General features: G+C 38.4%; 5 protein-coding genes and 1 long non-coding RNA gene across 12 annotated transcripts; 4 read left to right on the forward strand and 2 right to left on the reverse strand.

The window, feature by feature from the left end:
• Positions 1 to 5,777: 5,777 nt before the first annotated feature.
• On the reverse strand, positions 5,778 to 26,828 carry PTAR1 (protein prenyltransferase alpha subunit repeat containing 1). 2 transcript variants are annotated; one of them, XM_087957801.1, is made up of 7 exons: positions 26,577 to 26,828; positions 19,958 to 20,127; positions 15,748 to 15,814; positions 12,247 to 12,351; positions 10,985 to 11,198; positions 7,896 to 8,212; positions 5,778 to 7,035 (listed from the first exon to the last, which is right to left on the reverse strand). In XM_087957801.1, exons 1-7 carry the CDS (start codon positions 26,762 to 26,764, stop codon positions 6,693 to 6,695), a joined length of 1,404 nt encoding a protein of 467 aa, XP_087813927.1. In that variant the 5' UTR covers positions 26,765 to 26,828; the 3' UTR covers positions 5,778 to 6,692. The 2 variants fall into 2 exon arrangements, with proteins under 2 accessions (XP_087813927.1, XP_087813926.1); XM_087957800.1 differs by lacking the exon at positions 26,577 to 26,828 and adding an exon at positions 24,813 to 24,905.
• Positions 26,829 to 30,510: 3,682 nt separating this feature from the next.
• On the forward strand, positions 30,511 to 40,400 carry CFAP95 (cilia and flagella associated protein 95). Of its 4 annotated transcripts, none has more exons than XM_087957802.1 (7): positions 30,511 to 31,171; positions 31,829 to 31,972; positions 32,336 to 32,444; positions 33,032 to 33,153; positions 33,687 to 33,755; positions 36,757 to 36,814; positions 39,643 to 40,400. In XM_087957802.1, exons 2-7 carry the CDS (start codon positions 31,875 to 31,877, stop codon positions 39,835 to 39,837), a joined length of 651 nt encoding a protein of 216 aa, XP_087813928.1. In that variant the 5' UTR covers positions 30,511 to 31,171; positions 31,829 to 31,874; the 3' UTR covers positions 39,838 to 40,400. The 4 variants fall into 4 exon arrangements, with proteins under 4 accessions (XP_087813928.1, XP_087813929.1, XP_026527449.1 ...); XM_087957803.1 differs by lacking the exon at positions 30,511 to 31,171 and having other exon boundaries at positions 31,590 to 31,972; positions 39,643 to 39,795; positions 39,938 to 40,400; XM_026671664.2 differs by lacking the exon at positions 30,511 to 31,171 and having other exon boundaries at positions 31,590 to 31,972.
• Positions 40,401 to 84,569: 44,169 nt separating this feature from the next.
• MAMDC2 (MAM domain containing 2) lies at positions 84,570 to 138,751 on the forward strand. Of its 2 annotated transcripts, none has more exons than XM_026675386.2 (14): positions 84,570 to 84,964; positions 85,913 to 86,029; positions 109,904 to 110,175; positions 113,178 to 113,262; positions 114,718 to 114,855; positions 122,675 to 122,931; positions 123,814 to 123,907; positions 125,174 to 125,320; positions 127,316 to 127,581; positions 131,239 to 131,332; positions 132,086 to 132,238; positions 132,723 to 132,982; positions 137,177 to 137,261; positions 137,678 to 138,751. In XM_026675386.2, the coding sequence occupies exons 1-14, from the start codon at positions 84,619 to 84,621 to the stop codon at positions 137,740 to 137,742; spliced, it is 2,379 nt and encodes a 792-aa protein (XP_026531171.2). In that variant the 5' UTR covers positions 84,570 to 84,618; the 3' UTR covers positions 137,743 to 138,751. The 2 variants fall into 2 exon arrangements, 1 of the variants encoding a protein (XP_026531171.2); XR_015748038.1 differs by having other exon boundaries at positions 84,589 to 84,964; positions 132,086 to 132,234.
• Positions 138,752 to 143,170: 4,419 nt separating this feature from the next.
• SMC5 (structural maintenance of chromosomes 5) lies at positions 143,171 to 198,693 on the forward strand. Its single transcript, XM_026675358.2, has 24 exons — positions 143,171 to 143,377; positions 145,911 to 146,052; positions 146,986 to 147,038; positions 147,586 to 147,748; positions 158,161 to 158,295; positions 160,517 to 160,657; positions 162,015 to 162,176; positions 163,197 to 163,268; positions 164,575 to 164,830; positions 165,482 to 165,636; positions 166,917 to 167,030; positions 168,190 to 168,284; positions 168,897 to 169,029; positions 169,273 to 169,446; positions 171,971 to 172,140; positions 173,193 to 173,316; positions 175,674 to 175,796; positions 181,037 to 181,162; positions 183,117 to 183,212; positions 183,858 to 183,962; positions 184,652 to 184,771; positions 192,787 to 192,966; positions 193,052 to 193,147; positions 195,492 to 198,693. The coding sequence occupies exons 1-24, from the start codon at positions 143,202 to 143,204 to the stop codon at positions 195,618 to 195,620; spliced, it is 3,240 nt and encodes a 1,079-aa protein (XP_026531143.2). The 5' UTR covers positions 143,171 to 143,201; the 3' UTR covers positions 195,621 to 198,693.
• Positions 198,694 to 201,156: 2,463 nt separating this feature from the next.
• On the reverse strand, positions 201,157 to 236,620 carry KLF9 (KLF transcription factor 9). 2 transcript variants are annotated; one of them, XM_026675376.2, is made up of 2 exons: positions 235,100 to 236,620; positions 201,157 to 205,997 (listed from the first exon to the last, which is right to left on the reverse strand). In XM_026675376.2, exons 1-2 carry the CDS (start codon positions 235,617 to 235,619, stop codon positions 205,768 to 205,770), a joined length of 750 nt encoding a protein of 249 aa, XP_026531161.1. In that variant the 5' UTR covers positions 235,620 to 236,620; the 3' UTR covers positions 201,157 to 205,767. The 2 variants fall into 2 exon arrangements, with proteins under 2 accessions (XP_026531161.1, XP_087813931.1); XM_087957805.1 differs by having other exon boundaries at positions 201,157 to 204,494; positions 235,100 to 236,463.
• Positions 236,621 to 244,600: 7,980 nt separating this feature from the next.
• LOC148132468 (uncharacterized) lies at positions 244,601 to 248,668 on the forward strand. Its single transcript, XR_015748039.1, has 2 exons — positions 244,601 to 245,086; positions 247,975 to 248,668. It is a non-coding gene; the product is annotated as an uncharacterized LOC148132468 (long non-coding RNA).
• The last annotated feature ends 8,107 nt before the right edge of the window (positions 248,669 to 256,775 follow it).

Here is a 256,775-nt window from a genome sequence, read left to right on the forward strand (position 1 = left end):
TTTAGACCAGAGGTGTCCAACTTTGGTAATTTTGAAGACCTGTGGATTTAACAAGGTTGGCTAGGAAATTCTGGGAGTTGAAATCCACAAGTCTTAAAGTTTCCATGGATAGACACCCCCAATTTAGATGAAAATGGCAGAATGCATTCCTACATCACTACTGAAGAATTAAAAAGCATGATTCAGATGTGATAGAAAACAAAGCATTTCATGAGATAGCAAAAAGAAAAGGGATTCCCCCCTTGCCCCTCCTTGCCAGAGGGAGCGGCTGACACAACCACAATATGCTTAAATCGGCCTTAGTAAGAAATCAGAATGAGAATACATGAAACACACATATGGGGAGAATTATGTACACATCTGAACATTGTGGAGGACTGCGGTTTATTTGAAATCAAAAGAGAAAGCTTCTAACCTCATGAAAGAAGGACTTACAAGCAAATTCATGGTTCACCACAACTCAGTTTACATAGTGAAAAACAAGTATTGTATGGGCTATAGCTTTGCTTTGTTCTGTCTGTTTAATATTAAGTGCTCTCCTATTAGTATTAATCTAATTGATTACTTTGGAGCAACAGAACATATAAACAAAGCAGTTTTGCTGAAAAAATTATGCTGAAATTGCACCAAGGCAGGAAACTTTACTTTCACAAAGTAAAAATTAAAATAAAATCCAACAAAATAATTCTGGAAAAGCTTCTAAGGTTTCGAAGAAATGAATAAAAAAACATTTAATTTACTTGTGTTTTAAGTTATTTATGTAAGCTGCATTCAATGTAGTGGAAATAAACAAGCTTTTTAAAAGCACATTGTTATACACTATTGTGTTTAATTCCTCTCATGTTTAATTCCACATTCAGCTCTGAATACTTTCTGCACATTTCAAAATGTAAATCTAACCAATTTAAAATGTAATACAATACTGTTCTATATGAAGACCTGGTAGTAAACAGTGGGATTTATTTCTGTGTATATATGGATATTTATCACTCTTAAAGCCTTATTTTCAGAGAGCACAGTAATAAATGGGATTTACATGTGTTCTAAGCTGCAATTCTATGTATATTTATCTGGGAGTAAACTTACTAAAGACGTCAGAGTAAAAATTAATTAACATACACAGTTAAGTTTCATTGGAGTTTGTCCCATATTAAAAAGTATTTGCCTAATAATTGATTCTATTAAACATACACAAATATCAACCTGATTGTTAAGGTTTGCATCTTAGAAGAAGATGCATATCTCCAATCACGTAATATTGAATCTACATGAGATTCATATCCTTGGTATTAGAAGACATGCTCAGTTAAGATGTCATATTGAGCAGAAGAAATTAATAATTTGTGCTATTAAGTAAAACATAATTTCACCTCTTCATTTCAGAAACTCTCCAGTACAAAGAGATTGGTATTTGACCTAACATAGGGCCCATAGCTGTTTTTATTTAAAAGACAAAATAAATTGTTTCAAACACAAAGAAAACTGAAGAAGAGCCACAATTTTTTTTTAAAAAAAGCCATTTTTAAAAAGCCATTTTTAAAATAAGATAGAAAGCTAGACTGATAAAATACCATTTTAGGCATTTAAGAATTTACAACAGTAGACAACATAATGGTAAAAAGTATTTAATGCACTAGTTAATCTATGCCCTGAGTAAAGTTAGCATTATGAGTTAGAAATCACAGGGAAGAGTCCATTTTCACTACTGACTTTACTATCTAATGAAAACATTAACTGACCACATGTGGTCATTTCCTTCTTTTGACAACAGCAGAGTACTCAGTTTATGGAAATGGAAAAATGAAGTCTAGGCACTGCATTTTTTTTACTTAGAAAACTATTTGAAACAAGCGCTTCCTAAGGTATTAAATAGGCTTCCTACAGTTCTCGCTTTTTCAACCCCAAGGATGAGGTTCTACATAAAAAGAAGCTCATCTGAAGAGATGGCCTTATCCCTGTTTTTGGGAGGTAGTCAAGTTTACCTATAAAAGACAATGTTCCACATGGTACCACCATACTCTTTAAGAAGGAAACAGCTTAGGACACAACAAATTAAATGCAGCAAGAGAGAAAAATGTCTCATTAACAATTACTGGCTTTGTTCAATAAAAGCTGCCTCAAATTTTAGAGCACTGGATCCCCCCATCTTTTTTTATCAAAGTGTTTAAAATTCAACAGAAACTCTGTCATTTGAGGGAATGTATCTAGGTAAGTGTTTCTCAAGCTTGGCAACTTTAAAAGAGGAAGAATTCTGGGTGTTGAAGTCCATACCTTTAAAGTTGCCAAGCCTCAGAAACAATGGTCTAGGTCAGGGGTCTCCAACCTTGGCAACTTTAAAACTTGTAGATTTCAACTCCCAGAATTCCTCAGCCAGTTACTGGCTGAGGAATTCTGGGAGTTGAAGTCCATAAGTCTTAAAAGTTGCCAAGGTTGGAGACTCCTGGTCTAGGTGTGTATATAATTCACATCTATTTTTCACTGGAAACACCTAGGACAAATAAAAGTTGACAGTCTTAAGTTCTGTCATTTGAAAAGATTGTAAAATTCAGGTTCAATTATATCCATAATAACTAAGCATGGAAGTAATGTATACTTTTTTTTTGGTTAAGATTATCCAAAAATGTTACTATTTTCAATGGAAACCACTGAAGAACTCTCCAAATCAGGCTATTAGACTGAACTGTACACTAACAGCCAGTCATTTCTTAATACTGGTAGACAACTTTATTTTCTTAGAAGAGTTACAAACTGCATTACTGTGCAAATAATATTCCAGATATAGAGAGGTAATGAACTGCAGGTTTAAAGCAGATGTTAAGGTATAAGGCAAATTAATAATAAAGTATAATATGTACCTGTATTTTTCTGAATTAACAGTATGTCTCATAATAACTCAAGTAGATTGCTTAAGTTTTAATTCTTTCATTAAAACAAAACTGTACTTAAAAACCATGTATATACATTCTGTCAGTTGTAATAAGCAGGGGAAAACAGATCAACCACTGCTGCAAACATAAAGCTGAAAATCAATGGCTTCTGTTGGCGTTGGTTACATTCATAGAGACCTTATTAAAAGGATTAGCATCATTTTCTGCCTGTCATAAACATTAATATAAAACAATTGGGAGAGGAGCCCATAATATAACTATCAAGAAAGCTTTTCAGATAGTCAAAACCTTTCAATGCTTTATTCAGCCCAACATTTCTACTGCTAAGAGAGACAGTTGTTAAGTGAGTTTTGCCCCATTTTATGATCTTTCTTTCCACAGTTGTTAAGTGAATCACTGCAGTTGTTAAGCTAGTAACACAGTTCAGTGAGGCTGGCTTTGCTTGTCAGAAAACTGAAGAAGGTGATCACGTGACCCTGGGACACGGCAACTGTCATAAATACATGCCAGTTGTCAAGTGTCTGAATGTTGATCATGTGACCAAACTGGTTGCTGGAACAATCTCAACATTTGAAAAACAGTTATCGGTCACTTTTTTCTGCACCATTGTAACTTTGAATGGTCACTGAACGAATGGTTGTAAGTGAAGAACTACCTGTACTCATGGTAGGCGTTCTGCTTTCACAATACAGAGTTAAAAATAAAAGAATGTTTAGCAGATGGTTACTATGATGCAGACTATATCAAAACAGGGCTAAAACTGGAAAAAAAAGATATAAAGGCTAGTAGAAGTTCAACTATCGCAATGGGGAACAACTGTCATCCCAAAGATACTAGCAATTCTATCTGATTAGTATTGGAAATGAAGAGTTAATTTTTAAATCAATTCACAAATAATGATGTATGTATTGATTGTTTGCTTATGTTGATCTCGTAATTTACTATTTTAAAGCAGCAGTCCCTAATCTTTCCAGCTCAGCAGTGCAGCGGGGAGGGGGAAGAGGATGGTTTCACACGCATCCCTTCTGCTTGCACTAATGCAGTTTTGCACACTCGCCTACCGCTTGTGCGGCCTGGTTCCCAACCAGTACTGGGCCACGGACCGGGAGTTGGATACTCCCTTTTTAAAGAGATTTTCATTTTTGAAGTACCCCGTGATATCTACAAACACCTGCAGTTTACATTTAAGAAAAAGATAGCATAAGGCTATCAATTATATAAGGAAAAGTAAAAATGTACCGGTTCAAATGTGATGCAATCTAGCAAACAGCAAAGGAGCAGTCAATTACAAGTGAACAAAACAGACTGATGAGCTGAACAGATTGGTTAAACTGTGTGTATGTTAACACCCTGTCATTGGGATAGGGGTGTTAACCTTTAAATATGTAAGTGTGAATAGGGGAGAATTAGATTACTTGTTTAGAGTTCTACTGAACTCAGATTATTTGTAATAAGTTGAGGTCAGTATTGTCCATGACATAGGAGTGAATGTGGAACAGCTTAACTTCTTCTTTTTTCAGTTCATTCTAAGCCAAATTTAAATTACTCTACTATACTATTTTGTTGGCTTATTAGCAGATCAACAAAATTTAGGATGTGAGATTAATAAAATAACGAATCCTCTAGGATCCTTCCAGTGGAGGCCCTTTGTGCCTCATTTTCAGAACCAACTAGGATTGCATTGTAACACTTCCTGAATTCTTAAGAACACCCATGAATGATACTCTGTAGTGCTTATAATGTGCTTGTATTGATACAATTAACAAATTTTATGAAGAAACACTTGATATTGGATAAGGTAGTCAGGTGTTTCCTCACTAGTGTCATGGTTGAGTTATTAGGTCTCAGTATTTTGACTTCTGACATGCTAAATGCTTAATATATTGCTATTTAGTAGTGCAGAGCTCTGCTACGTGCCTTTAATGTATGGTAATAAGCACTAGTGCCCAGAGGCATAGTTAAATATATGTGATTCTTGTATGCTATTTTTCCTATTTTGAGACTTCAAAGGAACTAGTCAAATTAGTGTTCACAAATGGATTCTCAATTAATCCAACTTCAGAAGTTTTCATCTATACTCTAAATATCATGTACAGCCTGTCATGTTTCTGTGTGAATTTATATTTCTAGACAACCCCATGTTTCAGAAAATATGCTTGCTATACTCATTTATTTAACTTCCAATTTGCTTGCAACAAGCCTTTAATATTATGCAGTTAGGGCTGTAAAAGGCAGGTTCTTGTTTGTTCTTCCATTTCTAATGGAATTGTTCATCTGTTATTTCTCTTAATTTTAAAATTATACTTTTCTTCAGTCATTCTGGTTATATTTCTGTAAACCCTCCAAACATATCCTCTGTTTTTGCAAGCTATAAAGCAAAGGTTAAAATACAGAAATACTTTGCAATTTAATTTCAGACTTGGAATTTGGTTTTATTACGTTAAAAATCCCATGTGCTTTCCGTGGGAGGTACAAATGCAAATTTAAATATAGAATTTGACCTTATTTTATAATAAAAGGGCAGCCAAATTGAATAGCTACAGTTGCCTCTATGTAACTGCAGCAAATCTAACTTGAATTTCAACTTAAAACTACAAATAAAGCAAAAATGGATTTCAAGTCATATTTCATTCGTTTCTTTGAAAGCCTTCACAAACTCAGCCCAGCTGAAGCACAAAAGAAATTGTCTTCCCCATCATAAACAACCTGCTTACTCTTGCCTCTGCATTTTCTTCTTTTCTGTCCGCATTTACGTGGATAACCTGAAGAAAACTCAAAACAAGCAAATCATTTTGTTGAGCACTGTACTTTCTCAAGAGGTTTAAATGGGTCTTGCAAAGGAACCATGTATGGTCCTGTTGCATTAAATGAAAGATGAATAAGTCCCAGTGCATGGTGGATTGTCCATTAAGTGAAACATCCTTACAAAGATAACATTGATGGTCAGCATTGTTTATCATATCCTGTATCTATCATTTATATCATCACTTACAATAAAAATCCAAGTATGAAACACTGTATATTTTAGGAATGAAAAAAATCTGCATGTGCCAAGGAAAATTGCAGGTAGGGATCTGATTAGATAGAAGTTTGTTCCTTGGTCATCATCTTACATTTTCATATCTTCCAACCTTCAAATTCATGAAAGCCTCCAAATTCACAAAAGCCAGAAAAAACCCTAAATACCAATGTTCTTATATTGAACTAGTTAGTTTTAGTTTAGGACTTTTTTTTTTTACAAAACTATTTCACATAACCATATCCCACTTTCACTATAATAAAAATAAAAAGTCATCGGACTGTAAGATTATCAGAGCAATTCAAATGTGAAATAAAAAGAGTTCAGAAGAGTAGTGATGCAATGCAATTATAAAATGAAGACTCGTACTCAAAACCATTTTGACATTGTCATGCTGAACGATTTTCCACTGTTTTCACTGACCAATGACTTTGAATAGGTGCATTTATTATGGATGAGGTATTTAGGAATGAAATCATTGTTCACCAGTAGATCTACCTTTCTGTTTTCCTATTACTCCAGTTATATTAGTGACTTTAAAATTTGCACTTAATTTATATTAACACCAAACAGTTCCTTTTTAGGTGGAGCTATCCTACAAAGATCCATAAAAATTAACAAAGTGGCTTTTAAAAATATAAATAGAACTAAACCCAACATCAGTAAATGAAGTTTAGCAGTGGCAGGAATAACAGAAGGGCGAAAAGTGCCAGGGGTCCTAAGTACACCTGTCTGTAAAGAAGATATTGCACTAAACAAAGACCCTAAAGAGTTTTAAAAGATCTTCACTGGCCTAGAAAAGACACTAGCCATTTTCTATATGAACTTGCAAACCTTGCCTGATCCTCCTCCTTACACGTAGACAAAACGTGATCAATGAACTTATATTCTTCTTCCACGTTGATACAGTCCTGCATAGGAGCACGCTTCAGGCGCTTGGTTTCTTGACTGTAGCCTTGTTTGTTGCATTCCGTTAAGCTGTCAACATCCATGTCTTGTGTGGTATGGCCAGTTGTAACATGAGGAAGTGAATTATTAACTGTTCCATCACTATTGTTTGAAGCTGATGACCAGATGTTTGGAATTGGACACTTCTTTAAGTGGTGTTGAAGGTAGAAGACTTGACGTCTGTAAAGAACAAAAAGACATATGGAATCAAACTTCTATGTCTTTTAACATGTTCTGTCCCTCTTCTAAATATAGAGCGTAACAGACAGTTTGAAGGACGAAGCTCCAATCAAACATAACCTACATTTTGTAAATAATGTCTGAATACTATAGCTAAACACTCTGTGAATTCCCTGAATAAGAAACAATATTTGTATACTTTTGTCCATCTGTCAGCAGAATTTACCTTGCTGATGGATCATATTCTCATTACTGTATTCTTCATACATCCTCAACAAACTTGTTCTAGAGCAGGGGTCCCCAACTACCGGGCCCCGGACCGGTAGCGGTCCGTGGATCATTTTGTACCGGGCCACAAAGAATGAATAATCGTGATTAAAATATATATAAAAATATGTTTTTGCTTCCGGGTGTCTTATTTTGAAAGACAACCACTTCCACCCTCACCTAACTTGACTCTTTGGCGCGTATTTATCCTGCATCAGCAATGCAAGCTAGCCCTCGCAAAATGAGCCAGAAACAGAGTTCACTGGAGAGTTTTTTTGGAAAGGGTAAACGAGACAATGATGAAGCCATGAAACCATCAAAACTGCGCCGCCACATGGAGACAAAACACCCAGCATTGATTAAGGTTTTTGTTATTGGAACCTTCACGCCCTTACCTGGTCCTTGAAAAAGTGTTTCTGTGTGAAACTGGTCCCTGGTACAAAAAAGGTTGGGGACCACTGTTCTAGAGGATTGGGAATTTAGAGGGGGAATTCACAAGACACCAGAAAGGGAAACCTGACTTGGAATAAAGTGCATCAGATTTGAATGGGATAATCGTCCCTTTCATTCTTCTGTTCTTTAAATATTCTTACCTGTGATACCACAATGTTTCATGTCCTGGATAAGTGTTAATTAAATCAGTGCAGAGCTCTATTTCCTCTTTCAGATACAACGAGTGATCTGGCAGTTGCTTTTCCATGCAAAAAGCTTCTGCACCTTCATCTGCTTCATCTTTTGGAAAACAGGATGTTTGTTGATTGGTTGGGTGATCAAATAACTTTATAATACAATCAGTCCCAGTTCTGACTATTAAAGATTTTAATAGAAACTGACGGTAGTGGAATCCACTATGGTCTGAAACATGTATGGAGACCCAGTGTTTAGTGGAAGAAAGTTCATCAAGAAGAATCTGAGGATTAAAAACATAAACAGAATGAAGTATTCAACATAAACACTAATCAGCTTCAGATTTTTCTTTATGACAATGTACTCTAAACTATGGACTTCTGTGGATTTATTGCAAGAAGTGTATGATACACACTAAAACATGGAAAACAAAACACAGCCAAATTTTTTAAAAAAAGCAAAATTTACACAAATGCTATCCAAACGTATTTAATTATTTGGGAAAGGTGAGCAATGAGAAATCTGAATTAGCCTAAGAGGAAGGAAGAGCACCAATTGATGTGGGTTGCTTCTTACTTCCTTCTCCTTAACCAATGCTGGTGTATCAATTTTTTCTGGCATACAGAAGAATTTCCCTATCACCGTCATGTTTCTTCATCGTAACTGGCAATAATCCCTAAAGGTTGCACATACGTGCACTCAATCCTTAACCAGCACTATTTCCATATTTCCCTACTGTACTTTATTAGAACTGACCCCCTACCCTATCTAGGGCTCCCATTTTATCCCACCTGTTATGGGATTACATTTTTGTTATTATATGAAATGCAACATCTACCCATCCCAGATCCTTGGATAGGACTCCTTAGGTAGACAAAAATGCTAAATCCAGTCTAAACATCTGGCTGATTATTAAATATGGTAAGAATATTTTACTTTAAGATTTTAAGACTGATGTGACAAATTCCAATTGGTTCACAGAATTCACTTTAGAGCAGGGGTCGCCAGCGTTTTGGACCTCAGGGACCACCAAACTCATAATTTTAGATCCCAGGGACCACTAACCAGTTCTTTGGGCGTGGCCTAATTTGTGGGTGTAGCTTGGTGGTCATGTGACGGTTGGGCATGGCTTGTATGTAAATATTATAAATATTTATATAAATATTGATTTTTTTATAAAAAAAGAGCAACTTTTACCCAAAATCAGGCAAAGCAGGCAGATTAAGTTGCTCACAGAATCACAGATTCATTCAGAGATCTATCTATCTGCTATTGGCTAGCTCAGTCTGTCACATAAAATTTGCTTGCAAGCAAACTCACAAAATTAACTCACAACACACCATGCATGTAAATATTGAATTTTTTATTTTAAAAAAACAGCAACTTTTACTCAAAATCAGGCAAAGCAGGCAGATTGAGTTGCTCACAGAATCATTCAGTGATCTATCTAGCTGCCATCGGCTAGCTCAGTCTCTCAAATTTGCTTGCCGTGAGTCTGCACTGAATTTGCTTGCAAGCAAACCTTCCTAAGGGAGGTTTGGCTGTGCTGAGCCGAAGATCTAAAGACTAGCTAGAAAGCAAGAAATCCAACCATTTCCTGCTTCCTAGCTAATCTAAATCTCCTGGCACAGCAGAACAGATGATGGTCAGAAAAAGGAAAAATAGCAATTTAGCAGGCAAGTTTACCAGGTTAAACAGTGAGTGGGCGGGGAAGGTTCCTGCGGGCCATGTGGGCAGCGCAGCCTTGTGTTTCTGAGCAGCCTAGATTAATTGCTTTGTGGGGGTGCCCTGGGGGGTGAGATTTCTCTGCGGCCCACCAAAATTTTCTCGCGGCCCACCGGTTGGCGACCGCTGCTTTAGAGGACACTCTGGATAACTCTCAAAAAGGAGGAATCAGCTGTTTTGTAATAGGCATTTCTGTTTTTGTTAATAACGTATTTTGAAAATTTGTGAGCAAGATTCCAGTTGTTTAATGTCATGCTAACCCATTAAACCAGGATAAGCTTAGATAATCTGAAAGGCACCCATAAATTATACTATGGTGTTTCTAAAGTACATGATCTCTTTGAAATTATACTGATATATATATTTATAATTTGCATTTTTATGATACATTGTTTTGACATATACTTCTCCCTCTACTTTTTATAGCTTTGAGTCAATGTTGACGCCTAGACTAGTCCCTGAGGTTTTCTTGGCAAGATTTTCGGAAGTGGTTTGAGAGACAATGGATGCCCAAGGTCATCCAGCTGGCTTTGTGCCTTAAAGTGGGACTATAGAACTCATGATCTTTTGGTTTCTAACCTGGTGATTTAACCACTTCATCAAATTGGTTCTCATATTTAAATTTAAGATCATAGATATGAAAATAAATAGCATTTAAATATCTGCTGAACAAAAACTGGTAACAATAAATATGCCCTCATGTTGAGCTTGACCCCTAGTTACTTCATTCACAAATCTATGTCATTTTGTGACATAGAGAGGGCAACTTCACAAAAGTAATTTCTTCTGGAATTTTTCAACTTCTCTGTTTATCTTAAAGCCTTGGAATTCCCTAATCCCAGTGGTTCTCAACCTGTGGTCCATGGACTGCTGGGGAACCGTGATGCGATCTCGGGGGGTCTACAAAGTCTTGAAGAAATGTTATCATTTAAATCTTGAATTAAGTCTTGGGGTCTAGGGCTATGATCTGTGGCAGCAAAAAAATATTTAAAGAGGGTCCATGGTGAAGAAAAGGTAAAGAACCACAAATTCTAGGACTAACCAGGTTTGGTTAACTTCCAGGCTCAAACAAGAATGGCGAAAAGCCCTGCCATTTTCATAGAAGCCTTCGTTTTCATCCTATTTTGCTTTTCTACTGATTTCCGTCAAAGGAGGTCAGAACGCCAGGTGACTTCAGCTTTAATCTATTTTTTTGAATGAATTAGCTCAATTCTTTTTATTATTTTCTTACTGCCCCAAATACTTATTAGTCATGCTTAATTGAATTCAGTGCAAACATTTTCAAGAAATGTGCAAACAAACATTTATAGAACTTCTATTGCATCCATACCTTTGTATTGAGCTTTGCCAAATTCTGTAACACCCAGATACGATGGGACCAGGCATTATAATTACTTGGATATCGTCCAGCAGCGTCACAACAAACATCCATTTCTTCTTTCACCAGCCGCTGCATTTTTTCTGTGGGTAATGCTTCTAAGTTCCCTTTAGTCACAAGAGTGGGCAAGGAGTTTTCCTGGAGTAAATGTTGCAGAACCCATCGTCTGATTGTGCAGAATTGAAAGTGTGAAAGCCAATTTAATGAAAACATTTTTATTCATTATGTCATTAAATGAGTTCTTAATACAGCACATAAGGATATTTATATTCCTCCCGATCCCAGAGTCACCATGAGTTAGTCGGGCGGCCATATAAAATTTCTCAATAACAAAAATAAATATTTGAAAAGAAGTTCAATTATACTATAAAACATTACCTAAGATAATGAAATTATTTTGTTAATAGTTCCAACCAGTAACTTCCTGTTTTGTGGCAATAAGTCCTATAAAAACTGACAAATAAGTCCTGAATACTAACCATACACATATTAAACCCCAAGCTTAGGATGTCATGATTTTAGCAAACCACATACAGATGTATAAACTCCTTCGTTTTAAATTTATTTCATATGCAGAGCAAATATTTAAAACTATATATACAAAATGCTAGGTTTTTCCTGGTTTAGCTATGATGGTTACTTATGGCTTCCTGCTTTATTTTACTATTCATTTAAAAGGATTAACAAAGGAGCTACATACAGGTTAACAATTCTTGTATACAATGGAAGCAAAACAATTCTAAATTTCTAACCTAAGATATATTTTTCATCCTTTTTTTACAATATTAAACAAACTCATATAACTTACTACTTCTTTATACTTTCCTGCTTTGACTTTTTTTCCTACTTTAAAATTCAGAATTTGTTTTTGAGAATTTTGTTTTTTAGCTATGATTACAAGATTAATTTATTGGGTAGCTACAAACAATTCAGAAATACGTACACAATGGAAATATGTATATGTGTGTGCATAGAATAGGATAGAATAGAATTTTTTATTGGCCAAGTGTGATTGGACACACAAGGAATTTGTTTTGGTGCAAATGCTCATGTGCACACACAAACACATGTGCACACACAAACACACACGCAAATACTCTACAGCAAAGCAAAGATCTGTCTAATGCTTTCCTTTTTTCTCAGATGACATCTACCACTGATCTCACAGAAATAAACAAATGTGTATTTCAATATAAAGAAGTAAAACCACAAACCTATGAATCCATGTTTCTGGACTTTTTGGAAACTTAGTTAGTGCTAATTTCCCAAGATGTAAGTCTTTAATGGGGTTTAAAGTGCCAGACAATATCAATTCTTTTCTGAAACAAAAACCAAAGACACAGCTACTAAAGATAATTTGCCAAGCACTTGCTTCCTAATAAAAGTAATGATACATGATACCCACCGTGTACCTATTTAAACATTAGTAAGAAACATCAGATTTATAATATTAGAACTTCACAACCATGTGCCCTGGCCTGGCCTGAAGAGTCATTGTCAGATTAGGAAGATGGCCAGGAGGACATGTCCTGTGCTGCCAAGCCATTAGCCAGATTCATTGTTCCGACCCCCTGGACTCAGCAGACAATGGCCCGGAAGGGAGTCTTCTTCATATAAGAATGTAGTAATTGTGTGTTTCTAAATACTAAATTATGTTTTTCTAATAATTGAACACATACACACACAGATTTCAAGATGAAAATTGCAATTAATATGCAAGAAGTGCTTCATAACAATATACAGGGAGTCCTCCACTTATGATCATAATTTCTGTTCTTAAGTGAGATAGTTAAGTGAGTTTTGCACCATTTTATAACCTTTCTTTTTTTACCACAGTTGTTAAATGAATTACTTCAGCTATTAAGTTAGTAACACAGTTGTTAAGTGAATCTGGCTTTTCCGTTGACTTTGCTTGTCAGAAGATCACAAAAGGTGTCCCCCAAAGTTGATCCTATGACCCCATTTTCAGCCCATGGCCATGCCCCCTCTTCAGCATGGCTAGCTGTCCCCCAGAGATTTATCTTTATGCTTCTATCCTTCCCCTTTAATGGGGAAAGGTAACAAGATAACCAACAGCTTTCCTGTAAGAACTCTAATCAAAAGAAGAGTAGGATATCCTCCTCAAATTCCTTTCTTTCAATTAATAGCATTAACATTTGGAAAGAGGTACATCCTGGGTAAAATCCTCAGTGAAGGATGTGGCAGGGAGTGACGTCTCTTATTCTGTCCTACTTGCATTATTTTCGCAGTTTCGGACAATATGATGCAATGGTTATTTGCATCATCTTCCATTTTCAAGAAGCATAAGTGGATTCAAATGTGGAAACACCATCATTTGCTGTTGCAATATTAAACCATGCCATCTGCCACAAGGGTATAAAATGAGATTCTTTACTTTTACGAAGCCTCAAAAATCAAACCAAACACCATGTTAAATCCAAGTAGGTAACACAATCCTCTCAAAGGCAACAGCATAGACAACCAATCTTTCCCCACAGTCCTCTAGTACCCAGATGGCATTTCTCTGAACAGGATTAAAAAAATCTATGAAGTAATAATACAAGAAGAGATTAAGACAGGTATGGTGATACCTACTGTATAGCAAGACAACATCGACTCTAGATATAAGCAAATGGAATAAATTAAATTAATGGAAACCTCTTCCATTGATCTCTCAATGCTCTCTTATTCTTTTCACTAATCACTGGTCTCCTAATTAGAACTGCTTCAGGTATCATTATTTTCTATACTCTTCCATGTATTAAAATATAGAAATAAATGAAGCGGGCTAAGTAGCATTCATGCAATACATTAGCAATCTACGGCTGACAACTGGCATATAACCTCCAATGTGCATTCACAACAGAGTACAATTTCTGATATGCAATTTTTCAGGTAGATGAATAAATAATTCAGGCTTATGTAAATAACATTAATCACTATTTACAAATTATTTAAAAACTGACACATCAAAATTACAAAACTAAAATTAAACTAAGATGCAAAAATGACATTTTTACAATATATTCTATCAATCTATTTCAGTAGAACATGAAACTGAATGATTTATAATATGGAAGTTCTGATTATTTCCCCCATTTTTCGTACAAATGATTACCCCTTAAAACACAATTTAACTCTTGTATTAGTCTTAATTAGCATATGAAAATAAACTATAATACAAGAAATGAATCTTAATAATCTCTTGGAAGGTGAATGAAAAATGCAGGGTCTGTCTTCACAGTGGTGATCAGAATTTAAAGTAGTGATTACAGATCAAATCTGAAGACTTAGTGAGAAAGCATATATTCAATCCATCATTGAGTTATTTTATTACAAGTAGCAAAAGCCAATGTTGCAGGATTCAGATTCAATCTTTTTATTCATATAATTATTGTGTTCTGCCTTCATGCCTGTGTTCATCTTTCACTGGACAGATTATTCAGCATCTCTTCCTGACCTTTAATGTATCTCTTATCAAAAACTCAAGAATAATTTAAAAGTGGACAATTCTAGGATATCTCAAAACATGGCCTGAAGACCTGGGATTTCTTGCAAGTCCCATTAATTCACGTTCTTAAAACTGTTAAAATGGTATCTACAGATTTGAGACCAAGATTGATTCATGAAAAAGTTATATTTAGGGTGTATTGGACTCCCCAAAAATATATTTGAAAAGATAGATGTTAGGTTTTTATTTATACTGGAGATATAAAACATTTTAGGGTAGCTACTTGGCTGCTACCTTTTGTACTATCTATAGCTTCCAAAGTCATTTTTAACAGCTCCATGTAGAGCATCCTAATGATAATCTTATCTTGTGGGTCATAAAAACAAAAATCATTGACCTATGGCATCTTGATCCAAAAAGGGCAACAACTGGCACACAAGACTTAGCTGGTCCAAGGCTTCCCAACCTGCTATTGTAGGAGACATGGGTCCAAGAGAACGTACTCTTACAGAGGGATTGCAATCCTAATACAAGCATCACCTCAGAACCAAGATATTTTTGAAGAAACAATAACTCCAATTTGCTAGGATTAAGCTCGAGCTTGTTTTATTTATTGAGACTTTTAGCCCTAGGTTTATAGCTTCCAAATTATATCATATCTAGTTTGACCTGCAGTATCCATGTACAATTGAACATCATCAGTTTTACGTAATAGGTTTCTAAAAAAGGTGAGGATTTATAAATTTGTATATGCATGAGAACAAGGAGGCAGCATTTGGAAATCACTCAGGCAGATGTCTCTCAAATTCACCAAAGTTTAAGAAGGAGGACTACAAGGTAAGCATAATCAGACTTGCAAGATTTTGTTGTTATAGCTCATCTCAATAACAGTATTTTTAGCCTTCCAGTGTAGTTATTTCCCAGTCTGGCCTATCTAGCAGGGCTGACAATTTGCTTTGCATATTGCTTTGAGAGTTCTATATTCAAAAGGCTCTTTAAAATTGTTGATAAATAAAATACAATATTGCACTATTTAATATCTGGTTCACCCAAACAGGTCCAAACTGGTAGAATCCCACCCCTGAACAGAGGTACTGATTTAAAAATCATTATACATGAAATAAGATTTTCTGTAATACATAACATATATGGTTACTCAAAAGCAGCCTTGTGTGAAGTTAGAGAAGAATGGAATCCATGAAATCATACCCTAAAACATGAGGCTATCAGCAGAAGTCTTTATATCTGTATTTACTAATCTTACCTTACATTCCATGCTGTAGTGAAATCTGGGTTCAGCAACAACAAGGTACACGTGATATCTATCAATTCTAAATAGAGATAAAGAGGAATAAATATTTTATGAAAAGGCATATATACATTTATGGGGCAATTTTTTTTAGCCTTATACTTTATATGTGATTTTTTCTCTCTGTTATTTGTGTTTGTGTAATGTTGATGAGATTCTTATCCCTTCTTTTAAACCCTTTGAAATTGTATGAGATTTGGAACATTTATCCCAAATTATGTACCAAATATTCTGTATCAAAACATCTGAAATATGATACTAGGAGTTAAGAGTTTGGCAATATTTGGGAGATTAAAGGCTCTTATGTTCTGATAGAAAGTAGAAACATCAGACATGTTAGCAACACAATAAATAATGCAATTAATCAATTTCACATGAAAAAGAGCCAAAGTCCATCAAAATCACATTAAAAAGAAAGAGTGAAAATATTATTCTTGTTCAGTTGAAACTTAAAAGCTTCCTCACCATGTAAACAGCTTTTATTGTATTATAGAACTCAATGCCTTTGGGGTGCAAGTACATTATGAAAACAGCAAACTAAAAGAGAAAAAAGAAAGAAAGAAAGAAAGAAAGAAAGAAAGAAAGAAAGAAAGAAAGAAAGAAAGAAAGAAAGAAAGAAAGAAAGAAAGAAAGAAAGAAAGAAAGAAAAAAAAAAGAGGAAGAAAAAGAAAGATGGCACTGCGTGAAGATTCTACTGGCAACAGTTTAAGAGAGAAAGCAGGATGTACAGAACAGACAAGGGAAGGACATTGCCGATATAGAAAGTGACAAAAGAAAACAAACAAACAAAATGCTGTTTAGAGGTTACATGTTATGGAAAAATAACACAGCATGTTATGGGATGCAATAGCAAAAACAAGAGAAAATTGTGTTAAAAAAGAAAGATTTTATTTTATAATGGAAACATCTACCCTCTTTGAGTTATATATATATGTATATACATACATATATACATATATACATATATACATACATACATACATACATATATATATATATATATATATATATCCATATCCTTTTGAGTAATTTCATATATAACTACGGCTTCATTACAATTTGAAATTGTGAGAACTAATATGAAAACAACCTATAGTTGTGAAATGATATTGCAGCAGATAACTTCAAAGAAATGATGTTTCTTATCAGAAGATATACAACAAAAGGAAATTTACATAAACAAATAAATTTCTACAGGCAATTCTTCAGTAAAGCATTTCTATTTCATTTCATCTTCCCAAGAATCAGTCAGTTGGGTTTCTAAGCATAACCTTCACAGGTCTATTTATGGCTTACTCTTTTAGATTTTTAAGGAAAGTTAGATTATATGTTCATACAGTCAGGCAAGATTTGAGCAAAACCACAGGGGGTCTTTATGATTTTAATTTAGTTTCTTATCATAAATGTCAACAAGCAATTTATAGTACTGGAAAAAATACAACATCCATTCTGTTTTTATTACATTAATGCATGCAATTTGTACAATGATTATTTGGTGCAACAAATACATATGTCAACATAAATAATATAGATTGCACCAAAAGTCAGACCCCACAGAGTTCCCCAACTTTTTCAGCTTTGTGGAATGGAGGAAGAGGGGATGGCCCCCCACATGTGGCAGGCAAGCATGCATAGGTCCATTTGCACAACCAGCAGACGTGTGTCTGCCGCTCACGCAAATGGAACACACGTGCATGTGGTGCCTGCTGCTCCTGCAACTGGGGACGCACATGCATGATTGCCCACCAATTCTGTGGTCCGGCTCCAAAAGGCTCAAGTGGGCCATGGCCTGGAGGTTGGGGAGCCCTGCCAGAGAATTTATTATATAAATTACATTACATGTTTGAATTCATTATTTTTTTCTAAATAGTTCCTTACTCATTTGATGCATGACCTTTGTACCCTCCTAAATACAGTAACAATTTCTCTCAAAAATATTAATAAAATATATTTTGATTGGCCCATGAAGCCTGTACACTGTATATATCACAGCAGGAACAGCATGTTATCTTACAATACTACAAGATGGGATAATATAGCACACTTTCCATTTAATCAGCACGATCAAGATAAAATGCAACAAGCAATACAAATAGTGATACATCTGTATTTATAAAGTTTACTAGCATCTCTATTTAAATAGATTAAAGTCAACATAAAATTAAATCTGTTTAAAGTATTATTAAAATCAAGGCTAACAATCAGGTCTCCATTTTCTCAATTGGCATTAAAAAGAAAGAAATGTTCCTTCCTCTCTGCGGCTCTGCTTGATAAATTTGGGGGTGGCTCTATGGAGGGGGAGAGGAGATTTAGGAAAGAGACTATCATTTGGGCCATTTCTTTATTCTTTATTATTATTTATTTATTCTTTATTCTTTATTAGCTTCCACACTCTTGCCAACTGGGATGACAAATGTTTTCAGCAACAAATTAGGCATTAAAAAGCAAGTTTGTCCCTTAGACCAGAGGTCTCCAACCTTGGCAACTTTAAGACTTGTGGACTTCAACTCCCAGAATTCTCCAGCCAGCTATGCTGGCTGGAGAATTCTGGGAGTTGAAGTCCACAAGTCTTAAAGTTGCCAAGGTTGGAGACCTCTGCCTTAGACATCATTATTATCACTTTCTTGCTGACAGTAGAAATGAAAATGAGAGATGGGAACTCAGAGGCTTATTTTCTTTTCCTTGAAATGGGCGGGTTGGATTTTCTAATTTTACCTTCCCTTGCTTCTAAGTGTGGTAAAACAGTAGTTATTCCCAAATTGTCTCTATCCTCTGGGAATACTGTATTTTAATTCGGTAGGGGGAAAAAACCCTTGAGAGAGAGAGGGTGGCTGTTCACATGAAGCATAACGATCCTCTACTGCTATGAATGGTTCATATAAATCAGTTGAAATTCTTTTGGGAAGCATCTATTCGCTTCAAACTTCTCCTTCCTCCTCTCTAGACAAGTGGCCTTCTTCATCTCAAGGAGAGAAGCTTGATTAAATCCCTTTCACTTTCACTATGGACTGGCCTAGAAACATATCATCAGTATTATCTAGTGCTCTTGAGAAATGGGTCCAATGAAGAACTGTTAAAACAAAGGACTCTTATTTTATTCTGACTGAGTAAAAAAAACAGAGTATATCCAATCCGTCTTGACATGAAACCCTAAAACAGGGGTGTCCAACCTTGACAACTTTAAGACTTGTGGACTTCAACTCCCAGAATTCCTCAGCCAGCTGAGGAATTCTGGGAGTTGAAGTCCACAAGTCTTAAAGTTGCCAAGGTTGGACACCCCTGCCCTAAAAGGAACTAGAATTCCAAGAAATGTATTGTTCGTCTCTTGAAAAGGCTAGTCAATAAACAAAACTCTTTAAAGTAGGAAGGCCTGGATATGTTCAGGCTGCCCAGAAGGTGATCTGTAATGGGATGCATATGCTCTCCTCTACGGGAGAGGTAGTCCCATCAGCTATGAAGGAGGATGTAGTACAGCCTCCCAAAACGCTACTGCTGGACCCAATCATTACGTACTATTTTCACTCCAGTCTCCTTTCCAGGGATGGTGGTGGAAAGGGTAGTTAGGCACATGTCCCTGGAACATAGCAACCATCGTAAGTACATATCAACCGCTAAGTGCCCAAATTTTGATCATAGGACTATGGGATGCTGCAACAGTTCTAAGTGTGAAGACCGGTTATAAACCACCTTTTTCAATGCCATTGTACCTCTGGTCATTAAACAAATGGTTGAAAGTCAAGGAATGCCTGCAAGTGGTTAATGGCAAATGCTTTAGGTGCCTGCCTTGCCAATTTTCAAAACAATTTTCAAAATATTAAAACTCTAGTTGCTTTACAAGATCATTCCTTATTTCTTCAGCTGCAGTGCTGTTTCCGGCAATCATATACACAAAGTATAACCTAGAGTATTGATGAGTGAATACTATGCTAAAAGGCCACTGATTATTCCACTGATTCTTTTTAGCGTATAAAAAGGGTACAACTATGTACAATATTAATCATGCAATCATGCTTTCAATTGCAAATTTGTTGAGAATTCAGAAAGATTCCCCTGAGGATAGCTGGGAATGATTAGGTTATTTTTACAAGAAGGAATAGGTGACATGACAATGAGCTAGGAAAAGCTTTCATGACAGCAATATTTTGTACTTTATGGAGTGACTTACCTTCTTTGTTGAACCACTGCTTTCTTAGTTTGTAGTGAAGAAGCTTGTTATGAACATAAGGCAAAAGAAATTTGACACACCAGCTTTCCACTCCAAGTTTATTTTCAACCAGAACTATTGGGCTTCGATTATATCTGGCTTCGGGGCACGGGATTAATCCAATTTCATCTCTTAAAATAATAATAAAAAATAGATTAACTATACCTTCCTTTCATCAGATTTGCCATTTTTTGCATTAACCACTAGCCTACTAACTTATTAATGAAGAAGTGCTCCAAAAGAGTTTCTCCTGCAGACCAAATAACATTGTCGCGCACAGAAGATTCCAACTTGCAGGTCATATTCTTCTAACCCTAACCCTAGAATCTCAAAAGATGGCAATGATATGGATCCCCAACCCCAGATGCCAAATGACCACCAAGAGGACATCTTGAAATACACAGTGAAGAATGTTCATGGAAGACTTGAAGATTCTAAAGTTAATATATGAAAAGACACTGAAGTATTCACCAAAACCAAAAATACTGGAGATCCCTTGTTGCCCGATGTGCTATATAACATGGCAGGATCTAATGCTAATGCTACCCATGGCTCTATCCACTTTATTCTGCCTACATAATTTGTTTTCCTTCCAATGAACCAATTTAAATGTTTCTTTTTATGTAATTAATAGCAGTATCTTATATATGTTGATTTTTTCAGGACAGTTTTATGGCAAGTGCTCAGAGGATCATAAAGCTGTAATTGTATATATATTTAATGGAAGCTCTAAAATGTTGTAAATACAGCAATAAAAAAGCTTTATTGTATTCTAAATATGCCTGGGAAAGAGAATATGACTATACTAGAAAATAAAATTTTCCCTAAAACTGCATAAAATTGGCAGGTGAGAAATGAATGCAGATCACTAACCCATTTTGTAAAGTCTAGGCATTTCTATTTTCAAGTATTCTCACTGAATAAACAGCATTTACATCCCGATAACTTATTTCAGTGTTTTCTGTAGTATTATGACAAAGCCCATTATCCAGTTCATTACTCATGGAAATTTCTCACACTATATGCGGTTTAATTGCCATTATTTGATTCTTTTGATTACTTCATTTATTTCAAAAGGAAATTGACAAATTAAACATGAAGAATTTGAAAATTCTGCTTAGGAATAAAAAAATCATAACTACACAGCAGATATTTTTAATTACATTTATTTTTATTTTAACCTTTCAAAAATCACCTGGCATGTATCATTTCTAACTCATTTTATCCTCATATTCTCCTTATGGTAAACTACTTATTGAGACTCACTCGATAAATTATCAAAGGGGACTCTGATATTTCATTATATATTCGTGAGAGTTTTAGGTGGCAAAATACACCCCAGAGTTGGGTTTGATTTATCCATGGATGAACCTAGCAGATACTATGTAGGCTGGATTGTTCCTTCACCTCATCCTGGGCACCCTTTTTTTGAACTATTATCATCTGGCAGACAGTACAAGATAATAAAAAAATGACAAATAGGCTGAAAAACAGCTTCTATCCCAGGGCAGTAATTCTATTGAATTCTACTGTATAGTGCAATATTAATGCAATATCAGGGGTTTTCAATTCAATGTATAGAATGTGAAGGATGTGTATTTGTGTTTATTTTCATAGTCATAATGTACACTGAAGATGGTATCTAATTTAATTGTATGAGGTGCAATGACAATAAAGTAAACTAAAACTACCTATATAGCCTCTATACTCTTTCGTATAAGCCCACCTAGATACAATAATTGCAGATACAATAACTCAAGAATTTTTAAACACAACAGCATGAAAAATGTGCCACCCATGCATAAGCCAATTGTGAAAATTAAAACATACAAAAATGTCAAGATTGGGTTATCCAGGGCAGCCCATTTTCCATATATTAGTTAAACATTTAAGGATCAGCTTATCCACAAGACATTTATTATTTCAATGTATATAGCTGCCCTTCTCAACTATGTGATTCTGAGCAGCTCAGAGCAATTTAAAAAAAGTATAAAAAAGCAAAATGCAAAACCCGCTAAGTATTCGAAGTTTTAAAAAATCCATCCAACACAATCCACAACTGAGATGTATGAAAACCCATTAAAAATAATCAACACATTGTTTAGCTTTACCACAAATCCAGGTTCTAATGCCTGATGACAAAACCAAGCTTTAAGACAACCAAAAGAGGGATATCAAAAGAAAAAAGAAAAGAAAGAAAACCTCCACACTATAACCTAGAACTGAGGAGACGATGCTAATGGGAAGTACCAGACAATCCTGTAACCTGTTGGGTCATCCTTTGAGAGAAAGGTAGTGTACTTTGATGGGACCAGACCGAACATTACACTTTAGGTTAACCATACAAATTTTTTAATCTCAGTGCTGGATGCTCCATGATCATTTACAAAAAGTATGAATCATAAATAGAAAAACAATTGCAGTGGAAAGTAAATTTCAATAATAAATCAATATTTACTTTCTTAAAGAAATAAGAAATAGAATAACCACAAGCAGGAGGGAAAAACAGTAGAAGCAGGAACAACTTTTGACTTCCTGACAGGTTCCCCAATGATTTTCCTTATGGAAATTGGCAGAAATCATTGGGATGCTGCAATGGCCACAACTTTCAAACAAAATTGGTCTGAATATAGTGGAAATTACAAGTCCACAGGAATAATGGATCCTGATATATATTTTTTAAGTTAGCAGATTTTAGTTACATTGATTCAAAACACATGAGAGTTTTAATTGTCTATAGATGTGAAATGTCTGATAGAATTATGAAGTTGATTGCTACAAAAACATGTGGAAAGATATTGTATAATATGCAAAGACATAATTACTAAGAATATAGTCAGAGAGAGTAAGCAACAGATAAGATTAAAAGAGGCAGTAAAAATGCAAAACAATTTTGTTTTAGAAGTTGGTGAAATGGACTAAATAAGGCACTGCCAGCAGAGAGAAATGCTAAAAACTCATATTATAAAAGAATACCAAACAACTGTAAGGCTGCAAGTAAACATGATGAAAATGAAGAAAGATGGATGTTATTTTCTTATACAGGGAGGAAATTTTGTAGAAAGTTTATACTAAATGCATATTGAAACAAATGAAAACAATTGTATACTTCCACCTAAAAGGAAGCTTATAAACTTAAACAAGGAAAAGGATCACCTACATCAAAAGAAAAAAGACAACTGACTACAGAAGGAGTACATTACTGAAAAGAGTGGTAAAAATGAATGGATGCTGAATGAATATGAACTGAATACAGTATTGAATATCCAGTATGGAAAGAAATATATTGAGGTAGTTTGATCATAGAGATAAATAAGGAATTAAGGAAGACTGAATGATAAAACGAAGGGAAAGATTCACAAGATTAGGTAAATCAGATGAGGGGGGGAGTTGTTCTTTAAACAAGGATGATTTGCCAAGATACAAAGGTATGGAGAAATTATAGTTCTTTCTTTTTTTAATCTCATGTCTTTTTAATTACTTTGGTATGTCATTTCTTGCTCTGTTCCTCTTCTCTGCATAACATATTCTAATTGGGAATACTATGATAGGATGTATGGATGAAAGTTCAATACACACATAAGTATTCCACATACTAAGAAAAAAATATTGTCCAATGCTTCACATACTGGAAACATTTTTATTTCTGATTAGAAATGCTACTGGATATAATTTATTTAAATATGTTTACTTAATTATTGTTTACAGAGCAACCTCAATCCAAAAGAAGGAGGCAATAACAAGCAGTTTTTTATTATCCCATATAAAACTGTATTGGTATGGTTGAAGTTACTGTAGTGGGCTGTCAGAATATAAACTCAATGTGAGGAACATACTTAATATACTTCTTGTATGAAAAAGAACCTGAAGATTTACATTAAAAGTATAAGACACTGAAAAATAAAGCAGGAAAAACTCCCAAATGCTAAAAGTGACCAGATGGAAAATGAAAGTTTTGGGCAGTAAGACTATTTAAGTAATGAATAAAAGCAGATTTTCAGAATCAAGCAGGAAGGGATTAAATCAATGACAACAAAAAGTGGGGGGAAAGATCAGAAAAACCACCGGCAATGGACAATTAAAGTAGGGCATTTAAGAGTAAACATGGAAGAGATCTAACAGAGCCAAACAAGTTTAAAAGAAAAATGGAAGACTATACCCAAATCCTGTACAAACAGCACTGCAAAGTCTTTTTACATTTGTAAAAAAAGACTATGTTCAGGAATCAACTCATGCAAAGAAAGATTGGTTAATAACTTTTTAAAGAAGAATATACAATTACTATGCATGCAGACAAGTGCCAAATGAACAGAAAAGTTTCAGAAAAGGCAGAGGGAAATAAGAGACTGACATTATTTAACTTTCTTATTGTAGAGAAGCATATAAATGCACAGATACTTTCTAACTGAAGTAGCATTATAAGCTCTAATAACAAACTAGGGTTAATGGAGAGGATAAAATAATTTCAGGAGGTTCACCTTGGCTTCACTGACTGGAGTCAGGCCTTTTAACTGTCCAGATTATGCTAGAAAATGAATGTGATAAGGCTAATGAAAATGACAGAACACCTCATTATTTTTCAGAAGTACAGTGAAACAAGCAAGATGCTACAGTACTGTAAAAAGGAAATCTGGAGAAACAGTGGTTTTCACCGTTTATCAATATGAAATATTCAGGCAATATTAGCTGAATGTAAAGAAGAGTTATGTGAAAGAGCTCAGCATAGCACAGTGTGAAACAAAAATGGAAACTGAAAAACCCATGTTAATATTAAAAAGCCAAAAGTAATGTCAACTATCATGCTCAGTGAACTCACAGTTGACAGTGAAGAAGTGAAGACAATATAGATGGTTTTGTTTTCTTCATCCCCGAAGAGATAAAATTGAATAGTGTCCTGGACAAGAGAGTAAATCTGGAGAAGAAGGCAATGGTAAACTTAGACAAATATATAAAGGATATGGATGTTCTGATGAAAACAAACATTGGAATAGTTATAGTAGAAGCTTGTCTAGTGTTAAAAGATAGCTGTGAAAACTGAAGATAAAAGAACCAGAAAAAAAAAAAGTGTGTACTTCTCTGAATCATGATCTAGAGAAACATCACTGCAAGTGCTGTGGATTGTAAGGAGAATCGATAAACAGATCCTGGGCCAAAAAAAGACTGACTACTCCCACAAATGGATGATCAGAACAGACAGTCCTATACTTTGGGCATATGTACAAGAAGATAAAGGACTGGAATATCTACTATATTTTGCAACATTAAAGGAGATAAATGGGGAAGGAAATGTATAATTGGGGCAAATGCCAAGGTTGGCTGGGGAATTCTGAGTCCTAGAAAACAGGCAAACCATTTCCAAAAAAATATTGCCAAGAAAATTATTTCTCCAGGCAGTTGATAGAATTCAAGAACTAAAAACAGCAAAAATGAGGTGGGGTGTGTAAAGGAATATAACCTTTAAATTTCTGACCTGTGAGCCAGGACACATCAGCAAGATATTTTCACTAACAATATATTATTATTTGAAGCATATCCAAAACAGAGCTCTTTGTTACCTGAATAATTTTTCACCTGGAACAGGTCAATCTGAGTGGCAATACGTGCATTTCCAAACATGTGCACTGTATTCTAAAACAGGACGATGGTCTTATTGTTAATGGACATCCTGTTCTGGAAGGCATGTTCTCAGAAAAATGCATGCACCACCCACAAACCTGGAGTATTTTGGAACATCCCACTCCTGGGGAAAACTCTGAACTAGTCGTCTTCATGCAGCTTCTTCCTCTTCACTTTCATCCTAATCTCTCAATTTCTTTAAGAAACTAAAGAAATGTAAGAAATTAAAGAAATGGCCTGAAAGCGCTGGGCGAACATCAACTCCCAATTAGCGCGGGCTATTGCAAAACTAGATCGAAACAAGCGGTGTTTAAAAATAGGGTTTGGGTTAGAGTTCAAGACGAAGTAGCTTGCAAACGGAAAGCTTACCGCCACTCGGAAAATCAAAAAGCACGTTATCTCGCCTCGCTAAACCGCGTAGACGCGCAAAACTTTCAAAGTTAGCCAGTAACCAATTCAACCGATTTCTCCACGTTCAACTTTTCTTCTCCGGCAGACCCGAATGTCCCCCTCGGACCCTTCTGCTGAAGCCCGCGTCATGAAACACGCCTTTTTAAACATTAAACACGTCTCTAAACCCATGCAAAGGCCACGGGTGCCATCCCGTAAACGGACCATTCCCCGGGAACTTCAAAGCTCGTCCTCCACCTCCTCCAGCCTTTTTACTCTGAAGTTCCTCCTCTCTCGTCCAGCGTTGGAAGTTCAGACTGGGCTCCTCTCGAAGAAAGGGAGAATCACTGAGGAGGTGTTTTGCTTTGTTTTGTTAACCCGGCCTCGTCTCCTTGTCACCCGCCCGGACAACCCAGCCGAGAGCCCCCGCAAACCCTCCCCCGTCGAGGACAGAGAGAGAGAGAGGCAAAGGGGCTGCAGCCGCCTCCGCCTCCTCAAGGCGAAAAAAAAAGGCAGCCGCGGGGCGAGACGGCGCCGTCCCCGCGTCCCTTCGGCGAGGCCTCCTTTCACTCACATGTGCGGGTTGCGCTTGAAGGCGCTGTTGATGTCCTTCACCACCCGCTGCACCAGCACGGCCACCTCCTCCGGGGACTCGGCCATCTTCGGGCTGCTGCCACCGTAGCTTACGACCGCTAGCAGCGCCCTCGCTGCTGCTCCGGCCGCCGTCCCGCATAGGAAGGCCGAGGAAAAAGCAAAGCGCATCCGGGTCAGAGGCCTCGGCGAGGCGGAGCGCGGCGAAACCGTCGAGGAAGGACCGCCTTCTCCTTTCGCCGTGGAGCTGGACGGACAAGAAATGGGGGAAATGATTTTGGGTGTGAGAGGGAAGGATGCTCTGAAGCAGGGGTCTCCAACCTTGGCCGCTTTAAGACTTGTGGACTTCAATTCCCAGAATTCCTCAGCCAGCTTTGCTGGCTGAGGAATTCTGGGAGTTGAAGTCCACAAGTCTTAAAGAGGCCAAGGTTGGAGACCCCTGCTCTGAAGGGTCGGTGGCGGGTTCTCAAGCAGGGGAACGATTCCTCCCGCCATCCCGCTTTCCTTCCAGGCCTCCCTGCCCCGCTATACTTTCTCCACGGAGTTGCTTGAGGGTGGTGGGGAATCCTCCAGATATTTTTAAGTTAGTTATTCGTTTTTTAAAAGTCATGGATTGCAGTTTTTAATCAAGTATAAAACAAATAATTCCCTCAACACTGCGAAACTATTTACTAAGTCTGCATTACTATTACTATTAATCCTCCCATCCTTCTTTTCACCTATCTCCTCCCACTTACAACTGTAACTTTGTTGCTTGTATCCTAATGATCTATATTGACTGTTTCCTACTATGATTTGATATTTGTACCCTATGACTATTATTAAGTGTACCTTATGATTCTTCTCACTTGGGACTTTCAATAAGAGGTTGGACTGCCATATGTCAGAAATGGTGTAGGCCTCCCACTTGGGCAGTGGGGGGATTGGACTAGATGACCTACAAGGTCTCTTCCAACTCTGATTATCTGTTATCTGAATGTATCTTGTCTTTTATGTACACTAAGAGTATTTGCACCAAGACAAATTCCTTGTGTGTCCAATCACACTTGGCCAATAAAGAATTCTTTCTTTTCTATCTATCTATCCAGGGGTGGGATTCAAATGTTTTAACAACAGGTTCTGTGGGTGTGGCTTAGTTGGTGGGCATGGCTTGGTGGTCATGTTATTGGCTGGGCGTGGCCAACTCAATATCCCTCACATCGAGGCATGCATCTCCTCTCCTGGCCTCTCATGACTGTGAGGATGCTGCAACAGTTGTAAGTGTGAAAAATGGTCATAAATCACTTTTTTCAGTGCCATTGTAACTTTGAATGGTCACTCCACATAAGCAAAGTACCAGCAAAGAAAGGCGAAAATGCTCCAGAGAAGTTCCTGAGACAGGAAGTCTAGTCCTGCCAAGAATGTAATAAGGGTTAATGGAGAGGCAGTTTCTGTAAGCAACACCAGAATATTTCCTTCCTGCCTTCCTTACAGGATTAGGCCAGTAATTTCTTCTAACAACCGGTTCTCCGAACTGCTTAGAATGTTAACAGGTTCTAGCGAATAGATGCAAACTGGTAGAATCCTGTCTGTCTGTCTGTCTGTCTGTCTCTATCTATCTATCTATCTATCTATCTATCTATCTATCTATCTATCTATCTATCTATCTATCTATCTATCTATCTATCTATCTATCTCATTATACTCGTCCTCAGCATCTCTTGGGTTTTAGCGCCTTTCTTCCAAAATAAATGGAACGAATATGGATGGAATTGGACTGTAGTCATTGAGGAGTGACACAGTTTTCACTCAGTAGTTAGTGTCAGTGGTTAAAGTATTTATTTGGCAACAAATCAGCTTACGTACAACAAGTCAATTACGTACAACAAGTCAATACTTTCAGGTAAGTGTGCAAGGAAATGGTGGCACCTTTTCTTTCTACTAAGCAGGCACAAAACTGTTGAGATGCACGTATGGCTTAAGCTGTAATCTCGGAGATGATGTCCATTGAAAATAAAGTCTGTAAGGGAAAAAGTAAACGTTGGCTCCATGAAATCAGAAATAAAGTCCAGTTGATTTTGTATTTGTTTTTGTTTTTTTATTGGCTCTATGTGAAATTTCTACCAAGTAACAACTCTGAATATGGATTGAAGTAGATCTGATCCAGCAACTTTTGATGACATTATGATGCAAAAATCTTAATCATTCTGATTATTACATGTTTAGTTAAATATATCTATGTTCACAGACTATATTATAATAATTGTTGTTTTAGTATCACATTTAAAATTGGGTCTAAGTTCGCATATCTTTCATATCTTCCTCTAAAACTGAAACATAAAGTATGAAGCAAAATCTGGGATCTGAGATAGGGTTTTTTGCAGAGCAGGAGGTTTTTTTTTCCAATTTTTTCCTCAATTTTTCTTTTAGTGTTAGGATACCTGATGGGACTTCAGTTGACTTTTTACCTGCCTCATAATTTAAGATGATTTTCTTTAAAATAAAACAATATTTAACTTCTGTTTAGTTTTCCACCTATCAAAGGTCTGGTGTGTTTTGCTTAAATATTGAAACAGGTTTAAGTTAACAGCAGGATTTTATAGTTTAACAATTGGAAAACCGATTGTGGTTATTTCTCATTCCTACAGCCCAGAGGAAAACCTTGGTACAACCTGGAACTTTCTCAGCAGCTGATAAGACTTAATTAAATGTATTTACTGACTCTCATTTTCTTTCTCATAGGATGAATATCAGTTACTGTTTTCTTTCTCCTCCCTTTCTCTTTTTTGTTTTGCTTAAGAGTTTACTTACCTCATCAAGCTAAGCTAAGTAAAAAAAACAATCAAATGACTATGTCTTTCTGGGATTCCTCATTTTGACCTGGTATTAATTGTGAATTCTGCTATTAAGGGTTTTATTAAGCATGCTGTCTTAGCACATTACATGAACCAAGTCACTGGCTTTATAACCCTGTTAGCATAATAAAATTGTTATCTTAATGTAGAGATTTTCTGCATTCAATTTAATACAATATGATTATTACATTTTGAAATGATACATATTGTCTTCACTTACCCCCCTCTATGATTGAGCAAAGTGCCATTATTATGTCCATATTCTTTCTATCAGATTTTCTTCAACTGCACTTTTTAAAATGGATTTTCATTTCATCTTTCTCATGGAAACAGATCTTTTTCAATAATAATTTCACTTACTAGTTATTCAATGTTAGGAATAACATAGGTTACCTAACGTAGTTTGGGTAAAATAATATATATAGACTATGATAGTGAGTTTAAGTGTGTGTCACTTTAACTGCAAAGCATGTAATTTTGGGTGCGGCTGTAAAGCGCCATAAGAGGGAGCAAGAGAACTTGATTGATTGCTGGCTTACTGGATTGCTTGCAAACGATGATGGATTGATGGTTTGATAATTGCGTGTTCTCTGCTGTTGCTGAAGGAAGAAAGGAGGTTTGACTTCTTCATATCTCTACTGCGAAGAGATAAATTACTGGACTGATATTTGTAAGTTTACTGACCTCTTTTTCGACACTGGACTTTGCAACTGATTAATCCCCGGATGGACTGAACTGCTGAATGATAAATGGACTGTTTGACTATGCTAAAAATCTTACTGGAATAAACTATTTAACTAGCACAGTGTATCTGTTTTACTGAGTGTAAGCTAAAAAAACGTTTGTCTCACATATTTGCCTGCCTGCCTGATTGCCGTGCAGGTTCTGCTAGGGTGTATATCCCTAACACTCAACCAATGCTATTTCAGCTTTTTTGTTATGAAAAACACAAAATGAGAACACAAAGTGGGGCTTTTAGATATAAAGGTCCTGAATTACTACAGTAAGACTTGTTCAGTAGATTATGGATTTGCATGACATGTGAGCATGGCTAAGGTCTGTAAGGGGCCTCTATTCACAATAACTTTATTTATTATTTATTTATTTATTTATTGCAGGGAGATACGACATCAATTTCACTGGCACCCTATCACTGAGCCTGTCATATTGTGAATATAGGACTGTAGGCAAGGGCAATAATGGACAGGCTGTGGTATGCCCATATGATACCACTGCTCCATGAGCTGCAATTGGTTGCCTTCTGGGTGTGTTCAAGGTACTTGTTGCCACTTACAAAGCCTTTCAGGGCAAAGGGTCTGGTTACCAGAGGTACTTGCTAGTTCTAATCATTCCTGTCTGATAAGATTTAAATCCGTGCAGCTATCATACAAATCCTTTCCAATCTGCTAATATATGTTTTTAGTGATTCTTTTCCATAGGAAACCAAAGCAAATTTATCTACAATATGTGTAATGGCAATAGAATTATCCCCAGATCTGCCAAGCTCAGAAAAGAAGCTAGTACCTGCCCAGGATCTGTTGGGCCTCAGCTTCTTTTTCCTTTTATGAAAATTAAATTTTACCCTTTAAGATAACAATTAATGTATGCATATTCAGTATGAACTTTCTTTGCCAAGGAATATTACTACCGTGGTGGTTAGCTTCTAAAATGATACTGCAAAAGTTGAGGTGACTATCAGATGGCAGAAAACTGATACAAAAAAATCCTATGATTGCTTCTCCAGGTAATCCTCCAGATTTGTGCAGCACAGATTTGAGAGCACTAACTTTTAAAACTGAGTTTGCTTTTTGGGAAAAACAGAATTCGAGTATTTTTCATTTTAAAAAAAGTACTGTTAAATGCACACTTTGATTATTTACAGAAGAAAAGGTTGGATTCAGCATGACTCTGCCCATGAAATGACGAGAGTATATTCACAATTCCATTACAATAAGTGTTGATAGCAAGCTTGGCATGATATTTTACATTTTGGATATTTCCATAGTATTTACCTTGTAAAAATCATTTGCAGCTTTCCCCTTGAACAGAAAGTAAAAATCATTTGCAGCTTTCCCCGGAACAGAAAGTAGTTCCGGCCTCTTGGCGGAATAGTTTTGAGGTTTGTTATTTTCCTTTACAGCATCAGTAGTCACCATGGAGACTAATGTATCCAGCAAAGAATGAAGACTGCTAAGGCTTCCTGGCTTCCTTGCTGTTCATTTCATTTGTTGTCTTGAGAAAAAGCCAGTGAAAGCTTGGACCTTTGAGAAATCATACAGAGGGAGTGTAGTATTGGTCTCAAGATTAACTTCTTAGTTATAATACCCTCATCCCAAATGAATGTGGTTATTCTGCTGTGAACTGCCCTGCAGTCGAAGAAATAATACTGAATTAATTTCAGATATAGTGGTCCTGTGGAAGAGGTGAAAAATCAAAATAATTTGAAGATGGAATTAGGGCCACCAGATGTGATGGAGCGCAAAGGAGCGCTGACCTTGCGCTCCAATTCAGCATATTATGGGAGACCCACTCTTGTGTCTGGCTGGTAAGAAAAAAATACTGTTTACTGGTCTGATGTGGTTTAAGATCATTCTCTCTTTAAAAAAAAACTCCACCAGATGTGACTAAGCCACAAGGTGTCATTCATTCTGGCTGTTTTCAATATGAAGCTTAGCTTTTTCAAATTTTTGGGTTTGGGTTTATTTTGTTTTTGATTTCAGATTTATTTGGAGACTTTTAACACTTTCTGAGAAGTGGTCTTGTATGGGACTTTGATTAAAATAAAAATCAAATCGGCTCTGCACATACACATATTTGGGTTTGACTTGTAATATTATGTAAGTAGTAAAGTAGATATTAATAACTTTTAAATATGCTTTAGTATTACTATTTATTATTTCTTATAAAGGTCCCAGAATAGAGAGACTGAACCTAAGGATTATGATATACATGACATTCCTTTGGGTTCTAAAAACTTATGTCAGTCTACTTACTGGAGATTTGGAACCATGGATCAAGTAAGATAGCTTATTGTTGATAGTATGTTTGTTTATGTTGATGTATCACATTCATATTTATTTATTAATACATTACCACACAGCATAGTCATTCATAGAATACACCTGTATATTGTTATTAAGTTAATAAATAGTGTGTTTTAGACTTAGAGGACTCGAGATTGGTATTAAAACCACTTACATTAATTTCAACCAATACCAATGATTTCAAGAATATCCCTCCACATCCAGATTGTGCAATTTTGTAGATGTTTTATTATCATTTAGTTGCAATGTTTATTTTCAGTCATGAAAGAGAACCAGTCTGGGATGCTTTATGTATGAATGGAAAATGACCAACCCATCATTAATTAGTTTATTAGCCAAACACTGATGTTAAAAGAATAGAACATATATATATTATATAATAAAAAAATAATTGGTTTAAAAATATTTGATTGAGGTGGAAATGCATAAATTATAAGAGTGAAGTTATATCTCCAAGATTTCAACAGATGTCGTGTTGGTTATTAGAGTACTTTTAAAAAAATATTTTTGTACTGCATTTGAATTACATAATGATTCCTTGTTCTAACATTTCCTTTTAGAAATGGATAACAACATATCAAGATTATCTGTCATCTCCCTGTAGCAAAAAAGAATATAAAGAACTAGAGGTTTGGAAACCTTTGCTGGATGAAGATGGCTTTCACACAGTTGTTGTTGACAGGTATTTCTTATATTTTTGCATCTATAATTATTTAAATAATATCATATAAAATAAATCATGATAATCTTTTTTTCCTATTTTTTTCTATCTTATATTTGTTTTTAAAAACATTGAGAGCAATTCATCCTTTTTTACTCCATCTAATCTCTTGTATATTTTACAGTACATTAACGGTCACAAAGCATTAACTAAAAAGTAACTGATTTTAAACATAATTATCCTGAGAACTACAAAGTTAATGTAATGATTTTTTTTAGTTTTTTTTAAAGAGCTTGACACAATTCATCCAGTAGAGGGCAGTGCAACACTGGAAAGGACAGTAAAGAAACAAAAAAACACATAAGATATATAATACTAGTTTTCTCTAAGGTTGTACTCCTTTGTCCTTTGTAAAGCCCCTTGAATTGATTTTGACTTAAGGCTGCCTGTCCATCAGTCCATCCAGCATTGCCAATTGGCTCTAAAATAAAGCTTGCATTTTCCTTTAAATTTTTGTTCAATCTGAAAGCTGTCTCTCTTTTTCCCCCCCTCAGGGACACAGGGCTACCTGAAACAGGTTTTGGTGCTGTATTACCACGCCACCCACCAGAGAAGTTTAAAATGTTTGTATATACATATATGCAAATTATTTTAGTTTTACTATGAAGTTCAGATTTTGTTGTGCTTCATGTTGATGCTTATTGAGACCTGTAATATGATAAAAGTTCCTATATTTGTACCTCATTGTATTACCTTGGTACTTAAAAGTATCTGATAATTTTATCCAGAACATTCAAATTTCTGTTTCAATTATTTCAATCTTTTTCTTTTATACTAGAAAACTGTTAATGAATGAAACTGGTTTCTTATGATTTCTGATTGACTTCTTTGTCTTACTACTAATAATTTAATACAATACCATAAATTTTTCTTAGACCTTTAGGAGACTTTGCTTCTAAGGAGCTTTGCCCATAACAAGCCTGCTGGGTTTGTACTGCATAACCATCATGGTGTAAACTCAAGTTTCCTATGCCTGTGGTTGAACTTAACTTGCAAATACATTCACGGCTTTGAAGAAAGGTGGGAAGGAATGGAAAGACAGATCAGAAATAAAAACAAAGAAAGTTCTTTGATTTTTCCCCACAGCTCTCTAGGGAGGTTTTTCTTGTCCTGGATTGCTTGCTTGCAGCTGCTCCACTTAGCAAAACCACTACTAGGATGTTTGGATTTTTAAATGAAGAACAGTCTCTAGTTCGCAGCTGGTGTGTTTGCGGGAATGCCGGAGGCACTTTCTTCTGTATATTCAGGGTCTTCCTTGGTTTGGTCAAGTAACCTCTTTTTCCCTGTGTTAGAAGAAATTCTTGATCCATTCTGAGCCTGCTGTTCCAAAGAACATAGGACAGTTGCTAAAAGCTAAACTGCTAAAAGGTGAAATTTGAGAGCATGACAGACAGTCATAGCAATCACAGGTGGCCATGAATCATAGCTTTAGAGAAGTACTTTTATAAATAAGTCATTCTATTGTTCCTAGAGAGTTTGTGGACTCAGCCTGCTTCTAGGGATTATTGGAAGCCACCCCTGGATCTGGCCTGGTAGGAAATTCAGCTTAGCTCTCTGTGAAGTTTTGCAATCTTTTATTTTTGGTGAGTCAAGGGGGTGACTTTGGGGTGAAGAATTTATGTAAGGCAATTTATTACTGAAATGAATATCTTGAGGAGATTTTCTTATTTAGTGAAGTCGGTGACTATGTTAAGACATGCTTTGCTTTCAGCTTAGATGTCAAAAGACTTAAGCTTTTGTTTTTATTGTTGGAGTTCATTAGGTAGAAAGGAAGGAAAGAGAGTCAAAATGACGTGGGGTGGTTTTGGCCTTCCTACACCTGTTTCTAAATTAGGTGAAAACAGAAATGCATAACCATCTTAATTATCTAGGGTTTTGTTTTGTTTTTGCTTGCACATTGTTTCAACACAACGAAGGTATTGAAACCAATAGCACAATGACTAATTTACTGTTATATAATATGGTCAACAAAATAAGGACCCTTGAAACAATTCCAAGGAATCAAGTACTTTTCCATTTTTAAAATCAGTTCTGAAAATAAGAACATTGGTACTATAGTAATCCACAAAGATGCTACAGAAATGTATTATGTGTTATGGTATTAAAAGGTCACTACTTATAAGGAAATTAATTGGATTGCACTTCTGTCCTGCTGTTACCTAGACTTGAAGTCAGGATGAAACAGAAAAGTCATCTTCTAAGGATGTTTAAAGTTGGTCAGCCTAACTTTTCAGCAATGTTCAGAGTACATTTTCCACAAAAGTAGAGCCACCAGAAATCTGGTGCAGAAATCTAGGTAACCACCAGATGGCAGCAATCTTTATTGCGATTTAGTAATTCTCTGGATTTTTTAACTCCATATCTCCTAGCAGGAGGGAGTGGGGGAACCCGATAACTAGATTTCGGAAGCCATGGTGGGCTGCTGGAGCACAGAATGCATCCCCAACATTATCAATGTCACTGACATCATTCTGTGCAGGAAGTGATGTTTGTAAATTGAACTGATTGTTGACCAGTTCTGTTTCCACAGAAATATGATATATTATATTTGCTCTACGAAGAATAATAAACAGAACAGAGAAAGAAAAGGAAGAAGAAGCTAAGTCCAGCTGCCATAAGCTTCCTTCTTAGTTCCTAAAAACTAGATTTTATTTTGCTTGCAAGAGATGGACCATCTGCCTTGATTGTAACTTGGAAATGGTTCCAAAACTTAGTCACTGGCTTGAAATGGAAACTTAAGTGAGATCATTTTTCAAAGAAAAGGTGGTACAAAATGATCTTTATTACAAGATGATACGGGTATGTTCTGTTTTTATGTATTGACATGGTCTCTTGCAAAACATGTACTAACAACCACAAAAGGTTTTATCATAAGGTTTATGATAAACTCTAAAATGTGAGAAGCCACATTTATTGTATTTGTGCTTTCTTCTTCTGAGACTGTGTGAAAGAAATGAGTAAAGAGAGATGAGATGGACATTTGTTTGCCACAGATCCCTTTGGTACTCAGTTATGAAAGCTTTAAACATATCTCAAATCCAACTTCATCCTTGAACTGTGGTAATTGTTTCTATAAATTTGAAGACATAGCTGGGACAGTAGAACATTTCTTCTGTTTGCCTTAGTGAGAACTTTTGAGGCTAAAGATATAGAAATATTTAACTCAATGTAAACAGTGAGACTTCTCATATGTATATAATTCTCTTCAGAAATATTTGCAATCATCTAAGAATACTCCAATTTGTCATTGTGTGAAGTATTAATTAATCAAATAGATGTTTGAAAGTGTTTATGTTTTATATGTTCAGGTCCTATAGCAAGTTTTCTCCAAAAAAAAGAAAAAGGAAAAAAGAAAAACTGACCTGTGCAGAAATAATTTATGATAGGGAAATATAATAATGGCTAGAAAATGTTTATTGCTTTGAATACACTTGAGAAAAATTGCTTTGATTTTGATTTCTAAGAAAAAGATTAGCTACATTTTCAATTATATTTAATGAGCTTGTAAATATAGTTTAAAAAATAGTATGGAGCTAGTCTTACTACATGATTTATGTGTTACAGGTTTATGGATACATCATACCGATTAGACTATGTTCCACCATATGACTATATACCGTATGTAAGTATATGGGAATAAAAAGAATATGGGGAAATAAAGGGTATTGGACTGTTATGCAAAACAGGATTTTAATAAGCAGCTACAATTGGGTGACTATTATGACAATTGAATGCAAGGTTTCAGTTCGAACTCTATAATTTAGCAGATTTCATTTTGAAAACAGTTAAGCAATGTCCAAAATCTGTATTTGAGTTGGCTTATCTTATAGACGAGTTAGACTGGGGCCAGCGGCAGAGTGTCCTAAAAAATGGAAAACGGCACAACAGAGTCAGAAGCATTCCCACCATCCCCAGCCTTGACATCTCAATGGGGACCAGCATTTATGGTCAATACAACTTCAGGGACTGAATCTGGGGAACTGAAATCTGGAATAATCCAAATCCTCCTAGTACTCAACAAGCTACATAAGTGACATGTCAGGTATCGGCTTGAAGAAGAAAAGCATTCTATTAACAAGAAATTGAAGTAGAAATAAAGCTAAATAAAACTATACAAAGTATAAAGTATAGGACATAGAACTCTGGGCTATACTAGAAACCATTGATAAGCTACGTATAACTACAAATGATAGATAAGGTAGAACACAAGTGTCAAACTCGATCACATCATGGGCCAGATTGTGACGTATCGCAAAGTTTTTTGCCTTTGCGGAGCTGGGGTCGACATGGCCTGAATGTGATGTGTCCAGCCTGCAGGCCGCCAGTTTGACAGGCCTGAGGTAGAAGATAAGATTGAAGACGAAAATGAGAACGCAAAACATTAACATAGAAATAAAAGAATAAAGGATACCTTTTGCTATTAACAATCATTGATTTGCATTGTTTTCTAGTATCATTTGTAACATAATGCATTATTTCCATGTCTCTGGTACATTGCAAAATCAAACCTAGGATAGTGGTTCTTATTTGGATTACAAAATTGCATTGTGTTCTTTATTGGCATCTACTTTTATGATTCTGAAAAAAGTTAATTATATAATAAAACTCCTACAATTGAAAACATCAGGAGAACATTGTCATGTTTCTCTGTCTGTGTATATCTGTAATTTTTTTTTAAAGAAGAACCTTTCAGATTGCACAAGGCCAATAAATGAACAGAGACGCATGTTGTTGCATAATGATTCAGTTTGGATTCCTTTATTAAAATAAATTAAAATAAGTTTGTGATCATACTTTTTGTAACCATGGCAAAAGAAAAATATATCTTCATTTATTCTAATGGAATAGCTCTCTTTTTCTCACACATGGTCATCCTCATATCATTTTGTTCATATTAAAGCCAGAAATAGTTTCCATCAACTGTAAATGTATTTCTTTTAAGTTAGTTTATAAAAAGTATTTCTCATATTTTGCTTTCCTGAAGTTTCTGTTGGTAGTCTGTTGGCTGGGCAGCCTCTTTCTTTTTCCAACCGTATCTAATTTATAATTTCACAGTTTCTGTTCCCACACATCCTTATTCCTTACTCTTTATTTTTCATTTTAATTTACCTCAAGAGTATCCAACTTGTTAACTTGAAGACCTGTGGACTTCAACTTTCAGAATTCCCAGCAGGGCTGGCTGGGGAATTCTGGGAGTTAAAGTCCACAAGTCTTCCAATTGCCAAGGTTGGAGACCCCTGCTTTACCTACTTCCTCCCAAGTTTCCTAGGCATTAGATACCTGACTTCCTTGAATTTAATGCCTTGTGGATGTACTTCTGTATCGCCTCCCAGCCATTAGCTTCACTGCTATGCTCTTTATTACCCAAGCCTTTCTTCTATCCAAAGAAAAATGACCCATCAATTCCTAAGCGCTTTGTGATTCTGTTTGCAAAAAAACTGCTTTTCTCATTACAGCTGACTCTTCCTGTTTTGTGCTAGGTCTGGTTTTATTTATTTAATTAATGAAGTTTGGAAGGTTGCTGAACTCCAAATTAGTTTGAGTAACTTACATAATAAAAAGACAAAAAAAAATTTTAAAAAAGAAATTGCAAAAATAAAATGATGTATGCTCAGACAAAATTGCCATAGTGACTTTTAGTAAATGATACATCATATATCTTAATGTTACAGGTAATTCTCACTTAATGACCATTCTTTTAGCAAGTGTTCTAAATTATGCTAGTGTAAAAAAAAAGAAGTACTTACATCTGGTCCTCACTTTTAATTATTGTTCGGCATTCCCAAAGTCACGTGATCATGATCCAGGCACATGGAAACTAGCTTGCCCTCAGGACAGTTGCAGTGTCTTGAAGTCACATGATTGCCAGGTTCTGAGTCAGCTTTTGAGAAACAAAATCAATGGAGGGGATGGCAAAAATCATGATCGTGTGATGTCTCGCTTAATAACTGCAGTAGTTTATTTAATGAACATGGCAAAAATGTCATAAAATTGGGTGCAGTCACATGATGCTTCACTTAATGACTGCACCACAATGATTGACTTTCATTTTCTGGTCTCTGTAGTGGTCATAACTTGAGAACTGTCTGCAGATACAGGCCATGACTGAGAGAACCCTGTATTCTTCATAGGGAGCAAAGATTTTGCTGGTTTTGAAAACTGGATGGTATTATGTAGTACTTCAGTGTTCTTACAGACACTGAAAATCATATGCATTAGAGATGAGCACAGAATTGCTATTTTGGAAAATCTGTTTAAAAATGTTGCCTCTCACATAGCTTTTTCCATACACATTTCTTAATTTGAGAAATTTAGATAATTAAAATGTTATTGGAAGAGAAATATGTCAACTGATTAAATTTATTTTTGGTATACAGTGTTGCCAATGTTAAAGTTTGCTCCTTAAAACTTTCTTTTGAGTAATAATATTCATGAATACTTTCCCTTTAGGTTACACCTGATACGAGCGGGTACTCTGTAGTACATAGAAAATGTCATTCCCAGTTTACCGACACAGCAGATTACAGGAGACATGGGATCAACACATGGCAAGATGAAAGTGGAGTTTATGCTAATACAGATCTAAAGCAAAAAGTATTTCCTGTAACTAATCCTATACCAACATATGTGGAAGAAGCTAATTAGCATTAGCATAAGCATTAGCATAAGCATTAGCAATGAGGCTACAAATTAAAGGATATTCATATGTATTAATGTTTGTCAGTAGAATTATTCTTTTCAATAGCACTGCAGCTTATATAATATTTAGTTAAAAGACCAGGGGGAACTAATTTGCACAATGGAATCTCAGACTGGAACTGTATTATATTTGCCTGCAACTTCATTTTAAAAATACTGCAAATATCAACAACTTCACCCTTCTCTGTAACTGGTATCAAGGACAAGTTATGAGACTTTTCAGCATATGTCTCAGAGCAGTAAGTCTTTCCTATGTTCTGTACAAGGATATAAACAGTTTTATTTTTAGCATAAGTATTTGCCCAAATTATTTGCAAAAGAAAGCCTTGGAATGCAGTGCCTAAAAGACCCTAATTATTCATCAGCTGACTCGGGATTAAAAGTTTAAGCAAAGACTCTCAAGTAAGTATTGTAATTCTTTTTTAAAATTTCCTTTTGATGTTGATCCAAAATCTATTAATGAAACATTTAATTGTTTTAGCCTCCTTAAATAAATCATTGTGATGGTACTGAAGTCCATGAAATATTTTTTACAAAACAAAAAATACAGACAACATACTTCTCTAATGAAAGGCCAGTGCTAATTTATCTCACACTAAAATTACTGCATCATTGCAAATCTTGACCAGGTAGGTAAAATTAGACTTCATTTTTAAAAGACAGGGTTACACATACACACACACACACACATCAATTGTATCTAAAAGTACAGTTTCTAGGTATCAAAAAATAGAAAATAGGAGCTGGGCAGATTCCAGTGCCCAAGTGTTTCATTTCTGTGGTCATTCCTAAAACACTACAATTTATGCATATAGCAAGCCTTGTGTTGGGAGAAGATGGAAAGCAGCAGCTGCAAACTAAGTTCAATCTCAGTTATGGGCTGTGGGTAAGATCTCAGGATGCCATGCCTTTAAAGGACATTTAACAACACATCTTCAAAGTAGAGCTTTGGGAACAAAATAAATTCAAAATAAATTCAGTAATTTTAAGTGTATTTTACTAAAGATAATCAAGTCATAAATCTTCAATGGTTGAGGTAATTTATATGAATATTCAATTACAGAAAAGTAAAAGAAAATGTACTCTATTACTGTGGTGATCTGGAATTGCTTTAGTTCCAGGTCACCTCAGTAATATATCTAATATATGGCAAATCATAACCACAGATTTAGTTCAGATTACTGCTGCTTGTTCACATCTACCTATGGGGGCTAAAATAGGAAAGAACACTTGGTATATTCTGGTTACAATTTTATAAATTACCAATGCAGTACATCATTGAAGTTTGACAAAGCAAACTCTTTAGTTGTAAATAAGCTTAGGCCAAAGGATTACAGCTTCACACACACTGTACATAAATAAGGCTTATGTTAAGCAATGTTATGCTAAAATATTTTGTGTAGTTTTAGCTGAAATGATGGTAATGAAAATGTGTAGAACAAACTATTTTTACATGTTGTTTGTTCCTGTTTCCATAGCAATCATTGCTTCTGATGTTTATATTTGCAAACACAGTGGTATCACATTGTGTTTATTATATAGTTCGGACAGTATAATTGAAGAGCACTCTACAATGGAATTAAAATATGATACTTTCTGTCCAGCAACTCTTACTCCCAAACTCAGCTCTTCCTAGTGGATAAGCTGGATTGATATACTATGCTTTATTGAACAACACTGAGCTGTAATTCTGAAAAATATATATTCTTTTCTTGTCATTTCATAGAAAATGTCATTCCCAGATTCAAGTTTAATTTAATTCTTCTGTAAATAAAGTATCTTGCTCGACTTAATAGTCTTGGTACCATAATGAGGAAAATAGACCAAATAATGCTTCTTTTTTCTTCCATTTACTACTAATTGTTAAGTCGTTCTATCACTGTTTTACAACTATGGGTTATATATCATATCTATTATAATCAGGATTTAAGAGCAGATATCTTCAATTCAGATAGGGTTACCAAGAATAAAACTTGTAAATAACATAACAATTGTAATAGTTAAGTGCTTATAAGATACAGGCAAAACAGGATTTGTGAAAAACCAGGGCATAGCAAAAAAAAATTTAAGAAAAATAAACTCTGAAATTGAAAACGCTTTCTGGAAAACCATATTCTATGGAATTCTTGGTGCTTGCTGAACATAGTGGTTTGCTTTGCAGACATTTCATTATCTAAGAAATGTCTGCAAGGAAACAACTAAGCTCAGAGAGCCCCAAGGACCCACATATATTCTATTCCATTAAAACGATGTTCATTGTGTGCCAGAAAACTAAAGGGACACATCTATGAAGTTACCAAGAATTCAATTCACCAAAAGGTTTTACCTTTTAATTTTGGCAGAGTTAACACACATAAACAGAGGTGCCGGTAAGGGACAAAAAGGTCAACAAAGCCCTGCTCGCTTTTTAAACAACACATAATAAAAAGGGGGCTCGCTTTTTAAACAACACATAATAAAAAGGGGGCTTCGGTTGCATCACCTTATTTTCTGAAGCCTCTCTGCAGACACTCCTGAGCATAAAGTAGAAGTTTCTGCTTAAAGGTGAAGATGAAAACAAGCAGAGAAGCTCATAAGATGAATTCTCAGCAAGTGGCAGCTATGCACCAGCTGGATTTACATGATCATGAACCATGTTTTTCAGAAGTGAATCATGTCTGGCATCTACATTATGTGCCTTTACATGGAGTGCCTGTTTCAACTACTGTTTAGTGGGGATTTTACTCACAAGCACTAGAATTATTTTCACATTTATCAAATCATTTGAAAATTACAGCTCTTGTCCAAACTTGACCTAAGTTGCCACTGTAATAAAATAAGGCTACAGGAGAATTATTTCTCATTGTTGGAAGAAATGTCCATCTGGGTTCAGTTCCAAGTGGGAAGAAAGACACTGGAAACATGGAGACTGCTTGGAAAGATGATTTAATGGTGGACAGCAGGACCACATGTTTTGAGGTCCTGGGCAAAATTGAGCACATGGGTGAGAGAGGAAGAGAGATTTATACCCTCTGTTGGGCTTTGAACTTGCTTCCTGTTGCTGTGGCAAGAAATGTATCTTGATTGGCTGTCAGACTCCCATGGGGCCATGCAGGGGTAGCTTTGTATGTTGTTTTGAGTCCCAGGCTTGGTTGAATCTTGCTGGGCGATGTAATGAAGGGGCTTTAGGCAATTCCTATTATGGCTTAATGGCTTTCTCCTGGTTTGGATCTGAGTGAGGGCTAATCCGAACATGTCTTGAGGGTGAAAGTCTTTTGTGTTGTAAATAAGCTGGCCGCTGGGGCTGAGTTTCTGTGTCCCTTAAGATTTCTATTTCTCTTTTAGGGGAAGTATTCTGCCTTTTTAATGTTTCCTATAATATTTCATTCTTCTAGGAGAGGGGTGGATGCTAACTTTCTACATCACTGCAGGATTATGTGTTAACCCTCTTTCCCCTGTGTTAAATTAAAATCTTAAGCACATTTCTTAGGGTCATGGTGCAATGATAAAAGTTCTTCACCAATCTGCATATTTCTGAAATGATTACCAGACACAGAAAGGAATATTCATAGCTTGATGGCATCAATCTGGGAAATAAGTTATCCAAGTTTTAGAATTGGGAACAGTGTTTGTTACCATAGTGAGGCCTACTGTTACCAAACCCTTCTCTGTTTCTTTGCTTGTCCTTTGTGTGCAATCCTTATTTCTGTTTGCACTGTCAGTAGGAAATAAAATATTTTTCATTGTTGTGAAAATAATATGGGAAGGCCACCCTGAATTTTTGTCACGACTCCAATGAAGACCAGACTGGAGCCAAGACAGCCGAGATGCGATACGACCCTAGTCTTTTACTTACCTTACATTGATTGTGTTACAACGTTGGCGTTATGATGAAAATTCCTCAAATGACTGATATCGACTTCCTGACAAGGAGTGGTGCAATAATGATGATTCATGGCTGGATGTCAAGGGGGTGGTGTTGTAATAATGGTGCGGGGCAAATGGGGGATTGGGTGAATTGTCACGGGGTGCATGGATTCATCAAACAGGAGAAAAGTGCAGTTACCATGTTTCTTTAATTTAAGGATGTCGGATGTTAGGCAGCGAAGGCAGCCGGAAGGTGGTTGTAGTAATTATGTTATTATCCAAGGTATAACATGTATAAATACAGCTCTGGGTTGCAACAAAAACCAGAGCTGACTTTAAACATAATTTGATTGCTGTTACCTGTTGTTGTGTGTGGGAGACGAATAAAAATTTCACTGAAGCTACACGAGTGAGTTGGTATCTTATCGAACGAACAGCTGACAATTTTCTTTCAAGGAATAATGATCTCAAACCTACATGGTCTGCCCTTCTCCAATCATATTTGTCACTTTTTGGGACAGATAAAAAGGGGGGTGGAAATCAGGCAGTTTTATGACAATCCCATTTGCTCCACTAGGCTATTTGTTATTAAGGAGGAGAATGGAAAAATGTTACGTATAAACGTTTTGCTATTCTCAGCACTGGGCTCAAAAATAAATGCTAAAGAAAAGCCAAGTAATTTGTTTAAGCAGTGCAGGATGACATTTGGAATTTGCCACTGCTGCATATATGTCTGGTCTGCATAAGGAAGTGAAGTGGAGAGTCGAGTTAGTAAAAATACCACTAATAAAACCCACAATACTATTAAGAATTTATTTAAAATACTCAAGAATTCCAAGACAGTGTAAGACTGAAGGCATTTTTTACAATTACTGAACTGTTTTGCAACATTTTCATTTAAGTAAGAATTCAGTTAATAGAGTTTACTTTAAAAAAATATACAAACTGCTGTTATAAACTCAGCAGTATAAACTCTTCTGTTTGATCGGGTTGCTTGCTTTTAACCAATGGTACTTTAATGTTGCAACCCTCAGTACGATGACCTGAGAGTCATCCCTCCAGGGAGTTTAGTTTTACTGAGTGATGTATAGAGTAAACAGATTTACACTGTGGTCTCGCAGGAAATGACTCTGAGCGCTATGGACAGACCCCCTAACTTCTTTATAAGAGGCTTCAAAATGGGGGAGGGACACTCTCTAGGCCTAGGACTATCTAGGGAGAGGAAGAACCATTGCTTTGCAATGTGTCTTGCCTTGGAAAGGGAGATAAATGTTAATTGGTTTTATTTTGGAATTGGCCATGCTCAGGGTCACATGATCCAAATTAGCTGTTGCACTGTACCAGCAGCACATGTGCTGATGACCCAGTGAAACCAGGGAGAGCCATCTTTCTAGTTTCAAACATGGTGCATCTTACCTCCACTTTCCAGACTGATAGGAGATCCACAGTGGTACGATCAAGGTTTAGAGGTTTATACTACTGTCACCATGGCTAATAGTGAGATTTTATTTCCCTCCTCTTCTCCATCGTTCATTTCTTCTCCATTTTCACTCCCTAGGTAACAATGAGGTGATAACCAAACAAAATCCCACTCGCAATCACTCTTTTTGGTGTGCGACAGGGCTGGAGCTTGATAGGAAGGCCAATAATTTTTGACACATGGAAAAATTCATTCTGGTTTTGTACAAATCTTTCACACCAGTGTATTCAAAGTGTTAAGTCGCGGGAAAGATCGACTCGAGACCAGTGTGACTTCAGCTCTTTATTTTGTCTCTGTACAAACTGAACTACCGCGGAGCCGCGGCAGCCTCTTTTATAGTGGCTGCTTGCGGCTCGCGGCCAATGACGGCTTCTTGAATTTGCCCGCCGTCAGACGGACCAATCAAAAGGCAGTATTTCAAGTACATAAGAAGGACCAATCAAAAGGCAGTATTTCAAGTATGCTAATATATAACACAAAGGAAGCCTGATATTGGTTGATATAACTAATATCTGGACAGGGTTAAAGTTCAGACATTCTAAACATGAGTTTAACCTCATTCCATAAGAGCACTAAACCCATGTCCAAATATATCTCAACAGCTGATAGATAAAGGGAGGATTGCACCATAAGGTGGCAAAGAAATAGCACACAAACTCTCTTGATCAGCTGCTAATTAGCAAATCCAAGCTGGGGATCATCTTAGAGACTTAGTTGTACAGGATGAGCTGACCCTGAAAGAACCAGGCTCTGTTGTTCTCCAAACCAACCCGAGAGCATAGTTCCTATCATCTTAAAGCAGAGGTCTCCAAACTTGACAACTTTAAGATTTGTGGACTTCAACTCCCGGTCAGGTGAGGAATAAGGTTGGAGACCCCTGGCTTAAAGTAACCAATAAGAACCCGCCTGGGCCAATCTTAATCCTTAGTATTCCCTTGACCAAATCAATGACAGCTGGGGACAACTTTACCTACCACTTGCTACACTGTTTTCCACCAGCTGCTTATAATGACAGTGCCTTTATACCTTCTTTTTTTTTTTTTTGGACTTGTTCCACTTTTAAGCTTTACTTCCTTCAAAATCTTCAGTTAATTGGTCACTTGGGACACATTCATGGTGAACTGCTACTTTCTTTTAGCCCGTTTCAATTTTTTCTCCAACCAGCTGTAGCTGATTTGCAGCACAGTTGGGAGACCCAGCTGTTTAACTGACTCATTACTCAGCCATTTCATTGGCCATTAATTCCACTAAAAAGTCACTGCCTATCGCAGCAAAGGGATACTAGGATAGAGGCTGGAATGGACAAGTTCTTCATTCTCTGAATATGCATATACAACTGAGTATAAAAACTAAGTGCTAGAATATTCTGCACTCAGTTCTCTTTCAGTAGGTACTAAAAACAGATATTGAAGAGTTACATAGCACATAAAATGGTTGATTAATTTGTAACACAAGATATGGTATATTAATCTGGACAGTATGATAGGCTGTTTCCATAAGTTTGAATCCAAACAACTGAGTGAATTCAGCAACAAATGTTCAGTATGCCATAGGTTAGCAGGTTGTTCAAACAAACCATTTGTTCCCTTTACAGAGCTAACATTGCCTGTAACTAACTAATTATGTTTATGCTGCCCAACTCTCCTAGAAGGTTACTCTTGTAGGAATAATAATAAACCTTATTATGGTGCCAAAATTAAGTCTGTAATGTTAAAACAACATTGATGGTGCTGTTGCACTCTCTTATTAAAATGACTTCTTGCAATCAGCAGTAAGGAACTGATTAGCAGTGCAACAGAAAAAGTTACTTTTTAAAAAATATCTCCATCTCAAACTTATTTGAGTAGGATTGCTGATCCAAAGATCCACAATAAAGCAGGATGGGTGGAGGGAACATCCTTTTGTTCCAGAACTCTTCATCTTCCTCCCATTGAGCCACTTACTCTCAACCTGGATATCAACTTTCAGTAAATGCAGTCTAGTGGCAGCAATACAGGTAGTCCTTGACTTACAACAGTTCACTTAGTGGCCAAAGTTACAACAGTACTGAAAAAAAGTGATTTATGACAATTTTTCACAGTTACGACCTTTGCAGCATCTACATAATCACGTAATCAGAATTCAGATACTTGGCAAATGGTTCATATTTATGACAGTTGCTGTGTCCCAAGGTCATATGATCACCTTTTGTGACCTTCTGACAAGCAAAGTCAATGGGGAAACCATATTCACTTAACAACTGGGTTACTAACTTCTCAACTTCAGTGATTTACTTCAGTGACCCCCAACCTTTTTTATGCCGCGGCCCGGTATCCCCAACCTTTTTATGGTGCAGCCCGGTGCCGGCATCAGCTGGGCGCCGCCATCTTGTTTTGATGAAAAAGTGCTTCCGGTGAGCTCAGCTCACGGAAGCACTTTTTCATCAAAACAAGATGGCGGCGCCCAGCAAACCAGCGGCCCGGTAGGACTTGTTCCGCGGACCGGTGGTTGGGGACCTCTGATTTACTTAACCATTGTGGCAAGAAAAACTCACTTAACCAATATCTCACTTAACAACATAAATTTTGAGCTCCATTGTGGTAGTAACTCAACCTGTAGTTAAATGTTGATTTTTCACTAAGGATTTTGAAGCCAACCCAGTTCAGTCCCTAATATCCTTGTAACACCAGAACTCTGTTGGAGTGGAGGTTGGCAGTTTTCTCAGCTTCTCAACTGAATTTTTTTTCTCCTTATTGAACAGCAGTTCATTTAATGTTCTACCGCTCATGCCAGTTTGCTTCTAAATTGGCCTTAAGAAAACACAGTGTAGACCAAGAAGCTTTGGCAACAGCTAGCAAAGGAAACACTGGAAGCTTTTAAGAAGAGATTGAACAACCATTTGTCTGAAGTGGTACAGGGTTTCCTAGCTGAGCAGGCGGTTGGAGTAGAAGACCACCAAGGTCCCTTCCATCTTTGTTTACTCTACTCTGCTCTGCTCTATTCTTCCTGGACTACCATGTCAAGAGTTCATCTACTGCCGTGCCCTTCTATCTTTCTGTCTCAGGAATATAATGGCCAGTTGCTTTCCTTCCTATGGACGGGTCTTCCTACATGTACTGTATATGTTTTTGTACATTATAGATTTTCCTCAGAAACAGTGCTTTTGCTAATATGCCATTGTTTTCATTTCATTCAATAATTCTCTTGAAGTGGGGGAGAGCAGGGGTTTGGGAATCACTATGATGCCTTTTGTGCCAGCAGACTCAATTAACACCAAAGGTCTGGAAACCTGCCAAGTTTCCTTCCTGCCAAAACCTCTTGAATAGTTTCCCACTAAAATCCTTTTCTTCCCTCAATGAGGCATTTATGATCATGCTGTGCAGTTGTTCTAGTTCTGCATCCTGCCTCCCACTCATTTCTGTTACTACAAGTCAAAATGGCCATCAACATCTTGTCCAACCTCCTTACCCAAAAGGAAGAGGAAAAGGACCTCTCTAACCTCGTTTTATTCATTTTCTTTGTTCATATATTTATTTATATGATTATCTAACTGTCCATGTCACGAGTGTGATTTTGAGTGGACATGGAGGATTAACAAAGCATAATATAAAAATAGAATCTAAATAATAATATATAAAATTCTTACATCAAATCAGAAAAAATATTTAAATTGAAACAAATGAAAATATAAATGTCCTCTTTGATAATCTAGTTAGGGGATAAATTTAGGGGCCAAAAATGGGATAATTTAGGGAAATAGAACCCTTTCCCCCTCAAATACAATGGCAGAATCCCATTTTTACTTTTTTCTTATAATTTCATTGGGCAGAATTAATACTAAACCAAGTTATTTGCTCTTTTTGAAAAATAATTTGTCAAAGTAAATAAATCTTCTCAAGCTCTTTTCTCCATCCTCATGATCCATGGAACAGTTGAAAAACTATTGCCTCTGATTCTTATTCTGAAAATAAGTACATTGAAATCTTTTCCAACTTCACTTTCAGTGACTTAAAATTAGTATTTCTTGACAATTGCAAGATCTGAAGACAATACATTTGGCACACCACAATCAAAATCTTTTTTATCTTGAACAACTCCTTGTCAGCCCATAACATAGCATGTTGGGCTCTACTTTTATATACATTTCTTATCTTGGTTTTAGTTACAAAACCTTTTGTAAAAAGGTATTGTTTATGTTGTAACCTTAGAGAGGAGGGTAAAGTATAAAAGCACTCGAAACTGTTGTTTTAACACTGGAAGCCTTTTCTTTTTTCTTTCCTTTCCCCTTTATTTCTTTCTACTTTTTTTCATTTACTTATTTCTTTTTTTCACTTTCCTTATTTTTCTCTTTCAAAAATGTGCATTTTTATTGTTTTTTTAAATGCTAAGAAAAATTACGTATAAATATATAAAAGGTATTATTGGTGCATGCATATATATGTGCATAAAATTTACTTTTAGTTATCCATGTTGCTATAAGGAGAAAACTGTTCTGAAACAGGATTAGAAATATTTACCTCAGTGAGCATTTAGCACATTTTTTTGGACTTTGTAGTAATTTCCCAAGGATATATTTTACCACATAATTGTTTACTGTCTCTACATGTCGGAATAATTTCTGAGAAATTGTATCTCATAAACCATCCTTCTATTCTCCTTGAGGAAAAAAACAAAAGGAAGATATGTGTCAGGGCATCTGAATCCTTTGGTGAGCTGATACCAGAGACAGAAATGTCCTGAAAAACAGCTGTTTCATGGAGGGAATATATTGTTATGACTAGGCCTGTAAGATTATGGGTGCCTGGAATGGATATGCTTAAAACCAGAAGGAAACAAGAAAACTGAAGAGATTTTAGGAAGAAAGTCATTAAACAAAATTAATAAGCTTAAACCAGCCCGTATTTATTGTAGTAATCCTCCCTCTGGAGTTGTTAAATTTCAACTTCTAATTTGCAAACAGCATGACAATTTTGGAGGGAAATGGTGGAGGAAAGCTGTGCTATGTTATTTTATCTATTTGCTGATGTCTTTTATCTTTATCTTTGCTCACCACAGAGGAATCACTACACACAGCATCCAGTCACTAATGGCATAGCTAGCCTCACTGATTAGCTAGCCTCACAGCTAGCACTGATTATTTCTGAGAATTCCTTACAAAATCCTGATCATCATCATCATATTAATAGGAGTTGCTACCAATCCATAGTGACAGCTTCCATCTGTATTATCTGTACTTTACCAAGTACTACTTGTTTTGTAACTACTTATATGAATAGAGCCCAAAAAGCGGGGATGGCCATGCTGGCTCAGGAATTCTGGGAGTTAAAGTCCACAGGTCGTAAAGGGGACCATAGTTGCCCAGCCCTGCCAAAGAGGCACAACTATCTCCAAAGTATTGGATGCAAATTGAAGACCAAGACATTTAGGGGCCGCATATCAGGGGAGGCTGCCTTATCTCCGTTCAGATTATATGCAGTACTCTGGAACTTTTTAATGATGATGTTAGCAAATGCTAGATTTAGAAATAACTGATTGTTTAGAGTAATTGTGACTGAATCAAGAAAAATACTCAGAAGTCATAAAATAAGGCACTAATAAGGACAGACACAGGATTAGGAAAATGTATTAACACAAGTAGCCTGGTACAAAAACATACTTTTTGGCAGATATAACATTATTTTTATTGTTACATGATGTGCTCTCTTGCTGTTTTATAATCTGGTAAAGTTAAAAATAAAATGATGAATCTGGATGTGCTTTGTATAAATATTTAACATCTGTTTGATTTAATGCATGTATTTTCTGTCAGAACTTGGACTGCTTGTAGTGTTTCTTTTCCTGGTGCTTATGAAACAATCCAAATTGGTGTGCCGATGCTCCCAAATAAAAATCTAAAACATTCTTTTAGTGATAGTTTTGAAAACTCACAAAACCTCTAATATTGATTCCATACAGAAATTCTGCCCATGATCTAAATAGAAATACATTTGATGGTTGCCCCAGTGAGGGCAATACATTGCAAGAGAGATTCTAGCTGTAGAAGAAGGCATGTCTCCATCTCTTTGTGGAAGTGGCAGTAAACAAAGGAACCTAACACTGGGGACACTACAGGTAGCAAATTCTTGTTTATCAAACTGAATGAGATCTGATGGAAAAACATTGCAGAACAAATTCTCAGCTCAACACAAGTATATGCTAGAAGCAGGTAGATTCAGAAGTTAAATAGGGCACAAAAATGTCATATTTCCTGTAAATCAAATACTCTTCTGAAATGGAAAATACCTTCAATAAATGATGGAAACATAATAAAGAAGATTTCAACTTATCCCACATTTTATATCGGAAATTTAGATGTGGCCCTTGAAAATACCTATCAAGGTAAACCTCTCACAACTGAGGCTTAGAAGAAGATTCTTAATTAGATCTTAGGACATGGAAAAGTTGATGTGAGAGGAAGTGGTACTGCCAGAAATCATTTCCATTAAAATATCATTTTGTAGTAACATTTTGTTTTAGTCAGACTGTATGTATATGTTATCTTTTCTGCAGAACCTATTTATCTATTCAGTTTCTAGCACTGCCCAATTGCAAAGTGACTTAAGATACTATACAAAGATGATTGAAAACACATCATAATTACAAGAACAAAAGAAACAACTATGTACCAGAAGTCACAATTTCAGTCCCACCATACGGCATTGGGTCCACAAATCAGCTGTGCAATGTTGCTCAGACATTCACATCTACTTAAAGTATCTGTTAACTCTTTTGTCAAACAATACAGACCTAGAGTTTAAGACTGATTGATTGATAGTGTGCTATCCAGCCAGTTATAGTTAATAGGGAATTGGGATAGTTAGTTAGGAATTGGGGGCTGTCCTCTTAAGGGAATGCATCATGGTAAATGTAGTTAAGGTATCCTGGGAAATGTAGTCCATGTCTGTAACCCTGATTGGTCACTGAATTGACCATTGGTGGGTTGGGGGAGGTTCCTTCACTCTTGCCTGAACTTGCCATGAACACTCTTGCCATCGTGCTGGCGTCTCACCTCCTTGCTCCTTCGATATGGGATGAGAGATTACCATCCTATTACACCATAAAGTTCAGCTATGCAGAGAATTGGACATTGAGATGAATCTCGACATAACTGTGAGTTATATTTGAGGATGCCTGATGAACCAATAAAGAAACTTTGTATGGATGCCTTTGTGGAGTTTGATCTGTCTGCCTTATAACCAGCTAGTTGTTGTAAGGTCCAGAACAGATAGATCGATTGATGATTTAATATGCTGGCCATCTTGTCCAAATATGATTCTGGGCAGCTTGAAAACATTAAAACTACTACACATTAAAATAATAAAGTGAAAAATAACAACAGCAATAAATACCATAAGAAGATGGGGAGGAGTGGACTACAAAGTACATGGGGAAATGGGTGGGGTATATAACATACATCGGACTTCATGGATCACTAATGGAATTTATATCTAATATGATCTGCAATTGCAGAATGGAGATTTGAATGATACTGGATTTGGACTTGGAGATTTGGATAAAACTGTGTTTTCTGATTTATATGAATACAGAAGAATACTGCCAATACAAAAATTTCATAAATCAGGGTGGCTATATTTCTTAGAAAGAGGGTGAAAGCCGTGACACACTATTGGAATGTAAGCCCTATTTCTTTTGAATTTTACAGACAAAAACTAATAAAGAAAAATATAAAGAAAAAGTGCAGAGAAAAAGATTTTTTTTTTTAAAAAAAAAACAAGTTAAAGAAAAAGAAATATAAAGAAATGACTTCCCTCTTTGATACAACACATATAATATCAGCAATTTGTCACCTTTTCTGATACAACAAAATATCTCTTCTTATTATTTCTCATCTTTTATCTTTAAACCAATTCATAAACCTCAATTTCAGTCATTCAGCCCAGAGGTGGTATTTAGCAGGTTCTGACCAGTTCTGCGGAACTGGTAGCAGAAATTTTGAGTAGTTCGAAGAACCAGTAAATACCACCTCTGACTGGAGATTTTACAATATCCTTCCCCTGCCACACCTACCAAGCCACACCCACAGAACCGGTAGTAAAAAAAAATATTGAATCCCATCACTGGTTCAGTCCTAATCAATAAAAGTCTATTAAGAGTTACCAGACATAACCACATGTCTATTTTAACCTTATAAAGAAATCAATAAATCAACTTTATAAATAAAACAAATGAATCAACTTTATGTTTTTTTCTTTTTCTTTTTGATAATTTTTTTTTTTTTTGCTCAACACCTTCTCTGAAAATATAATGAAAGATCTTTTCTCTATTGAACATTAAGGCTGTTCCTACTAGTATCCATCCCATTGCATTGCACTTCATCTCAGCTTTTTCAACAACTGACAATAGGATGGCTTGGTTAGAGGCCCATCTTTCCCAAAGGATGAAGATTTCTTTGCTTAAGGACAAAGAGAAAAGCAAGATACTTCACAAAATCCAATACACCAAGTGCCTCATATTCAACATGGACAGTAAAATTCCATTCCAGGGAAGTCCAGGTAATAAGGTGAAGTTTCATTTACTTTATCTGCAGCTGAGTCCATGGTTTTCATCTTGACCCTGCATTATTATTTTTTTTGCTAAATTGCAGATGGAAGAAAGGGATTTTTGTTGTGTTTTTGTTTGAATTTTGATTTCATGGAGTTTTAGGGTGTATTATGGAAGATATAGCACAGATCTATTGGTGTAACACAGCATGTAATCAGTTCCTGTTTGGCTTCTTCTGTAAATCACAGAAAAGCAAAAGCAACTGGGAATTGCTCTACTGTTTAATGTTGTTAATACTGTGCTTGAGTTGGATGTTTTTAATAACAAGAGTGGATGTGCTTGTAACTCCCAGGGAGCCATTTCCTGTATTGATGTTTCTTTAAAAAGATGATAATTTAGCTCATAAGCTTTGAAGCATAAGCATTCTATGTACATGAATGCCAAGACCTCTTGCTTGAGTCTTCTCCTTCCTGTTATTGGACCCTAACCTCTTCAGAACAATGATAGGAGGCCTTTGATGTGAGCTATGCACTAGAATGCTGGGTTCTTTTTCAGGTCCCCTCCCCTTGTTTCACTCACACTTACAAACTTAGTTAATGAACATGTTGATACTCAATCTCATGTCAAGAATCCATTCTTAGATTTCATGGACCAAGGGGATGGGATCAACTGAAAAGTCAGTGTGGCTAAGAAGTTAGAAAGACAGAATGGAGAAACAATGGCTTAATCCTGTGTTTAACACATTTATATCGTTATTGCATGGAAGGTTAGCATTTATCCTTTCTGTTCACTTGTGACCAATAAAGAAGTAGGTGCATTCCTGCTGGTTACTCTGTGTTTATTCTTTCGTTGCTTCCTACAGATTACTCACTTACAAGACCAAGGTCTATCTCACATTCCTTCCAAGCCCTAAAAGAAAAGCACAATGGGGATAGTGCCAGGAGGAACACAAGACAAAACATTGTTATCTTTGGAGCCACAATTCAAAACACACAAGGTCTTGCTTGAATACCAGAAAAACAATCCTACAGAATTATTATCTTTCAAGGCATCCTTTGTTTCAGAAATCCTTGAAACAAAGTTTAAAATTTATTATTCATTTATTCATACACTATGGAACCTCCTCCTCCTCCTCCCCCTCCTCCTCCTCCTCCTCCACCACCACGACCTCTATTAAACTGTATGCTACCTGACCCCCAACATCTTGGACAATCAAAGAATTGACTGAATTAATCAATTCTTCAGTTTCACAAAGTATATCTAACCATAACTAGTCACAGGGATTGGAAACGCACAATATGCTGAAGCAGCAAAAATCTAATCATGGTTAACTTTAGATGAGCTCAATATGTTGTTCAACTGCTATGGCTACCATCATGGGGAAAATGTTGGATGATCATACCTAATGTTGTTTGTGGGGAATGGTAGAGTCTGGGCCCTTTTTCCAAACTCTAGAACAGGGGTGTCAAACTCATGTCATCACTGCATCATCACATGATATATCGGGACTTTTTCCCCCTACACTAAGCGCATGATGCATCTGGCCCACGGGCCGGGGGTTTGACAACCCTGCTCTAGAACAACCTGGCTTCAGCCGACCTCAGAGCAGAATTCCAGTAGGAGACAGGCTTGCTGAGCTAATTAATAACAATACCTCCATTGACTACTATTTTGAATTCTCTGTAGAGGAAGATGTCAGGATCAGTAAGAGTTTTTTCTTAGTTTAGCTGAAATCTACTCTATTACATCATAAACACAGTTGATTGTTGTTTATCCTTGTGTGCTTTAATTCTGTAAACAGCTCAGAGTCACTTGTGTAAGATGGGCAGCAATATAAATCATATAAATAAATTAATTCATGATGTTTTCATGACTGTGATAGCAGCAGATGATTTAGTCTAGCCTCAAAAGTTGCATTTGCCTCTCAGGCTCATCTGCAAAGATGCATCTCTTTTCCCAGGTTTTTAAGAAATTGAATCATAAATTGTTCTTAAAATAGTTAATTCTTTATTTGCAATGTTAATTGGTTTTAGTATTTGTTTTATTTTTAATCTTTTGAAATGTGTTTCTCAATTTTGTTTTGAGCATCTGTTGAAGCAGAAAGGGAAGGTATTGAATAAATAAATGACTAGCAGTTGCAGAGGATCAAGCCTGAGTTGATTTCCCATTTTTCTTAATGCTTGCATTTGATCTTGCATTTTTTTTCCAATCAGGGAGTAAAATAAGTGTTATTTTACTGAGTTGGAGGTTCCAAATGCTTCCAGTGCTGAAATTCAGAAAGCACATAAAACTCAAAGCCAAGAAAAATGTTTGTGAAAATCCTTAGAAAGAGAAAATGCCTTACCTCCTGCAATGTATTTTTTGAAAATCTAAGCCTGACTAATAAATAAGTCTATGTTTGAATGAAATACATCAGTTATAAGTAGAAGCGGAAGAGCATGAGGAGAAAGGGAAGATGAGAGGGATTGAGAGAGAAAATATACCCCCTGGTGAGAATTACAGATGTTTTGCAAACAGAAGACACAGTTTTCAACTACCCAAGAAAAATTGGTTTGGTTATTGATTTTGAGTGGTTGTCGAAATTTAGAGTCCAGTTGCTAACAAAACCACATTTTGGACATTTTTATCCATATTCAATAACAACTTGTAAAATGGTTGACTACTTTAGCAGGTAGGTAGACTTTTTATAGACAGCTCTAAATAGATTTAAGAAATTGTTTGACATTTTTCTCCTTTAAAACAACAACAACAGGGACTTCTAGATGTTGTTCTTTATCTGGGCACCTGAATTCTTAGCCTCTAGAAAAGTATGGGCATTTTTACAATACAAACTTTTTCTATATTGAATTGGTGGATCTTCCTGTTTTAGTCATCTTGTATTGTGTATAATCATCATCATCACAAGCAATATCTCAAAATTATCCACTGTAGGATGACAATTGAAGGTTTGGATCAAAATCTACCACACTGGTCCAATGTGTGTTGGTAGAAGGATATTTTTGAACTTTTTATTTATAGCTAAGATAGAACAATTAACTAAAGACACCTAGCTAATTTCTGTATTTAATGGAGGATGAGAACTTGAATTTGCATGCTCCTAATCTAGCACCTTAGCCACTATATCACAAATGCTTTCATATTAGTGAAGAAGTGGATGCTTTCCCATGTATTCCCATTAATGAAAAACAAAATTGAAATAGTGTTTAATTTAGACATCAATATCATTAATTTCATGCCTGTGGTTTTATGTCCCATAGTGATCATGGGAAACTGGTACAAAGTAAATAAATATAGAACGTGATTCAACCTAACACTGTTTATTCCTAAATGGAGACATGTCTTCTTTCTTGAGCCAATAGCAATTAGCATTGATATTTATATACCACTTCACACTAGATGACCACCAAGTCCCTTCCAACTCTTGTTCTATGTTGCGGTGCTTTACAGCCCTCTCTAAGCAGTTTACAGAGTCAGCTTAATTGCCCCCAACAATCTGGGTCCTCATTTTATCCACCTCGGAAGGATGGAAGGCTGAGTCAACCTTGAGCCTGATGGGATTCGATCTGCCAAACTGCAGTGGGAGTAACTTGCAGTACTGCACTCTAACAACTGTGCCAGCATGGTTTTTATTAATCCTATTTGTCTTCTCTTATTAATTTCAGAGATATGCCAAACTATGACAGCAAATTCCAAATATCGGTTGTCCTTTTTCTTGGAAAATTATTGCTATCTCCTCATCCCCCTTCTGTTTGAAGAATGTGGAGTCAAGGTTGTATTACTGAATTCTCAAAAGTGTGACTATTTGCCCATTCGGAATATCATAACAAAAATTACATTTTAAGATTCAATAATCTTATTGATCATGGTACTAAGAGAAGGCCTGACTTATTTAATGTTGTGTTAACACTAGAGATTATTAAAACAATATCCTTCAAAACACTCATGAATTCAGCTACTGTTCAGGATTAATCTCATGATATGAGAAAAAAGGTAGTTTACGAAAAAATGTGCTTCCTGTCTACTAGGGCGAACTGAAACCACACTGAAATAAGTCTACTTATGTACTGACATGTGGATGCAGCTTTGCTGAATCCATCAATTCCTTTAATGTGGTTGTCTTTCATATTTGTTGCCTTACATGATCAATTTTCTTCCTCTTCAGAACCTTATCATTGGTGTCTGCCACACTTGACCATTCCCTCTTTTTTTCTATTTCAAGCAGAGGGGGAAGCCACCATCCGTTTCCACAAAACTTCTATCAGTTCCTTATGTATGAGAAGGAAAACATACACTTAACAAAAGTAATTTCCCAATTGTAGGGGGCAGTGACGGTTACTTAAAGGGCTAAAATTAAGATTGGCATTGAGTTACCCAGACGATAGACAAGCCATAATTTTCAAGCTTCATGGAAATGAGTTGACACTGCAGACCACAGATGAAAATATAAAGTTGATTTTAGTTTAAATAAAAATAGCTAGAGGAAGCAAACTGTTCTGTGGTTACCCATTATAAGAAACAGGAACAAATTTACCCCAAATAATACTTTATTTGTGTTGAGTTTTCATTCTAGCCATATTAAGACCTAGAAACTCTGGCCTTGTATCTATGAACAGAAAATGATATGGAGCAGATTCTAAGGGTAAAATCCACATTTGCATTACAAGTTCCTATAAAACAGCTATATCCCAATCATTGAGTTTTTGCTGCAAAGATCTTTAAAGTGGAGGATTAGGAAACGTCTTTTTTTCTAATAGACAAAGTTCCAGCCACTCTGAACTTGTGATATGGCTTGTGGAAAAAAATCAACCATATTTCAACCGTAATCAGATATAAATCAATATTGGGAATATAATTTATAGGACTCAATAGGACTCATTGAGGGTTGATCTGTGATACAATATCTTATAGTCACTTGGTTGAAAATAATTATTGCCGATCACAATAGTTCATTATTTTAAATGTATGTGCAGTTATTTACACTGAAAGAGCTATATCTTTCTCTGTTCTCTTGAAAACCAGAACAATATTTCTAAGTCCACTCTTGTTTGGGGGAAATAATTGATCTTCCTGCCATGCTTAGCTAGTCCCATCTATAGATATCAAAGTTGTTACATGAATACTAACTACAACTTTGATACTAGCTGAACATTTTCGCTTTAGATAAGTTAGTGTTTTTGCCAATAGATTAGATAACACATTTTAGTACATCTAATCCATAATCAGATCTTGAGGTCTGGCATTGCCAAACATCAAATTCCTTGTGAAGGGGCCATAGCTAGAACAATCATGTTATTCTATTGACCTATATGCTTCAAAGGTATAGCATGGTAAGCAGGAAATTTAGAGTTGGCTGTTATGGATTGGTTTTGTACTTCCCTGTCAAAAACTAAAATATTGAAGCTCTTTGTGTAGAAATTTCTCAGCGCCAAACATGCTCATCGGGCACAGAAACAGTTCTCATAAACCCATTTTGGCAGACGTATGTCAGTGACTTTCCAGGGAATTTGATCATTGTGACATCTGACAGAATTAATATTCTCTTTCTAACAGTAGTATATATATTTGCCATAATGATTGGGTAACCACTGTGTGTTTTGTTATTATGAGAGGACAAACAATGTCATTTTGCTATATAAAGGAAGCATGATAATGACATCCAAGTTCTTATGCCAAAAGCACATACTTAGCTGTCCAGGGACAAGTCAGGATTCTCTGATTTTTGGGAAGGATTATTTTTGTTGGAAAAACAGAATGGTTGAATAAAATGTTGCAATGTTATTAAGTAAATGGATTCCATTTTTACAAACTTCCTGGAATGTTCTGGATTTCACACGATTTGTTGTAATCTTCTGAACTTTTTTCAGAAGTGTGGTTTCCTCAAGGCTTTTAGAATGGTCTTCACCAACAAACTCCCAACATTTGGGCAGATTCAGAATTTTGGAAGCAGGTCTCCAAGTAGGGAGATTTATTTATTCAGAAAATAAATGGCATGGTGTCATCATTAGCCACAAAACCAACCCAGTTTGAACCTACTCTGGCATGGATTCTAGCGGGAGTTGTCAGGGGCATCTTGAGCTCCAATATTTGCATAAATTTTATTTTTTTTTAATTCTGAAAGCATGCAGGAGAGGATGGAATATACTGAAGATATCTGTTTCATTAGTTATCTTTTGGTGTTGGATTTTGGAGCTAGTTTAGTGATGAAAAATAGAAGCTTTACAATATACTTGATGTTAGCTTAGAAATGGACCAGAAAAAAAAAAAACTTGGATTAATGAATTGTGTCATTCATATACAGTATAATAGAGAAAGTTATTTAGGCTCTTCGGGTTTCTACATAAAATCCTTACTAACATTTTCTACAAAGCTGTCAAACTTTGAAAGACACAATATTTATTTTATTTGTTTGTTTGTTTGTCAAACACAAGATAGCAGGTAAAGTATGAACATAAATATGAACAAATACAGATAAATGGGGACAACAAGACAGGGATGGTGTGCACGCCCCGTTTACGGACCTCTTAGGAATGGGGTGAATATATGCTTGGTGACCATATACTGTATTTTGCAAATCTGAGGGCATACCTAATGGCTGGCTTAACAGACTTTTCTCCTGCATGAGATGGTATCAAGGTACGCCAGCATAATTTGTTCCAATAGCCAATCTCTGTCCTATCTTGATCATAAGGCAAGTGTTTGGTGCTGCCATGAAGACTTTAATATGGAGCAATTTAAGGAAAGTGATTGGAGGGTTTTGTGCTGGGAGGAAAATACCTCTTATTTACTCTTTCTTAAATGAGGAGGGGCAGGGGCTGGGAAAGAAAGGGAACAAGGAATTCCAGATGGCTCCTGGAATTAGCTGCCTGTCAAAACCTGATCTGGTGGGCTTTTGTCTCTCCTGATTTACTGAGAAAGTGTCATCCAAGTCAAAGATCAGGCCCATCACCAGATTATCTCTCGCTTGAATTTGCTGTATCTCCTCTACCTTTTTTTTATAGTTCTGTGAATTAGAGAGGTGATTTAGGGTTTTTCCAAATGTTATTGGGCTGTGTGTTTTTGCTCCTTTTGCCTAGGCCAGAGGTCTCCAAACTTGGCAACTTTAAGACTTGTGGACTTCAACTCCAAGAATTCTGTTAAAGTGGCCAAGTTTGGGGACGCCTGGCCTAGGCCACAGCTTCTGCACATCTCTTTCAAGGTCATCTTCATTCCTTTCTACACTTGCATTCTCTCTCATTTGCACAGTCTTTCACTTTCTCATTCCTTCTTGTGCTCTTGTTTCCTTCTTGTTGTTTTCCGTTGGTCAGTTTTTCTCTCCATTTCCCTTGCTCTGTCTCACAAGTTCTCTCTTGCTCACTCTGTCACTCACCTCTGTTCCATTCTCTCTCACTGTATCGTTTGTATTGCTCTCTTGCACACCTTCTCATTCACTTGCTCTGTTTCTCTTGTCATCTCTCAAGGCCTTACATCTTTTTACTCTGCTTACCTATTCTCAGTCATTCTCTCGTGCTCAATCACTGCCCATTAATAACAGTGTTAGACTAAATTAATATTTGTAATAATGGGTGCTAACCAATATGGATTAGGTCATAACATTGACTCTGTCCTTAAACATTGTGTCTTTAATAAAAAAAATGCTCATATTCGCTTTTTCTAGTATAGCTCTTTTTTATATATCAAGATTTTTATTTTTTACAAGCATATCGATGCGTGAACAGTATGGCACCAGAGTGTCATACATTTTGATACAAATAAAAAATAGTATTAATTGTTCCATTTAACAAGCTTATATAATTCTAGTATTAATACATATATTTTTGTTAAATTATAATCTTTAATTATTTAGCTACTCAGTATGTGTCATTTTTATGCCAATCCCCCTATTCTAACTATCATACCTTTTAATACAAATAGACTATTATTAATTATATTTATTACATTTAGCAAGCTTATATAATTCTAATAATAATACAAACATTTATGTTAAATTAAAATCTTCCATTATTTTCTATTATAGTTCTTATTAATTAATTAATTACATCTTATGCTGTGTAAGAATTAGATCCATCCTAGTTCTAGTCCTGCCTTAGCAACAAAGCCAGCTGGATGACTTTGGGCCAGTCACTTTATCTCAGCCCTAGGAAGAAGGTTAGATTAAACCTTGCCAAGAATATGGCTGGGATTAGTCCAGGCAGTTCGCTGTAATCAAAATTGATTTGAAGGTATTAAAAAGAAGTGGGTGGGAGGGGAATGATTGGCAAGGCATCATCAAGGCATAGCTAGAGAGCTGTGTGGATGTATACAGACAAATTTTCTTATTTATTTTCTTTATTTCCAACATATCTGATCATGCCTTATTGAAAACATACTGTTAGATCTGAGGTAGATCGGGTCGAAGGAGACGCGAGACCATTCTAGTGAGTTCAGCTCTTTATTTAGAATAGGAATAGTCTGGGGAAATACAAGCCGTGGCAGCCCTTCATATAGGGCTGGCTCGCGGCTCGGCGGCCAATGGCAGCACTTTGAATCTCCCGCGATCGGCACAGCCAATCGCGGTAGATTCTTAGAGCTCCAATCACGGCTGGGGTTTCGACCAATCAGGTCGCTGTCCGTCTGGACCAATCAGTTGCGAGGGTTTGGAGTATGCTAATACAGCACACCCCTCCCCTCTTGGTTTCGTCTGTCGGTGCGTCGTGACGTAGTCGCGCAGGTAGGCGGGGCTTCGCACCTGTCTAGTTGACCTGTGCAGCTCAGTTCTCGTTTGGTTGTCGACCGGTTCGGAGGCCTTCTCTGTCGCTCTGGTTCCCAGGGATGGAGCTGCCTGGAAGGTCGGGCTGGGCCTTTCTTGGTAGCTCCCTCCCGGTCTACCCGGGCTGGTTGAGCTGCCGTCTCTGTTGTTCCCGCCGGATCTTTCCGGGCTGGTTGCACTGGCCTGGCTGCTCCTTCCTGGTGACGATTCCGGGGTTGCCTGTTCTGTTGGTCCCGTGTTTACTGGTGAGTAGGACCGGTTTCTTTGCGGGTTATTTGTTCCGGGTGGGGGTTGTTCAGCTTGCGCTAGGGGGGTCCCTCTTTCTTTAACGCTTGCCGTTTCCCCCCCCTTCTAGTTTCTTGTTCGGGTGTCTGGTTGTTAGCTATTCTGGACCTTAGTTGGTTAATGTGCCGTTTCCAGTTTTTCCCGTCGCTTGTTTCTAGTCGGTATGATACGGGGCCGGTTATTTGGGTGATCATTGCTGGTATCCAGAGTGGTTCCCCCGACAGGTTTTTTGCATATACGGCATCACCTATGTTGAATTTTCTGTGCTTGCTGGAGGAACCCGGGGGTTTGTCAGGGGTGTATGTGGGGTGCATTCTATCTAGTGTTGATCGTAGTTTTCTGCCCATCATTAGTTCTGCCGGGCTTCTATTTGTGGTTGCGCTCGGTGTAATATGTTGGATGAGGAGCATTTTATTGATTTTATCTTGTATGTTGGTTGTTTCTATTTTCTGTATGGCTTTTTTTGTGTATTGGACCATGCGTTCCGCCCGTCCGTTCGCCGCCGGATTTGCTGGCGCGGTTAAAGCATGGCGTATGCCCTGGCCTGCCATAAATTGTTCAAACGCTAGTGCGGTGAACTGGGGGCCGTTGTCAGATACTATTATATCTGGCAGGCCGTGTGTGGCAAAGAGTTTGCCCAGTTTCCTTATTACCGCCTCCGTTGTGGTTGATTTCATGGTGCTTACCTCCAGCCAGTTGGAGTAAGCATCTATTGTGATGAGGTACATGTGCCCCTTGGTTGGCCCCGCGAAGTCTATGTGAATCCGAGACCACGGTCCTCTTGGTGTTTCCCATTCATGTATTGGGGCGGCGGGAGGACTGGGTCTGGACTCTTGGCATTGTTTGCATTTGGCTACCCAGGTTTCGATTTGTTTGTCCATGCCTGGCCACCATGCATAGCTTCTGGCCAGGCTTTTCATCTTAACCATCCCTGGGTGCCCCTCATGCAGCATCCCCAATACCCTTTCTTGCAATGTTTCCAGGATTACCACTCTGTCTCCCCAAAGTATACAGCCCTTCTCGGTAAAGAGTTCAGTTTGTCTGTTTCTGAAGGGTCTGAATAGTTCGTCCCTGTCCCCTTCCGGCCATCCTTTTCCAACCCAGCTTAGTACTCGCGCCAGCCGCTTGTCTTTATTTGTTTCTCTGGCAATGTCTGGCGCGGTCACTAGTGGGTTGGGTATTGTCTCTATTTGAAATACCTCTGTCGTGGGTGCCGGGTCGTCTTCTAGGTCGGGCAAGGGTGAGCGGCTCAGGGCGTCTGCGTGGGTGATGTCCTTCCCGGGTCGGTGAACTAGCTGGTAGTTGTATGCTGACAGGAACTCAGACCACCTTGTCATTCTTGGTGATAGAATGTTCGGTGTGGCCTTATTTCCTGCCAGGATCCCTAGCAGCGGCTTGTGGTCCGTGATGATTGTAAAAGTCCTACCGTAAAGGTATTTGTGGAATTTCTTGACGCCGGTGATGACTGCTAGGGCCTCTTTGTCGAGCTGGCTGTAGTTCCGCTCCGGCTTTGAAAGTGTCCTTGATGAGAAGGCGATGGGTGCTTCCCTCCCATCTGGTAGCTGGTGGCTGAGGATGGCGCCGATCCCAAAAGGCGATGCGTCGCACGTTACCGTTAATGGCAGAGTCCCGCTGTACTGGATTAGTACCGCGTCAGATGTTAGCAGTTTCTTTGTGTTGTTGAAAGCGCTCTCCTCCCGTGCTCCCCAGGTCCAGGTGGCTGTTTTATCTAACAGCCTATGCAACGGTTCCGCCACGGTCGCCTTTTGAGGCAGGAAGACATTGTAAAAGTTTAACAGTCCCAAGAAAGCCTGCAGTTCCGTTTTGTTTTTGGGTCGTGGCGCTTCCCTTATGGCTCTCAGTTTCTTCTCTGTGGGGTGGATCCCTTGTTTGTCTAGGAGGTACCCTAGGAATTCGACCCTCTCAGCCCGTAGCTGGCACTTCCCTTTCTTGACTTTGAGCCCTGAGTCTCTGAATTTCTTCAGTACCTCCCTCAACCGGGCTTCTAGTTGCTTTTCGTTTTTCGCGGCCACTAAGACGTCGTCAAAATAGGGCGCCACCCCCTCTATGCCCTGGAGGAGTCTTTCCATGAGGCTTTGGAAGACCCCGGGTGCCACGCTGACTCGAACTGGAGCGGTTGCAACGGAAAGCCCCGGTGCGTTACGATGGTCTGGGCTTGGCGGTTGCGGTGTCGACCGGCAGTTGCTGGTAGGCTTGCGCCAGGTCGAGTTTGGCAAAGATCCGGCCTCCCCCAGCGAGTGCAGAAGGTGCTGCACTACTGGGACAGGGTATGCGCTTTGCTGGAGCGCGTGGTTTAGGTGGCCTTATAGTCCCCACAAATTCTCACGGATCCATCTGGCTTGATGGGGGTGACTATGGGGTCTCCCACCTGGCATGATCAATTGGCTCCAGTACCCCTTGCGCGATGAGCTTATCTAGCTGCTCATCGATCTTGGGCTTGAGTGCAAATGGCACTCGTCTGGGCTTAAGGCGGATTGGTGCGATGCTCGGGTCTATATTAAAAGAGATAGGGGACCCCGGTACTTGCCTAGGCTGTCGTCGAAAACTTCCGGAAGTCCTCCACAGCGCCGCTTCCCAGTCCAACTCTGTGGTGCAGTGGATTCCGGTTACTTCAATGCCTAGGGGTGTGAACCACTGTAATCCCAACAGGCTCGGCCGATCCCGGTGGACGATGGTCAGGGGTAGCACTTGGTGTGGTTCTTGAAGATGACTTTAAAATGGCCTCTGCCAACTACAGGGATGCGGTTTCCCTGGTAGTCTTTGAGGGTTAGTGTTTGGTCTTCTAATTCCTTGCGACGGATGGAGGGAACCAGGCGCTTGATGGTGTGCCATGAGACCATGGAGAGGAAGGACCCGGAGTCCACCTCCATGTCGCATGGCTGGTCTTCTATCCCCACCATCACATATACCTTTCTGGCGTCGCTTGTGGAGGAATGGCCGCCGCCGGCGGTCTGGTGTGTTTCCTCCCTTTGTCTTGCCTCGTTGAGCCGCCTGTTCCGACCCTCTTGGCTCCAGCGGCTCTCCGTCTGGTGGTCTCAGTATCTGGTGGGGTGTTCTCTTGCCTCTGAGGGCTGCCATCTCGTCACCGCGGGCTGTAGTGTTTTTATTTCTGCACACCCTGGCGATGTGCCCCGTTTCTCGCACTGTCGGCAAGCGGCATCGAGGAACCGGCAGTCTGAGCGGGGTGATCGCCTCCGCAGCCGGCGCACTGGAACCTCGACTTACGACCTTGGGGTTCCCGTCGCCCTCATGCTGCTTGCAGGTGGTGGATTTCCTCCTCCTCGGTTCCTGAGAAGGAGTCAATGTCGCCGTGGTGCGTGGTTGTGTCGGTGGTCGATCTCGGGTCGCTTTTTGGTGTTCGGTGTTGTCTCGCCGGTCGCTGCTCGTGGCGTGATGCTCGATTGCCGCATCCGAGCCGCTGATTTCTTGGCCGCTTCAGCCGCGGCCACCTCTGTGGCGCATAGGCGAGGAGATGTCGCCCTTCGCCATGATGCGGCTCTGGAGAATGGGGTCTCGGAGTCCCAGGACAACGCGGTCTCGCAGGGCCTCGTCCAGGTCGGCGAACTCGCACAGACCGCCCAAATCTCGTAGTGCCGCTATGAAGTCGCCAAGCCCCTCGCCCTCGCGCTGGTCCCGCCTGTAGAATTTGTGCCGCCGGATGAGGATGGGCACGGCCGGGGCGTAGTGGCCGTAGCAGGGGCTCGAGGTCGCCCCACTCCATGGTCTTGGCGTCCTCCGGCTTGGCCAAGGCTTTGGCCATCTTAAACACCACCGGCCCACAGTGTGCGAGGAATATGGCCCGTTTCTTGTGGCCGTTGGCATCTTTAAGATTGCTACACTCGAGGAACATCTGGAACCTATCGGTATAGGATTCCCAGTCCTCGGTAGCGGGATTGAAGGGTGCGGGTGGTGAGTTGATGCCGGCCATTCTGCTTGCTGCTGTGTGCCGCCTCGCCACGTGCTGGGTGGTCTCTTTGTCTCACGATCCCACCTTCGTCGCCAGTGTTAGATCTGAGGTAGATCGGGTCGAAGGAGGCGAGACCATTCTAGTGAGTTCAGCTCTTTATTTAGAATAGGAATAGTCTGGGGAAATACAAGCCGCGGCAGCCTTCATATAGGGCTGGCTCGCGGCTCGGCCAATGGCAGCGCTTTGAATCTCCGCGATCGGCACAGCCAATCGCGGTAGATTCTGGTGCTCCAATCACAGCCGGGGTTTCGACCAATCAGGTCGCTGTCCGTCTGGACCAATCAGTTGTGAGGGTTTGGAGTATGCTAATACAGCACACATACGGGAATCTCTTTAAGTAACCCTTAATAAATTTTAAAATTGTATGCTTGAGCAGTATAGTTATTTCCTATATTTCATTGTTGTAGAACTCTACATGCTCTATAGCAACATGGCATCACAGATAATATTTTTGTCTGCATTTATGGTCAGACACTCTAAAAATCATAATGTCTTCAGAATTAGATTCTGCCATTTGTGGGAGCACATACAAAAGAAGATGCTAACAAATAATCCCCAAAGGCTATTATTCAGAAGGCAAAATTCAAACTGAAAGTTTTTACTCAATAACTGGGGAATAACATTATAATTTGAGGACAATCCAAATAATCTAATTCTTTTGTGTGTAACATTTCTAAGCTGTAGCTTGATATAGAAAGCTGTAAAGCTTGTTTAGTCCAAGGTCATGCGATACTACTGTACATATAAAACTACATTCAGGGCAGTCCAATGAAAATGTGACTAAAAGTTCTACCATAAAAGAAGAATTTGGATGTCCTTTCTGGTCATTTTATTTCTTGAGATGCATTTGATTGGCATTGTAAAAATAATACAGAGGGTTCTTTTCAGACGTGGGCATATATTGTTTTGATCATGAGAGCCGACAGAGGTAGATTAAAGAGCACCCTAGTGATGCAACCCTTGCCATTTAATAAATCAACTTGTTCTTAAAATGCTGCTTTCTTTAGGAAATTAAAAAACAGATATTTTCAGGGCTGGAATCCAAAGAAAAAGAGAGGATCATAGAAGATTATGGAGCATTTAAATAATCCAAAAGAACAAATACACTTAGATAAAACTGCAAAATTGTAGTTAAGGAGAGGAATTGTATGCAAAAAGGAAGTTGTTTAGAATCTGCAATATTAGCAATAGTTGTTTAGAATCTGCAATCAACAATAGTACTGAATCTGGCCAGAAATTATCCTTTATGATGTCTTGAATAGAAGGCAATTAAATCAACAGGAAAGAAAAAAATCTGATACGTAAGGGATATATATATATATATATAACTTATATAAAAATTAAGAAAACATATATATATATATATATGTATATATATATATATATATATCCCTTAAATGTTAAATTTAATTGACCACTTTTTTCTCCTTTTTTGTACACTATTTTTTTCTTTGTTGTTGTTAGGATTGAATGTATATTTTTGTTCTCTTTAAGTTTGTTTGTTTTACGGTTTTGTATTTTATTTTCTATGATAAAACAATAAATTTAAATTTAAATAAGTGTTTAGAAAGTACTGCAAATGCTAAGAAGAATGAAGAATATAGTTTCCATGGAAGGATTCAAAAAGAGGAACCATATTTTTAAAAAGCACTATTAAAACTGATGAATTTGACTTTTTGGCAGTTTACTGATTCTCCAGTGAGAAATTAAAGCTATATAAAAAAATTTTTTTTGGAAGATATGCATTTTGACCTGAAACAAAATATTTGAAGAGTATCAGGTAGCCAAAGTTATTTTTCACATTCTATAGACTCTGAAAGACCAACTTGTAATATTAAAGGAATCATGTATGGCAACAGCAGCACCAAATGTCAATATTTCTCTGTTTTTATTGCATATTTGGATTGCTGCCCCGTAACCATTTTTAGGCTTTCTAGGGAAGATGGGACTGGAAAAATATTGAACAGGGCGCTGTAAGAGTTCATTCAGTGCAGAATAAAGTTCTCTGAATTTACCCAAAGTTAGAACCAGCAGAGGTGATGGAAGCCCTGTCTGACAAGGCTACTTGGAATAATTTTGAGTCTCTTAGTCCTGAAAAAGTAGACGGAGCCCTTCCTGATCTCAGCTCTGCCAGCTGTAGATTAGACCACTGGCCCCTTACTGGTTGGTGAAAGCCTCCAGAAAGGTGGCAGGTGTTTAGGTGAGAGCAATAGTTAATGCATCCTTGGGAGATGGGCTGGGTTGTGTGTGAAAGAAGAGTGGCCTGACTCCTCCTCAGGAAGCCATTACTCAACCCAAGCATGTTGAATAATTATTGATCCATTTCCCTTTTTGAGGTTGTTGAGCAGGAGGCTCTGCAGCTACAGGGACATCTAGACCAACTCCAGTCTGCATTCAGGTTAGGGTGGGGTACCAAGGCCACACTATAGTAGTCTTTGACTTATGACTGGTACCTTAGAAACAGTTCGAAAATTATGATTTACATTTTTACAACTATTTACAACTCGGTTTCACAGTTCTGACAATCACCCCTTCCATAAACACGTGTTCCTATTTTGGACACTTGGCAACTGGTCTGCATTTACGTCCATTTGCAGTGTCCCATAGACATAAACTTTTGCTAGTTTCCAACGTTTACTTCCAGTTTCTGGCTAAAAACATTAATTGGGTAGAATGGATTCACTTAATGACTGTGGCCTTTGCTTAATGACCACTGTAAAATAATGCCAAAAGATTGGACATTGACTTAATACCTGCAATGACTTATAACTGTGATTCTAGCTTCAATTGCAATAGTACATTGTCTTTATAGTTAATGTTAATTCACCTCTTCCAACACCAACATATTTTTCTTTGGACCACTGTAACACATTTCACCAACAAGATGGCTGATGATATAGACCAGGGATGTCAAAATCAATTTCATTGAGGGCCGCATCAGAGTTGTGTTTGACCTCGGAGGGGGCTGGGGGGCCCCAGGGTGGGCATGGCCAGCTTGATGTCACTTGTGTCAGGGGCGCCTGCGGTGGCCTGAGAGCTCTGCCAGCAAAAACGGGCTCCCGATCTCTGTTTTCAGCTGGGATGGCCTCCTGCAACTCTCTGCCAGCAAAAACGCATGGCCCTCTCGAGCCATATTTGCTGGCAGAGGTGTCGCAGGCTGGTCCTTCGCTATTTCCAGGGTGGCCTTGCGGGACAGATTTAAGCATCCTGCAGGCCGGATCTGGTCCACAGGCTTTGAGTTTGACACCCCTGATCTAGACAAAAACTGAGGTCTGCTCTGCTCCTGTTGGCCTCTTTAGAATGCCATGGGCCATGCTGCTGTGAGTGGAGATCAAAAGCATTGGGAGTGCAACATATTGCTTATCCTACTTAAACTATAATTAAGATTAATCACAGTTGTGGATTTACACAAAAGAATAAAACACAGTTGGATGAAAACAAAAATGAATGTTTAAGAACCAGGCATGGGGAAGGGTGCTTAAGGCTCATCCAAATAATGGTTTATCAGAAATACCGCAAATAAGGATTTTTTTTGGGTGGGGGGAGTCACAGATATTGTCACAAAATGGTGTCACAACAGAACTTCACAAGTTCACAAGATAGCTACAACAGCCACAAAAACATTTTGCTGGAATGTTAGGAGATGAGCTCAAAATTAGAAACTGGAAGTTTTTACCTCCAGTTTCTATTTAGGAAATATTTGCAAATATGTAACCTCATTTGTTAGTCATCTGACTTGGTCTGTAATTTGCTGAAGCTGGTGGCGGCGGCAGTAGTTATAACACTGGATATTGAAAAATAGCTATTGCTGCATCAATGAGATGGTAAATATATGTTTAGAAAGAAGTATATGCCCAGTTGTTTGATAAACAAATATTGCCAAATGGAGAACGTGTAAATCTATCGTTGTAAATTCCTGACGGATTCCTTCTGGAACAATTCAGCTTGCTATATGGCAGTCTAGGGAAAGTCAGTCCAGCTGTCTAAAAAGCTTCTCTAAAAAACCTCTGAGTCTTCCTTTCCATCTGGGAGTAATTTAACAGTAAATTTGGCCAAATGAACAGATCTTCATAATGCCATGAAAAGCTGCCTAGTCCCACTTAAATCCTATGCATGGTTGCACAGAACTAAGTTCTTCTGTTTGATTGGGGTTTATGCCTTAGCAGGAGTACACAGAGCCCAACTTTAACCTAGGTCAATAGTTCAGATTTTTATGCAGTAGCGAATTGTACCGCATAAAACTGTAATTCAAATTTTGATTTTCAACTCATTCCCAATATACTCTAAACCAGGAGTGCCCAACCTTTGCAACTTTGACTGGGTAATTCTGGGAGTTGAAATCTACAATCCTAAAATTGCCAAGATTGGACATCCCTATTCTAAACCAAACTCCCAGTTCTTCTGCTTGCTTACTGTCTTGCAGTGAAAAGAAGTGAAGCAACACGCAAGGAACTAGCGCAACAAACTTTATTTATTTATTTATTTATTTATTTATTCATTTGTCAATTGCTTACAAGATAACAGGTATAAGTAAAAACATAGTTATGAATACATGGATACTTATAAGAAAAATGAAAAATATATATAAAAGAAACAATAGGACAGGGACGGTAGGCCATAATTGGTGCGCTTATTCACACCCCCTACAGACCTCTTAGGAAAGGGGTGAGGTCAATAGTAGACAGTCTAAGGTTAAACTTTTGGGGGTTTGGGGAAAAAAACCACAGAATCAGGTAGAGTATTCCAGACATTGATCACTCTGTTGCTGAAGTTGTATTTCCTGCAATCAAGTTTGGTGTGATTAACCTTGAGTTTGTATCTATTATTTGCTCTTGTGTTGTTATGGTTGAAGCTGAAGTATTCATTGATGGGTAGGACATTGCAATGTATGATTTTATATACTATACTTAGATCGGACCGAAGGTGGCGTAGTTCTAGTTTTCTAGGTCTAGAATTTCGAGTCTGGTGGCATAAGGTATTCTGCAACAAGTAGAGGAGTGGAGAACTCTTCTTGTGAAATATTTCTGGACTTTCTCAACTGTGTTAATATCAGATATGTAATGTGAGTTCCAGACTGATGAGTTGTATTCGAGTATTGGTCTAGCAAATGTTTTGTATGCTCTAGTTAGTAGTGTAATATTACCAGAGAAAAAGCTTCGTAAGATTGAGTTAACAACTCTTAACGCCTTTTTGGCTATGTAGTTACAGTGGGCTCAAGCACTTAGGTCATTTGAGATGAGTACTCCAAAATCCTTGACAGAGTTTGGATCATCAACAAGGTCTTGACTATTCAGCCTGCATTTTATTTTCTGATTTTTTTTGCCAATATGTAGGACAGAGCATTTATTTGTTGAGATTTGAAGTTGCCATTTGTTTGACCATTCTGATGCATTGTCAAGATCTTTTTGAAGGGTAGCAGTATTGTCTGTGGTGTTGAATAGCTTTACATCGTCAGCGAAGAGAACGCAGTTGCTCTTGATATGATCACAGAGGTCATTTATGTAGAGTATGAAAAGAATTGGTCCTAGAACACTGCCTTGGAGGACACCCCTGTTGACAGGTACAGAATTTGATAGGACGCTCCCAATTTTGACCATTTGTTATCTGTTTGACAGGAATGCTTCTATCCAGTTATGTAGGTGTCCAGAGATACCGTAAGATTTTAGTTTTAGTAGTAGTTTGTCATGTACCACTGAATCAAAGGCTTTACAGAAGTTTATGTAGATTGCATCTATTGCTTTGCCCTGATCGAGTTGTGTAGTCCATATGTTTTTGCAGTGTAAGAGTTGCAGATTACAGGATAGTTTTTTCCTAAAACCAAATTGTTTATAAGAGAGTAGGTTGTTTATTTCTGAGTGGAGGATGATAGATTGGTTAATAATTGATTCCATGACTTTACAGGTGATGCAGCATTGGTCTGTAATTTTCAACTAGGCTGGGATCTCCCTTTTTGAAGATGGGGATGACCGTGGCTTGTGACCATAGTTTTGGCAAGGAGCTGGTCCTGAAAGACTTTTCAAAGATTATGCTTAGAGGTTTGGCTATGGCAGTGGGTAGCTTTTTAAAGAAGTAGGCATATATTCCATCTGGTCCAATAGATAGAGATGGTTTTAGATTGCGTAGTGCTTTTTCAACATTGTCTTCTGTAAAATCGATATGTATTAGATCATTGTAGTTGTCTGTGGTTCGACTAGGAAATACTGGGCATGATCCATTGTTGTTTACAAATACTAAGCCAAAGAATGTGTTAAAGAGGTTGGCTTTAATAGTGTCATCGTTGCAGTCTTTACCATTAGGTCCTTTAGGGGTGGGATGGACCTTGAGTCTTTTAGTTTGTTGTTTACAACATTGTAGAAACCGCGGGTGGAATTGGTGCGTAGAAGGTTTTCTTCTTGTTTAATGTGATAATTGGTGCATTCAGTTTTTATCTGGTGGCATAACTTTTTGTATCGGCTTTTGAAGTTGACAACGTGACCAGATTTGTTTTTCCGCCAAAGTGATTTCTTTTTGGATTGAAGCTTCCTTATTGTTTTGGATAATTTGTTTTTTCTGATTTTGGGAGTTGTTAATGATACATATAGTTTGATGACTCTTTTGACTTCAAGTAAAAATATGTTGTAATGGTCTTCTACAATATTGCATCCAGAGAGTAGAGATGACCAATCAAGGGATAAGAGATCGTTGTTTATAAGATCATAGTTGCCGTTTTTGAAGTTATAATTGGGGATTACGTCATTGTGATGATTTTTGTGTGGATGTATGTTGAGACAAAAGTCAATCATGTTGTGGTCACTGTTGGAAAAGAGTTCTTTAATTTGTATTCCGTAAATTGAATTCAAACTATTGCAGAAGATGAGATCGAGGCAGTTGTTAAGTCTAGTGTTGTTGGTTACTAGTTGTTCTGGTCCCAGATTTGTTATTGCATTGTAGAAGGTTGCATGTGTGGGTTCAGTTGTACATTCGTGAAGGGTCCAGTTAATATGAGGTAGATTGAAGTCACCAAGAAAGATAAAAGCGTGTGAGCAGGATGCTGCCCATGTTAGTAGTGTATTTAGCTTGTTTGCATGTTCGATGTCATAATCAGGGGCTCTGTAACATAGTAAGAACCGAAATGTGATATTTAAGGACAGTTCACAGACGATGAACTTGTATCAATGAACTGTAAAGAATGTTGACAAACCTCTTCCCAACAAATGCACCTCTTTCAAACCAGCAGTGGGTCAGAAGGTACTCATGTTGCTCCCATTATTATGAGGGAGGGTGCAAATTGGAACTGGAATTCACACCTCTTGTAATTAGTATTTAATTTGACTAGCCACTGCCTAAGGCATGAGAATATACATTCAACCATTCGTTTTTTTTATTCCTTCCCCCACCAGAAATTTCAGTGCTCATTATTAAGCTAGCTGTTCCTCTTGACCCTTCATAAAATAAGCTGGAAAAGTGACCGCCCTCTTTTCCAAAGACATACATAGCAGAATTTTTTCCCCACGTTGAATGAAACATGAGCTGGGAGCCAGGGGTGTGTGGTAGGTGTCTCCAGAGAAACTGAATGGCATTGCAGGAAACAAACCCCATCTGCGCGTTCATTCAGCTGTGAGAACCTTAGAGAACTTCTGAGAAGGGAAAGGGTTGGGCATTTTTTGCCATATACTCCAACCATTGTGCCTGCAGCCTCATGTAACATCTGGGTATGTCTGAAGTAATGGAAGCAGGATTATTCACACTTGACATACCCAAGTGTATCAAAATCACTACACCATGTGAGTCATTTTAAAGATGAATATTTTAGTTTTCATTTTTTTCTGAGCTACAAGGATCTCTAGAGTTCCAAGTAGCTTTATTAATTGTCTCTCGTGCTATATTTGTGTGAGTGTGCCTCTGAGGTCATCTTGGCTCCTGGAGACTGCTTAAATTAGTCCCTTAAGTTTTCTTCACAACACTTTTGGAAGTAGTTTGTCATTGGCTTCTTCCTAGGGCTGATAACAAAGTCTTGCATAAGCAGGATTAGAACTTGAACTTGTATAGTTTCCTGGTTTCTAGCCTGATGCCTTAATCACTACTAGACCATTCTCAAAATGCGCTAGTCTTGTAGGCATCTTTCTTAGGCTGGTATTGGTATCCAGCTTGTAGCCACTAAGGGATTTGAAGAAAGTTACTGAGGAAAAAGAAAACATTCCAAACTGAATTGCTTTCAGTCTATCAGAAACTCCCAGAGCGACAGTGGACAGACACCTGGAACTGGCTAGCTGATGGCAAGGTTCAAAAAGTTCAGTTTCCCCTAATTTTCAAAGGACAAGATGTGTAAATAGCACAACATCTAGAGATGGTCTTGTTGGAAGAAATATCCTTCTGGGTTCAGTTCTAAGTGGGGAAAAAGACACTGGAAACATGGAGGCTGTTTGGAAAGATGGTTTAATGGTGGACATGGCTTGGAGCTCCAAAGTGAAAAGGATGATCACATGCTTCAAGATGTTGGGTGAAGGAAAAGAAGGAGAAAGGGATGCTGAGTTTTACTGGGTCCCTGGGTCCCTGTTGAGATCTGAATTTGAGTTTGTATTCTGATTGGTTGTCAGACTCCCATGGGGCCCTCCAGGGGCAACTCTGTAGGCTGCCCTGAGTCCCAGGCTTGGTTGAGCCTTGCTGGATGATGATGTAATGAAAGGGCTTTGGGCAATTCCTATTATAGCTCTACCTGGAGTAGATCTTTGTTATGTAAAATAGACTGGCCCAGGCCAGAGTAATGGCCCATTAGCAAAGGTTGGGGGGGTGAGTTTCTGCCTCTGAGTTTCTCCTTTTCTTTTTAGGGGAAATATTCTGTCTTTTTAGTATATCCTAAATATTTCATTTTCCTAGGAGAGGGGTGGGTTTTAACTTCCAACAGTTTGATAGCACATCTTACCAATGTCTGACTCAGAACTCGATTGACTGCCAAAAATATCTTAAGTGAAGCATCATCTTTAGTGTTGGCTGCTCATCCTCATCCTCCCCTCTTTAGACGTTGGAGTAGTAAACAGCTTTTAATCTATTTTTAAAAATACAGATAAGAGGCTCAAAAGTAAAAGTGGTTATGAAATGGTAAACAATCTGTAAAGCTTGTTTTAAATGTGAGCACAAAGAATATATCTTACAGGTGGAAAAAGAATGGCTGTCTGTACTACTGCATCTTCTCACCATCACTACAGTTATTGCTCTTATGTCTGCTGCTTAGATTCCTGCAACTTTCTTGTCTTTTGTGTCTGACATCTGCTTGATTCTTTCATTTGGAACGGTCTAGGCCGCTCTCCAGACATTTTGACTACTAGAAAATACCTTGTTCTTGCTTCTCCAGTGAATGTCAAATATGTTTTATTTTCCATCTGTCATGTAGTCAATATATTTTTCTTCAAGACTGGGCATTGATACTGCTACCATATATTTTCCTCTCCCCAGCCTTAATTTCTAACATTTTGTCTTTGAGGAAATACTGTACTGCTTCCAGTTAAAAAAAGAACATGCACAGGATTAAATAATGTGATTGCCATGCACTTTGTTTTTATAGTCCTAATAAACAACATGCAACTGTGAAGCTATTCAATATGTTAATTTAGTAGAAACAAGATTGTAGATACTATCCACTACTCCAGTTACTGTGGAGAACACTACGAAAAATTGGATATCACAGTATACCTAGAAATTTCAAGATCCCATGAAATCAAGCCAGCATCCTTAGGGATAGAAATCTGCACAAGTACTTCAATTCCAAAAGTATTACCGTAATATGCTAGTTATATAGAGACAGTACAATGCTTTTGAAAATATAATGCTAGAATCATGAATTAGGATTATTTATTAAAATAAGTATGACATTACGGTTTTCATTTGCTGTCTGTTTACAAGAGTTAGAATTTTGATCTCACTTGGTTATCTAATACTTGAATGATTCTGGGTCTTTGCAGTTTAGATTTCAATTTGCAACTGATTCAGTTTTGGCCTTCTTACATGTTAGATCATATTTGAATCCATTCCAATGCTGCAGAAGATGATGAGAAACAAAGCAGGCTTTTTATTATTTGCAGAAAGGTGCTGGAAAAGCCTCTGTCTAGTTCAGCTCATGCTTGTGTGGTGTCACGTAGAAGGCATGTATTTGTACAAGCTGTACTTCTTCACAAGACATTGTAGGATCATCTCGGAATGGTGGCTGGTTATGAATGGTTAATAAAGTCTATCACTTAGGCAGAATATTCTGCTTTTGCAATTGATATCAATTGATGCTTTTCAATGGAACACACATCTCTGGCTACAAAAGTGTCGGAACATTCTGTACATTCTGAAATATTTAAGTTCTCTTTGGCAATAAGCATTTTTTTAAAAAAACCTCTCTTGGTCATTAAGGTTAAATTCTTATTTCTATGAGCATCTATGATCTTCAGTACCTTTGGTAGACAGGCTGCATGTTCCTTGGATGGCCTGCCACAGTGCCATCATTAGGGAGGAATCTGTACTTTCCCATAAGACTAATTATTTTATTAATGCTTTGCAAACCATCATGGAAATCCACAAAAACACATGGATGTAAATGCATGGATTTATATGTGTGCAGAGAACGAATCCAATTAATTAGTGTTAATTTTTTTCCTCCTGTTGGAAGAATTATCCTTCTGGGTTCAGTTCCAAGTGGGGAAAAAGACATTGGAAACATGGAGGCTGTTTGGAAGGTTTAATGGTGGACAGGACCACATGGCCTGGAGCTCCAGAGTGAAAAGGAAGGATGATCATATACTTCAAGGTGAGGGAAGAAGTCAAGAAAAAGAGACTGAGGTGCTGAGAGTGCCTGGGTTTTATAACCTTTGTTGGGATTTGAATTGGGGCTTGTATTCTGATTGGATGTCAGACTCCCATGGGGCCATGCAGGGGCAACTCTGTAGGCTGTCCTGAGTTCCAGGCTTGGTTGAGCCTTGCTGGATGATGATGCACTGAAAAGGGCTTTTGGCAATTGCTATAACTTTACCTGGAGATCTTTGTTATGTAAAGTATTCTGGCCCAGGCCTTAATGGTCCACCCATTAACAAAGTGAGGGTGAGTTTCTGCTTCTGAGGTGAGTTTCTGCTTCTGAGTTTCTACTCTTTTAGGGGAAATATTCTGCCTTTTTAATATTTCCTAGGATATTTCAATTTTCTAGGAGAGGGGTGGGTGCTAACTTCCTACACTCCCTTCCAGGATTGCTAGAATCTGATGGAGACAGGACACACTTATGCTTGATGCAGAGAGAATGAGTATTCTCTGGCGGACATTTTCAGATTATTTGGCTGGCAGCTAATTTAGGATGACTAAATGGATGAAGATGTGGCCTGCAAGGAGCAGGCTTGCATGTGGAGAACTGAAAGCAAGAGGAAAGTCTCTGCAATTTGTAGTAAGTGAGGACAATGTGATTGAAAAGCAGACTGGGGATTGCAGGTTTTTGGAATTAGTTACAGGTCAGATGGGTTATCACATTGTAGAATTTAATAATGAAATTCCCTGTGCATGTTTTCCAAATTTAATTCAGTCCAATTTTATTAGTACACCATCTCTTTTGTGAACAGGTATATCGTATGGAAAATTAATTTCTTTTATCATTCCCAAACAAGGAAAATTTATTCTTTTATTCAGCTTTCTTTGTACTTATGTATGTGACCTTTAGCCTTGATATATTTCAGGGGATTCAGCATATTTAATATTCATCAAGCAATTCACATTATACTGTAACTTGAATCCAACTTCCACCATCAAGTTGGGAAAATATAGTTCAGAAACACAGCACTCTTAATATGTTAGAGCTACTTCATCTGGCTCAAAAATCCCAATAAATAGTAATTGGAGAGAGAGAGTCACAAGAGGTTTCTTTATGTCTTTGCTGCCATCTAGTGGTTGTCCAGATTTTTGCAGCTCAGATTTAATATGTTTAAGGATTGTTTTATTCTGCCCTGATCATAAACTGGGCAATGGAGCAGAAAGATCAACATCATTCATTATCCTTAAAATCTAAGCAATGCAGAGGGCAGTGGCTGGTTTAAAAATCAGTTTTAAATACTGAGAATGGATGTGAATAAAAGAACACTCATATACAGCACTAAATATACATATGTTTCATGAGATCTGGAATTTGAAATTGAAATCCTCTAAATACAAACCTCATCTGGCCAAAGTAGAACAATTTTGTGGCACCGGTGTTTGGGTTTAAGGGACCAAATAGATGCACTAAACCTTGTATTCATGACAACCCATAGGCTCTCTCCAAAACTCAGGCCATACGCCCCATAGAGTACAGTAACTTGGGGTGTCTTTTGCTTTTGCAAGGCTGATGGCATCTATTTAGAAATTTGTGTCTCCACAAAACAATCCAATTTTTTGAACCTTATCCATTTTGTGTTCCCATGCTGGAACACAAAACAATCCAATTTTTTGAACCTTATCCATTTTGTGTTCCCATTTGTTCTACCAAGCGGAAAAAGGTTTCCCTGAATAAAAAAAATATTATTTTCTATGCAGATATATGTAATATTGAGGTAATGCAGTCTATTTCAGGAGTAGACAATCACTATACTTTTTTGGAGTGCCTTTGAGTTGGTTTTGCTTCATGACAACTATGTAGATCATGGGTATCAAACTTGCTGTGTCATGTTGCTGTCACATGATGTATCGCGACATTTCTCCCCTTCGTGAAGCTGGGGTAGGTGTGGCCTATGTGTGATGTATCCGGCCTGGGGCCACCAGTTTGACACCCCTGACATAGATGGTTCATGCACTTTTATTGGCTACATTTTTTGGTGAGCAGTTTGCCATTATTTCCTTGCTAGGGGTAAGAAAGAGTGACTGATCCAAAATCACCCAGCTGGCTTTGTGGATAAGGCAGTACTAGAACTCAGTCTCCTAGTTTCTAACTTGATGCCTTCACCACTACACCAAACCGGCTCTTTTAATATAGACACAACAATGCTTTGAAGGCTGCATTTGCACATATATAGACAAATGCACATAGCTGTCCCATGAACCTACAGTGATTCAGAAATGTATTCGTAGCATATACTTTGTCTCATTTTATGGAGAATAGTTGTATTGCTGATTTCTCTTACCAAATATTTTTATAAAGATAGTTTTTTTAATTTTTTTTATTTTGACTCCTTCAAGAGGTAGAAGATGAAGAATATATTGTACATTTAACTTCCACCATCATTTCTATGTCTGTGAATAGAAAGCTTAACTCTCCTGTCTTGGCCGGCTGAGCTTGCTTGTCTCTTTGCTATCCAAGCTATGATTATTTAGCTGGGGAAGAAATGTACAGTATAATTGAAATGGGGAAGACAGATGCATTTTCCCAGACGTTGCCTTCTATTAAACTGAATACCTAAGAGACCAAAAACAACCATTTGGCAGGCTCTAGGAAGCATGACTGGGCCAAGCACAATAGGACAACACTTCACCGTGCAGCCTTTTCCAACCAAACTGCAGTGGCGCTGGTGAGGTAGAACAAAAACCCTGAACATCAGTATTAAGGTAACACATGGAATTATCCACAAGTAGACCAAGGGAATTCATTGGGCAACTGGCTCTTGGTAAAATTAGGGTCCCAGCAGGTGTCAGGATAATTGAACTCACCCATAATCACTTTTCTTATTGCTTCATTGAAAGAAGAGCCACCTCATGCAGAAAGGTGCACTGGATTCTTTACCAAATATTTTCAAAAGGATTTACATGCATTCATTCCCCCCCCACCCCCCCGGTGTGTGTATGTCAGGTGTAGTCAAGAATGATGTACTGTAACACAATCCAGCCAAGGTTCTTTACTTACTTACATCATATAGACAGGATCTTGCTAGACTAAACCTATACTACACTAATGAAACAGATATACCTGTTGGCTCCAAAACCAAGAAAGGCATGGAGAGGTGCTTCTAGGCAGAAGTACCTAAGAAAGTACTTCTAAGCAGCTTCTAAGCAATTGTTTCTCCCCTATAAGCAGAAATCTTGCCAAACTAAAGCAACTATCTGCATCACTAATATATTATACTCTGAGAACTTCTAGGAAGGAGCTATCTTGTCTTTCTCCTAACAAAATTATCTAAACTTTGCTATCTCTTGGTCCTCTGGAATGCAGCCCCTCCTCCCTAGGAATCCAGGCTACATTCCATCACAATATCCTGTGAGATTTGAGGGATGAATGGCTATCCTAAATCTCTCCCATTTGCCATGATTCTGTTCTGTACTGTCGCTTGTCCGTCCGTTCCTCCACGGAATGTGCTCCCTCCTTTTTGCAAACCTGCTGCATTTCTGTAATATATCATGACCTCCCCCTTTATAGATACATTCAATCTCTCTCTCTCTCTCTCTCTCTCTCTCTCCCTCTCCCTCCCTCCCTCCCTCCCTCCCCCTCTCCAACACCCATACTCTTTGTCTTGGATCAATTCCTTTTGAATAAATTGAAGCCTTTCCGTGATGTTTACCAATCAAGAATATCATCCCACCAAATTTCAGTGGTGCCTATGATGTCATATTTGTATTCCAGAATTAGGTGCTCTGTATTTCCCATTTTCTGTGCATGGCTATAGAAAGAATTTTGGTAAGAGATTGATTATATATAAGGTTTCAAGTATCATTTATTTGTGCCTCTCTTGTAGTGTCCTGAGTCCATATTTTACAGTATTCTGCTTTTGTGTTCTGCTTTCTTGGCTTCATTCTTTGCTTGTATTGTTGTTCTGGGCTTTTGCACTATCCCTCTTTTTGTTCTAGCTTAACACTTGTCCTATGATTGACCTGCATTTTTCAATTAACACCTGGAAGACAAGCTGCTTAGACAAGCTAACTCTTCCTATTTATTCTTGCAAACCATGAGATAATTTTCAGTGCTAACCCCAATCAGATAAATATTTTCCTGTTTTGTTATAGCAGGCACTCAGCGCCTGCTAGACGCTTAATCTTCATTAGTATGCGGAGTTGTTGGCATCTCTGAGCTTTGTGGTTTTCTTGTAGACATTTCATTACCAAAGCAAGTAACATAATCAGTCCTAATTAATTAGTATCTAATCTTCCTTTGCTGATGCCTAAATTGAACAACTCTGGGGGTGGATGGGAAAAGAGGTTGCAGGGCTATACAGCTTGCTCAAAGAAAGCAACCGCTTTGTGACTTGAATTCTGGAAACTGTTCTCACCATTTGGGCTTATTCAACTGACTGGGAGAAGGTCCCCCAATGCCAGAAATATATTCAGAGACAATGTTATATGATTTTAGAAACATAGGGTTAGAAAGGATCCTGGCGGTCTTCTAATCCAGCCCTCTGCCCAAGGCAGAAGTCCTCATACCATCTGATACAAATAGTTCTCCAATCTTTTCTTGAAAACTCTCAATGATTGGAGCACCCAGAATTCTAGGAGATAAGCTGTTCCACTGCTTAATTGCTTTCACTATCAGGAAATTCCTACTTATTTCTAATGTATTACCTCATTTCTTAATAAACTTTCTCAAAAAAGTTGGTTGCCTTCTTAGTGTCTCCCTTGGTGTTCTCATTCTTTAAGATCTGTCCTGCAAACCCTAAACTGAGTATGGGTGCACTTAACAAATTAAAGCTACAACTCTCCTGATGAAATTGGAGAAGTGCCTGTTAGTCTTTCTATCCTAATTTTTTATTTAAAAAATATCCTATCTCTTCCAAGGAATTCTTCATTACAATTGTGTATTCTGCACAGTGGTTAGAATGCAGTATTACAGGCTATTTCGGCTGACCGCCAGCTGCCTGCAATTTGGCAGTTCGATTTTCACTGGCTCAAGGTTGACACAGCCTTCTATCCTTTTGAGGTGGGTAAAATGAGAACCCAGATTGTTGAGGGCAATATGTTGACTCTGGTGGCCGCACCTCCTTCTCCACCAGTGTTCCTTAGGGGATTCTCCTCTGACTTTTCTCCTCTGCTGACATGCCCCCGCCCATTAGCCCTGGGCAATGGGCCACGGCCCCTTTGTCCCACCCGCTTCAGCGCTGCCAATTTGCCGAAGCATGGTTCGTCCTGGGTTTTTCACTGCCCGGGACAGTTAGCCGCCAACCCATCAGCCAATGCCAGTAGCCATAAGCCACAGTGAAATCTTGGTGGTGAGGTTTGGTGGAGAGGCTGCAACCAAATGGCTTTAGGAAAGCCAAATATTTTTTAGGAGAAGGGGAGGGGGTAAGTAAGTAAGGGAAGGAAAGAGTGGGGGGAGGTACTTCGGCTTCATCCAAGGGGGAAAGAGGAAGAGAAAAGGAAGGAAGGAAGGAAGGAAAGAAGGAAGGAAGAAAAAGAAAGAAGAAAGAAAGAAAGAAAGAAAGAAAGAAAGAAAGAAAGAAAGAAAGAAAGAAAGAAAGAAAGAAAGAAAGAAGAAAGAAAGAAAGAAAGAAAGAAAGAAAGAAAGAAAGAAAGAAAGAAAGAAAGAAAGAAAGAAAGAAAGAAAGAAAGAAAGAGGGAGGGAGGGAGGGAGGGAAGGGAAGGGAAAGTGAATGAGATATGGATGGAGGCGAAAGCTTTATACAATCTGAAGAGAAACCTGAGTACTGGAAGGCAAACTCCATACCACCTGAAGGCTTAATAATAATAAAAATGTTAAGAGTGTGCAGAAATGGATAAATTAACTATGGAATTAAAAGGGAAAACAGACACCGAATACAATGCAGTATGGGAAACATAGTTTATTTGGATTGATCATAGATATAAGAATAGAAAATATAAATAATGTATATAATAAATAAGAGGGTATGAAAGTATTATGTAAGTTTTGATAGAACACATAAATGTATATATAATGTCACAGCGCTGTTTAATAACTATTGGTATTATGTATAAATGGAAAAAAATCAATAAAGCATTATTTTAAAAAAAGAGGGAGAGATGGATGGAGGGCGGGAAGGAGGGAAAAAGGAGAGGAAGGAAGGACCACAAACAGCTGGTAGCTTCAGAGGATACTTTGAAACAGCATAGCAATCCAGGGCTGGAAGGGAACTTCAGAGGGTCATGCACCTAGAAGCCAACTCCTGAGCACTCTGCATTGTCATAATGGGTTCCTGCTAGAAAGTCCTGGCTAACCTGGGCTACTATATTTTAGTCCAGGGGTCCCTAACCACCGGGCCCCGGACTGGTACCGGTCTGTGGATCATTTTGTACCAGGCCGCCTATTTTGCTTGGGTGCTGCCATCTTGTTTCGACGGCGCTTGAGAAAGTGCTTCCGGGTGAGCTTGTCGGTCGTCGGTTGGAAAGTGGCGTTCGGGTGCTGAAGGAATCCTCGCGCCTTAGTTTCATCGAAGTGGGGTGGCCGCTTCGAACGAAGAGCTGTCCCGATGGTGGCGGAGCCTCACATTACCGGTCCGTGGATCATTTTGTACATTTTGTACCGGTCCGTGGTACAAAAAAGGTTGGGGGCCACTGTTTTAGCCCATCAGTTTCTTGTTTTTAAGGGCAGCCCCACACAGAGCGAATTGCAGTATTCCAAGTGAGTGGCAGTGAAGGCAGGAACCTGCAATCTGGTTAATAACTCATATATGCAGAAGCATGCTGCACACATACAAATTTGTTTCTGTTTGAAGAAGGGAGGAATCCCGGAGCTAGGTAAAAATGATAGTCCAGCTAACACTTTAGATTTTTCCCTCCTCCTCCCCCCCACCCATCGCCTAAGGGCCTTTTTTTTACCAGCGACAACAGCCCAAACCCCTTCAGGAGCACCAGCGTTTGAAGCCCAGCAGCCCACCTTCCGACGGCTCCATCCCCTGGTGCGGAACACAGAAAGTCCACCGGCCCCCGCCGCCTCGAGGCTCTCCTTAGCAACTGGGAGCGGATTCTTCGAGCCGAGCGGCTTCCCGCCCGCGCGTCCCTGGGAAGCTGTTGCCCATGGCTGAGGGAAGAGGAGGAGAAGTCTTGACTCCGTGTGGAGACCGCGGGGGCTTCCCTCACGGATCTTCTCCTTCCGTTGCTTCGAGCAGCCCCTCCCTCGCTCCCTCCGTCGGAGCTGGCGGGCTGCCTCCGAGGCTGTCCAAGCTCAGCCCCTCCCTCTCCTCCCTTCTCCCCCCACCACAGGGTTGCTGCTTTGACTCGGCTGCTCGGGGCTTCTCAGGCTCTCAGTTGGCATTGCGCGCGGCGCCTTCGGCTCCTCAAAGCGGGAGATTAGCCTCACGGCGCTTTGGCCTCCGCACTCCTGGCGCCGCGATGAACTTGCGCTGCCTTCTCGCCGTGCAAGGTAAGGTAAGGCGGCGGCAGAGGCGGGGGGGGGGGGAGAGAAGAGAGGAGGCGACGGCTCGGTTCCTGCACCTGGAACAGCTTTCGGGATGGGGTGCGTGTGGGAGTGGGCGTTGGGGTGGCTTTGCGGCGAAAACGAAGAGCCGGGAAAATCAATTGGAGCAGAAGCTTTAGGAACCGTAGTCTGACAGACGGACGGAAACTTATTGTGAGGCAATAGTACGTTACTAGATTACTAGGAGAAAAGATCCAGAGACAACTAACTGTTGAGGCAGAGAAAGTGATAATTGCATAGAGAGAGAGGACCGTTCACACACAAAAAAAATGGGTGTGTCATAGAAACACAGCGTAGCTCTCACGTGTCTGATAACCTGGTCTCTGTTTTAATCCAAAAAAAGTGTTGAGTCTCCTAATTAATTCTGTAGTAAAGTCTGTATTGGTGACTTCTTTATTCTAGGAGAAGCATCTTCAGATCTCTTAAGAGGTGCATTTGGAAGCTGAACTTATTTTAGGATATTGCATTTCCCAGATTTTTTTTTTTAAAGTGTTCCTATCTCTCCCTCCCACCCACCCCCATTGGATCAATGCCCTAGAAAATGCATTGGGGTCATGGCTGATAGAGAAAGGCATAATAGAGGACATTGACAGAAGAGCAGGTGCATGAAGCATGCAGTTACTGGGTCTTGTAATAGATTTTTAGAGGGGCAAATGAGATAAAATTTGTATTGGAATCTGCTGCAATCGTGTTACCTCTGTATCACTGGGAGGCAGTCTTGGTAACTGTTGGGACGGCTACTGCCGTTTTTTATTGCTTCTACTGCAGAAGTGCACAGTTGATTTCCATTGAATTAAGCCAAACACTTGCTTTCCTGATATTTCTCACAGACACTCTTTCACAGCGGATCCAATCTCTTTTTGTTGAAAACTAAGCCAGCTTTGTCTTCTTTAGTTTTGCAGTTAGCCAGAGCCCTTGAGTCATACTCTGCTGGCTCTTGTGCCTTTGAAGACAGCACTTGTGGCTATGAAACGGACACCACCGCTCTCACATGGATTTTGAATGAGGAAGGTAAGAAAGAGGTTTTTCCTAGGGTCATCTCTTCTCAAACCACATAATTAAAGCTGTATTATCTTCTGCTTAGTTTTTAGATGTTTAAAAGGCTGGATTTCTATCTACAGACTTAGTTGCAGGCCAAATTAAAAGAAAAACGCACACACACACACACATTCCATACTCCACACAAATACTTTTACTGACTGACTTAATTACTTGAATTTAAATTATTCTAGACATTATGTGTAGGTCTGTCTATAAGTACCGTGTTTCTCACAAAATAAGTCCGGGCCTTATTTTTTTTTGACCCCTGAAAAAACGGCTAGGCTGTCTTTTCGGGGGTGACTTAATTTCCTCCCCCACCTAGAGCGGCCCATACGCACGTACCTCGCCGCGAGGCCGCAGACGAAAGCTCCCCGAAGGCAGAGTCCCCAGCTGCTTCAGGGCATGGCGTGGCTGCCTGTGTCCCCTCGCCTTTAGGCAGTCTCTTTTGGGCGATGGAAGCTCCCCAAATGCAGTCACCAGCCACTTCGATTGGCCGGTAGAAGTGGCCTCGGGCGAGCGCACACACACACTCCCCTCGCCGCGAGGTTGCTTCTTTCGGCAGACAAAAGCTCCCTTGAAGGCAGAGTCCCCAGCCGCTTCGGGGCAAGGCGTGGCTGCCCATGTCCCCTTGCCTTTAGGCAGTCTCTTTCGGGCGATGGAAGCTCCCCAAATGCAGTCACCAGCCACTTCAATCGGCCGGTAGAAGCGGCCTCATGGCAGGGGAGTGGTGTGGGGAATGTGTGTCAAGTGGCGCTACATTTGGGACTCCATCCCGAGACTGCTAAAGGCAAACGGCAGCCACTTCTACCAGCCGATCGAAGCAACCTCGCGGGGGTGACTGCATGTTGGGGAGCTCTACCGGCCCATCTGGTGACGAAAGAGACTGCCTAAAGGCAGGGGACATGGGCAGCCCCACCTCGCCCTGAAGCGGCTGGGGACTCTGCCTTCAAGGGAGCTTTCGTCTGCCAATAGAAGCAGCCTCGCGGCGAGGGGAGTGTGTGTGTACGCTCGCCCCAAGGCCGCTTCTACCGGCCGATCGAAGTGGCTGGTGACTGCACTTGGGGAGCTTCCATCGCCCGAAAGAGACTGCCCTAAAGGTGAGGGGACACGGGTAGCCACACCACGCCCTGAAGCAGCTGGGGACTCTGCCTTCAGGGAGCTTCTATTGGCTATTGGGGTATTCTAGCCTAGGCTACCTGCAGGGCACTCCTAAAGGCAAGTTTTCTCCCCATCCCCCCCGCCCTTTTCTGTTCACCTCGTGTAGTTCTAACAAACGATGTGAGAAATGGCAGGGAAAAGCATGGTTTGAATAGGCCTAAATTTTGGGGGCGGGGCTTAATTTCACCTCATGCCGAGAAATCATGCTGGGCCTTCCTATTGGTGGAGGCCGTATTATTGGAGAAACACGGTAGTTAAGCATTTTATCACTGTCTCAAGCAGAGATGCTGATATGTTTGCAGCAGACAGGATGTCTTGCATCTGTCTGATAAAGAATATCTGTGAATAAAGAATGTTCCACATTTTGTGTGTGTGTCCTATTTAATAGATGGGAGAGGAGATGATATAATGCAACATTTCTTAAACTTTCTGTCCTCAGGACCCCTTCTCACTTTTAAAAATTATGGATCACCCCAAAATAAATTTTGTTTGTATGGGTTATATAAATAATACCTTTTAAACATTGACATGCATGTTCAGTATTTACTGAAATAAAGTATTAAACCCATTACACATTTTCCATGAAAAAATAATCTTTTAACAAACAGAAGAATCAGAAGAAAGTCATTTAAATTTTTTGCAGCTATCTTTAATATCTGACAAATAATTTTGATTTGTGTTGAGAATGTGTTGGGTGAGGGTCCTTGGGCCACACTTTAAGATACATTGACATAAAAAGATTATAAAAAGCCTAGATTCTGGAAAGCTTCCCCAGGAGGTCTGACAATCAATATGCTTACACTGAATTGTATATTGCTTGACTTGGCTGCCTAAATGAACCTTACCAAGAGCAAGTGGTTATGTGTTTTGGGCCCCACAGATCCTAAAAGCACTGACATGCTTGTAATTTGGGAGTGTTCCTTGTCTCACAGCTCCTGCATGAAAAGGCCAAGTGGCCTTTCCCTTATGTCCATTTCTGGATTCAGGGACCTGCTGATGGTCACTCATATCTTATTCATCTCTTAAATGGATTGCAACTTACTGTGCATAAGACTGTCCTTGACTACCATTCTTAAGCTTCAGAATTGGTCCAGAATTCGTGTCATGGGTAATTATGGATACTTCTTGTTACACTTGTATAATACTTTCACTCAATAAGCTAGACCTGCTTCTTATAGGCCTTTAATGCACTTGAAGGTCTTAGTTGTCATCTATAAAGCTCTACATGACATAGGACAAGGTTATTGTGGACTGCCTTCTTCCCAGTATATTTGCCTTTTCACACATTTTGACAGAGAGAATACATTCCAGATCCCTTCTCTGAAACCTTAATTATTTTGTATGTCATCCAGAGTCAGACTCTTAAGGATTAGGTGGCCATCTAAATGTTATGAAGAAACAAACTCATTCATTCATGGAACTGGTAGAATCAAAATGTAAAAGGAAGGTAATTTTCTTCTTTAAGTGCATAGGAGCAGAGGACCTAAGAGCAACCATGTTGCTTTTTTTTTTTTTTTGTCTGCTTCAGAGCCTCTTCTCAGCATCACCTATACTTACAAAACTGAAAACAATTTCTCTATGTACATCAGTCCACATAAATCTCTTCTAGTTTTTGAAAATGCTACTGGAAAAGGCTTCAAGACCACATTCTCCCTTTGGTGTTCTCTAGTGTTTATCAAAGCTAGAAGATGTTTCTGTGCAAGCAGTGTATCTATGTCAAGGTAAGAAACAAAGTGATTGAGGAAAGTTGTGTTATCTTTCTATTTTGGCTCAGAGAATCATATTATAAAGTTTTTCAGCAAGTTGAGTCTAAGTCACTTAGCCTAGGTCTAGGACTACCATTTATCCATCTATTCCTATACTACCTATTCATCCTGCATATTTGTTTGAGGTTTTTTCGAAGCACAATTTTCTATTTGCTAGGTTAGTCTATCCATCGAATGTAATACAATTGCTGTATCCCATGCTCACAGGTGACTTCTTCCAGCAGTGGATTTTAAAAAGCAGAGGGGAGACCCTTGAAGTACCCCACATAGTAGGGTCTACATCTATTCTAGACCCTTCCTCTTCCCATCATCACCAATGGGAATCAGCCAGGGATGGGATTCTACCAGTTCGGACCGGTCCTATAGAACCGGTTGTTATGATTCTGCACAGTTCAGAGAATCGGCAAATTGTGCCCCTGGCTGGCCCTGCCACTCTCTGCCCGCCCCGCCCCACCCAGCCAGCCCTTATCGCGCATGCGCAACAACGCTGACTGCGTTCTCTCCCACCCAGTCTTAAGGTTTTTCTTTTTGTTCCCTCCTGATGATCAGCTGTTCTGATGATTAGCTGTGCTGGGATCCCCCTCACTGTCTTACTGCTTTGCCCAGGAGGAAGGAAGGAAGGAGAGGAGGAGGAAGGAAGGAGAGGAGGAAGGAAGGAGAGGACGATCAGCTGTTCCAATGATCAGCTGTGCCGGGATCTCCTCACTGTCTTACTGCTTTGCCCAGGAAGAAGGAAGGAAGGAAGGAGAGGAGGAGGAAGGAAGGAGAGGAGGAAGGAAGGAGAGGACAATCAGCTGTTCCAATGATCAGCTGTGCCGGGATCTCCTCACTGTCTTACTGCTTTGCCCAGGAAGAAGGAAGGAAGGAAGGAGAGAAGGAGGAAGGAAGGAGAGGAGGAAGGAAGGAGAGGACAATCAGCTGTTCCAATGATCAGCTGTGCCGGGATCTCCCTCACTGTCTTACTGCTTTGCCCAGGAAGAAGGAAGGAAGGAAGGAGAGAAGGAGGAAGGAAGGAGAGGAGGAAGGAAGGAGAGGACAATCAGCTGTTCCAATGATCAGCTTTGCTGGGATCTCCCTCACTGTCTTACTGCTTTGCCCAGGAGGAAGGAAGGAAGGAAGGAGAGGAGGAAGAAGGAAGGAGAGGAGGAAGGAAGGAGAGGACGATCAGCTGTTTGGATGATCAGTTGTGCTGGGATTCCCCTCGCTGTCTTATTGCTTTGCCCAGGAGGCTTCCCTGACGCAAAAAAAGGAGGGGGGGATGCTGCAAAAAGAAGAAGAAGCCACACCCACCGAGTCACATGGCCACGCCCACCTAGCCATGCCCACAGCCCCGGTTGTTAAAAAATTTGAATCCCACCCCTGGAATCAGCCCTGGAAGAAGCAGAACAAAAGTTACAAAACAGCTCCCCAAAGCTCTCAGCTAGTCCAGAAGTATACTATGGTCAATGTTGTTAAAACCTGCTAAGAGGTCAAGGAGGGCCAGGATGAATACACTTCCCCCATCCTGAGACAACCAGAAGTAATCAAGCACAATCAAAGCTGCTTATTACTGTATCCTAGTCTGAAACCTGACTGCAAGGGGTCCAGATAATCTGCTTCCTTCAGCACACTTTGAACCTGTCAGTTAACTACCTTCTCCAAAAAAAAAAAAAAAAACCTTAAAGAAAGAAGATTGGAATCTGGATGAAAATAGTCCAGCTCTGCCTGATCCAAAGCTGTTCTTTTGAGGAGAGACAAACCAGTACCTCTTTCGCCTCTTTCAGGCATGGGCTACCGGTCTGGAGGCTTGACAAACCAGGAGGGGTTTGGACCAAAAGCAAAATTAGCCACATCAGAGAAACATAAGGTATTTTTGCCATAAGCTTTAAAGGATGCTGAGACTTGCTCCTAGATTTCCTCCAATGGCTCCCTAGGCATATCTTCTGTTACTTTATCCAGCAGAGATCCTCAGTAAACCAAGGGCACGTTGTAGTCTGTCGCAGGCGAGATGGCGCAATCCAGTCTAAAGCCTCCGTGCTGCCTCATTCGAAGCCTCAGTATCGGGGACAATCCCTTGTTCCTTCCAAAACCTAATTGGAACCGAGAGGTGTCTGGAAGTCAGAGGGACTGATTGAATAGGTTTAATCTTCCTGCGGGGGATGGGTTGGGATGCTGTGGCAAACTGAAAAGGGATTGATAGTAGCATCTCCCAACTCCATATTATTACCACTCTAAGACAAGAATCAGATCTAGTATATGATTTCTTCTCCCCTCTGGGTCATTTTTGTAATAAATTGGTTGTTATGCTGGCCTTGTATTCTGATGTTCTGTCCATACTGCTGGTTTTTACCATCCTCCCGTGGAAGCCACTGATTGAATGGGACATTTAGACCACTGAATTCAACCCTGTGATCCATGCAGCAATCCAAAGTATTCGTAACACATAGCTGTTCAGCCTCCTTTGCTTGCACACATCTAGTTCACTGTTCCCTTGGTAACCAGTTCTAATAATGAATTGTTCTTATGATTAAAATCTCTTAATATTCAACAGGAATTTGTCTTATTCCTTGGCAGCCACCAGCGTTTCTCTATTTAGAAGCCAGGTATTAACATTGCCAGTTTCTTATTTGATTTGCAATATTCATATATTTCCTTCTTAGACTGAAAACAGTCTTTTAGGGGTATTCTGCTGATATTTCACAGGCCACAGACCTTGCTAACATGTAATTAGTGCTATTGTTTATAGGGCCTAGAGATCACATGGAATGAGTATATATGAGTACATATCCTTCCAGAGGGACAACATTCAGAAAACTAATACATATTGTTCTCCCACAGGAAAGGAACCCTACATGCATATATGTACCTCCACATGGAAGCTTATCTTTTACAGATTACAAATTATTAAGGAAACAGCTGGTGTGCATGGTTTTATTCTGGTTTATACAATTAAGGTGTGAGGATTCCGGCAGTTGATTTATAACTATATAAGTTAAAGCCAGTTGAAATATTCTATAAAATAAATGGAAAAATTAAAGTCACAGAACAAAAATTTGAAGAAGAGGATTAATTTGGAAAAAGCTGTATGGAATAGGAAAACTTTTCAGTTGCTTCTGAAAGGAAACATTCTAAGAACATTAGTAGGCATTCTACATAATGGTATTCTAAAATACCAGGGCTCCTGAGAAAAGCCTTGCTCCAAATAAAGGATAATCTAGATCTCATAAAGATTCAAATCTCAGATAAATAAGAAATTCATAAAGTGCTTAATATTTAAAAATAAGATACTGTTTTACTGTTTACATTTGAAAATGGGATAATATTAAATCTTACTCTTTATATTAAGGAAGTGCTACTTTCCTTTCCAAAAAATGGAACCTTGTCCAATACATTAGTTGTATGATAATTTGTTTTCATTATATTAGAAGCAAATGAAAGTTCAGAAAAAACTAGCAGAAAGGCAATATTTGGGGAATCTGATCTTTTAATTAAGAGGGCCATAGAGTATTGAAGAAGATTGCTTCTACTATAAATATGCAAGACCTCCAAGATATCTTTCAACCCTGGTATTCTGTTAAAATCTGGATGTCTAAAAACTCATAAAACTAAAAAGGTAAGTGGCATGTTTCCTTATTTTTTGAAAGGTTATGTTTTGGCTTTTAAACAATGTAGGATAACTCCTTGTCATTTTTTACATTTACATTTTACATTTTATTTGATTTGTCAATCGCTTACAAGATACAGGTATAAGAATAAATATAGTTTTGAATACATGAGATAGATGCTTATAAGAAAAATAAAAAAACAATAGGACAGGGACAGTAGGCCACAATTGGTACGCTTATGCACGCCCCCTACAGGCCTCTTAGGAAGGGAGTGAGGTCAATAGTAGACAGTCTAAGATTAAAGTTTTTGGAGTTTGGGGAAGAAACCACAGAGTCAGGTAGAGTATTCCAAACATTGACCACTCTTGCTGAAGTCGTATTTTCTGCAGTCAAATTTGGTGCGGTTAACCTTGAGTTTGTATCTATTGTGTGCTCTTGTATTGTTATGATTGAAGTATTCATTTGCAGGTAAGACATTGCAATGTATGATTTTATATACTATATTTAGATCGGACCGGAGGCGGCGTAGTTCTAGGTTTTCTAGGTCTAGAGTTTCAAGTCTGGTGGCATAAGGTATTCTGCAATGAGTAGAGGAGTGGAGAACTCTTCTTGTGAAATATTTCTGGACTTTTTCAATTGTGTTAATATCAGATACATGATATGGGTTCCAGACTGATGAGCTGTATTCAAGTATAGGTCTAGCAAATGTTTTGTATGCTCTGGTTAGTAGTGTGATATTACCATAGAAGAAGCAACGTAGGATTAGATTAACAACTCTTAATGCCTTTTTGGCTATGTAGTTACAGTGGGCTCTAGCACTTAGATCATTTGAGATGAGTACTCCAAGGTTCTTGACAAAGTTTGGATCCTCAGCAAGGTCTTGACTATTTAGCTTGTATTTTATTTTTTGATTTTTTTCTGCCAATATGTAAGACAGAGCATTTAATTGTTGAGATTTGAAGTTGCCATTTGTTTGACCATTCTGATACATAGTCAAGGTCTTTTTGGAGGGTAGTAGTATTGTCTGTGGTGTTGAATAGCTTTACATCATCAGCGAAGAGAACGCAGTTGCTCTTAATATGATCACAGAGGTCATTTATATAGAGTATGAAGAGAGTTGGTCCTAAAACACTGCCTTGGAGGACACCACTGTTGACAGGTACAGAATTTGATAGGATGCTCCCAATTTTGACCATTTGTTGTCTGTTTGACAGGAATGCTTCTATCCAGTTATGTAGGTGTCCAGAGATACCATAAGATTTTAGTTTTAGTAGTAGTTTGTCATGTACCACTGAATCAAAGGCTTTACAGAAGTCTATGTAGATTGTGTCTATTGCTTTGCCCTGATCAAGTTGTGTAGTCCATATGTTTTTGCAGTGTAAGAGTTGCAGATTACAGGATAGTTTTTTTTCTGAAACCAATTTTTTTATTAGAGAGTAGGTTGTTTGTCTCTAAGTGGAGGATAATGGATTGGTTAATAATTGATTCCCTGACTTTACAGGTGAAGCAGCATAAGGAGATTGGTCTGTAATTTTCAACGAGGCTGGGGTCTCCTTTTTTGAAGATGGGGATGACCGTGGCTTGTAACCATAGGTTTGGTAAGGAGCTGGTCCTGAAAGATTTTTCAAAGATTATGCTTAGAGGTTCGGCTATGGCAGTGGATAGCGTTTTTAAGAAGTAGGCACATATTCCATCCAGTCCAATAGATAGAGATGGTTTTAGATTGCGCAGTGCTTTTTCAACAATGTCTTCTGTAAAATGGATATGTATTAGATCACTATAGTTGTCTGTGGTTCAACTAGGAAGTACTGGGCTTGATCCATTGCTGTTTACAAATACTGAGCCAAAGAATGTGTTAAAGAGGTTTGCTTCGATGGTGTCGTCTTTGCCATTAGGTCCTTTCAGGGGTGGGTTGGACCTTGAGTCTTTTAGTTTGTTTATTTTCTGGGAGCATATGATGTACTATTGTTGGAAATGGATTCTACATTTGATGGAGTTTTTGTATGAAGCGATTAAGAGGAGAGATTTTTCATATTCTTGAAAAATTGACTCATGATGACCTTAATGTGCTTCAGAATTGAATAATTTGATTCACTGCCAAGGAACTTTCTGAATTGTATGGACTGCAGCTATTTAAATTCACAGCAATAATCCTACTGGCTGTGGAATTCCAGGCATTGGTCCACATATATGATATTGGAGACGATTGCTCTATGTACTATACTGTGCCTGCATTAAAACATACTTCTGGCTACATTGTGCCTATAATTACTCTACAGCATATGTGGGTAACTTACAGACTGTATGTTGTGTTCAGCTATTCAGTAAGCTATGGGGCTTACTGAACTCCAAGAGGCATTTTTATCTTTTCACTCAGACGATCAACTTCAGTTAGGTGATGGTGAAGAAACAGTAATTTTGGTAGCATTATTAACAGTGATCTAATAAGGTTTGTGTGTACATAGTCCAAAAGATAACATATGTTGCATCCCTTAGTATATGATGATGTTTTATGGTAAGATGTGGTATAATATAGGGATGATATGATTTTTTAGAAATAAGAGTAATATCCATTTCAACCTTGAGTTCACTCATTTAAAATTGTTGGACATGGAAAAGAATAAAAATATTGTTTTATTTTTCTAGAAACTAGATGATATTTTGAATTTAGTAACATCTTTGGTTAGTTAGATTTATTGCTGCTATTCTAGTGACTGACCTGAAGATTTGTGCTTGAATAGTATCAATGAATCATAGAACATCTGTACAGTATGTGGTGAATAGCACAATAATCCGGTTAAATCAACATGACAGACTATTAAATATATTTTTGTTTTGGGAAAATAAAGAGTTTTGTGTACTTTTGAGTAGTATTTTGTGCTGCAGTGTTTCTTGTATTAACCGTTTTGATTCGGTACAGTTAAGCTTCTGTCATTCACAATTTTTTTTGGGGGGTGCTTTTAGAATTGATTTATTAACCTGACTTTGATAAAGTAGTTAGATTATTAATTCATTTCATAAGTAAGAGCTGTCAGTATTTCTTATTATAACCATTGTTTTTCATAATTAGAATTGCCATAAATTGTTCTTTGTTTCTAAAGAATTCTTGAAAACATTTGATTCAAAAATTGTCTTTAGATTGAAAATCACTTTGAGCAGAATATTTATCTTGTGAGGTGAATATATGGAAAACTTATTTTTCTTTTTTCAGTGAAAGAATGCTGCGTCACCCTGAACATTTACTGGAGTTCATAAGAACAATAAAGATGCTTAGGAATAGCATAATAGAAACTCACTTTTATAAGATTCTGAAATACTTCTAAAATTTTTGTAGTATAGCCTTTTCTTTTTTAAAGAAGAAATCAAAGACTTTCCAGTTTAATTTTCAATAATGGGGCACTATGCAAATAATACAGTGCCTAATTACCTCCCATTCATGTTCAGAAAAGTTCCCCTTGCACCAGAGGGACATCAACAGATGGGGAGGAGGTTGTGTTCTTCAGTGATTTACTTATGTCTTATATTTAGCCAGTGAACATGTACAATATATCTGAAAGCCTTTCTCCTTCTCAACATTCACATACCGAATGGAATTATACTGTTTAAACCTGTGCTACATTAGGTCAGTGAAATCACCGAGTGCAGTTTGGCTCAGTTTATACAACTTTGTTCTGTTTTCCTTTTTAGGTAGTAGTTTAATTTGGTAGATGCCAATCTGATCTAGGAACAAGATGCTAAGTAAGTGTTGCAGAATAGGCATTGTGGTCATATCATATTTATTTCTTAAAAGTTGATAAGTAGTGAAATGTTTAAGATGTTAGTATGCCAACACTTAATGGCATTGAAATGTTTCTAAAAAAGAGAGTTTATTTGTCATTTGGAGAGAAGTATTAATATCAAGTTTGCTAACCTAGAATGATTTTGACCAGCCTTTTAAAATGAACAGTTTGACGTTAACTTACAGAATATAGATGCACTTAGGCATTTTTTCCCCCAGTGATAGATAAGTTTGTATATCAGTGCACTAATGCTTAAGGTTGACCCCCTCTTCTTTGTGACAGGCCCTCAAATATTGGAAGACTGTTATGTCACCCCAGTCCTTCTCTTCACTAGCCCAATCACTTTTGTTGCTTTTTTCTGCACTTTTTCTAGAGTCTTAGTATCTTTTTTATATCATGGTGACCAAAACTGGATGAAGTATTCCAAGTATGGTCTTACAAAAGCAGTATATAGTGGTACTAATACTTTATGTGATCTTGATAATATTCCTCTGTTGATGCAGTCTAACTCTCTATTGGCTTTTTTGGCAACTGCAGCACACTGCTGGCCCATACTTAGGTGGTTATCAACTAGATCTCCTAAGTTCTTCTCACTGTTACTGTTCTGAATTGAATTTTATTGGATAGGGCCTAGTTTTCAAGTCTGTTTAAGTCCTTCTGGAACTTGAGCCTAGCTTCTACAGTATTGGCTTTTTCTCCAAGCTTGGTATCATCTGCAAATGTCATCCCGTCATCTTCATAGATTATGAAGATATACTGGACCTAAGATAGAGCCTTGGGGTACGCCATTGCATACTTCTCTCCATGTAGATGTAGTTCCATTGAGGGCTACACATTGTGATTTGTCAGCCAGTTTTGAATCCATCTGGTGGTGATGGTTGTGGTCTGCTTTGTCAAACGTCTTACTGATTCCAATTGTTGAGAGCTCTGTCAGATTCGTATTGAGTCAAAGGAACTTGCACAGACAATCTTAAAATATTGGCCCTATATTTGTAACAATACTTTAAGATTAGCATATTTTCATGAGTTTAGTGTAAGAGTAAAAATCTCTTTGGAAATCTTAGTATCTATCTTTGTAAAAAGCAGCATAATCTGGTAGAAAAAGGAAATTTCTCCTGTACAGTATTATAACTTTGCCTCTGGATCCCTTCACTGTTTGCCTATCTTACCATGAATGCATACTGTCAGCTTTTTAAAAATATGTTTCTGTAGGAGTATGCGGTTATTTTTTGATATGTTTGATTTGGCAAATGTAGGTTAGAAAGATTTAGATGGATTACTTTGGAGGCAAAGCGAGCGCCTTTTCTCACCAAATTTGCTGTCTTCTGCTGACAAATCTTTATATAAAATATAATCTCCGATCTTCTTTAAGTGGTTTGGTATATCAGGAAATTCATAAATCATAAAAGTTATGATTCCCATTGCAGCAGTTTAGTAAAAATGGTTATTTAAAATGTATAGTTCTGCATTGCTAAAATAAAAGCAACCTGAGTATTCCTTTTAGTTACTTCAGGAATATTTTGGAATATTTTCTTTTTAGTAAAAATATTCTAAAGTACTGGAGGAAAAAAAAAACCTGGGGAGGGGGAAACCATATTTGTGCCTCACACAATTTCTGTAAGTGGTTACTATGGTGGAAGAGATGAGGCATCACACAGCTTTTTAGCTATGTTATTTAATCATTACATTATTGTGTCTCGTTACAATTCTGCCAAAAGGATAATATTTAGTTGGGACTCTTGCTCTGGAAATTTATGAATGCATGATGACAGCAGGAAACTAGCATGATTCTGCTAATGGAGCTGACAAGGGGAATAAGGGCTTTATTTTATAAAGAGGCAGAGCTAATTTAGTCTTTTTCAGAAGAAAAGTTTTCAAGTTTTAGGACTTTTACCAAACTTGATTGGCAGCTTTTGGTATTTTTACATAGAATCTGGGCAATAGAATTAGATCAGGAAAGCAGTATAATAAAAAAAAAAAAAACAGTAGCTCACATTGCCAAAATTCTGTGCATGTCATTTTATTCCCAATAGTGTTGCACTTTTCTTTATGGAGATGCATTAATCCACTTGACTGTTATGCATCATCTTTTGAAAAACATATGCTATCTAAATTATGGAACAAATAATTCTCGCAATAATTTTGTGGAGGGTGAGTCTATAGGGGAAGCAGGCCTTTTCCTTATTGTACACTCCTATTATGAATAGAAGAAAGTTTGACTTTACTTTTGCCATCAGTAATCACACAAATGGTTGTGATTAGTTTTGACCTGGTAAGGTTTCTGTGAGAATCCAACCATTAGATTCAGCTTATAGTGTGAACTGAGAAAGGTGGTCAATTCAGTAAATCCAAATTAAAATGATCATATTTAACGTGTTGTGCAAATGCAGACAGTAACTGTAATAAGCTCATCCTCCTAACCAATGAAGGTAGGAGGAAAAACAAACCCTTGAAAAGAATCTCTCAACTCCTGGCCCTGGTACAGTGTTGGCAATTCTGTAGGAAAAAGTTGTCAACCAGCTCAGATGAATCAAACTAAATTGGCTGGGTGCAGGCCCTAAACCAGGTTACTGTAATGGTAAATCAGACATGGCAGCTGCAAATAGAAATAACACTAGAAAAAGGAAACTGTACAAACGCTGCATTTAAAGCTAGTGCAGTAAATGCTGACAAGACTACCAACTAGTAAAAAAACAAGATCTAGTTCTGAAATATAAAATCTGGACAAATCTTATTCAGTTGTGGAGTTAGCGCGGGCCCACACAAAAACAAGACAAAACCCAAAAACACAAACCACCAGCCGACAGGCCCACAACCCCCACAAAAGGCCGGGGGGCGGACCCCCACAAAAAACCAAAACAACACCCCCACACCAAAAAAAGAACAACAAAAACAAAAACCAAAAACAAAACAAAAAAAAAAAAAAAAAAAAAAACAAAAAAAACAAAAAAAAAAAAAAGAAAAAAAAAAACAAAAAACAAAAAAACAAACAAAAACAACAAAAAAAAACAAAAACCCCAAACACCAAAAAAACACAAAGAAAACCCCACCAACACCCCCACAACAAACCACCCACCCCACCGCCCGCCCCCCCCCCCCCTAGGCTGGCGCCCAGCATGGAGGTTAAAGTGAGCGGATCTGAGCGCCAGAAGACGAAAACCGGCGTTGTGGCTCCAAACTATCACATACTGTAGATGCAGAGGATGGTTTCCATGTGAATTTTTAGGATCCCGATATGGAGATAATTGTGTCATAGTTTTCTTAGAATCATCAAATTAGTCATGGACCAGTGCTCCTTTCAATTTAATAATTTGCGTCAATTAATTGTAGAACATTCTAACACATGCAAGTTATAAATAGATATTTTTATTTTTATGTATTTTATGTATTTTATTCTTAGTATTTATAAGTGTTGCTATATAACCAAATTGCCAAATCAGCATATAACAGTACTTATCAGGGGATGTTTATTTCTACATATGAAAATTAAAAGACCCTTAGTAGCATCAAAGTTACTTCCAGTAGACAAGAGTACAATGGGAGTTAGGTGTAGGGCAACATTTTCTAATAGAACCAGACATAAAAAATGATTCCAGAAGAAAATGTTATGCATATTTTTCTTTGAAGCCGGTGCGTGATAGGTTTGATAAAGCACGTTGAGTATGTTCTTGCTTCCCTTGCCAGATGCTTAGGAACAAGAAAATATTTATGAATAAAAAATATTTTTCTTCCCAAACTTCAGTGTTTAAATTGATTAATCCAAGGTTTTATTTCAAGAGACAAAGCTGGTAAAGATGATAAAATATATTTTCCTTGACCGAATCATCTGAAAGCAAGTAATTTAACAATTACATTTTGAATATATTTGGATAATATAAAATATTTCTGTGTGTACTCTGAGAAAAGAATTCCATTACACACACAATTTTTAATGGCTGGAATATACACACATTAAACACAGCAATCTCAGCACTCTCCATTGTAGCTGTTAACCACGATTTATGGCTTGTCAAATGGGTACCCACCACAACTGAAGCTATTCCAGGCTTGGTCTTCCCAGTCCTGAGCTTCAGTAAAGTAAGAGACTGCCTCCAACTCTCCACCCACCCAACTATTTCCCTACCCCATCTATGTCCTTTTGACTCTTTGCACCCTGAAGCATGAGGCTCTGGGACTGCTTCCCATGCTCCAGGAAGCTGACATTTCATGACCTCACTGACTTAAGCAATCCTGTTCCCAATTGTCCTTGAAAGCTGAAAACTATCTTTAAGATTTGATTATCAGTCCCACTTGCTTCTGTAAATAGATGGAGGGGTATGCCATATTGTATTTTGCCTCAGTAAGATGTTTCAGGTCTGGATCCTAAACATATAAACAAGTGGTTCTACTCATATACCAGATTAACTACGAGGATTAGGTTAACAACTCTTAATGCCTTTTTGGCTATGTAGTTGCAGTGGGCTCTAGCACTTAGATCATTTGAGTGAGTATTCCAAGGTCCTTTACAGAGCTTGGGTCATCAACAAGATCTTGACTATTCAACTTGTATTTTATTTTCTGATTTTTTTTTTTTGCCAATATGTAAGACAGAGCATTTATTTGTTGAGATTTGAAGTTGCCATTTGTTTGACCATTCTGATACATAGTCAAGATCTTTTTGTAGGGTAGCAGTATTGTCTGTGGTATTGAACAGCTTTACATCATCAGCGAAGAGAACGCAATTGCTCTTAATATGATCACAGAGGTCGTTTATGTAGAGTATGAAGAGAGTTGGTCCTAGAACACTGCCTTGGGGAACACCACTATTGACAGGTACTGGATTTGATAGGACGCTCCCGATTTTGACCATTTGTTGTCTGTTTGACAGGAATGCTTCTATCCAGTTATTCAGTTGTCCAGAGATCCCATAGGATTTTATTTTTAGGAGTAGTTTGTCGGTACCACTGAATCAAAGGCTTTACAGAAGTCTATGTAGATTGCGTCTATTGCTTTGCCCTGGTCAAGTTGTGTCGTCCATATGTTTTTGCAGTGTAAGAGTTGCAGATTACAGGATAGTTTTTTTCTGAAACCAAATTGTTTATTGGAGAGTAGGTTATTTGTCTCTAAGTGGAGGATGATGGATTGGTTAATAATTGATTCCATGACTTTACAGGTGACGAGCATAAGGAGATTGGCCTGTAATTTTCAACTAGGCTTGGGTCTCCCTTTTGAAGATGGGGATGACTGTGGCTTGTGACCATAGGTTAGGCAAGGAGCTGGTTCTGAAAGATTTTTCAAAGATTATGCTTAGAGGTTTGGCTATGGCAGTGGATAGCTTTCTTAAGAAGTAGGCACATATTCCATCCGGTCCAATAGATAGAGATGGTTTTAGATTGCGTGAGTGCTTTTTCAACATTGTCTTCTGTGAAATCGATATGTATTAGATCATTGTTGTTATCTGTGGTACGGCTAGGAAATACTGGGCATGATCCATTGCTGTTTACAAATACTGAGCCGAAGAATGTGTTAAAGATGTTGGCTTTAATGGTGTCGTCGCAGCAGTCTTTACCATCAGGTCCTATCAAGGGAGGGATGGACCTTGAGTCTTTTAGTTTGTTGTTTACAAAATTGTAAAAAGCACGGTGGAATTGGTGCTTAGAAGGTTTTCCTCTTGTTTAATGTGATAATTGGTGCATTCGGTCTTTATCTGGTGGCATAAATTTTGTATCGGTTTTTGAAATTGGCAACGTGACCAGATTTGTTTTTCCACCAGAGTGATCTCTTTTGGATTGAAGTTTCCTTATTGATATGAGTAATCTGCTTTTTGTTTTGTTTTGGGAGTTGTTGTTGGTACATATAGTTTGATGACTCTTTTGACTTCAAGTAAAAATATGTTGTAATGGTCTTCAACAAATTAGGACTCATAGGTTACAAGCCGCAATGGTACGTTTATGCAATACTCTAAGCTTGTTTGTTTATTCGTGTCAGAAGCATCACAATTAAAATAAGGCATACTTAAGGCTGCCATGATGTCCTCAAGTGTACATTGATCAGGGCACTATATATATGTATGTATGTATGTATGTATGTATGTATGTATGTATGTGTGTATACATGTATGTATGTGCGTATGTGTATGCGTATGCGTATATGTATATATATGTGTATATGGGTGTGTGCGTGTGTGTACATACACACCCACACCCACCCACACATGCACGCACACACACACACACGTCTGCATGTCACCACAATCATAAACAGTTCAGAGTGTCTCTGGATCTTGTTATGCAATGTGCTATTCTATCTGTAATATCAGCAATGCTCAGAACTTCTAGCTTGAGTGCCAGCAATAACATGCCCAGAGTTTTTTGCGCATTAAATAGAATAGGGTACATAAACACTCACCTAATGAATTCATAAATATATCTGTAGAGTTCATAAATTCAGTTCTGTGTATGGTTACTTAGAAATAAATCAGGCAGACTTCACTGGGGATTACTCCTAAACAATTGTGCACAGATTTGCTGCTCTGCAATAGCATGCAACTTTTAGTGATTCATAAGTTGTTCTTATACAACTTTTCTTTAGAAATTATACACTTTGTTCTTTCATTTTTTTCAGACCATTAGATGACACCATTGTCAGTCCACTGAAGTTCATTGTTTCTGTTACCCCACTAGCTATTTACACAGCCTGATTTATGTGTTGTGTGGTGCCTTCATTGCAACTCATTTCTGGCTAATTGTAATGTCTCTACATATAATGTAGAAGTAACAATATATGCCATGAGAAAAAGTACATTTAAAAATGCAAAATTTGAACTTAAAGTAAACCTCATTATGTCCAAGATAATTTGCTCTAATTTGAGCAAAGCCACTACTGTATAATATGTGATTCAACATTATTCCAATGTTTTCTTAGAGCTCTTTCTCACTGCTGCATTAAAAGTGCTATTTACCTGTCCTTCAATGAGCAAAAATCTATGATGATATAGATTGTGTTTCCCCCATTGCTGATTCATGTTCTGCTACTGTAATAAGTTATCAAAATATGCTAACTTTACATACCCATTGTAGCCAAATAAAGAAAAGAGATTGGTGGATTCCCTGGCTTTATTACCCTTCCAACTTGCTACTGGTGGAAAAATAACTATCAGTCACTATTCCAAACATAGATAGTGGGTTGGGTGAGTTTAGGCAGATAGTTAGAATAGCAGCTTACTCCTGACTTGCCTAATAAGTTGCCAGAAAAGGGTGGAATAGGGTAAAAAAGGAGGGAGCACTCATGATATTCCCTGCAGTCCCTCCTGTGTGCTGTGACCTATCAATTGGGCTAACATGTGTCTAGTGCTCTTCTGAAAAGATGACCACGGATAAGCCAGCTGACAGAGTGTAAGCGCAGAGAAAGGAAAGTATGTGACATGAATGTTTGGGTAGTTCCTCTGACTTTAACTTGTGCTCCTCCTGCACCCTCTGGTACATCAGTTGGGCAATTTATGAAGATGCATCCAATAATTGTTTAATAGAATATTAAATCTGTGTTTCAAAAACAGGTACACCTTTGTGTCTAAAGCAAGAGTTCCCAACCCCCAGCCCATGGACTGGCACCAGGCCGCGGCATGCTAGAAACAAGGCCATGAAAACAAGCAAAGCCCCATCCAAGGGATACAGGCAGCATGCAAAATCATAGCATGGGAAAACCTGTCTCCATGGAACCGGTCCCTGGTGCCCAAAAGGTTGGGGGCCGCTGGTCTAACTCTAAAAAGGACAGACGTGACAAGCATATGGGAATTGAGTATTAGGACAGTGTGCAGATACATGTCTGCTGCAAAAGTTGACTGTCCCAGCTGTCAAGAGTAAGGAAGATAACCTTGATGAAGATATGCAAGATCTGTTACAAAGGTGAAAAACATTTTAAGTCCTCCCACAGACAGATAGCATTTGTAAGCAGTCAGAAAGGTATCTTCCTCATTCACTGAAGTATAAGGAAATATAGGATAAATTAGACTTGCAAGAATCTTTTATTTCAGCCAGTCTCAATAAAAAGGTTTGTTTTAGACATTCTGTGGGGTTGATTTCTTGGGCTGGTTGGTCCATGTACTTGGGCTGGTCTCTGAGTCTGGAAATGAAATTTGGATGTTTCCAACAATTTTTAAAACAAGAACAGATAGACATTTTTGTGGTATCAAATAAGTAGTTAGTATCCTCCCCTTAAACCAAGACTTGGTAAGAAAATAGATCAAAATAGATCAAAGGCAATAGGGAGGTTCTGCTTTAATGTACACAAGGACAAGGGCCAAGGCACGCCTAGCTGCTTTTCAAGATTATATAGCTAATTGCTTGCTCATTGCAGTAAACTTACCTACTTTAAATCCATAAGAATTTTTTTGTTTTCTTATAAGTGGAGCAGGTATTTCAAGCCAAAATGATCATGGAGGACAACGCTCTGTGACCATAAGCAGGCAGCATGCCCAAAGAAGCCTAAAGTGACCAATAGGAGGTGGGCAGATCAAACTCCTCAGAGTGTTAGCAACCAGGTGGCCAATGAGGGGATTAACGTATTTATAGGAAATATTGTGTTACAAGTAGAGGGAAGCCAGCACAATTATTTGACTTGAAAAATGCCTGAGATGTAGTGGATGGACAAAAGCTTTTTATTTAGATAGATTTAGATCCTATCTCTCCCCTTCACACACACACCCAGGGACAAGTGAACAAAACTCCTTAAAAACAGTGTTAGAAAGGAAAGACCTCAGGCATTTTATAAATCTGGTGTCTGAAAATGGTAACATTAGACATTCTGCCACCCACATACAAACATATGCAAAATGATGAATGAGCAGTTAGGAAAAAAAGCTTTGAAAACAGATCACTTTTACATAATTGCTAACCATGAGTACTCTTACTCTTCTCCTCATGACCATATAAGACAATTGTAACAAAAGGTCCTTTTTAAAATAGAATTTACTATCATAACAATTCTGACTTAACACTTAAGATAAAGTAAATGTTAACTATATCAAGTAACAAATTGTAACTTTTATTTTCTCCAACACTTTCCACTTAGAAAACATACACATTTCACTTAAGAGAAATTATGCACCTGCATAATAAATTCAAACTTTCTCATTAATATAATGATGATGGAACAACAGCTATTGTTTGTAACCCCTTTATTTTACAATGCCATTCATCAACTGACTTAACTGGATTTAAGTAATTGAGTGTAAGCTGGTTTACATAAAATAATGGAATTTAAATGGAAAATTCATTTAGTCAATTTTCATGATTATAAAAATATTTTCACTATTTTATTGTAAACTCACTTCTTTAAGTAAGTAAATGCTTTAGAAAATTGATTTTATCCATTCCATCTTCAGCTAAAAATAATCTTAATTGTTCTGATGTGAAATTGAGTATGAAAAATCATGGCAGAGCCAGTAAACATATGCCAGAAAACAAGAGGAGATTTTGAAACTCTACTGTTAATAAAATGTCTAAGAACTTCCAGAATTAGGATTCAGTAGAAATCAGTTTATATTAAGTAAGGATCATGTAATGATATAAACTTTAGTATTGATGAATATATTTTAGTAGGTATATGGAGATTTCTGAAGTTTCAATATTTTGCCAAACATTATTCAGATAACTTTATGACACCTTCTCGGACACAAGACTTCTCTGGCTGTATGAAAATGTGTAGGATCTTGCATAATAAAAGGATATTGCATAACCGAGTAACATGCAAAAAACATTAGCCAAAGTGATTAGTTAGGTGCATAGGTTGAAGAAAAGATGAGGAAAAGATACCAATGCTTCTATTTTAGTTTGGTAAAAAGGCAAGTAAGAGGAGATTATCATGCAGGTGGAGGAAATGGGCAGAGAAATTTGCTGGTTTGACTAAGTACTACCGTCCAGCACCATCCAATTAAGCTGAATGGTGGGGATTCAAAACAGACGAATACTACAAAATGTAAAGTTAAACAGTAGAATTTCTTACCACAAAATATAATTATGGCCACCAACTTGTTATTTTAAAAGTATTGAGATAATTCTTTGGTTATAAATTTCTTCCTCTAGCAGAAGTAAATGCCAATTCTTGAAGAACACGAGTAGGCAGAATGATTTACTCACTTATCCTGTTTGTGAGCATCCTGTCTGTGGCTACTGTGGGGAAAAAACTGCTGAAGTAAACGAGTCTTTAGCTTAGTCTTTCACAGTTCTTCTTCTGCTGTCATGTTTTATTTTGACTATCTACCATTTTCAGGAACCCGCTTAATAAAATTATAGTAAGACCACAAGATACTGTAGTTGGTAGCTTCTGAGATTAACATAAACATAATTAATGGTATTTAATTTTTAACAGTAGATCAAATATAAATGCAGAGATAGATAGGCAACATTTTGTAATTGAGAGAACAGTTGGAATTTTGACAATATGTGGTGAGTGAATTCTTAAAAAGAGAATAACTAAAGCCTTGCTCTTCACAAGATGGCCGCCATAGTGGCATGGCAAATAATAAAACTCATTTATCACCCCTAGTGGTCCTCTGTGGGTCCCAAAAGCATTGCTGCAAAGATAAAAACATTTTCCTCTCTTTTTCTTCCAAGTCATTAATAATATTTTTTTTTATTTCTTTGTTTATTTATTTAAATCCCACCTTTATTATTTTTACAAATAATCCAAAGCAGTGAACATATCCAATACACTTTCTACACCTTCCTCCTCCTATTTTTCCTACAATAACCCTGTGAGGTGGGTTGGCCTGACAGAGAGTGACTGGTCCAAAATCACTCAGCTGGCTTTTATGGCTAAGGCAGGACTTGAATTCATGGTCTCCTGCTCCTGGTGCCTTAACCACTCACTTTTTCTGTGTTTGAAGAATACAGAATCAGGACCTCGTCTTTGTGGTGATGAGTTTAATCTCCTTCCAATTTGATGAGGAATCCCTGATAGACATTTTTAGAGTATGATTTTCAGGCAGCATTGTATCTATTTAATTGCCATGTCATCCTGTGCCCATTTCATCAGGTTGCTGATCAACATGGTATAGAAAACTTTGTTAAATGTATTGTTGAAGTCTTAATATAGTCTAAAAAGGAAGTTTAAAAAATGAGTTAGTTAGTCTGCAAATCGTTTTTTGACAAATCAATCCTGACTTTGTGATAATTAGTACATTTTTTTCAAATGTACTTTTATAATTTGCATTTTTTCCAGTATTATTGTCAAACTGCCTAGACTGTAATTTTCCCTTTTAAAGAAGAAATGTGTTTTTCTCTATGTTTATTTGTTCAATGTATAAGTCATCTCAAATAACTCTAAAAAGGGTAGAATGTGTTAAAACAATAATTCACATGTATATATTATGTATGTATGCATGCATGCATGTATGTACAGTCATATGAAAGAGAAAATACACCCTCTTTGTGTTGTATGGTTTTACGTGTAGGACATAATACTAATTATTGGTCTTCAGCAGTTCTTAAAAGTAGATAAATACAACCTCGGATGAACAAGAACATGGCATATTATACCATGTCATCATTTATTTTACAAAAATAATGCCAAAATGAAGAGTCTCCCCCTCCCTCTCCCTCCCTTTGTGTAGCCACAGTGCTGTCTCTTTCTATTGTCAGTTTTTTCCACACTGGAATTGTTTGGAATTTTATTTCTGGTACCTCCTTTAGGAACTCATATCCATCCTGAACGTTTTTTCTCATTAGATTTTGGTGCAATGGCAGCCTATTTATCATAGGTTTAGGTTTATTATAATCCCCTTCTTTGAAGTTTTACTACACTTAATTTTTCTTAAAATTTGGTACTTCAACATTTATATCATTACTTCTCAGCTAATGTTCCTAATACTTCCACTTCTTCAATCAAGTGTTTTCCCACTATTTATTTGCTTTAATTTAAAGAATCTTTAAAAACAAGTCAAATGAGCATACAATGCACAGGAAAAAAACAAGTTATGAACATGTATTTTCAGTATAAAGTACAAACTCCCCCGCCCCCAAAGTTACATAAGATGTTTGTTTCAGTTTTATACCAATTGTTTCAGGTCAGATTCAAAGTTGATCTTGATTTACTTTTGCAAATTTATATTACCACAGTGATTTATTTTGCAAACAAATAGAATGTTTGCCCTCAGTAGCTTTCCCAGAAATAGATGCAGTATTCTTTTTTTTTATCTGAAAGACCATTGAAAGTAAGCTATAATTTAATTACGTTTTAAGAACTTGTAAAATGGCTTTCTTCAAAATCTATTTTTAATTACTATTTGGAATCAATATATTTGACAATTTGTTGACATGAATAACAGTTGGCATGACAATTTTTCTATATTATACTTTCTATACGTATAAGATATGTATACAAAGAACAATCAAATGTTCCCTTTTGGAGAGTAAGAAATAGTAAGCCAAAGAAATGAAGGCATGAATAATAAAAAGAAATTGAAATCCAAAAATACCATATACTTCTACATACCTTTCTGCCCTTGACAACAGACTTCCTTGAATGTTGATACACTGCTTCATATATTGGTGTTATCCTTTCAATGTCTTAATTATCTTTGTTTTAGGGTCTCAATTCCATCCAAACACAGCTGTCTCAGGTTTCCTGTCAGCCTATGCATCCTTCTTTTATATTTGCAAATACGGACATACAGGCTTGTTCACATCTACAACCAACACACCTATAATGTCACAAGGACATCTTAAAGCACAATACAAAGTAAAGACGGGGGCACACATTTCTATGATCTGCCTACATTTTGTAGAAACAAAAAAAGGCTGGGATGTTATAGTTATATTGTGCTGGGTAATGCTATTTGAGAGGCAAGTACACATTTGTTCACCTTTCATGTTATTATTTTCATCTTTTGGGGGTTTTAAGTTTATTGGGTACTGCTTTGGAAAGGTTTGGTCTGGAGACCAAGAATTTATTATTTGCCATTATAATTAAATCATGGCAGTCAGGAGATACTTCATGTCATGTATACATTGATATTTAATAAATAATGAAAAAAGATAATAGTGTCAAAATCCAATTTGCACTGCAGAATTAAAATAAAACCTTACTAGTTCAATATTATGCAAACAGATCCCCAGTACCTAGTCCTGTGAAACCTAATCCTAAATATTATATATTCAAAAGTTGTAAAATATTTTTTTAAAATTGAGAAACTTTAATTAAGTATATACATGATAAATGCATGAGCAATTTTAATCATCCAGGTTGTTTATGAAAAACATATATTAAAATATTATTACTTCTTTAAATCTTAATTGTTTTAAATAATAATAAATTAAAAAGCAGCTTGTAAATCTATTTAGTTTTACAGAGAAGGGAGAGGTACAGCAAAGTATATTTTAATCATCAACCCTTCTGCAATATGATAATTTTCAGATAGTTTGGATTTCTACACATCCTTCATTTGAACCAAAAGCACAAGAGGCAATTTCCCTTCAGTTTAATTAGCGGCCATGTTGGGTGAGGTTGATTGCATTTAAGAGTGCTGAGTATCAGTAAGGCATGTTTTCTTATTCAAATCCAATCATTGTACATTTTCAGGTCATTACATTTCTGTGGATACCTCACGAGGAACAAGTGGTGACACAGCTGTATTGCTCAGCCCTGAACTATACACAGGAGAGTGGAGTTGTGTTCGACTTATATATCAGATTGCATCAGCTTCAGAATTACCACTAGATTCTATTATCTTAAACCTATATATAAGAGTGGAAGGTGAAAGCCTTGATCATTTGCTTTGGACAACCACAGAACATTCAGAGAGCTGGCTCATAGCCAGTGTAGATGTAAAAAATAGGACAGACAAATTCAAGGTAAGCATCTGAAACAAGTACTTGCATTCGTTTACACACACATATACGCATACACACAACTGTAGATAAATGGAAATAGCTAGAATTTTTCATATATGTTTATCTCTTTTCTTATGAAACATAAATATTTGGAACAATTTTTATTATTTGTGAAGGGATACTGAATATCCAAACATCCACTTTGATAACATATCAGATGTTCTAATTAATATGTAAATCAGAGGCAAACCTGCTGTCTTTATGGATTGATTGTACCACAAAACATGTCAGAAAAGATAATTGCTCTATATTTTAGACTTTTCTTAGCAAAACCAGATAATTGTAGTAATCTTTAAAGAAAAAAATAATGGAAAATTGTTTATTCTCTAGAGTACAATGTTCATTTTCACTTTGATCTTTCTTCATATAGTTTTGTGAACAGACATGCATACAAATCTATCACCCTTTTGAAAACAGTAATGTTATTAAATTTAAAAACAGCAATGTTATTAAAAGGGGGGGCGGGATAATGAAAAGATTAAGATAAGGGAAAAGCAAATATAACAAACATGTTTGGTTTGCACCAAATCCAGACACTATACATTATATTTAAAACCTTGCTGTCCAGACACTATACATATTTAAAACCTTGCTGTCTTTACAAATCATCTTTGCTTCCCCTGCATCCTTATAATACTTTATATATCTAAAAATATTTAAATTTTTGTTCATACATCTAAAAATATTTAAACTTTTCACCTTTATTTGAATATTTCATTAATTTCACCCAGTCATTACTTTCTTAGTTTTCATAGGGAGAGCCAGTTTGGTGTCATCAGACTAGAAACCAGGAGACTGTGTTTTAGTCCCACCTTAGACATGAAAGCTGACTCATGACTTTGGGCCAATCATTTTCTGATGCCCATGGCATCAGGCTCCAGCAAGAAACTGGTCATTTCCTATTGATAACCAATGGATCAATGGTCAGTTGATTGGAGGTGGGGAGAGGGGGAGCTGACCCTGCATGTGCAGGAAATGAAAAAGAATCTATATTCATTCTCTATTTGACCAAATCTTGTTGTTCTGACCAAGGCTTCCCGAGACCGTAATTAAGCACAGACTTAGTTAAAACAACTCTTTTTTTATTTGAATGCTGGGAATTATTTTCATTCCCAGCCAGTAATAAATCCCAAACAGTCCTTCGAGATAAGCACCCACCTTTTCTTCCTTTGAATTGCTGCCAACAACTAGAGTGTCAAATGAATTATAAAAAACCAACCGAAGTACAAAGTCCACACAGAGCTTCAAGGATAAATCCGAACAGAACGAATGACTTTGCTTCCTACTAAGGTTTCATCACCTTTGCCTGTCCTTTATACCTTATGGAAGGGGCAATCACCTCCAAGTCTTACTGACCCTTTTGTCTCAGCTGCTCTTGCCTTCTAGCAGCTCTGCACACATGTGCACTGGGAACAGGCTCCCCTTGTTCCTCGGCCTCGCTGCTGTGAGACTCAGGAGGCTCCGGAGTCAGCTTCCCACTCCCAGATGGTCCTGGCTCCATCTCTGCATTGGATGCAGGACCCTCATCTGAGTCCTCTCCAGATTCCCTGACTGGTCCCCTTTCTTCCCCACCGTACAATTCCACTGCCATCTGCACAAGCTGCCAGCGAACCACAACACTTGTCAACAAACTTCTTTTGTATTGGGTGTTCAGTTTTATACTCAGTCCACATTCATTCAGCAACCATATATTCATGATTCTATCTATTTTCTATCATTGCATGTATTTCATAACCCACTCCAATGCATCATGTATTGTTCCTGACATACTCTTACTTCCATATAACTAAGTAGGCATAACCACTTTTTTTCACTCAATCTGAACATATATTTAGAGATATTTTCTACGAACTTAGATATTAAGCACTGCTGTTCAGTATTAAGACTGATGTTCAGACTGATATTCTAGAGGCTATTGTAAGAAAGGTAAGAGAAAGGTAATCCAAATCCAGTGGTTTGTGGCACAATTACACTGATCTCCAAATTTTGGGAAATTATTGACCTTCGAGATAAAATGTGTTAATTTGACATATTTTGATTAGATGAATTAGAAAGGTGATAAAGGTGCTGGTTGGCTAAAGTTTTCAAGATATTTCACAATAAAGATTTATACACAGGTGAGTATATTTGCCTACAAGGGAGGGAAGTGTCTTATGATCATGATGCCTTTCTTGACAAAGTACAGTAGAACAATGAAAAGGGTACCACATGGAAGTGTATAAATTTATCTTCACTTTGAGAACAGCAAGGCAGATGATTATGAAAAACAAGTGGAAAATTTGCTTAGGTCCTATAAAGCACTTGATGCAAACATGTCACTGAAAATTCACTTCTTACACTTGCATTTATACTATTTCCCTTTGAACTGTGGGGCAGTGAGTGATGAGCATGGGGAGAGATTCTACCAGGATATTGCAGGCATGGAGAAAAGATACCAAAGGAAATGGTGTCCATCCTTGCTTGCCGATTACTGCTGGAATCTCCCCAGGGATGATCCTACTGCAATTCACCAAAAAGATGGAACCTTGTCATTTAATCTGATATTGGACCATGTCAGTTTTTCATACAAGAAACATGAAAATGTTACATGAAAAAACCAATAAATGAATGGAAAGTTATTGGTATCAATAAAAACATATATTTATAATGATTGGCGTGGCACCATTCCCATTGCTAATATCACATTTTACAGAAAAGGTATGGAATATAATTGTACATCCCCCTTATAATTTTGAATTATTTTGATGCAATTTTGACCTGAAGCTGTATCTTGGAACCTGGAGCAATTAATACTCAGGACTTAATTTTCCTTTATTAGTGACCCCAATTCTGGTAAAATTAAGCAACTTTCATTTCCGAGGCTTCTCCTTGTAGACCAGTGTTATTTAAGCTATTTATTTTCTAAAACCAGTTTATTGAAACACAGTGCTTACTCTCACTCTATTTTTATGCTTGTTTTACAGATTGTACTGGAAGGTGTACTGGGAACAGAAACTTTTGCCAGCATAGCAATTTTTGAAATCAAAATTTCAACTGGCTACTGTATAGGTAAGTAGCTATTTTAATAATTGTGTATAAGTAGCATGAGGATGTAATATTTAATTGGGAATCTATTATCATAAGAGTATTAGTTAAGAGAAATTTAATATTATATTGAAATATTATATTTTATTAATTCTAACCTGACAAGTGGTGTATTTTTGAATAATTATAATAGACTAATTATAATATGCTGCCCAGGTTTCCAAATCTTTAGAAATCTTTATTGCTCAGTCAGAACTTAAGACAAAAGGCAGCTATGAAAAAGAACATGTTGCCTCACCACTGGCGTGCAGCTATTCATAGATTAAAATGAATTAACACTGAAATGTACTTTTTAGGTTCTGTATAACATATTTTGTATAGTTGTTAATATCTTCTGTGTCATTGAATGTAAGGCTATGAGGACTAGCCAAGGAAAACCCAGAGTTCTGCAGGACATTATTGGTCCTCAGAAAGATTCAAAGACAGGCTACATGCACTCAGGTGTTGGAGAATATTCTTGGGATATCATTCTGCCGCCACTTCTGCTTGACTTAGAGATTCAGAGTGATGATATTCCAGTCAAGGACATTCCACAAGTATTGAATTTTAATTCTAATTTCTGGAAGTCATAGACTTTATGGAGGGGTGTGGTTTCACATGCTGCCTGGATCCCGCATGTGCACAGATGGGGCTTCACCAGGGGTGAGATTCTACCAGTTCGCACCTATTCGCTAGAACTGGTTGTTAACATTCTAAGCAGTTCTGAGAACCGGTTGTTAGAAGAAATTACTGGCCTAATCCTGTAAGAAAGGCAGGAAGGAAATATTCTGGTGTTGCATACAGAAACTGCCTCTCCGTTAACCCTTATTACATTCTTGGCAGGACTAGACTTCTCTGGAGTTTTTTTCTCTCCTTTGCTGGTACTTTGCTTGTGTGGAGTGACCATTCAAAGTTACAATGGCACTGAAAAAAGTGACTTATGACCATTTTTCACATTTACAACTGTTGCAGCATCCCTACAGTCATGAGAGGCCAGGCGAGGAGATGCGTGCCTCGATGTGAGTGATATTGAGTTGGCTATGACCAGCCAATAACATGACCACCAAGCCACGCCCACCAACTAAGCTACGCCCATAGAACCGGTTGTTAAAAAATTTGAATTCCATCCCTGGGCTTCACTCGCTTCTGTGCCCAGTTCCTGGTGGGCCACTGACTGGTGCCTGTCTCTGGCCTGGGGATTAGAGACTCTCGATTCAAGATATAAAAGTTCACCAATTCCTGCTTTACACTTCCCTTTCTTGTTCTGTTGAATGGCTCGCTGCATGATGATGGTAACACATAGGATTAAAGCTTATATTATTCTGAACATTGACAGTACATTTTAAACAGAAATTTGAACTGATTGCAGCTGACAAAATAGATAATCATGGGTGCCAAACCACAGATATTTATGTGTTTTAATATTCTTTTCAACTGCAGAATGTGATTTTGAAGAAAATCATCTTTGTGGTTTTATGAACCGCTGGAATCCAAATGTTAATTGGTTTGTTGGTGGTGGAAACATAGGAAATTCACAGTCTATCCTTCCAAAAGATCATACCTTTAGGAATGAATTTGGTAAGCAAGAAAGACTTATTTGTTTTGAAAGACAGCAAGATCGAAGGTATTTGTAACTTTTAATTACAAATAATTCCAAATTTTCTCATTTGTGTTCTCAATTCTGTGTTCCAAGTTCTCTCATTAGAATACAATAGCACCATGAATGAATGTTTTATAATCATGTAGTTTTAAATATGCATGTTTTAAAAATAGATTGGAGGAAAAATTGTAAATAGAATTTGGTAATGGCAATTTTGACATAAATGGGGCATTCTTTGTGTATGTTGGGGGAGGCAGGGAGTCAGAAAACACAAAGGTTCAGCTTTTCATAATTGTTCTCCCATGTAAAGTATAACCATGTTTTGGTCAAAACAAATTATGACCTACATTTTTGCACTAAGTGCTTTCAGGCTTGCTTTTATATTTCATTTATGGTATTCAGTTTACATTTGTATGGTGTGAATTATTTATTAAATTAAATCCAGGCATTGTTCCAAAAATAATTTCTGCATAGTTTTCTCAGCTATGCTCACATAGAAAACCTAGAGAAAGAAATTAATAAAACTTCATACCAGCTCTTGAATATCCAGGTTATTAAAAAAAGTAAATAATTTACCTTGTTATCTTAAAGTAACTACATTCTCTAAGCATATTATTCAGAGTATTATATAATTTATTTAAACCTATGTTTATTGAATTTTTTTTAATTGTTCAGATGTGAAGCTCATCTATCTATTCTGGCATAACACATTTGAATTATCTTTTTGAGTCTTGTGGAAATCAGTTAGATTTTTTTTCTTTTTGTATCACAATTCTCTTTATCCAATCTAAATATCAGAGATGTAAGTTTTTCAAAAGCTAAGTTTGATTCAATTTTTTTGAGTGGCCCAATTTAACCATTTTTAAAAAAAGATAAAACTTTTAGAATTGTCATCTGCTGGGAAAGGTTCCTTGTTTGGTGAGATGTGAGTTAAATAAATAGGTCTGAGGTCTTTGCTCAAACTTTCTTTGAATAATTTTCCAATGCTGGAAGAGAAAAAATATATTCATGAATTCATGCATTTCCCAGAACTATGGTCAGATGCTATGTTGAAGCATTAGAATATCTTCTGGAGAAGATTGAGCTATCAGGATTCCAGTGATCGCCCTAATTAAATCATGAGCCTTGAGTCAAACTTCAAAAAACTTCAACGAATTCATTAGGAGTGACATACTGGCATGACCTGTATGAAGCCAATTCTGTCAGGATTCCGGCAGTTACCCCCATTTAAATCATGAGTCTCGAGCCAAACTTCCAAAACTTAAAGAGGATTTATTGGGAGTTAACATGCCATCACTGCTTGGGTGTAGCCGACTCTGAGACACATAATTCATTGTCACCCTTGACCCTGGTTTTTCCCTCTACCCCCGGGTGTATCATAATTCATATTCTCCAATGGAACACATCCATAGCCAAGAGTCATCAATCATGCTCTCCAGTTAGAATTTTGCATGGCAGAAACTTAGTCACCTAGTTACTATCTTTGAAAACATTTGTGGAATGTAGTTTTGGTTTTGCAAGCTGCTGCACTGCTCCCCCCTCCCTTTCTGTTGGCAACTCTAAAAAGACTATAGAAATATTTTATGAGTTGACATGTAATTACAGTCAACTGTGACCCTGCTTCCCCCTTCCTTCCTGGGTGTGCCATAAATCAGTTTCTCCAATTAAACACGTACATGGGCTAAGTGTCACCCATCACATTCTCCAAATAAAGTTTTTTTGCGGGCAAAAGCTCCACTAGCTTAGCTACAATCTTTTTAAAAATAAGGTTGGAATGTGCTTCTAAGTTCATTTGCTGTATGCCTTTCCAGTCTTCACCCCACTCTTTCTAGGGGGGCTACCAAAGAAAAATAATTAAAAAGTATATTCCTTTCTTCCCTTCCCCTTTTTTAATGGGAGCTTTCAGGGGATCCCTTTCCATGAAGGACACATCCATATCCGTTTATAAGATAATAAAACATATAATAAAAGGAAGAAACAATAGAAATAATTCTTTTCAGAGAATTAAAATACATCTAATTCATTTGGTTTCTTCTTAGAAGTACTAAAACAATGTATGTTTTCATCATAAGAGTTTTTCGGCATTATACGAAGATCACAATTACGATTGAAATAAACTGATAAAACCCACATAAAAGTAATCTGCAAAACAACTTCTTCAAATCTTGTAATTTTCAAGGACAGTCGACTACAACTAAGTTGGAAAACATAGATCTCCATGGAGATTTTCTAATGAAAGAATGTCCCAGAGTAGGAACAAATGCTCAGGAAAGGAATGAAAGAAAACTTTTGAATAACAAAGAAATTATATTTCTGGTAAAAATCCAATTTAGGGTTTGGATTTATTTATTTTTTTGCAAATTGGATGAGTTGAGTTCTTAAACTTTTAAATTAGAGACCTTTGAGAAGATGTTAAACCACAATGTGTTATATTTGTGCACTGGAAAAGCTGACTGCAACAGATGCATTTAGCTTTAAAAATAGAGCAGCTGTGGAAGGCAAGAATTAATTTTGCTCATTCAGCAGACATTGCTCATTCCATGTAGTCTTTTGATAAAAAAGATAGTTCATCTCTGATTACATTGTTTTTTATTTCTGGAAAATTGGAAAGGCCAGGACCCACTGTGTACCATAGAATTTGGGAACATTTTTTAAACAAGCAAAATGTTTTTACCATTTTAGAATAAGTATATTAATAAGAATTCATAAGAGCCAAGCTAGTGAAGGAGAAGGGGTCAGTAAAAACCTGTAGAAATGCATTTATATATTTCTGCATTACTGAAATTACTTGATTAAGAATAGGTCACTAAATGATATCAGTATAGATGAGGGAATCATTCTGAATTGTCTTCTGATGGTCTAGTATAGAAAAGTCAAATATGGAGTATTCACAACTTCTGAAATATTTTCAAAGGATCAAATAGACAAACATAATTGGCAGATAAATTGTAGCTTCTATAGTTAAGATCTCATTAAAACAAAGTGGATTGTTTTGGCAATTAATAGTTTCCCCCCCTAATCTGAATAGATTCCATTTAGTAATATATTATACTGTGTTGCTGGGTATCTGAATCTATAAGCTTTGGAACCTTAATATTAAAACATTTCTTATGAGAATTGTACCTCAAAAGTCTTAGATAGCTTTTCACACTAATACAGTGGAGTTTTATCTTTGAAACAAAGAGAAAAGTATATTTTATTTCCATAACTGAAGCCTGGTTCCGTTTCTATAAACAAATGTAATTTTTTAAATGAATTAATTTAGCAGAATCTACAAAAAATTTGCTGCTTCCTTTAAAACCACAAAAGCAATGTGACCTTTGGGTGTTGTGATTCTTCATGTCACAATGTACCTGGCATCAGTTCATGCTGTCTAGCGCCTCCCTACAGATGCTGGTGCATGAAGATGATTTTCTGCGATATACACTACAGCAAATTGAAAGTCCTCAATTTGCAACCATTCATTTATTGACTGTTTAAAGTTACAATGGCACTGAAAAAGTGACCATTTTTCACACTCATGACTGTTGCAGCTACATGATCAGAATTCAGACACCTGGCAATTGACTCTTCATTTATGATAGTTGCAGTGTCCTGGGGTCATGTGATCACCTATTGGGATATTTTGACAAGCAAAGTCAATGGGGAAGCCAAATTTATTTACCAACCTTGTTACTAACCTAAAAACTGCAGTGATTCATTTAACTGTGGCAAAAAAGGTCATAAAATGAGGAAAACTCAAAACTTTTGGACTCAATTGTGGTCATAAGTCAAGGACTACCTGTACTCGTTAACAAATAATAATGACAGGCATGGACTTTTCAGTTACATCAACAAATGAAAGGGGCACCAATTGATATTGTGATGGATTCCTTAAAACTAGAAATATGTGAAAGTAAGGAGATTTAAAAGAAGCTTGTTTTGTGAAACTAGAACAGATAAACTATTACACTGCAGGCACATTATTAGGTCCCACCAATTTTTAAAAAGATAGTAATGTGCCCTCTCCTTAAAGGACCATTGCCTGACCTAGATAGCCTGGACAGTTTCCATCCAGTTTCCAACTTCCCATTTCTACGGAAGGTGATGGAGAGAGGGGTTGCATGGCAGCTGAAGAGAACCCTGGATAAAGCAGATTATTCTAGACCCCTTTCAGTCAGGGTTCAGGCCATAGTTTGGGATTGAGATGGCCTTGATAGCACGCATGGTTGACCCTGGCGGAAGCGGGATGGAGGTAGTGCATCCATCCTGTCTCTTCTTAACCTCAGCAATATTCAATACCTGGACCAGCTCTGGGAACTGGTGGTAGGCATCACTATACTGTGTTGGTTCTCCTTCTTATAGGGCCAGTTCCAGTCAGTGTTGATAGAAGGGAGAGAGATCTAGCCCATGGCCCTTACTTTGTGGGTTACTTTTGGGTTCCCTCTCCTTCTATTTAACATTTACACAAGGCTGCTGGGTGAGATGATCTGTTGGTTTGAGTTGAGATATCAGTATGTGGATGATACCCAGGACTATACCCCAATCCTCTTGAGTGATGCCCTGGATGTCCTATTCCAGGACTGTTGGGGACTAGATGGGGCGAAGCAGACTCCGATTCAACCCTTGCAAGACAGAGTGATTGTGAATATTTGAATCCCCCAGAGACAAGGATCTTCCATCTTTGGTTCTTGATGGGGCAGTCCTGCCCCAAACAGACCCAATGTGGAATTTGGGGGTCCTCCTGGACTCACAGCTCCTGCTTGAAGAGCAGGTGGCAGCTGTGGTCAGGACAGCCTTTGTACACCTTCAGTTGGTGTGCCAGTTGCATCCACACCTGGATCAGGAAGCCTTGCTCCTAGTAACTCATACCCTTGTAATCTCCAGATTTGACTAAAGTAACAGCCTCTACACTGGGGCTGCTCTTCAAGACCATTTAGAAATTTCAACTGGTGCAGAATGCAGTCACATGGGTAATAACTAGTGACAGGTATATGACACATGTAATGCCACTCCTACATGAACTGTAGTGGTTACCATTATGTTTCCAGATGCAATTCAAGGTACTGATATAAAGCCCTACATGGCTTGGGAACAGGGTGCTTGAGGGACCACCTTTTTCCAAGAGTTTCTACCCATCCAATTAGATCAAATAGGATGGGCATGCTACAGATCCCATCAGTCAAAAAATGTTGGGTGACAGGGACTAGAAGACAAACTTTATCTGCAGCAGTTCCTATTCTGTGGAGTATTCTCACTCTGGAGATTAGAATGGCCTTGGGGTGCTACATATTGTTCAGGCCAGATATCTTGCTTTATATATACTCAAATTAGATGTTTTAATGTTTTAACTTTTTTACTGTTTTTATTTTTTTACTGTTTTTAAGATTTTTAATTGCAATGTGTATTTCTGAATTTGAGCTATCTAGAGTTGTTTGCTGAGATGATCAGCTACAGAAATCAAATAAATAAAAATAAATAAATAAATAAAATAAGCTGACCTATTTTTAAAAAAGACATATTACTTACATAAAGTTGCAGTTTTTATGGTCATTAGTATACTTTTTTTTAGTTTTGCATATTTGGCATCCAGAAATTTCTAAATAGTCTTTGGGTTAACTTTAAACAAGGGTTAGCATATATATTGTCCCATATAATTTTGCTTAGACTTTAGGCTGATTGCTAGTTCCAAAAGAGGATAACAAAGATGTACTGAACAAATTACAGTAAACATAAAATCTGTGCTGGGAGTTCATGGGAAATCAGAAATTTGCCAGAACCATAAAAGTGGTATCAGATGTCAAGCCAATAATTTTTCATAATCCAAATGGGAAAAGACTAATAAGTGAAGCTAGTGGTTTAAAAACATTAGCTCTTGTTACTATTGTGGAACTTCTGCTTGGCATCAAACCTCACAAACCAACACAAAAACAATGAAGCATCATCTTCTTAGTATTCTGTCATACCCCCTTTTAATATGTATACTTTGATCTTTTTCTCCTCTTCATGTCAGGCTGACTGTTTTTTTTTTTTTTTTGGTATTTTTCTCTGCTTGAGATGCAAAATATGAAAGGAGTCTTTTACATATGCTGCAATTTGAAAGATATCTGACATGCAGTTTCAGTACTGATTTGGCATCACTAAAACATTAGAATTAATATATGCATCTAAATCTGCATGTGTTTCATGTAATTATAATAAATTTAGGTTTACTAGGTTATTATATTCATTTATTTAGGATTAAACCTTATATAACTGACTGAGATATCCTTTAATGTTATATTGTATATATTTAATATTTAACCTGGAAATAAGGAGAAATTAACCTGGAAATAAGGAGAAACTTTCTGACAGTGAGAACAATCAACCAATGGAACAGCTTGCCCTCGGAAGTTGTGGGAGCGCCATCACTTGAGACTTTCAAGAAGAGATTGGACTCCCATCTATCAGAAATGGTGTAGGGCAGGGGTGGGCAAACTTTTTGGCTCGGGGCCGCATTGACTTTTAAAATTTGACAGACGGGCCGGGTCAGCACAAGATTTTTTGGGAATCGCCCCCTTCCCCCCCACTTCTCCTTCTTCCCCTCCCTCGGAGGCTCCCCTCCCCCGGAGGCCCTCTGAGTCAGGAGTTGCTACCGCCGGCGCGGCTCCACGCGGCTCCAGTCCCGCGTTGCCTCGGGAAGGAAAGGCAAAAAGGAAGAGCCGCGGTGGTGCTTTGCAACGGGAGCAGCGGCACCGGAGGCTCAGGCTCAGTGGCTCCTGGTTTTGCCTTTTCCTTCCCAAGGCAACGCGGGACTGGAGCCGCACGGAGCTGCGCCGGTGGTAGCAACTCCTGACAGCCCCAGCCGGACACCTGAGCGGAGCCCGGGCGCAACTGCCTCTTGCTGCTGCCGGAGCACCGCCGGGTCGCTCCTCCAAGCAGCCTGCCCACCCACCGGGCTTCCTCTGCCGCGCGGCTCGGGGCCAGGCGCAGCGCCCGCGAGTTAAAAGGAAGCCAAAAGTTGCTGGGAAGTTGCTCGGGTGCTGGGAGCAGGCTTTTAAAGTGCCGCCCGAGCAAAGTTTAAGCCTGGAAGCCCCGGAAAAGGGGGATCGGCGGGACTCACCTTCGGAGAGGTCGCACTCGAAGGTGATTTCGAACTCCCAGCCGAGGCCTTTGCAAATTTCTTTTCTTTCCTACCCCTAGATCGCTCCGCACTGTTTTGCAGCTTTGGGGGCCACGCGGCACAGGACAATTACGCCACGCCCAGCGATTTTTTTTCAGGGGCGGGCCAGATTGGACAGACCAATGGCAGCGATTTTTTTCAGGGCGGGCCGCATTGGACAGACCAACGGGCCGGATGTGGCCCGCTGGCCGTAGTTTGCCCACCCCTGGTGTAGGGTCTTCCACTTGGGTGGGGGGTTGGAATAGATGGTCCAACCAAGGTCCCTTCCAACTCTGATTATCTGTTATCTGTATATCAGTAAACTTTTTTTTGCTACCACTTTTTTGGGAACATACTGTATAACTTTGGCTAAAACATTTAGATACTCTAATTTCAAAACTCTACATTTATTGATTAAAATCTTTTCCTCTCTTTGGGTATGCCAGTTCTTATCACATAAGCCAAAAAGGATACATTTTAATTGTGATATGTTCATATCAAGCAACCAGAGTAAAGTTGATAATCCAAGTGCTGAGAGTTGCAGACACACTGATTCTAACATATTAAATCAGAGGAGCAAATATTCTGAGAATATTGCTTCTGAGGAGCTCATTGTTATCATGTCTTTGTACAAAATTTTCTAAAACAATGTACAATTATGCTATTTTCTCCTGTAGGTCATTACATGTATGTGGATTCTCTCTACGTCAAGCACTTTCAGGAAGTAGCTCAACTGGTTTCACCTAAGACACTAACTCCAATGTCAGGCTGTTTATCTTTTTATTATCAAGTACAGCAAGAAAGTGGCATTGTTTTTACTATTTATACAAGAGATGTAAATGGCTTTTATGAGGAGCTTTGGAAAGCAGATAGACCAACGAGTAATGATTGGCTGTTAGGTGAAGTTGACTTCAGTGCCCCATATCCAATGGAGGTAAGGGTATAAAAACAACAGGCCTGTATCTTTGCATATTACAGCTAGTTCTTGACTTCTGACCACAATTGAACTCAGAATTATGGTCATAAGTTGTTGCTGTTGTTAAGCAAGATTCCCCTGAAGAGTGGGAAAGGCCCTGGGTTGCTGAACAAATGGACATAAATCTAGGACTATGTATAGAATTTGTAATGTTATACTAAACTAGAGCGTCCTTTTAATATAGTAGGGCCTTAACATTATTTTATTTATTTTAAGAATGGTATGGAGTAATGATTTTTCTCATTATAAATTATTTCCTTTAATTAAACTCCTTTGAGGATTCTTATAAGATGGCACTTAAAAAAAGATGTAGGAAAATGGCATGTGAGGCAGTGCACATTTCTTTGACAAATACAAATACGTGTTGCCAATCACTACTTCTTATTTGTAGATAGTGGAAAATAGATAGTTCTAACAACATGAATGTATGTGTTTAGCAAGTGAACAATAAGGGTTGTAAATTTGAGTTTGTTTCTGCACATCCCAAGTTTCTGGGATAAGGACGAGTAACAGCAGAGATATCAAAAAGTTTCCCCCTTATAATATGATATTAAAGTTACAGTCATATGCTCCTAGGTAAGTGAGTGCGAGATTGTAACTTTAATCACATACACATATACGTGTTTTTAATTCTTTTTTCTCCCCTTGATATTATTTTCATTTTAACTACATTATTTGAGTCATAAACAATTAATGATTTGAGAAAAATATGACTTCAGGCTTTTTCCTATGTATATAAATAAGGGTTAGCTGGGAATGATTGAATTTGCTTCTTCAAAATATGTGATCACCAAAATAACATTTTTTATAATAATAGTCTAACTATGGATATTTTTGCAGGTTATTTTTGAAGTTGCTTTTAGCAGTGCCAAAGGAGGATATCTGGCTCTTGATGACATTTCTTTCTCCCCAGTTTTCTGTAGCAATCAAACAGGTACAGGTTTCTCACCTTAATTTATATTTTAAATGAACATGAATATGTTGCATAATACACATTTTTCTTTGTCAAATAGTAATTTAACTGCTATTACACATTAAGACAACCCAATATATCTTCAACATCAACAAGCATTGGTAATATCCCTCTTATGATATAGTCGATTGAGGCAATATGGGTAGCATACAAGATAGACAGAAAGACAGCTAAACACTAGGACATCAATTGTTATTGAGTAAAAAGAGTTCTGCCCACATACAGGACTTTATCAATAAAAAGATGTTATGCACATATTTTCCCCATTACTGGTGAAAAACATAGGAAAGATCCATAAGAAAACAACATCCTATAAATAATGAGGAACAATCACACAACACAAGCGTTACTTGAACAAATTATTGATGAACTTTTTTGAATGGATATAGCTACTCATAAACTGTATCTCTAGCCATCTGTATGTTGTAGTCTTCTTTGCAGTCTACAATTCTGTTTCAGTATACATACTTAGATTGTCATAGGTTTAACGGACCTTTCTATGCCCCATCTTCTTACTGAAATTGAATTAAGATATTGAAGAAAGATATATCTTTTAAAGCAAAATGACACAATTCACAAAGTGGAGCTCATTACAGTATAAACATAGTGTTTATACTGTATACAGTATAAACATAGCATGTATACAGTATAAACATAGTGTATAATTCATAGTGTTTTCATCTCAGAAATTATGACTAAAATACTTTGCATCTGACAAATGATGAATAAAGATGTATTTCAGTAATTTTAAGTATATAAAAAAATGAACAAGTTGTGCAGCAGATGCATATGTTAAGGAAAGTAGCATTTTAAAAATTGCTTTTTCTAAACAATTGAATATTACTGGTGGGAATATTATTACTGAGGTAATAACAGATACTGAATATAGACTCATTGTACATCTTCCATGGTTATCATCTAACTTTTTATTTGATACAAATTATTTCCACTGGAGAATGCAAGTTACTTTAACTGAAAATAGAATTATCTGAGTCATTTCCTTTTGTAGCCTTGTATTTATGTGTGACTATATGGGTAGAAGGAAATCTTTTGGTTCTGTGGAATCCTTAATTCTCTTTTGGATATGTTTTATTCAGTGTTACTATCCATAACTGCTATTAATGGACAAACAGACTGATTCCTTCTTACTGATTTTGCTAGTATTTATCAGCTTACTCTTTCAAGTATGCAGTTTTAATGCTCTTCCATTTGATCTGTTATCCTTAGCCACTTCCTTCAGTCCCTTACAGGCAAGTTGCACTTTTGAGGAGAATTTTTGCCATTTTTATCAAGATTACAAGGATGGTTCTGGTTGGAGCAGGATAAAAGTGAAGCCTAATGCATATAGACCGGGTGACCACACTACTGGCACAGGTAAGTAAACATATTTATTGGAAGATATATAGGGTGGGTACATTAACTTCTTCAACATGCTGAATTCAATCCAAATCTCCTGAAGCTTTGAGGGATATCCGGACATTTCAGCAATTTCTTGACAGGCTTGAGCTACTACAGGATGTGGAAAAAAATCTTGTTATGAGAGTCCCAAAGAAAGAGCCTTAAATAAAATACTTGAAGTAGGAATCCTGGGATTTATTCAGTTATTCTGCTTTGGTATAAGAATATGTATGTGACTTCAGATCATATGAAGAGATAAATGTAACTGTGCAAACATTATGAAACCTGGATCACCTAGTACCAGCTTCACATAAATTTAGATGAAGTATTATTTCAGAAATCTCTAAAACAAGATCTCAGTTTAAAGAGTTTTCACCCATGGGGCTCCCCCCTCCTACTAGCAGTGATCAGATGCTACAAATAGGGAAGGAGTGGTGGGGAGGGAATGATATAAGCCTGAGGTATAAGTTCACTAGACAAAGAGCTACTGGCCAAACTGCAAAGTCTGATGTTCCGGTTCACCTCCAAAATAGCTTTTCTATTAAAAGAACAATTGTGGTGAATTGCTTCATTTCAAATCAAGGCATTAATATGATAAATGACATAGCAGTATTATATGAAACAGGTTCAGCCAGACCCATATACATATAGTGATATCTAGTTCTGTGCAAAAGTGATACGTATGTCTGAAGATCTAAAAATGAATTTCAGAAAAGGGGTGTGTGTGTTTGTTTTTTAATGGTCTGCTCACTGAAAAATCCAGGCAGGAAAATTAAATTACAGGCAGTCCTTGACTAGCAGTCATTTATTTAGTGACTGTTTGAAGTTACAATGCCACTGGAAAAAGGGATTTATGATAGTTTTCACACTTATGACCATTATGCATCCCCATGGTGAAAAGGTAAAGGTTTCCCTCTTAGTCTAAATTCTGGGGCATGGTGCTCATCTCCATTTCTTGGCTGAGGGAGCCAGTGTTGTCAGAAGACAATTTCCATAGTCATGTGGCCAGCATGATTATAGCCAAAGGCACATGTAACACTGTTACCTTCCCACCATAGTGGTACCTATTAATCTACTTGCATTTGGATGCTTTTGAACTGGGGACAAGTAATGAGCTCACTCCATTGTGCGGAGCTTGAGTCCTGAATCTGGGCTGTCAGCTCTTCAGTTGACAAGCTCAGCATCTTTAAGCACTGAACCATCATTCCATGGTCACATGATAAAAATTTAGGCGCTTTGCAACTATCATGTACTTATGAAAGCTGCACTGTCCCCAGACATGTGATCACTGCTTGTAACCTTTTCAGCCAGCTTCCGACAAGCAAAGTCAATGGGGGGAAACCAGATTCAGTTAATGACTACATAATAACTGTAGGTGATTCGCGTAACAATTGTGGCAAAAGATCATGGAATGGGACAACGATCACTTAATTGCTTTGCTTAGCAGCAAAAATGTTGGGCTCAATTGTGGTCATAAGATGAGGATGATTATCTGTATATGTAACCCAATTACCTAATTATCATTACTATAGTTAGGGTAAAATAGCTTTGGAACAAAATTAGACTTAAAAATTGGGTAAAAAAATGTTTTATTTTACTGTAAAGCAGGGGTGTCCAACCTTGGCAACTTTAAGACTTGTGGACTTCAACTCCCAGAACTCCTCAGCCAGCTGGCTGAGGAATTCTGGGAGTTGAAGTCCACAAGTCTTAAAGTTGCCAAGGTTGGACACCCCTGCTGTAAAGATAATGTATCAATCTCTATAACAACTGGAAAATAGCAACTAAAAATATCCAAGCCTGGAAAGATTATTTAAGATATTTTTGTACGAAATAGCTCTTTAGGGACATGGTCTTACTGTATATAGCAGCCCTAGCTTGCAGACATGCTAGTGGAAGTCCAATAAAATACCTAGAAATATCCCAGGAGGAGTAAATTGCTTGAAATGATTTAAACATTGCATTGCATTACAGGTTTCTATTTGCTGGCAAATACAAAGTTTACATCGCAACCTGGATATATTGGCCGCTTATATAGTCCAACTCTGCCAGAAAACTTACAATATTGTCTGAGATTTTATTACGCTTTGTTTGGTTTTTTCAAAATGAGAGATTCCCTGGCTGTTTATATCTTTGAAGAAAACCATATTGTCCAAGAAAAAATCTGGTCTGTCTCAGAAATTCCCCAAAGAGTCTGGACTCAAGCTGAAATCCCCTTCAGAAAGCCCATGCCTTGCAAGGTAACCACCAACGTTTTCTGTCTCAGATACTGTTATTTTCAGATTCTCCTAAATGAGTCATAATGACTCCTCTGTGGAAAAAAAGGCAAAAGGATTTGTTCATCTTCTGTCTTTTCCAGGAAGAGACAGCAAAATTATCCTGACAGATGGGAATATGACCACAGATAGAAGAGCAGTCACTATATGGTTTGTGTGGCAGGAGGTTGAACAGAGAAAAAAGCAATTAAACAAAAATCCAAGTTTTAATTTCTATGGTGTTATCCATTTCTGGAAAGAAGAGTTGTAGCATTTTTGTTTAGATTTATTTAGTTAAATTAGAGCTTGAATCCTGCTAGCAGTTTGCATGACAAAAATATCAGTGGAAATGCTGCACCCAGCCACTGAATAGCATGCAATACTAAAATCATAATATGATTATTTTTTGTGACATACCTATTCACACCAGGCGCATTTGAAACTTCTGTTGATTAACAAGACTGTATATAATTTGGGACCACGTATTATAAATGGAAAATTTGAAGGTAACCTCATGTAGCCACATATTACACTTACTTCACCTGAAGTTCCGTTCATATGCAAGTATGCCATTCATACTGAAAATATTAGTAGGTTTATGACATTTTTAAACTGTACCAGAGAGAATCTTGTTTTAATCATTTTGACCCAAATGGAAAGCAAATTTAAAATATTAATGCCAATTGTGACAAATGTATTAATAATGTGTTTTGTATGCATAGAGAGTAAAATGAATAGCTACTTCCATGGCTGTCAATATACTGTTTGCTTATATTATCTGGGAATATATATTCCGGATCAAAAGATTCTAAGTTTAGAATCTTTATAGCAGTCCATGGTATAGCAAACTACTGGTAGATCACAACCAGCATTTACTTCATCTTCCCTGCAACTGATTTTATGCAACTTTGATTTTCCCTTTCCAAGTGTCTATAGAAATAGTAAACACCCTCAGCAGCCAAGTTGAGTCTTGGCCATCCTTAAATGTCAAAAGCATAAGAGAATCAGATCTCTCCATTACTTCCTTTTACAGCTTCTCTAATTTAAAAATTTCAGCCATCAGAAACTCTTTTTGATAACGTATTTTACTCTGCATTTTTCCTCAAATAAGAAATAAGAAATATTTAATATTTAGTCATTGTCATTTCAGCTGGAAAAGCTGTAAAGCATAATAATGAAAGACTTGGTTTCCAGGGATGAGTACATTTTGGAGTATCTATTTGAAATTAGCTCTCTAAGCCAATTACTGATACTACAATATTTTATATAGAAGAAATTAGCCACTAACATTAATGAGCTACTTGAAAAACACTATTTTAGAATATTTGTCTGATTGCTTTGTGTAATTAAATAAAATGCAATAAACTTAAAACAAAATATATAAAATTTATATTATTTATATTATTTTTTATTATATTTCTCAGGTTGTAACAAGATCTTAGTATAAAAACATGCTCCTTACTATATTGTGCTTTTTCTAGAATTCAGGGATTTTTTTTCCCTAGAAAGTATAAAGTATAAAAAGGACATTAAATCATTGAAATACTGAGTTGCTTATGAAATTTCAGCCATTGATAAAAGAGAATATTTGTAGCTTGGAGTTGAACTGTAGGCTCCTTGGTATTTTCTGTGCTTGGTGATTTTCTTGCAGGCATTTCATTACCAAACTAGTTAACTGATAAGTAAACTTAACTAGTTTAGTAATAAAATATCTGCAAGAAAACCAAGTTCAGAGAGTACCAAGGACCCTACATTTCAGCCATGTTTGAACAATGTTGCATTCTGCAGAAAAAATAATATAATCACTAATAAAGTCGTGAATAATAAAGTTGAGACATCACCCGGCCAACAAAACTGCATATAATCAAGGCTGTGTTTTCCCAATTGCAATGTATGGCTGTGAAAGTTGGACCATAAGAAAGGCTGAGCACCAAAGAATTAAGTCCTAGAGGAGATCAACCCTGACTGCTCTTTGGAAGGCCAGATCCTGAAAATGAAACTCAAATACTTTGGCCACCTAATGAGAAGGAAGGACTCACTGGAGAAGAGCCTAAGGCTGGGAAAGATTGAGGGCAATAGAAGGGGATGACAGAGATAGCTGGATGGAGTCACTGAAGTAGTAGGCGTGACCTTAAATGGACTCCGGAGGATGGTAGAGGACAGGAAGGTCTGGAAGAATGTTGCCCATGGGGTCACGATGTGTCGGACATGACTTCGCAACTAACAACATAAGTTGTGAAACAATTTTACAAATTTTTGTAAAAGACCTTTAATATCATTTCTAAGTACAGTTCTGGCTGGAAACCAATTTGTTTCCATAATGCTTTTAACCAGATAAATTTGCTATTGTAATTACTTTTAGTGGTGTTTTAACTCTATTTTAGACATTTCTTTGTAAGTTTTGGTTTGAGAGAGAGAGGGAGAGGGAGAGAGAAGAGGTAAATCTATGTATCATCTGCTATGGGGACGTTATGAGTACAACTCTTTCCTGAAGAAAAGCCCCTTCCTTAAGAAAAGCAGATTGTCTAGTCTAGATCTCTACCAGTAAGGATTCGGCCCTGGTCATGGAATGGAATGGCATTGGTTCAGAGGTGGTATTCAGCAGGTTCTGACCAGTTCTGGAGAACCAGTAGCAGAAATTTTGAGTAGTTCAGAAAACTGGCAAATACCACTTCTGACTGGAGATTTTACAGTATCCTTCCTCTGCCACGCCCACCAAGCCACGCCCACAGAACCAGTAGTAAAAAAATTTAAATCCCACCACTGCATTGGTTACTCTGATTGAAGGTTATTATTGGACCTAGATGGTAGGGAATTGAAAGATCCTCCTGGCAATACTCAGAAAAATTCTGCTAGCTGCCATTTAGATTTTTTTTTTTTTAATCTACCATAGTCATGTAATGAAATGTTTGCAAGCAAACAACCAAGCTCAGAGAGTAGTATTGTGTTCTGTTGAAGAAAGTATCAAATGCCTGAATAATATTTCTACTTCAATTATTTATATACTTATTTCATCTACAGAACAAATATAATTTGAAACAATAACCTCAAATATAAACATTCATTTCTAAATTACATGTTTCAAGTTATAGTAATACTATAGAATTAGCTAGGAATTTCTTAGCTGTTTCATTAATGAAAAATCTGAATAAGCCAAATTGCTGTTTAATTCAGATTTGTGCTAAAATGGAAGTAACCAGAAACACAGCAAGTTAGCAATCTTTTATACTTATATTTTCTTTATATGTAACTGACAAAATGATGCAAGAAATACAAATTGGTTGCTCCGTGTGTTCAGAGCATTAGAGATTGTTTATAAATTAGTTGTAGTAAGCAAAACATTTTCCCCACAAATATTGGGAAAATGTTAGCTTCAAGTTTTGTCTGTCTGTGATATGTACATAGATTGAGAACATTTCGTTTGAGATCATGAGTAAAGTGAATGCATCCCCATATGTACTGACATCCTTTGAAGCAACTTTCAAAGGATGTTGAAGCAATTCAAGGAATATGTGTGCAAATATTTAATATGCTTTATAAAGCATCTCTTTCAAATGCTTTATAGAATTCAACTGATTAAAAGAGCATTTTGGGGGAAATGGGCTTGAAAAAATTAAGATTGTATTTTTGTGCAAATTTCAGGTGGTGTTTCTGAGCTGGTGTAGAAACTTTTGGGATTGTGGAATAGTGGCACTAGATGATATATCAGTGAATTTGGGAAGCTGTCATAGTGCTGGTAAAATTAATTACATTTCAAGTCCGTAGTATGTATATTTATTGCAATTGATGTATACCTTCTGATATTAGTCATCTGTTCTATATTTCTAATCAATGAGAGAAGCAACTTAGAACTAAGGAAAAATTTCCTGACAGTTAGAACAATTAATCAATGGAACAACTTGCCTCCAAAAGTTGTGAATGCTCCAACACTGGACTAGAAGACCTCTATGGTCCCTTCCAACTCTGTTATTCTATTCTATTCTGTATACACACCATTCCATAGTGGATGGAGATATAGATTTAAGTTTAAAAAAACTATATTTTTCTCCATTTTAATAATTAATAAATCATAAGTAAACTCAAGGGATTGCAGTGAAATTTGAATTAACTAAACCATGAATAGTTACATGGTTTTCTATTGGTAACTAGCTCTTATCTTAGCAATATCAAGCCAAATTGTAAAACATGCAACTAATTATATGTTATTACTTATAAAATCTATTTTAAATGAAAAATCATATTTACTTAGAAAAGTAATATCTGCCTAGAATTTTTTGAAAGCAGAAAATGTAATGTAGTTTGTTTTTTTCTTAAAAATTGAGTAGAGGGGCATCAAATTAACAAATTCAGATAGAAAAGCAGTTTCTATGCTGTAAGTCCAGTTGAATAAAACTGATAGCCTTATCCATACCAGGAGCTTTATGCAGGTCAATTAGATATACTTAGATATACTTAAACATAACTGCATTTTACTGTATGTGTTTGGTAGATATGCCACCTGATTTTCCTGGAGAATGTACCTTTGAAAAAAATGAGTGTGCATTTACTCTGCAACCAAGAAATCGGCATGGTTGGCATAGGAGGAGAAGTCCAACTCCTACATCTTACACTGGTCCAACAGGAGACCATACTACTGGGGTAGGTAAGTTATAGATTAAATGGTGATAAGTGACCTAAATAATATAATGGAATATCAAATAAGAATACTTTTTATTCCAAGATAAATGAGAACACTTGATACTTATTCTTTTCTATTAAACATACAGATCAGGATTTCCATGCTTAAAAAAAACTATTCATTTTTAAAATGTTTATGCTAAAAAAATCGTATCCTGAACGTTCTTCAATAAATAAGACAATTGTTATGTTGTTTTTTTTCCAGACTTTTCCGATAATTTTGGGTAAGATTTGAGAGAAGTTAATTCATATTGGAAAAGATCAATAACTGCCAAGATAGACAAATCATTGAATAAATGTTGGAAATATGTGTACTTTTGAGGTGTAAAAAAACTCTCAAAAGTGATGGAAAGGAGTTTGTTGTTTCTAGTAAAATTCAGACATCTAAATCACTCTATATGAATTATAAAATCTCTTAAAATATACTTTCATATATTTTCTTTTTGAAGGACATTACATGTATATAGAAGCTTCTAATATGATATATGGACAGAAGGCACAACTGATTTCAAGGTTATTACGAAAGACATTTGGACATCAGTGTCTTATATTTTTTTATCATATGTATGGACGTGGGACCGGACTGTTAAATGTTTATTTGAAAATGCATGGTTCTAAAAAGGAGATCCTCATCTGGAGAAGACGTGGTGAACAAAGCATCTCATGGTTAAGGGGCCTAATAGAATATACATGTGATAAATCTCATCAGGTAAGTTAACAATTCCTTTATATGAATCAGTATGTTTAATTTATGGCCCAAATTTTTTTCCAGTTGACAAGTTTGTTAAATGCTAGTAACAGTCATAAATTATCCAAGACCCGTAAGGAAAAAATGAAACTGAAGCATGCCAGTTTAAAATAGCACTGGATAGTCTTGAATTAATTGAATCTAAACTGATGTATAAGCAACTAAAATAAGCCTGTCTCTCATTAAAAATAGTAGCTGTGTCAGATGTTATGCACAAAAATTCTCATGTATTTTTTTCCCCTAAGGTTCTTATTTAATTTGATGGAGCATTTGCTTTAGAAATTATATTTAGAAGAAATTTGTGTAGATATTCTCATAGATGCTATATGATGTTTTTGCCCTTACTTAGGAAGGTGATACTGATGTTTGTGAAATACTCCACCCTTCACTGTATAACCATTTTTCAAGCAGTCTAAAAATTATATACAAAAAAGGAGAAATTCTATAGATCATTTATCCTTTACACTTCACAAATCTAACAATCTCTCTCCTTCCTCCCCCCCTCTCTATATATACTCAATATATACTTTTTGCACAATGCTAACATTAATAATACAATTAAATATACATAATCTTTGTCTTCAAACTTCTAACCTTAATATGCACATTGTATTTATAATGAATTCTTTTATATATCAGTGTATATAATACTATTTTCCCAATTTGTATTCATTTCCCCCCCTGCCCATTTGTTGGGGTTCTTCCACATCCACATCTTTCTTTAAACAATACCATTCTCTCCTTATTCTTTATCACTTTCTCCATAATTATATTTAAACATCAATAACATTTCTTCACACAATGTGTTTGTAGTCCTCTACTGAATCACTAATATTTTAATATTTTAAATATTACTCAATGTTCCACCATAATTCCAATATCTCAATTTTCTACAAACACCAATAAAACCAATTATTTAAAAAAATTAATCAGTCCAAGGATTATATTGCTAGGTCCCCTGAATTTATAGTCCTCAAAGGCTATAAGTTTCAATATATTTTTTACAGAGTTAACAATAATAATACATTTAAATATACCTAATCATAGTCTTCTGTCAGCTGGTGCTCCATTCAAAATCCAAGAAAGAAATACTTAGACTCTTTTAATTAGGGAAAAGATATCTTTTACTGGAAATGAAGTGGTAGCAACAAGAGAATTCTGAATCTGAGGAAATAGGCGCGTAAATCACATATACAAAGTGATGGAAATGTTCCCACCCCAGATAGTTCAAATGGTTCTTCCAATTAAAAGTTGTGAATATCATCATGTGGACATCTTCAGGTGGTGATGAAGTTTCTGTCCGTTGACCTTGGCATACTTTGATAAAGGTTTGCAGCTGCGCAGAGAAAAGAAAGCTAAGCAAGAAATAGAAACCTAAGCAAGAATGCACTCTCCCCCCTCCTCAGTTTATACAATACTAGTTCGTACCACCTCCAGCTCACTTCCCCTATTCCCCCCTCCTCCCCCCGTAACTTATGGCAGCCGAAAGATGCAAAGCAAAGGTAGAAGATCTTGAAGGCTGACAGTCTTCCACTTCTTAACCTTAATATATTTGTGGTTATAATATATTATATTATAAATCAATATGTTTACTACTATTTTCCCAATTTATACTTTCTATTAATTTTTAATACAGTCATCGTATTGAAAGATATTTTATCTCTATCCATCATCTCTTAGTATTTTTAGAATTTCATCATTTATTGACTTTTAGATAACTCTTTTATATTTCTCTTTTGGAATCTTATGTTTCTTTCTAATATTTTTGCATAGACTGAATAATCCCTCTGCCATATCCCTTTGTCTCCTTCTGTTGCACCATTTGAATACCCATCCATAATCCTTTCATTATTTTTGGCAGATCTTCCTTTTTTTCCTCCGTTCTATTGTACATTCTTAAAGAATTATCTATTTGATTCTTATTGATTTGATTCTTACTGATTCTATTACCTATTGTGACAGTAACTTGTTACTGTCTCTTTAGTGTTTTTGTCTCCTTGTAACTTATTTTGATTTTTCTCCTTCACCACTTCTTCTAGTTTCTCATCTGTTTTCTGAATATTATGTTCATCTTTTTCTACCACTTGTTGACAGTCTTCTACATTCACATCTTTATCTTTGAACAATCCCATCATCTCCTTATGATTTTTTGTCATTTTCATAAATACTTTTAAGCATCACTAACATTTGTTCATACAACTTTATTGTCTCCTGTTGAGTCATTTTGTAAAGTTTAATATATTAAAAATTACTCAATATACCACTAAGATTCCAGTGTCCCAATATCTAAAAACTCCACAGAAGCCAATTATTAATAAAATTTAGTCAATCCCAGAATTGTACCTCCAAGTCCCCTAAATTTATAGTCCTTAAAAAACTATAAATTGATAATTTACAATCTTTATAATATTTCAGTTTACACTTCCAAATTATCCAAATTTTAAAGTCTTATTTATCTTTTCTTCTTTTTTCTTTCTTTTTCTTCTATCACCTTTCTTCTTTTGCCTCGTAGGATGTTCTATCAAATATTATTACTAATCCAAATCTTCCCACCAAGTGTCCTCAAGTCTTTCAAATCCACCTTCCAGTAAACAGCTTCAACAGGGTTTTAGTTATTTGCAATTCAGTTTGTCTTAAAAATCTTCAAAAAGTTCACTAGATACTTCCAAACTTCCAATCGCCTATACTGAAATAGAATCAAGTTAAGTGGCCTTCCAGATGTTATTTACTTTCTCTTCCTTTCTTTGTGTATATTGAACAATTATCACTTTCACTTGAGTTCCCACGCTGCAGTAATCTTCTTCCTCCAGTGGTTGACTCCCCTGCTCCAAATGCAACATTAAACAGTGTTACAAAAAACAAGATGAAAACAAGAAAAGCAATTTCTTCCAATAATCACTTTTCAAAATGTTGTTAAATCTTTTTCCAGGCTTTCTATGTTTTAAAGCTTCCATTAGATATGTCTTTCACCTCTGAGTTTTTAATCTTTCTCCATGTATCCAATCGCTGCTTTCTTAATGTTTGGAGATTATTTTTAAAAATTCTTTAAACTTGGATTAGATCTCTAAAATAAAGGAAGTTGTCTCACCCAGTTTCAATGCTCTGTCCATATACCACTTCAGCACAAATCTTATTGTCCCAGTTGTCACAGCTTGTGACTTGCCAAAAATGGCCATCGTCCCTGCTGCTGTTCGGGAGAGCTTTGTTTGTACCTAATGAGGAAATTGCGGTGTCCTCGTGGTTGACCAAGCACCTCTCCTTCCTTCACCACCCCTCCAGAGTGGCTTTGAATCCGTAGGGTCTCCTGGCATGCAGATACCGGCTGGTTTCATGGAGCTCCACTATTTCCAGACCATTCCTGCCGCGACGCCAACTGGTCTCTGTCATTTTTATCCATCTACTCTCAAATCTAGCAAACAATTTCAATTGGCTACTTGCTCATAGTACTAACTATATATCTCTCTATCCAGTTTTAGATAATTTAAATGTGTAGATCTAATGTTATAGAGTTTGAATTTCAGTTACATATAATAGTATGAAGGAAGAGATGCAGGAATATAAAGGTCAAGGCAACAGTTATACATTTATTTCAAAAAACAGCCAAATGTGGTTTAGTCCAAATGTGTACGGATCTGTGCTCATGAACCATCTTTCAACTACCCAGAATACATTTGAAGAAGGACACGAAGAGGGAAAGGAAATTTATTCTGTTGGAGGAAGAATATATTTTGATGCAATCAAAATTCTTGCTTCTAAAAGTAAATTCTTCTAAAAAATATATGTAAATGTTTGTTCTCAATCTGGAGTAGTGGCCTTCAGGCCTCTAAGTAAACATAAGGCTGGTGGAGCTTTTACATCCAGCTAATGAAGGCACAGATAGAGGCTCTTCCAGTGAAGTTATTCCTTGCTGAACAAGGCAGAGATTACGAAGAATGTGGAAAATCATTGTTTTGGTGTATAAGATGACACTTCTGCCCTGAAACCTTGCCTCTGCTATCACATGGCTTGCCAGGAAGATAAAGAACAACTTTCCCTTTCTCCTCTAATTAAAAATAAATGAAAACATGTGAGAAGAAACATTACATTTTTAAAGGAGAGATATTCATTTAATAGCTTTCTTCTACTTCATCAATTATGATTTTTTTTAAAATGCAGATTATATTTGAAGCAATTCGTGGAATATCAATAAGAAGTGACATTGCTATCGATGACATTTCATTTCAGAAAGGACCTTGTAAAGGTAAACTTAACTTGATTGAATTTGCCCTAGCATTTGAGTTACATTTGCTTCTTGCAAGTCTCATAATACTGCATGCATGCATGCATGCATACATATACATACGTACATACATACATACATACATACATACATAGTGTGTGTATATACATACACATACACACATAATAAAGTATACAATTTTAAAATGAGACAACTGTTCAAGTGTTTCTTTCTAGATTTACAATTATTGTTATATTTATCAGAAGTCCCACAAAACCATTCTTGAGCTAAAGCTCTTTCATTATTTCTACTTTAATACTCATGAAAGAAAGGATAGCTAGGCTTCAGACTATCCTCCCTGTATCTTAGCACAGCTCAAAATGACTCAAATGTAAAGTAATATGCAGATGTTTCTAATATTCTTTTTGTCCTCTTAGAAATGGAAGAAACTATACTACAATCATCAGGATATTCTGCTGATTTCAATGAAATAGAGTACTGAAATCTGCAGAAGCCGATGGAATACCAGTGCCTTCTCTACAGTACAAACTGCACAAACTTGTCCCTACTATCAAATTTAAAGATAACTACTGGATTATTTTGTAAAAGACACAAAGGCACAGGAAGAGCTGAGGAAAGATTTAGTGCCTTGCTTATGAAATTTTTGACTCAGGGTTTCTCTCACTTTATTTTATGCATTTTTTTTGCATGTGACATCAATTATTATAAGGAGCTATTGAATTTGTACCAAATTTGCAATAATCAATATAGATTTTTAAAGAAGAATTTTCAACCATACAAATATATAAAGTAAAATGGACACAATCTGTCATTGTGTTTTCAAAATCTGCATTCAATGAATGCCTTGTTGGCAAATAATGGATGTAATTAAAAATTCTGAAATAACAAAGAAATTTATAAACATTATTAACATTTTATATGTTGTTTGCAACTGTTTCTATTATTGTTTAGGAAGACTAATATCTGTTGGAACCTTTTTGGTTGTGCCAAATATCATGGAATCCTACGCATGTCCACTCAGAAATTAATGGCACTGAGCTCAATGAAAGTGACTCCCAGATGATGTGCCTAGTTTTGCAATTTAAGGATCTCACCAATAAGATATTTTAATTATTGTACTGTTTTTTTGCTAATAATTGTCATAATGAATTTGTTTATCCAGGCTGCAGCTGACAGATAAAATCTATGTAAGTGTTCTATAAAATATAATACAGTACACCAATATTGAACAACATATATATGAGGAAACTGTTTGGAATGCAATTTTATTTTTTAATATATTAATGGTTTGATAGACTTGTCAAGAATGACTTTAAGTTACATTTATCCACAAATTATATTCCTGTTTGAAACAAATGATACCCATTTGAATGTTGAGTGTGTGATAGGCATAGAGGGACATGCATTTCATATATGTATATGTGTGAACAAATGCTTTTTCTATAATTTTAATTGATCTAATAAAATGTGTTTTTAATTCACTTTAACTCTACCTGTGGTCAGAAATGTACTATTTTTTAAAATAAATTTGATGTTTTTTCCACAATCATCCAACAGTGGAAACTGCCAGACCAGACTGCTTCAATTAGCTAGCTATGAAATGTATTTGAAAAAAAAGAAGGTCTGTAATGTAACATAACTTGCCAATTGCTGTAATAAACAATTCTGTTAATATTATGTACCTGGCTTTCTGTTGCTATTCATATGAAATCCAGACTAACGTATTTCTTAATTTACAGCCACAATTGGGACTAGAATCTCAGTCATTAAGTAAAGAAATAGTTAAGCAAAATACCTACATAATCACTTTGCCCAATGGTCACAATACTGGCTTTCATAGTAGCGGCGGTTAAGTAATTTGATGGAACATTAAGTAGAGCATGGAGTACTTTGTGGTGTGGGAGGCTTGGGGAGCTTGGTGCCCAGAGGTGTGTGGAAACCTGTTGCAGGATGGGAGGTCTAGACCTTTTCCCCCTATCTAACGCTGAATTGCCTGAGCCCTTCCCCACCCACTGCGCCTGGGTCCACTTATCTTTGTGTTGTTTTTCTGACAGACATGCCCAGCTGATAGAAGGTGTGGCCTTCTACGGAGATCACCTCATTTCGTTCAGCAAATGGGCCCAATTCTCACAACTGTTCAGACGCTCCTTCTCCAAATTGTGCGATTTGGAGAAGGGGCCTTTCAAATGATTGCAAGAATGATCTGTATATTACCTGTATAACATCTTCCTAGGAATGTAAGCCTGCCTGAGCTTTGCTCATTATGCTGTTGAATGAGTGTCATGTCAAGTATAGTAAAACCTTTGGTCATGAACGCTTCTGACAACAACCAAATTGGGTTCCAAACAAAACATTCACAAAATTTTTGAATCTGGTCACAAACACATACTCGGGTGGTGATCAAACATGAACCCTGACCCAGAAATTCCTGAAGATGAAACATTAGAAGATGAAGAAATTGCAAAGTTATGGAACAAATTATGGTCATGACCAGAGGTTCTACTGTATTGGGATTATTACACTAACATCTAACATTTCCTCCAGATTTTTCAAAATCTCTAGAATTTTTCTAAAATCTCCCATAATTCTCTGGAATCTGCAATCTACATAAAGTCCATAGAAAAGAATACAGTGTGCCTGTACCATGCATCCAAGCAGTTGAATTAACATTATTGGATGTAAAACCTAGATCTTTTATATCCAATTCAGATAGATATCCATTTACCTATTGTTTTGTTTCACAAAATATTGTTATAATAAGTATATAAAAAAAAGTATATAAAAAAAGTATATAAAAATAAGTAGTTTTATTAATACCTTTCACTGCAGTGTTTTTAATAATTTTATTTTATGCGTTACACATTTAAATAGAATTACATTTTTTACATCATTTATTACTGGCTGTCAGTATTTTTTTGGTCAAAAATAGGAAGTAAATAGTTAATTGTTGATACATTTCTTTCTTGCCTGTGATATTCTCCTGACATCTAGTGGAGACTTCAAAAATAACACCCTCTAGTTTAATAAATTATGAACTTGCAAAAATCCTGTATGTTCTGATTTTTGAAAAGAATAGCAAGTGAACCGTGTCCAGGGGTGGGATTCCACCAGTTCGCACCTATTCGCTAGAACCGGTTGTTAACATTCTAAGCAGTTCGGAAAACCGGTTGTTAGAAGAAATTACTGGCCTAATCCTGTAAGGAAGGCAGGAAGGAGACATTCTGGTGTTGTTTACAGAAACTGCCTTTCCGTTAATCCTTATTACATTCTTGGCAGGACTAGACTTCCTGTCTTAGGAACTTCTCTGGAGTTTTTTCCCCCTCCTTTGCTGGTACTTTGCTTATGTGGAGTGACCATTCAAAGTTACAATGGCACTGAAAAAAGTGACTTATGACCATTTTTCACACTTATGACTGTTGCAACATCCCCACAGTCACGAGAGGCCAGGCGAGGAGATGCATGCCTTGATGTGAGTGATATTGGCCACACCCAGCCAATAATACGACCAAGCCATGTCCACCCAGTCACATGACCACCAAGCCACGCCCACCACCTAAGCCAAGCCCACAGAACCGGTTGTTAAAAAATTTGAATCCCACCCGACAGTGTCTATTTGCTATAGTGTAGCGCATGCGCATGTACACACACACACACACAGAGGCGGGGGGGTATATAATGGATCATATACATGTGGATCAGTACCTTGTTTTAGTCCATGACTATAATAAAGATTGAACTGAATTGGATCAGTACCATCTGTGATAACAGTGAAAAATACAAGTCTCATCCTTTCCACATTATACATATAAAAGGGCAGAGCTTGCATCATAGTGTGATATCTGCCATCTTGCCCATTTTTACACTTTTATGAATACTGTACCATTGTTTTTAGCAAATTTCCTGTTAAGTGCCACATCCTAGTCATTTCAGAATCTAAATTTATCCTAAGGCACCATAACAGAAAAGACATTAGATACACGTTTAACTGAAGAGATCTGGAGCATTCCCATTCTGTCTGACCCTAGATTGGCAGAGTGGATGGGCTCCTTCCTTAATTAATCAATGTGATCTATCAGAACTTAGAAAGTTACTTCTGTTACAGCATCTGTAAGCTAGAAAAGACATCTTTCCAACTTACTGTGATGCTGTTTTCAAAATCATTGAAAACTTGGCTCTGGTCCCAGGTTTGGAGGTAGGAGGGCTGTTTATCCCATTGTTTTTCTCTTGGGGTGTTTTTTGGGTGTTGTGTTCCCTTCTTTCAGGGGTTGAGAAACTCTCATGATCTTCTTTGTTTTTATTCCTTTTATTATGTAAGAGTTGTCTGGAGTCAAATGGCCTCGGCATTCCACTAATTAAGTGAATTTATAAGAGCTAGATTCCTTTTTCTGTGTAACGCTTTCCTCTTGCTGCACACAAATAAATGTGGCTATTGAAATAACGGAAAGCACCGATGGATAGAATTAAGTGATTTATAAACAAAAGTATGTAAGGGTATGTGCCAAAAATAATTCACTTTTATCACTAACCTTTGAAGATTTCCAGTATCTTCCTTGGAGCCCATTCAATCCAGGTAGACATAACATCGTTAACAAACAAAAATGGGCAAAGATAGAAGCAAAATAAACTCTATGATGAAGATAGGAGCTTACTAATATTTTTCATTCCTCTCTGCCTTAATATGCTTATAGGACTGACTACAATCAAGGCATTGTTATTCTTACTAGAATTTAAGCTTAACGGCACCTGAAAAACTAAGGCTAGTTTTAATCGTGACTTGCAACCTCCACTCTAAAGTAAGATAAGCACATGTGCAGGGAAATAAAGGAAGTGAACTGAACTTTTGATAGGGAAAAAAAGATCAGGGAGCAAAAAGCCATTTTTTCTACCATGATTTTTACTCCCTTTTTTCCTATCAAAAGATCGATTCACCTTTCTTATCTTCCCACACATGATCTTGTCTCATGTTGGCTGGAGAATTCTGGGATTTGAAATTCATAAGTCTTAAAAAGTTGCCAAAGTTGGAAACCTCTGGTCTAAATATTTTAGAATATAATCCCAATTAACCAGTGCCACAATAGTTTACAAATCTGGAGGACATGAAGCTGGGGAAAAACAATGCACTTTCCTATGGAAAGCCAAGTTGCCTGAACTTATCCTTAAGCTGTCTAAGAGAATAAAAAAAACAAAAGCAAAGAAGTCCTTGGATAAATAAGGATCACATAAATGTCATGTGATGCTTGTGTTCAAACCCAACCTCTGCCATAGTTACTTCTGTAACATTCATTGATAATTGTGATTTGCAATCCTATTCTACTGACACGGGTTGGTTTAGAAACAAGGTATTGTTTGTCAGTTTTTTACAGGATACTCATTTTTTTCCTGCTCCCAACTAGCGCGCCTACCTCCTTTCCTAGCCACCACCAGCAACTACTTTTAGTTTATCAGGGAGAGGCTTTTTCTAAGCGGGCCAAAAATTCTCCCTCGCATAAATTGTGGACGAGCGCTTAGGTAGCAGGAGGGCAAGTTTCTGCCGTTCAAATCTACTAACGCTAATTCGTAATGTACTTAAAAATGTCTACTGCAAGTTATTAAGGAACAATAATAGGTAATTGAATAGCTTCCAAGGTTTCAGAGAGAAACGCCCCACTGCTTCTCGCGCCCAATGAAAACGCTCGTTCCCGCCCCTTTTTTCCTCACCATCCAATAGACATTAAGATCTCCCGCGTTTCCTCCCCGGCCGGTATGCGACGGGAAAAAAAGAGGAAATCGTGTCCTCTTTTCTTCTAACGGAAAGACTCACGAGAAGGAGGATGGTCGTAACCAATCACATCCGCCGGCAGCCTAACGAGAAGTTAGAGCAACCAATGGGAATCGAGCGCGCACTGTCGCTCGCCTTGCCCACCTTAGAATTCGCATTAGTTGTTGCGGGAGGCGGCAAAGATGGCGGCCTCTGCCAAGCGTAAATCTGAAGATACTGAGGCGGCGGGGAGCAGCGACGGCAGGACTCGCTCTAATAAACGAACCTCGAGGGAAAGCCAGTCGCGATCGGGCGATCGAAGCGCGGGTCCATCGTTCGTCGAGGGCGCTATCGTGAGGATCTCCATGGAAAACTTTCTGTGAGCGCGAAAGGCACACGGGCAGCGGCTGTACGGCTGGCCGATAACGGCGGGGAGGGAGAGGGAGGCGAGGGGCGGAATGAGGTGCAGTGGGCCTGGCCTCTTTAAGGGCTGAGAGGGAAACTTCGCCCTCCCCCCCCCATGACCAGAGGGTTCGTGGTGGCCTTCGGGGGTTTCTTTGGGGGTATCCCTGGGTGGTGTTTTGTCCGGGCGCTCTCAGGCTTGCTTACCGAGAGGGCCTTAATGCCTTCTTTTGTTATCAGCAGTAGTTGCCCCATCGCCCAAAAAAAGGGGAGAAAAAAAAGACCATTCTCAAAGATCTATCTCATCCTGGGAACCTTTTTTTTTTTTTTTTGAACTATTACCATCCGGCAGACGGTACAGAATAATAAAAACAAGGACAAATAGGCTGAAAAACAGCTTCTTATCCCAGGGCAGTAGCTCTTTTGAATTCTGCTGTATAGTGCAGCGTTGGTGCGGTGTGTGTGTGTGTGGGGGGGGGTGTTTCGGTTCGGTGTGTGGAGGGTGAAGGATGTGTGTTTGTGTTTATTTTCATGGTCATGATGTGCACTGAAGATGGTGTTTGATTTCGTTTTACGAGGTGCAATGACAATAGAGTGAACTAAAAATCGGGTTCATCTTCATTACACTTTACCTCAGATCCTAAGTGCGTGTCTAGGGATGTCCCATTGCCTTTAAAGGGAAATGGAGTAATTACTTGGAGTCGAATAGAGAGCCTGTAGTGGGTAGTAGGTAGCCCACGGTTTCTGATTTCCTCTTGCCACACCTGTAGGGTCATGTCCCATTGGCCCTCTATATAACTGGGGGACTCTCAATTTCCCTCAGGAAGGGAGCTTGGAAGTCGTCTAATCCAGGGGGTCTCCCACCTCGGCAACTTTAAGACTTGTGGACTTCAAATCCCAGAATTCCTCAGCCAGCAAGCTGGCTGAGGAATTCTGGGAGTTGAAGTCCACAAGTCTTAAAGTTGCCAAGGTGGGAGACCCCTGTTCTAGTCCAACCCCTGCTCAAGCAGGAGATCCCTTACCAGTTTGGACAAGTGGCTGTCTTCTTAAAAATCTCCACTGATGAAGCACCCACAACTTGTGGAGGCAACTTTTTCCACTGGTTAATTGTTCTCTCTGTTAGAAATGTTTCCACACACACACACACCCCTTAATCCCAGGTTGCTTCTCTGCTTGATTATTTTCCACCCATTGTTTCTTGGCTTGCCTTCTGAAGTTCTGGAAAATAACTTGACCCCCTCTTCTTTGTGACGGCTCCTCAAATACTGGAATACTTCTATCATGTCACACACACACCCCGGCCTACTCTTTCTTTTCTCTAAACTAGCCATAAGAGACTAGACTAGACATAGACTAGCTAAAGAGTCTCCTACCCTTTACTTAAAACAGCATTTTCCAAACCAACATCTATCTGATAGTTATTCCTTATAATTTCTTTCACTTGAAACCAGTATGGCTAGTTGTATTGGATGGAAGTGAAAGCAGTTTTAAGCCACTATATTTGAAAGGGAGAAGATTGGGGGAATCCAGACTTCAATTCAATTCAAAAAGATGGGCTTTCATATAAGTAAGCATGGGATTGATATTCCTGTGCAAATTAGATAGACCTATGGTCTTTTAGCTTTGGTGCGGTTACTAAATAAACATGCATGCAATGAGCTGAAAAGCTGAAATCCAGTAAATGTTGCTTTGGTAGTGAATAATATTGAATACCCTGGGACGGCTGCACAGCTACTATATTAAATAAAGGTGTGCTATTTCTATATTGATATTTATTATTTGGTCATTGATGCCTTAATTTGCAAGTATTTATGAAAGATCCCTGCTGAATCAGATTAGAAGTCCACATATACATGTTCATCCTACACTAGCCAAGCAAATATTCACTGTAATCAAGGCCAAATAATACCTATTTTCTGCTCTTGTTTCTCAATAATTAGTATTGAGAAGCATATTGCCCCTGGTACTGGAGCTAATAATTAGCCATAATGATTGACTGACAACCTTAATTAAAGTTGCCCAAGTGTGTGGTCAATGTTATACTATGAGAGTGAATTGACAAATGATTTGCACTGAAAAACTCCTTGTTTACTTTCTTCATACCATATAAGTATTACTACACTTGTCTTTTTCCATAAAGGACATGGATATAACTCCCACCTCTATAGAAGGTATTGTAAACGTTTGATGGTTAAAATACTAGCATTACAAGTTAGCTTTAGATAGAATTCTTGTTTCAGTTAAGACACATTAATTTCTTTGTCCTTTGATAAACTGGCATAGGATTTTATTTTTCTCTGTTTCGGAGTTAAAATTTAAAGTCAGATGATCTTAAATACAGTATCTATTTGTTAGCTTCTTTCTTTGCTTTATACCTTGCCTTTCTATTTTGACGAGCATTCAAAACAGTAGTGAAACAATTGGAAAAAAATGAATTATTGAGGGCATAACTTCTCCTTTTTATCTTTACAAATAACTTATCAACATTTCTTTTAAATATTGCTTTTCAGAACCTATGATAACTGTGTGGTGTTTCCAGGTCCTCACCTAAATATGATAGTGGGAGCTAATGGGACAGGTAAATCAAGCATTGTATGTGCGATATGTCTTGGATTGGCAGGAAAACCTTCCTTTATAGGACGAGCTGACAAGGTGAGGATTTGGTTTACTTCTGTTTGGAATCATATGATATCATTTGGACTTCTTTTAGGATATATATCTTTAGGTTTTTAAAAATAATTTCCATATAATACATAGCAAATAAATGATGGTCCTTTGTATGAGAACCTTAATGTACTCTTTTTTAGAATTGATTTTCATATTTATTAATCACATTTAACCCAAAATATAGCATTGGGGTATAAAACAAACAACTCTTTTTTGTCATCAGCAGAAATAAAAAAGATAAGAAGGATCCCTACTTAATCTAAACCAAGTGACAAAACCATGTTTTTAATGCGCTGTTAAAAGTCATTAAATGGGGGGAGGTCATCTGAATCTCAAGGGGGATCCTATTCTAGAGGACAGTTGCCACAACAAAGGCAGCCTGCTTTCTTGTTCCTACTAGAATATCATTTGATTAACAGAACCAAGAGAGAGCCTGGTTTATTTTGTCTACTTATTCTCCTAAACAACTTTAACCTCTGGAATGTTTTGTTGTCCTTCAGTATAGTTTGTTCATTGGTGCTACTCTTTAATTCGCCTCTCTCCTTTGTTATGCCAATACTGTATTGCATCTGCTGGATAGTTTTAACTGTAATGATTTCAAAAGTGACTAAACAGCAAATTCTGCTCTTTTTACTTTTATGCTACTTCCTAAATTGCATATTTTGTTATAAATACTGCACTGTACTGGCAGTTATGATTTCTGTCATGAGTTAGAGAGCTAAGCGCTGCTAGAATGTTGAGTTTAGGTAACCAAAAATGATACCTCTTTATACTTACTCTTCTCTGCATTCTTTTTTCATTTCACTGGTTTCCTATCCCAATTTGTATTAAACAACTCTACTTAAGTATTTCATAATATGCAATGCTATGCAATACTTATAAATTAAGGATCTCTGTGTATCTTTTCCTTTTGTTCAGGTTGGTCATTATGTGAAGCGAGGTTGCAATAAAGGAACAGTTGAAATTGAGGTGTGAGTAATGAGACTTGTTTATATGCCCATTTTCACAAGTGTACAGGTAGTATTCAAATTAACAACAGTTTTTTTGTGACCATTTGAAGTTACTGTGGCACTGAAAAAAGTGACTTATGACTGTTTTTCACACTTGCGACCATTGCAGCATCCTCCTAGTCATGTGATCAAAATTCAGACACTTGGCAACTGACTCATATTTATGACAGTTGCAGTGTCCTGGGGTCATGTGAACACCTATTTAAACCTGATTAGCAAAGTCAGTGGGGAAGCCAGATTCACTTAACAGTCATATTACCAACTTAACTGCAGTGATTCACGAACAACTGTGGCAAGAAATGTTGTTAAACTTGCTTTAAAATGTCTCACTTAGAAATTGAAATTTTGAGCTCAGTTGTAGTTAATCGAGGACTACCTGCACTTAAAAAATAATGTTGTTGAGAAAGTGTAACATTAAGATATACATGTTTATTTTAGTAGTACATATATAGTGCTAAATATTACCATAGCCTAAAGTAAGACATAACAATTATTTTCTGACCATTAGGTATAAGGTGCCGAACAATGTTGTAATCACACGAGAAATGTCTGTATCAAACAACCAGTCAATTTGGTTTCTTAATAAAACCCCCAGCACTCTCAAAATGGTAGAGGAACAAGTCTCTGCTTTAAATATTCAAGTGGGCAATCTATGCCAGTTTCTTCCACAGGTATGAATACTTTTCATTTTAAAGAAAATACAAATATTAACAGTTTCAATAAATGAAATAATAAATGACATGAGAAATCTTGTGCAAGATAAATGTTTGCTACCTGATAATTAGCTATTAGATGTAATAGGATAAATTATGAAAATAATAATCATTATAGTATCACCTCTTTCATTCCAATGTGTGCATGACATGATAATTGATTTAAATGACAAGAAAGTGGATTATGACTAAATGTTAAGAAAAATTATCGTAATGTTTGACAGGGAAATCAGTTAGATAAACTAGTTACTAGTTACTGGGTGTTCTCAAGCAGAAATTAAATAGCCTTCTTTTTTAATTGTTTTAAATCCCTGCATCAGTGGAGAATTGAATAACATAAATGGCCCCTTTCAACTTATGCTTCTATGATTTATTAGACTTCTCTCATTTATATTAGCATAACTGAAATACTTTCTCTGAATGGTACTACCGTAAATGGAAAATTCTTGGACAATGAAACTCTGCAGTAGATATGTCTTGGGTACAATCTTTTTTTTAAAAAAAAAATTTTTTATTGGTTTTTAAGACGAACATAGACAAAACATAAAAACATAAAGCCATCTTCCATATATATACATACAGTGTGCCGATACATACAGTGTGCCAGTTGGTTTACAAATTGTTTTGTGCTTCCATTTCATAGTCTTCAATTACAATTACATTGTATAAATTCTCGTATTTACAATCAAGTATTAAATACAATATCATTATTAATCATTTGACTATACTTTTATTCATTCATGTTTTATGGAATAATCATATTTTACTTAATTTGTTTTATGACAGTTCATATTATCATCTCAAATCTATCCTACAATCCTTTTGTAAATATAATAAGAAAAGAATACTTCTTTATATATTTATTATTTTCTAAGAAACTACATATTTCATTACCATGTTGATAGAATAGATCCCAAATTTTATAAAATTGTTTATCATCTTGTTCTCTAATTTCAAATGTCAATCTACTCATTTCAGCACATTCCAATATTTTCTTAATGATTTCCTCCTGTGATGGTATTTTCTCATTTTTCCAGTTTTTAGCAAATACGATCCTAGCCGCTATTAATACATTTTACAATCAAATATTTCAATTCTTTACTGTATATTTCAGGTAAAATTCCCAATAAAAATATCTCTGGTTTCAAGTCTATATGCTTTTTTGTGATTTTTTTCCAGCCATGTGTGGATTTTAGTCCAATATTTTTTGGCATCCGCACAAGTCCACCACATATGGTAATATGAGCCAGGTGTCTGATGACATTTCCAACATTTTTCAGATTTGTTCTTGAACATTCTTGCTGTTCTTGTTGGGGGGAAATGCCACCTTTAAAACATCTTATACAAATTTTCTTTATATGCTGTTGACATTGTCATTTTATAATTTGGGGACCACAGTTTTTGCCATTTCTCTAGATCAATCCCATATCCAAAATTCTTCCCCCAAGCAATCATTGTTTCTTTAACTTGTTCTTCTTCTAGTTTAATTTCTAATAAATATCCATACAATTTTTTAATCACCTTTTCATCAGTACCTGTCAAAATCTTATCTAAATCAGTCAGTTTATCATAGAAACCTTCTGTTTTAGAGTCTTTATCATACCTTGAATGTATTTGCGCATATGAAAACCAATTCATCTTTATACCTTGTTCCTCTAATTTTTGTATAGATTTAAGTTCACCCTTTTCATTCAATATTTCACCATATCTAACTGTTTGTTCCTTTTTATATATTATAGGATAAGAAAATGCTTCAATAGTCGATAGCCAGACTGGAATTTTCAAATAACATTGTCTTTTAGTCTTCTCCCAGTTTAACCACAGAGACTCCCGTATATAATGTCTTCGAAAATACCCCTGTGTTTTAGTTCCTTTATAGCATAAAAAAGCATGCCACCCCAACAACAGATCATGTCCTTCTAATGTCAACAATCTAGTATTTCTTAATGTTATCCATTCCTTAACCCACATCAAATTTGTAGCTTGGTAATACAACTCCCAATTAGGCAAACCAAATCCTCCTCTTATTCTAGCATCTTGCAAAAATTTTAACTTTATTCTCGCTTATTTACCTTGCCATATATATTTCAACACAATTTTATTTAAATCTTTAAAGTAATCTTTTCCAAGCCTAATTGGAATTGTTTGGAACAAATATAAAATTCTGGGTAATATATTCATCTTGATTGTTGATATTCTCCCTATTAATGACAGTTGTAAATTTTCCCATTTCGCCAAATCTAGCGCTATCTGCTGCTTAAGTTTGATAAAATTATTCTCTTTTAGTGTATTGCATCTTGCTGTCAAATGTATCCCCAAGTACTTGATCTTACTCGTGACCTGGATTTTCAATAGATCTGCCAGTTCTTCCTTTTGTCTTGATAGCATATTCTTTGTTAAGATCTTTGTCTTATCTTTATTTTCAAACCAGCCACCTTTCCATATGCCTCTATCTTTTCTATCAATTTTGATGCTGTTTCTAGTGGGTCTTTTAAAATGAAAACCAGATCATTTGCGAATGCTTGCAACTTAAATTCTTCCTTTTTAATTTTCATCCCTTTTATATCCTTTTCTTTTCTAATATTTCTGTTTAGCACTTCCAAGGTTAACACAAACAACAGAGGTGATAGTGGGCACCCTTGTCTTGTTCCTTTTCTTATATCGATAGAGTCTGTCAGTTCTCCCTCTATCATTACCTTTGCCATTTGCTTATGATATATAGCTTCTATTGCTTGAATAAATTTTTTAGCAAAGCCCATCTGTTCCAGCTGTAATAACATGAATCGCCAGTTCACATTATCAAATGCCTTCTGTGCATCTAGAAATATCAAAGCCATTTGTTTTTCAGGGTGTGCCTTGTAGTATTCCAAAGTGTCCAAGATTACTCTCATATTATCTTTAATTTGTCTCTTTGGCAGAAATCCATTTTGATCAGGATGGATAAAATTGTTTAAGTATTTTTCAAGTCTTTCTGCCAATATTGAAGCAAAAATTTTATAATCTGCGTTTAGTAAGGAAATAGGTCTATAGTTCTTGATTTGTAATGGATCGGCCTCCTCTTTTAGGACAAGTGTAATATAAGCTTCTGACCATGATTTAGGTATCTTCTTTAACATAACTTCATTCTAGCAATGGAACTTCTAGCAATGGAAGGTTCAACGATTCTTGTAATGTTTTACAAAATTCTGCCGGAAGTCCATCTGGGCCTGGTGCCTTTCCATTATTTTGCTTCTTGAGTGCTTCAGTTAACTCCATCATCGTTATATTGCTTTCTAACATTGTTTCAATCTCTTTAAGTATCTGGGGTAAATTAGCATTCTGTAAATACTGTTTAACTCTTTCCTCATCAATATTCTCTTGTGTGTATAGTTTTCCATAATAGTCTCGTATGATTTCCTTCTTCTCTTTACTTCCATAGCAAACTTGGCCTTGGTCATCTATTAATTGCAATATTTTCCTTGATTCTTTCTCCTTTCTCAATTTATATGTTAACCATCTACCTGGTTTATTTGCATCTTCAAACTAGTTCTGTTTAGCATCTCTGATTTTCTGTGCTAATTCTTCTTTTTCTATTGAACCCATTTTATGTTTAATTATATCCATTTTTAACCTAATGTCCTTTTTCTGTGGCATTTTCTGTAGCTCTTTTTCAAGTCCTTTATATTCATCCTCTAATGCAGGGGTGGGCAAACTTTTTGGCTCGGGGGCCGCATTGACTTTTAAAATTTGACAGATGGGCTGGGTCAGCACAAGATTTTTTGGGAATCGCCCCCCCCACCCTTCCCCCCTCTCTTCTCCTTCCCCTCCCCTCGGAGGCCCCCTGAGTCAGGAGTTGCTACCGCCGGCGCGGCTCCGCGCTGCTCCAGTCCCGTGTTGCCTCAGGAAGGGAAAGGCAAAAAGGAAGAGCCGCGGCAGTGCTTTGCAACGGGAGCGGCGGCACCGGAGGCTCAGGCTCAGCGGCTCCTGGTTTTGCCTTTTCCTTCCCAAGGCAACGCGGGACTGGAGCCGCTGAGCTGCGCCGGCGGTAGCAACTCCTGACAGCCCCAGCCGGACACCTGAGCGGAGCCCGGGCGGAACTGCCTATTGCTGCTGCTGGAGCACCGCCGGGTCGCCTCCTCCAAGCAGCCCACCCGCCCGCTGGGCTTACCCTCTGCCGCGTGGCTCGGGGCCAGGCGCGAGCGCCCGCGAGTTAAAATCAAGCCGAAAGTTGCTGGGAAGTTGCTCGGGTGCTGGGAGCAGGCTTTTAAAGTGCCGCCCAAGCAAAGTTTAAGCAGCCCGCCCGCCCACCGGGCGGAACCCTTCCCGCTCCTCGGCGGAAGACGCTCCAGCCTGCAAACTTTGCCTTTGCAAAGTTTAAGCCTGGAAGCCCCGGAAACCCGAGCAACTTCCCAGCAACTTTCGGCTTCCTTTTAACTCGCAGGCGCTCGCGCCTGGCAGAGGGAAGCCCGGAGCCTCCTCCAAGCAGCCCGCCCGCCCAGCGATTTTTTTTCAGGGCGGGCCGGATTGGACAGACCAACGGGCCGGATGTGGCCTGCGGGCGTGTTGCCCACCCCTGCTCTAATGCCTTAGAGCAGGGGTGGGCAACACGGCCCGCGGCCACATCCGGCCCCTGGTTGTCCAATGCGCCCGCCCTGAAAAAAATAACTGCCATTGGTCTGTCCAATCCGGCCCGCCCCTGAAAAAAAATCGCTGGGCGTGGCGTATTGCCCTGTGCCGCGTGGCCGCCAAAGCTGCAAAACAGTGCGGAGCGATCTAGGGGTAGGAAAGAAAAGAAATTTGCAAAGGCCTTGGCTGGGAGTTGAAATCACCTTCGAGTGCGACCTCTCCGATGGTGAGTCCCGTCGATCCCCCTTTTTTTCCGGGGCTTCCAGGCTTAAACTTTGCAAAGGCAAAGCTTGCAGGCTGGAGCGTCTTCCCGCCGAGGAGCGGGAAGGGTTCCACCCGCGGGCGGGCGGGCTGCTTGGAGCCACCTAAAGCTAGGCCGCTGCTGGTGGAGCCTTGCCCTGCCTTGGTGCCGTTTCCCGGCTCGGCGGTTCTGCTCGGGCGGCACTTTAAAAGCCTGCTCCCAGCACCCGAGCAACTTCCCAGCAACTTTCCGCTTCGTTTTAACTCGCGGGCGCTGGCGCCTGGCCCCGAGCCGCGCGGCGGAGGGGAAGCCCGGCGGGTGGGCGGGCTGCTTGGAGGAGGCGACCGGTGGCGCTCCGGGCTTCCCCTCCGCCGTGCGGCTCGGGGCGAGTGCCCGCGAGTTAAAATGAAGCCGAAAGTTGCTGGGAAGTTGCTCGGTTTTCCGGGGCTTCCAGGGCTTTGCAAAGGCAAAGTTTGCAGGCTGGAGCGTCTTCCTGCCGAGGAGCGGGAAGGGTTCCGCCCAGCGGGCGGGCGGGCTGCTTGGAGCGGGCTGTGTGCGGCTCGGGGCGAGCGCCCGCGAGTTAAAACGAAGCCGAAAGTTGCTGGGGAGTTGCTCGGATTTCCAGGGCTTCCAGGCTTAAACTTTGTTCGGGCGGTACTTTAAAGCCTGCTCCCAGCACCCGAGCAACTTCCCAGCAACTTCGGCTTCCTTTTAACTTGCGGGCGCTCGCGCCTGGCCCCAAGCCGTGCGGCAGAGGGAAGCCCGGCGGGCGGGCGGGCGGACTGCTTGGAGGAGGCTCCGGGCTTCCCCTCCGCCAGGCACGAGCGCCTGCGAGTTAAAAGGAAGCCGAAAGTTGCTGGGAAGTTGCTTGGGTTTCCGGGGCTTCCAGGCTTAAACTTTGCAAAGGCAAAGTTTGCAGGCTGGAGCGTCTTCCCGCCGAGGAGCAGGAAGGATTCCGCCCGGCGGGCGGGCGGGCTGCTTAAACTTTGCTCGGGCGGCACTTTAAAAGCCTGCTCCCAGCACCCGAGCAACTTCCCAGCAACTTTCGGCTTCCTTTTAACTCGCGGGCACTCGCGCCTGGCCCCGAGCCGCGTGGCAGAGGGGAAGCCCAGCGGGCGGGCAGGCTGCTTGGAGGAGGCGACCCGGCGGTGCTCCGGCAGCAGCAACAGGCAGTTTCGCCCGGGCTCCGCTCAGGTGTCCGGCTGGGGCTGCCAGGAGTTGCTACCGCCGGCGGAGCTCCGTGCGGCTCCAGTCCCGCGTTGCCTTGGGAAGGAAAAGGCAAAACCAGGAGCCGCTGAGCCTGAGCCTCAGGTGCCACTGCTCCCGTTGCAAAGCACCGCCGCGGCTCTTCCTTTTTGCCTTTCCCTTCCCGAGGCAACGCAGGACCGGAGCCGCGCCGGCGGTAGCAACTCCTGACTCAGGGGGCCTCCGAGGGGAGGGGAAGGAGGAGAAAGGGGGGGGCGATTCCCAAAAAATCTTGTGCTGACCCGGCCCGTCTGTCAAATTTTAAAAGTCAATGCGGCCCCCGAGCCAAAAAGTTTGCCCACCCCTGCCTTAGAGGCTAGTCTTTTCATGGTATTTCTTTTCCTTGTATAGTCTATTATCAAGCCTCTGGCATATGCCTTCATTGTATCCCATATGTTCTGGATTGATGTATCTTCTTTTTTGTTTTCTCTAAAGAAGAAAGCCAGTTCTTTCTCTATCCACTGTGTGAAGTCTTTTTCCTTTAATATAGTATGATTTAACGTCCATCTAGATCTTCTTCTTTGTCCTTTCCATTTAATTGTCATTGGATTGTGATCTGCCCAAGTACTTGTTTCAATATTTATTTCTTGAATATTAGTTAACAATTCTGTTGACATCCATATCATATCTATTCTGCACCATGATAAATGTCTATTTGAGTAGAAGGTATATTGTTTAGTTTTAGCATTTCTTTCTCTCCATGTATCTTTTAAGTTTATTTCATCTACCATTTTAAAAAAAGATTAAGGGAGAGTCTTTCTGTTTTGCTTTGTTGTTTTCTGTGCTGTATAGTCCAGTTTATTATCTACAATTCCATTAAAATCTCCCATCATAACTTTATTGGCATAGTCCAGTTCAATTATTTTCATATGTAATTTTTTATAAAATTCTTGATTGTCGTTCGGGGCATAGATTGCAATCAGGAGTGTTTTCATATTATTGTCCATTATTTCCACCATTAGTATTCTTCCATCGTCATCAGTATAGATCAATTTTGCTGGGATAATATCTTTAATGTATAAAACCACTCCTCTTTTCTTGCATTGTGTCAAAGAAGTAAATATTTTCCCTAATTTTGGCTGTATCAACAATTGTTCATGTGGCTTTTTGATATGTACTTGTAGGCAGATTATATCAAATTTTAATTTCTCTAATTTATGGAAAGTTTTCCTTCTTTTAATGGCTGAGTTAAGTCCATTTATATTAATTGTAATCAGTTTTTTCTCTTCCATGGTTATATTTTATAGTTAGGTTTAGCAGCTCTCGTAGATCTTGGTTCATGTTGTTCTTTGGCTTCCACCTTTCCACCTACTACACCTTCTTTTTCAGTCGCCATTTGGCAGTCCTCTTGGAATTCAATTGATGAGATTTCTTTTTCTGCCTCTTCCTCTTTCCCTCCAAAAAATTCTGTGTAAAATGATTCAGCTTTCTCAATTGAGTCGATTCTATGTCTCTGTTCTTGCCATGTGAACATTAAACTTTCTGGAATCAGCCATCTATAATTCACCTCTTTTTGAAGTAGCATTTTGGTCAGAAATCGGTATTCTCTTCTCATCTCTCTCACTCTTCTGGGTACTTGTTTCAGGACCACAATCTCCTTGTCTTTATATTTCAATGTTTTCTCTCTTGTCACTTGCAATATTTGCATTTTAATGGCTTTCTTTGTAAATCTGATGTGAACTTCTCTTGGTAAGCTATTTCTCATTGCATATCTTGTGAAGATTCGATAAATCTTATCTATTCCATCAATCATCTTCTCTTTAGTTATTTCTAAAGCTTCAGTCAAAATTTCTATGATTATCTCAGCTAGGTTTTGTCCCTTTTCTTCCTCTGTGTTTTGGAATCTGAGATAAAATTCTGATCTGTCCATCTCCCATCTCAGCATCCCACTTTTATCTTGTTTGACCACAGTTAATCTGCTATCAATATCTCCAATCTTCTTATCTCTTTGTTTATCTTCTTCAATTTTTTGGAATCTCTCATCATACTTCATCATCATTTGTTGAATGTTCTCCACCTTTTCATCAGTTTTCCCTGTTCTTTGTTCAGTGTTCTCTGTTCTCTTTTCAATATTCTCTGTTCTTATTTGAATATTTTGAATTCCTTGCATAATCATCTGCAGGGTCACTTTTTCCTGTTCTTTTTCTTGTCTTAATATTGTCTGTATTGAACGTTGTCCTCCAGATGGTGGAGAGGAAGAAGTAGAAGTTGAAGAACCAGGAGCTGTTAATTTCCTACTCATTTTGAGCAATTCAGAATCTTCAGGTTCTTCTAGACCTTAATCCACTTGTGAAATAACCAATTGCAATTTCAAATAAAAATAGTAGGAAAAAAGAAACCAAATAGTAGCAATAATAATAATAATAATAATAATAATAATAATAATAATAATAATAATAATAATAATAATAATAATAATAATAATAATAAATTTCTTCAGGTTCTTGTATACCTTAATCCAATCGATTGGCTAGATAGCAGTAAAAACTCAAAAATGGAAGAAAAGACCATAAACACACTCAAAAAAGAAAAAAATTGTTAAATCCTGAAAAAGGCGGAAAAGTAAAAAACTAAAAAAGAGAAAAGAAAAGTTATTCAGGTCCTTCCACACCTTAATCCAATTAAGAGGTCTCAGGTATAAAAGGATGCATAAGAAAAAAAGAAAGCCACAAAAATTAAAATAAAAAAACCAATATGGAGGGTAAATAGAAAAAAAATACAAGAGAAAAGGAAGGAAATCATCATACTAAGCTTCTCCTTTAAAATAAAATGCAAACGTAAAAAAATGACTTCAAAAGACAAAAAGAAAGACAAAAACAAGTTCCAAAAGGCCAAAAATCCAAATAGCTATTACAAAAAGTAAACTAATAAGGAGGGGTAGCTCAGCTTAAAAAAATAAAAAGAGCACACTGCACCTTGTTTGATTATCCAAGGCTTTTGTTAAAATTTATAACTCTCTTCTCCAGACTCTTATCACCTTTTTTTTTATAAGCTTCAACACCAGACCCCAGCTGTTGATAGAAACCCAGAAGAGCACCTGCAATAATATTCTCCCATGCTCTTCCCTCTATCTTATCAAATAGCAATGTCCTTGAAAAAGAATCTCAGTTGTTTCTCAGCTTTGTCTAGTCAAGAAAAAGAAATAGAATATTTCCAAGCCTCTAGTTGGCAGTGTTACAAAGTTCCTTTTGCTTTCACTTTCCCCCTCCTTTTCCAAACAAAATATAATAAAAATTAGTTAAAAAGGGAAAAAGATATTAAAAAAGATGACTAAAAGGGAGTCTCTAGCCTATAATATTATAAAGTCAAAAAGGAGAAAAAGAATAGGTGAAAGAAAAAAAAACAGTCGTTTCAAAATATAAAATTGTGTAGAAAATCCAGCAATGAGAAGAAAAAATAAATAAAAATATTACTTTGACATTCCTGTTTAAAATCGCCGCTTAATCACTTCTGTCAAAACTTTTACAGATTCTTTTCCTTAGGGTGTCCTTTCAAATCTTAAAATAAAAAAAAAAGTTCTCACCAAACCGGCACACTTTCTCTTTCTATTCTCTTTCGTTTCGGAGCTGTCCCAACTTCAGCAGCTTTAATGGCTGCCTCTTTGCTGCTGGCAAAAAGAGCTTCTCCTGGATCTACCAGGGACTTTGCAGTATTCCTGAGATCGACAGGATGTGCTCTTTACATTCACTGTCTCTTCGGGACGGTTTAGATCCAATTGGACCGTCCAGGAGCAAAGATATCGGCAGCGATCTGAGACCTCCAAGATCGCATGCCGTATTGTCATGACGCCAGCTCCGCCCTCCTCTCTTGGGCACAATCTTGTGCGCTGTGAGAAGTGTGAAATTATTTACAGTGCATACAGTTATTTAACACTCTCAGCTGAGTGACTTGCCTGTATGTGAAATACGCTGCTATTTCAGGGAAAACCATAGGACCATCTGTAGCAGTTGAAACTGTATTCTGGCCATGATCTTTGCTGGTTTGTCTCTGATTCCAGCATTCCAAAGCTGCGTGGGAAGTATATTTTGGCGATTGAATACGTTCTGTTGGTAAGCTGGAGAATCAACATGTTCGGTGTTCAAAAGCCTTGTTTGAGGTGAATGTGTTAACATATAGATGCCAAAGTTGTCTGGAGCCTACCGGAACTGCTATGTGATGGCTACTAGTCAGGAAGAGATAAAAATACTGGATATTTATATTAGTTCAAAGTTCATGTCTTTTAATGTAAAATATAATTGAATGCCTTTATAACATAAAATACTGCACATCTGCTTTGCAGGATAAAGTTGGAGAATTTGCAAAATTGTCCAAAATTGAGTTGCTTGAAGCTACAGAGAAATCTATTGGTCCACCAGAGATGTACAAATTTCACTGTGATCTCAAAAACTTCAGGCAGAGGGAGCGAGAACTTGAAGTAAGATATGTATTGTGTAAGCTTTACAGTTTTAAAGAAGAATATTGGGTTTGTTGCATTCTAAGAATGTACAAGATAAATTGCCTTTTTATTGAGAATATTTTATGACTACTCAAGAGCAGGAGTGCTGTTATCTTGGCTTATTGGCTTTGCTTCTTGTAGCTTTCCTTTATACTTTGCTTATTGTGGATCTTATTTTTAGCTTTTATGTTTTTTTAATTACCTGAGATTAAAAAACCCAAACAATTGAAGTTTCTTTAATGATTGCTGATTCTGTCCTTGTTCCTCAGAAAGACTTTTCTTCCCCCCCGTTTGTTGTATTTTATAACAAAAAATGACAAAAATACAAAAGAATAAGTATAAGAATAAAGAATAAAATAAAATATACCCAGAAATAAACAGAATACAAGATATATATTTGATGAGATAAATAGTTTGCAAAAAGAAACCCTTTTAAATCTGTATTATCAAATAAGAAAAAAAAAACTGGTAAGTCTTCAGAAAAACTTAAATTTTTTTTTTCTCTACACCTGAGTCCCTGGGAATAAGTAGTGAGTAAATGTCCAGGAATATATAATACCATTATACTACTATTTGTTTATAGTGTTTTTGTTTTATCTTACAATAACACTTTCAAAATGTCTTGCAGTACAGCAAAACTGTATAACATTTTTTTCAACTGCCAATATATATGGATCAATCTGTTATATGTTTTGCATTAATTTACTGGGAAGTTGGTTTCCTAGTGATTCCTATGATTACTTGAAATTTGATGCATATATGTGGTGGCGGCGCAGTGATTAGAATGCAGTACTGCAGGCTAATTCTGCTGACTGCTGGCTGCAAGCAGTTCGGCAGTTCGATTCTTACCAGCTCAAGATTAATTCAGCCTTCTACCCTTCCGAGGTTGGGAAAATGAGGACCCAGATTGTTGGAGACAATATGCTGACTCTTAAACAGTTTAGAGAGGGTTGTAAAAGCAGTGTGAAGCGGTATATAAGTCTAAGTGCTATTGCTATTTAAACAAGTACATTGGACAGTTGGAAATCATGATTATTAGATTTTTATATTTTATATTAGTTACAACTATTTTATTGAAATATCATTTTGCTATTATTTTGATAATTATTAAACAGCTATTTACTTCAATAGATTATGGAAGGCTTGTAAAAACTATTTTCTATTTATTTAGTATTTATTTCATAGACTAAAAAAAATAGTCATTTTTCCCAATTAAAAAAATTAAGCTGAAATGTAAATTACACACACCATTATTAATCATAATTCTTATTAGTAATGTTGCCAAGTAGAATATCAATTGTTAACATGATGATCAATATAGTATTTAAGTAGAAAACACAGGTATTCCTCAATTTTCAACCATTTGTTTAATGATCGTTTGAAATTACAACAGCACTGAAAAAAGTGACTTATGACTGGTTTTCACACTTACGACCATTGCAGTATCCCCATGTTCACATGTTCAAAATTCAGGCACTTGGCAACTGGCATGTATTTATAACAGTTGCACTGGCCTGGCGTCCTCTGATCACCATTTGTAACCTTTCCTGCAGGGAAATTCTAATTATGATGAACAACCATAGCAAAACTCATTTAACAACTGCCTTCTGAGCAATGAACATTTTGGGCTCAGTTGTGGTTGTAAATCGAGGACTACCTGCATATATTATATTATTGATTGAACATTTTCATTTAATAAATATTTGGCTTCTATTAATGCATTTATATGGATCTGAGCTGATTCAAAGCAAAGACCAGAAATTCTAATTATGATGATTTTTTCTGCATTATATCCAAAGTTATATTGGATTGTATCAAATGATGTCCCTTTGTTGAATGGTCATTGGTCCAGTGAAGATTTCCATCAATGTTAATAAGAAATGGAGGACGCTTCCAAATGGAGGGAGAATTGTTAAAAATTGCCTTTCCCATTCAGCAGGTGGAAATTGAGAGCAGATAATTGATTACAATCTACAATAGTGATCATTTATGTGATTACAACCTGTTGACCTTTCTGTTTTTAACCTGCACATTGCAGAATAAGTTCTATTTCTGGAGATAAAATTCCCATTTGCAATAATATTAATTATGTTCTTCTCATGTACATAATTGAATGAAGTAGATGGTAGAACAACAATAACCTGAGAATTACCTATGTTATTTTAGTCATGTAAATAATTTGCAATATCTGTGCTGACAGAATTTATGCACAGAAAAAAATAGCAATCTAGAAAAAATGAAGCAAAAGAATGAAAGATATAAGCAAGATGTGGAGCGATATCATGAACGTCAGCATCATCTAGATTCAATTGCAATGCTGGAGAAAAAAAGGCCATGGGTGGTAAGTTCCTAATTTTTATAGAGATTTGAAAATGTATTTTTAAACACAAATACACATTGCCATACACATGCACAAAAGCAAGGCTAATATAGCAAGAAAGTGTTGGAGTGAAATGGGGAAATTGATCAAATGTCAAATATCTGTAATCTGTATTTTTGTCTAACAAATGTCTGCTCAAGGTAACAAGGGAGATTGCAAGCTGTTGGTAAGTGTTTTAAATATGCCTTTTTGGTAATTTCCATGATTATCAAATGCAGAATTAATTGTAAAAATAGTAACATTTTCAAAATGAAATTATGAAAAATTCACTTTTTTCTCCCATTCCCCCAATTTGCCTCTAATATGTAGCTCCTAAAATACTTCTTTTCTTGGAATTGAGCTAAGGTTTTGTTTTCATCCTGCAACCTGATGTTCTTTACTATGTTTTTAGTATGGATTCTCTCTGTCGTTTTTTCTAGACTAATATGTTGTAAAAGTGAGGTGATTCTCTATTGTGGCAAGCCAAAACACATTAACCCACTATCTGCTTTAATTCTGATTGTATTAGGGTTTTTTTAATTCAAGGAAAACATCATGCTGTTTGTATTTTAAATAGCCTGTACACAATTTTAAAGTCATAGTGTTCCATTTTTCTATAATATTTTAAAACTTGACTGCAACATTCATACAAATTGAGATATGCTTATTTAAATACACACTATTGAATACTATAAAAAGGTCTGAGAGCCCAGAATTCGATTAGCTACATAAAATTTAATGTGATTTGTATAGCATCAGTCTGCTGGTTTAAAAAAGGTAAGAAAAATACCTTTGAAATTATAATTCCCAAATTAAAATCATAATACTTATGCTACATTAAAATTATAATACATAATGCTACATTGTTTCCTTTAGCTTGTTTGAGAAATCCATGGATATTTAATGCATGGCAGTCATCTTGACAGAAATAAACTTTTAAATATCAAAAAAAGGAAAAGATGAAAAAACAATGAAACCTATATTTGTTGTGTATATATACCAACAAGTGGTTCATATTCATTAAAAAGCAAACAATTGTGCAAGTATTACAAACAGCAATTTAAAATGTAAGCAGTGTTGTAATTCTGATCATAATGTCAAATAAAAATTTAGTTAACAGTGCAATTATAAAAGAGCATTCCTCCATGTGGTGGTTTTCTGATATTGGTTGTGTTGTTTTTCCTTTGCTAAGTAATGCCTAGTTAAGCTATTCTGTTTCAAGCTAATGTATAATAATTATATAAATATGAAATGTGAGCAAAGTAGCAAAATCAGATAGCATCATCCTATATATAGTTGGTGCAGTGTCACTAATTATTTTGCATGCATTGCTTTATAGATATATGAAGAAACACGGAAACTGTATGAAGAGGCTAAAAAAAACCGAGATAGACAGAAAGAAGAATTAAAAACATTGAGACAGACCCAGGCTCCTATGATTCATGAGATGAGAGAAGCTGACAAACAATGTGCAAAACTGGAAGACAAAATCAAGGAAAAGGTATGTTTTTAAGAGTCATTGTATCACGTTTGCATGAAATCTTAGAGAAGACAAAATGATTAATGTACATAGAAAAGTTATAGGAATGTAGCCTGTAGTCATGAAATTTAAAATTGAAACAGTTGATTAAAAACTGTCAGAGGTAATTGGGTTAAAATCATAGAAGAAAAGATTTCATGCAGTTTAACTTTCCAACAAGCCTCCATTTCAAGACTAATGTACTATGGGGAAGGCATTCTGGATCAGATATTAATCTGACCTCCACTGGATGTCAATTGATAATCTTTAATTAATCACAATATTTAAACATTGCTAATAAAGTAATAACTAGCTTTAGCAGAATTTAAACCACCAAATGTGTCCTACGGCCTTGGGACTTGAAAATCATAGATTGACTGAATCTCTAATTCAACAAACCAAAAGGCCTGCTCTTTAAATAAGATAGAGGTCTTATCCCGAGGCATAAGTTTTCTATTCCGTACCAATGTCCTTGTTCTATTCTGCATCTGGAGCAAATATAATTTAGGACAGTTAACTAATTCCTATTTTTAATATTAGTGTGCTGGTTGAAAACTTAGAATCTTCAACAAATGCATGTAAACTTCTGCCAACCATTCTTTTTAAAGCATTCACTGTTATTTTCCTGCTTGTGGAAGTCTATGATACAGTACAGTACGGTACTGAATGTGAAGAAAACGGAAATTTGGTCTCAGTCCAGTAGCTGTACCTATTACCAAAATAGAAACTCTGTTCTTAATAAATATTTCCACTTTAGGTTGAATCCTTAAAATTACTTAAGACGTAAGACTTCAGCTGTTCAAATTGCAGTTGATAAACTCAACAATAATAGTTTACAGCTTTGTATCAAGTGGTGATTATTCTCCATGAACTATAAAGAGCTATGAAGAATAATGTATATACTGTAGTATAGTGTGTTCACATTATGTTCATGCTCCCTGGTGCTATATTAGTTGGTAAATTCAGTAGAACACACTGCTAACGTAAAATTATCTTTTATAGATTGCAGCAATCAAAGAAACATCTCAGAAATGTAAACAGCAACAGGATGCTTTGGAGAAAAAAGACAAGCAAGTAAGACTTTGACTTGTAGTTGCAAGTAATTCTCACTTAACACTGGTAATTGGGACTGGCAACTCCATTGCTAAGCAATGTGTCATGTGACCACGCCAGCTTATGGTGGCAGTTCTGGCAGTTCCAGTTGTCATCATTAGGTGAATCCTGTGTGATACCATTTGTGATCACCATTTGTGACCTCCTGCCAGCTTCCCAAATGAGTTTGCTTGTTGGAAGCCAGGAGAGAAGATCACAAATGGCAGACACAGGACATAGCAATTGTTTGTCCTTTGTTTAGCGCCATTGTAATTTTGAACAGTCACTGAATGAGTGGCTTTTAAAGGGACATCATCTATAGTAGCATCGTTTTGCTGACTGAATAGGTTCTTGTTCCTCTCCAATCTCACCTATTACCCAAACCAACCTAAGGAGCTGGAGTGGGAAGAAGAGGAGTCTCATTGTATAAATGGCAGTCTGCAGTATTAATCATTCAGTCTTGTCACAACATTCAAGAATATAAATGTTAAATTTTACTATGATAATCACTGCATATTTTACTTTTACAAGTACTTCAGGGATCTTAAAAAGTGTAATACAATGCCCTCATAAAATGAGTTTATGTATATCACCCAGGCAAAGCACTTTCTAATTCGGTCAACTCGCTCTAGCCTCTATTCTCCCTTGTCTTGGCAAGTTTACTGTGGACTGGTGCAGGCAGAGTTTATATATCGGGATTTCTTGATTTCCTAGACCAGGGGTATCAAACTGGCAGCCCGTGGGTCAGATGTGTCACACGCAGGCCATGCCACCCCAGCTCGGTGAAGGAAAAAATGTTGTAAAACACATGACAGCAACGTGACACCACAAGTTTGACACCTGTGCCCTAGACCAAGTCCACTGTGACTGTATCCTAGCAAAGCTGGAGCAGGTTTTGACAATGCTGCTCCTTTTCCTGTTTAAGCCTGATTGACCAAAAAAATGTTTGCATCCAGACCTCCAGTTGTTTGTGAGTTGTTTCCCTTCAAGACCACAGTTCACAATTAGATAAGAGGTGGGCACCTTGGAATTCTATTGGAATTCTATATCATTTCCCAGTCATATATGCCAGCCTGTTTTGTTTACTTTACCTCTACTGTGCAAAATAATAAGTTTGGGATCACCCAGATTTGAAATTTTGGAATTGAGCGACAGAACAACTTTCATTGTGGTTGTAAGAGTACTGTAATTAAAACAACAAGTGTTTTGCCATTTTTCTTTGAGATTTTATAATGGAAACTTACTTTTTTATTGGCATTTCTGGAGAATATTTCTTTGCATTTTTTAGATTGAAGATATTAAACTAGATTTAAGGATGAAACAAGAGGCAGAAATGGATCGCCAGAGGAGAATACAAAATACTCGTAAGATGATAGAAGACTGGACCAGTGAGCTTGAAAACACAGAGAATGCTGAGAACATTCAGCCTTTAATGAATTCTCTTAATGCCAACCTTAGACAGTTGGAGGAAGAGAAGGCAAATATTGATAGTGAACTAAACGATCTCCGTAAGGAAAAGGAGAACTTGCTAAAAGAAAGAAAAGGTAAAGATGCTAAAGTATATTTTTGCCATTCATACAACCTGAGTTCCAAACAAATAAACATATTGATAACTGACAACTTACCTACTCTGTCCAGAGGGAAGATGTGATGTTTCTCTTTTCTTACCTGTTCCATGGCAGGATCCAAGCAGTTTATTTGCTAAACTTTGCTTCTTGGCACCAACCAAGCATTTCTGTCTGAATATCTTTAACATTTAATTTTTCACATTATACTTCTTTATGGAATATTCTTAGAAATTCTAAGACTTGCTAGATGTTGGGGAATAACTTTGTGGAATTCAGTTTATATAAGCATGTAAAAACATATTTTGTCTTATTCTCTAGTTATAATTTATACTAACAGAATGATTGGTGTTGAGGAAAAGGGTCCTATTGCTATGAGAGCTAGATTCTTAGGCATCTTTTGAATAGCAGTTATACATTTGTTTTCTGATGAAAATTCAGCAACTCTTGTTGGATAATTTCATAGGAATAGTTCATAAGTCTCCATTGTTTTTACAAACATTAACCTCTGTTAGAAGAGCAGAAAAGTATCAAATTAAGTATGCTTTCACAATACACAGTAAAATGGGAGGGAGGCTATATTTGTAATCATATATTACAGTAAATATATCAGGGTTATTAAAATTACAGATATAGAAGATCGCATTACTCAATTTGAAAATCTGATGAATATAAAGGAAGAGAAGCTGAAAGGGAGATTCCAAGATACACACAGTGCTCTTATGTGGCTAAGAAAGAATAGACACCGATTTAAAAAAAGCGTCTGTGACCCTCTGTTACTTTCAGTAAGCTGACCCACTTCAGTGTTATTACTAAAATTTAATCATTATTTCCGTTATAATCTTATTTTTAAAACCTTTCCCAAACAATACATTATTGTATTATCAACTACTGTGTTTCTCATAAAATAAGGCCGGGCCTTATTTTTTTTTGAGCCCCGAAAAAACGGCTAGGCTGTCTTTTTGGGGGTGACTTAATTCCCCCCCTTTCATCCTCATCTAGAGCGCCCCGCGGCAACAGTGGCAGGTGCCAAAGGTCTTGGGTCTGCAGCAAAGGTGTTTGGTGGGAGTAGGGAGCTCTCTGCGCTTCGCCATGATCACCCGTTAGGAGTGGCTGGTGGCGAGGAATTGCTGCCTACGGGGCGCTCCTAACGGCAAGTCCCCCCACCCTTCCCCCCATTTTGCATGTTCTAATATAGGCCTAAATTTGGGGGGAGGGGCTTAATTTGATTTTATGCCTAGAAAACATGCTGGGTCTTCCTATTGGTGGAGGCCGTATTGTTGGAGAAACATGGTAGGATATGAGTATTTTGACATCTTAATTTAGCTATGTCGATATAATTTGTCGCATGAAATTTAAGTACAATTGTATGCCTGTGTTATAAAGAGCATTCTAAAAAATGTCATAATTATGATAGGTTAACATTTTTGATTACAGTGGAGCCTCAGGTTGCAATTGTAATCCATTCCCGGACTCCGGTTGCGACCTGATTTGATTGTGTCTGGAAGCACGACTGATTGCGCATGTGCGCAGTTAAAAAAAATGGCGCTGAAGGAGAAATTGGGGCGGAAAGGGAATCTTTTGTTTGCCACCCGCTTTTTGAATCATGACACGATTCAAAAATTGGGTGGATTTTTTGTTTGCCACCCGATTTGGTCGCTACCCAAGGTTCCATTTATTTAATTTTATACATGCTTATTACATGAAGATAATAATAATATGTTCACAAATTATAAACTGTTGAGTGGTTCGGAGGGGAGTGGATTCTTTGCATTCATGCTTACAATATATATGAAGTTTAATAATTTTCCTTAATGACTACTGTTTAGTATAGATCTTTTGGAAGAAGAGGTTGCACTGTTTTTTCAAGACCCTCCAAGTTGACTTTCTGCTCTGTATGGTCAGAGTTGTATAGATATGCATGTAGTCTTTTACAGTAATGAATGATTGTTCTATAGCAGCATATTTATTATGTTGAAGGAATGGTGTATATTATTAAAAAATCCAGGCTTTTGGATGTTTTTAACTGCAATTCTTTTTGTAACTGTAGTTTCTTCTTATACAGATAAATATGAAAGATAATAAACACGCTAAATATGTAGAAAATCACATTTCTGCTAATGACATGAAGGCCTTTGTGTTTGAAATGAAGGAAGATATGGAATTATTTTTAAAAGAGGTAAAAAAAATTCACCTGATTAGAAACTGGCACCTAGCACTGTATGTCATTAACTGGCATTATAATAGCACTAAGATTGGAGGGGGTGAGAGGGAGAGAGAGAGAGATAGTTTCCTCACTCTTAACTTGATGGAGCATACCTTTCTCTTGTTTAGAATAATCATCATGCTTTGAGTGGCCGATAAATAATTCAAAGGACATAAGATAGACACTACCAGGATCACCAGCTGGGTGATCAGTAATGAGAGATACTTGGAGTTGTTGTGCAGCAATATAAAAGAAGCCATCCACCAACTTTGTTCTAATAACAAACTCTTGCTCAGTGCAAAATATAGCTTCTTTTCAATACTGTCAACACACATTAATAGAGTCCACTGTCTCTAGAGTAACCTACTCCATTCCTTTACACCTCTACAATGTTTGCAATCAGAATTGGATGCATTTCTTGACATGATTCATTTAACGTAGAATAAAGTAGAACCTGTTTCCTACATCATGTGCTTTTACCAATTGTAAGATTGCAGTAGATTTTTAAATGGATATTTAATCACTGCTGGCTTTTTTTCAAGTTGCAAATACTTGTGAACAATTTTTGGTTAATAACCTTACCTTTTGAAAAGAAAGAAAAAATATAAATAGAATGTAGGAATTTAATTATCTTATACGGCTACTCTTTACTTAACGACCACAATGGGTACCAGCAACTGTGTCACTAAATGTCATGATTGCTATGTTAAATATCTTGTGGCCGTGACTTATGACCTCACTGCTGTTTTGGTTGTTAAGTGAATCCCCATGGTCATTAAGCAAGACATTACATGACTGTGACTTGGGCTTCACTTCAACAATCTTTATTAACTCTGCTTGCCAGAGATCAGGTATGAAGCACAAGTAGAAATTGAGCCTGGGAAGGTGCTGCGACTATCGCAAAGGCGAGGATTGGTCGCAAAGCTTGTTGTTTTTACACCAGTACAACTTCAAATAGTTGCTAAATGAAGCAAGTGGTAATCAAGGACTGCCTGTGTACAGTGGCAATGCAGAAAGAATATCCTTAGTTAAATTCAGAAGGGAATGTTATCATACACTCTAATAATAATCAAATTTATCATTGTAAGATAAATGAATTCACATTTTCTTTATTGGTGCAACCTATTTGTAGATGCGGGATAATTGCAAACTAAGAGTTAATGCTGTATGTGCACCTAGTGAATCATTTGCTGAAAAAAGACCTCCAAAACCAATTGAAGAACTGTAGTAAGTATTACAGCCCTATGTTAAAATCAGATATTACATAAATTAACGTGTGCTACTATATAAAAGTATTATACATTGCTTGATTTGGTGGTTTTATCTTTTATAGTTTTTGTGTCTGCTTATTTGTTTGTATCCCATTTTTATTATTTTTACAAGTAATATAAGATGTTGAACATATCCAGCACACCTTCCTCCTCCTATTTTCCCCACAACAGCAACCCAGTGAGGTGGATTGGGCTGATAGTGAGTGACTGTCCCAAAGTCACCCAACTCTTCACTTGTCTATAAGTACTCCAAGAATGGCATATGCCTACTTTTCTACTGGTTTTTTTTTAAATTAAAGAATGTTTTTTTACTTCATAATATAGTTTCTAACTTGTAAATAGAGTCAACTTATTTGATTAGAAAAATCAACACAATTGGCTGTGGTACAATTATAACCTGAAAAAATTGCGCAATTTGATTTTGGTACTGCATGAACTTAATTTTTATTTTAGTAAATTTAAGTTCCTTCCTGTCCACACATTTCCATCTCTGTTTCATTGCTCAGGGAATACGTGCATTAACAGTAACAGAAAAGCTGTCTACCTGTTTCTCTTTCTTTTTTCCCAGCCGCTACGGATTTTGCTCTTACTTAAGGGAGTTATTCGATGCTCCCCTCCCTGTGATGAATTATCTTTGTTATCAATATCATATTTATGAGGTTCCTGTAGGAACAGAGAAGACTAGGAATATGATTGAAAGGGTAAGATATATTCTTGAACCCCTCTATTGCCAACTGAGAGACAAAAACAATAGTGAACCCTGGTGAAATGCCAAAGAAGATTTTATTAACCAAACATTAAGAGAGTAACAAAGAAAGATACCCAATCCATCTCCTTTCAGCTTGCCAGGAGGTTCCTTAGCTGGCAGCAGCTAGACTTCCTGGAGCTGTAGATAACTTCTCCACTTCCTGTTGTATTCATTTTGTCACTTGTTTCATGTACAGGTAATAAAGGAAACAAAACTTAAGCAAATCTACACAGCAGAAGAAAAGTACACAGTAAAAATATCTCGATACACAAATCAGTCTGTTTCCACTAACATATCACTGAAGCCAGCACAATATCTTACTGTTACAGTGGATGCAGATAAAAGAAGACAGTTAGAAGATAAAAAAAATGTAAGTTAATTTCTATAGTGCTTCAAGAAAGCAAGATTCCCTTTTTATTTGAAGTTTTGGGTGTTTTTCATTCTAAAATGTCTTTGTCCTTAGCAGTTTTTCTGTTTTTTTATATCTATATTATGGAGCATTTTTTAAAAATAATAATAATAATAGTTTTACTATTTATTATTAGCAGTAGTAATTAATTCTCTTTCTAATGGCAAATGTTTAATCTCTTCATACGTGGACTGAGTCTACAACTTTTTTGAGCAGAGTTTCAGAAAATGCACCACTATAGAAAAGGCTAATTATAATCTTGCTATTGAAAATGATGGCACATCCAGAATAGACACAATAAGTAAAGATACGTATTCAGTATATTATGATATAGCATGACAAACCAAAGGAAAGATGCATAAAATTTAAAATCGTACTAACGATGATAAAATCATGTGCTACAATGAAGAACAATAAAACATGCAACATACAAATTCTCCCAGGATAATTGAAAAAATATTTTCAGAATGAGATAACTTTAAACTAGCGTATTTTTGTTATTTATTTTATTTCTGCTTGAACCAGTACTTCTTTTGGGCAAAGAGCGCTTTGCAGGAGTTGACATAAGAGTCCGTGTGAAGGGTGGTGGTCATGTGGCCCAGATATATGCAATTCGGCAATCTATTTTCAAAGCACTGGTGGCTTATTACCAGAAATACGTTGATGAAGCTTCTAAGAAGGAAATACAGGATATCCTCATCCAGTATGATAGGACCTTGTTAGTTGCTGATCCTCGACATTGTGAGTCCAAGAAGTTCGGTGGACCTAGTGCTCATGCACGTTACCAAAAATCCTATCATTAAAACCCTTTTTTGTCTATTTGAAATAAATGATAAAATTGATTTTTAAAAAAAAAAAAAAAAAAAAAAACTAGCTTATATTTCATGTTCACTCACGCCTTTGTCCTGAAAATAACAGAGAGAGACCTAACAACTGTCTAGGTTCAAATATCACTCCTTTGTAAATAAATAAATGCGCTGATCTATGCGCTTTGTCTCTGTTTTCACACTTAAATTTGGAAAAGTGCTGCCATGCTTGATCCTTCTTTTTTTCATTCAGTTACTAGCAGTATTTCTTTCACCTTCGTACGAATCAAATCATTACAACCTATGACTTCTAGTAATTATTGTTTTGAAAATATATTGGCAATCTGGGTTATGAATTTTAGATTTTAAATCCATCTTGTTCTTTCTCACTTTGACTTATTGTTGTACACTAATTCGTATTTCTTAAAAGGCTTATTTATAATAGTCAGGGTAGAATTTCATTTGAGAATCTTGGAGAGCCTAGAGATATAGTAGAGGAGATAGTGTGTGTATATCCATTTTAAAGGTAGTGCAAGTTTTTAAAACAAGGAATGTTGATAAATTGATAGTAAAATAATTAAATTGATTCTACTAGAACAAGGGTCTTCAAACTTAGCAAGTTTAAGACTTGTGGACTTAAACTCCCGGAATTCCTGAGCTAACATGACTGGAGGAAGAATTCTGGGAGTTGAAGTCCACAAGTCTTAAAGTGGTCAAGTTTGAAGAGTCCTGTACTAGAATGTATGTAGATCAAGGGTGATGATGTTCTCTAGTCAGGTAATGAAACATTCTTAAGCCAACAATCAAGCTCAGAGTGCACTAAGGATTCCTCAAATTAATAGATTATTGAAATTCTTAAGATTATCAAGAATGTATAATAATTGAAAAATGATCTACCTTATTCCTTACATAAGATAATATGTAAGAGAAAAGATTTTTGTGAAATTTAAGTAACACATGTTCCAAAAGGTGATTAATGCAGGAAGTTAATTCACAAGATCAGGGGTGTCAAACTCAATTTCATTCAGAGCCGCATCAGGGTTGTGTTTGACCTTAGAGGCCGGGGTGGGGTGTGGCCAGCTTGACGACATTTGTGTCGGCGCCTGTGGTGATCTGAGTGCTCTGCCAGAGAAAACGGGATCCCGAGCTTTGTTTTTGGCTGCGACAGCCTCCTGCAACCATCTGCCAGCAAAAATGGAGTTTGGAAGGGCCACACGCAGTCCTCCCAAGCTCTGTTTTTGCTGGCAGAGGCACTGCAGGCTGGTCCTTCGCTGTTTCCAGGGCAGCCCTGTAGATCAGATCTAAGCACCCTGCGGACCGGATCCAGCCCCTGGGCCTTGAGTTTGACCACCCCCGCACTAGATCAACAAATTAATAGGCTAAAGTTGCATTTCTAAACAGTTAGGATTAATTCCTAAATGACATTGAACTCAGTGGGACTTAATTTAGATTGGCTACACAATGGTATTGTTAATAGTAAAGCTTCTGTTCAAAACACACTCTGTGTGTGTGTGTGTGTGTGCGCGCGCACGCAGATCTGTTTATTTGAATCCAAATAGTAAATTGTTACTTGATTGAACACGAGAGTAAAATATGTATGATTTAAAGCAGTCAGAGCAAACATCCTTAGTAAGATTGCACAGTAAAATGGGATGTTTCTTTTATGCTACTTATTGCAGGAAATTAACGAGCAGTTGCAATCATTGGATTCTCAAATGGCATTACTATCTGAGAAGCAGAAACGCTTCGAGTGCAAAGACAACCAACTCCGTCAAGAGAAAAAGGAACTCTTGGAACGAAAAAATAAAAGGAAGCAATTAGAATCAAAAATTAGTATGAAAAGTGATAGGTATGGATTTTAAATATTATATAAAATTACTTTAAAATCTAGATAGAAAAATAGAATGTAGAAAGCAAAACCAAAACATCTAGTTCTTATCGTATGTAATATGCCTTCCAGGAAAAGAGGAGACTGCCACAATTTTATGATAATGAATAGACAGAACAGTAGCTCTGTTTCCTTTATTGGAAAACAAAATCTTACAAGAAGACTGAAATACACTCTTATTTTTGCTTGAAGTCTCTCTCCACCCAACCTTCCCCATACAATGCTTACAGATGGTCCTTGAATTACAACCACAGTTTAGACTGAAAATGTTGGTTGTTGACTGAAGTGATCATTAAATGAGGCCTCATGACTCAAAGAGCTGCCTGCCAAAGGGACTCTGTCCTGCAGAGGGCCAAAATCCAAGCAGGCAGCCCTTTCACTCTGAAAGAGGCTGGCTAAAAAAAGGTCTATCCCAAAATCCCAGCAGGATTTAGACATGGAGTATTTGCAACATAGCATTTGCAGCCAGCCCACAGCAACAAGAGGACTCCCTCTAGTTTCTGGGGACTGGTTGCAACTGCCCTATCCTGCAGTTTGTAGTTGCTTTGTTGTAAATCCAGTATCCAGTTTAGGAGCTTCTGCTGCCACCAACACACTTGTGGAAAACTACAGGTTTTTTAAGTCGAAGACTATCTAAATAGCAGTGATCCTTGGGATTTTAACTGTTGGGGTAATTAACCTTGTAGGTAATATAGTGTGTAATTTTATTTTTTTAGAATTTCTTCGCTGTAATAATTATCCTGAGCCTAAACGTTGTGTATACATTCAACTAAATACAGTTTGAGAAAGCTGAGACAAGGATGTCTTACAGCAGATGGTGTTAAATTAAATTTTGAGAGTTTGGGGACACCTTTACAGCATATTTCAATGATGATGATGATGATTTTCTACTTTCAAAATAGCAATCTTGTTTTCTAATTTTCCAAAATATTCCTGAAACATATTTTTGTAATGTTGAACTAAGAGTATAATAATTATTCTCAAAACATTGCTCATAAATCTTTTTTATACAGTTTAAGACAGATGGAACAAGATGGCATCAATCTGGAAGAAGAATCTGAGCAAGCAAATGCTAAAATTAAGAAACTTAATACTCAGAAAGTGAAACTTGTGATTGATTTTATGCATCTAATAAAGGTAAACACAGTTTCTAAAAATGAAGAGATACTCTTAATCCAACTGTATATTATACAACATTTAAATTATGAATTATCCTTTTTCATTCCTCTGTCACAAAAATATGTGGTAGTTGGCACTTGGATAACATTTAACTGTTAATATTAATAGTGTTTCATATCTTAAATTCCTGTCACTGACTGCTTTCCCCTTAGAAGGAATAGAATAGAATAGAATAGAATAGAATAGAATAGAAAACAGAGTTGGAAGGGACCTTGGAGGTCTTCTAGTCCAACCCCCTGCCTAGGCAGGAAACGCTATACCATTTCAGATAAATGGTTATCCAACATCTTTTTTAAAACTTCCAGTGTTGGAGCATTCACAACTTCTGGAGGCAAGTTGTTTCACTTATTAATCGTTCTAACTGTCAGGAAATTTCTCCTTAGTTCCAAGTTGCTTCTCTCCTTGATTAGTTTCCACCCATTGCTTCTTGTCCTGCCCTCAGGGGCTTTGGAGAATAGCTTGACTCCCTCTTCTTTGTGGCAGCCCCTGAGATATTGGAACACTGCTATCATGTCTCCCCTAGTCCTTCTTTTCATCAGACTAGACATACCCAGTTCCAGCAACTGTTCTTTATAACAACCAGTCCTCCTAATCATCTTTGTTGCTCTTTTACATTGTACACTCAAATTACATTGAGTAGCACTCAATAACACAAATGCTTTGATTAATGATGGACATTCACTGTGTGATTCATCATGTTAATTTTCATGTGATAATTATTAAGTGAACTCAGTTCAAATGAATAAATCCTGCTGTTGATCTGAACTCTGATATTTGTATTATAACAGCACAGATGTTAAGAATTTGCCCACTGAGACCTATGTTTCAGGAAGATGTTTGAGTGGCTTTGCAATTTGGTAAGAGAAGAATTACTTTGCCTGACCAAACTAAGTAGCTGTCAGACTAAATATCCTCAGCAAATAAAACAGTGTTCTGTTCTTGACACTGATTTCAGCCTAGCACAAGTCTTGTGGTAAAACTATAGGAAGCTGCCTCATAATGGCTTTCCTCTGGAAGTTCTGGGTGCTCCATCACTGGAGATTTTCAAGAAGAGGCTGGACAGCCATTCGTCTGGAATGATACAGGATCCCCTGCCATGGGCAGAAGGTTGGACTAGAAGGCCTTCAAGGTTCCTTCAACCCTATTCTAGAACAGAAAATAACAGAATAACAAAGTTGGAAGGAATCTTGGAAGTATTCTAGTCCTGGGGTCCCAACCCCTAGGCACACTACCGGGCCTTGAGCCTCTTTGGAATAGAACTGCAGAAGTGATGGGTGTGATGGGTGAGCATGTATGTGTGTCACCCCCCCCCCCCCACACACAAAAAAAAAAAAAAAAAAAAAAAAAAAAAAAAAAAAAAAAAAAAAAAAAAAAAAAAAAAAAAAAAAAAAATGACAGGTGAGGATAACATAGGTGTACTATTAGCATGGTAAATTGTTTTTTCTTACGATTTATAAAGAGGAAGGAAGGATTCCTAAATATATTCCTGTTTCTGGGTAAATGTAATTCATTCTTTAAAAATGTGTCCAAAAGTTAACTGTAGTCCAAATTCAGTATAAAGTAGGGCTTTAGCTTCTAGAATTGCCAGATAATTACATAACTTCTGCTGTAACACATAGCACATATAAATTGAGAACCAGTTTGGACTAGTGGTGAAGGCATCAGCTAGAAATTGGGAGATCTTGAGTTCTAGTCCCATCTTAGGCACAAGCCAGTTGAGTGACCTTGGGCTAGTGCCTCCTCTCTCAGCCCTTTGAAGGAGGGAATGACAAACAACTTCTAAAAGACCTTACAAAGAAATTACAGGACTAGTCCAGACAGTCAGCAGGAGTCACTGTCTCAAAGACCCAAAACAAACACCTCAAAAGCTCCCTGAATATTCTTTCTGGAAGTTTCCTTTTTAGAGCTCATTCTCTCCCCCTTTTTTTGGTTTGTTTGCATTCTTGTCCTTGACAAGTGTAATTTTGGGCTGGGCTCGGGAAATGAAAAATATTATTTGATTTGAGGGTCATTGATTATGGGGGAAAATATTTTGCTTGAGTACTCAGATGCATTCATGAGGGAGAGAAAGTTTTACTCTTAAAGAAGTGTTCAGTGGGACAATTTCAGTTGAGAAAAGAAAACAAAGTAAGAGTTACACTTGTTTCACTGATATGGTAAGTTGAATCTAAACAATAAACAATCATGAATACCTACATTGGATCAAATTTCATATGATGTGGAGTAATGTAATAGGAATTTCTAAATTTCTGAAGTTTGAAAACTTTTCTAATTTGCAAACTTTTCTAATCAATATTTGCATTTATTTTCTGCAGAGTTGTATGGCCCTTAATGAAGACAAAACAAATTTGGTGCTAGAGAACACAGTAGCTACTTTTCACAAGGGCAGACTTGATGTTGAGTATAGAGCTGCAACTGTACACCTTCGAGCTATGGATGTAAGCCTTCCATTTTGCTACTTGACAAATGAACTTGAAAATATACCTAATGTATGTGTAGTTATTTATAAGAGGGTTGTGCACATAGTTCCTAGATAATAGTAGGTTTGCATTTCCTTTCCTTTGTATGGACAAAATAATGAACATTAAAAACAGCTCCTGTAATGGATTCCTTTGCTTTCTAAAAGAATTCCATCCTTCTCCCTCCTGAATTATGGATTAAGATAAGATGGATTCCACCAGTTAAATTTAGGTTTGTCTGAAATTCCACAGCTTTTAACATTGTCTTGTATTATGATAGTATTTTTAATTAATAGAGGAGAATATTTGTAGCTCAGGGTTGAAATAAGGGGTCCTTGGTGCTCTCTGAAATTGGTTGTTTTCTTGCAGACATTTCGTTACCCAAACATCATCAGCAGTATTTTTGTGGGAGTCAAATGCTGCATACATGCCTTCTGCATTTGTCAACTCGGATTTTTTTTTCATGCTATCGTACACATGATGTAAAAATATTACATGAATGTTAGCATCTCTCCTACTTCTGGTTTTCAGTGTGGCGCTTTAGTTCATAAATTCTCATTTATTCATTGCCTGTTCTCTCAATGAATCAGTGCAGCAAATGCATGCTTTTGCCTAACTCAGGATGATAGGAATTGTTTCCCCATTTGATCATTAGAGAATGGCACTATTGCCTTTGGGATATGACAATATGGGGTGTTTTTTTTTAATTCTCTTGCTTCCATGGATTAAATTTTTCTGATGTTATTTTCATGTTTGGGACAAAATTCTACCAATACTATTTTTTCTCTGTACACTGTTCATATCATTCTGATGGGGAACCATAGTTTTTCAGTACCCTACACCCAGGGTAAACGGCCCCATGTTCTTGCTGTGGAAGAAAATGTCAGGCTTATGCTTGTGATATAACATAACTGATGAGGTTATGAGGGAGGTGAAATGTGAGTTGAATAGCATTTCAATTATTTAGGATTATTTATTTGTTAGTTTGTTTATACAACTTATATGTGGCCCATCTCACCTAGAGGTGACTCTAGGCAGATTATAATGAATTAAAAGCAGGAGAAAACATTTAAAATGTTGAAACAATAAATAATGAATACATCGAGTTAACTTTGGCAAGGATGCAGAGAGGGATGATGAATGCATTATCTACAAATGGGATTATGGGATTCCCACATGTTCTTTATATTACCTTTGCTTGGATCAGATATATAAAATGAGGCTCATATTTTTCAGACTAATGAATTCATTTATAAATTTATACCTACAGATTATTTATATATTATTGTACTATTTTGAAAGTTGGTGTAGGAGTATTGGGCCGTTATAAAATAGGATGAATTTTTATTTCCCTATGTTATTACTCCAAATTCATGGGAAACACGATTTTCTGCTGTACAGAAAAGTCACAGTTTATCTTTAAGCAAGTCAAAATTCTTTCTGATTTCCATACTTGGGAATACTATATGTAAAGTTTAGTAAATGAGAATAATCCAAGATCATCCTCTGATTTTAGCAAAGCATAGGCACCCCGTTATTTGGGGACAAAGCTACTAGATTAAAATTCAAGACCAGGTTTCTCATTTTTTATATGGAAAAAAGATCCTGATTACAATTTATTAATGTATAATAGTGTTAAATAATGTTTTGATTACATCTACTAACCTAAACTAAGCTTGAAATAAATTATTTGGCATTGTCATCTATAAAGGCATTTTTAATATTTAAATTGTTTTTTCTGGCAGATGTTTAAAATAGATTTGAATTGATTCAAATAGAGTGGCCTGATACTAAATAAACTAATATTGGTTTATTAATTTATCTTTTGGTAATAGATGAACAAAAAGCTGAACTATTGTCTTTTGCCACTAGAGGGCTCCTATTTATACAATGAGATTCTGTCACTGTTTTCTTGATTCATGAAACCCAGAGTTAGAACATATCAGCCATATGAAAACCATCAGCACTTGTACTCAGAATCCTTTCAGGATATTAGTTCTGTTGTCAAATTGTTTGTATTGTTAAGAACTAATGTTCAAGTGTGGCTGCTTCTAATATAAGCCCTTTAATCAAGCTTTTTGCTCTGTACAGGCAGAGAGCACATCTGGGAGACAGCTGTTTGGTATTTGAAGTGTACATTAAAGTGTCATATGGCAATAATATTTCTTCATGAATTTATTTTTCTTTTGAGTAGACTCCCTTATTGTTATCCTCTTCATCTATACTAGCTTATTTGCATATCCTTCTTTAAGTGTGGCATCCAGAATTGGGCAAGATACTCAGGGGAACATCTGACTTATGCAAAATAAAAGGAAATCCTCAGTGACTTCTCAGGATTTGATATTGGTTGCGTGCCAGTAAATCAGTGCCAACTCTTAGCAACCACATAGACCTGTGATGGCAAACCTATGGTACACTTTCCACAAGTGGCACACAGAGCCATTTGTGCAGGCATGCGAGCCGCAGGCAAACTTACCTCACTGCGCATGTGTGCGCCTCACAGCTTTTTTTTTTTTTTGTTGGTTTGAGGCCTGCAAGGCCTTTCAGGCCAAATTATAGGCCCGTTTCAAGCCTCTGGGAGGCCCCAAAAGTTCTCAAACCAACCAAAAAATCAGCTGTGAGGTGCAGTGCAAGTAAGGGGGTGGTGGTGGGGATTGTATGTGCAGGGGGCATGGGGAGAGGGGGGGGCATACATTGCATTCTGGGTGCTGGCATGTGAGTGTGTGTGCACTAGCACATGCGCAGTTTTTCCACAGGAGCCCAAAAAGGTTAGCCATCACTGAAATAGACCTATTCCCAGATAATTTGTCTCCAACTTGACCCTTCAAGTCTTTTATTGGTTCATCCATCACCAATGTAATTGATTCCTTGTTTCTGGTTGTCCTCTATTTCGTTTTCCTTTCACCTTAATTAGCATTATAGACTTTTCAAGAAAGTTAGATCTTCACGTGTGTCTAAAATATCATAATTTGAGTTTGGTCGCTTGTGCTTCAAGTGAGACGTTGCTTGTTCTAAAGTTGTATTAGCAAGTTTGCAATTGCATTGCACTACTGACTTGCCCCATTAAAATTCCAGTATCTTTTTCATATATATCATTGCCAAGCAAATAGTCCTCATCTTTTATATGTGAACTAGAATTTTCTAACTCCCAAATGAAAAACAAAAACAAAACTTGCATTAATTTGCCTGTTTGTTTTAGTATAGTTTTCTATTAAGTAAAAAAGTAAAAGAAAAGCAGAACAGAAGAGAAAGATACACATTAGTAGCCTCTGATCTTCAAGCAATTAAAGTAAAATTCCAAATTTACCTCTTACTTTATGGTTACAACATAACTGCTTTCTATAATATATCCTTCTTAATCATAACAACTACAAATCATATGTTCATTTTGGGGTTTTATGCAGAAGTCCAAAAGAGGATTTGAAGTTAATGAAATTGGGTATTTGCTGTTGTATGTGCGGTGAAGACTATTCTTAAAAAGTGCCTAAAAGTTGATTTAATAAGTTATTTATCATTATCTCCTGTAGACTGAAAAAATATATTGATCTGTTTTTAAAACATTTTTTCTCCAAATTTTATTGATTTTTTATTAATTACATTCCTTAGTGCTTAATAAACATAGTGTTGTCTGGGTATTTAATTTACTTAACAATTCTGATTATATTCTTAATCTCCACCCCTTTTTTCCAACCACTGGTAAAATAGTTTCCATGTTTGATAGTATTCTGTGTCTTCTTTCTGCTCAATTTTCAATGTCAATCTATCCATTTCTGCACAGTCTATCTTCTTAATTATTTCTTCATCTCACAGTGTTTCTTCATTTTTCCAATATTGTGTGAATATAATCCTCGCTACTATTACAACATGTAATATTAAATACATACTTTGCTTATCTAACTTTTCTGATATTATACCTAATAAAAACAGGCCAGATTTAAGATTTATATGATTCCCTATCTTTTCTAGCCACATGTGTATCATTGCCCTTTTTTAAAATTTTAGCACAAGTCCACCACATATGATAAAATGTGCCTGTCTTTTAATTACATTTCCAACATTTGCTAGACACATTTTTAAACATTTCAGCTAACCTAGCAGATGATGTTTTTAAAATATTGAACGGCCTATAATTTCCGTATTGGCTTTTCATAAAACTTATCCAAGAAAAATTTCAGTGGATTGTCTGTTTTGAATGAAAGCTGCATGTTTTCTGCATGCTTAGTTCTTGATGCCCAAGAAGTAAATAGTAAGAAGCAGAAAATTTAGATTGTACTTTTACTGGATGCATCTGTACATTTTAATTTAGTTGGTTGGCTTGGGGCCCCCAATGGGGACATTTTTCACTGGAGATGGTTGGTGGGATAAGAAGACTTCATCCCTATGCTGTTGGTTCCCTTGGTTTTAATTTTTATGTAACTCTTCTTAATTTTAATTGTTTTTATATTTATCTTTTTACTATTTATTAAGCTGCCCTGGGGTGCCTTATCAGTAAGATAGATGTAATATAATTTTAGTAAATAAATGAATAAAAATAAATCAGGAAGTGACATGGATCTAATAATTAGGTGACTAGGTAGACCCAAGGGTCCTGTCTACTGCATCAAGAATTATGGGATCTAAATCTTTCCAACTAACTGAATAATACTGTGATTCATTTGTGTTAAGTAGGCATGCCCAATTGGAATTCAGCTCCTAGCAGTTTCAAATGATTTTATCTGTCAGATTCAAGAAAATTCTTTACCCAGCCTTTAGATCCATCGCTTCCTAGAGGAAAATGGGGCATCTTAAAAAGTACCATTGGCACGTATCTGTCGAGGCAACAAGGTTGACCCCAGAGAACCACTGCCGATACATAAATGTTGGGCTAAGCGAGCAAATAGCCTGCCTTGGCTTGAGGCAACTTCATCTATAATTTCTATAGTTGAAGAATAGTTTGAATTAAATCTATATGAGTTGATGTGCCATTTTATCAAATTTTATCTTATAATATGGGTATTATAGTTTGTCAAGTGCTTGTTATCCATGACTGTTAGACTCTCAAATAGATAACAAACTGATATGACAGCCATTAGATATTACTGCTGGACTTGTATCAATAAGTGTATTGCATATTCTGAAGGCTTAACTCTGATAAATGTTTGGCAGGGTTTTCTTGAAACCAGTAAAGCTTTCAGAAACACAGTTTAGCCTTTTGTTTTAATTTCTTCTATTTACTCCAGCAACAAATTTCTGACCTGGACATAAAGAAGAATTCTCTTTTAACAAAGTGTAAAAGTTTACTGAGCAATGCTAAAAAAGTTTGTAACCTTGGTATGGATCAAAACCTTCCAGAAGATGTCTACAAGGTAAATATCACAGTAAAAAGATTACACACACACACACACACACACACACACAGACATGCAGAATATTCTTCTACCCTTTTCCTGAGAAACCTACAGTACATGTAAAATAAGCTCAAAATGCAAAATTGTCCCTGACATCAATGAGACATCAAAATAAAACAATTAAAACAATTGTATTGGACGCAGTTTAATGTAATGGCTGAAAAATTAAATAAGATTCCATAAGCACTAGAAGGCCTATACTTAAGAATGCCTTTTTTAAAGTTGTTTTACTTTAGATGTCAAGAACACCAAGAAAACCTCAAAAATAGATTCAGAGAGTGAGCTGTACAGATAGCCCTTGACTTACAACCATTTGTTTAGTGACCATTTGAAATTATTACAGCACTGAAAAAGGTGACTTATGACTGTTTTTCATACTTACGTCCATTGTAGTATCTCCAAGTCACATGATCAAAATTCGGATGGTTAGCAACAGGCATGTATTTAGGACAGTTGCACTGTCCCAGGGTCATGTGATCACCATTTGTAATCTTCCCAGCCAGCTTCCGACAAGCAAAGTCAATAGAGTAATTCAGATCTCTTAAGAACTGCATGATTCATTTAACAACTGCAGTGATTCATTTAACTAGCAAAAATGCCATCAAATGGGGCACAACTCACTTAAAAACTGTCTTGCTTAATGTGAACATTTTGGGCTGAATTGTGGTCATAAATTGTATAGAATTTTATACATTCAGACTAGCATTGTGGATTGTGTTTAGATGAATTAAAGCCCATGAAGCCCCAGAAGTACTCACTAGGTAGATCTTCAGCATCTGGCTGATAGTTGGTCTACAATATTTTGAAACTTCATTTTGGCATAACTTTCAGTGACAAACTTTTTCTTATTAAATACAGATAATCCAAAAGAATGCATTGTTCGTAGATTACCTCTAGCTGTCATCATATCTGTAGGTCACAAAGGCTGCTTGAGGCTGTTTTTCAAATTCATGAATGTTTCCAGTTATCAATTCAATACTTTTATGCTCTCGTCTGATTGAAAAATCAAGGAGACATAGAATGTAATGCTATTGGGTTTCAAGTTTCTAAAACATCATTCTCCATTAGTATTTCTTCAAATTGCACTCAAATCTTTGCACTTGTTTCTCACAGAGCCTCCAGTAGATGAGTAGATTTTAATAAACATAAACAATTATCTATCCTTATCCATATTAATAAGGATTGGCCACCAGAACCATACACTTAGATTTTGGGCAAAGAGAGATGCTGTAATACATGTTGTTCCTTGTCTACTACTGAAAATTTCCTGAAATATTGTAGGCATTATTGTGAAATAATGTCATTTTATTTTTCTATTTTGTCTTGCACAAACACCCATTTATTTTTCTATTAATCATGATTCCATTGAGTAATTGTATTTTTGTATATGGAGTAGGAGCCCAAAAACTTCTAGTTGGCAGCATAATGTATAACTTATAAGTTGTATAATCAATAGCTTATCAGAAATTCACAGTGTCACTTATCATGCTCACTACTATTTTCCTTTATTCTCTGAAGAATATGATAAGAAGGATCACAACTTTCTTGGCAACTGGATAACAGCATGTTGCTAAAGCTGTATTGGATGGTAGCGTTGCACAATTATGTGAATAATCCCCCTTTCCACTTCAAGCGATAGAGGAAGCTTGAACTTGGACTTTGGTAATGGAATGCTACAATAAATCAATGTCCTTTTTTTTTTTTTTTTTGAAGTGAGTAGTGAACATCTATCACAGTTGTTCCCTTCTGCCATCTCATGTTTATGAAAGGTTATCTGTATCAAGGCAGGGAGATAGAAGCAAGCAGCTTGGGTTTTGCTAGCAAAAAGGCCATGCATGCACAAAGGAGCATCCTAAACATCAACAGATGCTTGTGCAGAGTAATTTATCTTATTTTACACAAATCTTTTTAGGCATTCCTGGACCTTCCAAGCACAGTGGATGAAATTGATGCTCTGCTGAATGAGGAGAAAACAAGAGCTTCATGTTTCACAGGCCTTAATGCTTCAGTATGTATTCCTAGTATTGCATAATAGTATATTACGTGCATTATGTAGAAATTAATAATCACTGTCTTCGTCAGCAGTAGCAGCTAAGTAGCAGGAATAATGTAAATATTATTAGAATTTTAAATAATGTATTCAAGGTCAAATATATTTTGTGCTGCTGTTCTTTTAAAAACGAAGAAGAAAAAACATGATAGGAAATTAGGAAAAAAGAGCTCAATTTACTAGATAACAGTTTTAATTTAAATGAAGTAATCTCTTTCAAGTACCTCCCCCTAATCATATTTGAATAATACCTTTCCACAATTGAAGAAACGAACAGTTCTCAGATATAATATACTGTAGAGAATTGAAGAAATGGGGGCAGAAGTTAGCTTTCGAACCATACATTTCAACCCACGATGATGGGTTTGATCAGAACTTGTTTAGAACATACAAGTCAATGTTAGGTGTAGCTATATCCATATAAGTCACAGCCTTGGATTCTTCTTGCTTGAAATAATAATATGCAAGCAAGCTACCAAGTTTAATATAATCTAGGTGTGTGAGAAATAATTAGTATTTTTTCTTCAGATGTGGATAGTTAACATTCTGCATTGTCCATTCAAACGATAATGCCTTTTAACCAAAGCAGCCTTTTCTTCCCAGGTTGTTGAAGAGTATAATAAAAGAGTTAAAGAAATAGCACAGATGACAGCAGAACTGGAGGGGAAAAAAAAGGAACTGAACAGCTATAGAAAAAATATTTCACAGGTATTCCTGTTATTACTTTCACTATTCTTTTTGTCCTGAAATAAATATCCACTAAGGAATTACATTGTAAGATGCAGCATAAAGGATTATTGGCCCTAAAATTATTGTTTGTTGTGTGCCTCCCAGAATTACTTTAAGTGAGACAGGTAAATTGAATTAACAAATAAATACAAAAACATACAGGGAAAAATGGTTTGTAACTTGCCCAGAGTGTAAGTGGGTGGCCATATTTTTTTCTAAGAGGGAGGGAGGGAGGGAGGGAGAGAGAGAGAACTGAACAGCAAACTTGAGCAGTATGGCCTTGTGTTCATCAGTACGTCTAAAGAGAGATAGAATGGGGGTTTCACCTCCTAGTGGCCACTTTATAAATAAGTTAGCTTGATGATGGTATCCATTGATGCGCATGAAGATTACCAAAGTGCAATGTGAAAGTGCAGAATCAACACGGTGCAAGGCAACACAGCCTACATTTACTTTCCATGGAGCAATGTTGATGCACGGATTAGTTTGAAATAAGCAATTCAGACCCTGGATACATCGTTATTTCGGACCACTGTGCAGGTAGGTAAGTAATTAAGATCACTATTAATTAGTAATATATTGAATACTTTATTCTGGCATATTCTGTACTACTGGTGATAGAATCTTTATCACCACTTCTGTTATGACCAATCTTTTTTTTTTTTTAGGTTAAGGAAAGGTGGTTGAACCCTTTGAAAAAGATGATTGACAAAATAAATGAAAAGTTCAGCAGCTTTTTTAGCTCTATGCAATGTGCAGGGGAGATAGATCTTCATGCAGAAAATGAGGTATGATTATAAAAGCGATGCATTCCTTTATAAAGGGGAAAACACCTCCCACATGCATACATTATGTCTTTTCAATTAAACAATAGGCAGTATGGTGCATATTTTTACAGCTTTGTATACTGTCATTTAGGAAAAAAAACTATCCAAGGCAATAGCTTGTTTCCTCGGGGATATATATCCTTTAAAAAAAATTATCATATTCCTAGTTGAATTCTGGCAGTCCACGTATAAGATCTGTGAATAATGTGGACAAGATGCAACTTTAATAGTGGTTTCTACTGCAACACTGAATACTAACTCCACATTAAAAGCTAACAGAGCTCTACCTTACTAAGTAGAGCTACTGCGCATCAATTTGGGGACAGGTGTTTTGAACTATATTTTCCACAATCCTTTGCTACTGGCCATATTGGCAGAATTGATGCAAATTGCATTCTAAAACATCTATTGGGCATTAGTGAGCTGCTTTTGCCATAAGTAGAAAGTAATGGCACATAGAGCAGGCTGAAAGGAATAGGGTAAGCCAAATGGAGTCTGGCTCATTTTGCCTAATTGAGGTCTGTTGAGCAAAATAAATAGATGCAGCTACAATATATATTATTGTAGCATGGCTGGATCAGGAATTCTGGGAGTTGAAGTCCAACAGGTCATAAAGTTGTCATAGTTGCCCACTCCTGCACTAGAAGACTGGATTGCAAATTTCACTGGGTGACTCTGACTCTACCTAGCCTCTGTCACCGAATTGATTTGTTACTGAGGTTTTGATAGATTAGGGAATTGTTCATATAAGCCACCCTGAGTTGAAAGAGAAATGTTAGCATGAAAATACAATGAATGTGGATAGTTAACAAGAATCAGGTGTAAGTCAGATGCTGCACATTAGTATGCTTATCAAGTCAAAACTTGTGTTCCACCAAGAATGTTTCTTAGCCCCAGTCCCAGTTCCAGCAATAAGAAGCTCTTCAGAGAATCCATAAGTACTCATAGAATACTTTGAATATACATGTGCTATTTGCTGTCATCTATCTGTCATATTAAGCATTTCATTTTGGGAGAAAAATAAAGTTCATTCATCCTAGCAAATTTACTGATTACTTGAGAATAAAAAGTAGTGCAGATTGTGGTATCGATCAAAGCCTGGAGACTCCAAAAGCTTTCTTAGCAGTAGTGCCTGATTCTTTAGAATCTCTGGGCACATTCTTCTTGGCCTTAAGCAGCCATTATCTGCATGGCACATAGCTTTAGCGTCATCCATTGGGTTGGCCTAACAGTCCTTTGCACCTCATTTGATTGGTTGACTGAAGCACTGCAGGGATCAAAGAAATACAAAACTAAGGGGCCCCTGCTGGATGTCTAAATCTGTTTTTAAAAAGAGAAACAATCTGTTACATCCATCATCTCAATTCCTCCTCACTTAGGTATTAAAATAATTTAGCAATAACATCACTTTCTCCAAGATACCAGGACCATCGCTATTTCAGCCACCTTTTCCCATCTATTGCTCATTGCAGACTTTCCTGTAGGTGCTGATCTCTTTTAGAATTAATGCATCTTAAAATGCCATTATGCCTCTTGTGATCCATATAACTAGCAGTGATGCCTGCTGAGCCAATTCTACTTCAGAACAGGGTATGCAATCCTTGATTCCTACAAGGTGCTTGTGTCTGACCTAAAGACCAGGACATCACTCTGTATGTAAGATTTTCCACAATTCCTCCTTGCCTTTGTACCCTCTGCTTTTCTTTTCTTTTTTAATTTAAGTTTTATTTGGCTTTTCACACATACAAAATACAAGTAAAACATCTTTTTTGAAAATAGCATGGTCCCAGGTTGAACTTCTTTATACAGACACAAAACTCAATTTCATGTTCCTTTTTGTATTCTATTCCATATCTTATACTATTTTACATTTTCTATATAGTTTTTCCCCTCTTTTGATTTTCTCAATTTTAATTTGATTATCTCATCTCAATTCAAATCATTATATTTATACTTTTGTCTGTTCTGTTTCAATTTCATATTATCTTTTCTCATTAAACAAGTTTTCTCCTGTAGTTACTAATTAGAGTATGACACCTTTATATCTTTTAATTACATCCATTCAACTCTTATTTAAACTTCAATATATACCTTAAGGTTATGACCTTCAATATAATACATAATACATAACTTCCAATCGAATTCTGCTTGGTACATTCTTATAATACACACTATATTCTTTAAAAAAAATTGTAAATATATGTAATTATGAACCCTCATTCCATTCCAGTTCAGTTCTATCATTAATAATCATTAAAATCTTAACATCTTTAACACTTCTTTTCAATTAAATATCATACTTCCTTAAAAACACATATAATCTCCATAATTAATTTTCCCTTATTTCTCTTCACATATGTTTTATAAATCATTAAATATACTTTTTATTACATTTATTGACAAGCATTCCACTGAATTACGATAGCTACTTTATCAGACATTTTAATCATACATTGTTTCATATTTTCTAAAATTATTTCTGTTTCTAATATAACCATACTATCTTATGTACCTTTGCAGAATCCTTTTTTCCATTAAATTTTCACCCATTATCTCTAAATAGGTCCTGTTTCTCTGTATTTTGTTTCTGTCCTTTATGACTTCTTTTCCTTTCTTTCTTCCCTCTCATCTTCTCCCTCCCCTTTTTACCCCCTTGTCTCTCTATTTCTAATTCTCTCTTCTGCATTTCCCTCTTCTGTTGCTTTCTGATTTTATACTTATTTTTCACTCTAATTTTTTTTTGGAGTTGTTTTTCCCAATCTTAAACTTTCCATTCTCTTTCCCCCCTTTCCTTCTTCCTCTATTTTTTTTTTTGGAGTTGTTTTTCCCAATCTTAAACTTTCCATTCTCTTTCCCCCTTTCCTTTTTTCCCCCCATCTAAGATTACTTGTTCATTAAAGATGGCTTCTTCTTTGTCGCAATCTTCTTGTTCTGCAGGCATTTCTTGTTGTTTCTCATAATTCCAAATCTCCATTTCTAAAAGCTGAAATACGAGGCCAAAAGAACCTCTCCCTTCTTGTGCATCTTCTTTGTACTTTTTAAGTTCCATTTTCAGTTCTTCTAAAAGTGGAGCCATTTTAAACAGTTTTAAACAACCACCTGATTGATTTTAGTCATTCAAAACAATAACCAAGAATCCAGAAATCATCAAGTAATCCAGATAGTCCCGAGTTATATCTTCTTATTTCTTTTTTTACTTTCTCTTCCTGGGGTTTTTGTTGCGATATTTCAGTTAGAATGTATCTTTTGGAAGTCTTGTTGAGATTTTGCTATAAGTTCTTTTTTAATTCCAGGCAGTCTCCTCCCTTCCAGATCCTGCCCTTTTATTCTTCCTCTCTTCTTTCCTGTTTTCAAAAGCTTTTAATTATCCAGAAATCTTTATTATCCCTTTGACTTTTTATTTTCAGCATTAAATGCCTATTGATGTCAAAGTGGATTTTTTTCCAATTTCTTACTTAGGTCTCTTAGCTGTCAGTATAGGAAAAGGAGAAAAAAAAAAAATCTTTTCCCTTTTCTCTCTCCTTCGCAGCTTAAAAATCTTCTTAGGGAACAATGTTGGTTTTTTTTAATAGTTTCAATTCCAGGGTACCTTATTTGTTGCTTTTGCTGTTTGACCTGGTCAACCAAAACTTTCTCCTCTTATCTTCCTCCTGCACATTCTTTTCCGGTCGAGTTCTTCTTTGTGGTGGCCATTTCTGACCACTGCTGCAACCGCCTTTGGGAAAGGGAGTAATGGCCAGCTGGGGAGGAGAGATGCGGCTCTCCTCAACCCTGCAGGCAGTCTCCCCCCCTCTTCACCACCTCTACGGGGTAGCTTAGCCCCAAAGCCAGCCGGCTCGGGGTGCTCCAGCAGCAAGCACGGATCGAAGCCTCGCAGAGACGAGGTTTCAGTCTGTCGCCGAAGAAGCTCAAACCAGAAGCCCTGTACCCTCTGCTTTTCTACTGGTCTTCCTTGCTGCCATCACCACCAGGTGGCTCTGCTAATTTCCCAATAGCACTTTGGTGATTGAGCTTATCAAACCTGTTGCATCTGTTTTGTAGAACCTTCACCTATTTACCAAATAGGGCAGATTTTGTATTTTACAGCAAAAGGAAATACTTAGCACCAAATCTCTATTCCCTTTATCTCACTGTGTGGTTGCTTTGTTCTAGTTTCACAGCAGACATCACACTGGTCTTGCAATTAATTTCTTTTGCCATGTTCAGTGACAGATAGCCAAAGTTTTGTCATCTTGACTTAATTTTCTGTTTTCTTCTCACCTAGAAGTATTGAAAATTAGTCCTATTATCTGTAAAAGTTTACCTCATGGCCATTTATTTCAGCCATTGCTCCAGGCAGAATTTGTTGGTGTTTTCATAGTTGACACAAAATGTTTTTTCAAGCGTTTTTCCAATCTCGACCCATTTTAACCTCCTTTGTTACCACTCTAAAATCATTCTTTAATTCTCATAACTCTGTCACATACTTCTTGAAAACAATGCTGTAGTATACAATATTTTTGTCATCAGAAACCCAACATGGGGTTGTGGTTGTTGGGAACTCATGGTCAACTCTGTAGCTGAATAAGTCAGATGTCTTTTATGATGCTGAATTTTTTTTCTAACATAATCTATTTTTTTTCTAACATATCAATTTTACAATCCTGAGATGTCCAGTGTAACTGGTGTACTGGGGTATGCACAAATATATGGCCCAATTCTTTTTATTACAGCCCATCTTTGTCTGCTTCTTAGGATGGATATAAATGGAAGAGGTCTCATCGTGGTAATTTGTCATTTGAATAGTCAAAATAACCTTCATATCTTATCAGTTGTTGAAGGAATTGTCCTTTGTAGATATTAGAAATCATTCAAATTGTGATGTGATCCATTGTTTACACGTACCCTTTCTGATACAATTGTGATCTGTAGTCTTGGTGTCACTCTACCAACTTCATTAGTACTAGTGTCCGTGTAACTGAGATGTTTCCTATGGCCATGTAGAGAGAGATGGAGGCAGCCTTGAACAAGGAATGTAAAGTGATTAATTAAACACCTGCTCAGCCCTGAGGAAGAGAAACCTGCCAGAAAGAAACTTGAGATAACCTCACTTTATCTTTTTTATAAGACAAACAAGGCAAAACTTGGTGAAGCTCTCAAGCTTTTGTTTCTGGTTTGTAGAGTTTCAGTAGTTCTTGTGTCTGTTTTTTTACCTGGTCAGCACATAGGAGTGAGGAGCTTATTGGTAATAAGAGCAGTATTAAAATAATTGTGTTACTTTCCCCCAGTAATTAAAAACTTTCTATCCATACATACATATCCATATATACATAGCCTAAAAATGTAGAGGGTCTTCAAGTAGTAAACCATGCATTCATGAAACTCCTCCTTCCCTCTCAAGTACTTTGTGAGTATCTATTATCCCAGGGGTCCTCAACCACCGGGCCGCGGACCGGTACCGGGCCGTGGAGCACTCTCTACCGGGCCGCAAAGAATTTTTTTAAAAAAAATGGCGGCTTTCTTCACCTTCGGTGAATGCTGCTGGGATCAAGGACACAAATGAAAGAAGGGGAGGGAGGAAGCAACCAAGCCTGTCCTTCTCTCTGGGTCAGCTCTCTCAGTCGCTCTCTCGCTCCTCCACCAGCACAGGAAGAAACTGCTTCAAAGAGCGGGGTGTCTTTCCTGTCGCCGCAGTTTCCCCAGCGCCCGTTTCTCCACCCCCACCCCGTCCGCGGTTCAACCCAGTGCTCCGTTCTGCCTGCCTGCCTGCCTTCGTTAATGGTTGAATCGGAACAGCTTCGGCTGAGTAAAAGAGGCGAATAGTTATTCTCAGCCAAGCTGCTCCCAAACAACCAGAAACTAAGGCAGGCAGGCAGAACAGGACACTGTGGATTGAAGCGCGCGGGTGGGAGTGGGGGTGAAACGGGCGCTCGGAATAGCTGCGGCCAAAAATTTTCTGCTTGAAACCGGTCCCTGGTACAAAAAAGGTTGGGGACCACTGTATTATCCTACAGTTCCCTTTGCAGTGGCCTTAAGGGCACTGAAGCAAGAACGGGGATGGGACAATTCAACACAGCCAGCTTGCTGTGGCCAATTTTCTGCAGCCAACTCACCACGGCCAGCTTGCTGCAGGACAACTGGCCGTGGGATTCACTTAGTTCTTTTTGTTTTTGTTGACCACATTTTCATCAAAATTATTTTATCTCTTATATCAAAGGAAACCATTCAGGTGACTACCAACTTTTGTAATGTTTTGATGAATAATAAAAAGAACTAATCCTGCATTGCATTGTCCTGGGTCTAGTTGTCCCATGGCAAGTTGGCTACAGAGCGTCGGCTACAGCAAGTTGGCTATGGCAAGTTTGCTGTGGTGAATTGGTCACGGCAAGTTTTCATAGCCCTGGCAAGAACAGCGTTCCATTCATATGTAGTTAGGCTCTTGTCTTCGATTTAAAAGTTCACCTCAACTATGAAAGAGGGTTAATGCACAAATAAATAATCCATATGTATGAATACACAGATGATAACTCAGAAAACCACAGTTAGAAATAAGCAATCTGTTCTTCTAAAGAAAAATAACATATTTTTGACATAATTTTCATTTACTTTGCTGGAGGAACTGCTAGGAAATGTACAAACCAGATGTAACACTTGCTTGAGAACACCCAGTGAGATATCTGACTTTGATAACAAGCAAGGTGAATTATTTTTCCATGCTGGATTTTCCTTCAGCCGGTGAAGAAAACACTAGTAACAGTGCCTTCACTTCTTCCCCTGTTCTGTTGCCCCAGCAACAACTTAAGGCACCAACAAGAGAAAAATAAAGGGAGTATTTATTCTGAAAAATAATTAGGGAAATATTTATTGTTCAGAAGGAGTTTAAAGATTACTTTGAGGAAGCATTTGAACAATATGCAAGAGATGGGTGTATTTTATTTGTTACTGATACAGGTTGTCCTTGACTTACGATCACGATTGAGTCCAAAATGGTTGCTAAGTGAGAAATTTGTTAAGTGTGTTTTGCCCCATTTTACGACTACACAGTTGTTAAGTGAATCACCACAATTGTTACATTAGTAGCACCGCTGTTAAGTGAATCTGGCTTCCCCATTGACTTTGCTTGTCAGAAGGTGGTCACAAAAGGGGATCACGTGATCCCGGGACATTGCAACCGTCATAAATATGAACCAGTTGTCAAGCATCTGAATGTAAATCACATGACCGTGGGGATGCTGCAACAGTCATAAGTATGAAAAATGGTTGTAAGTCACCTTTCTCAGTGCCATTTGTAACTTCAAATGGTCACTAACTGAACTGTCAAGGTCTCTCTGTACTGTACTGCATTGTTTCTTAATTGTGTTTGTATTCTTTTTGTACCTCCATAGGTAGCTTCAGCATGGATCTCCAGCCATTCCATTCCATTCCATTGCTAGAAGCCCTGCTCGGCAATGGGTGTAAAGGGCACACTGGCTTCATCACCCAGTTCCCTAATCTTGTTTTTCATTCACATTCACATCAGTGAAGTCTTCCTGCAGGATTGACACTTAAACACAGCATAGAGACTAGGGAGTGGTATGGGGAAAGACAACAACGTTGTCTATGGTTCAGTGTTGCTTATACATTTCAGTACCCTGCCCACGTTGAATGCCTGAACTGGAATTTAGGGGAAACTCAACTATGGTTGAACTGGGATATCAGAACTGACAAACCAGATTTGCCACCAGACATGTCTGACGGGTCTGAACAGTGAACCATAGTTAAGTTTCCTTCTGAGCCTGCAAGAGGCACAGTCTTCGGGTAGCTCAGTCATCAGGAATTAAAGTGAGAGCAAACTAGAGATTGATATCAAGGTGTGCAGCTGTTGCTTGCCATATGCTTGGAAGCTCAGGGCTTGATCAAACCTTGCCTTGGTGTGACATTTTCTCTTTTCAATTGATTAAGTCAGAGAATGTATATATTTGAAGATAATCTGAACACAAGCATTTGTGTTTTGACAGGAGGAATATGACAAGTACGGGATCCGGATTAGGGTCAAATTCCGTAGCAGCACGCAACTTCATGAGTTGACTCCCTACCATCAGAGTGGAGGAGAGAGAAGCGTTTCCACAATGTTGTATTTAATGGCTTTGCAGGAACTCAACAGATGCCCTTTCAGAGTTGTTGATGAAATAAATCAGGTATGTATGCAGGCACTGGAAACAAAAGCTTCCTTCACTGTATTCGGTAGCAGAGAGAAAATATTGCTGTTTATTTCTTTTACAGGGAATGGATCCAGTTAATGAAAAGAGAGTCTTTGATGTGGTGGTAGAAACTGCCTGCAAAAAGAGCACTTCACAATACTTCTTTATTACACCAAAGGTGTGTGGCTGAAAACTCTGCATCTTATATAGATTTTATACAGACAAACCCATCTATAGCTTACCTTTTTCCATTTTGCATGAATCAAATTATAAATCACGTTTTATTCTATCCCCAGCTGCATAAATAGTATGTACATTCATACTTATCCTTAACTTAATTTTTAATGTTTGATCTTTCCTTTACATAAGTGGGGTTTTGTTTTTTGTTTTTGCAATTTTGAAGCTGGAACTGAACTGATTCAATTTGGAGAAGTGTGTATATTGATTATTATTATCTGATTATAAAAATATGAAGTCACAGCTGCCAGTTTTTTTACTGATGTTGGTCTTCATACTCACTGAGTTCTTCCCAAGAACTTAGGATGTCATAATGGATCAGCGTAGTGTGTGTGTGGGTCCAAGCAGTGCGGCCTTTTGCAATTGACAGATGGAAATTTTGTCAATGTGCAGATTTTCTAAGTGACTAATTATTACTTTTATTTTATCCCACCTAATAATACTAATGCATTGGTCTAATAATTGTGAATGATCCCTCTGTTAAAAACTACAGACCAATAAAAGTTTGCCCCCTTTCTGATTATAAATTTGGATTTCCTTATTAGAAAATAAGTAATACTGATAATATAATTAATACTTTACCAAAAACATATAAAGATTAGCTTTAAGTCATAGGTATCCAACCTTGGCAATTTTAAAATGTGTGGGCTTCAGCTCCCAGAATTCCCCAGCCATTATCATGGCTTGGTGGCAAATTAAAAGAAAGGAAATCAGATAATGAGAAATTGGCAAGCGGAGTCTGAACAGTTCTTTCCTTTTCTCCGATGACATTCTACTTCATGGTACCTGTTTGGAGCCACTTCTTTGAAAATTACTTACATTTTTAAAAGGTAGCATGGTAGTAGATTCAGTGGCATCCACAGGAGAGACATCGTCTTATAAATACAAAATCTTTCCAACCCAATAGATAAGTTATAACATTTATGTGATGATATCCCTAAGCATGTTACATTGTCTTCTCCCCACGCCAGCCAGAGATGCAAAAGGGGTACATACTAAAAATGTTTTCTAAAACTCCAGGTAGTTTTATAAACTAAATGTAAGCAATCAGAAGTAACTATCCCTGAGCATAATAAAATTAACTGTCAGGTAACTATGTACAGGTAGTCCTTACTTAATAACTGTCCTGTTTAGCGACCATTTGAAGTTATGACATTGCTGAAAAAGGAACTTTTTAAATATAAATTTTATAAATTTTCTATTAATTACATTTCAGTGCTTAATAAACATTGTATTATCTGGATATTTAATTTGCTTAGCAATGCAGATTCCATTCTTACTCTCCACCCCTTTTTTTCCCAACCACTGGTAAAATAAGTTCAAACAAAAAGGAACTTTATGTCAGGTCTTCACAGTTATGACTGTCACAGCATCCCTGCAACCACACATTTGAGATCTGGGCACTTTACAACTGGTGGGCGTTTATGACCGTTGGCAGTGTCCTGAGGTCATGTGATTTCCATTTACGTGTTTCACAGCTGCTTCCAACAAGCAGAGTCAATCGAGATGCTGGCAGTAAAACATCAATTGCTGGTTTATATTGTCAGTCCCAGTTGTAGTTGTTAAACGAGGACTACCTATACACCCTAACAATTCTGCCTCGTAAAGTATTATTAGTGTATTTGGAGAAGAGTTTTAGAATAGATAATTTATACTGAAAAAAAATTATCTTGTGGGAAGCTATACCTCCATCAATTTCTTGCCAAATGTGGTGCTTGTTTTACTGATAGTCTTATGAATATCCACTTACAATAATGTTGGTTTCAAGCTATTTTGAAGCTGCTTTGTTTTCTAGCAAGAATTTTAGGAAACATATTTATTGATATTACTCCAATTTTGCTTGTGCATATATATTTTTTTTCCGATAAAAGTTATTAGCTCAACAACCAAGCCTAGAGAGAGCATCAAAAACCTCTCATACTTCTTTTTCTGTCTCCTTTATTTATATATTCTGCCAACAGCAAAACTTCTCTTGGCTGCAACTGTTAATATCTTAATATAAAATATATATTTAATTGATCCAGCCCTGGAGTTGAACGGGATTAATAGTAACAATAGCTCACAATTTATTTTGCATATATTATATTACCTAGCTAACAATATTGTCTATATTGTTGATCCAAATAGAATAGCAATACCAGAGAAAAATGAAGTGTAGCTGCTATGGGAAACATTTAGTATATAATAACTAATAACCAAGTATGCTTGGTAAAGAGTAAATAATAAGATAAGATAATAAAATAATAATAAGATAACAAGACACCTTTTTTCTTGCTTCTTAACAGCTGTTGCAGAATCTCAGTTATGGAGAAAAAATGACCGTATTATTGGTCTACAATGGATCATCTATGCTAGAATCAAGCAAGTGGGACTCAAAAGCTTTCTTTAGAAGGAGGCGGAGATTTCAACCATGATTAGCAGTAAAATATATATTCCTTTCTGAAACGGAAAAGAAAAATATTTGGAAAGATCAAGAATGAATGTATTTCTTAAAAGCACAATTTCTCTCTTGTAAAAGCCATTGATAGCCAATGTTTTATAAGACTAAAACACTCACCTTTTCTTTTATGCCTATTTTTCTCTGAAGAACTGTAGATACCAATTTGGAAGACAAATTGATAAATTGAAAGGATGTATTTTCTTACCAGCGAATCAGTTGTTTTAGATGAATTTGGAAAAAAATGTTCTGCCAGTTGTTCATAACTTGGAAGCTTTAATTACACTTGTTACAATATGGCCTTATAAATACAGCCTTTGGATTAACTGATAAACTGGTAGGTTCACCAAATCTGTTCAAGAAAGAAGTTTAACTATTTAAATATCTGTTCTATCTAACTATGGGATACTGAACTATGAAAAATAGTCTTTCCAATTGCTGCTAAATGATGATAACTTCAAGCATTTCTGAAATATATAAAATATTCAGTGTCTTTTTATCCTAATCTTAGAAGCAACACCTGCTTGACTGGTAATTTTATACATGGTACCATTCTTACAGCATGGTACATACTTATATTTTGTTCCATATGTTTGTCTTTTTTATAGGGAAAAATGCCAAATCTCTTTTTATATAATAAATATATATATGGGAAATAGTAATTTATTTTCAGTTCTTTAACCCCTGTTAATATGGCAATAGAAACTGACTCAATATTTAAAGTATTTCTAATAATCAAAAATATCCACTAAGGATCTCAGTCATAAAATCATTTTTGATTAGCATATCTAAAGCATAAATGCTTTGAGACATGAAATTTGTCTTTCTGAACCTAAGGAGCAAGGTCCGTCTCCAGTAGAGAATATTATAGGGGAAGGGGAGAAATGTGTTTCTATAATAATTGTTTAAACTGCATTTTAAAAAAATGAGAGACTAAGTCCCACGAGACACCATGATTAATGTTTAATGCAATAAGTGCAGAGGTATGGGTATTCAAGAGTATACACCTTTCTAATCAGTTGATTTTCATTTTATAAAAACCCAAAAGTTTAGCTTTGGGACCAGACAGATATAGAGTTCATATTTTTCTCCATTGTCATCTAAGAACTTTTCTGTTTGCTTACATCACTTCCTTTTCCTGGAACTCTAATGCGCTTATTACTCCCATTTGTAGACAGACACTTAGTGTCTCTTTGTCTGTAGCATTGTGTGTGCCCTTGCAACACGGTTGTTCTTTCATCATGCAGCTCAGTAACAGATCTGTTGGGAGGAGCTAACAATGAGAAGGAAATTCCAGCCAAGTTGCTGAAGATAGTGTAACTAATGAACCAGCTGTTTGTAACAGCAACAAGGAACCTCATGTTCATTTTAAATTATATTGCAAAAATTAAGAATGCTTACAGCAACCAAGGGTAGTTTTTGAAGGTGCAGGGAAAACATTTGAATTAGGTTCATTTCAGTTCCCTTACTCGATTGCTGTGCTCAGAGTATTTGAATTCATATATAGGTTTTCTTTTAATATTGAACTTATTCTAGTTTACCACCAGAGGCCACTCTAATCCCATCTGTGGGAGATCTGTTTTGCCATGTGGATTTGGAAGGTTTTAAAGGAAGTTGGGGAAGGGGGGAAGGCAGGTAAATGCCTTCAACTTTCAGAATGAAAGGAAGGTCTCTTTTCCCATCTGAAAGCTATTTGGGACTGCGTTTCATTATAGCAATTGGGAATGTTAGACCAATTACATCAATGGTGGCCACTTCTGGAAATCTGAGCCAGAAAAGGGGGGAAAAAAAAGGAAGGAAACACTGGTCCTGTGGAAATAGGAATAGCACCAAGGGTTGCTAAATTGCAGATAAGATAGAAACTGGATTCCGTCAACACTTTGAACTCCTGGAAATACGCTTATCTTTCTGTGTGAAATAGATAAATATGGACTGATTTACTTGTTTACAACTTTAGAGAAGGAAGGGGGTTCTAGGCTGTTTGGATGGAGAGAGTTGCAAATAGGATTGCAGGTAACAGAGGTTCAATAATAGTCTGTAAAATAGCCTAATTAGCCTTTATAATGTTGGGCAACATTTTGACATCAAGGTGTTGAGGTATAATTCCCATATTCCTTTACCATTCAGTATGTTGGCTAGAATTGCAGGGAGTTGAACTTCAAGACCATCCAGACAGTACCAAAAAATTGCATGACCCAAGCTTATGATTTCCTGTGATGGTCTACACCAAGGCTGTCAAACTCACGGCCTGTGGGCTGGATGCGTCATGCACCGGCCATGCCCATGGCCGGTTTAGCAAAGGGGGGGGGGGGAGAGTCACAATAGGTCACATGATGTGATGACGTGAGTTTGACACCCCTGGTCTATAGTATGTGGTGCTTACAGTCGTTCCCAACTTCATATACCATAGTAATTCTCAGCTAACAGATCGAATGTATTTGGAGGAGCTGAAATTAGGAAAGATTGCCCTAAAGTGACATTCTCTTGTGCAATCATTGTGTTTTCCTCAGCAAACTTTTGCATCCCTTTGTTTTTTTTGCTATTATAAACAGAAAGTTATTCTAGCTGGATGCACTTACGCCCCCCAAAATAATGGAGTTCTTGTTACAGTATCAACACACACATACAAACTTGCATTTCACATATATATGAATTAGATAAGCTAGATTTTAGGCATGGGCACTTGGAATCATTCTTTGTACGTTGTCGGAAGCTGGAGTGTTTAGGTTGGGAAGCCATAGGCATTCTTTTAAAAGATATAGGATATTTATATGAGTAGATTCATTTCATGAAATAGAGCTTATTTCTGAATAAATAACCCAGGGTTTCTGTAAAGCTTAGAAGGATGCTAACTTCTGCATATTATCTTGTTGACTTTCTTTGGTGCTCAAGTGTTAAAATTTTTGCTTCTTTAATTTAGGCTACAATTATTTTTAATGTTAAGTTTATATGGCAATCTTCATGGACTTATTATTCTCTGACTTGCGAACTGTTTTGCGAGTAATGGAAGAAAGCTCGGGAACAAATTAAAAAAACAAATACCACTTGAATGGACAATCTGATTTATGGCTTGATAAAAAAGAATTGTGATGCTGTTGTGTAAAATATACCTTACAAAATATGAAGAAGGCATTAAAGCAACATTTAAAATATTAAGCAAGAATGAATATTTGGTGTTGCTAGTACTAAAAACAGATTATATAAACTAATGTAACAACAGATTTTAAAAGTATTGGTTTAACATCCATTTCTTCCTTCAGGCTTAGTCCTGTTCTGATAGGAAAACACTTAACTTGAAGTTGAAAGCATTGTTGATAAGTTGTTATTTTATTGGCTGTTGTTCCCAGCATTCTTTATCCCTCTAGAATATGGGCAAACCAAACAGATTTTCCTGCAAGGAGTTAAAGATATGGAATATGAGAATAAATTAGATACCACAGAATATTAAGGTTTGAGTTAAATATTGTCTGGAAATCAGCAATTTATCTTTATTCACTTTTTCAACACCATGAAAAGAATTCAAGGTTCAGATAGAAAGATTTTCCATCTGCATTTCTAAAAGGTTCCTGGAAAACATTCCTGGAAAAAAATAACTTCATTGGGTACATTAGATTTCACTAAAAAATCTGTATCTACATAATTTGATTTTTTAGCATAAATAAGAGAATGGGTGCTGTTCACCTAAGGTGAAATGTACTTATTTCCCTTTATTTCCCAAAATAAATGGCAAAAAGCGGACAAAAAGTTCCAGCCTAATAACAACACAGGATCACCCTAACTATCCATCATGGCCATTTCTTCTATCTCCCCAAGGTCATGCTGGTTGCTGGCTAGGAACCTAGGAGAGTTGGGCTAATACTTCTGGAAGGCACTAGCTTTGGAGCCTTGACTTTGCAAAACACGATCAAAAGTAACAATCAAAGCACAGTATGTCACAATAGCTATTTACACACTGGAATTAAAGAATTATTGCTTAATTTGATTATTTCTTCAATGTATACTTGCCTCTGTATCCATAGGAAACTCAAAGTGAGCAATGGTGTGAAGTAAAATAGCATAAAAAGATGACACAGGAGACAAAAGTCTGCACCCTTTCCTAATGATTAGGTTACAATTGGAAGAGGACTGTTCTTAAATCTGATGTTGAAATTCAGAGTTCACCTTTGGCCATTTCTGCCCTATTGAAGCATCATCCTGTTGTTGCAAATTTGCATGAGAACCCCTGAAAAATAAAACTCAGAAACTAAGACTAAAAAATAAATGAGTCATCTTGGCACGCACTCCTTTTTTCTGTGTGTCAGACAGAACAGCCAGCACATCAGAGAAGATGGGAAGGAACAAACCAACACTGTTTCACATTTAATGTTATCAAAATGCATTCTGAATTTTACAAATACAACTTAGAAGTGAGGGTTCTGGACTGGTTGCTCTACCTTGAGGATTAAGTTGCCAGGTTGGGGTGGAAGAATTGGTGTCAAGATATTGCCCTTGCCACCTACATTGACTTTGATAACAGATTCTGCTGCATCAACAAGATACTTTGACATGTAGCATGTGATATCTTGAAAGCTTATGCAAAGTCTTCCAAATAAGAACTGTTCCTTGAGTTGTTGCATGAAATTACCAGAATCCCCATTGTATCAGAATGAAAAAAGACTGCTGCCTTCCAGGCAACATTGTTTTCTAAGTGCAATTCAAAATACTGATTTTGAAAACCCAGTATCATTCTGAGTTGAGAACTACTTAAAGGGCTCTTCCAACACCTTTATAGTCATGATGGGGCGATTGGAGAAAGACCGTTTATACTGGCACTTCCTAGATTCTGCAACAGATTTATCACTTGTCAGCAAGTGCCAGGGACTAAGGGTTAGGACAAAGAATCTGAGGCCTTCCAGATGTTGATATCCAACCCATAAATTCTTCTGTGTGGCCAATTGTCAGGGATGGTGAGAATTGTACTCCAAACACCTAGAGCAGAAGTGTCCGACCTTGGTAACTTTAAGACTTGTGGACTTCACCTTCATCAGAGTTAAAGTCTACTGGCCTTAAAGTTGCCACGATTGGACATCCCTGATCTAGACAGTCAATACTTTATGGAACCATGTGTGTATGTGTGTGTGCGCACACGTGCATACACTTTTGTTCTGACATTAAACCTGTCTTAAAACATCAGGATGTTTGAACTAGAAGCTTGTCTGGTTTTTGTTTCTCTCCTCCATTTTTTTTTTACCTTTTAAAAAAGTTATCCATCTTGCAGTTCTGCCATTTTAATTGCAAGTTTTACTTTTATCTGTCTAAATCAGCTTTGCCCAACATAATGGCCTCTCTATATATTGACTTTCAACTCCAAAGGCTTTAAGTGACTGGAAGATTAAGGGGTTGTCTTGCTGATCTGAAAGAATCAAAATGGGGAGAGCGACGCAGCTCCATTGTTAATAGATATTTCCTCTCATTGTTTCCTGTACTATCCAATTTTGACCAATCAAACTCTGATACAAATCATCCCAAACAACTTTTCCATTTTGTTTCATTTTATTTTTTTTAAGTATTTGGACATTTTTATATACATATATACAAAAACACCTATTCCTACTTTTTTCTTTTTCTTTTTCTTTTTTTTACAATTTCATATGATTTACAAAACAGGACAGCAAAATAACTTAGAAAGGATACGAATACTGTACAAAAATAAAATGGATTAAAGTTGTAAAGATTGGTATTTTACAGTGTTACAGATTTGTTAACCTGCAATAAAACAGCATTTGAAAAGTATGTCTGGTGCATACTGGGCTAAGTCCATCAACAAACAGGAGAGACCTGTATAGAAGTCATCAAAATTGTTCACAAAAGATGTTGTATAGCTATAGTTTAAAGCCATGGCTTCTCTCGGAAGGTCTTTCTGAATGGAGGAGAGGAGCTGCATTCACGTCAGCACTCTTTTGAGAATTTCCAGAGTGGCCTGGCAAAGAAGTTCACCAAGAACTTGATTTTTCCTTCTTGTCAACACCTGCTGTAGCCTCTTCTCAAATTCCGATTTGCTAAAAGATCGCAACCTTATTTCACCGCGCTGTCAAGTGACATTCACTGCTTACTCTTACACCAAATCTGACAAACTTGTCCAATTTTATTTTGTTAGTGGTTAATAAACTTTGGGTAGTTTCTGATGTTACTTTTGGAAGACTCCTAAAAAGCATATTTTACATCCCGTTGCTTCCCAGATTTATTTGAAAGTAAGCTTCATTCATTTGAAGGAACGCGCCTTTCAAATAAGCTTGCTGAGATTAAAACCCAAAGAAACATTCCCTGCTTCTGAGAGTAACCTCATGAAACTCCTGGATCCTTCAGCTATACATCTCTTTTCTGGGGCGCAGCCATGGGAGTTTCATTTCCCCCATAAAAACAGTTTAACAATTATAGTGCAGCTGGGGGACAGTGGTCAGCAAACAGGGTTGAAGAAATCCTTGCTTCTGCTGCAAAGTGGAAAGAGTTTGCTGGACAAAGATCTGTACTACACATGCTTAATCCTGCTCAGTTGCCCTTCAAATTACCAACTGATTCAGCCTGAGGAAGAGATTTGCTTGGGAAGAAGAAAACAGTGAATGGGTAAGAATTAAGCACCTTATTTTTCCTTTTGCCCCAACAACTGCAAATCGGGTGTCTTACATAACTTATGCAGCAGACAAATCATGCCCAAAGTTCTCAACCCTGTTTGCTGTCAAATGCCAGACCAGCCCTTTAAGACCTGGTTATGCACACATTGTCTAAAACTAATATAGGAAGCAGGCCAGTGTCAATTGGTAGCCTAACTATTGGTATGCATGGCAGCCCCAATTAAAAATTATCGTGGCAGTTGCTTCCCCTGCATCATAGCTGGAGAAACTCATGGCTGTTTGCAGAAAGTGGGTGATCTGACAGGTTTACTTGTTACCAAGCCAGAAGGTTTATCATCTCCCAATGCACATTAGTGGAGACATCCACAGTAGCATATAATGGGTTTACCTTCATGTCAGTCAACCTACTTACTGCAAACTGGTGGCCACTCCGATATTAGAAATAACACACCAGGATCGTGCACACCTCATTGTGATGACCAGAAGATCACAAAGGTGAGTCCCAAATGTATCAGGGAATCATTCTTTTTTTAATAGCTGGAAGAGCTGTTAAGAAAATAAACCTAGTCATTGTTTTTATACATCCTATGGTTGGATTTGTCCATAAGAATCCTTTTAGGAATGAGAGGAGCAGTTCCTATGATTTGATGTTCAAATAATATATGCTGCCAAATTAGGTCACGGCAAACTACTCTGCAAATGGTTTGGCTGGTGTGGTGAAGGCAAAGCCATCATTTCTATACCCTGACCTGAAGTCCACAAGGGAGCAACATGAATAGCACCATTTGGCCATCTAGGACTTTCCAGCCCAAGGGACCAACTTAGAACCTTCGGGTGGACTGGAGGTGGCCATGTTTCATATGAGATCAAGTCCACAGCTGTCAGGAGACAGGCAAGTGCCCTAACCACCATTTCGCCAAACCTGATGATTCTCATCTGCCTTTGTGACCTGATAAGGAGGGTGCCATTTAAGTGCCTGTGGCTTGCTTTGTACAAAAGGTGGAATAACAGCATTCAGCTTTTGGGCTCTCTTTTGCTAAAACTGCACTTGTCCTACCCCAAAGCAACAGTAAAGATCTGGCAAACTGTTTAGTAGGACTCAGACAAGAGCTTAGGCTCCGGAGGATTGGTTTCATATAGAAAGGGAGGACAATTGGAACAGTACCACATTGCGAGCTGCTGACTAACCACATAGTCCTCACCCTTATTAAACAAGGCAGCATTAACAGTACTGATAAAAGCAGAATACTTTTTTTCAACACTAGAGCAATAGAAAGAGCCAGGCTACCTATTTTTTATAAGGAAGAACAAACATCCCTACAATTTATTTTGGACACCAGAAATTAATTTTGGTTTATCATAAAACAAACGTTTCAAGAAGTTGAAACGGAGGTAGAAAGTGTGCTTGGTTTCCTGACATGTCTTCACTGAAGAACACTCATTCCTTTTTGCTTCTGAAATGCCATTAAGTTGTTCATTGCCCCAACACCTTTATTTAAAAGCTGTTCTTTTCGCATAGACAGATTTTATAATGAGCCATACAGGTAAAAATGCTTGATGCATACTGAGTTCTAGTGCTGGAAGCCACAGACAATTGTAGAATACTCTACTCTCTGAGATGTTTTATTTTATTTTTCTAGGAAGCTAGCTTTCTATCGGATGAAACAAGAACAAGATACTCTCATAGCAGGTATACTTTACAAGGTTGTATGTACAGATTCTTTACAAAGTTGGGCAAACCGATCCAGGTGTAATCCCTCTGGCTACCGTGTGATTTCCTCACCCACAAAGTTAGCCCTGCGGAGGAGAGTTGCACCACTTCTTCCATCAGGAGAAAGAAGAGTCAAGGACAGGAGGGGGCAGGAGGGAAGTCTGTAAACATGATTCTCCATCACCACGAGAGACGGGGGCGGGGGAGGGAACGTCCATGGATTACAACCTTCGTCAGGTTCATGCTTTGGACATTAACAAAGATGACACAGCTTGGCTAGATGCAAAGAGCTTTTCTCCAATGTGGATGGTGGTGCCTCTGTTCCGAAGAGCAAACCGTAGCATTTGAAACAGATGAAATATTGCCATTATCGTGAACTGTATCGAGCCTGATACGGAGGATTGAGATTGCAAGGTACGTAGTGGTGAGGCTATGTCGCGAAGGGTATTTCGACACGCCTCCTGCATCTGAGTCTGAATTCCGACTTGCAAGTTAGTTTGGTTGTTATTCCCCAGACTCTGTATAACAGCTGCAATTTAAGAAAAAGAAGACTGTTAAAAAGTAGTTTAAAAAAATTGCGTCCGTCCACATAGAGAATATTCTGTCGGAAAAAATAAAAGAAGGAAAAGGCTCTCTACCGACTCCAAATGCGCATAGTTCCGATAGCCGAGACAGAATTCTGGCGAGAGGTGAAGAAAATGCACCATTGAGAAAAAGAGAAAGAGTCGCAAGAGGGGAAAAAAAAACAACTTTTATAAAAGTGGTAGCTTATCAAGATGGTTGCTGCTGTTATGCATTCATTCCAACAAAACCCAGCAGAATAAAGCACTGGTAGTGGTATTTGTATAGTACAGTACAGTATATGGTTGCTTTTCAGATGAAAGTCTAGGAACAGCTAAAGGAGAAAAAAAAATAGTCTCATACCACATTTCTTTGCATGATTTAGGTTGCATTGTTTCTTTTCTACAGGGCAAAGAATAGCCTCTTGTGTGTGATGCCAGCTGATTTCTTGTTTTCCTTTTGGTTTCATAATTGGTTTCTGTGCATGTTTCCACTGGGGCGGGGGAGGAAACAGCTCAAAAAAAGGATAACTTGGTGAAAAGTACAGTTTCCTTCCACCAATCTGGTACTGTGAACGATGATTTTTTTTTCCTTAACAGTCTTGAACAGGGTGGACCACTGAGAGAGAAACGTGAAATTCCATCTATCATGTGCTACGATGTTTTTGTTTTGCTTTACTTGAAAAAAATACTTAAGTGAGTTGGAAAGTGGTTTCACTAAACTGGATTTTTTTTTTTTTTTAAACACAAGCAGCATTACATTAGTCAACAAAACATCTCCATGACACAGCAATCACAAAGAGCTTGGAATCACTACTGTGGTGTCACAGGTCAAATCACCCAGTCACATATAATTATATACAGATGTGTGTGTGTGTGTGTGTGTGTGTGTGTGTGTGTGTGTGTGTGCTCGTCTTGTGTTCACACACATGCACCCACACACCAGTGTTGATTCTTTTTAAACTATAAAAAGTTGCATTATTTCTGCTGATCCCCATACAGCTCCCCAACTCCCCGCGCCCACCCAACAGCCACTGGTTTTAAGACTGTGGTTGGTAGCACAGCAGGGTGGACAGAACAAAAATGTTAATCTTTAAATTTCCAGCTACATGTGCTTTAAAAATGCAAGTCAGGGGGAGGAGGGTTTCACTGTACAGTGGTGGACATATTTGTGCTGATCCATTCTGCCTTTTTCACTGATGGCCCTTCTCCCCACCCTCAACCCTGGTCGCAGTCTTTCCTTCAAAAGGAGGCAGAGCTGGTCTTTTTAGATCGCTTGATCATGCTAGGGTGGAACTCAGTATGGCGACGGGCATGCTTGGTCAGATGGTCACTCCGCATGAACCGCTTCTCACAAAGTGGGCATCGAAACTGCTTCTCCCCAGTGTGGGTTCGGTAGTGCCTTGTTAGCTCATCAGAGCGAGAGAACTTTTTAAGGCACTCTGGCCATGTACAAGGAAAAGGTCGTTCGCCTGAAGGAAGAAAAAAAAAAGGGAGAGGAGTGAGATGGGATTGATTCAAAACATACGGAAAGAGTTCAGTCCAGGAGGAATGTCACAGGAACGGTGAGAGAAAGAAGAAAGTGTCCCACAAATTACTGCTCGGGGTCTGCAGAATGCTAAATACTCACAACTCTCAGACATCCAGGTCATGGGTTGTCCCAAAGGGGCTTTTTCAGGAGACCACTTCCTTGTTTTTGCTTTTGAACATATTTCGCTTCTCATCCAATTTATCTGATAAACCTCCAGTGCTTCAATGACCCTCTAAAAGAATGCAAATGACCAGCTGTCTGCAAGGAATATATATATATATCCTTCCATTCCCCATCATCCAGTCAGATCTGAAGAAGCTTCTTGGATGAGAAGCAAAATGTCTTCAAAAGAAAGAACAAGAAAGTCCAGTTGCCTCCTGAAAAACCACCTTTGGGTCATAAGTCAATACTACCAATAAAAACACAGTTAAGACACCTGAATCCAACATAACCTGTACTCCAATTCTAATCCTACACCCCAAGCACAGTTATCTTCATGCAGAACAGTTGTCCACTCCATTGATCAGAGATTCTTAACTATCAATATTAAAATAATGAATTACACCGAGTAACTGCCTTTCCCATCCATATTTAGACCCTAACCTTTAGAGGATACAGAACACAGTTTTTTGTGCACTTAGGGTTAACAGTGGTGAAGTGGCACATATATTTCTATTATTAAGCAGTACCAAAAGTTATCCCTTTGAATACAAGTGCCATCTTTAAACCAGACCACAAAAAAAAAAAAAAAAAAAAAAATAGAGGAAAGAGACCAACCAGACAAAAAAAAAAGGAAAAGAAAAAGAGAGAGAGAAAATGCAGCAGCATTAAATTGGTAAGGGAAAAAAATCATGTTATCATGAACTATTTTAAACCATACTGTTTATGGTATTTCATTATTTTATTATCCATGGAGATGAAACCCTGAAGATTATCATAGTGAGTTACAGGGTCTTCACAATACAATGGTTTTGAGCTGTAAAATAGATTATGAGAAACAAAGGATTATTTTGAAATAGTTTTCTGTAAAACAACTTTCCCTTTCTAAGTTTTCCTTTTACTATTTACTTGATTCTAAAAGCAATGTGTCCCATTAAGTTATTTTGAAGGCAGGCTGATAGCAACAGAAAATATGGGAACAGTTCTTCAGAAGAAGTATGACTAAACAGCATATTGAGACTCTCCAGCGATGAGGTCTTCCAGACTTCAAGTCTGAATTGAATTGATAGCTATCTTGTTTTGCATAAGGTTTCAAGCACTACCAAACAGCTATGCCTCCTGTGTAAGAAACATTTCACTAACAAACTGTACGTTCTACTAAAATCAGATCAGCTTGCAAACTCCAGAAACCTTGTTCAAAGACCAGCCAAATGATTCAGTTGGCAGCATGCTATAACTTTACAAACTGTTTCAGGAAATGCTGCTGAAGCCAAAGTACAGGCCTGTTTAACACAGAGGTGTGGACCATTTACATTCCCCTAAAGAAAAGCTGACAAGAAAAATTGAACGTGAAGCATTGTGCATTGGTATGCGCCTGATGTAAGGCATTACGTGTAACTCTATGCAACACACCCCTGTGCTGAAGAAGCCTCATTCAACAGTGGATCTGCTGTTCAAAACTATATGTGATAAGTGTTGCTTTCACAAGTAAACCTATTAGTAGACATCCTATAGGTGACTGACAGTAATTCTCCCATTGTGACACTGTTTGCATGGGGCATTGTGATAGTTATCTGAAACCACAGATGTGGTTGTTAATAGCAAAATCCACCATGCATATCCTTCCACATCCTACTGGTTTTTATTATTTCAGGGCCCATAGAAACACACACACACACACACACACACACACATATATATATATATATATTTTCCCGAATCCCTGCCAAGATGAATGGTATTCGTTGTTAGAAGAGGAATGGAATGTTGGTCAGAACATTATTTATTGCAAAGCTTTCAGAGTATTTCATTCGAACATTTGCAAGTGGGTAGGAATCCAGGAAAGCAAACAAGGAGAGCTTAGTTTTCTATGAATCATCTTTACAAGTGCATGCCAATGTACTTTCCCTCTTCTTTTCCATGTGCAAAAGTAGCTTGTATGATGTGATTATTTTTGTATGTACATGACTGCTAAAATCCCTTGCTTGACAATCTTAATAAAGTGTAACTGTGAAGAACTTTTTTTTTTCTTAAAAGGGCCTAAAGCCCAAAACAGAAGAAAAAATCATTTAGTCTCTCTTCTTGTTTAGCTGATTTGATTATTGAAAGCAAAGTCCTCCATCAATGTGTCAGAAAATACTAAAGGTAAGGCTTTCCCTGTCTAGTTGTGTCCAGCTCTAGGGTTCAGTTGTCATCTCTGTTTTATTGGCCAAGGGAGCCAGCATTAATGAAGGCATTTGTCATGGTTGTGGGGGCAACATGGCTATACACCGAAGGTGCATGGATCACTGCTACCTTCTCACCAAAGTGGTACCTATTAATCTGCTCGCATTTGCATGCTTTCGAACTGCTAGGTGAGCAGGAGCTGGGGCAGGAATGGCAGCTCATCCCATTGCGTGGATCTCGAACCCAGGCTGTCAGCTTTCCAGCTGGCAAGTTCAGCATCTTCAACTGCTGAACCATTGCGCTCCCACCCCCCAGAAAAGACTAATGTGACTGAAAATCCATTTCCAACACTCTCAAAGCATATACAACTAATTACATATGCTAAGAAAGTCATTTACATTAAGCAAATAATCATAGGTTGGTGTTTCTTTTCCAGAAAGATACTAATATTTATGTTAGGGATCTATAAAGATGACCTAACTTCCAAGATATTCATGCACACTTGCTTTCCCTGAAGTTTTTCAAATCAGGCGGTGAGGACAATATTTCAGTAGAAGTCCTAAAGAGAGCAGCAGGCAGAATGTACACAAAGATGAATGCTGGGTGCTCTGATTGGGTTCCCAGACAGGGTGTTGGTTTTTTGTTGCAAGGCATACATGACCAACACAAATCAAATTATGCATGAATGTAGTTGTGATCTGAAACTCATGTTCCGACATATGTAGGACTTTCGTAAAAGGGTTTACAGAGTTGTTGATTGTAAGGAAAGTGCAGAACTGACTACAGCTGTTTGTGCTTTGCCAAAATTCCCTGGCTATAACTGCAAACAGACTGAACCCCAGCAAATACAGGTGTTCTAATGTAAGTACAGGTTGTTCTCAATCATCATTCACAGCAAACATTTGACATAATGGCCCTGGAAAAGGAGATTTATGACTGGGCCTTGAAGGTGCAGCCATTACAGCATCCCCATAGTCCCATCGTCACAATTTGAGCACTTGGCAACCAGGGTGCATTTTATGATGGTCGCAGCTTCCCATGGTCACATAATCACCATTTGCAACCTTCACCACTGGCTTCCAACAAGCAAAGTCAATGGAGAAGCTGGCAGGAAGTTGCAAGTTTTGGCCATGTGACATTACACTTAATAAACTGGTGATTTGCTTAAATAACCAGAGCAGAAATCATAACTCACATCCCATCTCACATCACAACCAGCAATGAAGTTGCTGGTCTCAATTACTGCAGTCAGTAAGTGAGGACCACCAATAATGGAAAGGCGAATCTATTTAAAAGGAATCCTGCATATGGCTGCAGATTTTGATAAACTCAGGGGTGTACAGAAAGCTTCATTTGCAGCTCCGAATCCCTATAACACTGGACCTATATGATTACTTCTACTCAAAATCTCTGGGCTAGAAGCTTCATTTTTCTTTTTTCTTTTTAAAAAGCCATAATACAAACGTGGATTATTAGAAATCCAGGTATTGCACCAGTCATCAAGCTTGAAAATAGCCTTTGATTGGAGAACGTTGCCAACTACGTCAAGATATTGATGCTTTTACTCTTGAATGAAGTACTAAATGGAGATAAAGATACTAATTATTCAGTCTTGAGAATGACTCACTAGTATCCCAATAATGTTCTCATTTAAACCCACTGGGGGAAAAAAATAAAAGTTGTTTTATTAAGCTTGAGTATGGAACATAGAAAAGAATTTTTGTACCATTTATTCGTAAATTAACTTAGCCACATATCCACTTGGCCACATGAGCTAATGAGGTAGGACAGATAGAAAGATGCAAACTTATTATCTGTAAGTTTAAGGGAGTGAATTAGAGTGATCAGCTCCCAAACCTGAGCACTTTCTCCCACAGAGTGTGTATCCTCAATAGCATAATAATGAAGTCTTCCAAAGCAGACAAGCGTCTCATAAAATGTCAAGTGGTTGAGCCCTCTCTCCTCCCGGATCTAACCACAATAACATAATGAGATGAAAAACAATCCGGTTTGTTCTGGACTTGGGAAGCTAAAACTTTTTTTAAAAAGTGGGGGGGAGAGAGAAGAGGGGAGAAGCAGCAAGAATTGAATCCACAGCATTGTTTGAGACAATGAAAGAGAGAAGAGAATCCTGCTAGTTCAACTTGGATAAAACAGGAAAAAGGTCAGCCAAGTCTTGAACCACCGATTCCAAAGCAAAAATGAAGCTGTAACCCCAAATCCTTCAGCAGGTCCTTCCTTGAGGTTTCATGTGTCACCAATGGGGGTTATTGCATTGGTTCTGTTATCAACATTTCTGCAGCATTTCATCCATCTGCAGACTATGTTTTTATTAGCTGCTGCAAGCAAACAGCATGATGATGCTTCATCTCAAACTAAGTATCATTAATTTATAAAATGAGAAGACAGTTAGCAACTGGTAGTGACTTTTTGAGATTTGTGGGAGATTTCTGTTGGATTATGATTTCAGTGAAACAACAGAAGATTCTGCTTTTCCAAAAGGAGATGGGAGAAAGGGACAGAGTAATGAATTAATTAATTCATGTTGACTTGATATACTATTAGAGGGAATGTAAAAGTAAAGGGAAAAGTAACATCCTACTCCTAGCCCTAACTCCAATCTTGACCGTAATCCTAAATTGGCAAATATATAGTAGTTATTACAATTATTCAAATCCAACCCCACCACCAATCTAACTGTACCTTCAAGCAAATGTTAAAAATTAAACTGATCTAGATAAGTTCATGAACCTAAGATATCAAAATGTTCTTTGTAACATTCTCTGATTTAAAAAAATGTCCTCCTTCTGAACTTCTCAAATATACACACCCATTAAAACTCAAGTTCTACTTTGCATTGTGTGACTGATATCAATGCTAATATCACTGTTATCCCAGATAGAGATAGATGTACCAATAAAGAAGAATATTTGTAGCTCAGGGTTGAAATGATGGGTCCTTGATGCTCTCTGAGCTTCTTGCACACCCCCATGTGTGTAAAAATGTAAGGTGGAAACCATGCCCACCAGAGGGTTCTGACCAATTCTGGAGAACCGGTAGTGGAAATTTGGAGTAGTTCAAAGAACCAGCAAATACCACCTCTAACTGGAGATTTTATAGTATCCTTCCCCTGTCACGCCCACCAAGCCACCCCCACAGAATTGGTAGTAAAAAAATTTGAATCCCACCACTAATGCCCACCCACAATCCTCTGTGGACATCCAAGATTCAGATAAAGAGATTACACTTTTTACAGATAAGGAGGAACACTTTTGATACATGTAGGAATTCCATAACATGTATCAACCCAAATTTACTTGTTGCCCCGATTAGTCTGATGGATAGAGTTCCAGTTGCACTGTTAGTTCATCTTCTACTAAGAGAAACTAAAGCTAATGAGGAAAGAGGGGAAAAGTGTAGAAAAAACACTGTGATAGAACATTTTGACCAATGGCTCTAGAAAAGGCTGAGGAAATTTTTTAAAAATATATAGCTATAGGATTATGATTCTGAATAGGAATAAAACACATTCCAAGCCCAAGCCCAAAATACATTTATTTCTCAGGATCAAGATAAAAATGGGCTTTAATCAAAATGTGATAACTGATCGCCACCATTACTAGTCACTTCTACATTACTCCAGAGAGCTGGGGAAAATCATTGACCAAAGGAAGCCATTGCTGGTTTAAACCTGTCTATCTCGTGTCTGCTGTTTGGCCTTGAATCTATCCTCTTGGCAATGATCCTCATAGATTAGGGACACGTTTCCTGAAGGCTTCTAAAAGCAAAGTGGAGATTGAGAATAAAACATAGCTGTGAACAAAAGCAGGAACATCCTATGCAGCAGCCATTTTGTTACACAAGCTTGGTGTGAGGGCTTCAGAGTAAGACCCTGCTAGAAAGGATATTTTAAGCCCTTAGTGTCCCACGACACAACAATGTTTTTACAAATGTATTGGTATTCATTTGTAGTATTTTAATCCCAATGCAAGGTAGGAAATGATTTATTGTATGTGATCATTTTTTCCCTATAAGTCACAGATTTTTCCCATGGTAATCTATCCCTAACTTGATCTTTCAGGTCTTCCAACAATGCACCCAGTGCCACTTGGTGCTGTTGCCCTCTTCTCCTCTTTCCTTCCCCTTTTCCTAGAATTAGATTCTTCTCCAGAGAGATAGATCTTTGCATCTGAAATAGGATAATTTGACTCTGATCATTTGTGCCTTGACTGAGGGGAACTATGTTAGGCAGACTGGCAGACTTATAAAAAGTTACAGGGTATTCCTGAGAGCTTCCAATGAGGGTCATGTGAACTAGACATCCCCAAAGAAGGGGGACAGGACAGTATAGGCAGAGATTGGCAAACAAATTTTATTTATATATTTATTTATATCTCACCTTTATTGTTTTTACAAATAACTCAAGGCGGCGAATATATCCAACACATCTTCTTCCTCCTTTCTGCACAAGAACCCTGTGAGGTGAGTTGTTGTTGTGACTGGCCCAAAGTTACCCAGTTGGCTTTCATGCCTAAGTGTGACTTACTCATGGTCTCTCACTTTCCAGCAAGGGGACCTTGACTACTAGACCAAACTTGACTACTAGATTACTTGACAGAGATCAGGCAAGACAAAGGAGAGATAGTGATAATTAATGTGTGTTTGTTTTCTGAACAGTTGCTCCTCATGAGTAAAATGCAGGAACTGAGGTTTTTAGAACTGGATCTTGAGTTGAGCGGCTGGGAGTTGAGGGGATTCAATGAAATTCATAGTCTATTATATAGACACAAAGTTCAGTTGCTTCATTTCTTAATCACTTTTGGATGTAATTAATTTATAGCTAAATAGAGATTGTCTAAGTGTCAGGATAAGACTCCACTTTATTTTTAATCTCACTTTCACTATTTTTTTAAATAACTCAAGGCAGGGAACATATCTAATACTCCTTCCTCCTTTTATTTTCTCCACAACAGCAGCTGAGGTGAGTCGGGCTGAGAGAGTGTGACTAGGTCAAAGTCCCCTTCAGTGACTTATAATTCTTTTTGGATTACAAAGGAAGGAAGGAATTTCAAGGACTTAGAATTTTTGGCAAAAAGCTTAACGAGAACCTGATCCAAGAAAGTTTAAAACAGGTAAAGGGGGCAGTTGTTTTAAAAGATTATTTTTAGTAAAAGTATTTTTAAATAAATTGGGATTAAATTAGACAAATGAAGCCGACCTTCATGAGGATATCTTCTGTTTACTAATGAAGAGCAGACAATTAGTGGATTTTGCAAAATAAAAAACTAAAGATAGTTTGAGCCAGACTTAACGGGATAGTAGCTAGGGAGATGGGGATAAGGACTTTGATGTAGATTGGAACTATGGGGTGCCATTAGAAGTAAAATTATTCAAAGCATTAACACATTTTTAAAATGGGGAGAGGGGATAAGAAACCTTGCCTTTTCTCTCTTTCTTGTTTGAGACACTTTCTTTTTTGAATTACAACATTATAGTGGCAACTCATACAGCTCATCAGTCTGGAACCCGCATTACGTATCTGATATTAACACAGTTGTGAAAGTCCAGAAATATTTCACAAGAAGAGTTCTCCACTCCTCTACTCGTTGCAGAATATCTTATGCCACCAGACTTGAAATTCTACACCTAGAAAAGCTAGAACTACGCCATTTTTGGTCCAATCTAAGTATAGTATATAAAATCATACATTGCAATGTCCTACCTGTCAATGAATACTTCAGCTTCAACCATAACAATACAAGAGCACACAATAGATACAAACTCAAGGTAAGCCGCACCAAACTTATTGCAGGAAATACAACTTCAGCAACAAAGTGGTCAATGTCTGGAATACTCTATCTGCCTCTGTGGTTTCTTCCCCAAACCCCAAAAACTTTAACCTTAAACTGTCTAGTATTGACCTTACCCCTTTCCTAAGAGGACTGTAGGGGGCGTGCATAAGCGCACCAACGTGCCTACCGTCCCTGTCCTATTGTTTCTTTTTATTTTTCTTATATGTATCCATTCCAGGTATTCATAACTATGTTCATACTTATACCTATTATCTTGTAAGCGATTGACAAATCAAATAAATTAAAAAAAATAAACTAAAACAGCGGGGAAGAGAGGCTTGCTGGAGCAACCTGTAGAGAAAGAAATTATACCAGATTTGGTTCAGCAAATGCTTGAGGAATTGGGAAATAAATTAGCAGAATCACTTGATTCTAAACTGACTAAATCATCTGATATCAAATTGACATATTTTGAAAAAAGAATGGATAAAAGACTCATAAAGACGGAAGGGCGGAGCTGGCGTCACGACGATACGGCATGCGATCTTGGAAGTCTCAGATCACTGCTGATATCTTTGCTCCTGGACGGTCCAATCAGATCTAAAGCATCCCAAAGTGATGGTGAAAGTGAAGAGCGCATCCTGTCGATCCCAGGGATACTGCAAAGTCCCTGGTAGATCCAGGAGAAGCTCTTCTTGCCAGCAGCAAAGAGGCAGCCATTAAAGCTGCTGAAGTTGGGACAGCTCCGAAACGAAAGAGAGAGTGTGCCGGTTTGGTGAGAACCTTTTCTTTATTCTAAGATTTGAAAGTACACCCTAAGGAAAAGAAATAATCTGTAATGCCAGAGAATTCTGATGAAGTTATTAAACAAAAGATCATTAAAGCTTTGGCAAAATTTTCTGGATTGGGAAGAAAAAGACACAGAATCAAAAATAGATAAATACACAAATTCCAGATTTGTAAGAACAAGAAATGTTGCAAGGGATGTTTTAGCAAACTTTGTCAGGAAGAAGACAAGATATCAGATGTTTCAGAAGCATTTTAATACCAGATTGAAGACTGAGAATGGGCGTTGGTAGAAGTTACCCTGAATGCCCTTTCTATCTATGCTGCGAGAGAGCCCAGGATGGGTTGACTCCTTCCTATGACATCATTTAGTTGAGTCTGTACTAAGATATAAAAGCTAGCCCCCGGGTGAGACCCCAGCTTTGGCGAAGATACTTGACAGACTGAAAGGTCTCTCTGAAAGCACAAAATGAATACAGAAATATGACTTACCCTCTCCGGATGAATCAAGGGAGGGGCTGTGCTCTCTCGCAGCATAGATAGAAAGGGCGTTCAGGGTAACTTCTACCAACGCCCATTCTCCTCCATGCTGCATAGAGAGCCCAGGATGGGACATACCAAAGCTTGCATGTCCACGGGCAGGTCCTCGTCCGGTTCATCACACTGACTGTTAAACCACTTGTTGAAGCACCCATCTGCCGAAGGCTGCAGTCGCCGAGGCAAAGGCATCCAGACGGTAGTGTCTGATGAAAGGAGACAGGGAAGTCCACGTGGCCGCATGACAGATCTCCTCCAAGGGTGCTTAAGTCGCCCAGGCAGCAGAAGTGGCCGCGCTTCTGGTAGTGTGTGCCGTCAGACCTTGGGGAACCGGAAGGGCTACAACTTTGTAGGCCTGCTCAATGCAAGATCTGACCCACCTGCTAATAGTAGGAGAAGAGGCCTTGTGCCCCAAGTGAGAAGGGAAAAGGAAACAAACATGGCTTCCGACTTCCTGAAGGAGGAAGTGTGCTTAATGTATATTCTAAGAGCCCTTCTTACGTCTAGCGTGTGCCACTGCTGCTCTAAGTCATGGTGTGGGACAGGGCAGAAGCCAGGCAACACAATGTCCTGGGACCTGTGAAACCAGATGTTAACCTTTGGAATAAATCAGGGGTCCAGACGGAGAACAACCCCATCATCGTGAAAGGAACAAAGGTCCTGTCTGATGGAAAGAGCAGCGAGCTCAGATACCCACCTGGCTGAAGTGATAGAAACGAGGAACACTACCTTCAGAGTCAGGAAACGGAGAGACACTGTTCTAAGGGGTTCAAAAGGGGGCTTTGTAAGGTCATTAAGGACCACATGAAGATCCCAGGAAGGATACCTGTGAACCACCGGTGGGTGCAAGTTGGAAGTCCCTTTCAAAAACCTCCTGACTGAAGGGTGATGGGATAAGGAAGCAAACCCCATGAAAGAACCGAGGAGAGGGCCTCAACATGCCTGCGTAAAGTGTTGGGGGCCAAACCTTTCTCCAGATCATGCTGAAGGAATCTAAGAACCTCTGCCAACTCGGCTGAAGCAGGAGAGAGACCCTCCCTAAGGCACCATTGGGAAAGGGCCTTCCAGGTGGCATCATAGATGCGCCTTTTAGAAGGTTTGCGAGATGCCAGGATAGTGATGATAACCCTTTCTGGAAGATCAGCCTCCTCTAGCCGCTGCTGCTCAAGTGCCACACGGTCAACTTGAGCCACTGGGGCTCTGGATAGAGCAGAATCCCCTGTTGAAGGGAGATTAGATGGGCTGGGATCCTCCAAGGAGAAGCCACTGATAGGATGACCAGGTCCGCAAACCAGGGCCTCCTTGGCCAATAGGGAGCCAGGAGGAGGAGCTCCGCTTGTTCCTCCAACATTTTCCGAATTACTGCCGGAATGATGGGAAGCGGGGGGAAAGTGTAGAGGAGACCCTTGGGCCATCTGCTCTGAAGAGCATTGGTCCCCTCCACTCCCTGGCAAGGAAACCTGGTGAAGAATCTGGTGACTTGGGCATTTTGAGGAGTGGAGAAGAGATCCACTTCCGGCATTCCGAATCTTAGGGAAAGGTCCCTGAATAGAGACGGAGGAATGGACCATTCTGCCTGGTCGACTAGGCTCCTGCTGAGCCAGTCAGCCTGGGAGTTGTTGACCCCAGAGATGTGGTCCGCCAAGATTGACAACAGGTGTTTTTCTGCCCATAAGCCCAACTGTAGAGCCTCTCCCAAGAGGGCTCTGGACCTTGTCCCCCCTTGCTGGTTGACATGAGCCATTACGGCCATGTTGTCCGAAGGACTAGAACATGAGAGCCGGTCACTGAGTGCCTGAAATGCTTGAGAGCTAGAAAAATGGCTCTGAGCTCTAGCCAATTTATGGGAAGGGTCTGCTCTGACCTGGACCAAACGCCCTGAGCTATCCGGCCCTGCATATGGGAACCCCAACCCAGGAGGCTGGCATCGGTGGTTATCACTAGCCTGTCTGGGACCCTGAACAGAAGTCCCTTCCAGATTAATGGGGAATGCCACCAATTGAGAGATCTCCGTATTTTTGGTGGGAGCGGGACCTTGATGGATGAGTGGCTGGTTCCTGCTCATTGGTAGGGAAGCAGGAACCATTGGAGTGGATGGAGTGGAAAAATCTGTGGCTCTGGAGATATGACAGGGTAATTTGCAGATCCCGATGGGCTGCATGGATGGAGGAGGACAGAATCAAAATGTCGTCCAAGTAGCACTGGATCCTCACTGGAACAGAACACAGAGATGCCATCAATGCTGCCAGAACCTTTGTGAAGACCCTTGGAGCCGATGAGAGGCCGAAGGGAAGTGCTCGATACTGGTAATGGGTATTCTGATAACAGAAACGGAGAAACTGGCGATGATGAGGCCAAATTGGGATGTGGAGGTAAGCCTCCGTGAGATCAATGGAAGAGAGGAGGTTGCCCTCCCGAACGCTCTCTAAAATAGAATGCAGAGTCTGCATTTTAAATCGCCTGTATTTTACAAATTGGCTGAGAAATTTTAGATCAAGGATAGCTCACCCACCCACCCCCCGAGGCTTTGGTAATGATGAAAAGGCAAGAGTAAAGCCCACGTCTCCATTGAGAGGGGGGAACAGGTTGAATAGCTCTGATTTCAAGAAAGTGTTGAATGGCCTGATTCATGAGGGCTTGCCTTGACATCTCCCGAGAGACAGGACAGATCAAAAAAATTTCTGGGGGTGGGGTTAGGAAGTCCAATTGTAACCCTGACCTAATAGTGCTGAGCACCCAGGCGTCCGTCATTGATTCCTCCCATTTGGAGGCAAAGAAGGCTAGCTGACCTCCGATGGGTAGGGAGAACGAGGGATTACTTAGAGCAATGGAAGGAACAACCCCCTTCCCCCCAAAAGGGCCGTTTACCAGTAGAAGTATGTGCCTGCCAGATGCTTCTACCCATTGGTCTTGGTGTTGGGAGTACGGCCTGTGAGAGCGGGGGAAGCGAGATGAGGCAGGAGGGCGATAAGGAGCTGGGCGATAATCGGCTTTCTTCCAGAGGAAGAGAGAATTTTTCATTTATCTCTGGTTTCGATGAGATAAGGTCCCAGAGCATCGCCAAAAAGCTTATCGCCTGCGAATGGAACTGAAGCCAGCTTCCATTTTTGGCATGATTCTGCCTGCCAATTTCTGAGCCATAACAGTCATCTTGCTGCTACTGAAGATGCCATGGCCTTGGATGCAAATTTTGGCGGAATTGAGAGTGGCATCTGCAGTGAATTCTGCCGCTGCGATAATCCTATTAAGGTCTTGGTGAGACCGAAGGTCAGAAGCAGGCAATCTATTCTGGAGTTGGTGCAGCCACCATATGGATGCCCTCATGAAAAAAAAGGATGCTGCTGTTGAAGCCCGAACAGCCCATGCAGTGGCCTGGTGATTGCGTTGGAGGGCCTGTTCGGAACGTTTATCATCCGGTTTCAGGACATCTTCTGGCTCCATGGGAGTGCCAGAAGATGAGAATGAAGCCAGAACCGGAATGTCAACAGAAGGCACTGCCAGGGCATTGTCCAGGGCTGCGCTGACATTGTAGAAACGCTTATCCAGAGAAGATGGGCGAGGAGCTGCCGAAGGGGAAGTGCACTGTTCCTTGACCATGTCCAGGAACAAAGTGGGAGAAGGCAAAACCTCTGCATGCACTACAGGCTTGGAGAAGAGCGAATCTCCTTGGCTAGAGGGATTTCCTCGTGGCTCAGGAGCCACTTCCTCCGGTGACAGCTTGGCAGTGACCAAGGCCTTGCTGAGCAATGGCCTGAAGAGAGAAGGATTGAAGACCAATGCAGAGGATGTCTGTTCTGGGCGAGAATCCTCTTCCTCTGAAAGATTTTGGTCAAAAGTCTCGCTCTCTTCACGCTCTGAACGAGAGGGGTAACTGTGTTCAGATGATAAAGCCCTTCCCTCCTCATCAACCTCCTCCCATTCTGATAGAGAAGAATGGACCCTGAGGTCCTGGGGCCTGTGTAAATCAGGGTAACAAAGCAAGGAACTTATAGATTGAGAAGGGAGAAGGGCCCGAACCTTTTCCAGAGGTCGAAGAATTTGCTTGAAGCCTTCAGCCAATCCCTGCCTAATGGCCAATGAGACAACATCTTGGATATCCCCTGGTCTATGCTCAAAGGTAGAGGCAGAAGGCCAAAGGCCCACTGCTGTGGGAGTGAAGGTGGCTTCATGCCTAGATTGAGAAGAGGTTCGAGGCCTGGAGGGAGGGGGAGGCAATGGAAATAATAATGGGAAAATTAAAAACATCTTGTGCTTTGGCAGATTTTAATATTAATAAACAGAAGATTATTTGGATATCATTGTGACAAATATAAAATATTTTAATTATTTTAAAATAATTATGTTACGATATAGAATATATGTTAAGGTGGGATAAAATTGCCATTGTTGGAAACAACTTCTGGGATAATAATGAATGTCTCACCTAGACTGATGATTTTATTTTAGATAATACTTGTTTTGACAAGTAATTTAAACAGTTTCAGAATACATCTAAATTAGTGCAGCAGGGGAAAAAAATCTGTTAAGTTTTTACTTTTAATTTCCATGGTTAAATATAAAGTGTTACAAGATGCAAAGGATACTCCCAGCTCAATGTTCCTTCACAGGTTGTTATTGTGGGAAACTAGGAAGAAGGATCATTATGTATATCCACTACTATGAGTTATTTATTAAAAAATAATAAAGTCAAGATGGAGAGATGGATGGATGGATAGACAGATGGAAGGGAGGGAGGGAGGGAGGGACAGAGCGAAGTCTGCACTTGCCCAATTTTAAATTGTATTCTGCAGTTTGCTGTTTGGTTTGGGTGCTATAGAGAGTTAGAAAGAATGACCTGAGATTTGAGTAGCATAGATATTTGTGATATTAACAAGTCAATGTCAGTGTAGATTAAAAAAACATGCTAGACATTCCATATTGAAAATATGAAATAGATACAAACCCATGTTGTGCCTGAAAATACCTCAAGAGGCTCTTAGGACAAGAATAATAAAGCTAACACAAATGGCAAACTTATGAGATATTGGAATTTTGTCAAGGGAAATGTAAAATAAAATCAAGGGAAAACTAGTGGCAGAGAAATATAACTATCAATGATTCTCTTATTTATATTTATTAGAAAGATTTAAACTAGATAAAATTTATGGATTTGAATTTTCTAAGAGTGAGTGTCAGAATTGTATAGAAATGATGGAACATGTAATTGCTAAAATGTATAAATTGTTCTTGGAATTTGAAAGAGGAAAAGAACATGTGAAAAATTGTATGATAAAATGGAATAAAAATTTTTGGTTGTAGCATCGTGATGAAAAAAAGGGAAAATATGTGGCTATTTGTTATGATTCAGAGCATCTTAACATTAATATACATTGAAATCATAGATTTTTCCTGTGGGACTGGTAGACAAACTGTTGGAAAAAATCATGGACTTTGATTTTGTATATAACTGCAGCAAGATTATTTTATGTGCAGAGATGGAAAGATTCAGCACTACACACAATGGAAGAATGATTGTTGAAAATGATGGAACTTGCTGAGATGGCTAAATTGACTTTTTTGATCAGAGAAAAGACAATATCTACATTTATTGCTGACTGGAAAATCCCATTAAACAGAAAACAATGAACTGTATGATTTATGGTTTTGATGATTAAACATAATAGATTATAGAAAAAAGAGAACTATGTTATAACTAGAGTAAGAGGTAAACATATAAGAGTATGTATAACTGCTGTAAAAATAATCAGAAACGTTGTATCTTTTTTTTATTTTTTTATTTATCTTTTCTCTCTCTTGCCCTTCTCTTTGATTTCTTTCCCTTTTTTCTTTTTGTTTCTTTTTCCTACTTTACATTCGTTTGTGTTAGTTTTTACACTGGTTTATGCATTTGTATTGGGGTGTGTGTATGTGTGTTGATATGAAAATTACTGGGTCATCCCATTTTTGCAGAACTCCAATTCCATACCTCCATATATTTTTAAAAACAGAACTGCACAATGGAGACGGGGTTTCTTTTGTGCCGGAGTGCTTTTGAGTAGTCTTTTTACAGAGAACATGCTTTGCACTTTTAAGATTGTTCTGCAACCAGGTAACAGATAATCAGAATTGGAAGGGACCTTGTAGGTCATCTAGTCCAACACCCCGCCCAAGCGGGAGACCCTACACCATTTCTGACAAATGGCAGTCCAATCTCTTCTTGAAAGTCTCCAGTGATGGCGCTCCCACAACTTCCGAGGGCAAGCTGTTCCATTGGTTGATTGTTCTCACTGTCAGAAAGTTTCTCCTTGTTTCCAGATTAAATCTCTCCTTGTTCAGTTTCCATCCATTATTCTTTGTCTGGCCTATAGGAGCTTTAGAAAATAGCTTGACCCCTTCCTCCCTGTGGCAGCCCCTCAAATATTGGAAGACCGCTATCATGTCTCCCCTGGTCCTTCTCTTTACTAGACTTTACAAACCCAGTTCCTGCAACCGCTCGTTGTATGTTTTAGCCTCCAGTCCCCTAATCATCCTGGTTGCTCTTCTCTGTACTTTTTCTAGAGTCTCAACATCTTTTTTATAATGTGGTGAACAAAACTGGATGCAGTACTCTATGCGTGGTCTTACTATAAGGCTTTATAGAGTGATATTAGTACTTCCCTTGATCTTGATTGTATCCCTCTGTTAATACAACTTAGGATTGCATTAGCTTTTTTGGCGGCTGCTGCACACTGCTGGCTCATATTTAGCTGGTTGTCCACTAAGACTCCAAGATCCCTCTCACAGTTACTGCTATTGAGCCTGGTTTCACCCAGTCTATATGTGTACTTTTGGTGTTTCTTGCCTAAGTGTGGGACTTTACTTTTCTCTACATTGAATTTCATTTTGTTAGATATGGCCCAGTGTTCTAGTCTGTCAAGATCCATCTGGATCTTGAGCCTATCTTCTTGGGTGTTAGCTTAGTGTCATCTGCAAATTTGGTAAGTTCCCCTTCTATTCCCTCATCTAAGTCGTTAATGAAGATATTGAAGAGTACTGGGCCTAAGACGGAACCTTGTGGCACCCCAATGCTTACTTCCCTCCATGTAGACTTAGACCCATTAAGGACTACTCATTGAGTATGGTTTGCCAGCCAGTTGTGAGTCCATCGAGTGGTGGTGCTATCTATTCCACTTTTTTCTAGCTTACTAAGAAGTAGGTTGTGGTCTACTTTGTCGAATGCCTTGCTGAAATCTAAATATATTATGTCCACAGTATTCCGCTGGTCTACTAATTTAGTCACTTTGTTGAAGAATGAAATAAGATTGGTTTGGCATGATCTGTTTTTTACAAACCCGTGCTGACTGCTAGTTATTAGTTTACTTGTTTCTAGATGTTGGCAGATCTGTTTTTTTATTATCTTTTCCAGTATCTTCCCAGGTATTGATGTTAGGCTGATTGGTCTATAGTTTCCTGGGTCTGTTTTTTTTCCCTTTTTTGAAGATGGGAACCACATCAGCTCTTTTCCAGTCCTCTAGTAGTTCCCCGGTGCTCCAGGATTTTTGAAAGATATAGTGCAGTGGTTCTGAGATGACCTCTGCCAGTTCCTTTAAAACTCTGGGATGTAATCCATCAGGCCCCGGTGATTTGTTTTCATCAAGATCAGACAGGTGTTCTCTTACCATTTTTTTGCTTATTTAAACTTTTATTTCTGGTCTGTCTTTTACAGTTATGTTTTTGGTGGGTTGAGCTGTAGTTTCTTTTTGCGTGAAGACCGATGCAAAGAATGAGTTAAGCAGTTCTGCTTTCTCTCTGTTGCCTGTTACTTCCTTGCCATCTTCTCTCTTTAGTGGACCGACTGTTTCCTTGATTTTTTTCTTGTTATTTATATGTTGGAAGAAACTTTTTTTATTATCTTTGACTTTTGTTGCAAGTCTTTGTTCGTTCTGAGCCTTTGGTATCCTGACTTTGTCTTTGCAGATTCTGGCTATCTGCTGATATTCTGCCTCAGTTGTATGTCCTTCTTTCCATTTTTTATACTTGTTCTTTTTTTTCTTTCAATTTGCCAGAGAGATCTTTGTGCAGCCATGCTGGTTTCTTTTTGGATTTCTTGTTTTTCTTGCTCAGTGGTATTGTGCTGGTCTGGGCTTCTATGATCATACTTTTTAGAGCTTCCCAAGATTCTTGAGTTGTTTTCCCCTTTAGGATTTTCATCCATCGAATCTTTCCCAAGTTCTCTCTGAGTTTATTGAAATCAGCTCTTTTAAAATCCAAGACTCTGGTGTCATTATGTTCTGTTGCTTGTGTTTGTGTTATGTTGAATTCTCGTATGACATGGTCACTCTCACCCAAGGTTCCTGCAGTTTCAACTCCCTCTATCAATTTTTCTCTGTTTGTAAGAATTAAGTCCAGTATGGCTGTCCCTCTAGTTTCACCCTCTACCTTTTGGACAACAAAGTTGTCAGCTAGGTTGGTTAGGAACTTATTTGATTTCTCACTTGGTGCAGAATTAGTTTTCCAATTGATATCAGGATAATTGAACTATTACTATTTTATTACTATTTTATTACTACTATTATATTACTACATTACTATTGTTGTGTGTTTCCTGCATAAGTTTGTTAGTTGGCTGGCAAAAAGGACATCTATATTTTCTGCTTGATTGGGTGGCCTATAATATACACCTATGGCCATGTCATTCTTTTTTTCTTTTATATTGACCCATATGCATTCTAGGAGGTTTTCATCTTTGGTTTCATGCATTTCTGTAGCAATATAGTGATCCTTTACATACAGTGCAACTCCATCTCCTCTTTTATGGGGTCTGGCTTTTTTGAATAGTTTGTATCCTTCTACCAGTCTGTTCCAGCCATGGGTTTCATCCCACCAAGTTTCTGTTATTCCAATTATATCATATTTACCTTCATGTATTCGTAGTTCGAGTTCACCCTGTTTGTTCCCCAGACTTTGTGCATTTGTATATAGGCACTTGAGATCTTTATGTCTGACACTGTGTTTACTGTCTACATAACCTGTGTTGTGCCTGCCTGCCCCTACTTTCTTGCCACCTGTTTGATTAGTGCACATGGTATGGCACTCACTATTAAATGCTTGGTTTTGGTTGGCATCAAGGTTGATAATCTTACCTGCACAAACATCTATTTTGCATGCACTGGTATCCTTATTAGTTTCAGGTTGCTGGGGACAGAAACATTCTGAATCCATTAATTCTCTGTCCCTGATGCAACCATGATGCAACCCCCTTTGTTTTCCAGTTGGATGTGGAGTTCTCCCTTTCCTCTATCCATCAGAAGAAAGATCACCTCCAGGTTTTGAAACACCATCATGAATGAAATATTTTGCCTTCCACTGAAATTTTAATCCTAACCAATTTCCGAATCTTAACACGTAGCAATTGGATTTCTGCAAGTAAAGAGATTCTGTAGGTCCAGAGCAACTTGTAAAACTGGCCTGGCCCAGCTCCTCTCAGCCCTACTTAATTGATGGAAAAGTATAGTGCTAGAGGAGTTTAGAGCAACAGTAATGGTTGAGATTTCAGATAATGACTGGCGCTGAAGAATGAAAATACATCGTTGCTTATTCTTGCACTTGAAATAAAAACATATATCCCAATCAAGAGATCCCAAGTCAAGATAAATCCAGGGATTTACAATTTCACATTGGCTACTCAAAATCCAAATAAGTCACTAGATGCATATTCTGGTTTATGGATGCCATGTAGATTTCTCTATCTTAAATCTGACAGGCCTACTCAAAGGCTCTTGGAGTTGGCTAGACTTGTAGTGGCCCCTAACCTTTTGGGCACCAGGGACCGGTTCCACGGAGAGAAGTTTTTCTGTGGACCAGAGGGGGCGTGGTTTTGCATGCTGCTGCATACCACAGATAGGACTCCATTTGTTTGCTTGGCCAGGTTTCTAGCATACAGCAGACCGGGGTTGGGGACACCTGGGCTAGACTATATTCACAATTAATTAGAAGCACAGACCCCAATTGTAACAATACACAGGCCTTCCCCTCCCCTCCCCTCCCCTCCCCTCCCCTGATAGAGGATGTTGATGTTCAGAAGGCCTTTGTTTGGGTTCAGGAGATTTTTCGCAGCTCTCTAACTAGAACAATCATCTTCAGATATCCAACAGATGTGTGGAGATTGCAGTTCTGGGATTGGTGTGCAGTTTTGCATTTGAAAAACTGTAAGAGAATTTCCCACAAGATTTAAACTTTAAAAAGGAAACTCTGGAGCATTGGCCAGGTTGACTAAGAGTTCAGAGAGGTTTGTACATATTAGAAAGCTGCCAAGCTCAAAAGTTTTAGAGTGCTCTTTCTTTGGGTAACCTGAGTTCCACTGAATTAAGAGGGAGGGAATTTCTTTGTAAGGGCCTAATGGAGGGATGGTGTGGGGGAAACCTTGAACTCAGCTATCCAATCCTGTTCTTCCCCTCAAACTTGCTAAGTCACCAGCTTTCGCAAGCTGAGTTTGTCAGAAGCTCCACCTCTCTTGGTCAGGGGTTCCAGGAACTATTCTTTTTTAACAAACAGGTTCTGCAGCCTGAAAAAAAATTGAAAAACCCTGGTCTAGAATTTCTTTTTCAAATCTCTAAATTCTTTTATACTTTCTCAAGTGGAAGTAGATACACACACACACACACATATTCCTTTTTTGTGGGGGGGTCTTACACTTAAGACACAACAGTTCTGGATGGTTTTTGCCTCACCAGGGATAAAAATAGAGATGGGAAATATATGTTAGAAGTTGTTAAGGGAAAAAAAATGGAAGTGATATAAAATACAACAAAAACGCCCCCTTTTTTTTTTACTTCAAATGACACTGAAAAAGACTGACTGGCTTACGCTTGTGCAGCAGTGTAGACCTGCTTCCACTGAGTTTTATGACAGAAGGGATGGCACAGTTGACTGGCACATCTGGCTCCTCCTGGAAAAAAGTCCCTTATCACCAGTTTCAGAGGGTTATCAGACTGGGCAGAACATCCTAGTAAAGCCCAGCCTCTTCTGAGAAGATTTTGGAGAAATGCTCAGAATGGCTTGCTAACAAGATGGCATGTTAATTACATAGCAGAGATACAGCAAGCTGCCACCATAACATACAATGCCACAGCAAATCACAGAGAAGGGAAAGGGCACAGGAAAAACAACAATTATTCAGAATCTTGATTCCCCCTTCTTAAAAGTACAGTAATGCATCTCTCTCTCTCTTAAACCTGCTCCTATCACAGAGTTTAAAAGGAAGGTTTGACCCACAGTGCATGCTGGGCCTTGAGTCAATGGTCAGATTGCTGAAAGCTGAATTGTTAAACTCCCTTTCTGGGTTGGCAAGATCCACAACAAAGTGTGACATTCCACCTCTGCAAGGAAAAGCAAAGTTAAGGCCACATTCAAGAGGTTGAGAACTCGGAAAGCGAATGGTGGCCAAAATAATATTAGCTTTGCCATTCCAGACGTACTCTGCTTATAGTAGAGAATTCAACTAATAGGTGAATCTCACTGGTCAGCCCATCCTGCCACTCAACCCCCTCCATGACATTTTCCATGTATGGCAGTGAAATTACAGTACTGAATATTGTCTGCAACAACCCCAGAAGCAGCCAAAAACAAAAAAAGTTGGTGAATCTGCAGAAACATTCACAAGGCTGTGAACTGCTCCACAGCTGCTTAATCTGTTTTGCTGCCTCAGAATGGATCTCTGCTTCGAGTTGCAAATCTGCTTTGATAGAATCATCTGTTTGAAGTTTCCTCAGGTCAAAGGTTACCTTCGAAGATTTGAACAGCCCTAACTTACAGCGCAAATTATTTTTGGAATCTCGGTTGTATCTGGTTGTTCAACAAGAGAGAAGGCTGGATAATTTTTGATCAAGAACATAAAAAAGAGAGTTTGTGTTTTAAATATTAAAGGTAACCAAACATATTCAAAAACAATTTCTTTGACCCTAGGCCAATCCAGGATAGATACAGACAATAAAACAGTCATAGTTAAAACTTAAGCCCATTGATACGTATGGCTCATCTATGTTGTAAGGAAACAACAATGTTTCATTGTTGAATGGCAGAATTTTGCAACTCCGTGGTTCTCTTTAGAGACTCGGACTGCCAGGAAAAAGTTACGTAAAACTGCTCAGGGTGACCCGATCAGTGATATGAAGAAATTATAGATTCCTCTCTCTTCCTGCTTCTTCGTAGAATTGGAAGTCAAACTTGCCATCTGGCAACAACTGGCAGTGTTTTCTTGCCAAGCTTCCACATTGCTGGCACGATCCAGGAAGTTCATTTCAGAAAAGAATCTTTAAGGCTGGTCTTGGAATAAACACAGATCTGGGAAACTTTAAAAGGAATTTCCCATCCTCATTTACACTGACCTCACTAAGGCAGGATCCCTTTGAATGATCTGAAAAGCTTTCTTCCCAGCTCTCTCTCACTACCTGGGCTGAGTTGCCACTTGTGAGATAAGCTGCCAACACCCTTTGTCTGTTGATTGATTGTGTCTACTCTGCTTTTCAGGCCTTTCTCAGCCTGCCCACAAGCTCTTCACAGTATACAAAAAAAGAAAAAGAAAAAAGAAAACATTCCCTCAACCCATGGCACCACTAGATAACAGAAAGAAGTAAAGACTGCTAATTTGGAAGGCTCAGAAAAAGTAAGACTCACTCCAAGAAGATCTTTAATGGGTTTTTTTTTTAATGGTGATTCACCACAGAGATCTACATTCTGAGGCCATCTACTCTTTAAGTGATGGGGGGCATTCTCATAACATGGAATACCCTTGGGCCCTTTCGCTGGTTGTGAAAAGATTTGTAAATTAAATGGACTTGCCCCTCCAGGTGATTCTATTTTTTATGTTGTTGTTTATTTTGGGAATATAATCTGTAGCAGCTTTTTGGGGGAACAGATAGTGTGGGAACTCGTTGGAAAAAAAAAACAAGATTGTAAAGATGGACTTTTATGAAGCTAGCACTGACTCCATAAATATGTACTGGAGTGGGGTGGGGTAATAAAGATTATACCCACAATCTTAACACTTCAACACTTATAAACAATTTTAGCTACTATCTAAACATGCTGCAATCTTCTTTATTTCCCAAAGAACTGGGGTCACTCATGATTTTTCGGCAAATCCTATATTATCCAAGCATTCATTGTATTAGCATTTGACAGTTTAGTTCTCATCTTCCCCTTTTAAGCAATAGATGTTCCAGAATTGTCTAGAAGCTATTAAGTTTCCATGGACTACTAGACCAAAGTATCAGCAATGATCTGTCAGATTCCCCCCCCCCCCATTTTTCTAGAAAAAGCACTGTTTTATTTGGGTATTTCACAGCAATTTTACTTTTTAATTTCTCTTCTGGCATTATTTGTCCCAAACACTTAACTCCCTAAACCTAATTTTAGGACTGGGAATACCACTATTCAAAAACATCTGGATACTTCGTGGTCAGCTGGTAGCAACCCGCAAAGCTTCCTTTTCCCCCTGTAGGTGATTTTTTAAAAAAAATCAGTTTGCCATAAACATGTACAATCAGAAAAGCATAAAATAGTCCTTGACTTGTGACCACACTTGAGACCAAAATTTACATTGGTGAGACATTTGTTAAATGAATTTTGCCCCGTTTTATCTTTCTTGCCACCGTTGTTAAGTAAATCGCGCCAGTTGTTAAGTTGGTAACCTGGTTGTTAAGTGAATCTGGCTTCTCCATTGACTTTGCTTGTCAGAAGGTCACAAAGGGTGATCACATGACTCCAGGATGCTGCACCCATCATAAATATGAATCAGTTGCTAAGCTCCTGAATTTTGATCATGTGGGACCATGGGGCTTGCTGCAGTGGCCATAAGTGTGAAAAATGAGCATAAGTCACATTTTTCAGTGCCACTGTAATTTTGAATGGTCACTAAATGAACCTGTTGTAAGTTGAGGTCTATCTGGAGGAGGAAGGGAAAAAAATGGTCAAGGAAAAAAATGCATTCAGATGCACAATGCAGGAATCTACATTGGAAAGATCGCACTTAGAAAGAACAAAGCTACTCTCCATTTTTTCCATCATTCTCTGTGGACGAGTTGTCTATTTAGGCAGTAAGAATAGAAGACAAGCTCTGAAGATGATTTCAGTTTGGATAGTAACTAGATATTTATCTGTATGCATTCAAATACTGAATAACGCTTCCCCCCCTTTTTTTTGCTTTTCTGATTTTAGAATTGGGAAATTGGGATCCAATTGCTCACTTCTTTTTCAGACCGGGAAGGAAACAGGTCCAGAAGGGGCAGAACAAGTGTGCTGTAGGTTGATGTCCTGAATCAGGAAAAAAAGTTACATTGGTTGAGTCCAAAAAATTATTGCAGCCAAATGCTTTCAAATATGACAAAAGTGTCTATTTTCAAGTAGGGGGCAAGATGGAAGGATCAGCTAATCAGAACCGTAATGTTGTAATCCAGATTTCTTAGTAAGTAGCTAATTATTTGGCCACCTGCAACGTGCTGCTGTCATAGCTGGGGAAGTCCCCAAGGGCAGAGGCAGGAATTTCCTCATGTGTGCTAGATGTCAACAGAGCAGGCATTTGGAGAATGTCCACGAATAGCAATTAAAGTTACTAGCCTTGGTGTCAAAGGATGAAGCTGAGAGGTATGTCTGGCTCTTGTCATTCACTGCTTCCTTTCAAAGTGGGCATTTTCCTTGTTTAAGGTTGGGCTACGTTAGTGCTCTATTTCGTGGGAAAATACATTTGTTTCTTCAAAACATTAACGTGAATAAATTTTAGTCCATTTTATGGAGCCGTAATGCGGCAGGCAATACAATCATTGCTTACATGAACGGTACATTGAAATCAGGATATAAACATAAGTTATCAACACGAGAGTGAAACAGGGCAAGAGAGTAATAATACCTGCATTAATGATAGAAACTTTTATTTTTCCAAAGGAAATCTTTCCTGACATGCTGGTTATCTCATGCAGTCATTGCATCTACCAGATTATACAGGTAGTCCTCGACTTACAACAGTTCACTCAGGGAATGTTCGAAGTTACAACGGGACTGAACAAAAGTGACTTGTGACCATTTTTGCACACTTATGACCATTGCAGCATCCCCATGGTCACATGATTTACATTTGGATGCTTGAAAACTAATTCACATTTATGACGGTTGCCCTGTCCTGCGATCATGTGATGACCTTTGGTGACCTTCTGACAATGGGGAAACCAGATTCACTTAACAGTGGTGCTACTAATTTAAAACCTGCAGTGATTCACTTAACAAGTGCGCCAAGAAACATCGTAAAACGGGACCAACTCACTTAACAAATGTTTCATTTAGCAACATAAATTTTGGGCTCAGTTGTGGATGTAACTCGAGGACTACCTGTACTGTGATCCGTCCATTCATATCCTGTGTATCTCGCCATGAGTAAAATGTTGGGACCATAAGATGGACAACACAATGCCATGGAATTAGGAAGGATGCAATTAAAGTAGTTTACTAACACCCAACCTCCATGTGGAAATTCCCATACACACACAATAAACTATGGTTTGTTTCTTGTAATTGTCCCAGGTGCCTCTAAAAATCATATCTTTTACATTGCCTATAAAAACTCTGCATGAAAAATAAGAGCTTGAGAGTGTGTTTAATTCTTCATGATCAGGCTCAGAAAGCAAAGCATCTGTCCGTTCCTAGTTTCAACATCCCATCTAACCCAAATTTTCCACAGCCTACGTGAAAACATTCAGCACAACTCACGTGCATTGTTGGTGCAATGTGATTTCGGTGCCTCCATGCTTCTGGAGTCCCTATGGAAAGTGCCAAAACCATCACGATAATCCCCGCAGTGCATAGTTTAGCCACACACACCCTCCCTGATCTGGCACCTTCTCTCTCTGAAGCATGCCAGGTTTGTGAGAGCCATTTTGTCAATGTGTTTCCTATGTCAAGGCTCAAAGTGCGCAACATGCATCTTATGCATACAGCCTTACCAGGGAAAATATGGCTTTAATAATACCAATGAAGGAAACACTAAAAAGGTACAAAGCATAAGATAGAAGAAAACAGCCCCCCCGCCCCCAAAAAAAAAATGCCTCCAGGGAGATGTGGAGTGTGCAGAAGAGAAATGAGTTCTTAGTCTGCTTGTATTCAGTGTTATTTGCTTCAGCCATAATCGCCTATATCTTTGTCTAAAGAGAGTGGTGGGAAATCCTTGGCACTTCAGAGTTGGTTATAATAGTCCTAATCAGCAGAGCCAATGATAAGGAATGCTGGAATTTTAAGTTAGCAACTAGTTGAGATCCATCATCGTGATCTATTTACAGACAGTCCTCATTTAATGACTGCCTCATCTAGTGACCAATTACAGTGTTGATGAAAAAGTAACTTTATGACCGGTCCTCACATTTACGACCTTCATAGGTCTAGGAAAACTAAAGTAAGAACTTGAGCACATGTGCAGTTTCACTTAATGACCAAGTTGCCAGTTCCAATTGTAGTTGCTAAAGGAGGATTACCTTTGTATATCATTGAATTATATTTTCCCTGCATTAATTAACATTAATTCTGATTCCTACATATGATGATAGGAATTTTGATAGGCCAAAGGAATTAGTCTTTCAGAGACGAAACACTAAAGTTCTTAGTCAAATTATAAACCTATTTCTTGCAAATAAGTCAGTGATGCAATACATCCTCAAAGCAAAACAGGGATTATTTCTTAATTTCCATCCCAAATTTCTCCACCCTTGAGTTGATAGTAAATGGTTTGCTGTTCTCTGAACCTAGCTCCTTGGTGGAAAAGCCTTGAACTCACAAGCACAGGAAAATATGGAAGGTCAATACATAATGAAGATACTACTAATTTGTAGAATGGATACTACTAATTTGTAGAACTGTCAGTCACAATGCTCAAAATATTGTATAGATGTTGATATCAGGAAACTATAAAGCAGTGACAAGAAAAGGGAAATTTTAATGCATTTATATAATGTAGACCTTTGGGTTAGCTGAGAATTGAGCCATGTGGCTTCCTCTTTCGAAGTTCTATCTTTAATCTTATTGCTAGGAAGAAACAAAATGTAAGAACTTGCTTCATTAGAATGATTAGAAAATCACTGGCATTTCCTATGTGTAGGATACTGCTGGGGCATTCTCAGCAATTGACTTGACTTTACAAATCATTGGGTATTTCTGCCATGCTACAGAAAAAAGCCGATGCACACATTCTCTTTCCTTCCTGTATTATGGGTTTTAGCCACAGGAATCACTGCTGAATGACACACGACACTCCTTTTCCTGTTCATTTTCCATTCTGCAGTTTACGATGCCCATTGTGTGAACAGGAAAATAGGGTTGAGATTCTCTCCCACACATCATCCAGGAATACTCTACCATAGACATTCAGCCAAATCCAGTTAGTCCCTCTCCCTTAAGTAAAAATTAAATACAGCTAATGTGGATATCAATAGTACCATGACCGGCTTCCTATAATGAAGGTTTACTCCTTTTCAAGTCCATTTTTTAAAAAATATAATCTATAAGAAAAAAAATGCTAAGGATTACGGGCTTCCGTTTTGCTTCCCCAGCAACTATCCTATCTCCATGCAAGGCACTTTTAAGCCTTATATGCATCACATATTCGTCATAAGAAAGAAATCAAACCCATTCTTATACTATCTGATCAATGTTTTTCTTCAGCTCCTAACTCACATGACCTACTCTAGGTCACACACACACACACACAAAACGTTTCACAGATCATTTGGATCGAGGAACAACTTGCAACATTGAGTCTTGCTGCTCTTTCTGGTTTTCAAATAACAGGAACGTAACACAAATAGAAAAAAATATATATTTACAAACCGAGTGAAAGCTTGCTTATTTCCCAAGATGGCATTGAAATCTCTCAACACATTGCTGGTGCTTTCAACAGACCCTTTATCAGACCACACAACTATTCCCTAGGTTATTTTTCTTCCCTGCCAAAGGAAACCCCAAATAGCATACAATCTGACTACCCCAAGACCAGGCTCCATATGCTGGAAATGGAATATCACTCTATAATCACATGACCAACAAAAAGGCAGGCTAAAGCTGTGATGTGTGTTTTGCCAATGAGGCACCATAAATACATGTAGCCCCATGTGTCATCTTCAAAGCTTACTAACCACCTCATGTTTGATCACAGATGCTGCCAACACACCCACATAGGACAACTGGATACAATGTGCTTTGGTGGGAAAAGATGGCATTCATTTCCCCCAATCATTTCGTCTTTCAAGGAAGCTCCCTTTAAGTATCCTAATCAGCGTTTATCTTTAAACATATTCACCAAGTGCTCGGAATGCACTTTCCGGTGCCTGCAAGGCAGTACCAGATGTACTAAGAAACAGAGAATTATAACCCATTATCATATGCTGGGGTTTGAACCAAGAATATTGCAAACATACCCTCAGAAGAAGCCACTTACTGATGATGCACTCAACAAGTTCCAAGCCCACAAAAGAAAGCAATTAAGGCAACACATGAGGCAATAGTGTCTCAAATGAAGACAGCTGCCATGCTCCTGAAAACTGAATGAAAATAAGGAATTTTTCTTTTCAAAAAAAAGCGGTGTCACATGTACTGCGTGCATCTGGACATCGTTAAACAAAACTGTCCCAAAACATGGACCTCGGGGCCTTCTGCTTTTGCCGCCATTATTCTTTCCCGCCCTCTTGCGCTTACCTCCCAAGGCAATGAAAGCCAACAAGCGCCCACGTGAGAATTGGAAAAATACGTCATCAATCCACGACAGCCACCAAACCCAGCCACGCCCAGGTGGAGTTCATGGAATCCAGAGGTGCCAAAGAAGCCCCCGAGCAGGGCTTAGGATGGAAAAGATCCATGCCAAGGCAGCAGCCAAAGAAAAACATGAAGTCAAATAAATAAAATAAAATAGAATCTCATGAGAATCCTAACCCAGCGTTGAGAAGCTTTTGACTGATGAGAGGAAGCCCTAAAGGGAGGGCCACCGAGCAATCACGAAAGAGGAGGAAACCCTATCAACTTCACCCATTGAGCCCCCTGACCCCCTCCTCCAACATCCTTTTTAGAGATTGAGGGGAAGGCTTTTGAAGAGAACAACAGCTCCTCTACTGGCGCCATCGGCTTGGTGTAAGCAAGGCAAGCCATCTACAGAAGGGGGGAAACATATGAAAGATGAGGGGGGTTTGTCATCCACTCCCAACACCCTCATCTCCTCCATCCATCCATCCTCATCATTTTGACGTGTCATTTGCAGTTAACACCCTGTGCCCAAATGCAGGCAGCCTGCACCAGAGCGAGCTCGGGAGGAGAGAAGGCAAGGCAGGGACGGGCAAGGCAGGAAGCGCGGCGCTAAGGCAACCGCGGCATTTGAAGGAGGGTTCAGCTGAGGACAACCGACATACTTGAAAGGAGGGGGAGGGAAAGCGAGCGGCCGCCGCGGCAGAAGAGCTCGAGCTCTCGCTCGGCTCCCCTTCCTCCTCCTAAAACCCCCTTTGCCTTTTTGCAAACAGGCGCGACTCCCGGGCCGTCCCCGCCCGCTCGCCCTCCCCCATTCACCTCACCCCCCTCGCCCCCTCCCCTTCCCCCCGCCGTTCACCTGAGTGCCGCCGCTCACCTGTATGGACCCGGTAGTGGGCTTTGAGGTGGGAGGACTTGCCGTACACTTTGCCACAGCCGATGTAGGGGCACTTGTGTCTCTTTTCCGCGGCCAGCTTGCCTTTGGCCGGCCCTCCGCCGTGCAGGAGGGCCAGGGCGCCGGGCCCGCGGGCAGCCTCCTGGCCCTCGGCCGGGCTGTGGGAAGGGCTCGATCCCGATTCGGTGGTCACGTCGCTGTCGGAGCCGATGTCCTCGTCGGGGCTCTCCACGCTGTCGCTGCAGATGGAAGGGGCGGGGAGGGCTCTGTATTTGTTCAAGTCCAGCAAGCTCTTGGCGATGGTCACCAGCGTGCAATAATCCTTCCAGGCGTCCCGGGGGTCGTTCATTTCCTTGGTCACGACGGCGGCGGCGGCGGCTTCCTCCTCGGGCATCTTCAGGACCTCGGCTTCGCGGGTCACGTCCGGCGGTGCCACGGAGCGGTTGGAAATGGAGACCAAGCACTGGGCAGCCACGAAGTCCATGTAAGCCACCGCTGACATCTTGCAGGCGACCGTCGGGGGGCCCTCCCCGAGGTAACGATTTCCGAGGGGGAGGGGAAGGGCGAAGGGCCCCGGGGCAAAACTTCTTCCGCGCTGCCTGCCTGTGACTGCCGCTGCTGCCGCCGCCGCCGCCCTCTCGCCCTCCGAGGGCCGGGGAGGGGGGGGGGGGGAAGGGTAGGTGGGGTGGCGGTGTGACGAGCGCCGGGCGGCTAGGTCGCCTCCCTTCAGGTTGCGGATCGCGGGTGGAGGTGGGGTGGGTGGGGTGCCGCTGCAGCCAGGAGGGAAGCCGCTGCCGGGGCTCGGCGTTTACATAACCACGACCATCCGGGATTCCCAGCCAGGAGAACCACCTCTAGCCTACCTTTTGACCTCGGTCGCCGTCGCTTCCCGCGCCCCCTCTCCACGGACGCCGGACAACTCCAGATCGGGGAGGCGTCGCGCGTGGGTCGTGCACTCCCGGACTCGCTTCTGAGGCTAGACAGTGATAAGGCTCCCTTCTTCGGAAAACAGGGTCACGAGGGGTGGTTTCAAGTAATCCAAATAGCACCAGCAGGGAGTTTTCCCTCTTCTTCTTCTTCTTCTCCTCCTCCTTCTTTTTCTTCTTCTTCTTCTCCTCCTCCTCCTCTTCCTCCACCTCCTCCTCCTCTTCCCCACCCCGCGAGGGGACGGAAAGCAGGAGAAAATCGAAAGGAGCTCGGGAAGAGCTCAGCGATCCTCGCACCCGAGCCGCCGCCGCGTTTGCTTCTCCGCCCCCGCTTCGCGAGGCTTTCCAGCGCATTCACACACTCCTCAGAAGGCGCGGTGCTGAAACAGCAGCCCAAGCGTGAGGACTCTACGCAGCAGCAGCAGCAGCAGCGACTGAGGCTGGATCTGCCCACTGCCTGACTCACTCCCCCCTCGCCTACGGCTCCTCAGTGTTCCAGCACAGCCCTGCTCAGGACCGATTTCGCAGAAGCCCATCACGCAAAAGGTTCTTCCAGCGAGCGCCCCCCCCTCCCTCCGCCCCTCCACCCCCAATTGGTCAGCCGGGAGAGTGATTCAACTCTGTTTACCTTCTCCTCCTTCCACTCAGAAGGTCTCTTTTTGCATGAGGGGTGTGTCTACAGACGGGGACCGCGGCCAATCCGAAGGTCTCCTCCCGATGCCTCGTGCTACTCTCGACGCCTTGTAAACCCCCACTTAAAAGGGCAACGGAGGGAAAGGCGGGAGAGTTTCTCGGGGGGCGGGGGAGGCGCTCGCCGCCTCCAAAGGGCTCGTCAGGCGGGGCCTCGGCCGCCCGGCTTCCGGGGAACCATCATCCCCAACTCCCGCTGGCATCTTTTCCCCCCGGGACTAATTGCCCCGCGTTCCGCTAGCCAGGACCTCAAGTTTGGTTTCCCGGTAGAAATCGGGTTAACTGCCTCACCGAAAGCCCTTTATAGTCCCAGCAACCAGCTAACCAATCAAAAGTGCTTTGGCTGATGTCACTAACATCGGCTCCGCCAATGAAAAATACATTCCAAGCAGTCCTCACTTGTAAACTTAGGCCAGAGCGTTAGTGAGAATGGAGTGTTGTGAAAGTAAAATAAAAACTTTAGTATAACTTTAGGAAGGAAGGGGGGGGGGGGGAGGGGTTGTATAATTGCAGTATGTCCCTACACTTAGTACACACATCCATTTGACAATTAAATAGAGATTATGAATAATAGTCACTGATTCAAAACAAAAAAAGAGTCCTAAGATGGCATTTTTGTATGTTATGGAATGACCAGTGGGGGAATAAATAAATTCAGGTAGTCCTTGACTTATGACCATAATTGAGGCCCAAAATTTACGTAGCTAAGCAACACAATTGTTATGTGAGTTTTGCTCCATTATACAATGTTACAATCTTTCTTCCCAGTGGGAATCAAACAGTTACCAAGTTAACATGGTTGTTAAGTGAATTTGGCTTCCTCATTGATTTGCTTGTCCGATGGCCGCCAAAGGGATCGCCCTGGGACACTGCAACCATCATAAATACATGTTGGTTGCCAAGCATCCGAATTTTGATCACGTGACCATGGGGATGTTGCAACAGTCATATAATAAATGGTAATAATTCACTTTTTTCAGTCATTGTAACTTCAACAGTCACTAAACGAATGGTTGTAAACTGAAGACTACCTATATATACCATACCTTGAGAAAGCTATCCCACCAAAATAATAATAATATTATTAAAATAAAATTAATAATGTACATTTTTGTAGAGCAAAAATTTAGAAGCTGGGAGGAAAAAAAGCTAGCAAAGAAAAAGAAATGTTACAATTGTTTCCCTTGAATAAGTGAACTGTTCAGGCCCATTAATGAAGTTAATATGTTTGTTGTTATTTTTAAATCACTCCATCGCTTCTCATTCTTTGCTACCCATCATAGATCCCTGAGATTATCTTTCAGTAAATGCTTCCTCAATTATCATCAACGCAGTGGTAATATTTAATTATCTTGTTTCAGTTGCCTTTGAGTGTTACAAGCTACGGAGTCTTCTGTAGCCCTTGTATTATATGTCTAGAATGTTGAAACTTTAGCTTCTACCATTACTAGTGCTTTCAGAGCAGACTGTGAAAACCAGTTTGCTGTACTAGTTAAGGTACCAGGCACCTTGTAAATTCTATCTGGGTGACCCTGGGCCAGTCCCTCTCTCTTAGCCTTAGGAAAGAGACAATGGTGAACCACTTCTGAAAATCTTGCCAGCAAAACCAGAGGGATTAGTTGCCAGGAGTCAAAAATGGACTCAAAGGCACGCACACAGAGACACCCTGTTGAATTATTTGTTCCTTTTATAGCCCAAGATATTCTCCCCAATTTCAATTCAGAAGCATACATTCTTCTTTCTGATAGCCCACCTGTCATAGCCATATGTTGCACCTGGAAAAACCATGGCCTTGACAATATACACCATGCTTGGCAGCTTGGTGTATCTGCAATTCAATATTTTGTACTGATGTGTCAAGATCATTCTGTCTTGAGTAGGAAGAAACAATCTGTAACAACTTCATTTTCTTTCCTACCTATTTGCATTGGGATGTATTGCTTATTGACATAATCCTAGTTTTGTTTTTTATATTGAGCAGGCTGTTTTTGCACCCTCTCCTTTCCTCTCAAACAACAGATTCCATAAGTCTTGCTTGCATCCAGCCATTAAAGTGATATCATCAACATATGTGATATTATTGATATTTTTCTGGCAATGCAATGCCAGCTTTCCTTTATTCTTGAGTCCAGCATTTCTCCTAATACATTCTATATATAAGTTAAATAAGTAAGTTGTCAATATACAACCTTGACACATACTTTCTTCTGAACTATTCAGAGTTTCATTGTTTGCTTCCTAGTTATTCCTCAAATTCTTCAGTATGCAAATAAAGTGGCCAAGAATGTGCCCCTTGTTTAAGGGTTATCCATTGTTTTTTGTGGTCTACACAGCCAAAGCTTTTGTACAATCAACAAAATAACAATAGAAGAGAATATATGTAGCTTGGGGTTCAACTTTGGTCTTTGGTGCTCTGTGAGCTTAATTGTTTGATTGCAGAAACATCATTACCTGAGTAGTAACAACATCAGTGCTCCATTTATACACAATAGCTTTTTCTGCAGATTGCATTTGCTCTGCTAAGTTAATACCAGACAAACAATCAAGCGGAAAATAATATTAACCAAGGAAATAACACCCACCCACCCACAACTCTGGCAGAGCAAACTCCACCACTGACTTATTTTATTTTTGGGGCTGCCCCCCTCCCCAATCTTTAGCATGGCCTTTTTGGTACATTTAAATGAGCATATTTGGTATATTTAAACGAGTAATGCAATAATGTACTCTGATGGAAAGTATTATATTATGACATAGGTATTTGAAAAGTCACTTAGAGAGCATAGGTGCATCCCGACTTGTTGACACCTCCTGTAACGTATAATAACATATAAGCCTAACTCAGAAAGCTCAAACTGCCCAAGGAGCTGCTAATCCAGTTCTACAGAGGAATTATTGAGTCTGTCATCTGCACCTCTATAACTGTCTGGTTTGGTTCTGCAGCCCAACAGGACAGACGCAGACTTCAGAGGATAATTAGGACTGCGGAAAAAAACAATTACTACCAATCTGCCTTCAATAGAGGACCTGCATACGGCACGAGTCAAAAAGAGGGCTGTGAAAATATTTACAGATCCTGGACATAAACTGTTTCAACTCCTTCCCTCAAAATGACGCTATAGAGCACTGCACACCAGAACAACTAGACACAAGGAGTTTTTCCCTGAAAGCCATCACTCTGCTAAACAAATAATTCCCTCGACACTGTCCAACTATTTACAAAGTCTGCACCACTATTACTATTAATCTTCTCATCACTCCTTATTAACTATCCCCTCCCACTTGTGACTGTATAACTGTAATTTTGTCGCTTGTATCCTTACGATCTATACTGACTGTTTCCTAGTATGATTTGATTGCTTATTGTACCCTATGGCTCTCATTAAGTGTTGTACCTTATGATTCTTGACAAATCTATCTTTTCTTTTATGTACACTGAGAGCATTTGCACCAAGACAAATTCCTTGTGTGTCCCATCATGCTTGGCCAATAAAGAATTCTATTCTATTCTATCCATATAAGTCTATAATAACACCCGTCATTCCCAACTATGGTAGCACAACCAACTATTTGCCTGAGCCACAAGATTGGCACTCCAGAGATTACATGTCTAAGACAGATGTTTCTAAATTCCTCAGAATTTCCAGTACAGATGGTGCAAAAAGCCAAGTTGACTGAGAGGTGATGGGTGTTTGGTTTCACGGCAATGGCACAAAGACCCCTTGAAAGGTCTTCCAAAAGCCTACAGAGGTCTGTTTAACCTTCTCTGAGATTTCTTCCACTCTCAGGAATAATCTTTTCTATTGAAAGAGAGAGAGAGAGAGAGAGACGACAGAGACAGAAAAAGGCCTTTCATTTGTCAGGTGGATATGTTGTCTCAGCTGCTGCTCTTGCCATATGAAAGGTTTCATGTGGTTTTTACTCATTTGTTTTATGTGTTATTTATGTGTGTGTGTTTAAATCTGGAGTGTTTTTAGCCACCTTGGACAGAATAAGAAATCAAATAATAAATAAATAAGAAAGGATAGGACAGGACAGGATAGGTAGTTTGGCTCATAATAATCTTAAAGAAAGATCTCCACTTTGAACTATCCAAGGTTTGGGTTTTTGTTTTGTTTTTTTTTGCTTAAATCTGAAGCAACTTGTCTGGCTAACCCAGCCAAAGGTATCTTAAGTTAGGCTGTGGATTGTGTCTGTTCTGCAGCTGCATTGTATAGAGGGGAAAAGAAATAGAATTATCCACATTTTATTTCTGATTATAGTTTGTCCTCAAGCGATCAAAATGACCGAGAGGCAGTGCACTCTGCATGTTTTGCCTATTAGGGAAAATGCATTTTGGCCTTCCTTGGCTGCTAGTTGCTTGAACTCAGTCCAGCCATGAAAACAAATGTAAGCTGGCAGTGGGCAATTCCTTCTGTACTTTAGACTTCGTTACAGTATATTTTTATGAGATAACAATTTCCCCTGAATTAGAGCAGTGATCTCATAACAATAAAAGCTTGGGATGTTTTTCTTTAAGTAAAGATAGCTTCAGATATAAATAACACTTTAGACACATGTGATTCTAATTTGCAACATATTTCATGATTCCAGCAAGGTCATGTTAAATATGCTAACCTAGTAACCAGAATAACATACTTTCAAGAACTTGTAAAGGAGTTCAGGAAGCCTATTTTACTCATTGTTAATGTTTCCTAGACTACAGTGCTGGCCTAATCATTCCTTGTCTGTCCCGTTCTTTTATTCTTCAGCTATTATTTCTATTTTATTTTTTTTAGTGTTTATCATATGTACAGTTAGTCCTCAACTTGCAACAGTTCATTTAGTGGCCAAAGTTACAATGGAACTGAAAAAAGTGATTTATGAGCATTGCAGCATTTCCCCCATGGTCACGTGATCAAATTTCAGCTACTTGGCAACTGGCTCATATTTATGAGAGTTGCTGTGTCCCGGGGTCATGTGATCACTTTTTGCAATCTTCTGACAAAGAAAGTTGATGGGGAAGCCAGATTCACTCAACAACTGTGTTGAGTGCTAACTTGAACAATTGCAGTGATTCACTTAACAAGTCTGGCAAGAAAGGTCATGAAATGAGGCAAAATTCACTTAATAACTGTCTCGCATAGCAACAGAAACGTTGGGCTCAATTGCAGTTGTAAGTTGAAAACTACCTGTATAGACTGGATATAGGATTAGCAATTACGTTTCTTCTAGTAGTGGTCCCAAGTGGAATCATTTGGGATTTTGTGTGAGTCATGAAACCACGATATACAAATATTTGTTTAACTAGCCAGTTGGATTAGTAAGGCTACTGTCTGGACACTCACATAATGGTTATAGCGTAGCATGAGTGACAACAACAACAACAAAAGAGGATCGGTATTGCAAATCAGCATTTTATATAACATTTCAGAAGCATAGTTTACATGTTAACCCTGGCAACCATCAAGATCTTCTGAGATCTTATATATCCATTTGTTTTTTCACAAATAAAAAAAACCTGGGTTCCTCAAAATACATTATTCATTGTATCCTTCTATGTTCCTCAATAATCATTGTTTCTCTCTTTCTTTAGTAGATGAGAGTTAATAATTAATTGAAGTCTTCGCACAATAATTCCATGGCGGTGTTCCATATTCAAGATTTTGTCTTGTGCTTTACCTTCCCATAGACATGTCTTATATTGCACCTTCCCATGTGTTTACATCTTAGAATTACATGAGTAGAAGGCATACAAATGTAGACAAATAAATAACTATTGTATAGCATTGTACCATTTATTAGAAAAATTTAAAGCTCGATTTCAAGTCAAGTCCAAATCATATAGGACAAAGAGAAGTAAAGTGGCATAAATTAGTAGGGTAAAGTACCAAGGGTCTTGGTAGGGAAGCAAAAAGGGAAGATCCATATAATAAATACACATAATACACATCTATATACACATAATTTAATTTAATCAATTTAATCATATACACATAATTTAATTTAATCATTGAGTTTATTGTTAAATCTGGAACATACTGCAATATAACACATCATCTCTCCAGTTTTACAGCATGAAGACCTTTCAGAAATACTGTAGAACTGAAGCAATTATTAATATGCACACATTGATTTAATACACACACATATTTTAAAACAAATGCCACTCACTTCCCCTTAAGTGTGCATATTATAATGATCTACACATCTTGAATTGAACTGAATTCTCTGGGAATTGCTGAGTAGATAAAACTATTCTGGAAGACTGTGACCTGTAAGTTCAGATATGACATGCATTGTTAATTGTTTCTTTCAGCAATTTTTAGATTCCATTAGACTTACCCAAACAAATCTTTTAAGCAGTTTTATGATCTGCTTATGTATTTGATACATGTGCATATGCCTTAAATATGTTCCTCACATGGTTAATGATGTTGGCAGTAGTTTCCTTGGTCATTTTTAGAGCAATTTTGTAAAGCTGGCCTGTTATTTTAAAATAAAATGTAATTGGGAAAGTGAATGAAGTAATATTTAGACAGATAATCAGTATTGTGGCCTAGCTCTTAACCAGAGCCATTTCCCAACTCCTGACTTATGGCATTATCCAATCATCGCTGTGCCTATATAACAAAAAATAAGGACGGGTTTAAAATACCTGAGTGATATTGTAAGACACTACAAAGGAAAGAGATAGTTCAAATGAAGTAAGAAACAACAGAAGTGTCCCTATTACAACCGTTCCCATTTTCATTTTCACTATGTAGCCTGTTCAGATATGTATTCAAATACATGGTTAAAACTTTTAGCATCCTAGTTTTATCTTGTAATAAAACAATTGTGCATGCAAATCATGCATCTAGCCCAGTTTTTCCTAACCCCTATGGCAAAACTGAAAAATTTAGGGGTTGGGAAAAACTGGGCTAGATGCATGATTTGCATGCACAATTGTTTTATTACAAGATAAAACTAGGATGCTAAAAGTTTTAACCATGTATTTAATATAAGGTGCATATACTGGTTATTTGTTTCTGCTGTTCAATATATGCAGAATGTCTTAAGCTTGTCTCCCAAGACACCCCTGAGATAGACTATTGGTTTAAAAAGACTAAAACTAAATCTATTTACTAAATCTATTTAAACCTAATCTATTTACAGGAACAAAAGCTCCATCTGGAAATGCAGAACAAGCCCTTGTCTGCTCTTTGTTTGCCTAGTTACTGCTTCCTCTATGAAGGAAGGCCTCTTGTGCAAAGGTTATGAGGGGGAAAAATGGGTAAGGTCTGGCGTGCATAATTATCAGAAGAACATTCCAAAACAATTGGGGTGGGTGGAGAACAGAATACCCTGAGAAGAAGATAAAGAAGGAATTGATACTGTTAATGGTGAGGCAAAGCAGATAAGAAAGCTACATTTTCAGGATTTAGTTTTCTGTAAATGCATTTGTTTTTTTTTTTTAAGACACCCTACCCCCCCAAAATTTTTTTTTTGCAAAACAACAGAATAGCTGAAGTTGTTCTCTGCCTTGCAGGGGGAATCAATTCTCCTTTGGAAGAGAAGCCAGCTCTGTACTGCTTGCATGCTAGGAAAGGGACTGGATTTGTAACCTTCCCAGCTAACACCCAGCATTCCTGGTGTGTCCCCCCAACATAACTTTGTTTACAGAACTTTCTACAGCAAATTTCGACTATTCAATGCAGAGCGAACACTGGTGGGGCCACACCAACAGACTGCACTGCAGGCTGCAGATGTACGTGCATCCGAGCCACATGCTGTTCAGGCAAAAGTACAGACATCGCCCTTTTAAAGCTGTTCTGCAGGCGGCAGGAGGGAGGAGGAGAAGGAGAAGGAGAGGAGTTCATCTGAGGACACAGTCCCAGTTCTCAGAAATCCCTTCGCTGCTGGAACATCGAGCTCCCTTTACTGCAGTTGAACAAACTGCCCTAGATTGGGGGCTGGTGAGCCCGCCCCCAGCTTGTGCATGAAGCTCAGGGCGTCCATACCCACGTGAGCTGCACTGAAATTAGCACCTCCACCTCCGAGACAGACAGAAACAGATAGAAAGAAGAGGGAAGCTGGATGGGGAGGAATGGGGAGAGCAGCCCAGTGACAGCTTAAGGTAGCTGCGTGACATCTGGCCTAAGGCCAAGCTGCTTTCATCCAGTGGAAATGCTGGGCGAGGTTTTCCCCTCTTCCCGCTTCAGGGTTGAAGGCGGCTCTTTCACAGATCCCGGCGTTTGCACTTTTCGGTGGCAAATGCGCGCGAACCGCCTGCAAAAATTGGCGCGAGGTAAATCGACCGCCCGCCACCTAACCCCGCCCTCGCGGCGTATGGTGAAATGGAAAATGTTTGGAAAGCCGCTGGTGCAACAAGGTATTTTGAGGTAGCCGGCTCCACCCTTTTACACGCACGCACACCCTTGCGGTGGTGGAGGAGGAAGACTTTCGCTCACCCCAAGAGCGCGCGGCTTCAATGAAATAAGGAAAACGAACCGAAACCTCTGCCTGTTTATAAACGGACGGGTTAGGCCCCCGAAATAATTAACCCCGGGGGTTCTTCTGGGTTATTTTTTTCCTTAAAAAAAAAGCCCCCCCTGCATCGGCCTCCATTGTGGCACGCGTGTACGCAAATGACACATTTGGAATTATCTGTATACCTTGGAGCTTCCCTCCGCCCCCCACGCCTTTAGCTGTGATTCAGATGGGCGCGTTTCCTGAAGAGGGTGTGTGCGTGTGTGTGTTAGCAGTGTGAGCCATCTCCGCCCTCTCCTTTTCTCGCCTTCCCTCTTCCTCCTCTCCTCGCTCAAATACTGTACGTAAAAGCCTCTCCGGCCACGTCCCCGGGTGGTTGCCCCTGTTAAGCCTCCCTTTTCCCTTTCTGGAGGTGACCCTAAAAGCGCGCCTCATCAAACCTGCTCGTGCATGCACCCTCCCACGCCCACTTGGCCCTTTTCCAAAGGGGACCTATTCAAGGATCCGTGTCCGGCCGTGCTCGGGGATCCTGGCTCTAGCAAGCGCGGGTGGGGTGGGGAGACTCGGGTGACCCGAGATTCTTGAGCAGCGCCCAGAAGGAAAAGGTCTATAATAGGGAAACGCGGGTTCTGGAAGGAAACAGGTTGTTCTGGCAAACGATAATCTTCGCCTCAGCCTCCGAGGCCCACGCCCCCTCGCATTATGTGAGATCTCCCGCTGCGAGGCATGACATCAACGCTCTCGTGTCCCCCCACGCCCCCATTCCTCCGCTTCTTGTCCCCTCCATTCCTCCCCCGGCGTTTCGCTTCCTCCCCGGCCGCCCACCACCTCCCTCGCCGCCTGTCACACACCCAACTCCCCCTTCATTCCCGCCTCGCAGCCGCGGCGGTGTCGGTGGCAGTCGCCTCCTTCCTCTCCTCAGCCCCTCCGCCGCCTCTTTCCGTCTCCTCCCCGTTTCACCTCAAATAACCCACCGTTCCTTCCTCCTCGCCTCCTCCCTCCTTCCCTCCCTCCGCCTCCCAGCCTCCCGCATGCCTCCATGTTGTACACACGGAAAGAGCGCGCTCGCCGGCTCGGTTTTTGCCCGCAGCCTGCCGCACCCCTCAAACCCATGGCCCCCGCGCGCGGGCGGCTCGTCAAGAGAGGGGAGCGCCCAAGGCTTATTGATGAGGCCAGGATGTCCTCCTCCCCGCTGCCCGGCCCCGCATTTTCCAGTTCACTTTGCACGGCGTTTCTCCCCGGCAGCCGCCGCACTGCCGGAGCAACCGTGCTTCTGGCACTGGCGGGGGCGCCCATTCAGTCCCCGCCACAAGGGCAGCGCGGGCAGGTGGGGGGGCACCTCTTTCTGCCGCCCCCCCCCCACCTCAGCCGGGAGCAAAAGCGCCTTCCGAAAGCAGAGCGAGTGGGGGGGGGGAAGAGGGGAGGGGCGCCGCAGCTGTTGCTTCCCTCCTGGAAGCCACGGCTGGCATTGCCGGCGCGTCTCTGTTTACTTTCTCTCTTCCCTCGCTGGGCAGCCCCGGGCGCCAAACATGCGCAGCCGGCAGTCGTGAGATTTATTTCCCTGGATAGGGTGTCGCCGCGGTTGGACTTCTTTTTTTCCCCCTTTCTTTTTTTTTTTTTTTTTAACGTGGGAAGGGGTTACGCCAGAGCTGGGTGAAATCCAGCTGTGTGTGTGTGGGCGGGAAACACTTTGTGGTGGTTTCAAATTACACGGCCCGCTTTTGTGGGAATTTCTTCAGTCGCCCGCGGGGTTCCTCCTGCTCCGCTCTGGCTCGCGCGCGAGAGAGGCAGCGGGGCGGGGGGAGGTGCCCGACGAAAACAGTCCCCTCTCCTCGAGCTATCCCCGCTGGGGACCCTCTCTCACCCCCACCAGGAGGGAAGGGCCGTGGGCATCGCGTGGCGGCTGCCGGACGCCCCTTCTCGGCCGGGAGGAATGCCTCTCCTTCGTTCCAGCACATCAAAGCTGCATAGAACATGAGGAATCTGCCTCAGCCACGTAGCGAACATTCCGCAGAACAGGCTGTGCGGCACCCGCGTCCCTTATCTTTGGACGCTTCCCCCAAAAGAGGCAGCCGAGCGCGCTGCTCCCACCAGCCGCCCCCCCCTCCCCACGCGGGGGACACCCACCGCGGCGGCTCTTCTAGGGGGCGATCCTGAGCCGTTGCGCCAAGAGATCACCTTTATTTATTTATTTATTTGATTTGATTTGCCAATTGTTTACAAGATAATAAGTATAAGTGTATACATAGTTGTGAATACATGAAATGGGTACATATAAGAAAAATAAAAGAATAAGAGAAACAATAGGACAGGGACGGTAGGCACGTTGGTGCGCTTATGCACGCCCCCTTCCAGCCAGAATCCCGACCTCGGGGAATCTTGTTTGTTTACCCCCTGGAGGACTGGCGGGAATTCGAGGCGAAGTGAAGCTATGTTTTGGTTGCTGTTCTTTTTTGGCTTGGTGCATTTATTTTATTTTTTTATTTTTTTTACTAAGGGCGTGCTGAAGATGCAGCGATCCCTCTTACATTTTGTTTCCTTTTAGTTTCCACCAGCCACAGGCTGAGAGATCAGAGAGATAGGATTACTTTGGGTCTCAAGTAACTTTTTTTTATATAAAGAGGAGGATGTTGCAAACAAAGTGCTCTAATACCTTCTTGATTTTAGTCAGTTTGAAATGCTAACTGAAAGGGGGAAGCCTTGCTAGATTTTCGTAATTTGTTCAGATTTCCTAGTATCAGGTTTGCATTGCCCCATTGCTTCTGAAGCCTAACCCTGCCCTTCCCCTAGGAGTTCAAGGTGATGTACAGAACTCTCCCATTTCCGTTTCTACCATAATCAGAATCCCGGGAGACAGAGAGGAGGGGGTCAACCTATTTTCCAAAGCACCTCATGTCCAGCCAAGGAATAGTGGATGGAAAGTGATCAAGGAGAGAATCAACCTAGAAATAAGGAGAAATTTTCTGACAGTGTGAACAATCAACCAGTGGAACAGCTTGCCTTCAGAAGTTGTGGGAGCTTCATCACTGGAAGCTTTCAAGAAGAGACTGGACTGCTATCTGTCAAAAATGATGTAGGGTCTCCTGCTTGGGTGAGGGGTTGGACTAGATGACCTACAAGGTCCCTTCCAACTGTTATTCTGAGTGATTTGCCCTAAATTAACCAGGAACTGAATTTCCAGGGCTGAGCGTGGTCTTGAGATGGGCTCAATCTACTCCAGCCCTTTTAACCATAATACCACAATGCCTTTACAGGTAATACACACTGAGTGACTATCTCATTTAGTGACCATCCAAAGTTTACAATGGTGCAAAAAAAAATCCCTTAGGAACAGTCCTATTTACAACCTCTGCAGCATCTCTGCCCTTACTTTCACTTGCTTGTGTACTCTGTACCAAGATGTCCTCAAAGAGAAACAATCTTAAGTTCAATCAAAGGAGGTAGCAAGAAGCAAATGAAAAGGGAAATAAAATTATAAAAACAAGCGTGGTCATGTGATTTTCACTTAGTGATCACTTTGCTTAATGTCTTCCGGGTCCCAGTTGTCACTAGACAAGGACTATCTCCACTTGCTTCACAAAGAAATACATTTGGGACATGCTGGTTCTGAGGCCAGTAGCTGATGCCAGCAGGTGAACAATCCTGTATCATAAATGGTGAGATTGCTTCGTTTAGGTACAAAATATACTCAGCTCTACTTTGGAGCTCATTGATGTTTTTTTGGGCAGGTTACTTTAAGTCTGTTCATATGTAGGCCAATCAACACTAGTGACAGAGCATTTTTTTAAACACATGCAGCTTTCATTGGTCAAATATATTAGTGCAGCAGTCCCAACCTCTCTGGCACCAGGGATCTGTTTCAGGAGAAAAATAGTCTCCCATGGACCAAGGTGGTGGTGGTTTCATGTGCAACCTAGATCTTACACATCTAGGCCGGGGGGTAGGGGATTCCTGTATTAGACGATGTGAGAACAGGCTCTATATAAAGCCAGAAATGAGGAATGCTGAAAAATGTTACAAGTTCCATTATAGTCCCAAAAGTGCTTTTTCAAGAGGCAACTGGACTTTCTGGTTTTTCCTTTGAAGACATTTCACTTCTCATCCAAGAAGTTTCTTCAGTTCTTGGATGAGAAGTGACACATCTTCAATGGAAAAAACCAGAAAGTCCAGTTGCCTTTTGAAAAAGCACCTTTGGGGCAGCCATGACCTGGATGACTGAGAATCTCCATAGACAAGTTCCTTTGTAGTGGCTGAAGTGATAAATAGGGATTGCCAGTGTATATGACCCAACGATATCTTTTGAAAAACAGAAGATCCACACATACCAAAAATAAATAGCATCAATTAGTGGATAATCTAGAATAGAATTAAAACCAGTGCTGTCCAGATGTGCTGGGTTTGCAATTCCCAGAATTCCCAGCTGAAAGTACCAGATAATTATGGGAGGTCTGGTCACCAGGAGCATATTACCCTACTTAATTTTAGAAGAGATTTTGCAAGTGGACGCATATCCATTATTCATGTCTTACGCTATGTTTTCTTCAGATGCCCTCCAGGTGTGCGGTAAATTTGCCAGCTACTGTGAGAATTCTGAAAATTCTGGGACTTGAGGGGAGGCAGGAAGTAATTTCATGGCATCCAGAAGTATCCACAATGACTTGGGATGGTGGGGAGGAGACTCGGGGCGATTAGGATGATGGGTACAACTATGTGATCAAATCCCCCCTCTTTGAACCTATATCAATATATATATATATGTGTGTGTGTGTGTGTGTGTGTAGAGAAAGGGATGGGGCTTTGACCCATGATAAGTTCAAGCAGTTTGGACACTCTCCCCATTGTGGACATCTCTTAAAAGTGTATCCATGAAGTTTTTTGATTGCGAACATACAGCTTAAATTCCTTACACTGAAATTGGAAAGCAGAACTTCTGACTAGTGATGCCAAATAAAAATGACCCTTTATTGTGTAGGCCTTTCAGTCAGTGTTCGATGTAGTTAACTAAACTGTTCAATAACAAAATAGGATTGAAATGTTAAGGGCGAAAATGTTGGCAAGTGAAAATCTTCCTTATTGCTCTGAGCTGACATTTTACCCATAAACATCGATTCCTCATTTCCTCATCCGCAATTGAAGATACTATATCATTACATATCTTGCAAACAAAATTTCCCTATTTGGACAAAATGGGAAACTATGGTGAATTAGAGAGGTGTTGTTTTTTACTGTAGTCATGAAAAAAAATATGAAATGACCACAGGCATTCCCCGACTTCCAATCAAATTGAATCCCAAAATTCCGTTTCTAAGCAAGGCCATTGTTAAATGATTTTTGCCTCATTTTATGTTCTTTTTGCCACAGTTGTTAGATGAATCATTGCAATTGTTAAGGGAATTGTGTGGTAGTTAAGCAAATCTGATTTCCCTCATTGACCTTAATTATCAGAAGCTGACTGGTAAACCTATAAATGTTGATCATATGATCCTGAGACTGTGCAGCTGTCACAAATGCATTCTAGTTGCTAAGTACTCAGATTTTGATCATATGGCCATGAGGATCCTGCAATGCTTGCAAGTGTGAAAAACAGTCATAACTTAGTCACTTTTTCCAGTGTTGCTATAACTTTGAACAGTCATTAAATGAATGGTTTGTAAGTTGAGGAATACATGTATATGCCGTTCATACCTGTGTTGCAGAGAATCGTTGGGAAAATATGTTTCTCAAAATGAGCCGAAGTGTTGACTTGACACATCTGGATTTTGCCCTATACTGTTCACTTGACAGTTTTGTAGCATCTTCCTCTCTTAGAACATGGTCATTAATTTGCTCTACTTTCTGGAGAACTGACACAAAATCTAATAAGACGCGCAAACTATTGTGGCCTCTTAAGCAATCAACAGCAAAACGGCAAAGCGTCATTTGCCCTCCTGTGTTTACTTGGAATTTAGAACCACACTTCTAGTGGAACTGTCTTAATTAATTCAACATTGTGCATCCTTATAAAAAAAATACTAAGAAATAACAGCCAAAACTCTAGTGTTGGCATGTTTGTTGCAAATATCATGAAAACATGACAGGAAATACAGTAAATTGAATTAAAATACAGTAAATTGAATTACAAATTCTCAGTATTTGAGAAAAATCATCATGAATTTGACAGATAACTGCAGATAAACAGGTTCTTCTAGAATTCTTCCTTGTGCAGCAATTATTAGTGGCTTACCCTGTGACCTTTCCCCTCTGTAAATTTTGAATTAGCTATTTTTATTGATAATGGCAATACCTCCTATGTTCCTCTGTCCTGAATAGTCCACAGCAAAAATATAAAGTCTGTAGAAAAATATAAAAGTCTTGATGGAGTAGACCAATTCATCTTTGCCTCATTATTTAAATTCTTTTTTTTTTTTTTGCATGTATGAGATGTTTATGATAGACTTTTCTTTCTCTAACAGGACAGTTCTGGTTCTCCTATGAAATAATTTAATAGATGCTGCCATTTAAACATTAAGCAACATACCATAACGTAGTATTCTGGTTTCTGATTCCACCCTGCAAAAATCCGGATGGCCACTAGATAGCAGCATCTATATAAATGTGTCATAGTACTGTTGCACATTATAGAAAAAGTGACTTCATATATTAAATCGATAATCCTGTGGTGAAATATTAAGAGGATAAATACTGGACATCAATTGCTGTTCTTACATTGTCACATGGTGGTGGAGCTGCATGGAAGGCAGTACAGGATGTCCCCATGTGCACTTTAAGCACCCGCTATGGGAACAGTGTGATTTGTGCAAACACAATTTCTTCCCATCTCTGGGATGAGAAGAAAGTGTAGCCAAACAGCTGAGTGGTTGGGGTTAGCCCTAGGAAGACCATAAATGGAGCCTTGAAGGCAAGCTCCTCTCTCATATGTCCTTTATAGAGCCTTCAGAAATGATACGGTTTCTACGCTTTAGAAAACGTTTGAGAAAACCTGGACCGACATTTCAAAATAAAGGTTCTGCCAAACGTGAACAATATGTTTTGAGTTAATAAGTTTGGAGTTATGGAAAGCTGTATTTCAGGACAGGTCCTGTCCTGGGCCTTCTTCAAACTAGCAAAGCCTGACTATTTAGGGCAGGGGTCCCCAAACTTAGCAACTTTAAGAACTGTGGACTTCAGCTCCCAGAATTGTCCATAGCTGGCTGGAGAATTCTGGAAGTTGAAGTCCACAAGTCTTAAAGTTGCCAAGTTTGGAGACCTCTGATTTAGGGGGATGTGTTTCAGGTGAGAAAGCCACAGGGCATTCAGCTAAATTTTGGACCCTGCATTTCCATTTTGCATCATGAGCTTTGTTTTGCAAATACGTTGGATTACATCCAAAGATGCTAGGTGCACATTACTCTGAGCCTTTCTTTTCAAGATCTTTGGATGTTTATGTTAAATAGTCACTCAACAAAAGACATCAGGGTTCAGGTTTGTTGCAGAATAAAATGCTCAGCTTCATTCAAATTTATTTAGGTGTTACCACTGCAAGATCAATGCACATTAGTCATAAGCCATCAGCACCAGGGCAAATATTGGGAGTGGGTAAGTGTTGCCCCAGCGGGGGAAAATGTATCAGTTTGAAGAGTGCCAAGTTTTTTTATTAGAAATAATTTCAAAATCAGGAAAACATAATCAAGATAGTTAATCATTGCATTTGTGGATTCTGGGAGGACTTTATGGCTTTGGATTATAGGTAGTCTTTGGTTATGATTGCCCTGTTTAGTGGCCATTCAAACTTATGTCGGCACTGCAAAAGTAGAGAGAGAGAGAGAGAGATCCACACACACACTTTAAAAAAACATGACAAAATGCAAACTTGCCTAGTGGCCAGCTAAGTTTCATTGCAAGAATTGGTCCTTCATAGATGTCATTGATATATATGGAATAGTCAAGAATGATGAACTTGCACAATTCTCACATAAAAAGCTTATTACAGCATAATATGAGCTGGCCAGCCATAAGATGAATGGGATGCACTGTGTACACACAGCCAAAAAAGCTCTGTAGTATCAGATCTATTTGGATACAGATTACAATTAGAACCATACAGGAAGCTACTAATGTACCCAGTGGATTCTGTTTCACAGCCTAATAATTCCTGAACTCTCTAGGCTACTTCCAATTTTAGCTTGGGAAATCTTCAAAAACAATGCAAAAAATCATGGCAGTAAATGGGAAAGGAATATGCCTAGCCATCCCCACCCACAAAAATGTTTGTTAAAGATTTTGAGTAATTTGTCATGTATACCTAATTCATGGATGGATAGAACACTAGTTATAAAGGCACTGCAAACAACATAACCATTTTTGGACCAGAGTTGCAATATTGAAAGAGATTTAAATCAGGGGAATGTGGATCACAGCTAAAATATAATATAGGTAGTCCTTGACTTATAACAGTTCACTTAGTGACTGTTCAAAGTTACATTGGCACTGAAAAAGGGATGTATGACTGTTTTTCTCATGACAGTTGCAACATCCCCATGGTCACAAGATCAAAATTCAGATGCTTGGCAACTGGTTCGTATTTATGATGGTTGCAATAGCCTGGGGTCATGTGGTCGATCACCTTTTGTGACAAGCAAAGTGAATGGGGAAGCCATTCAAAGTGAATGAGGCCAGAAAAGTTGAAAAATGGGGCAAAACTCACTTAACAAATTTCTCACTTAGCAACATAAATTTTGGACTCAATTGTGGTCGTAAGTCGAAGACTACCTGCATGTCAATATGTTTAGTGGAGAAGAAAATGGGCACCATTATAGATTTTGCTTGAAGCTAGGCACTTCTTCCCTGGCATCAGCCTTTCAAGCGGCTTTTTCTGGCCATTACCATTTTGACAGCTATTCTGTCGGTCTCATTGAAGTCTGAACTTACCAGCTGCTGAAGCAGAGTAGGACTTCCAAGGAAAGTATTGTGCAAGTTGTAGGAAGTGTGGCTTATTGTCTTCTGACATAGTGTGAGCATCAGGGATTCTGGATCTCTCTGGGGACTGGTGCTTCCTTGTTTGATTCTGTGTCATCCAATCACTGTTGAATCTTAACCACACACATTTTCTCCAGGGAAATCTGCCCCTAACCTGGTCTTTGAGGTCTTCCAACAATGCATCCATTGACACTACAACTGAGTCCCTTCACCTTGTTGCTGGTTGTCTCTTCTCTTTCCCTCCACCTCTCCTAGCAATGATTAGCGCCTTCTCCAGAGAGCTAGGTCTTTGCATAATGTGTCCAAAGCAAGATAGCAATAGCACTTAGCACTATATACCACTTCACAGCCCTCTCTAAGTGGTTTCAAGAATCATCACATTGCCCTCAACACTCTGGGTCCTCATTTTACCCACCTCGGAAGGATGGAAAGCTGAGTCAACTTTCAGCTGGTGAGATTTGAACTGCCAAATTGCAGGCAGCAAGCAGTCAGCAGAAGTAGCCTGTAGTACTGTACTCCAACCATTGCACTACCATGGCTCTTATGATAATTTAAGTCTGGCTATTTGTGCCTAAAGTGAGAATTCTGGGTTGATTTGCTTGATGATGCGTTTGTTTGTTTTCTTGGATGTCCATGGTATTCTCAGAACCAAAGGGTTTCTTTTAATTTTTGCCAGAAGAAAAAAAGTATTGTTCAAATTTTCCTCCCATTAATGGTGATAATATAATAATTCGCCCTTCTGTACAGCTAAAGACAAGGATGCAGGTTGCCAAGCAGCAAGAGTTCCCAGGACAGCTGAAGTTCAAAGCAAGGCAAAGAGGTTCAGCTGAAAAAAGAGGTTCGGAGCAGTTCCCTGCACTGGAAATGAAATTGAAAGGCTATGGAATTAATCTAGAAATAGCACAAACGCCATGACCGTAATCCAAATATTTTTCCACTGAATTGCAAAAAACATTTGGGAGATGGATCCTTGTATGTTATTCTATGATTCCATGTTTATACATGTAAGACTAAGCAGCTTGCAACTACCTTGACTTATGATCACAGTTTAGCCCAAAATTTCTGTTGTTGAGTGAGACATTTGTTAAGGTAATTTTGCCCCATTTTACAACCTTTTTTGCCACAGTTGTTAAACGAATCACTGCAGTTGTTAAGTTAGTAACACTGTTGTTAAGTGAATCTGGTTTGAGAGTCACAAAGCGCGATCACATGACTGTGGGACCCAGCAACAGGCATAAAGATGAACCAGTTGCAAAGCATGTGAATGTTGACCATATGATTATGGGGATGCTACAAAGCTTGTAACTATGAGTCACTTTTTTTAGTGCCGTTGTAACTTTGTATTCAGAAATCCTTATTGTCCCCTTGACATTTAATTATCCAGTTTAATTACCTCTTGATGCCAAAGCGGGTTTTTCCGATTTCTCATTCATCTCTGTTCACTGTCAACATAAGGAAGGAGAGTGAAAGAAAAAAAAACTTTCCCTTTTCCCTTTCATTCGCTGCTTCCGAATCTTCTTTGGGAACGATGTATCTTTTTTTAAAATTTAAATTCCAGGATACCTTGGTTGTTGCTTCTTATCCCGGTCAGCCAAAACTTTCACTTCTTAACTTCCTCCTGCACTTTCTTTTCCGGATGAGTGCTTCTTTGAGGCGGCCATTTCTGACTGCTGCTCGTTCGCCTTCAGGAAAGGAAGTTTAGCCAGCCGGGGAGGAAAGATGCGACTTCCCTTGACCCTGCTGGGATCTCCCCCCTCTTTGCCACCTTTACGGGGTGGCTTAGCCCTGAAGCCAGACTGGCTCGGGACGCTCCAGCGGCGAGCCCAGGCAGAAACCGCGCACGATCGCGGAATCCTGCCTACTGCCGAAGCCCTGCAAACCGGAAGCTCAGTGCCATTGTAACTTTGAATGGTCACGAAATGAACTGTTGTAAGTTGAGGACTACCTGCAAAATAAAATATCAACCAAAATTTCCAAACCTACAAATTGGTCTCCAGTATCCCAGAAACAAGAAAGAACAATTAAGATAAACCTTCTAATAAAAATTGCCAGGTAATATGCTTGTGGTTAGGAAATAGTTATTTATGAGATCGTGACCTTAAATCTTACTTGGCCCTAATATTTCTTTGCTGTTCCTGTCATGCCAGAGTATTAGAATTCCCTAATTCATCATAGAGGTTTTACCTAGGATATCTTTTGTTCTGAGCCTTCTGCCAAGACAACTAGTTCTTAACAGCAAGAGATGAATAATAGTGATAATAAAAGAGATTAATATATTGGGTAACATGTTTTACCCAATAACCTCTTAAGTCAAATGAACAACTGGCATGATGTAGAAATATGGGAATACTTCAGTTCTGTCATGGTTGAAAAACAGTTTTTGGGTTGAGGGGTGGTAAAATAGGTTAAAGGCAATAATAATTTTAGAAATGTTTGACTGTTACTACTGAAAAAAAATTTATCTCCAAACTCCTTTGGTTTGTCTGCAACATTCAAAACAATAATTGCCTTAGGATAAAAATAAACTCAAAATGAATCTTTCCAGAGCATTTTAACTATGAAATGTGCAGCCTATGGTCAAATGATGACATGGTAAGTTTGGATAGTGATTTCATCCTTTTAATGCTTGTCTGCTG

The sequence above is a fragment of the Notechis scutatus genome, chromosome 2 (assembly GCF_049901735.1).
Source record: "Notechis scutatus isolate UNSWTSFEM ecotype Mainland chromosome 2, rNotScu1.2, whole genome shotgun sequence".
In the NCBI taxonomy this organism is placed as follows: Eukaryota; Metazoa; Chordata; class Lepidosauria; order Squamata; family Elapidae; genus Notechis; species Notechis scutatus.

What these genes read in the sequence shown, in the direction of transcription:
- PTAR1 (XM_087957801.1), bottom strand. Translation starts at nt 26,764, where the DNA reads ATGCGCTTTGCTTTTTCCTCGGCCTTCCTATGCGGGACGGCGGCCGGA. An exon ending in ACTACAGCATGGAATGTAAG is followed by an intron (nt 12,352 to 15,747) that starts GTAAGATTAGTA and finishes TTTTTGTTTCAG; the next exon opens with AAAAGAATTGATATTGTCTG. An exon ending in CCAGAAACATGGATTCATAG is followed by an intron (nt 11,199 to 12,246) that starts GTTTGTGGTTTT and finishes CTGCACAATCAG; the next exon opens with ACGATGGGTTCTGCAACATT.
- CFAP95 (XM_087957802.1), top strand. Translation starts at nt 31,875, where the DNA reads ATGGAATTAGGGCCACCAGATGTGATGGAGCGCAAAGGAGCGCTGACC. An exon ending in GATTTGGAACCATGGATCAA is followed by an intron (nt 32,445 to 33,031) that starts GTAAGATAGCTT and finishes ATTTCCTTTTAG; the next exon opens with AAATGGATAACAACATATCA. An exon ending in CATATGACTATATACCGTAT is followed by an intron (nt 36,815 to 39,642) that starts GTAAGTATATGG and finishes CTTTCCCTTTAG; the next exon opens with GTTACACCTGATACGAGCGG.
- MAMDC2 (XM_026675386.2), top strand. Translation starts at nt 84,619, where the DNA reads ATGGCTGAGGGAAGAGGAGGAGAAGTCTTGACTCCGTGTGGAGACCGC. An exon ending in GTGCCCCATATCCAATGGAG is followed by an intron (nt 122,932 to 123,813) that starts GTAAGGGTATAA and finishes ATATTTTTGCAG; the next exon opens with GTTATTTTTGAAGTTGCTTT. An exon ending in AGACCATACTACTGGGGTAG is followed by an intron (nt 132,239 to 132,722) that starts GTAAGTTATAGA and finishes TTCTTTTTGAAG; the next exon opens with GACATTACATGTATATAGAA.
- SMC5 (XM_026675358.2), top strand. Translation starts at nt 143,202, where the DNA reads ATGGCGGCCTCTGCCAAGCGTAAATCTGAAGATACTGAGGCGGCGGGG. An exon ending in ATCTCCATGGAAAACTTTCT is followed by an intron (nt 143,378 to 145,910) that starts GTGAGCGCGAAA and finishes ATTGCTTTTCAG; the next exon opens with AACCTATGATAACTGTGTGG. An exon ending in AGTTAGAAGATAAAAAAAAT is followed by an intron (nt 169,447 to 171,970) that starts GTAAGTTAATTT and finishes TACTTATTGCAG; the next exon opens with GAAATTAACGAGCAGTTGCA.
- KLF9 (XM_087957805.1), bottom strand. Translation starts at nt 235,619, where the DNA reads ATGTCAGCGGTGGCTTACATGGACTTCGTGGCTGCCCAGTGCTTGGTC. An exon ending in CCACTACCGGGTCCATACAG is followed by an intron (nt 204,495 to 235,099) that starts GTGAGCGGCGGC and finishes CTTAAATTGCAG; the next exon opens with CTGTTATACAGAGTCTGGGG.